The sequence below is a fragment of the Cupressus sempervirens genome, chromosome 11 (assembly GCF_028749045.1).
Source record: "Cupressus sempervirens isolate cs-2001-9-10 chromosome 11, ASM2874904v1, whole genome shotgun sequence".
Classification (NCBI taxonomy): domain Eukaryota; kingdom Viridiplantae; phylum Streptophyta; class Pinopsida; order Cupressales; family Cupressaceae; genus Cupressus; species Cupressus sempervirens.
The window spans coordinates 520,241,277-520,512,146 of NC_143128.1; the positions used below are offsets into that span (position 1 = coordinate 520,241,277).

Genomic DNA, 270,870 nt, shown 5'->3' on the forward strand with positions numbered 1-270,870 from the left:
GGACTCATTGAGAGATCAGTATTTTTCATTTTATCTAATCTACACCACGTTATCCTTGTTTCTCGACCATAGAATTTGTTCCAATTCTACGAGCCATGGTTCGTATTTAAAACTTGCCTGGTTTTAAGCCTTAAATTGATCATTCTATCTGTGAAATCTGCAAATCTTTAAGTCTCCATGTCCTCGGCTTGTTAGCAGTTTCGCACAGCACTTGAGATCATTGAAATCCAGCTTCTGAGCCTCAAGATGTAAAAGGTTAATGATTGTCGCCAAAAACACGTATTTCTTAACCTTTAACTTCTTAAAAGTTAATGTTAACCATCAAAAATGTGTTTTTCTTAACCTCCAAGTAAAAGGTTAATGTTAACCACTAAAAATACGTTTTTCCTAACCTCTCCAATAGGTTAATGATAGTGATTAAAAACACGTAATTCTTAACCTCCATGAGACGGTTATTAACCTGCTTGAAAATTTCCAATTATATAAACCATATGTAAATTCTTTTGGCTCGAATATAGTGGGTGTGATACTGAGGTTTGAATGCTTGCCGTCAACTATGGGAGTCCAAATTTATGAAGGAAATAGGTTGGAACATATCTGACCACGTGCAGATCGTCCTCTTCACCAAGTGCACGATAAAGACATCTTTAAAGAAGCGATTAAACCCCATACCATGCTTGCTCAACCGGCAGTTATTTCTCCTACTACAGCAGCAAGATACTTTACAAGTTGGCAAGCCGGACGGTGTGAAGCAAATAGAACTTCAATGCACCACACGAACTAGAAATATGGGAGCGTGTATTTTGAAGAAGCATGTTTCATCAGATCATGTGCAAGGAGATGAGACATGATAGATGAAGGATGGAACAGTAATCCCAATGCCACCACCGTGATGAACTTCAAGCTGAGGTCAAAGGATGAAGGTCATGAATACACAACATTAATTTGTAAGCTCACGAGATTTCATAGTCAGCATGGAGAAGCCCAATTCTGCAAGGAATGAAATTTAAGATGGTCGAGACTCGTCGTGGTTGGTATGTAAATATGGATGTGAATCAAGGTATTCGTTGAATTGTATATAAATCATTTGGCATAGTGCATATGCAAACATGGACGATGGTCTATGTTCTGAAGAAAATTAAGCGCAAAATGATAAAGTATGAGGAACACGAGTCCCATGTTCATTCAGATCAATTCTCATACCATCGCCAAGCATAGAGTTTGTTTGAGAGAATCAATCGGCAAGCTTAGTGACATCTTGTCAAGAGATAATCAAAACAAGAAAAAGGAGTTCATTCAGCATTCCCTTACCCTGAGCCTGATAATTCAGTTATGGGTCCGCAGTCAAAGGTTTTATAAATTTGCAAAATTTGGTATTTCTAGTACCTTGGAGTTAACTGAATACATCTAAAGCCATATGCAGTAATCCAAGTCCCGATGATATTCCTCCATTATCATCCATCAATTAATTAGGTGTGATCATCAGAGATATATGTGATGAAGGTTAGGGATATAGCTGCTTGATGAGGGATCATTAGATTGTCAAAACATTTTGATTTTACATTTGTAGTGAAATAATGAGCAGAGAGATGGAAGATGTCTGCATCCTTCGTTGACACAATCTCACTATAGATAAAAGATCCATGAACAAGTTGCGAAGGGATGCAAGTAGCTCCTGAGATCTCCCTTGATTTGTTTGATGTAATGCCAAGATAAAAAAAGGGTGGTGAACATAAACCGAACATACAGGGTGTTGGAAAAACGTTTGACAAAATACTCTTTCCTGACCTGCAGCTTTGGAAGCTCCACTCATTAAGTCACCCGAGTTCGAATCAGCATTCTTACTTTCTTTGTGACTCGACATATTTGAGAAAATTATTGGAAATTAAACCATGAAGTACAAGTATCAGAGGCCGGATTATGCTCCTGTTTTAAGAAGTACGCTTCCAGATGTCGGTGATACCATTTTAGGAAATGTTTGTCTTCAAGACTTCTGGTCATCTCTTGTAAATGAAGAAAGGACTCCATTAGCTGGAAAAATATTGGAAAGTGGCTTGGCCCAAGCAAGCGGACATCCCATTTCCGTACAATGCCCAGAATTAGTGCTGGAGTGCATGAAAGCTTATCATCCCAGCACTAGAGAAGTTCTTTCACCGAACAATGAAACAATTGCCCACCTGGACCCTGCCTCTATTGCTATCATTTTTCGACTGCCCACTAGGATGCAATATGCCAGCATTAATCTAAGAACTGCCAAGGAATATTTTACTGCCAATCAAACCCAATGTTTAAATACTGTGGCAAGATCGTGGTTCTTCCAACCAAGAAGGGGCAAATCTCAATTAGGCAAATCCATTCAAAAATCATCACTGAAAGAAGATGTGGCGAACATGGTAACCTTGTTGAGCAGGATCGTTGGTCTTCGAGATTCACACGAGTTCGAAGGTTGGATGTTTCTATTCATTAATATGGTCTGCGAAGGAAAACAATACATTGATTGGGCTAAAATTATCAGTGACTCACTGCATAGACAGCTCATGGGACTTCAAGAAAATGACTACTTCTATATGACCTCATATCTTTTCTACGCTATTGCAAGTACCAAAAGTTGGCCAGGAATTTACCGGTAAGGCATTTATGACGACACGACCATCATTTATAATCATCTTCCTCAAATTCAGTATGATAATAGCCTACACCATTTCAGAAGAGTGAATGATGCATTCACCATGCTAACTGTAAGGGAAATTCAGGGGAACATTGGGCTCAGGATTTCACCAGAAGCAGCGATGAAACTGCAAAAATATGGAAGTGCTTTTATACAATTTTTGAAGTTTACTTATATCTGGCTAGCTGCCTATGATGGATGTCCGTTGATGTTACCTAGATTTGTTGATGATAAATTAGTCTTAATCGAAATGTTCAGGCAAATTAATCAAATCAACAAACTTTGTAGAAACAGGAGGACAGATGAGATAACTTTTCCTATCGGCATCGGATATTATAGTTGTGACACTGCATCAAATGCCAGGAACATTGAAAGATCTATTGCCACGATAAATTTGCATCCTTACACGATGTTTTTCCCTTATGATAGTAAGGACTACGCTGTGAATGAATTGAAGTTAAATCCCAGTCTCGGTCACTTCCCGGCTCTAGAAGACTTTTGGGAAGATTGTGAAAATGACTTCGAAGTCAGGAAGAGAGATTGGATGCGGCTTAAAGTACGACAGGTAATAGACTTCAAGTTAGACATTGATGTAACATGCATAGATGATGATGAGGTTTCTTTGGTTGATCCTTATTATTATGAGAAAATTGAATTGCTAGAGCTCCCTCCTATTGATTGGTCAATTCTCGAATTGAAAAGCTTGAAATAGAGGTCTTCCTATCTTCTTAAAAGAAGAAGAGACTGGATCTGTAAGGTCAGAACCGAAAAAGCAACTGGTGTATCTCAAAATAAAGAGGGGAGAAATAATATAGGGGAATCATCTCAGATGGCGATAGAGGCCACTTCTAGTGAGAAGATACAACAACTGGATATAGATGCTCAAGATCAAGATGAAGATTTGAATTAGTCGGATAATTTTACAGTCCAAAGGAAAAGGACAAGAATGAAAGGTAGAAGGAATGAAAAAGAGCAAAGAAGCCCTCAAATTGCTGAATAACATGTTCCGGTTGCATCCCCTCGTGATGTAACGATTCCTCACTTGAGTCTTCCTCCTCCTAATGTGCCCATAGTAGAAATTACACAGTTAGATGACCCGTTATCTAATTTGGAAGACTTAATGATGGTTGCTAAAAATGTAACAGGTGCTGAACAAGTTTCAAAGGTTACACATTCATGGTTCCAGGATAGTCTTCAGAAGAGGAAGAAATTTGTTCAAATGGTTCCACCTCCATTTGATATGGTCTCTAGCATTCTTTAGAAGCCTCCTAAGGCGAAAAAGACCAAAGTGATGTCTAGGTTAGCTATTGATAAAACTTCAGGCAATTTGTGTGTGGAATTAGCCAAGCCTATAGTTGAAAAGAATGTTGATGAAGCATCTGAATCAGATTTCATTCTAGAAAACGTCGACCTTGGTCCTTCTAATGCGGAAAGAGAGTTTCAAAATTTTGAATTGATTGTCGCTCAGATGTTGCAAAGAGCGAAGAAAGAGAGAAGAGCCAAAGAGCAACTCAAAGAACAACTTCAGATGATGGTAGCTTATGTTAATTCAATCAGCAATCCTTCTAATACCCAAGTCATGGCCACCCCGCCGATTCTAATAGGTCCTGATGGTATTTTAGATCATACTGTTGTTCAAAGAATCGACCAACAAAAGTCATATAGTATGATGATGGAGGCTTGGATAAACAGGATGATAGAAGATGCTTCAAAACTTATAACCGGAGTAAAAGAGATATGTGGGAAAGCCATCACACAGATACAGGAAATTTCTAAGGAGCTGGAAAATAACAAAGAACATAAATTCAACTGGCAAAAAGTAGCTGATGAATTAAAGGAAATGGCCAAGCTGGATATGAGCACCCTACTCCTTGAGAAAATAATTGCGGATCCAAGTAACAACCAAATACATATCTGGAGTAAAAGTGTTGGTTGGAAGATGATAAACATCAACAAAGGGATCACTAAGTTCGAAAAGTTAATAACTTCTTTGGAGCAACTGAAAGCAAAAAGTACAGATGAATTAATCTCCACTATCACAGGTGGGGTGCCAGTAAGTGATCTTCAGCATGTTGATTGTCAATTTCTCCTTGATTCCTTCAGTGTTCAGATTCATTCAGAAATAGAGAACCGTGTATCAGATGCTGAAACTATGATGAAGCTTAGCCTGGTTGCAGTCATGCTGGGAGATTGTAACATTTCAGCTTATCGACAGGAGTCAGAAGAAATCCAAGATAGATATCTCACAGCCAAACTCAGGATGGAAAATGTGCTCATTCCAAACTATGTATCAATGATGCTCATCCAAGATGCTTACAGGGCTTTCTGAGATAGATCAATTGTGTCTGGATAGATAGGGCTAATAGCTAGAAGAATTAGTGATTGTATATGCAAACGTTTTTAGGAACTCTAGCTAAAGTTTTGCTTTTACGAGTTTCCTTGTATAGGTTAATTTTCTTGAGGGTAATTAACCTTCCAAAATTTCGTATTTCGGAGGTGGTTATTAACCTCAGAGAGGTAGTTATTAACCTGTATGTCTATATAAGGACACCTTTTGGCTTTGTAAAGGGACTTTTTGGCTTTAGAAGAAGGGAACACTATGCAGAAATTTTGATTAGGAGATGATATTTGGAAAGTATGTACAGATTTGTCTTTATAATTAGAAATTCCTCTTCAGTTCTTGGTGCAAGAAAGTAAAGGAACATGCAATTTGAGTTCTCTAATTCTAAATCTAAATTGTTTAGAATGTTGATTCTCTTTATAGTGAGCATTCTCACGGTATGGTGTAGATGTTTATGAATCTGTGGATCAACATTGTGCTAGTAATAGTTTTCAAGCGTAGATCTTGATTGTTGTTATTAGTGGTTTTAATTTAGTAGTTTGGGAAAGCCTTGAAGTCGTGTGGTGCATTCATCATCATGAGCTTTCTCCCCTTTCAATTTTAATTTTATATCTATTTGAAAAGCTTCAAAATTATATCATACGAGGGAGCTGCCCCTCTAAACGCAGAGGAAGGCCGCATACCAAGGGCCTATCCAACTGTTGTGAACGGTTTGCCACACACACTTCGTTGGGCAATTCTTCTGTGACAAATCTGTTTACCAAAAAATTTTTGGCAACTCTGCTGGGGAGACTAAACAGAAAGATTGATAGTCGCCTATGATGAAGTACAATGGTGCTTCCACATGAGAACGTTTTTCCTGTTCTCCAACCGAACCTTGGCTTTCAAGACACCCAAGAAGATATCATCTCAGACTTGAACACTCTTGCCTGGAGGTGTAGACGAAGTGTACAAGAATATCATCAAGTTAATCAAGTTCTTGAAGAAGAAGAAGAGCTCGAAGAAATCTTGCGAAGAGCCCCTATTGGTCAGGACGTTGTAGTTATTGAAAGAATAGTGGTCATTCCAAGAAGAAACAGACAAAATGTTGGTCATATTCAAGGGCAAATAAATAATAACAACTAAGCTGGCTGATAAACCATACACTCAGGTTGATAGACAAAAGGGTTTGGTAGACGAAGATTTTGAAGCCCTTCAAAGGTTAGATTTTAAGCCAATTACGCCTAAGAAGAAGAAAAAGGTCAAGTCTGTTAGTTGGTCTTCTTCTCCAACTAAGGCTACCGTTTCCCCTACGGCCTTTCAAGATTTGCTTTTGCCAGGTACTATTGTACCTTCGACTATAAATTTACAGCCCTTGAATATCATTCTTCCAACCATGGCACATCAAGCACCGTAGCCACCAGTCCCATGGGGAGCTGCTATTGGCCCTCTAAATTTAGGAAACCAACTACATGACATGCCAGTTGGTTCTCGAAAAATTCTTCCCAAGTTTTCTGGTGACGGAAAAGTCACTACTGATCAGCATATAAGTGCATTCTTTACAGCAAGCGGTGTTCTTGCGATCCAATATGAAGATGTTTCTGTTCGTCTTTTTGTTGAAACACTTACCGAAGTCGCAGCTGAATGGTTTGGACAGCTACCAGCTGGATCAATTACTTCGTGGGTGACTTTGATTCAAGCTTTTGAGAGGAGATTTAAGACTGCTGAAGATGAACATGTTCTCCTTTCCCAGTTGACTTCAATGAAGAAGGAAATTCATGAACCCATGCGAGAATTCATTGCTCGTTTTAATCAGACGGTGAATCGAAATCTTGTTAACAAAAGACCTACTGAAGAAAATCAAATTACTTTCTTCATTAGTGCTCAACCTTCTGATGTAAGTTTTCAAATACGAAGGACAAAACCCATTAATCTAGTAGCTGCGCAAACCTTGGCTATCGAGGTGGAAGATGACTTGCTTAGTTCAGGAAAATGGAGTCGTGATCTACAAAAGGGAAAAGGTCAACAAGCCCTTGTCACTACCACTGATCCTTTATATCAGAAATTGGCTAATGATCTGTTACAACTCAAAAAGCAGCTACCCTCTAATCCTCCACCTTTGTATCAAGATATTCGAAGGAGGAATTATCTGCCATATCAACAAAATAGAAAAACTAAGTGGCTACCCCAATCGACACCAAGATTAGCCATCGAACATCCCTCATCATTTGGTAAACAAGCTGCTATGTGTGATTTTCACCTAACAACAGATCATGATGGCGCAAACTGTCCTGAGATGGCTAGATTCATGCAAATGCATTTGATTGCGGAGAAGATAGAAGAATATGTGGCTCCTGAAGATGTGATAGAACCCACTATTGGAACCTCTTCCATAAATTTCCTGGAGTGTGAATCTGATGATGAACAAACTGAAGATATCAACAATCATTCTTGCAATGCGACTACACCAACTTGGAGACAGAGATTGGAAGAAAAATGGAGTAAACAAGCAAAAGAAAAAGCTTCTGACGAGACTACTAAGAGGATTCTGTCTCGTAAGCATACTCCAGAAGAGCCTTCTCAAGCGAAGGAGACAGATAAGGGTAAAACACCTCCCACCATGGAAGACTCTTTTGATTTTATTGATCATTGCAAGAAGACCAAAGTACAAATTTCTCAATTGGATTACCTAAAAGCCAACCCTCATCAATTAGAAAGGTTGATCCAATGTGTTGGCAAAGAAAAACGTTCACCTGAGATCACTATCAACCATGAATCAGGAGTTTCTCTAGAAGTGGAAGATAATTTGGAAGGGCCCATGACTGAGAAAGAATCTTTTGTTGCAGCGTCTTTGTCAGACAAACCTGAGCCTTTCTATGTTTCTCTTTATATAGCTGGATGCAAGTTAAGTAATTGTATTATTAATTCTAGTGCATCTGATAATGTCATGCCTTCAAAGGTAGCACATGCCTTGGGTCTCTCTCTGAATAAACCCTCTGGAAAAGTGTATTCTATGGAGGCAAAACAAGTCCCGCTAGTTGGCTAGTTGAAAGATGCTCAAGTAGCACTTGCGGCACATCTTGAGAAGAAGTTAAAACTGAACATCCTGGTTGCTGATATTCTTGCCAGTTATGGGATGCTTTTGAGTAGAAGTTTTTGCAAAGATCTTGGTGGTGAAATCAAAATGGACATGTCTCATGCCCTTATCCCTATTGGAAATAAGAAGGTTAAGCTTGATCCTGAACCCAAAGCTAAATATACAGTGTTGAAATCAGATGATCCCAGAGCTGAAATATTATATGTTGATACTGGGCATGGAACGTACATGATGACGTCCAATGAAGGAGATGTAACTAAACCTCTCATGCTTGATATAACCAATGAATTATGGTCAATGGAGTTTGACGAAAGTTCTTCTTCTTCCGGTTCAGGTGCTAGGATAGTGTTGATATCACCACAAGGAGAGAAATTTCCAAAGGCTTACAAGTTGGCTTTTGAGACCACCAATAATACCGCGGAATATGAAGCTCTCCTACTTGGTCTCGAGTATGCAAGAGAAAAAGGAATCAAACAACTCAAGGTATCAGGAGATGCAAAATTAGTTGTCAACCAGGTACGTAGGCAATATCAAGCAAAGAATCTGAAATTGAAGGCATATAGGAATAGAGTGTGGGATGAGATCGAGCATTTCGATGCTTTTTCCTTATTTTCTATTCCTCATGAACAAAATTCTAAGGCAGATTGTCTTGCAGTCTCTGCATCTCTACTTATCCCTCATCCTGAGTTCAACAGAGATGTTTATACAGTAGAGATGATTCATAGACCCAGTGTGCCTGATAATGATCGACACTGGCAAGTTTTTGATGATGATGGGCAAATAATTGCATTTCTCGAAGGGAGGCCTCCATTTTTAGACCTAAAATTTGAAGGATCGTGCAATCATAATGGAAAACAAGAAGACAATCCTGAGGTTATTCAATTGGAAGGTAATGTCATCCCGAGAGGATTAGTCACCCTAGAGAGTCTTTTTAATAAAGAAGACAAAAGGAAAGAGAAAGTTGAGGACACTAAACCTTCTAATTGTTCGGGTTATGAGAAAGTAAATATTGGTTCTCAAGAAAATCCAAGGATGGTTCTAATAGGGAAAGATTTGACATCTCAAGAGAGAGAAGAGTTTACAAGGTTATTGAATGCTTACCAAGACGTTTTTTCTTGGGGTTATGAAGATCTAAAGGAATTCATGGATGGGAAATTTAAACATCAGATTCCCTTGAAACCTGGTTCAACTCCCTTTCAGAAAAAGCAAAGACAATTCAATCCCAAGGTGGCAGACGCTATTTTCAATGAGGTTGATAAGATGCTTAAAGCAAAGATTATCTATCCCATTCACCACTCAACATGGGTAGCTAATATTGTTCCTGTTAGGAAGAAGAATGGTGAGATAAGAATATGTGTTGATTTCCACAATTTGAATCAGGCTTCACTGAAGGATAATTATGGACTCCCTGTCATGGATCATATTCTGCAGTTGGTATCTGGCTCTGAACTCATGTCAATGTTAGATGGCTTCCTCAGTTATAACCAAATCAGTGTTGCACCTGAAGATCAACATAAAACAGCTTTTACCACTCCATGGGGTACGTTTGCCTACAGCCGTATGCCTTTTGGTTTGATAAATGTTGGGGCCACCTTCCAAAGGGCCATGGATCATTCATTTGAGGATTTCAAGAATAAGATCATTGTTATGTATCTTGATGATCTTACAGTGTTTTCAAAACAGAGAAAAGATCATGTGCATCATCTAGAAGCAATATTACATCGATGTCGAACTCAAAGCATCTCACTGAATCCTAAGAAGTCTATATTTGGGGTGACAGAAGGCAAACTACTAGGGCATATTGTCTCCAAAGAGGGCATTCGAATAGATCCTGAACGGGTGAAAGCTATCCAACAGTTGTCACTTCCCATGAGTAAACCAGGAATTAGGTCTTTCTTTGGGTAGGTAAACTTTATAAGGAGGTTCATACCAGACTTCTCTGAGATAAAAAAGTCAATTGTGGATATGATGAAAGGGAATACTAATTTTAAGTGGACAAAAGAAGGTAAGGCTTCTTTTGAACAAATCAAGACTGAAATTGCTCATGCGCCTACCCTTTCTTATCCAGATTTTTCTAAGGATTTTCATTTGTATTGTTATGCCTCCGAAAACACTTTATCTGCTATACTTACCCAACCTGACAAAGACAATACCGAGGCCCCAATAGCATTCATGAGTATCCCTCTTAAGAAACATGAATTGAAATACTCCTTGATCGAGAAAAATGCTTATGCTCTAGTTAGAGTAGTGAAACAATTCAGGTTTTACATCCTAAACTCTCACTCCAAGGTGTTTGTCCCTTACTTAGCAGTAAAGACTATTCTGACACAACAAGAAATTGGTGTGAACCAAAGGGCCTCCTGGATAGCTAAAGTACAAGAATATGATCTCGATATAAAACCTACAAAGCTTGTCAAGGGAAAAGGTTTGTGTAAGGCAATTGGGGAAGGATCTTCTAAAGAAGGGACGAAGGAAGAAATGCCTTTAGTTTTATTCATTAGTAATGTTGATGACTGGTTTTCAAATATTGCCTATCTTCTGACATATGGGGAATGTCTTGCTCATTTATCACCTAAAGAGAAGAGGACCTTAAAATTGAAATCTGCAAAATACATTCTTTGGAATGACGCCTTATACAAGAAAGGGATAGATGGTACTTTTCTAAGATGTGTTGATTCTAAACAAAGAAAGGAGTTGCTTCAGTTATTTCATAATGAAGCATGTGGAGGTCATTACTCCACATCAGTAACAGCTTACAAAATTCTGAGAAATTGTTTTTACTAGCTCGGGATATTCAAAGATGTAGAAGAATGGGTGAAGAAGTGTGATTATTGTCAGTACTTCAAAGGAAAAGTTCAATTGGCTGCACTGCCCTTGAAACTAGTGGTGATCGAAGAACCCTTTCAACAATGGGGTTTGGATTTCATAGGTCCTATTCATCCTTCATCCTCTGCTGGATATACTCATATTTTGATGGCAACTGACTATTTTACCAACTGGGTGGAAGCGACCCCAATAAAACAAACAACTTCAGAAGTGGTGTGCAATTTTATCAAACAAAACATTCTGGTTAGGTTTGGTGTGCCGAATAAAATTGTTACCGACAATGCTACCAACTTCTCTTCTCAAGAGATATCATCATTTTGCTATCAATACGGGATTATTCTCTCTCATTCCTCTGATTATTTTGCACAAGGAAATGGTCAGGCAGAATCAAGCAATAAAAATATTATGACCATTGTGCGAAAACTGATAAATGTTAATCAAAGATCCTGGCACAAGCACCTGTACGATGCATTGTGGGTAGATCGTACTACTAAAAAGAGAGCAACAGGATTTTCTCCCTTCGAGATCCTATATGGAACTGAGCCAGCTCTTCCTCTTCCTTTAGAGCTATCCACCTTGAAATTATAGAGTGCCATTCAGAATCTTGAATTCAAAGATGCTCTTGAGAAACGAATGTTGTATTTGACAAAGTTGGAAGAAGAAAGAGATATGGTTGTTGATAGAATTCAGGAACATCAATCCTGTGTCAAGAAGTTATTTGATCAAAAGGCTAAGCAGAGGATGTTTTGAGAAGGCGATCTTGTCTTGCTTTGGGATAAGCGCAGAGAGCCAAAAGGATTACATGGAAAATTTGACTCCTTATGGAGAGGCCCTTTCCAGATCAAAGAGGTATGCGGAAAGAACTCTTTTATTTTGTCATACCTGAGTGGTACCCAGTTGCCCTTACCTTATAATGGGAAACACCTGAAACATTATCATCAGTAGAAGGTGTTTGTACACCTTTTGTATATAGGTTGTCCTGTTTTTGGTGTGCTCTTGTTGGTTGGTGTTGTTTTGGCCTTTCTTTCTGTTGTCCTGTTTTTGGTATTCGTTCCCTCTTTTGTAAATTGGCCCCTCGAATGACTCTATTTCATGGCCCAATGGATAAGGCACTACTTTATTCATTCTAGATTCGAGCTTCGTCCCTTGTCAATCCTTGTCCCCAGTTAGAGCCAGCTATTGCCCGACCATAGAATTTGTTCCAATTCTATGAGCCACGGTTCGTATTTAAAACTTGCCTAGTTTTAAGCCTTAAATTGATCATTCTATCTGTGAAATCTGCAAATATTTAAGTCTCCATGTCCTCGGCTTGTTAGCAGTTCCGCACAGCACTTGAGATCATTGAAATCCAGCTTCTGAGCCTCAAGATGTAAAAGGTTAATGATTGCCGCCAAAAACATGTATTTCTTAACCTTTAACTTCTTAAAAGTTAATGTTAACCATCAAAAACGTGTTTTTCTTAACCTCCAAGTAAAAGGTTAATGTTAACCACTAAAAATACGTTTTTCCTAACCTCTCCAATAGGTTAATGATAGTGATTAAAAACAGGTAATTCTTAACCTCCATGAGACGGTTATTAACCTGCTTGAAAATTTCCAATTATATAAACCATATGTAAATTCTTTTGGCTCAAATATAGTGGGTGTGATACTGAGGTTTGAATGCTTGCTGTCAACTATGGGAGTCCAGATTTATGAAGGAAATAGGTTGGAACATATCTGACCACGTGCAGATCGTCCTCTTCACCAAGTGCACGATAAAGACATCTTTAAAGAAGCGATTAAACCCCATACCATGCTTGCTCAACCAACGGTTATTTCTCCTACTACAGCAGCAGGATACTTTACGAGTTGGCAAGCCGGACGGTGTGAAGCAAATAGAACTTCAATGCACCACACGAACTAGAAATATGGGAGCGTGTATTTTGAAGAAGCATGTTTCATCAGATCATGTGCAAGGAGATGAGACATGATAGATGAATGATGGAACAGTAATCCTAATGCCACCACCATGATGAGCTTCAAGCCGGGGTCAAAGGATAAAGGTCATGAATACACAACATTAATTTGTAAGCTCACGAGATTTCATAGTGAGCATGGAGAAGCCCAATTTTGCAAGGAATGAAATTTAAGATGGTCGAGACTCATCGTGGTTGGTATGTAAATATGGATGTGAATCAAGGTATTCATTAAATTGTATATAAATCATTTGGCATAGTGCATATGCAAACATGGACGATGGTCTATGTTCTGAAGCAAATTAAGCACAGAATGATAAAGTATGAGGAACACGAGTCCCATGTTCATTCAGATCAATTCTCATACCATCGCCAAGCATAGAGTTTGTTTGAGAGAATCAATTGGCAAGCTTAGTGACATCTTGTCAAGAGATAATCAAAACAAGAAAAAGGAGTTCATTCAGCATTTCCTTACCTCTGAGCCTGATAATTCAGTTATGGGTCCGCAGTCAAAGGTTTTATAAATTTGCAAAATTTGGTATTTCTAGTACCTTGGAGTTAACTGAATACATCTAAAGCCATATGCAGTAATCCAAGTCCCGATGATATTCCTCCATTATCATCCATCAATTAATTAGGTGTGATCACCGGAGATATATGTGATGAAGGTTAGGGATATAGCTGCTTGATGAGGGATCATTAGATTGTCAAAACATTTTGATTTTACATTTGTGGTGAAATAATGAGCAGAGAGATGGAAGATGTCTGCATCCTTCGTTGACACAATCTCACTATAGATAAAAGATCCATGAACAAGTTGCATAGGGATGCAAGTAGCTCTTGAGATCTCCCCTGATTTGTTTGACGTAATGCCAAGATAAAAAAAGGGTGGTGAACATAAATCGAACATACAGGGTGTTGGCAAAACGTTTGACAAAATACTCTTTCCTGACCTGCAGCTTTGGAAGCTCCACTCATTAAGTCACCCGAGTTCAAATCAGCATTCTTACTTTCTTTGTGACTCGGCATATTTGAGAAAAGGATTGGAAATTAAACCATGAAGTACAAGTATCAGAGGCCGGATTATGCTCCTGTTTTAAGAAGTACGCTTCCAGATGTCGGTGATACCATTTTAGGAAATGTTTGTCTTCAAGACTTCTGGTCATCTCTTGTAAATGAAGAAAGGACTCCATTAGCTGGAAAAATATTGGAAAGTGGCTTGGCCCAAGCAGGCGGACATCCCATTTCCCTACAATGCCCAGAATTAGTGCTGGAGTACATGAAGGCTTATCATCCCAGCACTAGAGAAGTTCTTTCACCGAACAATGAAACAATTGCCCGCCTGGACCCTGCCTCTATTGCTATCATTTTTCGACTGCCCACTAGGATGTAATATGCCAGCATTAATCTAAGAACTGCCAAGGAATATTTTACTGCCAATCAAACCCAATGTTTAAATACTGTGGCAAGATCGTGGTTCTTCTAACCAAGAAGGGGCAAATCTCAATTAGGCAAATCCATTCAAAAATCATCACTGAAAGAAGATGTGGCGAACATGGTAACCTTGTTGAGCAGGATCATTGCTCTTCGAGATTCACACGAGTTCGAAGGTTGGATGTTTCTATTCATTAATATGGTCTGAGAAGGAAAACAATACATTGATTGGGCTAAAATTATCAGTGACTCACTGCATAGACAGCTCATGGGACTTCAAGAAAATGACTACTTCTATATGACCTCATATCTTTTCTACGCTATTGCAAGTACCAAAAGTTGGCCAGGACTTTACCGGCAAGGCATTTATGATGACACGACCATCATTTATAATCATCTTCCTCAAATTCAATATGATAATAGCCTACACCATTTCAGAAGAGTGAATGATGCATTTACCATGCTAACTGTAAGGGAAATTCAGGGGAACATTGGGCTCAGGATTTCACCAAAAGCAGTGATGAAAGTGCAAAAATATGGAAGTGTTTTTATACAATTTCCGAAGTTTACTTATATCCGGCTAGTCGCCTATGATGGATGTCCGTTGATGTTACCTAGATTTGTTGATGATAAATTAGTCTTAATCGAAATGTGCAGGCAAATTAATCAAATCAACAAACTTTGCAGGAACAGGAGGACAGATGAGATAACTTTTCCTATCGGCATCGGATATTATAGTTGTGACACTGCATCAGATGCCAGGAACATTAAAAGATCTATTGCCACGATAAATTTGTATCCTTACACGATGCGTTTCCCTTATGATAGTAAGGGCTACACTGTGAATGAATTGAAGTTAAATCCCAGTCTCGGTCACTTCCCGGCTCTAGAAGACTTTTGGGAAGATTGTGAAAATGACTTCGAAGTCAGGAAGAGAGATTGGATGCGGCTTACAGTACGACAGGTAATAGACTTCAAGTTAGACATTGATGTAACAGGTATAGATGATGATGAGGTTTCTTTGGTTGATCCTTATTATTATGAGAAAATTGAATTGCTAGAGCTCCCTCCTATTGATTGGTCAATCCCCAAATTGAAAAGCTTGAAAGAGAGGGATTCCTATGTTCTTAAAAGAAGAAGAGACTGGATCTGTAAGGTCAGAACCGAAAAAGCAAATGGTGTATCTCAAAATAAAGAGGGGAGAAATAATATAGGGGAATCATCTCAGATGGCGATAGAGGCCACTTCTAGTGAGAAGATACAACAACTGGATATAGATGCTCAAGATCAAGATGAAGATTTGAATCAGCCGGATAAGTTTACAATCCAAAGGAAAAGGACAAGAATGAAAGGTAGAAGGAATGAAAAAGACCAAAGAAGCCCTCAAATTGCTGAATCACATGTTCCGGTTGCATCCCCTCGTGATGTAACAATTCCTCACTTGAGTCTTCCTCCTCCTAATGTGCCCATAGTAGACATTACATAGTTAGATGACCCATTATCTAATTTGGAAGACTTAATGATGGTTGCTGAAAATGTAACAGGTGCCGAACAAGTTTCAAAGGTTACACATTCATGGTTCCAGGATAGTCTTCAGAAGAGGAAGAAATTTGTTCAAATGGTTCCACCTCCATTTGATATGGTCCCTAGCATTCTTCAGAAGCCTCCTAAGGCGAAAAAGACCAAAGTGATGTCCAGGTTAGCTATTGATAAAACTTCAGGCAATTTGTGAGTGGAATTAGCCAAGCCTTTAGTTGAAAAGAATGTTGATGAAGCATCTAAATCAGATTTCATTCTAGAAAATGTCGACCTTGGTCCTTCTAATGCAGAAAGAGAGTTTCAAAATTTTGAATTGATTGCCGCTCAAATGTTGCAAAGAGCAAAGAAAGAGAGAAGAGCCAAAGAGCAACTCAAAGAACAACTTCAGATGATGGTAGCTTATGTTAATTCAATCAGCAATCCTTCTAATACCCAAGTCGTGGCCACCCCGCCGGTTCTAATAGGTCCTGATGGTATTTTAGATCATACTGTTGTTCAAAGAATCGACCAACAAAAGTCATATAGTATGATGATCGAGGCTTGGATAAATAGGATGATAGAAGATGCTTCAAAACTTATAACTGGAGTAAAAGAGATATGTGGGAAAGCCATCACGCAGATACAGGAAATTTCTAAGGAGCTAGAAAATAGCAAAGAACATAAATCCAACTGGCAAAAAGTAGCTGATGAATTAAAGGAAATGGCCAAGCTGGATACTAGCACCCTACTCCTTGAGAAAATCATTACGGATCCAAGTAACAACCAAATACATATCTGGAGTAAAAGTGTTGGTTGGAAGATGATAAACATCAACAAAGGGATCACTGAGTTTGAAAAGTTAATAACTTATTTGGAGCAACTGAAAGCAAAAAATACAGATGAATTAATCTCCACTATCACAGGTGGGGTGCCAGTAAGTGATCTTCAGCATGTTGATTGTCAGTTTCTCCTTGATTCCTTCAGTGTTCAGATTCATTCGAAAATAGAGAATCGTGTATCAGATGCTGAAACTATGATGAAGCTTAGCCTGGTTGCAGTCACACTGGGAGATTGTAACATTTCAGCTTATCGGCAGGAGTCAGAAGAAATCCAAGATAGATATCTCACAGCCAAACTCAGGATGGAAAATGTGCTCATTCCAAACTATGAATCAATGATGCTCATCCGAGATGCTTATAGGGCTTTCCGAGATAGATCAATTATGTCCGGATAGATAGGGCTAATAGCTAGAAGAATTAGTGATTGTATATGCAAACGTTTTTCGGAACTCTAGCTAAAGTTTTTCTTTTACGAGTTTCCTTGTATAGGTTAATTTTCTTGAGGTTAATTAACCTTCCAAAATTTTGTATTTCGGAGGTGGTTATTAACCTCAGAGAGGTAGTTATTAACCTCTATGTCTATATAAGGACACCTTTTGGCTTTGTAAAGGGACTTTTGGGCTTTAGAAGAAGGGAACACTATGCAAAAATTTTGATTAGAAGATGATATTTGGAAAGTATGTACAGATTTGTCTTTATAATTAGAAATTCCTCTTCAGTTCTTGGTGCAAGAAAGTAAAGGAACATGCAATTTGAGTTCTCTGATTCTAAATCTAAACTGTTTAGAATGTTGATTCTCTTTGTAGTGAGCATTCTCACGGTATGGTGTAGATGTTTATGAATCTGTGGATCAACATTGTGCTAGTAATAGTTTTCAAGCGTAGATCTTGATTGTTGTTATTAGCGGTTTTAATTTAGTAGTTTGGGAAAGCCTTGAAGTCGTGTGGTGCATTCGTCATCATGAGCTTTCTCCCCTTTCAATTTTAATTTTATATCTATTTGAAAAGCTTCAAAATTATATCATATGAGGGAGCTGCCCCTCTAAACGCAGAGGAAGGCCACATACCAAGGGCCTATCCAACTGTTGTGAACGGTTTGCCATGCACACTCCGTTGGGCAATTCTTCTGTGACAAATCTGTTTACCAACAATCCTTATTTTATTCTTTTGGCCTATGGTGAATAACCACATAGTTGAAAAAGGGAATTTAGTGAAAAGAGCAATCTTAGAACTATTACAAAAACAAATAGAGTAGTTTTTAAAATTGTGTGGTTGAAAAATAGAGGAAATTTAGTTTTGTTTTCAAAAAAATATGTATGAAGCATTTTGGTCAAGAAAATAGATGGATAAGTCTTTTTCCCTAAACGACTACATCAAACTTTCAAAATAAAAATAATATATAAAAATGATAAATATTCATAAAATCAAGTATTATATATTTTATTATAATTTTTAATTATTTATTATAAGACTAATTATATATATATATTACAAGTAACACTAAACTTTTTAATTTAAAAAATTTATTAAAACAAAGCTTTTCCTTTTGTGGATTTTTTTTAAATTTTTATTTTTTCCTTTATCTATAACTTTTTATGTTTTCCAATTCATAAAACTTACGAAACTAATTATCTCGTATAAAAACAGTTACCACAGCTTTTCCAGGTAAAGCTAAGCTTTTCAATTTAAAAACTATTAAAACAGAGTTTTTTCCTTTTTTTTTGTTAAAATAAAACTAACGTAGGGCTAACTTGGTGTGTATAAATCCATGTCGCAAAACATTGTTTCCTCTCAACAGAGTTGTACATTCTGCATCAATGGAGGTTTCGTGGTCTGAATTGCCCGATGGAGTAACAGAGATGATATTCAAGCGGCTTCCATTAGATTCAGTTTACAGGCTTCGTGCAGTGTGTAAGGAGTGGAGAACCCTTCTATCTGGTGAGCATTTCTTAACTTGGAGGAGGGAAATTCTGAAAGAGGGTCCATGGCTTCTCCTAAGAGTGGGACTATATCCTTACCGTCTAAACATATCAACAAAGACGCCCAAGTTTTATCCCTTCAACCGTTCCGATCATCATATATATGCATCGTGGGGAGGATTGTTCTTGACATATGACTACAATCCGCTTAACAGACCATCAGCTCCTGGAATGCAGCGAATGTTGAGAGTTCCCCGGGGAAGCATTATACTATGCAATCCAGTAAAGGAAACTTTTCTCAAACTTCTCGGGTCATGGAAATTCATCGATGAAGAGCATGGGAAAGGGCACAAATTGTTGGGTGATGCGACGCCCTCCCCTGCCCACAGATGGTTAATTATGTGGTGTTCCATGTTCTCACCCAACACAAATATCAATTAGTAGCAGTGCAGGAGAATTTGATAGAGGTTTTTGATATTTCAAAAAACTCATGGGTGGCTGTACAAATCCTGGCCCCAAGAATTCTTCCAGTGGATATAGTCTTCTTTGAGGGTTTCTTTTGGTGTCTTGTGACCAGTTTAAGTCCTCCAACTGAATGGCACACCGGTATCATGGTTTTCAGCATAAAAGAGGATTGCGCATGTCACATGGTGCATAGGTTTTTACCCACGGAGCCTCCTTGACTGAATCCTTGCCTGCTTGTATGTGCCTCAGCACTTTTCTTTGTCGGACACCATCTGCAAGGTTTCCTTTTGTATGATGCAAGCATAACTTCAAACGTGTCGTGGAAGCCGATGCCAAAGATGCCTCGAGAGCTCTTGAGGTTTCTTAATTCTCAACCGGGACAATACAAATATCTTGCGACAGGAAAATATATCTGTTTCTTTAGAGAAGGTAGTGGAAATCTGGTCTTTTTCGATTCAGAGAGTAGATCGTGGAGTTGCTTCTCTGTGCGTGATAATGTACACAACTTTAGTGGTTCTGTTTCTACATATCCTTATGAGCCGACACCTAATTTATCTCTCAGTTTTCAGCCATTGTCAAACATTTTGTAGCAGATGTCTACGCTTCTCTTTGTTCATTGCTCAGCCTCTATTTGATACGTTGCAATATGTTTTCAATAATTTAGAAGTAATTATAGGGCCTGCGTTTTAAAACTATCGAGATACTCTGTTCATGTGTGACTCTTGGGTCCATCCAAAAAATAATTGGTATCAAAATCATTGATAAATCAAGGTTCAATATCATTGTGAACTTATATTTATATTTTACTTTTGGAGATGTTTATAAATTTTTATTTTTTATTCTGCTTTTTTTTAATCGATCCTTTTGGAATTTTATTTTTTTTTCCTACTGGGATATACATTCTGCTTTTTGGATCTATTATTATTTTTTGGCATAGCTGGTTTAATGGTTCCCTCACAAAGATTATTCAGCAAGAATCTATGTAATGCTACTCTAAGCAAACAAATACAACTGATACTAAGAACAAGAAAATGAACACAAAAAAAAAATTATTTTTTATTTTTTTAATTATTCAACATAGTAAATATGTTCATACATAGATCTGTCTACACTAAGTGCGTAAACTTCATAATAATAAAGGATTCTGTCTAAACACATCTCCATTGAGATACAAATACATATAGAATTTAGAATAAGAATGAGAAACAACATCATCTTTAAAAAAATTCCTAAGCCTTCTACAAGGTCTCTACAATAATCAAATTTCTGATCTAGGTGAACTTCAACAAAAATCCTTATACTCTTGTTAGCCAACTAGAAGCACCTGAAAAAAAACCACAAAGAAGTACAACACAACACAAAAGGGGCTCAGTACACTCTGAAATTCAAGCATGTGCACATGCAATCATGTTAGAATTGAATATACATAAACAATATACAACCACTAGATAAATCAAATATAGTGCAGTTCGAAATTAAAGTTCCACAAGCAAGAAGTGTTCAACTACTCACTAAAGCAGAAATAAACTCACACTAAGAATAACCTTTAAATGATTCATATATATACTAAGGTGTCATCACCATGGTACTAAGATACTGCATCTGTGAAAAGAATGCCCATAGTCAACACATGGTGGAACTCTCTATTGTACTCGTCATTTGACGTAATAGAGGTTTACCTTGTTCTTCAAACTTAACCGTATTAGGTTTAAGTCATTGATAAGGCCAATTATCTTTTATATGTAATTAACCCACCCAATTCATTTTAGAGTTATCACTGAATTAATTAACTGAATAGGATAAACCTAAATCCAGCCACCCCGATATATGATCATTATAGTTATTCCTAAAACACACGTCATACATATATAAAAGGAATGTACATGTTTCTAGACAACATTTCTGTTCATCACATGTTTCTACATTCTCTTCTACTGTTACTTATCTTCTACTGCCATATTCGAAAATAAACTTAGGTTACCATATCAATGATGATAAATACTATAACATTACAATCTAAACTATTGAAATAATCTCTCCAACATATAACGAATTTAAAACATCTTTTAGACAAGATTCTATCTTTAAAACCTTTAAAATATCTCAAAATGTTTACAGAGTTGCTGCCCAGTAATCTTTTACGTAATTGATATTTAATAGGAAATTACATTAAAAGATTTGACACTTCAATTTACATCAAAGAAAGGCAACTTCTGTTTGCAACTAATTTAACAAATTAAACATCATCGACTGAAACCAAATATCTATATATTGAAAATTTGAAATCAATATGCTTTGTAACATAATCGCAAATTCACATTAACTTCTGCCAAACTATCCTATAATCCATTTAAAACTACAGCAGCAAAACAATTTTCTTTTCCTAATCACAATTCCTTCTCGAATTCAAAAATTACGATAAAACATAGCATACAACCAAAACTTTTTTCTTTTCTTTTTTGTTTATGCCCTTTTCTATACATGTTACCTTCTCAAAAAGAATAGAACGAAACAGAGAGTATAAAGCTATTCCTTCTAAACTCAACACCACTGTTATCATGTTCCTGAATCTTTATGAAACCGACATGAACAACCATACTATTTAATTAAAAGAACGATTAACCAACAATCATAACCTCCTTCCCACAAATATCCTTAATTTTGTTACAAGTAATTCATAATACAACATTGATTTGTGCCCTACTCAACAAATTATTTAATACCTAATACAAACATAACCCCAGATTCCGTTTCCACAAACTAAATATTTCTTTTTCCCACACCCACATCTGGGTACATACAGAACTTGGTTTAAAAACCCAAATTATGTACATACACAGACGTAGATGTCACAATTATACAATAGCATACAACAACTAAATTTGTTCGTCCATTAAACACTTCAAAAATGAAATGCAGAAACAAAATAGAATAGGGTTTAAGAAAAAGGCCCCCTACCTCCAAATCAAAGCAGACAATGCCTCAAATGAACCCAAACAACCAAGTTCGCTGCTCAAGCAAATCTATCTACCAGCAGAACAAACACTCACCACAGAAGAGCAACTTCAACTGATAAATCAAGATGAGCAACAACAAATGACGACAAACATCTCTGCCATAACCAATATCAAATGAATACCGTTTTACCCCTGCCATATAGCCGATTCTCCTGCAACCCACTCAGTTACTTGATAGAACAAAGAAGAACGGCCCTTATTTTGGTCAAAACTCGACAAAATTATAGAGCTCAAAGAATTGGTCAACAACCACTTTCAAGCTCTTTAAAATTTCCAATAAATGCCATAAATGAAATTGCTATATCTCAGGTCCATACTACGACTGCATGATACCACCGGGCCACATACTATGCAACACAAAACCCAACCAAAACCTCGATATATTCCATTCGAGTTTAAGTGATGTTAAAATCACTATCACATAATACATTACCGATAGCCCATTTAAGGCTTCCATAACATATTCGAGGATATAAATGAATTTAGCCACAGGTTCAAACCCAATTAAACACCTTATACATGCCAAAGCCTCTCTACTAAGGCTTAAAAAATCACGACTAGGGTATCCTTTTCCCTTACAAAACATAAAAACTTACCACATGAAACTAGATTTAAATCAAATAAACCTTAATCATATGTGTATATCCTTGAAACAAAACAATACCATGGAACAAGTTATTTAACAAATTCCATAAATATCCTTAACATTATATCATTTATAGACTAAAATAGATATCACCTTACCATAATGACCAAGAAATGAAACTAACATTGAAATACATTTATTTTTCATTTGCTTGAATAAAACATCAAAAAGTTATTATCTATTCTGTTTTAAGCAATAAAGTTTGATACAAGAATTAAGTAGCGTATTAGCAAATTGTACATATCTGAATCCTTTTACAATCTACGAACCAAACCAGATAATGAACAATATATCTGTAACATCGCAAACCCAAGCAAAACTACTAGAATTTAAATAAAATGAAAAATAGAGTTTGATAGTTTCCTTGCATTAAGCATAAACCACAACATCAAACTGAAACAGATGAAAAGAAATAGATAGAAGTAAGGTCAGGCATGACATCCTCCCCCACTAGTTCTTGACTTTCTCCTGGAAGTCAACAAACAAATGTGGATGAGATGCTCTCATAGAATCAGCATTCTCCCAGGTAGCAACTATTTCATCATTGGGGTCCCACAAGACCTTTACCTACCTTATTTCTCTTCCTCTTGAACTCATAGTTCTGCTTTGCATGATCTGCACTAGTCCCAGCATCATTTGACCATCCATAATCTGCAATTTTTTCCAGTCCAGCACGTGAGCAATGTCAGGAATATACTTACGCAAAATTGAAACATGAAAAACATTATGAATGCGTGAAAGATTCGGTGGCAAGGCAAGTTTGTAGGCAACAGGTCCAATCCGTTCCAGAATCGTGGTGCTAACTTGGACCCCTTTCCATAACGAATCAGACTCTTACGCGGCCTAACCCGGAGAAACACTTTATCACCAACCAAGAATTGACGGTCGATTCTATGCTTATCAGCATATTTCTTCTGCCTATCCTGAGCAGTAATAAGATGCTCTCTGATCCTCTTAACCTGCTGCTCCAAATCTAACAACATATCAGGTCCTAGAAGAGTCCTGTCCTCCAAATTGTCCCAGCTGAGAGGTGTCCTACAAGGTCTTCCATACAATTCTTGAAATGGTGCCATACCTATGGAATTGTGATATCCATTGTTATACGTGAACTCAACCAAGTGTAGATACTCCTCCCATTTATTCTGTCTATCCATTACGTACATCCTAAGCATGTCTTCCAGAATCTGGTTGACACATTCAGTTTGTCCGTCCATCTCAGGGTGATAGGCTGAACTGAAATTCAGCTGAGTACCTAACTCTCGCTGCATGGATTTCCAAAGAGACAAAGTAAACACTGGATCCCTATCAGAAATAATCTTTTTAGAAATTTTGTGTAACTTAACTATCTGTTCCATATATACTTTGGCAACCGTTGCTGCATTATAGGATGATCTAACTAGTAAAAAATGAGCAACCTTTGATAAATGATCCACAACCACCATGATAGCATCAAGCCTTCGAGCTGTCATAGGCAATCCAGTAATAAAATCTATCGAAATGGTGTCCCATTTCCATTCTGGAATACTATGTGGCTGCAATAATCCTGTGGGGTGCTGATGTTCAGCCTTAACACGCTGACATTCCAAGCATCGAGCTACAAAGTCTGCTATGTCTCTTTTCATTCCAGGCCAATAATAATGTTGCTTAAGGTCAGCATGCATTTTCTTGACACCCGAATGAGTCGAATATGGTGCCTTGTGTGCCTCAACCAAAACTAGATCTCTCAAGTCCCCCAACTCAGGAACGTACACACTCCCTCTATATAGCAGCAAACCTTCAGGATTCACTGAATACCCTTCAAAATGCCCTTTGATAACATCGCCACTGCCAATAACTACCTTAATATCTTGATACCAATGATCTGCAGAAAGGTTCTGCAAAATCTTATTCTTAAGATCCACCGTTAAGATCAAAGAAGATAATGCATGTCGCCTTCTGCTAAGTGCATCAGCAACTACATTCTCTTTCCCTTGCACATATTTAATAACAAAATCATATTCAGATAAGAATTCTATCCATCTTTGTTGTCTAGCATTAAGATCTGGTTGAGAGAAAAGATACTGAAGGCTACGATGATCAGTGTGCAACTCAAATCGCTGACCCAGAAGAAAATGCCGCCACTTAGACAAAGCATGCATAATCGCAGCAAGTTCGAGATCATGAGTAGGGTAATTCACCTCATGACTCTTCAGCTTTCTGGACTCATAAGCTATAACACGTCCATCCTGCATCAAAACTGCCCCTATGCCATTCAACGATGCATCAGTGCAAACCACAAACCCCTTAACTGAATCAGGGACCACTAGAACTGGTGCGTTGGTCAAACATTCCTTTAGTTTTTGAAATGCTGCCTCACACTCAACTGTCCACACAAATTTTTTCCCTTTTCTCTGAAGAGATGTGATAGGATGCGCTATTCTGGAGAAATTTAACACAAATTTATGGTAATAGCTTGCTAAGCCCATGAAACTTCGAACCTCAGACACATTTGTAGGTGCAGGCCAATCTACAATAGCCCGAATTTTGGATGGATCCACCGAAATTCCATCACCAGAAATAATATGCCCTAAGTAACAAATCTCCGATTTGAAGAATTCACACTTTTTAGGATTGGCATACAATCTGTTCCTACGAAGACATTCCAAAACCTGCTCTAAATACTGCTTGTGCTCCTGAATAGTGTTGGAATAAACCAAAATGTCATCCATAAAAACAACCACAAACTTGTCCAAGAAAGTTCTAAATACACCATTCATCATACTCATGAAGACAGATGGTGCATTCATTAACCCAAAAGGTACTACTATGAATTCGTAGTGCCCATACTTGGTATGAAAAGCTGTCTTATAAATATCTGCTTCACGGATTCTAAGTTGATGATATCCAGATTTCAGATCAATCTTTGAAAAGACTTGAGCACCCTTGACTTGGTCAAACAAGTCATCAATTCTAGGCAACAGATACCTATTCTTAATAGTGACTTTGTTTAACTATCTGTAATCGATACAGAGCCTTAAGGAATCGTCTTTCTTCTTAACAAAGATTACTGGAGCACCCCATGGTGAAACACTAGGACAAATCAAAGCTTTTTCCAACAACTCCTCTAACTGAAATTTAAGTTTGACCAGCTCTTGAGCTATCATCCGGTACAGAGTCTTAGAAATTGGTTCCGTTCCTAGTACTAAATCGATCCAAAAATCAATTTCTCTCTTCGGAGGTATCCCAAGAATCTCCTCAACAAAAACATCCGAAAAGTTCCACAAAATTGGATGGTCGAGAGAAGAACTCTTAACTACATAATCTTCTAAGTTGTTTACCAAAATGGCAAACAAACTGCAGCCTTTCCGAGCACACCTTGCCAATTGCTTGGTAGAAATTGTCCGCAAGGAGATAGGTCTCTTGATTCCTGTGATAACTCTGGCTGATCCAAAATCATCAACGCAATTGATTGACTTATCTTTGCAATCCAAAACAGCTTGATGCTGTTCTAACCAATCCATACCCAAAACTATGTCATACGACCCTAAAGGTATAACCCTAAGGTTTGCTGAAGTAGTAAAAGATTTCATAAGAATCTTACAGTCAGGAGCAATCAAATCAACACACACCCTAGAACCTGACGCTAACTCCACTTGCCAATTGTTTCTTGCCTTAACCACAAGAATACCACTATTTGCAACTAAAACAGAAGAAATAAATGAGTCTGTAGCTCCAGAGTCAAATAAAATAGATACTTTCACACCTTGAGTAATACCCTGAGCTTCAATAATCATGTTCTGATGCTCGGCTTGCTTCTGATCTAGGGTTGTAAAGATACGGTGGTTCCTGGCAGAATCACCAACTGTCGCTTCAGACCTAGCTGGCTTAGGTCCTACCTTCGACTTATCCCAATTAGGACACTGAGACTGATAGTGCCCTAATTGTCCGCAATGAAAGCACTCAACAAATTTCTTGAATCCCATATTCTGACCAGAAGGATTAGGAGATGGCTTGTTACTCTGCACACTCTGAGGTGGTTGAGATTGCTTAAGCTGTTCCGAACCTTTGGAGTTCTTATCAAACTTCCTCTTCTTGAATTTTCCACCTAAAAATCTAGTTTTTGAACTACTTTGTGGAGGCTTCTGATTCTTACTGACATTCAGAGTAGGTGGATTCATGCTGGTTTTGTAAGTATCTCCATGATAACCAGACTTCATCTCAATTAACTTTGCTTGCTCTGAGGCTTCTTGCATAGTCAAAGGTCGAAAAGTTCTCACTTCCTCCCCAATTTTGGCCATAAGCCCTCTGATGAAATGTTGTATCATGGCCTTATCATTTTCAGCCCACCTAGAAAACTTCTTAAGTTTGAAGAAGCTTCGTTCGTAAGCTTCCACTATAGAGCCAAACTGCATAATCTGAAAGAACTCCTCAGCACGGGCCTGACGCCAATATTCTGACATGAATCTCTCCTTGAAGTGCTCAACAAAAAGTTCCCATGTGACTAGGGAGATATCAATGCCAAGCTTTTCCAACTCCTGTTCCCACCACAAGGAACCAAATCCTCTCAAATGCATAACTGTCCATCTGACCTTCACGTTACTCAGGTAACGGTGTAAGACAAAACATTGCTCAATATTCAGCAACCAAGCTTCTGCCGCTGTACCCTGTTCTGTACCATAGAACAATGGTCCTTTCATCTTGGAAAGGTCCTTAAGCTGAGCTCTTGCCACTGGATCTTCTTCTACAAGAAGATTAATGCCCTGCACAAGAGGTCTCCTATCATTCGCTCCCCCACCAGGAATCTGGTTATTAGCCTCAATATTATCAAGATGTTCCAGAATTCTTTGAAGTACCAAAGCCTGTTCTGCCTGATTATTCTAGTTGTTACCAACCTCGGCATTCTGATCAAACTGATCATTTCCAGCATCATTCTGGTACCTAGGACCTCTACCACGGCCCATGCCCCTTCCTCTGCCTCTGCCAGCAAGGTCATCCTCAGGGATATCACGTCCTTGAATTCCTCTAGTGATGGGAGGCATGATAGCAATCCTAAAAACAAATCATCATTAAAATCGCATCGACAATGGGATAAACCCTATAACCCAAGAGTCCTGGTTATAAAACCTTGGCTCTGATACCAAATGTAATGCTACTCTAAGCAAACAAATACAACTGATACTAAGAACAAGAAAATGAACACAAAAAAAAAAAAATTATTATTCAACATAGTAAATATGTCCATACATAGATCTGTCTACACTAAGTGCGTAAACTTCATAATAATAAAGGATTCCGTCTAAACACATCTCCATTGAGATACAAATACATATGGAATTTAGAATAAGAATGAGAAACAACATCATCTTTAAAAAAATTGCTAAGCCTTCTACAAGGTCTCTACAATAATCAAATTTCTAATCTAGGTGAAATTCAACAAAAATCCTTATACTCTTGTTAGCCAACTAGAAGCACCTGAAAAAAAATCACAAAGAAGTACAACACAACACAAAAGGGGTTCAGTACACTCTGAAATTCAAGCATGTGCACCTGCAATCATGTTAGAATTGAATATACATAAACAATATACAGCCACCAAATAAATCAAATATAGTGCAATTCGAAATTAAAATTCCACAAGCAAGAAGTGTTCAACTACTCACTAAAGCAGAAATAAACTCGCACTAAGAATAACCTTTAAATGATTCATATATATACTGAAGTGTCATCACCATGGTACTAAGATACTGCATCCGTGAAAAGAATGCCCATAGTCAACACATGGTGGAACTCTCTATTGTACTCGTCATTTGACGTAATAGAGGTTTACCTTGTTCTTCAAACTTAACCGTATTAGGTTTAAGTCATTGATAAGGCCAATTATCTTTTATATGTAATTAACCCACCCAATTCATTTTAGAGTTATCACTGAATTAATTAACTGAATAGGATAAACCTAAATTCAGCCACCCCGATATATGATCATTAGAGTTATTCCTAAAACACACATCATACATATATAAAAGGAATGTACATGTTTCTAGACAACATTTCTGTTCATCACATGTTTCTACATTCTCTTCTACTGTTACTTATCTTCTACTGCCATATTCGAAAATAAACTTAGGTTACCATATTAATGATGATAAATACTATAACATTACAATCTAAACTATTGAAATAATCTCTCCAGCATATAACGAATTTAAAACATCTTTTAGACAAGATTCTATCTTTAAAACCTTTAAAATATCTCAAAATGTTTACAGAGTTGCTGCCCAATAATCTTTTACATAATTGATATTTAATAGGAAATTAAATTAAAAGATTCGACACTTCAATTTACATCAAAGAAAGGCAACTTCTGTTTGCAACTAATTTAACAAATTAAACATCATCGACTGAAACCAAATATCTATATATTGAAAATTTGAAATCAATATGCTTTGTAACATAACCGCAAATTCACATTAACTTCTGCCAAACTATCCTATAATCCATTTAAAACTACAGCAGCAAAACAATTTTCTTTTCCTAATCACAATTCCTTCTCGAATTCAAAAATTACGATAAAACATAGCATACAACCAAAACTTTTTTTTTTTTTTTGTTTATGCCCTTTTCTATACATGTTACCTTCTCAAAAAGAACAAAACGAAACAGAGAGTATAAAGCTATTCCTTCTAAACTCAACACCACTGTTATCATGTTCCTGAATCTTTATGAAACCGACGTGAACAACCATACTATTTAATTAAAAGAACGATCAACCAACAATCATAACCTCCTTCCCACAAATATCCTTAATTTTGTTACAAGTAATTCATAATACAACATTGATTTGTGCCCTACTCAACAAATTATTTAATACCTAATACAAACATAACCCCAAATTTTGTTTCCACAAACTAAATATTTCTTTTTCCCACACCCACATCTAGGTACATACAGAATTTGGTTTAAAAACCCAAATTATGTACATACACAGACGTAGATGTCACAATTATACAATAGCATACAACAACTAAATTTGTTCATCCATTAAACACTTCAAAAATGAAATGCAGAAACAAAATAGAATAGGGTTTAAGAAAAATCCCCCCTACCTCCAAATCAAAGCAGACAATGCCTCGAATGAACCCAAACAACCAAGTTCGCTGCTCAAGCGAATCTATCTACCAGCAGAACAAACACTCACCACAGAAGAGCAACTTCAACTGATAAATCAAGATGAGCAACAACAAATGACGACAAACATCTCTGCCATAACCAATATCAAATGAATACCATTTTACCCCTGCCATATAGCCGATTCTCCTGCAACCCACTCGATTACTCGACAGAACAGAGAAGAACGGCCCTTATTTTGGCCAAAACTTGGCAAAATTACAAAGCTCAAAGAACTGGTCAACAACCACTTTCAAGCTCTTTAAAACTTTCAATAAATGTCATAAATGAAATTGCTATATCTCAGGTCCATACTTCTGCTACATGATACCACTGCCACATACTATGCAACACAAAACCCAACCAAAACCTCGATATATTCCATTCGAGTTTAAGTGATGTTAAAATCACTATCACATAATACATTACCGATAGCCCATTTAAGGCTTCCATAACATATTCGAGGATATAAATGAATTCAGCCACGGGTTCAAACCCAATTAAACACCTTATACATGCCAAAGCCTCTCTACTAAGGCTTAAACAATCACGACTAGGGTATCCTTTTCCCTTACAAAACATAAAAACTTACCACATGAAACTAGATTTAAATCAAATAAACCTTAATCATATGTGTATATCCTTGAAACAAAACAATACCATGGAACAAGTTATTTAACAAATTCCATAAATATCCTTAACATTATATCATTTATAGACTAAAATAGATATCACCTTACCATAATGACCAAGAAATGAAACTAACATTGAAATACGTTTATTTTTCATTTGCCTGAATAAAACATCAAAAAGTTATTATCTATTCTGTTTTAAGCAATAAAGTTTGATACAAGAATTAAGTAGCGTATTAGCAAATTCTACATATCTGAATCCTTTTACAATCTACGAACTAAACCAGATAATGAACAATATATCCGTAACATCGCAAACCCAAACAAAACTACTGGAATTTAAATAAAATGAAAAATAGAGTTTGATAGTTTCCTTGCATAAAGCATAAACCACAACATCAAACTGAAACAGATGAAAAGAAACAGATAGAAGTAAGGTCAGGCGTGACAATCTACAAATGACAATATACCAAAGAAGGATTGAAGAACGCGGAGGTAATTATAACTAACAGCTTGTTCTACTTCTGTGGAGAAAGCTCTGCTTCAGAGCAAAGATGATTTTACCTTTGATCCCTCCAAAGCAAAGTTCTTGATCATCCAAACATTGCTTTTAAATGCAAAATCATCTGATTGGTGAATGAAAAAATCGAACTACTTGTAAATTTTCTCTGTTTCTGAAGAGCGCGTGGTCATGCTTGTTCGGAAGATTGAAATCTAGAGTTAGAAATTCGTACTTATTTTTCAAGACGGTGAACTGGGTATCGTGAGTACAAAATTTAACGGCTACACATGTTGAACAATTTTTTTTAAGTAAAGAGACCTCAAAAATTACCTGTCTCTTTGGGGCAAGGGCATTATCTTCTTTGCAGCTAGAGTTTCCACATGCATTATTTAAAAGTTTTAATATTTTTAGTATAGTTTCTGTTGAGAACATGTGTCTCAATTTTACAATTTTCTTTTGGAAAATTCTAGAATTTGTCTGTGAAAGTTTTCCACTTGTTAGGTCGAAGGCGTTCCCTATATGAAGATGAGGAGCTCAGTATTTAATCCAACGACTGAAAATCTTCAAGAAGCAATGACTACCATTGAATCAATCCCATGCGTCCATTTTTTACCACTTTACATGTCATGTTTCTCGTTGTTTTTGACAATCTGCTAATCGTCCGATGAAAAGGGAGGGTCCTGCCGTTGATGTAAGTAGAATAAGACAAATTGATTTTAAAAGGGAGGGTCCTGCCTTTGCAGATGGTGGAAATAATATTGTTCATTCCTCAAAAGTTAGGCTTAGCATTCAGACTGAGTGCACAAATTCTTCAGCTTTAATGGTTGTTTCAGGATTGGGATTCAAATCCGACTGTTCCTTCATTGGTGTGATGATGGGTGCTGTGACAATAAACCCGGATATGTTATGAAAGCCAATTTTTGCCTCCAGCCGCCCAAAGACATGCCACCATAAGGGCTACTTTGATGGGATTGTTGCAGGGTGTATCCCTATATTCTTTGAATAGACAACTTCTGTGCAATGTATTTTCCCACTGATCCCAAGGGGTATTCTGTTTTCATCAACAAGGTCGATGTGGTGGTTGGTGGGCTGAGAATTGGGGTCATTTGACCAACACTTCAAGGGGAGAGATTGTCAACATGAGTGCTTGCAACTTGCTTAACAGTACAGAAAGCAGCAATGTCACTGACATCTATTTGTCTTTCCAGTTATCACTGCGAACTATTATGATACCACCCAAAGAAAAGTCATGGCTCAGGAAATACTATATTGGTAAAAGACGCAGTTTGGAAAAACTATTTCGAATCACTGTTGTGCTCATTGTTGACCGACAATCGTCTCACATATGTTCATAAACATGTTTCTCATGGATCGCAAAATTGTCGCTACATATGGATACGAGTATAAAAACCCAAATAACACAACCACCATTAAATGTAATCACTTTTAAGATTTAGCTTTACAAATTGAACTTGATGGGCAACACAAATTTTTCCAGAAGATATCATGGGCGTGTTAAGATCATGTGCAATTGTTAAAGATGAAGGGGCCTCTCATAGTAAATAGCATCCTGACAGATTATCCAAATGCAGAAGTTGTTTGTCATATGGGAGTTGGAGCAAAACCTCTTGACGTCCTTGTTGAATTGCCACTGGTATATAGAAGATTGTTTTTGTAATATTGGTCCTACAACTGCCCTGGTAGTCATGTACACATAACTTGGAAGCATGGTTAGGAAAAATGCACCGTTTGAAAGAATGGCTCAAACAAAGAAATCGTCCATTGCAATGATTGAAGGTTATACACAAAAATAATTGACTTTGTTCGAAAGCTTTGGAAGGTGTTTAATCGATGCAACTAGCAGGAAAAAATCTAGGTTCAACAATCTTTTCTGAGATCCTCTGTACCTGTAATGAAATAAAAGCATTGAACTCAAGTATTGACTTCCATCAAACACATAATGAGGTGTGGTTCGGCCTTCGGTAAAAAATGCTTTGGTAGTTTTAAATTGCAAAAATATGGGAGTGGAAACAAGACCCATTAACTATTTTATACATAGCCTCAAATAGATGCCATCTCATGAAATGCAATAATCGCAGGGGTTCCAGAAAATATTATGCATATGCGTCCAACTAAAAACTAGTCGAGTTGCAATCCTTCTTAGTGCAACTTGCATACGACCCAGAACAAATTTAAAAATTGAATTTTAGCTGGCTAACAAAAATGGTGATGTTGAGGGGGAATGCAAGAAGTTAAGAAGGCTCATAGAGAGGACTCTTACTGCTGGCCCGACATCAGCCACCTTAGTATGATCGGCACTTTGAGTGTGCTGGTTAAGCCTGTAAAAAATCTAACTATTGCAGTCACTGATTATTAATTTTCTATCATAAACAATTATTAAATTGCTGAAAATAAATTCTCAGCTAATATCGAAAAATAACACAACTGCAACTTCACTTATAAAATACGGAAAGAAATGTGCAACACAATGAACACAATATTTTCAGACAAATTGTCCCTGGAAAAACTCCTAAGGGAAAACTAGTTCTATAAATGAGGAATTATATTAAACTTCAGCAAATCAAGAGATACAAAATTCCTTGCCTCTCACTGGCAGAACTCCGACAAACTCCTAATTTCTCCCGTTGATATTCCTCACTGCTATCCCCACGCTAACACTGCGCCCTTGCTAACACTGCAAGACAATTTGCTATCACAGCAAACGTTTCTCCAAACTTCTTGTTCTCCAAATGTCCCCCTGATCTCCTTTTATACTACTCTTGTTGGTAAACCAACGACCGAGATTAAATCAAACCAACAACTGAGATTACGACAACTCGACAACCAATAATAGAATTGGTTGCAAGGTGTCCAAAAGGGAATCACTAAAATTAGTAAATAATTATCCTTGCAATAACCATTTACTAATTCTTGGCAAGTGGACAAACAGCTATCCAAACTACCCATAACTAATGCTGCTATACATAGATAAGGACGAACAGCCGTCTAAGCTACCCATAAATACTACTACTATTTCTGGGTCAGAAATAATAGCTGTCCAACTAACAATAATTAACACTCCCTCTTAGTGAGGAAGTTGTTCTGCAAGACACCTAACTTATCTCTGAAGAAGATAAATTTTGCCTTCCCCAATGCCTTAGTCAAAATGTTTGCTACCTGCTCCTCTATAGGTATGTATTGTAGCTGAACAACTCCCCTTTGTACACAATCTCTGATGAAGTGATATCTGATATCTATATGTTTAGACCTATCATGAAACACTGGATTCTCAGACAACTTGTTGCAACTCTGATTGTCACAATGTATCACAGTAGTCTCAACCTTCTGACCAAACAAGGCTACTAACAACTTTCGAAGCCATATAGCTTCACATGTCGCCATGCTAGCTGCTATGTATTCTGCTTTTGCTAAACTTAGAGCCACAGACTTCTGCTTCCTGCTTAACCAAAATACAACTCCTGATCCCAAGCTGAAACAACACCCTAAAGTGCTCCTTTTGTCTATTGTACTTCCTGCCCAATCTGCGTTAGTATAGCCTATCAACCTGATACCTTCACCTCAAACATATATGATCCCATACTCGACTATACCATGCAAGTAACGTAGCACATGCTTAGCCACTACCCAATGCATTCTCTTTGGTTCAACCATGAACTGACTAAGAGAGTTAACTGCAAATGCTATATCTGGCCTAGTGTTGACCAAATACATAAGCGAACCAATCAACTGTCTATATAAAGTGGGATCTACATCCTTCTCCTTAGATGTATCTACCTTCCTCCAATTCGTAATCATGGGTGTAGACATGGCTTTGGAATCCTCCATCCTAAATTTCTTCAAGATTTCAATGCAATATTTCCCTTGACCAAGGAAAATCTCCCCATCTGTTTGCCACACTTTCATGCCTAGAAAGTAGTGCATAAGTCCTAAATCCTTCATCTCGAACTCTTCTGCAAGGTTCCTCTTGCAATCCACTATGAGCCCTAGTGAACCTGTAAGAAATAGGTCATCCACATAAAGAACAAGAATGAGAATCTCACCCCCAACCATCAAGTAGTAGAGGTTAGCATCTACTTCACTCTTCACAAAGCCCATTTTTTGCAAGTATGTATCAATGCGCTCATACCACGCTCTAGGAGCCTGCTTGAGTCCGTACAATGCTTTCTTCAATCTGCACATGTGGGTCTCTTTTCTGTGTGCTACAAAGCCTTCTAGTTGTTCTATGTATACCTCCTCCTTCAACTCACCATTAAGGAATGCTGTCTTGACATCCATTTGATGGATTTGCCATCCCATTTGTGCTACAAGTGAGATTATAGCTCGTATAGAAGTATACCTGGCAACAGGAGCAAATGTCTCCTCATAGTCTATTCCCTCCTTCTGAGAGAACCCCTTTGCCACAAACCTTGCCTTGTATTTCTCGATGCTACCATCTGCACCGTGCTTTATCTTATAGATCCAGCGTGATCCAACCACAACCCTATTTGTTGGTCTAGGTACCACCTCCCACACATCATTTTGCATTATTGAAGAATATTCCTCAACCATAGCATCTCGCCATACCTGATGTTCTGCAGCTTCCTGATAGCTAGAAGGCTCACTATCTACCAACTGACTAACTAATGCCACATAGTCATTGAACTTGGCTGGTTGTCTTCGCTATCTAGTACTCTTCCTAGGAGCTCCCACAAACTCCTGAGTATCCTTTTGTGTATCTAGAACCACATGGTTCCTACTGCCAACTGTAGAGGATGAAATGTCAACCTCTAAGTCTTCTAGATGCATTTCTTGTTGCACCTGTTGCTCCATACTCTGTGAATCTTCACTAACTGAGTCTACACTCGTACTAGTAATTGTACTTGAGCTTTACTGCCCTTAACTTGGTCTTGGAGCTTCTGTTGGCTGCTCACTCTGATCATCTGTTGGAAAATCTCTGGATCTCTTGAATGCCTTGTCCTCCATGAACTTGACATCCCGTCTGACAATAATTCTTTTAGTCCCCGAAATGAAAATCTTGTATGCCTTTGAGGTCTCACTGTACCCAACAAAGTACCCCCTCTCTGCAGTCTGATCTAACTTTGTACGTGTATCTCCAAGAATATGACAATTTGCCAAACTCTTGAATATCTTGAAGTGACTAACATCTGGCTTCTTCCCTGTGAAAGCCTCCTCTGGTGTCATCTTCCCTAGCACCTTGTGTGGAACTCTATTCTGAATGTAGACTGTTGTATTACATGCCTCTGCCCATAAGTAATGGGGCATGTCCTGGTCATGTAGCATAGCTCTTGCTGCCTCTGATATAGAACAGTTCTTCCTCTCAGCAACTCCATTCTGCTATGGATTGTAAGGAATAGTCCATTCTCTCTTGATTCCTTCTCTGGTACAGAACTCCTGGAAGACATTTCCTTTGTACTTGCCTCCATTGTCTAACCAAAGAACCTTTATCTTCTTTCCTATCGAGTTCTCCACAATAGCCTTGAACTCTTGGAATCGACTGAAAACCTCATCATTAGTCTTCAAGAAGTATATCCAAGTCTTTCTAGAGAAATCATCAATAAAAGTAACATAGTACTCATATCCTCTGAGAGATTTCATCGACATTGGTCCACAAACATCTGAATGTACTAGATCAAGAACACCCTTAGATCTTGTGTCACTCCTTGGAAAAGATGCTTTCGCAAACTTCTCCAACACACATCCCTTACATACATCGTCATGCTCTGTGCTCACCTCTGGAACACCTGTCACCATCTCACGAAGCAATCTAAGTGCTCCATGATGAATTTGGCCCATCCTCCTATGCCATAGCTCTCCAAGATCTCTAGGATTACTGTTGCTCATAAGTGCCTTAGGAGTATCAAATTGCAATCTATAAAGGCGACCACTCCTAACTCCAATAGTTGTGGGTGATTTCCAATCCTTGTGCTTAATCAACACATTTGTCCCTCTAAAGAGTACATTATACCCCCTATCCTGAGGAACAGATACATAAATCAAATTCATACCTAAGCCTAGCACATATAACACATCATGAAGTGGAATTATCTTTCCATTCTCCCTCTGAAACTGAATAGTCCCTTTCCTAACAGGGTTGAGTTTGGACAAGATTCCCATAGAAATCTGGATGTTGGTGTCCTCCTCCTTGTAACTAAAGAAGTACTTTCTAACTCCTGTCATATGAAATGACGCCCCACTATCTATATACCAAACACACTATGAGGTTGAGCTAACCATACAAGCTATGAGTGCAAACTCATCTTCCATTCTACTGGAGAGTTCTTCTGCACTTGTTGAAGTTGCCACCTGCTTCTTACCCTTCTTCCTCTCTGGGCAATCACTGACATAGTGGCCAAACTCATGACATCCAAAGCATTTGACCTTAGAAAGGTCCTTCTTCTTCTCACTTTGTGAATTTGATCCTTTGCTAGATCCCTTCTTTGCTTTCCCTTTACCTGCTAGGGCAACGTTCTCTTGTTCCACCTCATTTTTTTGACTCTTGTTGGCCCCATTGACAAGACTTAGTCTAAACTCCTCCTGAGTGAAATTAGTCCATAGTCGATCCCAACTCGGTAAAGTATCTCCTCCACTGACAAATTGAACAAAGACACTCCATTGTTTAGTAAACCCATTTAGGGCTATTCTCACTAGCTCATCATCACTAAGGCTATTTCCAACAGCTGCTAACTCATCCTTGACAAGTTTGAGCCTGGTGAGGTAACTTGTGACGTCTTCTCCCTGATTCATCTGAGTATTTTTTAGCTTCTCTTTGAGAATCAACTTCCTATTGGTGGTAGCATTCTGGTACAGATTCAAAATGGTGTCCCACATCTTCTTTGATGTATCTAGCTCCGAGATATGTGGAACAATATGATCCTTGACACCATCAAGGATAATCCTCCTCGCTTTGGCATCGTCCTTCCTATATGCTGCAAGCTGTGTTGCATCCATTGGTACAAGTACAACACTGGTAGCATAATCCTTGATACCATTCTCTTCCAACAATAAAGAAATTTTGGCCTTCTAGACACCAAAATTTGAGGCACCATCCAATCTATCCTGATCTCTCAAACTAGCTGAAGCCATCTCAAGGGTTTAAAGCAATAATAAATCTAAAGAGATCAAAATTTCTTTCCTAGGGAAAAAGTCTTCTACCCTTAACAATGCTCTGATACCATGTAAATAATCTAACTATTGCAGTCACTGATTATTAATCTCCTATCATAAACAATTATTAAACTACTGAAAATAAATTCCCAACTAATATCGAAAAATAACACAACTGCAACTTCACTTATAAAATACGGAAAGAAATGTGCAACACAATGAACACAATATTTTCGAACAAATTGTCCCTGGAAAAACCCCTAAGGGAAAACCAATTCTATAGATGAGGAATTATATTAAACTTCAGCAAATCAAGAGATACAAAATTCCTTGCCTCTCACTGGCAGAACTCCGACAACCTCCTAATTTTTCCCATTGATATTCCCCACTGCTATCCCCACGCTAACACTGCGCCCTTGCTAACACTGCAAGACAATTTGCTATCACAGAAAACGTTTCTCCAAACTTCTTGTTCTCCAAATTTTCCCCTGACCTCCTTTTATACTACTCCTGTTGGTAAACCAACAATCGAGATTAAATCAAACCAACGGCTGAGATTAAGACAACTCGACAACCAATAATAGAATTGGTTGCAAGGTGTCCAAAAGGGAATCACTAAAATTAGTAAATAATTATCCTTGCAATAACCATTTACTAATTCTTGGCAAGTGGACAAACAGTTGTCCAAACTACCCATAACTAATGTTGCTATACATAGATAAGGACGAACAGTTGTCCAAGCTACCCATAAATACTACTGCTATTTTCGGGTCAGAAATAATAGTTGTCCAACTAACAATAATTAACAAAGCCTAGTTGTTAGTTGTGACTTGACTAATTGTCTTCTTTAGTTAGTAAACAATTTTGATTTCTATGACATGTGTGGACTACTTGTTCATGAATAACCGAATGCAAAAATAAGTATGCTCAGTAAAAAATGCATAGTTTTGCTATTCAAAAATCTTACAAAGCTTAGTCAAAACACTTTTCCTCTCTTAGAGATTGATATGACTGTCTGGAATATGGAGAGGAGAGGGAAAGATAGATAGAGGTGTGCAGATGACGATTGATGGAATATGGATAGGAGAGGGAAAGATAGATAGAGGTGTGGAGATGAAGATTGATAAAAATAGGGATATGGAGTGGAGAGCGAAAGATGGGTAGAGAAAGTGGGATATGGAGAGAGATTGGGAAGAGAGAGGGAGGGATAAGGATATAAAGAGGGTGAGGTGTAGAGGGAAGAGTAAGAAAGATAGATCCAAGTTGGGTAGTACCTGTTTACTAACAGGATTGTGTAGAGCTTTTCTTTCACTCGTAGATCTTCAATTGGTTTTGATCACAATTGATAGTCTAAGGAAACAACTTGCAGAAAAATGAGGAGTCGTGGAAGACAAAGGATGTTTATCTTCTACAAAAAATACATTGGGTGAAGAGTGTGATGAAGAATGGGACAATGGTAGTTGTCTTTAATGGTGCTCATTGCTTAGCACACATTACTCAAAATTCACACATTGTAGTCAAGGATGATCCGACAATTGCAAAATAAGTGTCAAATTCAATGGGTTGAAACCTCAACTTTAAACCCCATCTTTGCATATAGAGAGAAAGACTTTACATTTGATGCAACCTAAAGCATCACTCCATTCATCATAGGACATGAGAGTCAATGTTATATAATGCTTCCATATCAAACAATATCTCTTGAAAACAACTAATGCTTTATCAATAATTAATGGAATAACTATTAGACATAGATAGAAAATCATGGCAAAAGTTTAACATTTGAACTTCAAAAAGGGCTGCTAAATAATTTCAAACTTTTTATACAAGGCACATTTGTAAATATCTAAATAGTTAATTAGTATGAATGGTCACTCTTGGGAAAATTGTCAAAGGAATTCTCATGTTAGTTCTCTAGAGATATTCATATTGTTCATCTTCCAAAATTTCCCATGAAACCTATGTTTCTAAGAAGGCAAATGTCTTGCACAAGTATATATAAAAGAATTTCAATTAAAAAATAGTTCGCGTGAGCTTGGGCCATCTAAAAAAATGCTAAGCATTTGATAGTTGCACTCAAATTCAACATAACTCAACAGTGCAATGAGCATACAATAGGCCACATTGAAGACTTCATTTTAAAATGTCAAACTCTGTTTCAACACACATTTTTTAAAAGACACAAATTCTAGTCATCTAATAGCTAGAAATTCTTTTCAATAATTTGATGCAGATTGAAAATCTTTGAGCAAGATTTCTAACTATCCCACCTTCCATCCCAATTAGTGAATATTAGGTAAACTGTTAAATAACACTTTATAAGTTAGAGGTGTACTCTCATACTAAATGGTGTCATTTTAATATTTATCTGGCTTAGTAATATGAATACAAATCTCTAATTGGGTTTGATTTGTGATAGTTTAGGAAGTATATTTGGACGATGATGGATCTATGAATGACCACAAAATTTGTGTTCTGGTGGTTTGGTTCAATCTGTGTCCCTTTTTCTCAATCCCTAAGAAATTTCTTGTATGAGTAGGGGTTTATCAAACTCTTTAATTGCTAACACAAAAACATCTGAATCATTAGTCAATGGTGTATTTAGGAAATTTAATACAATTACTTGGACAAGCAAGGGTTTATCAAATTGTTTTATTGGTAAAGCAAAAGCATTTGAATCATTAGCCTGCAAAGTAGTTAGATAATTTTAAAGAGTACAAAATATAATTTATGTGGAAATATTATACATTTCACTAATATTCTATAGAGTAAAAAATTCATGACCATTTGTTATTTCATTAACATTTTTATAACCATGTTTCAATTGCACTGAATAATTATATGTTACTCTCTTTATGTGTCAACAGCGTAATCATTGAGTAAATGTGCATATAATTGTTACACCATGCACAATCCATGTTAGCATTAATAGAAGAACCATGTTATGCTTTGCAATTAATTTATGTACTCTAATAATCTCACCATTTTGGAGTAAATGAATTTCTTTAGTTACATCAATTGGACTGAGTGAATAAATAGACAAAACAAAAAAGATAGCAATGAGTTGGGTTGATTTTTAAAATATTATACAATTTTTATTAGATATTATATTTAATATAATTTAAGTTATTGTTTTTTTTCCCTCTCAAAGCTCATTTTGGGTTTGCAAGATCAACAATTGTAAGATCTAATAAGAACAAATCAAATGTTACCCATTTTTTACCTTTTTCTCTCCTTATATATGGAAGACTAATAATTTTCACACATACAAATTTTACTTATCTATTTATATACCTCTATATCTATTTATATATCTCTTGCACTCAATATTTCTCTCTCCACACATATTTTATGTTCCTCCTTTCTTAGCTCGATTATATCAAACACATGCATGCATACACACACAATGAAATTTCCTCTCATTGTCTATCATTGTCTTAATTCTAATTATTACTGGTAACACAATTAAATAAGTTATTTTGATATTATATTTTATACAAGAGAGAGGTAAGGATGTTGGGATTTCAAATAAAGATGAAGAGGAGTTGTTGGAATATCTTAATGGAAAGAATGCTTCTGAGAGGGAGGGGGGGTGAATCAAAAGTACTAGCTTTTAACCTATTTTTCACAAACCCTTAATAACATAATATTGAAATGAACATGCATGCATATCAACATTAAGAAATTATGAAAAACACATGTGCATCACCACATAACACTTGAAATTTTGGTAACCTAGAAACCCTCCAGAATAAGAAGGTAAAACTGGGGTGGGGATGATACCCACAAAATTACTGCAGCAATAATGTTTGACCACTTCTGACGATCTGCCTTGTTAAAGGCTTTACACTATATCAATAGTGACCTGGTTAAAGGATTTACAAACACTTTACATGAAGTGTTACCCTATTAAAGGATTTAATCACCTATTTAAAGGATCTACAAAATAGTTGTTAAGCTAACCTATCACCATAGGGTTTCCTTTCTAATACAATTACTAGAGAGTATTAGGTATAATAAACTTGATAGCTTACAATCCTTAGATTGCTGAATGCAGGCACTTGATCTACTTTCTCTGATCTTGATCCTCTGAGATCTGATACTCTTCACTCTGAAATAGTTTCCCTTACACACCCTCGTCCATTTACACATATAATGAGATTTAGTCTTCCTTATAAAGACATTCAAAGACTTAGGGTTAGATGTGGATCTACAATCCATATTGAATCTCTATTTCTCGCTCATTCCTTGCACTTTTATTATTGGTTACATGCCTTCTCCATTTTCCTTATTGGTTGCATGTAGATTGCATAGGAAATAAAAAAGATTTGATCTTATCATTTCAATCCTTCGAGATTCGTCATATGTCGGCCATGAAAATGGTTTACATCTGAATTAGTGAAGTTACAAATTCATATGTATTCTGTGTTACTTGGCACTTACAACAAACTAGCTTACTCGGCTCCTGTTACATTTCTATATTGCTCGGCATCATCTGTGACTCGGCACTCAAATATCACTCGGCACTTGTATCATGCTTGGCACCTAAAGTCATTCGGCACTTGATCTTCACTTGGCACCTGATCTTCACTCAGCACCTGAAGGCTGCTCGGCAACTGAAGATTACTCGACACCTGTTGGATTTCTTGACTCGGCTCATGTTGTGGCTTGGCATACGTAGTGTGCTCGGCTCCAATGTAGAAAATGGTTAAGTGTGTTGGCACTCAAATGTCAAAACCATTCTAAGACTAATAGAGGAGAGGAGGGAACAAAAATGAGAGGAAAATGTAGCATAGAGAAGTAATAGAAAGAGGCAGAGAGATTGAGGGGGAGTGAGGGAGAGAGAGAGGGGTGGGGTGTTCATTAGTAAGGGTACTAAAAAAATTTCTAATTGACCACATATCTTACATATGTACATACAAAAAAAATAGGCTACACTTTTTCCTAATTGACCTCCTACACCTATTCGGCGTACCTATTGCACACTAAGGTGTGATTGCTAGTTTATACATTGGAAATTGGTTAATGAGTTGTCAAAAAAGAGTCTTGTCCATAGTATAATATAGGTAGGTCATTTTTAGAGCCTTGATGACTCATTTTGTGACTTTTATGGGGGTCTAAACTAAGAGACAAAATTGTGGACGGGATTACTATTTTAACCTGGTTATTTTTCCATATTGGAAATGTAAATGTCAAAAATGGGTAACATGTGCCATGGTAGTTTTTCCCATGGTTTTGTAAAACCACAAGTGGTTTCCAGGTAATCACTATAAAAGAGGGCTTGGGGAGGTGTTTGTGTAATCGAGTTTAGTTTGCAAGACTAGTGCTAGAAGGAGTCTCTCCAAGATCGAGTTGTGGTGATGCACTCTTGTAAGAACTTGCATTGCAAGTGTATTGTAATCATCTTGGTTTGATAATACATTGTGCGAGTTTTTAAGGGTGGGGTTTTTCTCTTGGAAAGGTTTCCCCATGGTAATCACTGTGTAATGTGTTCTTTGTTATTTTAATTATGTTATTATGCATTTCTTGAAATCTCTACAATAGTTAGTTGAATTTGTATAATCGTCCTCTCAAAGATTAGTGTAGGAAGCGACTCTATGCACCTTTGCTTCCTTACAAGTGGTATCAAAGCCTGGCTAGTTTTGGTTCTATTTGTTGGGTATAGGGTTTTTTGAGCTAATCAAGGTTTGAGTGGGAGCTTGTGCAAAGTATTTCATTTTTGTGTTGCAGGGTTGAAAAGATGGCAAGCATGTAGGGGAAAATTGATGTTGAAAAGTTTTTTGGCACAAACTTTGAGATGTGGAAGCTGAAGATGGAAGATCTATTGATTGATCGAGATCTATGGGATGTGATTGATGAGAACAAGTTCAAGCCCATAGATCAGACATTAGCTGCACAATATGATGTGACTGACAGAAAAGCTAAAGGTCTCATTAGATTGTGTCTTGCAAACTCGATTCTGATTAATGTCCATGAAGAACCTACCATGAAGAAGCTTTGGAAAAAGCTAAGTGAGATCTATCAAGCAAAATCACTTGTGAATAAGATTTTCTTGAGGAAGAAATTGTATTCCTTTAGAATGGAAGAAGGTGGATGAATTTCTGAGCATTTGGAAAGCTTTAATATGTTGGTGACTCAGTTGACCTCAATAGGGGTGCCAATGGATGAAGAAGAAAGGTGTCAAATCTTGCTATGTTCATTGCTAGACTCATGGGATAGTCTTGTGATGGATATAGGGAGCACTTCAATTGTCTTGAAGATGGGGGACGTTGTTGGTTCTCTACTTTCTGAAGAGATGAGAAGGAAGGTCTCTCTAAATGCCAAAGAGGCTTTGAGTGTTTGCAGAAGACCAAAAGAAAGAGGCAAGAACAAAAAGCAGCATGGCCATTCTAAATCCAAAAATAAAGGGAGATCAAAATCTACTAGTAAGTCCAAGGCAATCTATTGGAATTGTGGTAAACCTGGACACTTTCGAAAGGACTACAAAGAGGAGAAGAAGAAGAAGAAGAAGCAAGATTCTGATTTTGAGTCTGAGAAGGAAGATGGAGATGCTTTCATTGCAGCCTTGGCCACTCATGCAGGTGAAAATGCATGGTTAATAGACTCAAGTGCATCTTTCCACATGACTCCTAATAGAAACTGGTTTAGTAAGTATGAAAATTTTGATGGTGGTAAGGTATATTTGGGTGATAATTTAGTACTTGATATTGTTGGTCGTGGAAGTATTCATGTAAAAAAATTTGATGGAAGAATTAGAAGATTTGATGGTGTCTTGCATATCCCTGGACTAGCAAGGAATTTATTATCTGTTAGTAAGCTAATAGATGCAGGTGTGCATGTACAGTTTTCTGAAGCAAGTGTAAAAATGGTGAGAGGTGCTATGGTAATAGGAAGAGGAAGTAGATTGGGTACATTGTACCAACTTGATGCATGCACAATTGAGTGCAATAGTACTTCTGATAAGATTGTAAAAAGGACTACTCAGTTGGAGAAGGAGAAGATTTCTCTTTCAACAGATGGTCATGGTTTTTGGGTACCCAAGGGTGCTCTATCTACCGAATCAAAGTTGCCTACAAATAAGACCATGTTATGGCACCAGAGACTCAGCCATATAGGTGAGAAGGGCCTATGGACCTTGAAAAATAAGAACATTGTTGATGGGTTAAATGATTGCAATCTTGAATTATATTTTTGTAAGCATTGTATCTATGGTAAACAAAACCGCATTCAATTTTACTTGAGTTCTCATAAGTCTTCATGTATTTTGGATCCAATCCATTCATATGTATTTGGTCCAGTTGATGTTCCTTCTATTGGTAGATCAGTTTATTATGTTTCTTTCATTGATGATTTCAGTAGAAGAACATGGATTTATTTCCTTAGGAGTAAAGCTGAAGTTTTTGGTTGTTTCAAAGAATTTAAAGCAATGGTTGAATTGCAGACTGGAAAGAAAATAAAATGTTTGAGAACTGATAATGGTGGTGAATTTTTCTCCAATGATTTTGACACATTTTGTAAATATTGTGGTATTAAAAGAGAGAAGACAACTCCGTATTCTCCATAATAGAATGGAGTTACAGAAAGAATGAACAGGACCCTGATGGAGAAGGCTAGGAGTATGCTGAGTGGTGCTAGACTAGAACAAAAGTTTTGGGTTGAAGCTATAGCCACTGCCTACTACATGATAAATAGGTCTCCTATATTAGCTCTTGTTGATAAGACGTCAATGGAAGCATGGTCGGGCCACAAGCCTTCATTTAGACATCTAAGAGTATTTGGTTGTGAGGCATATGCTCATGTGCCAAAGGAGAAGCAAACAAAATTGGACAACAAAGCTGTCAAATGTATCTTCATCGAATATAGTTATGGTGTGAGAGGATACAAGATTTGGGATCCTATTGCACAAAAGGTATTTTATTCCAGAAGTGTTATTTTTAGAGAAACTATGCCTTATTCTATTAGAGTGCAGCTAGAACAGATTGAAGAAAAGAAAGATATGATTCAACTTCCTGCTACACCTGAGAAAGTTGAATCAAGGCCCTTAGAAAGATGAGATGTTGAAGAGAGCTCTACGAGTTTTGAATCATCAGAGGAAGAGGGAGAACCTAATCATGAACCTGAACCTCCTAAACCTGAACCAGATCTTGTTCAAAGATCTACTAGACAAAGGAAACCACCTGAAAGGTATGGGTATTCTCCTAATGATTGGAGGTGCATATTTGCATTGAATGCTAACATTGATGAACCCAGATCTATACAAGAGGCTCTTGGTATGAATGATTCAGAGTCCTAAAAAATACCCATGGATGAAGAAATGGTAGCTCTTAAGAGGAATCAAACATGGGACCTTGTACCATTGCCTGAAGGATGAAAGCCCATTGGTTGTAAATGGGTGTTCAAGAGGAAGATGGTTCAGATGGAAGCATTGAGAAGTATAAAGCACATTTGGTTGCAAAAGGTTACTCTCAAGTTGAGGGAGTAGATTATGGTGAGATTTTTTCTCCAGTAGCCAAAATGACATCCATTAGATTTTTGCTTTCTATTGCAACAACTTATGATCTAGAAATCGAGAAAATGGATGTGAAAAATGCTTTCCATCATGGAGATTTGGAGGAAGAAATTTACATGTCACAGCCAGAGCACTATGTGGTGAAAGGTAAAAGTCATTTGGTCTATAAATTGAAGAAATCCTTGTATGGTTTAAAACAAAGTCCTAGGATGTGGTACCAGAAGTTTGATACATATGTGTTGAGTTTGGGAGTTGTGCGATCTAAATCTGATCACTATATATATTTCAAATCTGATGGTGATGGTTTCTTGGTTATTGCTTTGTATGTCGATGACATGTTCTTTATTGGCAAAGGAAAAGGTTTGATTGCAGAGTTAAAATCTCAACTCTTGATAAAGTTTGAAATGAAAGATCTTGGTGCAGCTAGGCACATTCTAGGAATGGAGATTATAAGATATAGACAGAACAAAAAGCTTAGGCTATGCTAGAGTAAGTATGTTGGTACTATTTTGAAAAAAATTAATATAAAGATTCAAGACCATTGAGTGTTCCTATTACTATGGGAACAAAGCTTTCTAGCTCACAATGTCCTACATCCCCATTGAAGATGGAAGAGATGAGTTGAGTACCATATCAGAGTATTGTTGGAAGTTTGATGTATGCTATGGTCTGTACAAGACCAGACATTGCCCAAGCAGTGGGAGTAATTTTCTGTTATATGTCTAATCCAGGAAGAGCACATTGTGATGTAGTAAAAAGAGTTTTCAGATACTTGCGAGGTACCTTAGAGTACTCAATATGTTTTCATGGAATAGGAAATGAGCATTCCTTGGATATTCGAGGCCATGTGGATTCAGACTGGGCTAGTGATGTTGATAGAAGAAGATCCACCAGTGCATATGTGTTTACATTATTTGATGGTGTAATCAGTTGGATGAGTAAGTGACAAGCTATGGTTGCTTTGTCCACTACGAAGGTAGAGTATATGGCAGCTACTCATGCCTATAGAGAAGCCATCTAGCTAAAGAGATTGTGTTCAGATATAGAGTTCAAACAAGGTGCAATGACAATTTATAGTGATAGCCAGAGTGCAAGCTACCTAGCAAAGAACCCAACATTTCATGCGAGGACCAAGCACATTGATGTACAATATCATTTTGTGAGAGATATGATCAAGGACAGCAAGGTGAAGTTGGAAAAGGTAGACTTTAGTGAATGTTGCTGATGCATTAACTAAGCTCGTGAGCACAGAGAAATTCATATGGTGTTCAGAGTCTATGGGCCTATCGGCCTCTGGCAATTAAGTCCATGATATTTTTGGATCCCCTAACTCTTGCAAGGTGTTTGACAAGTGGGAGAATGTTGAGAACATGTGTCTCAACCTTGCAATCTTCTTTTGAAAAATTCCAAAATTTGTTTGTGGAAGTTTTCCACTTGTTTATACATTGGAAATTGGTTAATGAGTTGTCAAAAATGAGTCTTGTCCATAGTAGAATATAGGTAGGTCATTTTTAGAGCCTTGATGACTCATTTTGTGACTTTTATGGGGGTCTAGACTAAGAGACAAAATTGTGGACGGGATTACTATTTTAACTTGGTTGTTTTTCCACATTGGAAATGTAAATGTCAAAAATGGGTAACATGTGGCATGGTAGTTTTGCCCATGGTTATATAAAACCACAAGTGGTTTTTAGGTTGTAAAATCACTATAAAAGGAGGGCTTGGGGAGGTGTTTGTGTAATTGAGTTCAGTTTGCAAGACTGGTGCTAGAAGGAGTCTCTCCAAGTTCGAGTTGTGGTGATGTGCTCTTGTAAGAACTTGCATTGGAAGTGTATTGTAATCATCTTGGTTTGATTATGTTATTATGAATTTCTTGAGATCTTTGCAATAGTTAGTTGAATTTGCATAATCGTCCTCTCAAATATTAGCATAGGAAGCGATTTCGCACACCTTTGTTTCCTTACAGTTTTAGCTAGAAAATGACAATTTCCACTGAAAATGATCTCTACAGTGAACAATAATAGAAGAAATGATAAATTCCCAAAAGAAAAGGATGAGCCATTCTTTTAGGAGAAGGGGAGAAGGGGAGTGTTTGTTTGAAAGAGAATTTTTCTTGAAATGTTGATAATTAGAGACTATACTTCTGCTAATATGAAGAATACTCTCTCTGATGGAGGAAATCCAAAACAATTGTTTGTGCTTTCAATAAATCATCACATTGATCAAGCATTTGAATCTTTGTATTCATAGATGAAACCCAATATTCAGCTTCTTGTATACTATTTGATGCTCTAGCATATTCAAAATTCTAAAATTATGCAAACTTGCAATTTTCTTACGTACGGCTCTTTGTCTGAGCTTTCCTTCTATAGTTTCCACTTGTCAAACCACATTTACTGCAGGAGCTTTTAGGCTAGGATTTAATGGCCCCAACCAATGTGAACCAATTATTTCTGGTGTTCACATTGCTATTTTAGATTATCATGGCACCACCATAGAAAAAACACCCTCGCAAGTTTATCCTGAAGGTTTTTCACAAGGTAATCCTGATATTATCCTTCCTTTACAAGAATTTGATGTTGCATGTGACTAGTTAGAACAACATACTTTGATAGGATATTTTTTGGGTAGTACTCCTCCTAAAGCTATGCTTCAAGAATGGGTTAACAAGTGTTGGAATCCTCGTGGAGTCTACCTTGATGCTGTGCAAAACCTTACCAAAGTTTTTTTTTTTATTTTGCTTCGCCAACCTATCGCAGGCAGCCGCGGTCTTTAAAAATGGACCTTGGTTTGTGCGGTCATCTCTACTTGTTTTTCAAAAATGGTCACGAGACTTCATAGTCTCTTATGATTAAAAAAACTTAGGGTTCTTGTGTGGGTTGAGTTCCCAGGTTTACCCTTGCCATGTTGGCCTTTCATTGAGTCCATTGCCAAAACCCTTGGCAAAGTTGTCACAAAGGAGCCTGAAATTTTTTTTAATGCTTGCCCATAGAGACACATTTGTGTCGAGGTTGATCTTTCCAAGGATCTTAAGGATTTTGTGGAAATCCAAATTGGGGCTCAAACCTTCTCTCAGAAGGTGCTCTATTTGAACCTCCCCAACACTTGTTATAGGTGCTAGTCTGCAGAATGCAAGATCAGGGATTGTCCTTTGGCTATGCCTAGGGTTAAGCCCACACCTAAAGATGCACCTACCAAGCCAACCGAAGGGAAAAAAAGAAGGGAAAAAAGAAGAATGGGTTACTATTGGGCACAAGGGAAAAACTACCTTGAATCCCTTGCCCCCTAAATAGTTCTATGCTGCAGTCATCGTAACTCCTTCTCTCTCCACAAGAACATCAATTCTTGCCAGTGTAGGGATGCAAGTAGTTTCCACAGCACCTATTTTGGTGGTTTTGCAGGTTTCAAACCCTGTTGGTACATAGGGGATTAAGGCAACCGCCAAGGCTTCTACCTTGGTTGTGGTTCATACCCCTCTTGTTGCTTCTTCCATAGCACCGCAAGTGACACAACATTCTCATAGTCCTCCTAGACATGTGGAGATACCAAAGATTAAATGAAAGGCTGTAAGTTTAGAGGATTTCCCTTCTAGCTTCCACCAAGTTTTTACCTTCTTGTAGAATAGCTACTCCTCTCTTGAGGATGAGGATGGTATGGAAGAATTTTCATGAATTTTTTATAATGGAATGTTAGAGGTCTCACAGACCTCTCCAGAAAGTACTAAGTTCAGGATACCAGTCATAGACTTGGTAACTTAGATTTTCTCTATCTGCAAGAAGTTAAGATTTATGGTTTCATGCTCTCTTCTGCATGTTTCATAATTTGGCAGGATGGAGTTATGTTTTCCTCTCAACATGAAGCTGGCTGAGGTGGTGTAGTTACTCTCCTGTCACCTCATCTTCATTCTTCTATTATTTCACACGGTTCTAACTCCATGTATAGAATTATTTGACATTTTCTTTCCATTAACAATCATTTTTTTGGAGTCATTAATGTTTATGCTTCCAATGATGCTATGGAAAGATCCTAGATGTGGGGCTAGCTGGCTGACAACTTGCCTCCAGCAACTTGGGTTATGTGTGGTGACTTCAATATGGTTGAGGTGGCCTTTGACAAAGATAGCATTCTACCATTTTGCTAGATAGTTGGGGAAAGGGAAGCCTGGTACTACATGCACAATAAATTGGGCCTTCAATCCCAATATTAACCGCCGCTAGGATAGTGGGGTTTGGCACACTTGGTCCAACTTTCGAGCTAGCTCTGACCACATATTAAAGCATCTCGATCATGCCATGATTACTGTGCAATATTTTTTCTCTTTTTCTAAGGATCAAGATTTACCTATCATTCCTCTTCCAGATGTGACGTTATCTAACCACTATCCCATTTATTTTGTCATTTCATGGAAAATAGTTGTCCTGAAAGTTGCCAAGTCTTAGTTCTTTCTCATCACATTTGTGCTTATGCATGCTTCTACCATCATGCATATCCTACGTGTATGGAATTTGGAGCCATGTCCACACTCTCCCAAGGGATGGATTCAATGGTGGAATGATGTCATTTCCAAAATTGCTCATTTTTTGTGAATTTATGGGTGCCAGTTGGCAATTTTTAGAAAATGGTCATATGAAGCCAACACTCTTGCATTCAAAAAAGCCCCTGAGGCTCTCACCCTTAAACCATTTGATGTGGATTTGCAAATTCAGCTGGCCAAACTTTTCCATGACAAACAAGTCGCTGATAACTATGCCACTCGAGGAGCCCAAATCAAAACCCATCTCCACTAGATGGAGGTTGGCGATAAAGCTTTGAAGGAGTTCTTTCCAGCTCTTCGTGCCCATCATACCAATGTTGGTATTAAAAAGATAAAATATGGAATTGTTGTTCTTTCTAGTCTCTGTGACATCTTGCAAGAATTTGTTCATCACTATGAAAACATTTTTGCTTCACAAGGAAATTTGGTTTCTTGGGAGGAAGCTCTCAGAAAATGTACATTTCTATTACTTCGAACCACCTAGCAGTTGAGAAACGTGCTTTCACTAAGCAACTTCTTTCCCTCTGAGACCTTAAAGAGGTGGTCTACTCCATGGCTAATGATAAATCCCCTAGGTGTGATGGGTTTCCCTGTGAATTTTACAAACACCTCTGGGAGCATATAGGTCCTAATCTGCACAAAGTCTATCTTGAAGCCTATCATTGTAAAAGGTTAGCAGCCATTATAAACAAAGGACATATCAAATTCATACCTAAAGCTAGTGATCCAGAGGACATTTGCAATTGGAGGCCCATTACCCTTCTGAATGTGTCTTATAAGATTATTGCCAAGGCACTCTCTCTCAAAATCTAGCACATGTTTCCTTTAATTGTGTGCCTTGAGAAAATTGGCTTTATTAAGTCCAAATACATTCTCAACAACATTACTTCTTTCTAGGAAGGCATGGAATGGGCTCCCAGGTCCAACCAGAAGGCCATCTTTATAAAGATTAATGTTGCTAAAGCTTATGATCGCATTGAATGGCCTTTTTATTTTGGTTGTTCTCTAGGCTCTATGTTTTGGTCCCAAATTTTTACAGTTTGTGGAGATGCTCTTTGGCGATGCTAATGCTTGCATTAGCATCAATAATTTGCAATCATGATATTTTCGTTATTTTCGCTCAATCAGGCAAGGTTGCCCTTTGGCTCCAGTGCTTTATGTCCTTGCTGCTAAATTTTTTGGCTATTTGCTAGCTCATTCTATGTCTTCTAGACTAGTTCATGGCATTTCCTTACCCAAATTGTCTTTATAGTTAGTCAATGGCCACTTTACGAATGATTCCTTTCTCATTCTTCTTGAGGATGAAGAAAACATCAACTTTGCTTTAAGTTTCCTGGACACCTTTTGTCAAGCCTCTGGATCTGCCATTCAATGGCATAAAATGCTCTACTTTTGCTAGTCATTCTTGCCAGCTCCACCTTGGCTCAACCAGTTTGAATGGAAATGGGTTACGCATGGGGAGATTTTCTACTTTCTAGACATTCCTTTTTCTTTCTAGGCTTCACCTGTTAAACTTTGGAATGTTGTGCTTGCCAAGATCACCAAGAAGCTTGATTATTGGATTAGGAAACTGCTCTCCCTTGCTGGAAAATTATAGATTTTCTCAAACGTTCTTGCGGCTACTCATGTTTATTATTCTTCTTGTTGGGCTCCTTCTAAAGCTTCTTATCAAAAATTGGAAAGATTTCTCATGGATTTTCTTTGGGCTTCTAGTTTGAATCATCATGGGTTTCATAGAGATGCCTGGTATTTTTGCTGTCTCCCAAAAGAATCTGGTGGTCTCGGCCTGCTTTCTACTCAAAAACAAGACATTGCACTTTGTGCTAAATGGATTATTTGTTCTATCAATAGAAATGAAGCCTAGAAGATTTTGGTTCGACATTTCATATCTTCCAGCTTCCTTGTCAATAGGCCTGCTTGGAAGGGGATTGGTTTCCACACCCTTCTCATCATGTGTGAAGCAGTGACCATACATGGCTCATTTTTCATTAAGAGCATATGGAAAGCTTGGGAAGCTATTAAGCCTTGTCTTCGATGGGTTGAGGATGAATTTTGCAATGGCCTCTCCTTGAATTAGCAGAACATTTGGTGGTCTCCCTTATTTTCCATTTAGGGTACTCCCCTTGCCAAGACTCAAGGTGCTAGTGCTCTACATTTTTTCAAGAAAGGCATCAGAACTCCTAAGGACCTCTTCTCAAGGGTTTCCATGAGTTTCAGGTCCTGGGAAGATGTATGAGTACAGTACCACCTTATCTGTTCATATCGACAGACTTTTGACCTATTTCTCTCTTCAATTCTAGTTCACTTAATTCACAAAGTGGGTATTTAGTCTGTTCGGCCTTGGTGGCATGATTGGAAGTGGTATCATGCCACTCCATTTTCCAATTATAAGCCAACTCTAGGATATTGATGGCTTTCACCCCATCTTCCAATGGTGGACATCCTCAACCAAAGATGGCATTTGCAATCTGTTGGCGCTCAAAATTGCCTTCCCGATTTTGAGCACCATTGAAAAAATCAAGCCCTTAAACACTTTTAAAATGCATATGTGCTTGGTTGTACCCAGCTGTCCATTTGAGACCCCTAAGGTGTTTAATGCTTCTAGCACCTTTCATTCAGCATGTCCAGTTTGCAAAATTCTGAGTAGCCCACTTTGATTGATCGACATTTGCACCCTGTTATTTGTCATGAGCCTAAATCATAGGTTCGTAATGTCCTCATGACAAAGAATGAGTGTCCCAGTTTTCATTTTCCCATGTGCTAATTTGCCCAATTTTCAAGGTAAATTCTGAGCCCAGTTTGTTGTTTTCTGACATGTTTTTTTGTAGATAAATCTGAGAAGGCAACTTTGAGGGTCAATGTCTTTTGACTCCAAATTCGTCATAAAACCAAATCTGATAGGGTGCAAGTGTGCGGAACAAAGATTCAGTATGCTAGTTTTAAGAGCTTGATCAAGTGATTTGGTTAGTTTTCAAGGGCAGTCAACGAACCTCCTAACAAAAATTTGACAGTTGCAATAAGTGGTAAAATGAGTTTCAAATTGATTGTTCAGCAGTCAAATTTGATGTGAATCAGTATCAGATGCTCAGTGGGTCAATCTGAGAATCAAGTTGTCCAGAAATGAAATTTTTTTAGCCGGACCCACTTTGGGGCCCGGCTAATTTCGCCAGACTGATAAGATGTTGGGAAATAAGGATGAACATAATCATTGAAAAGGTCAAGTGAAATATTTTGTGTCATCAACATATAGATTAGGGTAAAGCATTGATGATTGATGAACAAATTGATTGGAAACCATAAGTGAGGAGGGTAGTGGAAAATTTCCTATTATGTCATTGTTAAAGCCTCTTAATTAACCTCTGTATTCTTGAACATGCTATGGGTTTTTTCAAAAGTAATAATGGAGGTGTTGATCTCGATGCTCGTCTTGATTTTCCCTCTGGTGATCTTGGCAAGCTTTTCCATGCCCGTACGAGAAGAAGGTTCCAATGAGGCTTGAAGAGGCAGCCAATGACTCTAATCAAAAGCTCCAAGCAAGAAGACACAGCCGCAGAGCATAAAGGAATTTTGATCAAAAAAGAAAAGCCGCCAATAAAGAAGAGCAATTCTCATGCAACAAAAGAGATAGGCCGCTGTTACAAATGGAACTTCACGCCATTTAAAAGGATGAACAATCAGCTCATGCAAAGCAAGGAGAAGCCGTAGCAATACAAGAAAAACCCATGCCGACTATTTTTGGGTCCATGTGATGAAGCAGAGCCAATATTAAGGCAGTAGGGGCAAAGTTAGAAGAGAGCAAAAACGTGCAGAACAAATCAGCACCAATGAAATAAGGAGCAATACACTGGCAAGCATGTTGGTTAAACCTAGCAGCAAAGATTATGGAATGCTTTTATCCCACATTGAGTGAGTAACATAAACATTAGCTATTAAAATACCATTTCAAACGTTTAACACTATGTCTTAAAGAAAGGCAACGCTCAAATGGTAGGCCCATGGTCAGCCAGTTGGGCGGAGAGAATGAAGAAATTTTGATCAGGCTCGGAGGAGGAAAGTGCCACATGGCAGCTAATCATAACACCAGAGAGCGAATTTCAAAGGCTTACGCCCTTATGAAAAAGGCTTGAACATATGAGCGGGAGAAGGAAGAGGGTAGGTTTACGCTCCTATGTTGGATGTAAGAACGTAAAGCAACATTTGAACTGCATGGTTGGAAGGAGATTTTTTGAAGCTTCCGGTGCTACGATGGCAAAGGTATGGTAAAGGTTTGAGCGTAGGAACATAAGTTCAACTTTCAAGGGTCCCAGTATTACGAGTATCTAGCATGAGCTTAAAAGAAAGTTAAATATGATGGATTGAAGTGGAATGGTTTAAAGGATTAAATTGATTAATTAATATTAAAATATTAATTAATTAATATTTTAGAAATTATAGCCAATCAGAAGATCGTCAGGGACAAAGGGGGCAGAGATGTATTGAAAATTCAGAAAAGTTAAAATGCAGATAATTCAAAAATGGAAAAATTTAAATGAAGCTTAATGTTTTATATAGTTTTACTATATGAAATTTTAAATTTTTTCATTTTAATGCTATGATTCAGTCCAGGGGTCTGATTTTCAAATTGCTACAAGGGGGGCAATTTTTGTCCAAAATATGCACTTCAATATACCGTCGGAACCGGGAAGAGCTGAGTTTTCCGATTCTGGGGTCAGATTTTGCACAGGTAGCAATCTATTTGAGCTATAGGAGGATTTGTCTCAGGTACTTGAATTGCAACAATATTCAGGTATGGAAGTTTAGATTTGATTTTCTAGCATGGAAATGACCTGAATACGGTTAAAAGGTAGTGAAAATGAGGTTTGAGGCAATTTTAACCATTTTCAAATTAATTGAATCTCAATTTTATCAGTATTTCATTGAGGCAAATCAGATGTTTTAGTGAATCAACAGGCTTTCATCATTTGAACAGAGATATTTTCCAATCAGTTAGAGTGTACTGATGAAACAAGATCAGATCAGATGGGTAGAGAGATGAGAGAGGTGATTCAGTTCAAAGAGATTGAATTCCCAGTGGACAGATGTCGGTTTCAGATTCAATCCAGGAATCCTTCCTTGTCTATATCTTTCCCTTTCTTTCTCATTTGAGAGGTTCCAGTTCCTTGGAAAAAATCTGCTCATGACTGTGATACCAGATTTTGGATCTAGTTCTTGATGCATTTCCAATACTGAGACACCATATTCTTTAGCAAATTCTTCTTGTATGAACAACAGTAGTGCAGATAATACAGATGGTTCAGACATGTTAGTTGTTTTCATATTTTGATTGCATGCTTTTAAATGTATTGTTTCAAGGAAATTAATATAGAGAAACAGGAATTTCATTAGTTTCTTTCTGATTCCCATCTCCCTTATTAGTGACCTTCAATGTTTTACAATCTCTGAACAAAGAGTTTAGGTTGTAATTGCAGCTCCTTAAGGCTGCATGTTAGTTCATTGTTGCTTATAACCCAAGAGGTTATGTAAATGCTTCAGAGAATCAACAGGATTGTAGGTTTGCTGATGGGGATATCATGCAAGAATGAGTTTCAGATTGAGCATAGATGTCCATTTACAAGTTAGATGGATAGATCAGATATCTGAAGATACACATATGTCTTAGATATTCATTTGTATGCATTTGATTCATGGATTTTCCCAATAGATAAGACACTGGTCGTGTACAGGATCACTTGTTCATGTTGCTACATTTTAGGGGTTTTGTTGAATCAACATCATTAATCAAATGATCTTTACTTTTTATGTTGAAGAGCTATCATAGAATGCCCTCACTCAGCTTATGAGGTTCATAGATCGGCATCTAGCTATCGTAGGTCTGTGTTATTTCATGAGTTCTTAGGAGAAATAAGGGTTTTTATCTGCTTTGAATAGATTCAGTGTATGCTTTGATAACTAGTACCATATAAAGAATCTATAGGTCCACCCGCCTAGGTTTTGCAGAGCCTGAAGAAGAAGAAGGGTCATGCCTTATAGTTGGCCTGGTGTCAGAATGGATGTGTTGATAATGGGAGTTAGCTGCCCCTAGATGCATCAGTTTCTTGTTGGGATAATTGGAAACGGGTAACGTTTTTAAACACCAACAAAATGGCGACTTTGCTGGGGAGTTGCATATAGAAAGAATAAAAATATCTGCCATGAAACAGATTGGATATAGCATATTAATAGCAAGATGTGTTCCTTTTCCTTGTTGAAGTTTCATGTTCCCCAGTTAAGCTTTATTCATTATCAGCAGTATGTTGAAACTAGATGAAAATTGTGTTCTATGACTGTCATAGGTCTATCTTCAATCAGTCTAGTTTGCAAATACTGTCAAGAAAGTTTCAGAGTCAAGAATTCATTTATAAAGTTTTTTTTTTTTTTTCAAGATGTCAGTGATCTGCAAGTTTTTCCTACAGTGAAGGTCTGGTTTAGATTTGTCAAGTGACAAATTATGTTTTATTTCTCACAAAGCGTGAGTGAGGACTCTCAAATCTCTGTACCAGTTGTTCCTAGCTGATTTAATTGCAAAATTTTGAAGGATTTTCAGTTGTATGGGTAGATCTGAGACTGTTGATAGATCTTGGAAAAGAAGTTTTAAATTCTTGATAAGTTTTGAAGTGTTGTTTGCAATCTGTTGTTATAAATAATTGAAATGTAAAAAGTAGATCATAGCAATGATCTCTTTATCCTCTTGAAAGGAGGTGGCGACTCTACAAAGTTTGATCAGTGGTGTAAAGGATTTTCACTCTTGCACCTGTGCCAAATCAGCAGATCGAGGTTTAGCATCAGCACTTGAGGTATTTTGGTTTTCATGTTTTCTTTTCATGGAAGTCAAGTGTTTAAAGAAGTTGCCTCTATTTAGTGATTTTCAGCACTAGAAAGAAGAGGTAGAAATTTTGTTGTAAGATGGAGTCAGGTCTCAGATCTGAGATTAGTTTACCAAATTTTGAGAGTTTAGAAACTGTGAGTAATAACATTACTATGTTGAATACAATGGTTTACAAAAGGATTGTAAATTTTATAAGAATTGAGGTAGGTAGTACTCAAGGTCTAAGTATCGAACAATGTTATTTAAGGCTTAAGTCAGTAATCAATAAGATGCCTTTTCATTGTAAACCTGAGGAATCTTCCCTGCCAAATATTTTTTTTGATGTTCTAGTACCCAATTCAGTCGATTGGCCAGCACCTATAAGGTTACAAATAATTTTGCAGACTAAAAAGTTCATTGAGGAGATGGAAAGTGGTGATTATAGATTTCATGAAATATCTCCTAATGATACTGAGTGTGCTGAAAGCCAAGGTAGTAATGAATACAATGAGTCCGTAGAGCAAGATAATATGTCTTCCGATTGTGAAGAGGTGGATTTAAATGTTACTGAGTCAAGTGATAGCAATCAGCATGAAAAAGATGGATATAAAAGAAAAGAAAAATTAAGTTACAGTACATATGAAGTTGAAGAAAGTTGTAACAACAGTAGATCCAGTGATTGCCATGATAAGAAAGAATGTTGTAATAATTTTGATTTTCCAGATTGTTACACTAATGATCTTCTTGTTGTAAGTTCTTCATGTTGTCCAGATGACAATCACAGCCATGAGAAGATTTGTGAGGTAGTCTTTTTGAGTTCTGATGAAATCTCTATTTTGTTGGCTCATGAGTTTGAAAAGCACATAAGTATCTCTAAGGATCTTCATATGTTCTCTCATAATACTTTCTCTTTCAGTCAAATCAATTCCCCAAAGTTTGATGTAGAAAAAGAGGTAGAATTCGAATAGTCTTTGTTAGACTTTGGAGGTGTATATAACAAAACCTCAAATGTTTTTGCACATGACAATTTGTTGAATGTAGAGAATGTTGATGAAGGGAAGTTTAATGCTATTTTAGATTCTTTTCATGTTGATCTTGTTGAACATTGTTTTAATGTTTCATATTGTGAAGTGGAAAACAATGAAGGTTGTCAATCAGATTATAGATTTTCTTCATGTGCTAATAAGTCTGGTAAAGATGAGTTCAAGGTGTATCCCAACATTCAGTTTGATGAAGAAAATGATAGTGATCAACATAGTTTAGATCAACACTTTCAGAATGAATTTTCATGTATGGTGACTAACCAATGTTTTGAGTGTGAAGAGGTTTCAGTGAAGGATGAATCTGATTTAGTGAATGATACGACTGCAAGTAAACAACAATCAGATTCCAAATATTTTTTGAAGCCAGAGGCACAAGGTGAGTTGCAAGTTTTTGATGTTTGCAACTTGGTGAATGATGTAGATTATGAAGTTTTTGTGTTTCCGATCAGCATGCATGAATCATTGTTGGATTCTGATTCTGAGTCCAGTTTGTATAATTATGAGCATGCTGATTTGTTCTCTCATAATGAGTATGAAGTAAAGGGTAATTTTGATATATGTATGCATTATGAAAATGAAAGTGTGAATTCAATTTTGCTGAGTGTTTTGCTTCAAAGTGCTAATCTGATTGGTGGAATTCATGGGAAAGAGAGTTTCAGTTTGCCTCAGAAGGATGTAAATGAGAATCAGGTTTTTGACAGAGGTAAGAAGTTCTGAAACTTTTGGTGGCCCAGGGGCATCGCTTGTACATAGTTAGAGTAGTTTCTTGTTTTCAATAAAGTTGTTCGAGAAAGTTTTGCTGTTCAAGTTTGTGGTCTACTTCTCTAGAGATCTAAATCCTTGCCATGCCCGCAAGGGACATGCATCCCCAGACAGAGCCACTATTGGCGCTCAAAATTGCCTTCTCGATTTTGAGCAACATTGAAAAAATCAAGCCCTTAAATGCTTTTAAAATGCATATGTGCCTGGTTGTACTTGGCTGTCCATTTGAGACCCCTAAGGTGTTTAATTCTTCTAGCACCTTTCATTCAGCATGTCCAATTTGCAAAATTTTGAGTAGCCCACTTTGACTGATCACCATTTGCGCCCTGTTATTCGTCATGAGCCTAAATCATAGATCTGTAATGTCCTTATGAAAAAGAATGAGTGTCCCAATTTTCATTTTCCCATGTGCTAATTTGCCCAATTTTCAAGGTCAATTCTGAGCCCAGTTTGTTGTTTTCTGACATGTTTGTTTGCAGATAAATCTGAGAAGGTGACTTTGAGGGTCAATGTCTTTTGACTCCAAATTCATCATAAAATGAGATCTGATAGGGTGCAAGTGTGCGGAACAAAGATTCAGTATGCCAGTTTTAAGAGCTTGATCAGGTGATTTGGTTAGTTTTCAAGGGCAGTCAATGAACCTCCTGATGCAAATTTGACAATTGCAATAAGTGGTAAAATGAGTTTCAAATTGATTGTTCAGCAGTCGAATTTGATGTGAATCAGTATCAGATGCTCAGTGGGTCAATCTGAGAATCAAGTTGTCCAGAAATGAAATTTTTTTAGCTGGACCCACTTTGGGGCCCAGCTAATTTTGCCAGATTGATAAGATGTTGGGAAATAAGGATGAACATAATCATTGAAAAGGTCAAGTGAAATATTTTGTGTCATCAACATATAGATCAGGGTAAAGCATTGATGATTGATGAAGAAATTGATTGGAAACCATAAGTGAGGAGGGTAGTGGAAAATTTCCTATTATGTCATTGTTAAAGCCTCTTAATTAACCTCTGTATTCTTGAACATGTTATGGGTTTTCTCAAAAGTAATAATGGAGGTGTTGATCTTGATGCTCGTCTTGATTTTCCCTTTGGTGATCTTGGCAAGCTTTTCCATGCCCGTATGAGAAGAAGGTTCCAATGAGGCCTGAAGAGGCAGCCAATGACTCTAATCAAAAGCTCCAAGCAAGAAGATGCAGCCGCAGAGCATAAAGGAATTTTGATCAAAAAAGAAAAGCCGCCAATAAAGAAGAGAAATTCTCATGCAACAAAAGAGATAGTTCGTTGTTACAAATGGAACTTCACACCATTTAAAAGGATGAACAGTCAGCTCATGCAAAGCAAGGAGAAGCCGTAGTAATACAAGAAAAACCCATGCCGACTATTTTTGAGTCCACGTGATGAAGCAGAGCCAATATTAAGGCAGTAGGGGCAGAGTTAGAAGAGAGCAAAAACGTGCAGAACAAATCAGCACCAATGAAATAAGGAGCAATACGCTGGCAAGCACGTTGGTTAAACCCAGCAGCAAAGAATATGGAATGCTTTTATCCCACATTGAGTGGGTAACATAAATATTAGTTGTTAAAATACCATTTCAAACGTTTAACACTATGTCTTAAAGAAAGGCAGCGCTCAAATGGTAGGCCCGTGGTCAGCCAGTTGGGTGGAGAGAATGAAGAAATTTTGATCGGGCTCGTAGGAGGAAAGTGCCACATGGCAGCTAATCATAACACCGGAGAGCGAATTTCAAAGGCTTACGCCCTTACGAAAAAGGCTTGAACGTATGAGCGGGAGAAGGAAGAGGGTAGGTTTACGCTCCTACGTTGGACGTAAGAATGTAAAGCAAAATTTGAACTGTATGGTTGGAAGGAGATTTTTCAAAGCTTCCAGTGCTATGATGGCAAAGGTATGGCAAAGGTTTGAGCGTAGGAACGTAAGTTCAACTTTCAAGGGTCCTAGTATTACGAGTATCCGGCATGAGCGTAAAAGAAAGTTAAATATGATGGATTGAAGTGGAATGGTTTAAAGGATTGAATTGATTAATTAATATTAAAATATTAATTAATTAATATTAAAATATTAATTAATTAATATTTTAGAAATTATAGCCAATCAGAAGATCGTCAGGGACAAAGGGGGCAGAGATGTATTGAAAATTCAGAAAAGTTAAAATGCAGATAATTCAAAAATGGAAAAATTTAAATGAAGCTTAAGGTTTTATATAGTTTTACTATATGAAATTTTAAATTTTTTCATTTTAATGCTATGATTCAGTCCAGGGGTCTGATTTTCAAATTGCTACAAGGGGGGCAATTTTTGTCCAAAATATGCACTTCAATATACCCTCGGAACCGGGAAGAGCTGAATTTTTTGATTCTTGGGTCAAATTTTGCACAGGTAGCAGTCTATTTGAGCTATAGGAGGATTTGTCTCAGGTACTTGAATTGCAACAATATTCAGGTATGGAAGTTCAAATTTGATTTTCTAGCATGGAAATGACCTGAATACGGTTAAAAGGTAGTGAAAATGAGGTTTGAGGCGATTTTAACCATGTTTAAATCATTTGAATCTCAATTTTATCAGTATTTCATTGAGGCAAATCAGATGTTTTAGTGAATCAACAGGCTTTCATCATTTGAACAGAGATATTTTCCAATCAGTTAGAGTGTAATGATGTAACAAGATCAAATCATATGGATAGAGAGATGAGAGAGGTGATTCAGTTGAGAGAGATTGAATTCCTAGTGGATAGATGTCAGTTTTAGATTCAATCCAGGAATCCTTCCTTGTCTATATCTTTCCCTTTCTTTCTCATTTGAGAGGTTCCAGTTCCTTGGAAAAAATCTGCTCATGACTGTGATACCAGATTTTGGATCCAGTTCTTGATGCATTTCCAATACTGAGACACCATATTCTTTAGGAAATTCTTCTTGTATGAATAGCAGTAGTGCAGATAATACAGATGGTTCAGACATGTTAGGTGTTTTCGTATTTTTATTGCATGCTTTTAAATGTATTGTTTCAAGGAAATTAATACAGAGAAACAGGAATTTCATTAGTTTCTTTCTGATTCCCGTCTCCCTTATTAGTGACCTTCAATGTTTTACAATCTCTAAACAAAGAGTTTAGGTTGTAATTGCAGCTCCTTAAGGCTGCATGTCAGTTCATTGTTGCTTATAACCCAAGAGGTTATGTAAATGCTTCAGAGAATCAACAAGATTGCAGGTTTGTTGATGGGGATATCATGCAAGAGTGAGTTTCAGATTGAGCATAGATGTCCATTTACAAGTTAGATGGATAGATCAGATATCTGAAGATACACATATGTCTTAGATATTCATTTGTATGCATTTGATTCATGGATTTTCCCAATAGATAAGACACTGGTCATTTACAGGATCACTTGTTCATGTTGCTACATTTTAGGGGTTTTGTTGAATCAACATCATTAATCAAATGATCTTTACTTTTTATGTTGAAGAGCTATCATAGAATGCCCTCACTCAACTTATGAGGTTCATAGATCTGCATCTAGCTATTGTAGGTCTGTGTTATTTCATGAGTTCTTAGGAGAAATAAGGGTTTTTATCTGCTTTGAATAGATTCAGTGTATGCTTTGATAACTGGTACCATATAAAGAATCTATAGGTCCACCCGCCTAGGTTTTGTAGAGCCTAAAGAAGAAGAAGGGTCATGCCTTATAGTTGGCCTAGTGTTGGAATGGATGTGTTGATAATGGGAGTTAGCTGCCCCTAGATGCATCAGTTTCTCATTGGGATAATTGGAAACGGGTAACGTTTTTAAACACCAACACAATCTTCTCTTTCTCAATGGAGAAAATGCTTTGATACCATTTGGAGTGCTATAACATAACCCAAGATTGCCCATTTTGCTTGGTGCCCTGCCTTCTAAGGTCTTCCCCTGGGGTCTTAGCTCAAACATATTGGGGTTCCAGATCTTAGATGCCCTTTTTATGGACAACCAGAGTCTTTCTTGCATATCTTTTGGTTTTGTAGGCATGCCCAAAATTATTGGCACTAAATACATGATTTTCTCAAGCCATTCACACCTGAACCTTTTTCTTGGCACATGATTTTGTTGGGTGATTCTCCTAGAATCCCTCAGAAATTCGCCCAAATTTGGCATACTTTTAGGATGGAAATTTTGTTTACTCTGTGGAAAGATAGGAATGTTGTTCTTTTCACACACAACTTTTTGGATATTAATATTGCAATGTACACTAAAGCATGCATTTGTAATAATGTAATTATGCAAATTCAGGTGCAAGCTAACAAAGTTTCCCTTGAGGTAGCTCACCTACAGGAGCTACTAAACCACTGGGGCAATGCCCCCTCCACTATTGCCAGAGTTCCTCTTGATGCCTCGATAGAAACCTCGATGCCTCATGGTCGTCATTCGCACACCCCACTCTCCCAGGCTTCCTGCCACTGCTCTCCTAGCTGAGGTGATGGTGGATGGAGGCACTGCCTAGCTTCCCCACCCTATGGTCATTCTAGTTTGTCCTCAGCTCCTCCTCCTAGTGCTCATTGGGAATTTTTTGGGAAATGGCCTCGCCTAGATCTAGCAATTTCTCCTTCGCAGCCAGAGGTCAAAGATGCGGAGGCTACCATTGATCCTCCTGCTACTACTACTGAAGATGGCTAGATTGTTCCTAGCCCGACCCCCAATCTCAAAGATGATTGGGGCTTCCATGATAGAGATGAACCACCACCCTCATCTGGCACTACTTTGGCCACATGAGGTTGCCTTAAATATGTTTTTTTTCTTTTTTATGAATAGTGTATAATTTGAGCTATGGCCATGTGTTTTTGCTCCGGTTACGACTGTGTGAACTCATTTGTGGGGTGATCTTGTATCCCCTGGCCCTATTTTTGAATTGTATTGTTAGTATATTTTTATTAATAGAAAAGGACTATTCGTCAAAAAAAAAACAACTTCTTCCATCTTTCCAGTGACAAGAATTGTAGCTCTTTTGATGATGTGAAAAAATCCTTCGGAAGCAATGTAGATGGCTTTGCTCCAAGGTTAAAATGTTCACCTCCATAAGAATGTTTTCCTATAGATGCTCATTATTTCCATGTCATAAAGATTACTGAGCAAGAATCTACAAATAAGAATCTTTAATTTGAATGGTGTTATTAGGGCTTCTGTGGCTCTACTTCAGGATAAAGCTAATTTTACCTCTGATTCTTTCAAAGTTAAGTTCTTCATCATCAAAACATTTCTTTTAAATGAAAAGTCATCTAATTGGTTAAAATAATTTTTTTAAATTAAAATCTGGCATTAATTTCTTTAGATTTTTAATTTCAGCAATTTAAATAACGTATGGTTGACATGTATTTAAGGTGCTATATTTTTCTAGTTAAATGTGCTAGACTTCAAATACTATATACATTTATTATATTTATAAAGATATTAGAAGTAAAAAAAATTAAAATATTTAAGTGTTAATTTTTTATATTTTGCTACTTCTTACTATAAGACAATGAATTAAATTTAAGTAATGATTAGCGTATAGAAAATAAATATTTTTTTATTTTTTGTAAAATGTGGCTGACAAATTATCTTTAGGCCAATATTGTTATTAGTTTGAATGAGAAAATTTTCTATAAGAAAAAGGATATTAATATATTTTTTACTGTGATTCAATTTTTTTAATTAATTATAATATTATTATTTAAATTTGATTGGAAACATTCTTATATTTCAAATACAACCTACAATTTTAGTCTAGATATTGATCATTGTTTGTTCTTTCAATACCTCAACAACCATAAGGTTTGTCATTATCTAATTAAATATCTTCTTCAAAACTCCTAGTTTTATATGCTAGCCTAAGGATTTATTTCTACCCTCTATCTTTTTTAATGCTTCACAATGTTATTGGATCAATTGTTTTGAGAATTTCAGCTATGTCTTCTTCATTCATGTAGATCATAGACTAGTGCAATAGAAACATCTATTAGCTAAAAATAATGACATTCAAAGAAACTGATTTGTATGTTTGTATAAATGTTGTGCATAGAACCAATACCATTTTGAATTGAAATTTTTATTCTCTGCATTGAAATTAAAATTTTGAGCCATTAGTCATAGGTTACCAAGAAGTGGCATGGTAGAATAAATACGAGAGAGAGATCATAGATGATATAGAAGTGATGCTTAGAAATTGAATATAGTTTAGTACAGTCTAGACTTTTTTATTGTTTAGAAATCTAATCTTGAAAATTTGATTAGTTCAAAGGAATTCCAATTTTTTCAAGGATTTTTGTACTTTTATTAGTCTCACCTTTATAGGTGGAGACTTATGTTTTTATCTCATTTTCTATAATTAGTTTGGCCACCTTGTAAAAAAATTACATTATATTTATAATGTTTTACAATTATCTTATTTTTATTTTTTATTTTTATTTTTGAAAGACTATTTCTTATTTATGATTGGTTCATCATATTTTTGCTAGTGGTTTTTTTTCGTTTTTCTTCTAAAAAAATTAAAATATTCTAAGATTACACTTTACATATTCTCTCATAACTCTCAAGTAAAAGTATAGGTTGGTGTCAAAATTTAACTTTTTATAAAAGTTGATTTTAATATTTATATAATTCAACATATAATTATATTTACATACTTAAATTTTATAAATCAACCAACATTTTATTTCTTTACAAAATATTTATTGATAATATATCTAAACTTTGCATATTCTCTTTAAATATTTATATAATTCAACTTATCATTATATTTATATATTTAAATATTATAAATCAGATTAAAATTAAGTTTGACAAAATCAACATTTTATTTCTTTACAAAATATTTATTAATAATATATCTAAACTTTAGTTTATATACAATAATTATCTATAATTTATTGATAGAAAAATTCAAAATTATATATATATATATATATAATTTATTAACTTGTAATAAAATAATATTATAAATATTATTTATTATTTATATTATTATTATTTATAAAATTTACAATACTAATTTATTGCAGATGTATTTAATCAAAGTCATCAAGGTATATTTCATTCAATCTTAACTTATTTTTACATTAGGTGGGACTCTAGTTGTATCACAAATCTTGTTGTTATTATTATTATACTAAAGCCATAAAGAGCCTATAAATATATTAATATTAAAGAAGTATTTAATCATAATTCATAATACCTATTGAACCTTTACAACTTTAGTCCAAAACACTAACTAGGCACACCAATTAACCACTATGACTGACCATACCTAGATGGATAAATGATGAAATAAAGAGGTGTCTTCCTAATCAACAATATGAAAAAGGGCAGGGAATAAAACTCAATTTTAAGAATTAGGAACAATATTCACTAGACCTTTATCAATTTCCATATTTGCCATGTTTTCAGTGAATCTATTACCTTGTCTATATGTGTGAGGAATTACATAAGAGCAAAACTTGTCCAACAATGACCAACACTTTTGAAGAATATAATGTAATTTCTAGTTCTACATGATCTCTCTTGAAAAACTTGAATTATGAGTTGTGAATACCCCTCAATATCATGGATCTCCAAAAAACCAAGTAGAATTTCCATTTGAATACCATTAAGAAGAGTGAATGGTTTCGCTTGATTATTAGTGCCTAACCCAATTGGAATAGCATTAGCCTGAACTAACTTTCATTCAAAGTTCCTAAAACATATTCCAACCCCTAAAAGGCCTAGATTACCCATTGAATCCCCATCAAAATTTAGTTTAACCAATGTAAATGTAAGAGTGCATCACCTAACCTCCTTTTCATTCACTTTTTCCTTATTAACGGTATGGTGAAATGATGGTATTCTTAGACCAGGCTATAGTTTAAGGATGTCATTATCCCAAGATGACAATTGAGAATAACTTGAGGAAATATTGGATGATAATGAATTTAGTGATTCTACAATTGAAGAAACCAACCTTTTTTAAAACACTTAGATAGTAGAAGCAACCTTTCGAAAAACCCTTTTGTTTCTCTCCCACCAAATTGACCAAATGACAATGGCTGGTATAATGACCCATAGATTAGAAAATAGAGAATCTGTATATAGAGTCAGTGAAGATTGCAAACAATCCCAAAGCTTAGAGGGGATAGGAGAGTAATACTATAATTTATCAAAAATATAGCCCCAGCAATCATATGCAAAGGGGCAAAGAAAGAATAAATGATCAACATCCTCAAGAGAATCACTACAAAAAAATGCATTTAATGTGATCAGATATTTTCAATTCCAATAACGTATTACCTATTAACACATGATGTTTTAATACCAACCAAGTAAATGTGCTGACCCTTGGTGGAATTTTGTTACTCTAGCAAAACTTATAAGCCCTTTGCAGACCAAGCTAGTGATCATGAGCTTGGAGAGCTTGATGACTAGCTTTGACTGAATATTCACTAGATTTAGAAGGAAGCCAACAACTCTATCTAATTGTACAGAAAGAAAAATAGTTTTTTTATTCAAGGTTCTTTTGAGTAAAGATTTAGAGACATGAACAATAAGAAGGAGATCAGGATCCCTCCAATAAATCTTAGCTAAAATAATATCCATGTGATCAATATAATGAACTAATTTACTGCTCTAGATTTCAGAAACTAATTCATGAATTTCAAGGAATCAATTTTCATGAATTAATGGAACACGCCCATTCTAAGAATCTACCCAGAACAACACATCCTCGCCATTATGCACTTCCCATGATATGTAGTTTGTAATTAGGTGACATGAAGACATCATGAATTCCCACATCTCAGACTTGTTTGGAGGATTAGCAACTATGAACACTCTAATGGGGTCCATGGTATCCAAATACTTAGCACACATCATTTTACGCAAGGGTAGATCTGGTTTATTGTATATTTGCCACACCAATTTAGCACCAAATGCTAGATTTCTTTTTGAAATATCATGAAGATATGATCCCCCACAATACTTATTAAGAGCCATCCCTAGTAGAGATATTAATGGAACCTATTTTTTACTATCCAAATTTTTGTTCCAAAGAAAGTTTCTAATAACCTTTTCAATCTATTTTATGATTGATTTAGGGGCCTTCAAAACACCAAAGAAATAATTCAAGATGGATGCAAGAACTGATTTCATCAGAGTTAATCTCCCAGCAAATGATAACCATCTAATTTCTAGCTAGAGATTTTTTCTTTTAACCTTGAAATAATTCCAGACCAATATTGTTTCTTATTAGGTCCCTGAAATAGAGGTATGCCTAAATATGAGTTGGGAAATTTAGCATCATTGAACTCAATATATTTTAATATTGCCTCCTTGACTTTGGGGTTTGTATTGAAGAAGAAGACTGGAGATTTTTGGGGATTAACTTGTTGATTCAAGGAAAATTCATAAAGACTAAGCACCTTTTTGGCTTGGTGAATCTCCTCAATGGAAGCTTTATAAAAAAGATGTGTGTCATTAGTAAAGAGGGAGCATGTAGATACAATACCCGAGTTTGGTAATGAAATATCTTTCCATAATCTGCATTGGTTAAGAGTTGTAATAGAAATAAAAATGGGGATAATGGATCCCCACATCTAAAACCTTGAAGCACCTTAAATTTACCACACAAAGATCTATTAATGAGAGCTCTTTATTCCTCTTATTTTAGTGTTAAATGTTCTAGATGGATTATGGTCCGGATAGCAATCATAAATAATAAATGTTAATATTACATATTTTGTAGGATTGATAGTTTATGTTTTTTTTTGGATGCCTTGAGTTTCGATATTAGATACTTTCTTTCTCACTTTTAAGAGAATTAATTTAGGAATCCTTAACATTGCACCTTGGTTTTGCATAATGATTTCTAGTAGCTTTTTTCAGCCTCATGATTTATAGTGAATAATATTTTTAAATGTGCTTTATTTGTGTTGCAGTACTTCAGCTAATCAGTAATAATGATATAGCAAACACCCAGTAATATACGCATGTGTAAATGATGTTTACATATGTAAAATTTTCTTGTCATGTAAATTTTCTATCTGTCATGAAATATGTTCTTTATACCTTATACTACACATTCATTTCATATAGAGAACATTTAAAAAGTATTTTATTTATGCTGCACACCAAAAACTACCAATTAACTAGTAATATTTAATATATCCTCTCAGCAAGTTGGGATTTTTTAGACATTTCAAAAGTACATGCTCTGCTAATATTTATAGTTTCTTATTATTATCAGCATGATGTACAAACTCTTTTATATTGTTATAAATTTATATAGGTCTTGTGTTAAAAAAAAAACTAGTGATAAAGATATTGCAAAGTCCAATTACAATAGTGTGCATTTACAATGATGCTTATAGATGTACCAGCTCCATGCAAAATATATATTTCTCTGCCATGATATATGTTTTTTGTGTACAATAGGCCATAGTTAAACAAAAACATGGCCATAAGTTTGAAGTTATTTTGTTACCATAGTTTCTTCTAGTACTACTAAGGAACACTAGCTTTTTTTTTTATGTGAATTAAAAAGTGGCTTCCCATTATTATCTCAAAAGAAAAAAGTGGTTTTGTTGCTAGAAGAAATTTTTGGGATGGGGCGGTTATTGCTAGTGAGGCTATTCACTTTATGGCTACTTCAAGGGAGAGAGTAATGTTTGTTAAGTTGGATATGGCTAAGACCTATGATAGAGTTAAATGGAGTTTCCTAAGGAGTATTATTCTTACTTTTGGCTTTAGCTCAAACTAGGTGATTTGGACTATGAGTTTTGTTACTTCTGCCTCATTTTCTATTCTTCTTAATGGTCAACCTTCTTAGCTATTTGGTGCCTCTAAAGGCCTCTGCCAGAGTGACCCTCTCTCCCCATATCTATTCATCATCATGGTTGAGGGCTTGGGTAGATTCATTAAGTATCATGTGTCCTAGAATTCTATTCAAGGGTGGCAATGGGGTAATGGTTTACCTTCTCTTTCCCATCTTCAATTTGTTGATGATTTTTCTCTTGCAAGTTTTGTTAGGATCAAGGAAGCTGAATCCTTTTGACCTAATCTAGACATTTATTTGGTAGCTTCAAGCCAAAAATTTAATGAGCACAAATCTTCCAATTAATTTTAACACTCCTGATTCTATTCAGCACAGGATTTCTTGTATCTTGTGGTTTTAGATTGGGTCACTTCCTTTGACTTATCTTGGCATTCCTATTGTTGTTTCTAGGAATCCACATCTCTTCTAGAAAAAATTGATTACCAAGCTTCAAGATAAGGTAAATCATTGGACTCATAGATGGCTTTCTACTACTACTCAGGTTACTCTTCTTCAATCTACTATCCAAGCTCTTCCTACTTATAGAAGCATGGTTCAAGCTCCTCCTATTTACTTTCTCAAGGAATTTGATGCTCTTTCTCAAAAATTCCTTTGGAGTGGTCATTTGCGTAGCACTAAGTGGAGCTTGATTAGTTGGAGACTATTTGCAGGCCTAAAAAGGAGGGTGTTTTTGGTCTTCAATCAGCTCTCTTGAATAGTTAAGCATTGATTGCTAAGCTTTATTGGCAATGGTGCTCTGGAAAACATCAACTTTGAGCTTGTATTATTAGTCATAAATATTTTCATGGTGCTGATCCTTGCTCTATTTCTACACTTCCTCTTGAAGTGCGTGGCTCAATGGTCTGGCATACACTAAAGACGGGTGCAGTGTTAGAGTTGGGATAAGATGACTCAGCCTTAACATGTTTTATTGATTTATTTGTGCTTCCTTAGAAATTTGCCAAATGAAGCTAGATTCTTCCACAAGAAAAGACTTGGAGTAGAAAAATAGAAAGCTTCTATTTTTTGGTGATTTATTCTCTTATGCTTTGTTTTTATGCAAGAGTTGTGCATAAGGAAGTTTCTAAAATAATTTGTAGATGCGTTGAATGTAGACACTTTAGAAACTATTTCTTCTTGTATGAAAACTCTATAAGTACAAAGCATTGTTGTAGATAATGTAGAGAGAGATGAGAAGTTATTTGCATAGGGTTATGCTGCCAAATTTTCTCTAGAATGGAGCAAGATGTAAATCTCCATTTAAAAGCTAAAAATGTATTGTAACTTGTTGATGAATAATACATTAGCTTGATGGTTTGGAGGGTGGAGTTTTTTTATCTAGAAAGGTTTTCCCCACATATATCTATGTTCTTTATTTTGTGTCATTCTTCTAGTTCTATGATATAGAATAATAATCTGTATGTCGTAATGCTGCAAAAATTTATTTAGATGGATAAATTGCAATCACTTTCCTTTAAGGTTTTAATTGTGGGAAATCAATTATGTTTGTGTCCGCTTTTATGGCATAGTAGTATGCACTTGTCTTTTCTTATTAGAAGTTGTTCAATGAACTATTGGATATAGGATTTGCATACTAATCTCAGATGAATTTCTAGGATGCTCTCATTTCCCTTCAATTGGTATCAGAGCTCAGTTTTGTGAATTGCATGTTGCTTGGATGTGAGGATTCATAGATTTTCTAGTTCTGGATATTTCTTAGCTTGTAGAGCTTGAAGAAGTTTTTTTTGAAGAAATTGACTAATAATTAATAGCTATTAATGTTCAACCAAATTGTAAATGTTATGCAATTCAGAGGAACTAGTCTTGATATTGATTCCTTTATAGTTATGCTATCATATTAAGATTCGATAACTTTGCAAAGCATTCTTTATCATTTCCTATAGTAAAAAGATGGCCTTAAAAGTATACTTTGAATAATGCTATACCTACTATTAACAAAGATTGAACCATCTTCAAATTTCATATTTATTATATTTTATAATATTGTCAAAATTTATACAAAACTCATATGGAGACGATATCAAGCCATAAAAATTATGTGTCCAAACACACGAATCATTATTCAAAAATATTAAGTAATGATAGCTAGACTATCAAAAGATTTCATTTGTGTTTATTCTGTTAGTCACTTTGTTGGGTTTAATTTTCTCTTGTCAGTTTTGGTTTGCCTTGCAAAACAAGCAAATATGTAATGAATGTTTTTTTTGATGTATTCTCAAAGAATTCCATTTGTATTTCTGCAATTTTTATGTGTAGCTGAAGCTATTTTTGTAAATATTCATATAAGTAGCTACATTTTTCTTCTCAAGTTTCTATCTCCTTTTTGTTGTTTTGTGATTAATCCACATTTTTTGTTTTTGTCTTCTTCATTTTGCTATTGTTTATCTCTATTGGAAGAGCAATTATTCTCCTCATTTCCCTCATTTGGTGTGTCTTTTCTTGGGTCTTGAGTTTTCCTTTGGCAACCATTAACTACTTCTACTTATGGTGCATCCCTTGTCAATGTGCAAAGCCCTATTTTCATAGGGAAAAACTATGAGTGTTGTTCTTTAACCATAAAAGCCCTATTTAGGTCTCAAGACATTTGGGAAATAGTGGAAATGGCTATGTGGAACCAGTAAACTAGACATCGTATAATGCCCTTACACAAGGATAGAAAGATGTCTTGAAGGATCAAAGGAAGACATATAGAAAGACATTATTTTACATCCATCAAGCAATGCATGAGAGCATACTCCCAAGAGCTGTAGTAGCTAGAAGCAATCAAAGGAGGCATGAGACATACTATAGATTGCTCATCAAGGTATGGATAAGGTTAAAACTACCAAGTTACAACTCCTTAGAAGAGATTTTGAAAACTTGTAATGAAAGACTCAGATTCAATAGAATATTTCTTTACTTATGTTGTTGGTTTGATTAATCAAACCAAGTCTTATGGAGAGGTCATTGATGATAAGAAGGTTGTTGAGAAGGTACTTAGGAGTCTTTCTTCTATTTTTGACCATTTAGTTGTGGCCTTGGAGGAAACCAAAGATTTGAGCTTATTTAGTGTTGATGAACTTCATGCATCTCTTATCAATAGTGAATATAGACTAAACAAATCATACATTTAATTGAAGAATACAATTTCATCACAATTATCTATTAGCCATGGAAGAGGAAAGGGAAGATATAATCCTAGACGTAGAGGGAGAAGTTCTCCTAGAGGTGGAAATAGTAGCACTCCATGAAATGCTGGTCAAAGAGTTCAAAATCAGAATTTTAGTCACTCAAGTGGCCAAAGATTTGACAAATCACCCATTCAATGTCATTATTGTAAGAAGTTTGGGCATTATGCTTATGAATGCAAGAAAAAACAAAATGATCAACAAAAGAAAAGTACAAATCATTCATGTAATACTTCCACAAATCAACCAAGTGACACTTCCATAGACACTATTTTCATTGCATGCAATAAGATTGTTGAAGCAATTTCTATTAGCCCTCCAATTGAGTGTAATACTACCCAAGAAAGCCCATGTCACATATGCTATTTAGATTCTAGTTGTAGTAATCACATGATAGGTAATACAGATTTCTTTTATAGCTTGGATGAATCAGTTTAGATTGATGTCACACTTGGAAACAACAACAAAGTCAATGTTTTGGGTAATGGTGAAGTTAATATTCTAACCAAAAAGGGGGAGCTGAAAGTTATGCACAATTAGTACAAAAAGGCTTTATAGTGTATATGAAAAACAATGAGTGTGTAATTAAGGATAAGTTTCCAAGAAATCATATTATAGCCAAGGTAAAGATGGCAAGCAAACACATGTTCCCATTATTCTTTTTTATTCACCTTTCTATAGAAGCATACAATTTCACAAATGAGAATATCAAATCTCTATTCCTATAGTAGAATAAAACATTTCTGATTTCCTACAGATTTTGTATAGAATTTGGAATGTTGTTTTTATCTTTTAGTACTTCCCACTTTACATGTTATGAGTGAAATGTTCTCATTATCAATTGATGTTGATGCATTATCAGTCTTCTAATCAATATTAGTCGCTCGTACAAATTTTAAGTTGTACCTTGAATTTTCAATAACAAATCCAATAAATGATTTGTTTCTTCTAATAATGCTATTGGTGCTAGAAATGGGGTTGGCGTTGATGTATCTGTAATATACATTCAGTTTTTAAAAAATTCTCAAACTCTATTTTTTATAACACTTTGTTTGGTCAAGATTGTTTATTATTGTCATTTTATCTACAAGCTTCCTATCACAATATAGTATTTTGTTATCCTGCTAAACATGTGTTCCTATAACATCACTTTCTTTGTGTCACACATCATCCTTGTATAGTTTCAACTGCACCTTCCTATAGCATATCAGTTTAATACAACAACATATTTGAATCTCATAAATTTATAAGTTCCTAACCATTTCAATGTTGAATATTCCATTTCCTTGTTTAATTTACTTATTGATTTATTTGATAAATATCTATACATTTGGTGCACTTCTCATTTGTCATGGAACATTTGAATTTTATCCTATAGTATGTTGTACTCATAATTTATTAACTAGCTAACAATACATTTGTAGTTTAATGGTCATATATAGGAGACCCATTTACATCTACTTGTCAGTGGTTTACTTTTATTGAACATGACACAAAGTAATTACAAAAATAAATCTTAGGATTATAGATGCATGTGTGGGATATGATGTGTGTTAGCTAATCATGGATTATATCATTAAATTGAAATCATTTTTGTTTCACTTGTATGATCTAGCCTGGCATCAAGGAAAAGTAGGTTAGTGGGATCACAAAGAATGTGGATAACCAACATTACAATCAATCATTCAAGCAATGATTTTCTTCCATTTGCATTTGTGTTCTCTAGATCAAGTTTACACTATGTTTCTATCTTTTGCTCATAAAATGTAATATCTATGCATGTGGATCAAAGTAAGATTTATTTTTTATGGTGACATACTACATGATAAAATTTTAGAATGATTACCCCATAGAAAACATGACTCTACCTGATTTGAGTGGCAAAAAAAATAATTACTATTTTGGCAACCTTTGGCCACCAGTTAAGTGTAACTAGTCTTTTGGCCTTGTTATATTCATTGGGCTTAGTATATAATGAATTTATTTATTTGAATTAAATTATTATGGATCCTAAGCATAGATTTTAACATGGTAGTAAGGGTTGGTGTATTCACTCCTTTGGATAAGATTGCAATATGTACTACAAACTTATATAATTTGGTAATTCAGTTGTATCACTCAATAACATATATTTATATGTATTGGTTAAGGGGGAAAGGAAACATCATCTTCCAACCCTTTTTTCAGAACTGATATATGAAAGTATGCATAGTTGAGAAATACAACAAAAATGAATTGTAAGGTTAATTGAATCTCTCAACTAATCATATTTGGTTGTATGGTTTATGCAAAGGAACAACACTTTCTTCATTGAAATATGTAAGTCATGTATGTAAGTACGATTGGATGGGAAAATTGGCTAAAGATTCAAGATATTTGGATAACCTTCTTTGCAGATACCTTGAGACTTTTAATAAACACCAAAAATAGAACAACTACTTGGGAAAACTATGCTAAAACAACACTTAGGGAAACCAAAATCAAAATCTATCATAATATACTATAACTAGATTTTTTTTTTGGTCAAACAAAGCCAATTGCATATTGATAAAAATACATTTATGTTCTCCATAGCCTAGAATAATAAACATGCATCTTTTCAACCAAGGGGAGATAAAGAAATGACTTAAACTTGACGATTCAATGGAACACTTTTTGTTTGATAAAAAATTCACCTACTTGGTTATTGAACTTCTTGGATTGCCAACACTCTTCTACTAAGGGCATGAGCTATGTTGTTTGAAGTACCCATCTTGTGCTTTATGATGAATCTATAGGCTTTTAAATACTCAACCCATTTTAGATGCTTTTGATTCATCTTGTCTTTCCTATTGAGAAAACTTAAGGCATGATTATTTGTATTGACTATAAACTCCTTGAGAAAGAAGTAACATCTCCATTTCTTTAGTGACTACACCATAACATACAGCTCTAGTTCATATGTGGAATAACTTTGTTTAGCTTCTTTAGGATTCTTTGAAAGGAAAGCTATAAGATGGTCTTCCTCACTCAAAACTATGCCTATTGCCAAGTTACTAGCATCACACTAAACTATAATGTCTTTTGAAATCAGGTAACCTAAGGGTGGTAAGTCATCTACCTTCTTCTTTACATACTAAAAAATTTCATCTACATTAGTTTTCCATGTAAACTTGAATTTAACTCCTTCAATTTTATTCAAGATAAGTGCCATGATATGATTGAAGTTTCTAATCAGCTTCCTATAAAATGATGCCAAGCCTTGAAAGCTTCTGACATCTCCAAATGATTTAGGTGTAGGAAAAATAAAGATTGCCTCAACCCTATATTAGACATGGTTATGGCATTTGACGTATGGACACCTTCATTTTGATCACTTGAGTTTATTTCAAAAGAAGAATATGGTAAAAGGTTTGCCTCCTATTACAGTGCTTCCTAATTCTTGTGAAAGTTGAATAATGACAAAACAACATAGAGAAAGTTTTCATGTAGGAAGTTTGATTAGAGAAAAAGATGTTTTGGAGTTGATTCATACTAATATAGGTGGTCCAATGCAAACCCCATCTTTGGGAGGAAGTTTTTTTTTTTTACATTTATTGATGATTTTAGAAGAAAAGTCTAGATATATTTCTTGAAGGAGATATATGATGCTTTTAATAAGTTTAAGGATTTCAAATCACTAGTAGAAAAGAAAAGTGAAATATTCATCAAGGTATTGAATTCTTGGATTTTTGCAGTTTTAATGGGATCAAGAAAATTTTTACAACTAGATACACAACATAAAAGAATGGTGTAGTAGAGAGGAAAAATAGAACCATAATTGAAATGTCAAGGATTATGTTAAAGGCAAAGAATTTATCTAATGAATTTTGAGCTAAAGACGTTGCATGTGTGGTATATATCCTCATTTTAGAAATTTTGTTTGTGTTGCATATGTTTTGGTTCAAGCTAAATTAAGAAGAAAATTGGATGATAAGAGTGAAAAATATATTTTCATTAGTTCAGGCGAGGATTCAAAAGCTTACATATTATATAACCCTATTTCAAAAAATATTATTATAGGCAGGGATGTCATATTTAAGGAGGAAGAAACATGGGATGGAAATATTGATAAGGTAATCACAATTGGAGCACCAATATCTAACTAAATCAAGCAAGACCAAACACTCCACAAAGAAATCATGAAAAAGGTCAATCATCAAATCACAAAAATTAGCACAGAAAAGTGTAAGTAATAGACCTTCTGCAAGAAAAGGTAAAAATATGAGAAGTTTGAAAGATATTTGTGATCAAGAAGAAGAGAGTTTAGATTTTGGTTCAAATTTTGCATTTTTCTCTTGTAATCCATTATGTTTTAAAGAAGCAATTAAGGAGGAACATTGATCAAAGCCATGGATGAAGAAATTGAATCCATTGAAAGGAATGATGCATGGAAGCTTGTAGATCTTCCTGAAGGAAAGGCTTGTATTGGAGTTCAATAGAATTTTAAAGCCAAATTTAATGCACAAGGTGAAATTAAAAGGTATAAAGCTAGATTGGTAGCAAAGGGATTTTTTGAATAATATGATGTAGATTATAATGAAACATTTTCTCCAGTTACTAGACTTGATACAGTTAGAATGGTTTTGGATATAGCTACACAAAATGGTTGGAAAGTTTTTCAAATGGATGTGAAATCATCTTTTTGAATGATTTTCTTGAGGAAGAAGTTTATATTCAAAAACCACCAGGTTATGAGGTACATGTGCATGAAAATAAAGTATGCAAATTGAAGAAGGCTCTCTATGGTTTGAAGCACACCCCTAGGGCTTGGTATAGTAGAATTGATTCATACATGACAAGTAATAGTTTTTGAAAGAGTCTTAATGAGCTTGCTTTATACACAAAGAACAACAAAGAAGGTCAAATTATAATTGTATGCTTGTATGTTGATGATTTATGTAGACTTGTTTAAGAAATCAATGAAGGACGAATTTGAAATGACTGATTTCGTTTTGATGAGATATTTTCTTGGTATTGAAGTTATTTAATCTAATAGAGATATTTTTATTTGTCAAACAAAGTATTCCAAAGATGCATTAAGAAGATTCAATATGCTGAATTGCAATCCAACACCAACACCAATTTGAACAAGGACAAAGCTTAGAAAAAATAATTTTGGGTCATATGTTAATTCAACGCTATTCATGAAACTTGTTGGGAGTTTGATGTATCTCACAACTACAAGACCTGACATTGTATATGGTGTTAATTTGATCTCAAGATTCATGGAGTCACCAAAAGACTCACATTGGAAAATTGGAAAAATGATACTCAGATGTGTTGCGAGGATAAAAGAATATGAAATTTTGTATTCCAAAACTAACAATTTTGCTTTGATTGGTTATTCTAATATGATTTTATAGGTAATATTGATGATAGAAGGAGCACTTTTTGATAAATCTTTCATTATGGTATAGGTGCAATTTCATGGGCATTAAAGAAGTAATCAATAATAATGATTTCATCAGTAGAAGCGGAATATGTAGCAATCACATCAGCAACACGTGAAGCAATTTTGATGAGAAGAACTTTCAAGGATCTACTACAAGAACAAGAGGATTCAACACAAGTTTTCTGTGATAATAAATCAGCAATCACACTTTTGAAGATTCATGTTTTTTTATAAAAGGATCAAACACATTGATGTGATATTTCATTTCATTAGAGAGTTGGTGAACAATGGAGAAGTTCATCTTGATCATGGCAGATCTGAAGAGCAGTTATCAAAGTTTTGAATATCTACGAGAAAATCTAGGAGTGATTAGAGTTGATGAAATTAAGGAGGAATGATAGAAAATGAGAAATAATTTCTTCTATATGCCATGCACCGTTTATCTTAGAATTCATGCACCGCTTATCCTCCATGCACCATATTAACTAAAATTTTCTATTCGATCCACCAAAGATGATTTGCGTGTAAATTAGCATATAGTTATTAAAATAGTTTAGAATAGTCTATAATAAGGAGATTCATTTGAATTATTCATGTAAGCTCCACTTTCTCATTCTTGAATATTAGTTTTAATAAAGTGGAAAACTTCTACGGCTATGTAAACAGTAGTTACCCTAAAGTCTTATCTAAGGAATTGTAATGTGATTTAGAGTGTGAAGAATATGAATAAAAATCTTTGAGTTCTTTATTTTTCCATTCTGTTGTAGTAGCATATTTTGATTTAATATTGTACTATAGCAATTTGGTATTATATTTCTAATTTCTTTTCTAACAAATCTAACTCTATGTTATGATACCCACCTAAAAAGAAGTTTCCTGGTAATAATTTTTAGCAATATGTCTATCAGAAAATGTATGGGCATGGAGCCGAGCCAAATGACCAAGAATTTATTTTGAATTAGTATGTGTCTATTAATAATATAAAACAAACATGGTATTTCACATTAAAAGATATTAAGAAATGTAAAGAAACATAAAATAAAATATCAATCATTCACAAGATAATAAAAATTCAATTAGGATATTGTATGAACAATCCTAATTATCTTAGTGCTATATGATCCCCCAATTCTCAAATGTATCTACATAGGTAATCAACTGAGTTCTCTTGTGTATGGCCTTTCAAGCTCCTCAATTCCCTATAAGAACCATATACATGAAGATTATGCACAATTATTTTTCATGCAATGTATAATGTTGCAGAAAAATGAAGAATTGAGTTTGTAAGGAAGAAAAATAAAGTGATTTTTGCAAGAAAACAAAATCAGCATCTCCACACAATACTACTTAAACCTATTCATGCTTGGTGTAGCTACATCAGAAATGATACACCATCCCATAAGATATAAGCTACCCCATTCTAAAATCACCCATCCACATTTGAGTTTGGTTACCTATAATTTTGTCACTATTTAAGAAAGGTTTGACAATAGATTATCTTCTTTTAGAGTCCTATTTTCATATTTAAAAAATAATTTTTTTTCTAAATTTATCTCTTTAAGTATAGCGTAATAGATTATTCCAAAGAAAACTTCATGATTAACTTTACCTGAATCTTGAGCAGAGATGTGGTGATTCCAGTCTCATGATTGAGTAAGCTTTTTTTAGTGGAGAGTAATCCTAAAATCATTGATTGTTGAGCCAATGATGACATCCACAAATAGAGCTTGACCAAAATGTTAGAGAGCCAGTCTCTGAGTATTTCACCACATCAAATTCTGTATGTGGGGGCTTTCTTAAAACATAAAAAAAATGCAAAATGGAATCCAACCATAAGTAATGAATATTTGGAATCTAGAGTGGGTGGTGTTGAGTCAACTTCTTAGGCTTCACAAGTACTTTTGTAGGGATCTTAATGGTGTACACATAGAGTAAAGATAGGTACCTCTATTATTTTTTCACCTGCCACTCTTTCATATTTTCTATTTCTTCAACTCTTATGCTCCCATTTTTTTATCTTTAATATTTCCCAAAGTTTTCACATCAAAAATGAAAAAGACTGCAGGGAAAATAGGCTAGAAGTAATAAGAAAAAAAAATAAAAATCTCAGAATTTATACTAATAGGAAAAATTGTTCAAACTATAAGATAAGAGAAAAGAGAAATAAATTGATGTCAACTAATACTCAAAAGAATTATTAGCCGGGAGGCTAGTTCAGTCTCATACGAGACCCGCTCAAATCATGCAACATTTCAAATCTATGTAATTCATCATTTTAAAAAATAAATAAAAGGCCTATCACTCAGCTGGTTTTGATTGGATATTAAGATGGGACAATGTATTGAATTTGAAATATAATATGTTTTTTCAGCATATTGAGCTTAAATCATGGAAGTGGTTTCTAATAGGAGACTTCATGCCCGAATATTTGCAACTATCCTTGTTATCTCTAAGCTTGTTGTGAAATATCTGGTTTTAAGTGCTAGAATCCAATGTTTCCTGTCGACCATGATGACAAAATCAAGGACACCAAACATTTCTAATTTATTGATTTTTAATTTTATATGTTGCAGAATAATAATTAAGAAAATTTATTTAAAGGCTATCATAACTGTATGTGCGATAAAAATGCCATTCAAAATAGTTTTCCCTAACTATCTCCTAATATACATTACATCCCATTGATTGTAACTTGACATTGTTTGGAAGTCTGAAACTTGCAAAGTAAGTTGGATCTTTCTACTTTGTGTCAATCATTTGTTTCTTAATGTCTATCATTGCATTTTCATAATTCTATAGTACTGTTTGGTTTGAAGCAAGGAATTTTGCAGCAATGAATTGTTAGGGAGATGCAAAGAATTTGAGACTAGTTGGAAACCATCTCAACTAGGTTCCAAATTTGGCTTTCTTTGCACTTATTGAATTACTTTTTCTTCTCACTGTGTATGAATGTCTACACTTATTACATTTTGTTTTCTTATCAATGTGTATGAACGTTGAAAGATCAAAGAGAATAGTGGTTTTATTCCTTGACTTATCCTTTTACGCATCATAGCATGTATGCCTCTTGATAGCTACTCTAGCCCACATTTGTTTGAGACTATTCATGTTACTATATTTCCTCCTATTCCAATGCCTTTAACTCTGTTAACTCCACTTGAACCTATACAGTGTACCTCACAATTTAAATTTTTTCTAGTTATACTGACTATGGTGAATTTTAATTTTTTTTTTTTAAATTGTCTATCAACTCGTGTTGAATGTTTGAACATGAATGGGTACTTTTTCCTCTTTGTTTTCCATTATTTGTTTCAACTATTTTAGGTTGTATCTAGATTGAGTGAGGAGCACCGATCGAAAGCCTCATATATTTTTAACTGATCTTTAATAGACTCGTGAAAACCCTTTAAACTTCACTAGTGCCCAACAATAACAATTCTAGAAATTTTAAAATGTTGTATTGTCACTCAAACTAGATTATCTGCTTAGTGAAACATGGATGAAAACCAAACTAGGTTTTCTGAGCTTTGTAAAAGAGTCTGATGAGGACAAAACTCCAATGAAAAACTCAAAGGCTACTACAACTATTTGTTTTATACTGCGTGAGAGTAGAAGAGATTCTCCAACCCTCTATTAAAGTTTCAATGTTAAAAATTCATCATACTAAGATTTTTCTATTTCTCAATGGTATAATATATATATATATATATATATTTCTTTGAAATATTTTAGTTTCTAGAAGACACAATGCGTTTATAGACTCCGGATTTAACACCAAATTTGGTATTTAATAGTGTTGTGTGCTATCGAATTGGTGGTAGTAGTAATCCTTTATGCTGATTTAGTTAGTGACTTCTTCTTTTCCATTATTTTCATTAACAAAATCTCTTGGCCATTGGCTTGGCTATTTTATATAGTAGAAGAAATATAAAAGAGTCAAATGGGAAAATTTATAGTCTTTATTGAAATAAATTGGTCAAGAATAGACAAAATAGTTATGTGGTGTAGAGAAGAAGTTTGTTGCTTACTTAAGTTTTAAAAGTTTTATATTGTGTTTCTTTCTCAGTTGTCTCCTCTCTCCTTACTAAAGCTACCACTTGATGAGGCCATAGATCAGTTGTTTGGTGATGAAAGATATATGAGGCACGAACATTTACCCCTTGAAGATTGTAGCACATACCATTCAAAGCTTTGTTGTCATGCAGTTGTAATGTGCTATGAATTTGTGGTAGTGCCCCTTCTCCTAAACTGTCTTGACCCATTCCACAATCATACATTCTTGTTGAAAGACCATTCTTGTGCTTTCAACAAAAAAACCAAGGTTTAGCTTGAAACTTGAAAATGGATACAAATAGTGCATTAATATTCTTTGTCAGTTGATGCAAAACTTGGAAATCATCCCTTCATATCCCTACAATTTTTTCTTCGCAACAACTACTGGTCCAAATTTTCATGATATATATATATATATATATATATATATATATATATATATATATATATATATATATATATATATATATATATATATATATATATATATAGTTTTAATCTTATGTAATTACATGAGATTGCATAAAGAAGAAGTTTGAAGTGGCCACCACACACAATAGAAGCAACACATTGGAAAAAGATGAGAGCCTATAAGTAAAACCATATTTTTTCTTTTGAACCTTTTAAGCATGCAACCCCTCTCAAATAAAAAAGAGATTGAGATATTTTCTTACAGTTATGGAGCCTTTTGCTGCTTTATATAAATTATATGTTAAGGAGTAGGTGGTTCATATAATTTTAATTAGTAGTGGATGATTTGGAATCATCTTTTAGAATGGTGGATATATATTTGTCACCTGTACATTTTGTCTTCTCTTTATATTATGCTTCCTAAATTTTACTTTACTCTGTCAATAAAAAAATATTAGAGTTGATTATTTATTTAAAATAAATGGGAAAAAAAAACATGAGACTAGTAACTCTAAAACAAATATTAATATCCTAACAAAGAGCTTATAGTTAGTTAATTATTTAAAATAAAACTAGAAGACCAGTAACTCAAAACAAATATCAATATCTCTCTGTTACACGTGGTGTAACAAAGGGATATGTTTTGATTCATAGGATGAAATTGCATCACTTTTGTTTTGAATTGGAACCAGCTTCCAAACTTTCATCTTGGTAAAGTATAGAAAAGAAATGAGAATCAATAGAAACATAAATCTTAAAAAGTTGATCCATTTTTTTAATATTATTATTTAACCAGTATCAAAATAAACCTTTTTCAGCATGGCCCTTCCCACAAGATAAATGACACTCTTAAATTTCATAGCAAGAGTTGATTTGTCATATATGTTTTTAAAACTATTAGTAAATAATTTCAAAAAAGATGACCTGAAATTATGACTTAACCCACAATGCCTAGGGTTTCATATTCAACAAAGGACACTGCACTAGTCTAGAATCACACACTCTGCCTAGGGTCTTATATTCAACAGAACTACTTTTATAAACAACATTATAATTGGGCATCTTTACATATTTGCACCTACTAGATGTTTTTCCATATGTACATACATGCATAAGCATCCACATTAATACTATTAGAACTTATAGAGTGTATGATATAGATTATTTTAGGAATTAATAGATTTGATATGTTTAATTGTTTATCTTTTTAACTTTCAAGTAAATAAAGTTTTTTCTTCTTCTTTCAAATAATATTAAATTTTAAAAAGTTATTAAATTTTAAAAAGTTAATTTTTTATTTTTATAATAACATATCATTACAATTTTTTCATATTAATATTTAAATTAAATAATTTGAGACAATATATATGAATAAGTAAATTATTTTTTAAGTCTACTGTAAACATTATTGAAAATTAAAGTAAAATATAAGTCTATTTTCAAACAAGTCATTTTCTAAGGATAATTTGTCATTTATTAAAGAATAATTTATTTTTTAAATATTAGCACTACAAAACTATCATTTAAAAATGTTTATTTTGAAACAAAACTTTACAAGAAAAGAAATTTAAAAATAAAAACATTTAGAAGTATGTTTATAAATCTATAATTTCATATGTAGTTAAATATTTATTAATGTGCAAATGGGGTTGCAAGTTTTGGGTTTAACCATGGAGGAAACTACATACTTAAGCACGCTCAGGCTGGAGTCGTACTAGGATGGGTGACCTCCTGAGAAGTCTCGGTGCTTCACCCCATGAGCATCACCTAGATCCAATAAGTGCTAAGTGTTCCATTTATTCTCATGAGAGATGGATTCATGTTGAATAATGTTCTACTTTATGTTTTTAATCTTATATATTTAATAATTTTGAAAATGGATCTCAGGTGAACAGTCTGTGTCTCGAGCTAGGGCACCCGTGCCCTACCTCTGTTTGGTTTTTTGAGAGCTATGATGGTGGGTGATAGGTAGGTTCATTTTTGGTGGCTCATCTTGCTAGGGCTTGGACTGGGTCGTGCTTCTAGAGGGAGAGATTTGTGCTGAGGCGAGTAACAATGCACGCATATTTGTGTTTAAGAGTGGGAAAAGCTGATGTTATTGGTGGCTTTGCTACACTATGGGTTTGGTCCACTTGATTCTGTGGAGGACGGGGGGATCAAAGGTGCAGATTTAAAGTTAGGAGTGGATTCAATAAAGGGTGTGGCAGGTCTCTCTTTTCATTTCCTTGGTTCGTGCAAATGGAGGATGCTAGGGGGAGATGGCTGTGAGGAGCCCTCATTTGGATTTTTGGGTAGCATTAGGCCCTAAGTTTTTAAATCAAGGAATGAATACTTTTGAAAATAATCTATTTGCTTCGACCGTTGAGACTAATGATGTGGGATTATCTAATGGCTCAAGGATTACAAAGACCAATGGATGTCTTGAGAGGTGCAAGGAGAGGCCAAAACTGGTTATACTAGTTGAGATGATTGTTCAGGATGTGGAATATTATTCGCATCACTCTTGATATTGTAAGTTTTTGGGGATGAGGGTTTCCTTGCAATTTTTGGAAGTTTGGGCCTGAAGAACTTGGGAGCTGGAGGGGAAATGGAGATAATGTTGCTAGCAAATAGTTATTTCATGATTACTTTTAATTGCACTACTAATTGCAATCAGGTGTTTGAGGGAGGTCCTTATTTCCACAATAAGGTCAAGGTGTTTATCAAGCCATGGCATGCTAGCTTCAATCCCATAGAGGAGCTACTAAATTAGGTCCCGGTGTGGGTTTGTTTACCAAGGTTCCTAGTGGAATATTGTCAAGAGGATGTGATGCATCTTTTGGCCTTAGTTCTTGGAAAACATGTAGGGACTTCATCGCAAACCTTGCATAAAAAGGTTATGACTTTTGCATGTATTTGTGTTGAAATTGATCTAAGTTGACCTTTACCTAATGCAATAGAGATGTGTGCAGGTTCTTATTCTTGGGTGCAGCAATTGGACTATGAAACTCTTCCTTTTTGTTATTGTCTTTATGAAGGAATGGTCATTTGTAGCAAAGATGCCCAAGGAACAAGCCTCAAGAATCCCAGCCTTCCTAACCTATGAGCAATCCTCCTAGGGTAGATAAAGGAAAGGGCATTTCTCTTGATGAGGTAGGTGCTTCTGATGGTTTTGCTCTAGTCAGCGCTTGAAATCAAAATAGGGGTCAAAAGAGGCCTTTTAAAGAAAGGCATGATGATGATACCTTTAATAGATTTAAGGTTTTGGATGAGCTTAGCCAATAGGAGGTGAATCTATGTTTGATCAACTTGGATCATGGGCTTGTGGGCTTAGCTCAAGAGGATCCTAGTATTGATTCTTCTATGGATCCACTAGGGGATGAGTGTCGGCAATTGGAAGACGATCAGCAAAATGGCATTTTTGAGGTGCAGGAACCCTTGGCCATTGCTACAACAACATGATTGGATTCTCTTTCTATTGGGTAGCACATTGGTTCAAGCTTGGCAACAAAGATTAAGCCTCCTCTAAAACTGGGCATTCTCCAGAAGTATATCAAGAAGGGTGGGGCAGAGAAATTTGTTAAACCTAGCCAAAAAAAGGATGTGGATAAGATTAAATTAGCTAGTGAAAATTTGGTGGAGTCAGGGGCAGTTAAGCCTCTGGATTCTATTTTTTCAAGCCCCTTGAAATGATTATTCTGTCATGGAATGTACGAGGCTTGAATAATGACCCTAGACAAAAAGTGGTTCATGAGTTAGTCAGGAGGCAAGGTCTCGATGTTGTCTTTTTGTAGGAAACTAAGTTATCTATTGAGAGTATGCAAGGTCTGAAGCCTAGGTTGTGGAGAAGTGGGGAATACCAATGCATTGGAGCTCATGGTGCTTCAGGGAGTCTGGATTGTTTATGGAATCCTTGAAAAATCTAGCCTCTTTGGTGGATTTCCTCTAAATCCTCTATGTCTATTATTGCTACTTGCCTAGAGATAGGGAACGTCATATTATTTTCCAATATTTATGCTCCTACTAATTTTCAGGGTAAACAAGCTTTGTGGGCTCACATCAGGTTGATTCGTAGCATGTTACCTTTTCATCATTGGATTTTGGTTGGAGATTTCAATGCTATTTGTGAGTTGGTTGAGAAGTGGGGTGGTACTAGAAGATTGGAGCCTTCTACATTGCTGCTTCAAGACAATATCAATGCCTTGAATCTTGTGGATATCAAACCTAGTAATGGTCAGTTCACCTGGAACAACCATCAGAGAGGAGAGTTTTGTATTGCAAAAAGGTTGGATCAATTTTTGGTTTCTTGTTACTGGGTTGGAGGGATGTGGTTATCTTACTCTGAGATATTGGATTGGAGAGGATCATACCATTGACCTATTAAACTTTCTACTAAGTCAACTCAGGTGCTTCAGAAGCCCTCTTTTAGGCTCCAACTTATGTGGCTACGGAACTCATCTTTGTATGATTTTCTCTCAGTTTGGTGGAGGCTAGGTAGACCAGCCTATGGCACCTCAAGGTATATCTTCGCTAAGCTTCTTCAATATGTTAAATTCGAGCTCAAACCGTGGAATCATTTGCACTATGGGAATGTCTTCCATAAAAAGGTAGTGGCCCAGGTAGATTTGGATGGTATCACAAGAAGGATAAGAGAGGATAATGTAATAGATGAATTGCTTCAGGACAAGGCTTGGGCTATAAAATTATTGGAAGAATGAGAATTGCAAGAGGAAATGTTTTGGAAATAGAAGGCATGAATTGAGTGGCTTCAGGAAGGGTACAAAAATACAACCTTTTTCTTTAATTTTTTGAAAGCTAGGAGACATGGTAATTCTATCTCTGGGCTGGTGGATGATAGGGGAGAGCATCTTTATTCCTTCCCAGAAATGTTTAGGGAGGCAATGGAGTACTTTGATTCTCTTTTTAGAGAGGACTCGCAAGAGGGGTCTCCTGAGGAAGTGCAAATTCTTTCATGAATTCCCTCTCTTGTGATTAAAGATATGAATCAGTAGCTCATGAGGGACATCTCACTTGAAGAGCTTGAAGGCGTTGTTTTTAATATGAAGAAAGGGAAAGTGTCGGGTCCTGATGGCTTCCCAATTGAGTTCTTTCAAGAATTTTGGGGTATCATCAAACTTGATCTTTTGGCTATGGTTCATAAGTCTCAACACAAAAAGTAGATATTAAGGGCTCTAAATGCTACATTTCTTTCTCTTATTCCCAAGAATGAGGGAGCTGATAGGTTAAGCCAATTTCAGCCTATCTCCTTATGCAATGTAATCTATAAAATTATTGCTAAAATTATTGCTGATAGGTTGAAGAAGGGTCTTGTTGATTTGATCTCTAATGAGAAAAGTGGTTTTGTAGTGGGTAGGCAAATTCTGTATGGGATTTTAATTGCAACTAAGGTCATCCATTCTATGGCTAGCTCAAAGGAAAAAGCGATGATTCAATATTAATTATTAGGAGGATTTTCTTGCTCCTAATATATTAACATTAATGCCTAGGACCCATTGATTTATGAATCTATCCAAATTTACCCTGCATTTGAATCTTTTTCTCATATGCCTCTTTGGGTCAGGCTCCAAAATCTTCCCCTTCACCTGTGGCTAGATTTGGTTTTGGAAGATGTGTGAGATGCCATTGGTAACTCCCAAGTAGTGGATTCTAAATCATCTTATATTTTGCATACCACTTATGCTTACATCCTCATGGTGGTTAATTATTTGAAGGGCCTCCCTGAAAAGATCAAACTTGACACCCCTAATGGTTCCTAGATTCATACTCTAGACTATGAAGGAATTCCTTTTTGTTGCAGGGTCTTCTTTGAGACTAGACATATTTTTGTGCACTATCCTATAGAATTGAGGAAATCAAGATAAATACCTTCTTGGTGGTCTAGGGCTTTGGTTTAACGTTACTCAAGACTCTACTCTTAAGGATTTTTTGTGGTTGTTGATGGTGCCAGTAGCTCTACTCTGTTTGACTAGGCTTTTGGTCTATTCTTAGATGTGGTTGCTATTGTCGCCCCTCCCTCTGTGATTCAGGTTACTATCCTCCAATGAATCACCATCCAACAATAACTTCTTTTGGATTCACTCTTTGATGCAACTCATAGATATTACGATGGTAATCAATATCCACTGCAACTCACTTTTTTTTATAAACAAATTAGATTTGTTAAAATTTCAACCAATTATTAAAGGTTTTCCACCAAGAATTGGTCAAAATTTTGATCAACTCTTTGGTCGTGACCATGGAATCTTGATTGTGGGATAGACGTGAATTGATCAAAATTTTGACCAATTCTTGGATGTTTTCCATGAAGAATTGGTCAAAATTTTAACCAAATCTTTGGTCATGACTGTGGCATCCTAGTCATGGGATAGACTCATATTTCTCAAAATTTTGAGCAATTCTTGAAGGTTTTCCACTAGGATTTGGTCAAAATTTTGACTAATGGTGACCAATTATGTTCATTCAAAATGCACTCTTTTCAACTAAATATTTGGTCAAAACTTTTGACTAATTGGAGGTTTGGTCAAAATTTTGATGAAAAAAATTGTGACGTACTACTTGTTTGCAAAGTTGACCAACATGAGTCAAAATTTTAACCAAATTTCATCAAATATTGGATCAAAATTTAGTAGTGCCTCAACCACTTGTTTCCTTGCCTTAGGGGCTGCACTTTTTCTCTTTTTACCCTCATCTTACTCAAACTACTCAACCTCCCACTCATGTTGATGCACCATTTCTAGCCTTACTGGGGATTGAGTGGAGTAGATTGGTATGGTGACCTTAGCACCTTTACCTCTCTAAGGCCCAAATGTGGCTTGTAGAGGTATGGCCTAGGGAACTTAATCCATCCAAAATGGCTTCTAGATCCATTTCCTTGTTAGCTCAACCACATGTCTAGCTCGATGATATATTTCATCATTTTCCTCATGCCCTATCTCTGCATTCATAATGAGCTTTTCATAGATTTCATCTCTGTTATACAAAGGGTCCATGAATTTTGGGACATCCTTTTCTATGGCCTTTAGAGGAATCTTCATTTTAAGAATATTCTCTATTAGACATAGGCTCATCCTATAATAGTCCCTTATGTGAACATCATAGTATCCTATTGCATTCATCTAGTGATCTTCTAAGGCTTCGACATGGAAAAAATATTTTCCCACTAGATGTTGGATCATCCCAATATTGTCAAAGTATGGGCAATGAGAGTTTTATTATTCCAAGGGATGTTGATCCCATTCTAAATCAAAGGTAGAAATATCATATTTTTGCTTCACCTTGAATGCCTCGATGGTAATTGGCTATACCCAAGTCTTCTTGTGTTGTTTCCTCACTCTATCATAAGAAGAAATGAGAGCTGGTAGGCTATCTCCAAGAGTATCAACCAATATGAAGGGTATCTTGGGACATTTTTAGGGTATAATAGAGTACCAACTACCTAGAGCTACATGAATGTCTTCAACTAAATGTAGTAGGTTCCTATTTCAATGATTCATGTTGCTACCTCTACTGACATTCTTTTGAAATAATCTTCTTTGATGAACCTAATGAAGGAAAAATTAAGTCCATCATTGACTACTTTGTATTCCACACTTTGTAGTTGTAACTTCTTCTTCACCAGTTTTGAGTAAACCACATAGGGCCAAGCATTTGTATTTTGCATGCTTCTCTTCTGGTATAGTTTTGGATAGTTGGTGGTTTTGGTTGCTAACAAGTACACCATATATTATTTCATGTAAAAGAGAGGGTCTTTATTGACCATGATTAGTTTCTCATCCAAGTTATCACTTAGGATGATGGCCTAATCAATGGGCATCTTTTTAGTCCTTATGGTTTCAATGAAGTAAACGATCCATGTATGTAATTGACCTACTATAGGGAGACCCATTACTCTACCAAGGAGAACAATCGAGTATCTGATGCCATCTTTCATATGTCCTTGGGTCATATGTACCTTGCCTACTCTTCAGCCTAGAGGTGTTCTATCAATAAAAAATGAGGTCTGCACCATTTCTTTTTCGTCTTTCTCATTTTCACTTTACCACCTTTTTGATCCATCATATGATATCTGGAGGTACTAGTTTTCATTGGGGAAGTAGAATACTTTCTCAATATTTCAAGGTTGGAGGTCTAAGACTATCTCTCCTATGACACTCTTCATGACCTTCTCCTCCATCATATAGTGTTTTGTAAATGTTATTATTAGTTTAGAAGATTGAACTGATATAGGATGTGATGTTGTGTTCACCAATCCACTTTAGATTAATACATATATCATTAGTGGCATCTCCTTTGATTTGTTATAGATGGTCAAGAAAGCATTCCAATTGATGTGACCTAGTTTAGTATCTTAGATTTCTACATGTCCATCCTAGAATCTAGTTTTCTTGGGTATTCCTTGGTATTTGAATGCAACTAGTTTGGGTGCTATTTTCTCAGCCATGGAAGATTGTGATGATGCCATTTTATCTGCACAAAAGAAGCAAAAATTAGTCATATAATAGAACTCAGAGTGATGAAAATAAAATGGGTCAACACAAGTCAAAAATAATAGATTTTTTCTCCCAAAAGCCAATTTTTCATACTATTGTACCTTTGAAAGTGTGTCAGTGCACTCCTTTAGCCTTGGAAATGGCTTAGTGTGCAGTTGCACACTAGTGCACATGTACATCATGATATTTTTGCAAGGGGGGTCTTGGCTTTCTTATTTTTATCTTTTTAAGTTTTTGGAGGTGCACACATGCACACCTCTTAGGGGTATCATGTGCACACCTCTGAGGTTTCTTTACCTTGATGTGTGTGTAGGGGGAAAACTACTGCATCAAATTAGTGCTAGAGATTGAGGACTAGAGGTGTGATCTCGAGAGGAAGGAGATAAATGTGAGGAAAGGTAGGGGGTCTTATATAGGCCCCTGTCAGTGAGCCTTGTGCTCACCTCTAAGGATGCAAACATGCATATGTATCCTTAGAGTAGGGTAAAGTGCACATATGTACACTTAGCACACATGCGCATGTGCACACTTAAAGCATAATAAGTCAAAAATCTTGATTTTTTTCTTTTTTTTGACTACTCAATCCTTCCTGGTTAGAGACCATGGATTGAACTAGACTTAGGGGAGGGTCCAAAATGATTGAGGATTCATACTAGATACCTCAAGGAATTTGAAACTAGGGGGTTGTCATTTTGTGACTCAAAATGGAGCATACATTGTGAGACCACAAAAAGTTTTACCATAAACTTCTACAAGAAAAGTGTTAGAACCATGGGTACGATAGGTGAAACCATTAAAAGTTTGGATAATCACATTGAATTTATCATAGAAATGTAAATGCAATTGTGTAGTGCAAGTTCTTTGGTTATAACACTCACCATGCAAGTAGCACCAATAAAGATGCGACGATAAATAAGACCATTAACCTTTGCTACAATGTAAAGAGGACCATCAATTAATTTAATCATCTCTTTGGACTAATGCAACAAAAATATGAGGTTCAGGTTGGAATTGTTTAATAATATTGATTCCATTGTTGTCTTCAGTACACTGTTTCATATTCAGTAACATAGTAGAACAAAAAAGTACATACTTTATAGAATCAACAATATTGGTCAAATGAGAAGGAAAATGATTCATATAAATTTGTGAGTATTGGTTGGGAGGTGCTGCAAATTTATTTCCTTGATCATTAACACCATCAATTGATGTAGCAATTGGATAAGTGAGGTCTTGAATAATTGTTTTCAAATGGAAACACTTCTTTGTCTCATGGCCATGTAGATGATGGTATTGACATAAATCTTTGTGATCAAAGGATTTAGGAAAATGTTTGTGGAAATTGGTTTAATGGGATGAAGTTGCATTACATAAGTATTAATCAACTTCAACATCACATTATGTTGTTAGAATTTAGACAACCTTTAACTACACATTTGATAAGATGTTGTTAGACATAAAACATCCTCATTGGATGTGGACCCCCTAATAGTTTCTCAAGTCTCTACAACCATTAGTTGAAAATCCAAGAATATTTACTACAACCATTAGTTGCAAATCCAATGAGGATGGTGTATGCCCAATAAGATGCTCATCAATTGAGCAGCTCTTGACTATTATTGGAATTTTTACAATGTATGAAATTCCAATGATGAGATACTCATGAAAATTCCAATGACCTGTAAAATTCCACTAATGGTATGTCATCAAACAAAAAATATCCTTCAATGAAACCTATTGTTGAAAATTTGATCACTAAAGTGTCAAAAATTTGACATTGGAAATTGTCGTCAGACTTTTTGGTTAAAATTTTGGGGTTGTGGAATTTATCGATAGTCTGATAAAATCTTGTCAAATTTTTGACAAACTACCTTTGGAAATTCTCCTTGAATGTGCTAATGCATGCTTATGTTTCCTCTCCCTTTACTTTATCCCACCATAAAATTTGATGACACATAATATCACACTTATTCAACTTTGTAGAGACACTTAAATATACATATAAGGTTTATTGGATTAAAAAAGTAGGGTAGTTCATTTAAAGTAGAGATTACATGTTAAATAAGGCCTATGAAGATACTCATGATTGTTCTAATCTACTTACATCATATAATAAAAATAAAAGTATCTATACCACATTGATTACCAATTACATATTATTTTAATATTCTCGATGCTCCAATTCTTGAATTTGCTCCTTCCATAACTTCATCTTCGTTGAAAATGAGATCTTTTTCCCCTTCCTTAATTTTGACAACCATATCCTCCACCTCCTTCAAAAAACTACTCAGAAAAATTAGAGTCGAATCCTCACACACCAGGAAATGAAATTTGAAATTATGAAAACCCCAAGTGAATAAAGGCCATTTAGGCTTCGTAACTTTTTAGTTAGGATAGTTTTTATTCTTAAGTTGATAGATCATAATATATCCATGACTTCCTTTTGAAGTTCAATCTTCAATGATGTAAAAAATTGTCCCAAATATTGCATTGAATAATAGATTTCCAATTCCCATCACAAGTAATGATTACCAACATTTCATTAAAGGTAGCACCACATTTATTTATCAACATAAAGGTCTCCTCCAAAGTTAGCACCATTAATTAATGGTCATGCTAATAACCATCACCAAGCTAGTCATTATAAGACAATCCCTATCGTACATCAGAAAATTGTATGCCATCATTAAAAGTCCTCTTTTTAATAAGTGATTTGATCACTGCTAGAAGATCTTTCTCATTCTACCAAACTTAAGCATTGATGACTTTGTGTCTATATATGGAAAAATTGTCTACCACTTGATTTACTTCCCTTTATATGCATTGTATCTTAAAGTCATTAAGATCATTCAGGATACATTGGACATATTTATTAATCAATTTGACATTCCATCTCATCATAATATCCTCCTTGATAACTTTAATGACTAACATAGAATCTCCCTCCACAAGAAAGTTATAAATTACCACACTAATAGATAATTCCACTCCCCACAAGAGCCCAAACACTTCTTCCTCATTACTCAAAATTCTTCCACAATTTCTAAAATATCTATTGATACATGATCTTTGTGTTTTCCAAATTATTCCTTCCAGCAAAACACCTTCCCAATAACCCATCAAAATTAAATTTCAACTACTTTAGGGGAGGTGATTGCCACTTTGTTTGAAGCCTCTTCTAGAACTTAGCATTATCAACTCTCTCAATAACCTTAGTAATGCCCTAGAAATTCATCCAATGAAGCTCAATTTATGTGTGTGTGTGTGTGTGGGTGGATGGGGGGAGGTAGTTTCTATTTATAGTTCAAGGCGCACTTGCTTAATCCTCCCATAATTTTATGTATGACCTCTCTTGAGTGGTTACTTGTATCTCTGAAGATACAATTTTTTTTGTTCTTCCCACATGTTCTAATAGATATATGGTGTAATGACCTTTTATATCATTTTTATAAGGGGCATGGTGTAAAGGGCTATGCCATCAAAGAATAAATTGGGAAACATTACTATTGAAGACCAATGATATTCCAAGCTGACTAAATATAGTCTACCAAAACTACATAGAATAAGGGGAGTAGATGAAAAGGTGAGGGATAGATTCGTCATCATTAAATGCAACAAACACCTGTTGCACTATTGCCATTGTGCTTAAGTTTGTTTATTAGTGACTCACACTTAGTCAAATGGTTAGTAGCTACAAAGCTTATCTTGCAATTTATAATAAGCAAGTAATTCAGGTTCTACAGTTGTTACTGAGTTCCAAAATTAGTATTTAGTTTACACTGAGCAATATCTACCAAGTTGATGAGTATTAGTGAAAACTGAGCTTCATAGTATTTACCAAGTTTCACAGTGTAAACTATGGTCTCCAGTGTTTGTTGAGTTCATAGCATCATTGATGTAAAATAAAGTGTTGACTGAGCTAGGAAGTGTCAACCAAGTGATTTAGTTTATACTAAGATCACAGTGCTAGCATTGACCAAGTCTTGCAGGGTTAACCAAGTGATTCAATTTATATGTCAAGTTTCATAGTGTTCACCAAGTCACCAATACTGACCGAGTTTAGACTACTTGGAAGTGATTAGTATGAACTGAGCTTCTATGTCTACTGAGATTATGATGGTTCCAAGTGTTGACAATGGTTGTTGATTATCATAACCTCACTAAGTTTGTCTTTAGAACTTGAGTACCAATAGTTGGGCCAACTTTGTGATCTTATTAAAATTTCTATTGTGGGGGACTTTGATAAATTAGAATTTGGATTGGTATATATGTAATGTATTGTATCACATCCAAATAAGATATAGAAGAACATATGATGCAAATATAATAAGAGTAGATGTGTGTATTAAGAAGGCTACAAGCAATATAAGGAGCAACAAAGATTTATCTATCACAATAAGGTGATCATTACACTCCAAAGTAATATCAACCAAAAAATTAGAGTTGTAGATTAGAGATTGTAAATTGGTTCATCCTAATAGGTGGAAGAGTTAAATCCTTTTACAAGGTAGACTTAAAAGTCTTTTGAAAATCTCTTTATTGAGTGCATACTTCATTGTATGTTTTGCAAATCCTTTAAAAAGGTGGACCTAGCAATCCTTATTGCTCCTAATAGGGAAAATCATCAGAAGTGATCAATTGTAAACCTTAACTATCCAACTTTATACTATAGTACTAAAGCTTGCAGGTATCATCCCCACCCTAGTTTTACTTTCTATGTGGAAGGTTTCAGGGTCACCATATCGTGTGTCAAAGTGTTATGAATGTTTTAATGCTTTCAATTTTTCATGCATGCAATTAGATCATAATATATATGAAGGATTAATTGGTGAAATAAGAATAATTTTATTGGTTCTTGATTCACCCTTCCCCTCTTAGTAACCTAACTTATCCTATATTTTCAACAATTGGTATCAGAGCTTTGTGATTCTCAAAGAAGAAGTTTAACAACTTGAGAAAAGATCAGAGGCAATGGAGGTATTCAGGATAGATAAGGCTATTGATAATGAAAAACTAGATTTGGAATTGGCTATTGGGAAACTTAAGAAAGCAAAAGAGAAACTTTCTCAGTCATTGAAAAGAAGAAAAGATCTTGCAATACAAATGAATGAAAAAATATATATTGAAGAAATAATTGAATTTATCTATCCAAAAAGAAATTTAGATAAAGAAAATGAGGCAATCAAAGACCTATTAGAAAAGAATTGTAATCTTCAAGAAGAAGTTAGAAAAATTGAAAAGAGAAAAAGAAATCCAGTCAGTAAGATTGTGTGAAGTCATGGAAGAAAAATAAAAAGCCAAAGAAGAGATAGAAGGAAAGAACATTGAAATTAAAAATCTATCCTTCAATAGGTAGACTTCATTGATCAACTTACTAATGTAAATAAAGAAATCATGAATTTAAGATAAAAAATGAAAGATTAAAAAACATGATCTAAACATTAAAAAGTAAACCAATGACAAGATGATGAAATCTCAAGAAAACTTGAATCAATTGAATGAGAAAAGTCAATATAGATAGAAAGGAAAAACAAGACTAGGATACATAGAAGAAGGTGAATCATCGAAGCAAGGAGCTCAAAAGAATCAAAATGCTTACTTGCAATTGCTGCGGTAAGTTAGATCATACATCAAACAAATGTTGGAGTAATGGTAAAGCAATATTCACTAAAAATTTGTTACAAAGAGAAAAGAGGAAACTTGAGAACAAAGTATTGGAGCAAGTTGCATAGAAAATTGCAATATATCAAGTAGACTTGTCTACTATTCACAGCTCATTAGAAACCTTTGCAAATAATGTTACTTCATTATTTTGCAAGTTATGTGATACATCTATCTTCACTCAGGAAATCAATGATAAACCATCTAAGATAGATGAAGACTTGAAGGCAAGTGCACACCAAATGTCACTTGACCTAAGATATAGTTCTACTACTACTCAAAGACCAAATTTTTGACTAATATGCAATAAAAATTATTAAGGGAAGAAGCTAGGATTAGGGCCACACTTGTAGACATCCAAGGCATTATTCTCCCAAACATGGATGCATTACCAAACCACATTGCACATGCCAAAAATCTCATCCATGATAATAACTTCTCCATAGCTGATCAAATGATGGAGTTATCAGTAGAAGTATAGATTGCATTACATGTAAGCAAGGTGTTATAGGAAAATTGGGACAAGACAATGACATTGATTTTGAAGGTACATTTTGACTTCTTGTCACATTTTGGCATTATCATGTAGCATACACCTTTGGCATTTATGTCAAAAAGGGGGAGAAGATGTGATATAAAGATATGAGATATATAGTAAGTAAAGTATAATATGTATATATGTATGGGGGGAGCAGCATAATATTCATGTATAGTTAACCAGAAAACATATCTTACAAAATCAATTTTGAAAAATCTCAAAAATAGAGTATGTTACCAAGTTGAAGACACATGATGGAGACTAAAGATTGTTTTGAACTTGAAATTTTGAGAATTCAATTTTTGATTGATAAGTGCTTTTTTCACTAATGCCAAAGGGGGAGATTGTTGACATTATGGTCAAGTTTTTTTATTAGTGACTCACACTTAGTAAAATGGTTAGTAGTTACCAAGCTTATCTTGAAGTTTATAGTGTTAACCAAGTAATTTAGGTTCTATCAAGTTCTATAGCTGCTACCAAGTTCCAAAATTACGATTTAGTTCACACCGAGCAGTATCTACCAAGTTGATGAGTATCAATGCAAACTAAGCTTCATAGTATTTACTGAGTTGCATAGTGCAAACTGTAGTCTCTAGTGTTTTCTGAGTTTGAAGCATTAGTGATGTGAATCAAGTGTTGACCAAGCTAGGAAGTGTCAACCAAGTGATTCAATTTATATCAAGCTCATAGTGCTACTATTGAGTGAGTCTTGCAACATCAACCAAGTGATTTAGTTTATATGACAAGTTTAATAGTGTTAATCGAGTCAATAGTGCTGACTAGATTTAGACTACTTGGAAGTGATTAGTATTGTAATGCCACACCCGAAGATCCTCAGAAAAAAGAATGAAATACCAACAAGATAATTTTTTGCTTTAACAAGTGTAAGTGCACATGAAAACAACATACATAGATCATAAAGATCACAATGAATGATTGTCCAATAACCAACCACCAAAGATCTCCGAGCATCACCACTAACCAAAACATAAATAAGAAAACATAAGAGATCAACCAAGCTAAAAGAAAAATGTTGACTCTTGAAAATTAGCTAAGTTTAAAATCCTAAAGCCCTAAAATTTGGCTAAGTCTAAATTTCTAAAGCCCTAAAATTTCCTAGAATCTTTATCTTAGCCTGTAGAGGTTTGGAACCTATCTCAAAAGACTCATCACATATATTAAAATATATCTTAAGTATAAGTTGGCATATATTTAATTCCTTATACCAGTATAAGGAATTAAATATATGCCAACTTATACTTAAATGATATATTTTAAACCCCTTAGGAAATCTATTTTGAACTTGGAAGGTATAAAACCCAAAAGGGTGTCTAAAACCAACTTCTAAAATTTTCACTGACAAGCCTAGATAGCCCCTATTTTCCATGTGAAGCCAACCGAGTGCCAGTTTTCGCACAAAGATGTGCAACATGCCATGTGGAGAAGTGGATTTTTGCACGAGGAAGTATTTGGTCAAACAACCAAGACACCTCAAAATTGGAGTAGGGTTTCATGCGAGGAAGTTCCCAGCCACACGAAGAAACCCACTACACCACATGAAGACTTGCATCTTCACACGAGAAACTACAATCTTGTGCAAGATCTCAAATCAGCACGCAAGAAAAAAAAAAGCAAGAAAAAGCTAAGAAAACTAAGAAACGGAGTTCCTCCACACCAGGGAGTGCTAGATCCACATTTTGAGGAAAGAACACTCGAACCATATCTGAAAGACAAAAAATTGGAAACAAAGTCTAACCATCTAATCAAACAGTGAAGGACAGAATAGAAAATAAACATCATAGTATACTAAAAGCAACATCGTAATGAAAAAAACAACTAACAAAGTATGTGGTTCCTCCCAACCATCAATGGCATCATAAGACCATCATAGACCCTAGCAATCCCCTACATGTAACATCCCAAGCTACAAATCAGATTGTTGATGCTATTGTAATAGGGACATTACTACTAAACATGCTACAACAAAAGTGTAAGGAAAGGGTAAAAGCACAGATTTGTGTCACCGTTTGTGATACCAAAACCTATTTTGGTCAAATCTCATTTCTTTATCAAAACTCAATTTTTTTCAAAAACTAAAAATACCCTTTTATAGATCTCAAATATAATATCATCATTATATAAATTTTTGAGTGTTTTGATTAGTTATAATATGTTATAATCTCAAAGTATTATAAGTCGATATTTCAACACTTCAGAAGATGCTCCCTCAAAAAAGGAAAAAAAATAGTAAATCATATCAAAAAAATTTAAAAATTATATTTATCTATAGAGGACAGAATCCTCTTCACGAATATGTAATTTTTTTTCAGGAAGGTATAGATTTGATAGGAAAGTTTTGACGGGAGGAAAAAACTGTTGGATTCTGATAAGGTCAAACTTGAATACTTGTAACAAAGAAAATATACATCAAAAATAATTATTTCTTTTTTTGTGCACTAGCTATACATGTCATCTATAAGATATCTTCAAATTAGAACAAAAAAAGATGATTTGCATATACTTGTTTGACGGGAACTACACTCTATATTTTTTACAGTTAAAAAAAGGACTTCAAAATAAAATTAAATGAATAAATTCCTACTCAAAAAAATTATAAAAATTATAGGCATAAAATTCATCCAATTCTACACATTTCACCAGTTTACATCATCTTCATATTTTAAACACAAATACCATTTTTTTTGTCACTAATGTTGAACTGTCACATTCTGATATCACGTTTCTTGATAAAAGGTGACACAGATTTGTGCTTTTACCTTAAATCTAACATGCTTAAAGTAAAGCATAAGATAATCCTACAAGTAGATAACATCACCTACCACATGCTAATCATCATAATAAGGAAATGCATCAAATTTAACATCATCTAATCATGATATACAAGAATCCCAATGAAAGCATAAATCACAAGAAAGCATACTCTAGAACCTGAAGTACCAAGTGAAAATATCTAGCCACAATCACACTAAAACAATAGACCATCTCTATACACAAGTCCCTAGTAGTGGTATAGGTAGCTATACCTCCCAACCATGTATCACCCATAGTTCCACACTTGCCATGCTGATGGAGATGAAAATCCAACTACAAACACATGTAGGACAACATCCATGGCTAACACACATGCCAAATAGTATTATGACTGAATTCGAGACATAGACAATGCATAAATGATAGGTCCTAGTCAAACACTTAATGGGCTACTATGTAGGGGTTGACATCATGGAGAGTTGCTTGGCATTAACAAGCCCAAGCTTAGATCATGTGTCCTCAAACTTAAATGGGTGCTCACGCATTGTATCCTCAAACTTAATTAGGTGCTCACATATTTTACTATCTTAAGTTTTATTAACACCTAGTATTTTCTTTAGTTATCACTTATATAAAGCTTCCTCTACCAACCCATGGTGCCATGATCGCCAAGTTGCGAGATAGAAGACCCCTCCATATGCTACCCTACCCTACCCATGCTCATCCAATAATGAGTTCTTGTAGGCATGCAAATTCCCAATCCCACCCCAATGATCATAACTTTTGGAAGTACCACGGAATATTGAGACTCGTAAGTCATCTGACAATGTACATGCACATACTTGTGTGTAGTGCACCACTATCATGAAGATCATAACACAAGGACTAGATGAGAAAACAAAGTAGAAATTCACTCAATTGAAAATAGACTCAAGAGGACATATGTGACATGCATCCCAAAGCAACATAAAAGTGTCACAGTGGTCAGATTGACATCCAAATAGATCGTCCAGGTCCACAACCCACATTGTACCAAGAAAACCCAAGAAAATAGGGTGGCACACAAAATGAGGTAAAAACTCCAAATTTTGGAAAAATTTCAACATTAAAACCCATTTGACCTTTGGGTACAAAAACCTTGAAAATTAAAAATAAATGAGTTCGGATACCGTATGCAAAAATGGCTAGCATAATGGCTCAAAACCCCAAACCCTCATCCCAAAAAGAGGGAAAAAGTTCAAACCTGAGGTAGAACCAAAAAACAAAAATGAAGGGGAACACTAGCTCTCAGCCTCCTAACATACTGCTACAAGAAATGAAAGTTCAAATAGAGTAAAAACTTGACAACAAAATGGGTAGAAATTGAAACCCATGCAATAAAATAAATAACTCACCAAATCTGTTGAAAGTGATGACAAAGCATAAACTCCACAAGCCAGATCCAAGGAGACTGACCTCAAAAAAATCCCACACTCATAGCTCCCAAAATTAATAGAATTTGAATCCTCCAGAAGAGGATTCTCAAAAAGCTCTCCAATTTTCTATTTCAAAATGTGAGAAGTGAATAATAAAAACACTTTTTCAATACTTATACACTTTTCGAGTGAATAGCCAATTAGGGAAAACAACCAACTATAGTAGCTAGACTCCGAATTGACCCAAATGAAAATAGGTTATTCTTCATAATGAGAATTCACCTAAGGAAAAGCTACCATAAATTAAATCCAAAAAGATTTAAAGCCCGAAAACCCAAAATTACAAAAAATCTCTAAACACTTTCGTGACAATGCAAACCTCTAAATGGATAGACATGCTCACTAGTCTAATCACATAATGTAGATGAGTTTGGATTTACTAATCACTGAAAGGTTTTAATTTAAAATAATTAAATAATGATACATCAACCATATAGGGATGACATTGGTAAAATATGAATAGCTGAATCACTAACTCCATATGCCACTACCAGGGATATAAATCTTGCACACTAAAACACACAATCAAGTGCAATTGCATAATAATATCATAGGTAAAGAAAAATGTATTAAATAACTAATTAATCCATTTACATTACTCACATTCATAGAAAGCATAAAGATACAAGAATGAAGTAAATAACCATAACATAAAATCCATCTCATAACATAATCAACAATTACATCCAATAACTAATATAACCAAGTATCATCACAAATCTACTATCATCTCAAAATAACATCAACATGAAAATATGATAAAATGAATAGTATAGCAATAAAGAATCTATGGTACTAAATCAAAGTATAACATTTGACCCTTCAATCAACTCAAAGTACAAAATAATAAGAGTATTAAGTATCTCTCGAAACAAAATAAATAAGGTACAAACTACAAATATGAGAGGCACTACATCCTCCCCCACTAGCATAGGCTTATTCCTAGAAGCCAACAAAAAGATAAGGGTACAATCGCCTTAGTCATGTAGCATATTCCCAAGTCACAGAGGTCTCATCGCTCAGGTCTCATTGGACCCTTACCTGCTTTATGTCCCAACCTCGCAAGGTCAGCCTTCGGTGTTGTAGGATACAAATGGGCTCCAAAGTAAGCTACCTATCTGTTACCTGCAAAGCATCCCAATCAAGAACATAGGTCACATCTAGAATATGTTGCCTCAAAATAGAAACATGAAAAACATCATGGATGCATGATAGGCTAGGTGGAAATGCTAGTCGATAAGCAATAGGACCAATCCTCTCGAAGGTCTCAAAAGGTCTGAAAAAATATGGCACAAACTTAGAGCCTTTCCCATAATGGATGGAGCTCTTCCTCAAATGCACTCTCAAAAATACCTTATCACCAACAGAAAAGTGATGATCTAACCTATGGGCATCTGCATACTTCTTCTACCTATCTTGAGCAGTAACCAAATGCTCCCTAATGAAAACAACCTACTATTCCATATCTTGAAGTATCTCTGGACCCAAAAGAACACAATCCTCTAAATAATCCCAAATCAAAGGGCTATGACATGGTCTAACGTACAAGGCCTCAAAAGTGACATGCCAAGAAAACTATAATACTTGTTGTTGTATGAAAACTCAACAAGGTACAAATAGTCCTCTCACTTCACTTGCCTATCCACAACATACATGCAAATCATATCCTCTAGAACTTGATTCACTCTCTCAGTTTGACCATCAGTCTCTAGGTGATAAGTCAAACTAAAATTGAGTTGTGCACCCAAAGCATGCTGGAGAGACATCCACAGTGTAGAAGTAAACACTGGATCTCTATCTAGAATGATCTGATGTAGAATCCCATGCAAACAAACAATATTTGCCAAGAAAACATGCACTATAGATGAAGCTATGTAGGATGTTCTCATGGGTGAAAAATGTGCTACCTTGGACAACTTTTCCACTATCACCATGATACAATCATGTCTCCACGATGACATAGGCAACCCTATGATAGAATCAATAGATATCATATCCCACTTCCACTCTAGAATGGTATGTAATTGCAAAAGACCCACCAGATGTTGATGCTCTACCTTTACGCTTTGGAACTCAAGACATCTAGAAAAAAATCAGCAATATCACATCTCATCCCTATCTAGAAGTATAGCTATTTGAGATCAACATGCATCTTCTTGACTTTGGGATGTGCAGAATATGGTGCATGGTGTACTTCTAACAAAATCAAGGTATGAAGATCACTTAACATGAGTACATAGATATTTCCCATGTGACGTAGTAGTCCATCAAACTCAAGTAAATAACCTAAAAATCTCCCCTCAAGGGTACATTCAGACTCAATCTTCGCCCTCACCTCTTGATACCAAGTGTCACTAGGAAAAGCCTCCAAGATACAACCTCACAAATTCACTTCCAATAACATCACTAATACCTCATGTCACCTCCCACTCAAGGCATCCACAATGGCATTATCCTTCCCTTTAATGTAAAGAACATCAAATTCATGCTCGCACAAAAACTCCATCCAACAACGATGTTATGCATTCAGGTCTGGTTGAGTAAAGATATACTGCAAGCTCCTATGATCGCTATGCAACTCAAACCTGTGTCCCAAAAGAAAATTCCTCCAACAGACATGGGCATGCACTATGGCTGTGAGTTGCAAATCATGGGTGGGGTAGTTTAGATCATGATCTTTGAGTTTCTTGGACTCATATGTAATTACGTGACCATCCTGCATCAACACCACACCCACACCTCCCAACGAAGCATCTGTGCAAACCATGAAATTACCTACAAGATCAGGCACTGTAAGGACTAGTGCACTAGTTAAACATTCCTTAAAAGCATTAAATGCTACCTCACACTAGTCTAACCAAACATATTTCTTCCCTTTCCTCTGAAAAGAAGTGATGGGATGAGCCACTTGTGAGAAATCCTTCACAAAGTGATGATAGCAACCCACTAATTCCATGAAACTACAAACTTCCAAGACACTAGTGGGTACCGGCCAATCCATGATAGAACGAATCTTCTCTAAACCCACTACAATTCCATCACTAGTGATGATGTGTCCCAAATACTTCACCTCTAATTGGAGGAACCCACATTTACTCAAGTTTCCATATAACTGATGGTTTCTCAAGCACTGCAATACCTAACATAAATGGACTTCATGCTCCTCCATAGTCTTCAAATAGATCAATATTTCATCCAAGAATACAATGACACACTCATCGAGGTAAGTGTGAAATACACAATTTATCAAACTCATGAACACCAATGTCACATTGGTTAACCTAAAGGGTACAACCATGAACTCATAATACCCATACCATCTACAAAAAGCTATTTGATGAATATCAGCCTCCTGGATACATATCTTGACTTAAGATCAATCTTTGAGAACACTTGTGCTCCCTTCATCTGATCGAACAAGACATCTATCCTTGGCAAAGGATAACGGTTCCTCACTGTCACCTTATTCAGCTACTAGTAGTCAATGCATAAATACAAAGAACCATCCTTCTTTTTCATGAAGATGATTAGTGCACCCCATGGGGATACACTAGGAAAAATATGGCCCTTGGCCAACAATTCCTCCAACTACAATCTGAGCTTACTCAACTCCTAAGTAGTCATGTGGTAAGGAGCTCGTGAAATTGGCTCCACTCTTGGTACAAGATTAATCTGAAATTCAATGTCATGCTACGGTGACATACCTAGAATCTCATTAGAAAATACATCTGCATACTCACAAAGGAGTGGGTGATCATCAAGTCCCACCATACAGTTCTCAACTTCCTCAAGATCACTGACAGAAATAAGAAACAAGTGACAACCTTTCTACACACTCAGCTTTAACTGATTAGCTAAGATCATATGAAGTGAGACTAGTCTCTAAATTCCCAAAAGTTCCACCTACCCACATGTGTCATCCACACACTATACCACCTTATGATGGCAATCAATATTCTCTTGATGAGCGGCTAACCAATCCATGCCCAACACAATTTCATACAATCCCAGAGGTAGAATGTGTAGATCCATTGTGGTCGTGAAGGTTCACAAATTCAAACTACAACCCTTGACCAACAAGTCAACAACCACTTTGGAACCTATGGCTAACTCAAGTTGCCACCTATTGACATGATGCATTGCAACTAGCACACATCGTTGAACAAGAGATGGTGAAATGAAAGAATCTAAAGCACCAGAGTCAAACAAAAATGAAGTTGAAATACCATGCAATGTACCTATAGCCTCAACTATCATACCTTGATGCTCATCTTGACAGTTGTCAACCACCTCTAAGACTTTGTGATTCCTACTCGCATCTCCTATAGTAGGCTTAGATCTCGTTGCACCCTTACTAGGTCTTAAAGATGGTTTGATGGAGCACTTAAAAGATTTATGGCCAAGTTCACCACATGAAAATAAGTTTCCCTCAAACCTAGAACTTGTTCCACAACCTCCCTAGGTAGCACTAGGATAAGGTGCACTACCCCTACTAGAATTTTACTAAGCACTTTGAGGAGGATGGTCCTGCTAAGACTTTTTTCCTCAATTTTGGCTATCTCCTTTCTTTCCTAAGGTACTAGAAGATTGTCCCTTCTTTCCCCAAAACCTCTTCTTACTCTTATCGTGATAACCACCCTGAGAGGGTTTTGATTTGGACTAGCCCTTCCCTAAGGACTAGGAATACTATACATCCTATATAGAATTTTGAGTACTTTGGTTCTAAGAACTAGATTTACCACTATACCCCCTCTTCATATTGCTTTCTATGATCCTTTCCTTCTCCATGAAAAGATGAAGTGTCCTCGATTGATGAGCACAAACATCTCCAATGATGGAGTCTTTGAGGCCCCTAACAAAATGTTGGGTGATGAGCGCACCATCATGCCTATAGCTCAAATACTATTTCAAACCAAGGAACTTCTCATACTGATCAACCATCATAAAGCCCTATTTAAGCTCTTGGAATTCATCAATGCAAGCTTTACAATATTATGGTGATAGAAACTTCTCTCTGAACCTTTCCTCAAATATCTCCCAAGTGATCTCTGCGACATTAATACCAAGCCTTTCACTCTCTCCATGCCACCAAATGGAACCATGTTCCCTCAGCTATGTGTTTACACAATGGGCCTTTACATTGCTCCCATAAGGTATTGATGAGAAAAAAATGCCCCATATCAAGTAACTAGGTCTTAGCCTTGAGTCTTGTTCTCTGGCCATCAAACTTTGGTGGTTTGGACCTCTAAAATTCCTGCATCATCTCAATCTGAGTGATATCAACATCATCCTAGCCACAACCCCTCCATCAGTACCTTCTTCCACTAGGTGGTTTCTGAGAATGTTCCCATTCATGCTCTTCCTCCCTATGCTCCAACTGATGGGAATCTCCATGATGAGATCCCTCTTCCCGATCATGATCATTCTAGTGCTCCTCAATACTAGGGCCCAGCCAAGAAAGAATTTCCTGGAGCACTGGCATCAATACCCCCCATGACATTTTGATTAGCATTATTATCCTATTATCCCCCTCCTTCCTGATATTCCTCTTCATGGTGTTCATTTTTATAGTTACCACTATAGGTACCACCATGGCCACTAGGTCTACATGTAGGAGGCATTACTATGGGAACAACAAAGTGATGTCAAAAAAGTCAAATCACAAGTATAAGAGTCAAAACCATGAAAAACTAAGCTATCAAAGTAACTACCATAATAATAATACACAATGGAAAATAAAATCATAGTGGAAGCATAACATAGAGATCCCAATGTTGCAACATGGACTCTGATACCAGATGTAATGCCCTGCCTAGAGATCCTTGGAAACAAGGATGAAATACTAGCAAGATAATTTTTTGATTAAACAAGTGTAAGTGCACATGAAAACAAAATGCATAGATCATAAAGACCGCAATAGAGGACTGTCCAATAACCAACCACCAAAGATCTCCAAGCATCACCACTAACCAAAACATAAATAAGAAAACATAAGAGATCAACCAAGCTAAAAGAAAAATGTTGACTCTTGAAAATTGGCTAAGTCTAAAATCTTGAAGCCCTAAAATTTGGCTAAGTCTGAATTTATGAAGCCTTGAAATTTCCTAGAATCTTTATCTTAGCCCGTAGAAGTCTGGAACCTATCTCAAAAGACTTATTGTATATATTAAAATATATCTTAGGCATATATTTAATTCCTTATACTAGCATATACTTAATTCCTTATACTTAAATGATATATTTTAAACCCTTTAGGAAATCTATTTTGAACTTGGAAGGTATAAAACCCAAAAGGGTGTCCAAAACCAACTTCTAAACTTTTCTTTGAAAAGCTTAGATAGCCCCTGTTTTCTGTGCAAAGCCAAAAGAGTGCCAATTTTCACATGAATATGTGTAGTATGCCACATGAAGAAGTGGATTTTCACACGAGGAAGTGCTTTTTTCACATGAGGAAGTGCATTTTCGTGTGAGGAAGTGCATTTTTGTGCAAGGAAGTGCATTTTCATGTGAGGAAGTGTTTGGTCAAATGACCAAGACACCTCAAAATTGGTATAGGTTTTCATACGTGGAAGTGCCCAGCCATGTGAAGAAACCTACTACACCACACAAAGACTTGCATCCTCACACGAGAAAGAACAATCTTGCGCGAGATCTCAAATCAACATGCAAGAACAAAAAGAAGGAAAAAGCTAAGAAAACTAAGAAACAAAGTTCCTCCACACTGGGGAGTATTGGATCCACATTTTGAAGCAAGAATACTTGAACCATATCTAAAAGATAGAAAACTAGAAACAAAGTCTAACCATCTAATCAAACAATGAAGGAAAGAATAGAAAGGAAACATCACAATATACTGAAAGCAACATCACAATGAACAAAGCAACTAATAAAGTATGTGGTTCCTCCCAATCGCTAATGGCATCATAAGACCATCATGGGCCCTAGCCATCCCCTACATGTAACATCCCAAGCCATTGATCAAATCATCGGTGCTATTGTAATACAGACGTCACTACTAAACATGCTATAGCAAAAGCTTAAGGAAATCTAACATTCTAAAAGTAAAGCATAAGATAATCCTACGAGTAGATAACATCACCTACCACATGCTAATCATCATAATAAGGAAATGCATCAAATCTAACATCATCTAATCATGATATACCAGCATCCCAATGAAAGCATAAATCACAAGAAAGTATACTTCGAAACCCAAAGTACCAAGTGAAAACATCCAACCATAGTTGTGCTAGAACAATAGATCGTATCTGTACACTAGTGCCTAGTAGTGGTATAGGTAGCTATGCCTCCCAACCATGTGGCACCTGTAGGTCCACACCTACCATACTAATGGAGATGAAGATCTAACCACAAACACACAGAGAATAACATACATGGCTAACACATGCACCAAGCAGTATGATGACTGAATCCAAGACATAGACAATGCATAAACTACAAGTCCTAGTTAGACACTCAATGGGCTACTATGTAGGGGCTAAAATCATGGAGAGTCACTTGGCATTGATAAGCCCAAGCTCAAATCATTTGTCCTCAAACTTAAATGGGTGCTCACACATTGTCCTCAAACTTAATCGAGTGCTCACACATTTTATTATCTTAAGTTTTCTTACCACTTAGTATTTTCTTTAGTTATCACTTATATAAAGCTTCCTCTACCAACCCATGGAAGCATGATCACTAAGCTATTAGATAGAAGCCTCCTCCATATGCTACCCTACTCTATCCATGCTAATCCAATGATGAGTGCTCGTAGGCATGCAAATTCCCAACCCCACGCCAATTATCATAACTTCCAAAAGTACCATAGAAGATCGAGACTTTCAAGTCATCCAACAATGTACATGCACATACTCATGTGTGGTGCACCACTATCATGAAGATCATAACATAAGGACTAGATGAGAAATAAAAGTAGAAAGTCACTCAACCAAAAATAAACTCAGGAGAATAAATGTGGTGCTCATCCCAAAGCAACATAACAGTGTCACAGTGGTTGCACTGACATCCAAATAGATCATCTAGGTCCACAACCCACATTGTGCTAAGAAAACTTGAGAAAATAGGGTGGCATGAAAAACAAGGTAAAAACACCAAATTTTGGAATTTTTTTGTAATTAAAACCCATTTGACCTTTGGGTACAAAATCCCCAAAATTTAAAAATAAATGAGTTTAGATACCATATGCAAAAATGGCCAGCATAACGACTCAAAATCTTAATCCCTCACCGCAAAAATAGGGAAAATGTTTATACCCAACCAATCGAGTAGAACTAGCAAATAGAAATGGAGGCGAACACTAGCTCTCAGCCTCCTAGCATACTGCTACAAGAAACGGAAGCTGAAATAGAGTAAAATAAATAAAATGGGAAGGCCCTACCTAATAGTAAAAGGGGTAGAAATTGAAACTCATGCAATAAAATAAATAACTTACCAAATCTACTAAAAGTGATGGCAAAGCATAAACTCCCCAAGCCAGATCCAACGAGATTGATCTTGCAAAAATCCCATGCTCACAACTCTCAAAACGAACATAATTCAAATCCTCTAGAAGAGGATTCTCAAAAAGCCCCCCAATTTTCTATTTCAAAAAGTGAGAAGTGAATAATAAAAACACTTTTCCCATACTTATTCACTTTTCGAGTGAATAGCCAACTATAGAAGCTAGACTTCGAATCGACCCAAACAAAAATAGGTTATTCTCCATAATGGGAATATACCTAAGGTAAATTTGTCAAAAATTAAATCCAAAAATATTTAAAGCTCAAAAACCCAAAATTATAGAAAATCTCTAAATACTTTTGTGAAAATGCAAACCTCTAAATGCACAAACAAGCTCACTAGTCTAATCACATAATGCAGATGAGTTTGGATATACTAATCACTGAATGGTTTTAATTTAAAATAATTAAATAAGGATGCGTCAACCATATAGGGATGGCATTGGTAAAATATGAATACCCGAATCACTAACTCCATATGCCACTGCCAGGGATATAAATCCTACACACTAAAACACACGATCAACTACAATTGCACAATAATATCATAACCAAAACAAAATGCATTAAATAACTAATTAATCCCTTTACATCACTCACATTTGTAGAAAGCATAAAGATACAAGAATGAAGTAAATAACTATAGCATAAAATCCATCTCATAACATAATCAACATTTATGTCCAATAAACCATATAACCAGGTATCATCACAGATCTACTATCATCTCAAAATAACATCATTATGCAAATATGATAAACTGAATAGTATAGTAGTAAAGCATCTATGGTACTAAATCAAAGTATAACATATGACCCTTAGGTCAACTCAAAGTACAAAGTAATAAGAGTATTAAGTATCCCTCGAAACAAAGTAAACAAGGTACAGACTACAAACATGAGAGGCACTACAAGTATGAACTAAGCTTCTACATCTACTAAGAGCATGATGGTGCTGAGTGTTGACAATGGTTACCAAGTATTAGAACCTCACTAAGTTTGTCTTTAGAACTCAAGGACCAGTAGTTGAGCTGACTTTGTGATCTTATTGAAATTTGTATTGTAGCTTAATTTGATAAATTATAATTTGGATTGGTATATGTGTAATGTATGAACCACATCCAAATAAGATATAGAAGAGCATATGATGTGAATATAATAAGAGCAGATGTGCGAATTAATAAGGCTCCAAGTATTATAAGGAGCAACAAAGATTTATCTATCACCTCAAGTTGATCATTACACTCCAAAGGAATTTAAACCAGAAAATCAGAGTTGCAGATCAAAGATCAGCCATTGATCCATCTTAATAGGTGGAACAATTAAATCCTTTCAGAAGGTAGACTTAGCAATATTTTGCAAGTCTCTTTACCAAGTGCATACTTCATTGGATGTTTTGTAAATCCTTTAACAAGGTTGACCTAGTAGTCCTTATTGCTCCTAATAGGGTAGATCATCAAAAGTGATCAATTGTAAGCCTTAACCAGCCAAATTTATACTACAATACTAAATCTTGTGGGTATCATCCCCATCTCAATTTTACTTTCTATTTGGAAGGTTTTTGGGTCACCATATCTTGTGTAAAATTATTATGAATCTTTTAATGCTTTCTATTTTTCATGCATGCAATTAGATTAGAATATATATGAAGGATCAATTGGTGAAATAAGAGTAAGTTTTATTGGTTCTCGATTCACCCCTCCCCTCTCAGTAACCTAGCCTATCCTATATTTCCAACAAGCAATCTAAAAGGAAAGCCTCTTAAGCTTATTAATGGTGAGGATTTTTTTGTGCATAAATGACCACCAAAATCTAAATTAATCTTAGGGAGAAAGTGGGAGTTCCAAACATTCTTCCACTCCAAAGCTTCCTCCTCACCAATTATAGTATTATATGCTAATTTCACACTAAATTTCCCACTTCAGTTTTTTTTCTCATATTATTTTATCCATCACAAGTATGGAGGGAATATGAATCTACTTTAGGAGAGAAAATAATTCCTCATAAAAGGCTTTGTTCACCCTAATGAATTTATCAATGTTGAAGGCCTTCAATTAAGGGAACTTATCCAATCCATTTTTCCTTCCAAAATCTAACCCGGTTTGCATCTCTAATGGTCCACATGATGCCACATCTTAAGCGTTTTCTTATCTTGATTCAATATTATTCTATATCCTTGAACCAACTGGTGGACTTTCACCAAAGAGAACCTAGGTGAGAGGTCTAGAGTTCAAGCTCTTAGCTCTCATAATTTGATACCAAAGGGATGAGTCTTTGGCCAACCTCCAACCAACCTTCATCATAAAGGATTTGTTTAAATCTCCAATTTTTTATCAAATTTAGACTCACTTGGGATTTTATCTTACACACCTTATCATAACTAACTAAGATTAACTTCTTCTCCTCCTCTAATCTCATCCATAGGAAATTCCATTGAATTTTATCAATAATATCTCTAAACCTTCTAGACATCTTAAATATACATAAAAATTAGATAACAATTCCTTTTAAAGAGGCTAATAATAATTAAATTTTATAAGCATTGCTTAAGACTTTCTCTTTCCAAGCTATCGATTTCCTATGCATCCTTTCCACCATAGTATTCCAAAATTGGGGGTTTATTTCCTTGACCATGAGGGGAAGACACAAGTAAGTGTTAGGAAGGTTCCTAACCTAACATTACAACTCTCTGGTTATTCTTTACTAAAGAGGCATCTAAGTATTGTAGAAGTATAACTTTCTTTTATGATAATTAATGTGTTACCCCAATACTTCCATGTACCCACTCAAAGTTTTCTTCTAGGTATTAGCCTTTCTTATGCAAGAAATTGCATAAAGAAAGGTGTCATCAACAAACTGCTATAACACCTTAGGTGGCAGGATGAAAACCAATTTGATACCCATAATTCTACACCGAGATTCCAAGGCTAGGAGGTTCCTACCAAGAATCTCAACAACCATTATGAACAAGTAAGGTGACAAAAGATCTCCTTATCAAAGCTCCCACTCCACTAGGAAGAAAGGCCCCTAGGATCCATTAACTAAAACAAAGAACTAGATAGTGTTTGTCATTTCTCTAATCAAAGTGATAATGTGCTCCTCAAATCCAAATTTCCTAGGAATATTAATATGGAATTCTCTTCTCAACTTGTCATTAGCCTTTGAAATATCAAGCTTCAAAGCCATCGCAGGGTTACCACTCCTTTGCATAGAGTGAATGACCTTATGTAAGGTGATCCCAACGTCCAACATTTTCCTTCCAGGAATAAATCCATTCTAAGTAGAGCTAGTATTTTTATCTAGAATTAGTATCATTATATTATCAATCACCTTGGAAAATATCTTGTAAATGGTATTACATAGGCTTATTGTCTAAAATCTTCCAACTCAGTGGGGTCATTGATTTTAGGAATCAAAATGATGAAAGTCTCATTTATCCCTCTAAGGATTCTACATGTCCTGATAAAGTCCCTAGCCACATGTATTAGATCATACTTGATAATCTCCCATAATTCTTGGAATAACGTTGGGGTAAAACCATTCAACCTAGTGGTCTTGAAGGGTCCCATAGAAAAGAACGCATTCTTAACTTCATCCTTAATCAAATTCATCATAAGATCCTAGTTGGTTCTATCGTCAATAAGTGGGTGTAAAACTTCCAAGAAGTCATTCTCAGTTCTAACTAACTTTAATTTCTAGGGAGTTATCATATATATCCTAAAAATAGTTGGTAGTCCACCTCCCAATTTCCTCCTCATCATTGAATTCAACAGAAAAATTATTGATCATCTTCCCAATAGTGTTTCTTTTCTTATTCTTAGAGGATGACCTATGGAGAAAAGCCATGTTCCTATCTCCTTCCAATAGCCATTGGACCTACAATCTTTATTTCTAGAAGACTTCTTTGTTAGAATATATAGTCCACTGATATAAATAAGAGGGGGGTGGGGGGTGAGTTAGTTATCCAAATAATAGAATGGTACTATACTTGACTACATCATCAGGACATTGTGCTAAACATGTCCATAACTGCACATCACTAGACAATCAAACCATTGTCTATGCCATCAAGATCTTTTTCTACTACTCAGCCAATATTTAAAGAAACTATGCTATGTTGATAGCAATAAAAAAAACAGTCATGAATGTAACATGCCAATACTCTCCAATGCTTAGAATGCTCCCCTAAAGTAGTATCATTAGCATTCATTCTAACAATATCCCCTTTTCGAATTGATAGTAACATAGATGAAAAAAACATATAAGTTCTAAGAATACCAAACAATGTTTTTCTACTATTGACTAGTATCAATTGTCCACATACTAAAAAGAATCTCAAACATAATAGATGCATACTCCTTCTTAGATATCAATTGTTTACTTCACACTAGACAATTCATAATATATCAGGAGCATATTCCTACTTCCTTTCATGAATCTTTCTAAATCTTTGTAAATAGATATCTCTCCCCATATGTAGGAGATGTATTTTTCATGCATATTCTCCTCCATTAACATCAATATCTATTACAATACATAGTCCACTGATATAACTTTGGTGGGGGGGGGGGGGGGGGGGGGGGTTGTGAATCACTTATCTAACTATTATCACAATTATCAACCTTAAATAATCTTTAACCATATGAGTAATATAAACTGGAACCACAACAAGATACTCATACACAATAACATTAGATATGTTAATTAGGAAACCCTTAATTAGAGGGAAAGCCTTGGTGGGGATGGTACCCACAAGATGATGTACTAATATAAATATTCCTTATAAGAGGATGGACCCTATTAGAAGTCTATGACTACATTAAGTACATATGAGTTCCTATTAGGAGACTTTGAATCCCTATTAGGAGATTCCAACCCTATTAGAAGAAGTTGTTCCAACCTTGTTAGGAGTTGTGGAAGATAGATGGCCCCACTACCCAAAAATCTTCAATGGAAAGACCCATGAACCCACTGTCTAAATGATCTCTATATTATTCCTTGTAGAATAATAGAATGGTATTGTAATATTCCTTCCTCTTTCTTTATCCTATCAACTAGACCTTTTCTCCTTTTGATCTTGTAACCAAGTCACAAATCTAGCATCCAATAATCTCTTGGATCACTTACTTGCATTTAGTAAGCACTATGATCCTTTTTGCACTTCACACTTTAACAATGATCACAATACTTGAATACACACTTTACAATCAAGGAAAATATATTTCCTTTATACCATATACTCATAATAATTTCTTGAGTTGGCCTTGAGGCTTTCTTAATTAATTATAATAAGATAATTAATTATAATTACAATAGTACTGTTGTCTCACACTCTATACAAAACTTCACACATGTGATACTAAGGCTTGTGCACTCACTAATGTCATTAGCTAACTATTCTCTATCACTACCTGATTTTACATCTTGTCATTATATATCAGATGTAATATTACCAAAAAAATTAGAAATAGATTTCCCAATACACTATCTCTAGAATGCTCTCTGTAAATCAGGTACAACTTTCGTATGTCTTTGAATTAGACACTTCACACTTGAATATGTCATCAGGACACTATGCCAAACATGTCCATAACTATGCATCACCAAAAAATCAAACCATTGTCTATACCATCAAGATCTCTATCTACTACTCATCCAGTCTTTATAGAAACTGTGCTATGTTGAAATAAATGAAAAAATTAGTAATGAATGCAACATGTCAATACTCTCCAATGCTCAAGATAGTCTCCCAAAGTAGTATCATCAATATTTATGCTAACAATGTCAAGGATCTTAATCTCAATGTTACAACATACCAATTGTTATGCTAATTGCTAATATCCTACACTAGTTCTTGAACTAGCCTGAGTGTCCAAAGACACTATTCAATACCAAATACCAAATTTCCTTAGTGAGTCAAATCATTAAAGATACTCCCCCATATGGGAAACATCATCATTCATTCCAAGCTAACAACAGTGCTCTATACCATTTGACTGATGCACTCTCTACATCATCTACTTAAAAGTAGGTAGGGACATAACCCCAAGCATACCTCTCAAGTACTTAAATGTATCTTTAGGCAAAGGCTTCATAAAGATATCTACAATCTAATCATTGGTACTCACATACTCCAATTTGATTTCCTTGTTTCCTTCTCCCTCAGCACATGATACGTAATACATATATGCTTAGTCTTAGAATATAAAATGTGATTCTTAGACATACTCACTGTGCTTGTGTTATCACAGTTAGTGATAACAAGTTCTTCAAACTCAATTTTGATATCCTTCAGCATCTGCTTCATCCACATAACTTGATTACAATTATTTTCTACTGCAACATACTCTACCTCAACAATACTCTGCAAAATATAATCTTTCTTCTTTATTAGCCAATAAACCAATCTTCCTCCAATAATGAATGCTCCACCACTGGTGCTCTTTTTATCATCCATATTGCCTACCCAATCCACATCAGTTTATGCACATAGAGTGAAATCACTCGATCTATCATACCAAATTACATTTTTAGATGTCCCTTTCAAATATCTGAATACTCTCTTCACTTCTGCAAAATGATATTTCTTAGGATCAGCTTGAAATCTAGCCACAATCCTAACTACATTTTCTATATCTGATCTAGTGTGAGTTAGATACTGCAAACCTCTAATCATGGATCTTTTTCTCTACTGCAAATGTCTCATCTTTATTGAATAACTTGTGACCAATTATCATAGGTGAACCAACATGTTTACAACTTTCCAAACCAAATATTTCCAAAAAATCATTCAAGTAGTTAGCTTGTGAAATGAAAATACCATCATTGTTCTATACAATTTGCATTCCTAGAAAAAAATCATTTCTCTTATCATGCTCATTTCAAATTCATTCTTCATTTATTCAAAAAACTTATCACTTTCTTCATCATTACCTCCAAAAATGATGTCATCAACAAATATTACAACAATCAAAAAACCATTTTCAACTTCTTTCATATAAAAGTTACTATTTGCCATACTTTTAGCAAATCCAAGCTTTGCCAAATAACCGTCCAATCTTGCATACCAAGTTCTATGTGCTCACATCATACCATATAAATATTTCTTCAATATTCATTCCATGTCTTTATCTTTTGATAAAGGAAAACCATCATGCTACCCAATATATACTTCTTCTTCATGTTCTCCATTCAGAAAGGGTGATTTAACATCCATCTAATAAACTTTGAACTTATTATTCATTACATAAGCTAGGAACATCCTTACTGCTTCCATTATGGCTATAGGTGTATATGTCTCTTCATAGTCTATGCCTTCTTGCTATGAATATCCCTTGCATACAAGTCTATCCTTGTTCCTCATAACTTCACCTTGCTCATTCATCTTGTTGTTGAATACCCATTTGGTTCCTATCACATTCTTGTCTTTAGGTCTAGGAACTAACTCTCATGTATCATTATTTACAATCTAATCCAATTCTTCCTTCATTGCTTGAATCCAATGATCATCTTTACATGCTTCATCTACACTTTTAGGTTCAACTTGAGATATTAGACATATCTCCCCATTTACTATGTTCCTTGTCATCACACCTTTGTCTCTGCTTCCAATTATCTGCTCAAGAGGGTGATTCCTTATTAGTTTCTTATTAGGGGTAGTAGCTAACATCTCAACTTGTATATGTTCTCTCAGTTTAGATCTCTTTTCTCCTCTCTGTTCAACAATTAGCACATTATTTTTCAAATCATTGTTAGTCTCAAAGAAAACTTCAACATTTTGTCTAACAATTCTAGAATTATCTTCTTCTTCATTTGAATTATAATCTACCATATTTTCTTTAGTTCCAAACTTTTCATCAATCCCTAAATTTGTACATTCAAATATTGTCTTAGTTCTATAGTTGAAACATATGTAAGCTTTTCTTTTTAATGAATAACCAAGAAACATAACTTCATCACTTCTTGGATCAAACTTACCAATGTCATTATCTCTCTTAATGTAACATTTCCTCCCAAATATTCTAAAATACTTAACTAATGGTGAATGTCCAAATCATAGTTTATAAGGTGTCTTATTCATACCTTTTCTAATCTATACTATGTTAAGAGTATATATTGTTGTATTGACTTCTTCTCTCCAAAATGTCTTAGACACATCATTCTCAAACAACATTGCTCTTGCTGGTTTTGCTACTAATTTGTTCCTTTTTTCAGCAATCCCATTTTTTTTAGGTGTTCTAGGTGTAGATAACTGAATTTTGATTCCATTCTCTCACAAAATAAGTTAAACTCTCTAGAGGTGAATTCTCCTCCTCTATCAGATCTCAAACATTTTATCTTAAAACCAAATTGATTCTCAACTCTATTATTAAATATCTTAAAATTCTCAAAAGATATAAGTTTCTCTTTAAGAAATTCTACCCATATAATTTTAGTGAAATCATCAACAAAAATCATAAAATACCTTTCACCATAGAATCCTCTTGTTATAGAAGGACCACCCAGATTTGTGTAAACAATCTCGAGCTTCTCTATTGATGTAGGAGCATAAATCTTGGATTTTGGTGGAGTTATAATTTTAATGGTTATGGATGTGTTAGATACACATTGGGGAACCTTTCCTCTTGATTTCATAGAGATTGGATGGATTGAGTTGAAGTTTGAGTTGTTTTTACCTTGTTGTTGGAACTGTGTTTTTCTGGTTTCTAGGTGCTTGTTGCAGGCCATGTAACTAATTTTGTGCAATGAGTTAGAGGAAGAGAAATTTAATGATTGAAGAGGGCCTAGATTAGTACCTTTAGTTTGAACTACGAGTTATAACTTACTTGGATCAAGGAGATATCACAATTTTTCTTGGGTATCACTTTTTGGACATTTAATTTCTATTGGAGGCCAACTTTTAGCATTTAATTTGTATTTTGGGCTGACTTGTGGCTTATATTGGTATAAAAAGGGGTTGTGGTGGAGTCTTTTATTAATTCATTAATGGAGCGATTAGTTTAGAGGAGGAGGAGTGAGTGTGGGAGTAGCTGAAGAGCGAGTTTTCCTGAGTCTATGGACAAAATATCGAATGCAAGATAGTTTACAATAGGATTGTGATTGAGTTGTGGATGTGTGGATAGAGTGTTAAATGTGAGGGAGTCTACACTTGAATATTGGGTGAAGATGGAGCAGAGCTAGGGCAGTGGCTAGAAGACAAGGAGAGTGCTTGATGGGCTCACAAGCACAATTTGAGATCTTCCTTGGAGGTTTCAACCAGAGTGTAGATCTGGACTAGCTAGTATTTAGTTTGGATCTTGAGGGATCTTGCAGAACTAACTTTGTAATTTCTATTTGTATTTGGACTTAACCTGGAAGGCCTTATAGCTAGGCATATTGCATGTAATCAATTATATTTTATGAACAAGTTATTGTAATTTGGTATTAGATCTTGTATTTTTATTTTGTTTCCACTGTGTGGTTATTTGCTAGGGGTTATTTTATTTTGTTTCCTTTGGGGATTCTCCTACCTTGCACTACATCAAATGGTATTAGAGCATAGGTGTTCCTGAGTGTGTAGATAGATTTTTAAAATTGTGATAGTTTGCACCAAGACCTTGGGAGGACATGCAGATGGATCTATGGTTATGAAGACAAAAGTTTGATCTTGTTCGGGAAGATTGATCTATTGGTGATTTATTGTAGAGGGTTTGAAAATATCTTAGAAGATGGATCCAAGAGGATTAGACCTTGAGATGATTAAAAATCTTAGTAATGTGGTGGAGAGGAATTTTTCTAAGATGTCTGCTTGGTTTGAAGCTAGTTTGGCTAATTGAGATAAAAAGGAGGTTGATCAGTTTGAAACTAGTTCAGCTGATTGAGTTAAGGATAGGATGAGGAAGGCATTCTCTAGATGTTTGTGGAGCTGGAGTCTACCAATCCAAAAGAGAGTTGTTTGGCTAGTTAAGAGACTTGTTCAAGAGAGAAGATGGCATAGAAAGGTTGAGGTGGAAGATTTTGGTCTTGTTGATTAGTTTGTGGAGCCTGATATAGAACTTGTAGAGAAACTAGAGGTTGTTGTTGAAGATATTCTTAACCTTTTGATGTTGAGATGGACAAGAGTTTTCATGATCAGTCGGTTGGGTCTATCATGAAAATTATAGAGCACTTGGTAATCGATGATCCGATTGCTATTGGAGATGAGTTGTGTATTTCAAAGCATCATGTTGTGAACAATGAGGTTGCTTGTGTTGTGAGTTTGGCATGTGTTAATGGAGATCTTCATATTGTTGCTGATGTGGATTTGTTTCTACTGATGTGGATTTCATAGTTACTGACATGGATAAGGATTTGTTGATGAAGTATTATATTTAGTTTGTTCATGGGAGTGAGAATTTTGATTGGATGGTTGAGATTTTGGTGATGCATATATGGATTATGTATAGATTGGTTCTATTGACTTTGATGAAGTGTAAGCCTTTAGTGAAGATGAAGTTGGTTGCTAATCTTTCTTTGGGCATCAAAGTATGGGACATAGTTTTCCATTTACTTGGGGAGTCTGATGCAAGAGCATCAAGCTTGATTTTGGTGGAGTTATGATTTTCATGGTTATGGATGTGTTGGTGAAAAATTGGGAAACCTTTCCTCATGATTTCATAAAGATTGGATGGATTGAGTTAAAGTTTGAGCTATTTTTACCTTACTACTGGAACTGTGTTTTTCTAGTTTACGGGTGCTTGTTGCAGGTCATGTAACTATTTTTTTGATATGAGGTAAAGGATAAAAATTTCAAGGATTGAAGAAGGCCTAGAATAATACCTTTAGTTTAAAGTTTGAGTTTTAATTCAATCAAAGCTAGGAGATATCACAATTTTTCTTGGGTATCAATTTTTGGACATTTAGTCTCTATTAGACGCTAACTTTTTGCATTTACATTATGTATGGGTATTTAATTTTTGTTCTAGGAAAACTTGTGGCTTAGATTGGCATTAATAGGGGTTTTGGTGGAATCTTTTATTCATTCATTGATGAAGTGATTCATTCAGAGGAGGAGGAGTGATTGTGGGAGTAGTTGAAGGGCGAGTTTTCCTAAGTCCATAGATAGAGCACCAAATGTGAGGTAGTTTACAGTAGGATTTTGATGGATTTGTGAATGTGTAGATAGAGTGCCAAATGTGAGGCAATCTACACTTTATTTTTGGATGATGATGGAGTAGATCTAGGGCTGCAACTAGAAGACAAGGAGTTTTCTTGGTGGGCTTGCAAGCACAAGTTGAGATCTTCCTTGGAGGTTTCTACCAGAGTGTGGATTTGAACTAGCTAGTGTTTGGGTTGGATCTTGAGGGATCTTACATAACTGATTTTGTAATTGTTATTTGTATTTGGTCCTAACACAAAAGGCCTTACAGCCAAGCATATTGCATGTAATCAGTTAAATTTTATGAACAAATTATTGTAATTTGTTATCAGATCTTGCATTGCTATTCTATTTTCATTGTGTGGTTATTTTTTGGGGGCTAGGACATCTCCTTTGGGGATTCTCCTACCTTGCACTGGTTCATCTATGGTAGTGAACATCTTGCTAGGAAATTATACTTTCTTTTGTTTAGCCAAAATACATTCCTTACACATAGCATTTGTAGGATTTGTAATCTTAGGCAAGTATTTGACTACAAAAGTGCTACTAACCTTCATAATATTATCAAAGTTTATGTGACATAATCTACTATACATGCCAAAAAACTATTTTCCACTTTAGCTACCAAACATATCATTTCAATAGGATTCAACTAAAATACATTACCATTGGATCTAGTGCCAATTCCAATCATCTTACCATCTCTTCCTTTGATAATGCAAGTCTTCTTAGCAAACTACAATATATAGCACTTGTCCACCAACTATCCAACGCTCAACAAGTTATGCTTCAATCCATTAAAAAAAAAACTTCATCAATGTTAGTTTTACCATCAAGGGTAATCGATCCAATTCTTTTTATATGACAGGCTACATTGTTACCAACTCTAACAATAACTCCATCATGATTCTTGAACTTTTACAAACTTATTGATATCACCTAGCATGTGATGTGAACAACCATTGTCAATTATCCAATCAAATTTATTCTCCACTTGGGAAACTAGAACTCATTCTTCTCTAATTTCTCTATCAATATAATCTTCCTTGATATCCAAAAATACCAATTCATCATCACTTTCACTTTGACCTTTTTCATTAGATTCTTCATCTTTATTTGCATACAAATAATTTCTATCTCTATCTCTTCTAGGCTTAAAATTTCCTTTTACTTTTTCTCTCTTTTAAGATATTTAGATGCATGATGAAAAAATTCATTACAAGTCCAACATTTAAGGATTTTATTACCATCTTTTTCTCCTCTCATGAGAAGGGTTATTCCTTCCTCAATCTTCTTATCTTCATAAAATCTACTACTACTAGAAAAATCTCCATGTGTGTTTGTACTCCTCGTCAAATTAGGTCAAAATTTTAGGCCATTGAAAGTTGTTTCAACTCTTGCTAGTTCTCTAGACTATCTCATATTACTACTAGAAAAATCTCCACGTGTTTTTGTACTCCTTGTCAAATTAGGTCAAAATTTTAGGCCATTGAAAGTTGTTTCAACTCTTGCTAGTTCTCTAGACTATCTCATATTTTCTTCTACTAATTCTAATCTTCAAAGCAACATTTCCCTTGTGAAATGCTTAGTGTAGGGAATTACTAGCTGAATCATCTGAGATATTAGCTTGAATGGTGGTGTTAAACTTTTCAAGATCTTCTATATGACTTCACCATCTTCCTTGGATCCACCATGAGACCAAATTCCTAAAACAATTTATGATATTCTAACAACATAACTTCTTACAGATTCATCTTCCATCATTTTAGCATCTTGAAATGGACATATCCAATTTTGTAATCTCATTCTCTTTGCATGATCATCACCTTCAAAAGTAGATTCTAATGCTTTCCAAGTTTCATAAGATGTCCAAGTGACTTTACCTAACTGTATTCATTATCTGGAAGAGTTGTTATTAGATCCTCTCTTGCTCTCATGTTACACATGAATAAATTTCTCTCTTGATGACTACATCCTTCAAGACTTTCTTCTTCAATGATTATCTTCTTTCTATTTGGCAAGATCCAATATCCTGGACCCATTCACAATAGATGAGTCTTCATCTTCTCCTTCCAATTGTCGTAGTTGACCCCATCAAATCTAAGATTGTCCTTTCTAAAAATATTCACCATTGATCTCCCAAATTTTCTAAGCTTATCCTTCAAGGACTTAATGCTTTGATACCAATTGTTAGAATATATAGTCCACTAATATAACTAAGGGGGGGTGAATCAATTATCCAACTAATATCATAATTATCAACCTTTAACAAAATTAACCATATGAGTAATATAAGTTGAAACCACAACAAGATACTCATACACAATAATGCAATATATGTTAACTAGGGAAACCCTTGATTAGAGAGAAAACCTAAGTGGGGATGGTACTCACAAGATTATGTACTAATATAAATATTCTTTGTTAGAGGATGGACCCTAACAGGAGTCTATGAATACATTCAGTACATATGAGTCTCTATTAGGAGACTTTGAATCCCTATTAGGAGATTCCAACCTTGTTAGGAGTTGTGGAAGATAGCTAGACCCACTACCCAAACAACTTCAAGGGAAAGACCAATGAATCCATTGTTCAAATGATCTCTATATTATCCCTTGTAGAATAATAGAATGGTACTATACCATTCCTTCCTCTTTCTCTATCCTATCAACCATACCTATTCTTCTTCTGATCTTGTAACTAGACCACAAATCTCATATCCAATAATCCCTTGAATCACTTACACACATTTAGTAAGAACTCTACTCCTTTTCACACTTTGCACTTCAACAACGATCACAATACTTGAATACACATTACAATCAAAAAAAAACATCTTCCCTTTATACCATATCTTTATAATAATTTATTGAGTTAGCCTTGAGGCTTTCTAATTAATTATAATAAGATAATTAATTAATTACAATTACAATAGCATTGTTGGCTCATAATCTATACAAAACTTTACACGTGCAATACTAGGGCTTGCACACTCATTGACATCACCAACTCACTATCCTCTATTACTACCTGACCATGCATGTCTTCATTACATCTTAGATGTAAGATAGCCAACAAACATTAGGAACTATTTTCTTAATTGTAGTGCCCACCCTTAATTTTTTTTTTAATTATATTTATTAAACTCCTTTGATGCCTATTTCATGAATGTGTTAGTTTTGAGGATATTATTTCATAACTGGGACTAGAGATATATCAATGATGATTACTTAGTTGACTATATTTCATCTGTTGTTTAATGATTATGGTTACTAGTGCATTAATAATGTTTTAATGATTCGTAGTTAATAAGTATGATTTGTTTCATAGCAAGGTCAGATGATGCTTTAATGAAAATTAATTCATATTCATAACAATACATTATTTTATCCGAGCATTTGATGTTTGACTTATAACTATTATGGTACTTACCCCATACTTGCATGTATATAAGTATATGTATATTAGTTATAGATAAATATTTTATTTAAAATGATTTGTATAGATGGATCAATCTGTAAAAGATAAATGATTTAAAAATATGAGTAATAATTTAACAATTATTATTAAAATGAAGAGATATTAAAAAATAACTTAATTAAATTTAGTTTAATTAAGGTTAATTATTAGAACGAGTTATAAGTCAAAGTTTTGAATTATGCAAAATTTGTTGATAATATTGGTTCATTGAAAATGTCATTTTTCAACAACGTTTTTATAAACCAAATATTATTAGATCAATTAGAAAATTGAGTCTAATATATATATATATATATATATATATATATATATATATTATAAATTGCAGTGATGAAACTTTATTTCAATTTCGAATTGCAAATCGCATCAATGGGGAAACCTTTTATTAAAAATGTTATTTAAAAATTAGTATACACTGCGAATTATTTTAGGTACGTATGGTACCATACCCCCACGGGTTGCAGAGGCCTGTCGTCCTAGGATTGCGACAATAGGGGTACACTGTACTGGTTGTCGACGCAGTGCCTACGACCGCAGGTACTGCGTACCGTGGCGGGCGGGGGGGGGGGATTATATTTATATATGTTTTTTTTTAAATGGACGTTGGGGATGACAATCAATATGTTTAATTTGATTTTTATATTTCATTTTTATAAAATGATATTATTGTATATTATAATATATGTATATTTGATATATATATATATATATGTGTGTGTCTGTGTGTGTGTGTGTGTATATATGTATGTATGTATGTATGTATGTATGTATATGTATATTAGTTATAGATAAATATTTTATTTAAAATGATTTGTATAGATGGATCAATCTATAAAAGATAAATGATTTAAAAATATGAGTAATAATTTAACAATTATTATTAAAATGAAGAGATATTAATAATTAACTTAATTAAATTTAGTTTAATTAAGGTTAATTATTAGAATGAGTTATAAGTCAAAGTTTTGAATTATTGAAAATTTGTTGATAATATTGGTTCATTGAAAATGTCATTTTTCAACAAAGATTTTATAAACCAAATATTATTAGATCAATTAGAAAATTGAGTCTAATGGTTTTGGGGAGAAACTTTTATCTATCAAACAAATATGTGGGTTAGGTAAAACGTGAAATTTCTCCACTTGATATCTAAATTGGAAAATGTAAACTGAAACCTCCACATTTAAATTGAAGTATGTAAATTTAGCAAAACCAAAACATATGTTTGCATTGTGTATTATTTATGCTATTGTTTTGGGTTTTGGGTTGACTAGTGTTGACCAGTTATAGGACGTCTACTAGAGGCTTGGGGGTTATGTGATTGTGATGTCATGATGATGTTTTAATCTCGATCTTTATAAACCCAACCATGGTTATGTGATGGAATGCTCTATGTAATGTTTGTAATTATTGATTGTTATAGTTGAGTTTTTTTATGTATGAGACACTTGACCCAATCATTTATCATTCATTGATCAATTATCCTTGGTTATTTTTCTAGTCACCATAATGGGGCTGAAATGTTATTTTATGATGTTATGTTGCGACATGTTTTGACTCAACCATTTTGGAGTCTTTGATCAGTATGATTGAGATATATTTTGGTTATTGAGAACTAATGGATACTTTTGATTATCAGTGACGCTTTAGTTGCCAATAAAGAGCTATTGTGGTCATGATTTTCTATGGATTCTTGCTCATGGATATTTGATGCTTTTATGCATATTTGATAATTTTATTATGGATTATCTTTGGTGATTTTGATATTTATGATTCCATGAGCTTAGGGTAGGTTATCTGCATGTAGTGTCGGGAAGTGGCTTGCAATGGGGGCCGGAGCCCTAAGAGGCTGCTAGGGTAACTCATTGTAAGTTGGTTAATAAGTGAAAACATTCACACCTAATACTAACTAAATGAACCTAAAAAGATAATTGTTTTGTTCTCGCCCATGCCTCGAGTGCTTGTATAGACTAGGATGGGAGTAGAGAGAACGCATGGTTGTGACCTTGCATTCCATAGTATGCCTCGTCAGTATGAGAGGATACTAGTGGCCACATGAGGATCAGTATGGACCCATGGAGTTTAGGTAACTACCAAGGTAACTTGTACATGATATATGCGATGACACTTTCCCACTTGCATAGTAGGTTCCTACATGTCTTTGTGTGCCTCTGAGAATTAGATGTCAGTTTTGTGTGATGGAACCTTTGAGTTAGTATACTTTTAGGATTCCTAGACTTATCAAGATTTATGCTATGTGTTTTGGATAGCCTATTTGGGACTTGAGATTATCTCCTCAACATGGTGGGAGTGGACCACTTAGGTACCACGCGGTCGAGTGGTAGTGTTTTTCCATTCTTATCATTTGAGATTCATTGAGACATCGTGGTTGATGCATCCTTCATGATGGTGGATATGTATCCTTTCATTGATGATTAGAATATATTAGATGATGTTATCTTATGCTTTTATTTGCATGTTAGATTACTTTCTACATATGATATAGTATATGTTAGGCGTGACATTCCTACTATGTTAATACCGATGATCTCTTCGGTGATTTGGAATGTTATGCACGGAAGGATGGATAGGACCCACGATGGTCTAATGATGCTATTAACGGTTGGAAGGAACCATGCACTTAGTTTATTATGTTTGATCTTTATGATGGATGTTTATATCTTCTATGATGATGTATCATGTATGACATGTGATTATCTTTACTTTGATTTATCATGGATTAGAATAGGATGATGTACCTTATTCCACATATGTATATTCTTTTAAGCTTTTCATACCCTGTGACATGTACAGTGGATGATTGAGCATTTGAAATGTAATGTATAAACATTGGACTTATCATTATTATTTCATGTGGATGTTGTATTAGATGGATTCAATAATGTTAATTGATTTAGATGTAATTCAATGTTAAGGGATCCTTAAAGAATGTAATATGTTATGTATGCTATGTTTACTTTTAGATGGACATTGCTATTGCTTGCATTATTGTGTATAAGTTATATGTGGTATTTACTTTCATGTTTTTTTTTTTTTAAATGCTACCAAACTTAGTGAAATTCTAGGTTAATTCTTTGGATCCCTTGGTAGGGCATTACATTTGGTATCAGAGCTTGAGTTTCTACATTGGGAGCTCTAGGTATTTTGGAACAACTAGAACTTTGAACTATTAAGTGTATCCTTTCAAACTTGAAACTAGGTGAACTGAAACAGAACTTGAACTGTAACTTGTATATTTTTCATACTTCAATACTTAGTTTCAAAACTAGAAATTTTACTTAAACCTAAACATAGAATTGAACTTAGTCTATTGCAAACATGTGTCTTTTGATTGTAATAGTAATCTTTACTATTGTAGGATGGTATATGGGACTAGGTCTTCTGTTAGAGCCTGTGGTAGAGGTCGTGGTAGAGGTCATGGTCATGGCAGAGCTATTAGTGTCCATGAGTCTGCCATGAGGGATCTGCTCATAAGGAGAGCAGAGGAGAGCACGCTAGTAGGTAGTAGGAAGAGAGCCGTAGAGAGGACCAAGCTGAGTCTGAAGAGGTTGGTTTGAGATAGATGATGCAGACTATTCTTGAACGTTTACCTCCTGTTCAAGAACATCCCAAAGCACACCAGGTAGAACAAGAGCATAGACCCAGGTCTAGGAGCCCTCAGAAGGATTGTCAGAGGTCCATTGTGTCCACTCAGATGAAAGATCTTTTGAGATCCAAGGTTAGGCCTTTCAATGGGCAAGGTTCTGGTTATGTGGCCAAACAGTGGCTTATTTCCCTCAACAAGATTTTTGCCATGTAGGATTTTGACAGAAATGTTAAGGCAAGATTTATGATCACTAATTTGGAGAATTTTGGGGCCACTTGGTGGATGATTGAGGAGAAGAACCTGGGAATCAATATGAGCAGTGTCATGTGGGAACTATTCTTAAAGAGTTTCCATGAACGATTCCTACTAGAGGAATGGAAACAACAAAGGGCTAATGAATTTCATAATCTTAGGTAGTACACTATGTCAATGACTGAGTATGAGCATAATTTTTATGAGCTCATGTCTTTTTCAGGATTCAGTGAAAATTTAGCTCAGTTGACACAGCATTTTATTAGGGGTTTGAACAACCGTATAATTGGGGGTGTCAAGGTATTTGAGCCAAAAACCCTCAAGGATGCGGTACATCAAGCTATTCTGATTGAGCAAAGTGTCAACATTGGTCAAGGAGGTTTTGTAGGAGCACTATCAGCATCAGGATCTAAAGGAAACTTCAATTCAGGTGGTAACAAGAAGTCTTCTTTCTCTAAGGGGAAATAGTATCAGCAACAGTCTCAGCAGACACAACAACAGAAGGGATCAAATTCTTAGGCCCAAGGTGGTGGCAAAGGTTCTAACTCCAAGAACAACATAATGCTCAACGCAATAAGAAAAATTAGCCCAATTAGCCAGCTCAGAGTAGCCAGTCTTTTGTTAGTAGGAACAGTCGTCAGCAATCAAATGTACCACCTATGGGTAAAGGATCTGGCAGAAATACAGAATGTTTTTCATGTGGTTAGATTGGACATTATGCAACTCAATGTCCACAACAAGAACCTTATTTTTTAGGACCTAGGCCTATAGTTTCAGAGCCTACAGTTGGTGATGCAAGCAGAGCTCATAGAGTATTTGTAGCAGTTGATCACCGTCAGGCAGATCATCAGGGGATAGTGGTTGAGACCACAGGTGCTATTTGAGGTATATCTCTTTCAGTATTGTTTGATTTAGGAGCTATAGATTCATTTATTTCACCATCTATATTTTTTAAGTGTAAGCTAGATGTGGTGAAGCAATATCATGGTTGGCAAGTGGAACTAGCCTCAGGCATGAAGGTCTCCACAAATTCTGTAGTTCATAAGTGTGGGCTTAGCTTAGGAAGCTTTGATACTACAGTGGATCTTGGAGTCATACCCCTTGGTTCCTATGATGTGGTTTTAGGCATGGACTGGCTTGGATCTCATAGAGCTAGTATAGATTGCAGGAAGAAGATTATTATGTGCTAAGATGACCAAGGGAATGATGTGAAGATAGTTGGGATACCAAGGCCTATATCTCTGCGGATGATTTCCGCTATGCAAATGAAGCAAATTTTCCATAAGGGATGTTAGATATTTGCTGTTATGGTAAATGATCTTGATGAGGAAGATCCTATGAGGAAGACTTTAGATCACCTAATTTTACAGGAGTATGTAGATGTCTTTCCAAGTGAGATTCTAGGCATGCCTCCAAAGAGGGACATTGATTTTAGTATTGATCTGATTCTTGGAGTGGAGCCTATCTCTAAAGCTCCTTATCATATGACTACACAGGAATTGGGTGAGTTACGTCTTTAGCTAGAGGAACTTCTAGCCAAAGGGAGCATTCAACCTAGTGTATCACCATGGAGAGCTCTAATGCTCTTTGTGAAGAAGAAAGATGGTTCTTTGCACCTTTGTATTGATTACAAACAGTTCAATAAGGTGACTATTAAGAAAAAGTATCCTCTACCTAGGATTGATGACTTATTTGATTAGATCAAGGGAGCTATAGTGTTCTCCAAGATTGGCTTTAAATTTAGATACCACCAGCTTCGCATTAAGGAAGCAGACATTCACAAGATTGCTTTTCAAACTCGCTATGGGCATTATGAGTTCACAGTGGTACCTTTTGGGTTGACTAATGCTCCATCAATTTTCATGAGTTTGATGAATGGTGTGTTTCAATCTTATCTGGACAGGTTTGTACTTGTGTTTCTTGATGACATATTGATATATTGTAAGTATCAAAAGGAGCATGAGGAACACCTGTGGTTGGTATTGTAGTGTTTGAGGGACAATCAGCTTTATGCCAATGTAGCTAAGTGCAAATTCTTCAAATCAGAGATTCAGTATTTAGGGTATGTCATTTTAGGTGATGGTATTTCAGTGGATCCTGCAAAGATTCAGGTGATAATAGATTGGCCTACACTGACTAATGTGTCAGAGATTTGTATTTTCATGGGCCTAGCTGGTTATTATCGCAGATTTGTCCAAAACTTCTGTAGGATTGCACATCCTATCACTTCTCTTCAGAGGAAAGGAAAGAAATTTATATGGATAGAGAAATGTGAGGAAGCTTTTCAAAAGCTCAAGGAGCTTTTGACCAGTGCACCGATTTTAGCCATACCTGATCCAAAAGGTGATTTCATGGTGTGTACAGATGCTTCTCTTGAAGGGATTGAGGCAGTGTTGATGCAGAATGGACGGGTGATTACGTATGAATCATACAAGCTCAAGGATCATGAACTAAATTATCCTATGCATGATCTTGAATTAGCAGCAGTAGTTCATGCTTTGACAAGGTGGAGACATTTCTTGTTGGGGCACAGATTTGAGCTACACAGTGATCATTGTAGTCTTCAGTACATTTTCACTCAACCTAATTTGAATGCTCGCTAGAGATGATGGATGGAATTTCTATGCAAGTATGATTTTGAGGTTAAGTACATTTAGGTAAAGGAGAATGTGGTGGCAGATGCTTTGAGTCATAGGAGACATGTGGTATCATTTATGACTCTTAGTGTGGAGTTGAGGAGTCAGATTCTTCAGGCACTTCCTACAAATTCTTGGTAGTAGGAAGTGTGCAGAGAGATGGATTCAAGAAGACCTTTGGAAGGTAAGTTTGTAGGTTACCTTCAAGAGTTAGATGGTCTTCTAAGACATTTGGGGAGGATTTATGTGCCATTATTGGATGAGCTTCGCACCTTGATTTTAGTAGAGGCCCATCGTACACCTTACTCAGCACATCCAGGTGTTAAGAAGATGCATGCTGATTTGAGACATTTGTTCTTTTGGTCTGGGATGAAGCAAGACATTGTTGAATTTTTGGCTAGGTGTCTTGAGCGTTAGAGAGTCAAGGCAGAACACCAGCACCCGGCTAGACTTTTGTAGCCAAATCTCATTCCTTCTTAGAAGTGGGATATCATCTCCATGGATTTCATAGTAGGATTACCTATGATTGTTCTTCATCATGATGCTATCATGGTCACTATTGATCAGTTGACTAAGGTGGCACATTTCTCACCAATCAAGTCTTCCTACATACTAGCTTATGTAGCCAATGTCTTCATGCGTGACATTGTGAGATTACATGGTATTTCCCAAAAGATCATTTTTGACAGGGATCTTGTATTCACATCGGCATTTTGGACATCATTGCAGCATGAGCTTGGAGCGCAATTAAACTTCAGTTTGGCATATCATCCAGAGACTGATGGTCAAATAGAGAGGGTGAATTAGGTTTTGGAGGATATGTTACGGATGTATGTGATGGATAGGCAAACACATTGGGAGGACTATCTCTACCTAGTGGAGTTTTCTTACAACAACGGGTATCATAGTTCTATTGGCATGACACCATTTCAGGCATTATATGGATGTCCTTGTCATACATCCTTGAGTTGGGACAACCTTGAGGATCGCATCCTATTGGGTCCTGAGATGCTTCGTGATATGGAGCAACAGGTAGTGCAGATCTGTGAGCACTTGACTACGGCATAGGATAGGCAGAAAAAGTATGTTGATGCTCATAGGACAGATAAGCAGTTTGTTGTGGGTGATATGGTTTTCTTGAGAGTGCGTCTGCGAAAGAGTCTGATCTGATATGAAAAGGGTTCTAAGCTAGCACCTCACTTTGTGGGACCATTCGAGATTCTAAAGAGGATTGGCCCGGTTGCTTACCACCTTGCTCTACCACCCAGCCTAGCTCGCATTCACAATGTTTTCCATGTTTCAGTACTTTGGCAGTATATTCTTGATATTGTACATGTTCTTGATTGGAATGTGTTGCAGGTAGAGGATGGGTAGCTGGCTTTGGAGCCAATTCATATTCTGGAGCAGTAGGAGTTGACCCTCAGGGATCGAACCATTGAGCAAGTAAGGGTCCAATAGGACCCTACTGATGATTCTTCAGCTACATGGGAGGATGCAGCTAGATCACGGGAGTTAGATCCCTACCTATTTGTAGGCTTCCAGGAGTAAGCCTAACCCAAGGGGGGGTGGATGTAGTGCCTGCCCTCGTTCACATCTTTCTGGACATTGTTGTTGTTATTATCAGACTATGTTAGACTAGCTTTATGTTGATGGATTAGTAGTATATTTTTGACACTATCAGACATTATGTTATGGATTCAGTGGTTATATGATGAGATCATTCAAACTTTACATTTCATGTATGCATGATGATCATTACATTGCTTTCAGTTATTGTTGATGATTAGTTAGATGGTTTATTATCTCATGTGTTTTATTATGGATACTTACCCCATACTTGCATGTGTATGGTGTGCATGTTTTCTTATTGTATGGCATTTTTGATATGGTTAAGGAAGGGAGTCGTAGTCACCTGCTAGTCAGGATCTACACGATGCACCACTTCCTGCCATTGCCTGTTTAGGTTAGCATTATATATATTGTATGTACATGCATGGTTTTTTTTGCAGGTTGCAAATACCGAGTATCGACTTCCCTGAATTGCCAAGATGAGCGTACCCTATTATATTATCTCAATGATAAGATAAGGAAGATAAATTCTCAAGTCCAAATCCCAAACTCTTAAACCATTTGTCCTAGTGAGGTAGGACAAGTATTTGGATATTTTACACACCAAATGTGTTAGATGACATATTTCATAATTTTTAACCCTTTAGACTAATTTTGTGTGAATTTCTCTATGATGGGTTTTCATATTTTATCTTGGAGGTCTATGGTGAATTTTCTATTAATTAAATCTTAATAAATAGATTTAATTAATAAATTAATTATTTGAAAAAATTAATATAAAATAACATGATCTTTGATATTTTAATTATAATTAATTAATGAGGATCAATTGAAAATTAAATAAAAGAAAATTAGAAATTAAAATTAATAATAATTATAAAATAATAATAAAGTAATAAATAAGTAATAATAATGAAAGTTATAAAAATTTAAATAGAAATTATATAAAAAGTAAATTAGAGTTATAAGCTTGCCTAGGAGTTAACGCACCTTTTTATTTCTCATATGTCAACAACACGGGGGTTAGTGCATCAATTAAGAACATGGTGTCTACAACCTTATGACTCATCTAGAAGGTTGGAAAAGACACATGCTTAGTTGGTGACACCTTCTAATTGTTTTTAGAGACATTCTAGGTGTTTCCTGAAAGCTCTTTATATTCAGGCATTCCTAGAAGCTTAGATAGTGTTAGCGAGCATTTGGAGCATTGGAGGACTCGAGAATTTTGAAGAAGGGAGGAGCTTGCTCTGCGGGTTTTCAGAGGAAGAGTGAATTAGCATCAAAATCCGAGTAGATTCTTCTGATTTTACTTATGCTATTTTTGCATCTTGCATTCCCTATCTTCTTTGTGTCTTCCATATGTCTTCTGAGGTTTTTTCCTATTTTAATTGTATGCATTCTCAATATGGGTAGTTAAAATTTATTTGAGAATTTTTATATGCATAGATTTGAAGAGAACATAGGGCTAGGGTTTAAATTTTAACCAAATTCATTAGAAAATCATTGGGTAAATTTAGAGATCAAATAGCTTATAGGAAAATTTTGAAAATTGGAATCTTTAAATAGATTGTGTATGTGCTCATTGTAAAATATACAAGTTAATATTTTCATATCTGCATACACATTATATATATATATATATATATATATATATATATATATATATATATATATATATATATATATATACATGCTGTGATAATTAAATTCTGCAAATACATATATATAAATACACACACACACACACACACACACACACATATATATATATATATATATATTGAATAATCATATTTTATAAATTGCAATGATGAAACTTAATTTCAATTTCGAATTGCAAATCGCATCAATGGAGAAATGTTTTATTAAAAATGTTATTTAAAAATTAGTATATACTGCAAATTATTTTGGGTACATATGGTACCATACCCCCGCAGGTTGCAGAGGCCTACTGTCGCAGGACTGCGACGACAGGGGTACACTGTACCCGCTGTCGACGCAGTGCCTGTGGCCATAGGTACTATGTACATGTGTGTGTGTGTGTGTGTGTGTGTGTGTGTGTGTGTGTGTGTGTGTGTGTGTGTGTGTGTGTGTGTGTGTGTGTGTGTAAGTATATGTATATTAGTTATAGATAAATATTTTATTTAAAATGATTTGTATAGACGGATCAATCTGTAAAAGATAAATGATTTAAAAATATGAGTAATAATTTAACAATTATTATTAAAATGAAGAGATATTAATAATTAACTTAATTAAATTTAGTTTAATTAAGGTTAATTATTAGAATGAGTTATAAGTCAAAGTTTTGAATTATGCAAAATTTGTTGATAATATTGGTTAATTGAAAATGTCATTTTTCAACTAAGTTTTAATAAACCAAATATTATTAGATCAATTAGAAAATTGAGTCTAATGGTTTTGGGGAGAAACTTTTATCTATCAAACAAATACGTGAGTTAGATAAAACGTGAAATTTCTCCACTTGATAGCTAAATTGGAAAACGTAAACTGAAACTTCCACATTTAAATTCAAGTATGTAAATTTAGCAAAACCAAAACATGTGTTTGCATTGTGTATTCTTTATGCTATTGTTTTGGGTTTGGGTTGACTAGTGTTGACCAGTTATAGGACATCTACCAGAGGCTTGGGGGTTATGTGATTGTGATGTCATGATGATGGTTTAATCTCGATCTTTATAAACCCAACCATGGTTATGTGATGGAATGCTCTATGTAATGTTTGTAATTATTGATTGTTATAGTTGAGTTTCTTATGTATGAGACACATGACCCAATCATTTATCATTCATTGATCAATTATCCTTGGTTATTTTTCTAGTCACCATGATGGGGCTGAAATGTTATTTTATGATGTCATGTTGTGACATGTTTTGACTCAACCATTTTGGAGTCTTCAATCAGTATGATTGAGATATATTTTGGTTATTGAGAACCAATGGATACTTTTGATTATCAGTGATGCTTCAGTTGCCAATAGAGAGCTATTGTGGTCATGATTTTCTATGGATGCTTGCTCATGGAGATTTGATGTTTTTATGCATATTTGATAATTTTATTATGGATTATCTTTGGTGATTTTGATATTTATGATTCCATGAGCTTAGGGTAGGTTATCTACATGTAGTGTTGGGAAGTGGCTTGCAATGGGGGCCGAGGCCCTAAGAGGCTGCTAGGGTAACTCATTAAAAGTTGGTTAATAAGTGAAAACATTCACACCTAATACTAACTGAATGAACCTAAAAAGATAATTGTTTTTTTCTCCCCCATGCCTTGAGCGCTTGTATAGACTAGGATGGGAGTAGAGAGAATGCATGGTTGCGACCTTCCATTCCATAGTATGTCTCGTTAGTATGAGAGGATACTAGTGGCTACATGAGGATCAGTATGGACCCGTGGAGTTTAGCTAACTGCCAGGGTAACTTGTACATGATATATGTGATGACACTTTCTCGTTTGCATAGTAGGTTCCTACATGTCTTTGTGTGCCTCTGAGAATTAGATGTCAGTTTTGTGTGATGGAACCTTTGAGTTAGTATACTTTTAGGATTCTTGGACTTATAGAGATTTATGCCATGTGTTTTGGATAGCCTGTTTGAGACTTGAGATTATCTCCTCAGCACGGTGGGAGTGGACCACTTAGGTACCACGTGGTCAGGTGGTAGTGTTTTTCCACTCTTATCATTTGAGATTCATTGAGACATCGTGGTTGATGCATCCTTCATGATGGTGGATATGTATCCTTTCATTGATGATTAGCATATGTTAGATGATGTTATCTTATGCTTTTATTTGCATGTTAGATTACTTTCTGCATATGATATAGTATATGTTAGGAGTGAAATTCCTACTATGTTAATATCGATGATCTCTTCAGTGCTTTGGAATGTTACACACGAAGGGATGGTTAGGGCCCACGATGGTCTAATGATGATATTAATGGTTGGGAGGAACCGTGCACTTAGTTTATTATGTTTGATCTTTATGATGGATATTTATATCTTCTATAATGATGTATCATGTATGACATGTGATTATCTTTACTTTGATGTATCATGGATTAGAATAGGATGATGTACCTTATTCCACATATGTATATTCTTTTAAGCTTTTTATACCCTGTGACATGTACAGTGGATGATTGAGCATTTGAAATGGAATGTATAAACATTGGACTTATCATTATTATTTCATGTAGATGTTATATTAGATGGATTCAATAATGTTAATTGATTTAGATGTAATTCAACGTTAAGGGATCCTTAAAGAATGTAATATGTTATGTATGCTATGTTTACTTTTAGATGGACATTGCTATTGCTTTCATTATCGTGTATAAGTTATATGTGATATTTACTTTCATGTTTAAAAAAAAAATGCTACCAAACTTAGTGAAATTCTAAGTTAATTCTTTCAATCCCTTGGCGAGATATTACAGATGTGGTTAAGGAAGGAAGTCGTAGTCACCTACTAGTCAGGATCTACACGATGTACCACTCCCTACCATTGCTTGTTTAGTTTAGATATATTTATATACATGTACATGCTTGTCTTTTATGCAAAATGTAGGTACCAGGCATTGGCTTCCCTAAATTGCCAGGATGAGCATGCCCTATCACAATAACTAAATGGTAAGAATGGAGAGATAATGTTCAAGTCCAATACCAACCGTAGCCTAAATACTTGTCTTGCGAGGACTCATAACTAACTTTCCACCCTTGTTAAAACCTGTGAGTTTATCTTTGTCTGTATTGTTTGATTTTGAGTTTTGGTCTATTTTAGTAATGTTGTTTTTATGTGGATTTTACTATGTGATTTATTTGGTAAATGATTTAAGTATAATATTTGGGTTGATTATATAATTAAATATTATTTGATTAAAAAGAAAATATTAAAGTATGAGAATATTTAATTGATTTAAAAACTAATTAAATATGTGCTTTAATTTAAAAGTATTAATCTAAATTTAAAAAATTGGTTAAAGAGAAATTAGAACATGATGATATTTAATTAATTATTACTTAATTAAATATGTACTTAATTTAAAAGATTTAATTTATAAAGTTGGACAAAAAGAAAATTAAAATATTAAAGATTTAATATTTATTTTATTATAATTATTTATTTAATAATAATTAAATTAGAGTTGCATTTAAATAATGAGCTTAGATTATTATTAATAATTTAAATAATAAACTATGCTTTAATTGGTGCTTGTACTAATTAATAAACTAGAGGAAAATAAAATATGAAAGAATAAAATTTAAAGATAAAGTTATAGTTCTAATTGTGGCATAGTTATATTTATTTAATTTAATGATAATTATTTGGAAGTTCTAATTTAATAATAAACTCTAAATAATGGTATTAATTAAATTAATAAATATATTATAAAAAACACTTAGAAAATTTATTAAAGAGATAAAGCTAATTATTTTAATTAAGATATTTTGTAATTAAATATCTAAAAGAGTTGTGTATGAAAAGGAAAAAGGTAATAAAGTAATAAACAACAATTGATCAGTGACTTCCCTCTCATGATTGCACAATCAGAGCCCCAATTTAAGAGAGAACTCTTTATTAGAGATCTAGAGTTCATTTTGCAATTACATAGGTTTTGGGGAGCAAAATTCAAAATTGGATCAAAAGAATTGTTCAGAGTTTCAGAGGGTTTAGAATTTGCATGCATTCACAAATTATCTCATATTTTAGTTGTGGTTTTGAGGTAGGGTTTGAAAACTCATTGTACAATTTTATTGAAAGATCTGCCTACTTCATATCTTCTTGGGTGTTTACATATTGCTTATTAATTTACTGTAGTAATTGTTGAATAAGGAATTATGTTGTAGATCTTGAAAAAAGAAATCTTATTAATCAAAAAAACTTGATTGAGAAAAATTAAAGAAAAACTATAGAAAATTATTATGATTGTATTCTTATAAACCCCTTTCTGATATAATAAAAATTGGAAGAAAACAATAAATTAAATAGTTAGGTTTTCAACTTTAAATTTGTCATCAAGATCTTGTGATTACCATGAACTTTCTAAATATAGGTGAATATTATTCTTATATGTAAAATAATGTAAATGTAATATTTATATGGAAAGTATAACATTAATTGAGAGGAAAGCATATTGTAACTAAACATATATATGCATGTGAAAACAAACATGCTAAAAATAAAAACTAAGTATAGTATGGTTGCATGCATGTGAAAATATATATACTAAAAATAGAAGCTAAGTATAGTATGGTTACATGCATGTGAAAACAAATAAGATAAAAAATAGAAACTAAGTATAGTACATGCATGTGAAAACAAATAAGATAAAAAATAGAAACTAAGTATAGTATGGTTACATGCATGTGAAAATAAATATGCTAAAAATAGAAGCTAAGTATAGTATGGTTACATGCATGTGAAAACAAATATGCTAAAAATATAAAAGAGAGTATAGAATGCTTGCATGATTTGAGAGGTCAAAAAATTTTGAAAATACTGATTGCATATTTATTTTTATTTTATAAAAATTTAATTTAATTTTCATATTTATTTATTTAAAAAAATAATTAATTCAAAATAAATTTAAAATAATTATTTATTAATTTTAAAAAATTAAATAAATATTATTCATTTAGTTAAAGTGGATATTAGCATTAGTGATTATTTAAGTCTAATTAAACTCTTAGTTGCATATAATTAACTTTATAATTATTAATGCAAGATGGAAGTTATTAAATAAATATATATAATTTTTTTATATTTTAAGATAAGTTGTGGTAGAGTTCACTTTGTAATCATCTAGTTAATATCTATTTGACTTTATGAGAGAAATTATAAATAATTCAATTAAATTTATAATTTTATCTCTAGTTGCATTATGAATTAAACGAAAAGTAAATATTAATATTAGACTTAAATAGAAATCATATTAATATTTTAAAAATTGAAATTATATCAATATTTAAATATAATTATATAAATTTATGTTATTAATTAAATCATTTATGATTTAAGATTATTTAAATTAGTACCATGATAATATTGCATGATATTTTATATGCACAAAAAGATTGGATATTTAAATACTTATTATTTTGAGTAAGTATATTAGCATAACAATTTATACTAACATGTATATTCTTACCTTATTTCTAAACACATCTTTATGACCCAAACTAAACAAGAGAAATTGATTGAATTAAATCATGTGGCTAAAAACTATGTGTTTTCTAATATTCAATTTATAGTCTTGCGATGTTTATTTTCATGATGGCTTTTCTTTGTGAGTTGTTTAGTTGGCCAAGTAAGGGTGTGCACTAGAGGCATTTTTGAGATTTATTTTATGATTATTTCACTGGATGTCATGATGAACTTTATGATTTGAATTGAGATTTATGTTTTATGATCTTTGTGCTATTGAGCATTTATGAGAACTTGAGTTTCGAGAACCAATGTTATTTTTTGGGTTGCCTATTAAGGAACCAAATTCAATCAATATTACTCTTCTGGTATGGGGACACTATTGTGATTTGTGATTTTGGAAAGGTAGTTTAGGTGCATGTCTATAGGACTGGCTTGCAGTGGGGGTCAAGGCCTAGAGTGGTTGCCATGGTAACTCATTGTAAGTTGTGTAACAAGTGTTAACATAGTAATTAAAAAATCCTTCTTAGCCCTTTTTCTTGACATACATTAAAAAGATAAGTTAGAGATTTTTTCTCATCCATGCCTTGAGTTCTTATATAGATTAAGAATGAGATGAAGATGATACCTTGAGAGGTATGAATAGTTTCTTTGGCATCATGAGAGGGTATTCTAGTTTCACATAGAGTCACTAGGGGGTCAGGGTCTTGAGAGAATGCCAAGAAAACCTTAGAATTGGCTCATGTGATGACACTCCATAGTATGTAGCCTGAGTCTCCTTCATGTTTTTTTCTTCTTTTTTAAATGTTTGCCTCTAGTGGTGTACTTGTTGGATATTTCTTTTGATGGTGTATTTATTGTGAGTTGTTACTCATTGATTAGATGTCATTTATTGTTGATAGTTGACTTTTATTAATGAATGATTATTTATTCATTGGTGATGTTTTTATTGTTGGATTTAGTAATTGGTGGTTTACTACTTTTATTGATGATAATTGTTATCTATTGGTCATTGTGCTTGTGACACTTGACATTGATTTCGAGGTGATTGTATATTTTTGGTCTTGGTATTTGTATGTTGACTTGGTATGAGATGTTAGTATTGAAATGAGTGTCCTTTAAATTTTGATTATCTCTTCTTCTTGAGTAGTTTGTCTTACTCTTGAAGTAGTTTTGGCTATCAAGATTTCTTGTCTAGGATTATTTTATGATTTGATTATCTGTATGTGGATCATACATTATCTCTCCTACATAGTGGGAGTGGCAGCCTAATTAGATGACCACACAGTTGGGAGGTAGTGTATTCTTACCATTTAGGTCCTCCTCAAATTGACAAATGTTGGATGCTCCTTGATATAGTGGTACCATTATCATTCTTCCTCTTATCTTAAAGGCTTCTATTCATTTGATGTATCTAAATTTTATGTGTTTTGAGATCCTATGGGATATTGTATTGTATATTGATATAATCATATCTATTTTCACATACCCTATGACATGTGCAATGGATGTTGTTCATTAGATGTACTTTCATATTATCGATTGTACTTATGCATTTTATTATATGACTATGTATGTGTTTATTCATTTTATGATTATGGACATTGTAACTGAGATTTAGACTTATTAATAAAACTTTCTTAAATGTGACTCAATGTGAAGGAACCCTTGAGGAATTAAAACTGTATTTTTAATTGATTATGTGTTCTTGATGTGTATGTATATATTGCTTCCGCATTATTGTTACTTTGATATTGTTTAAACTTAAAAAAATAGTTTAGTAAACTTTGTAACATATTCGGTTTATTTCTTTTGGGTTCCCAAGAAAGGCATTAAACTAATACTCTATCTTTGAATTGCTCTATATAAACTAGGTACAACTTCTATACATCTTTGACTAAGACTCTACACACTTGACCATGTCATCAGGACACTATGTTGAATATGTGTGTAACTACACATCACTAGACAATAAAACTATTGTCCATAATCAAGATCTTTTTTTTTCTACTTAGCCAATCATTATGGAAACCATGCTATGTTGATATAAATGACAAACACAATCATGAATGCAACATGTCAATACTCTCCAATTCTTAAAATACTCCCCCAAAGTAGTATCATCAACATTTATGCTAACATTCTTCTCTTCCAATCACTTGATTCCATTTATTCCTCCTTCCATGTTCCTCTTCATGGGTAGCCATTAAGAGGTCTCCTTCTAACATCCAAGCTTGGAATTCCTCCAACTTAACTTCTTCTTTTTTTTGGTTTGAAGATATCCCAAAAAGAGGTTTTACTTCACTTAATAACTTCCCTTCTAATAATTCCTAGGTTTCTTGCTATGCAAAACATAGTAGTCCCCTAATTTTTTGTATTCCACTAGCACTTAAGCTAATCTCTAAATCAAGGGTGTGAATACCACATTATTTCATAGTGGAAAGGTTTCTTCTTTTGATGATTTTTGGTAGACCAAGTAAATAGAAGCATAGAGTGGTCTAAGACAGATCTTGAGAACCCCCGGAGAGAAGTATGCATCAAGATATCTCACTCCACCAATATGACCATTGTATCAAACCTTATCTGGATAAGGTTATTTCCCATGCAGTTATTGGACTAGGTAAATTTGAATCCCTACAACTCAACATCCATGAGATCATTTTTGCGTAGGAATTCCTCTAGATCTTGCATTCTCTCAAAGATATTGTCCAGATCACCCTTCTTTTCATATGGGTATAAGGGTATTAAAATCTCTTACACACATTATTTTGGCATCCTTCTAATTCTTTATGCAACTAGAGCATTCTTCATAGATTTGGAGATGCCCTCCCCTTATATTAAGGTAGTAGAAGTTTAGTAGCACCCAATTATTCACTTCTTCATTCAAAGCTATTGTAACAAAGTGCGGTGATAGTGGAGCTCCACACCGTTCAGGTGATCAGGATTCCACATAGTAGTAATCCCTCCTAATGCACCAATAGCTCTCTTATAGACACATTTTTCTCCTTTCCATATGTAGTTGGTGGTCTTTTCAAACTTTTGTTTACTCATCTTAACTTCCTGAATAAGAACTATATCTATCTTATGATCTTTGATCATAGATTTCAAAACAAATTGTTTCCTCGGGTTTTTGAAGCCCCTAATATTCCATGAAATTAATTTTATTTCTTATCTCTTTGGGTATCCTCCAAGGTTCGTTGTGACCTATTGGAAATATCTTAGGTAGAAACCTTACCTCTTGCTACCCTTGTTGGAGGCCTTCTAGCTCTTTCTTTTGAAGCCACATTTGCCTTAGGTTAGCCATGCCCCTTCCTTTTGGGTTCTTCCTCACCATATCCATCCCTAAAGGGATACCCAAAACTAAGGGTGGAGAACCCAACTCAGAGGAAAGATGAATAATATTTTTCACAAATAATATTATGTTGTCAAGTGTGAAGTGTCTAAGTCAAAGACATAGAGAAGTTGTACCTGATTTATAGAGAGTAGTCTAGAGACAGAGTATTCAGAAATTGATTTCTGATGTTTTTTGGTTATCTTACATCTGAGATATAATGAAGAGATGTGAGTTCAAGAAGTAATAGAGAATAGTTAGCAAATGATGTTAGTGAGTGCATAAGCCCTAGTATCACATGTGTGAAGTTTTTTATAGACTGTGAGATGAGAGTGCTATTATAATTATAATTCATCAATTATGTTATTATAATTAATTGTGAAAGCCTCAAGGCCTACTCAAGAAATTATTTTAAAGATATGGTATAAAGGAAAGATGTTTTCCTTTATTGTAAAGTGTGTATTCAAGTATTGTGATCATTGTTAAAGTGTGGAGTGCAAAAAGGATCATAGTGCTTACTAAATGCGAGTAAGTGATGCAAGAGATTATTGGATGAGAGATTTGTGAACAATATTTTACGCATCTTATTATACAAATAATAAATACACTATATGCAAACAATATTATATGGTACCACTTTTACTTCTATGAATATCTATCATTTAAGTGTCATGCCCAAAAATATAAGGACAAAACACACAAATATTTTTTTTTTTTTAATAAGAATTAATTAAGATAATAGGGTCGACAAGGTTCAAATGATTAATTAAAAACTAATTAAATAATATCACATCTAATCATACACACACACACGCACACACACACACACACACACACACACACACACACACACACACACACACACACACACACACACACACACACACACACACACACACACACACACACACACACACACACACACACACACACACACACACACACACACACACACACACACACACACACACATATATATATATATATATATATATATATATATATATATATATATATTAACTTGGATCAATTATTAACCTCTTAGACAAGCATCAAATGACGATATAATCGATCTATATGAAAGTCCCATTTAAGTAATATAGATTAAATTAATTGAACATTTAACTAAAAGGATTTACTTAAGTAAAACAATATCTCTTATAATTGAGTAAACCTTATTTAACTAAAATCTAATTTTAACAATTTTTGACAAACTACACGATTAATGCTAACCTAATAAAGTGAGGTAATAGGTAACACTAAATACACTAAAACTTTAAAAATATTAATTAAATTTACTACAAATTTTAAAAGTAATTTCTAATCTAATCTACAATCTGATCGCTTTAAATTTTAACTACACTAACTTTTAAACTAACTAACTTGTCTTTTTTTTTAAAAGCTAACAAAACTTCATTTAAATACAAATTTAAATACCTCTAACTTTAATAAAATTTAAACAATTACTCATACATCATTTCCTAAAATTAATATGTATTAACTCTTAAAAAATTTCTACATCACATTTCTCAATACTTGACTAACTATTAACTAAGAACAATTTAAAAATTAAAATAACAATTAAGCTAACTCTAACTAAATTCAACTACTCCCAACCCAACTAAGTTTAATATAACTATCACTCATGCCAAAACTGACCTACAACTTGATAATAACCTAGTCTACTCTCCACCTACCTCCCTACCTATGTGGCACTTCATCCTCCAAATGCAAAGGCACATATTCCAAGCGCATGCCTAGTGGGAGGAGATAGCGTGTAGACCTAGGCTTACTATTGGCAGTGATGCACATGGTGAAAGGGGAGAGGGGGAGTTATGACTTGGCGAACCAAGACTCGAGCAAAATCAAGGTAGCATCTCAATTGCCCATCTTCATACTGACGTGACTACAGATGTTGATGGGTGACAGCAATGCAAGAAGTCTTAGTGCCAAGATAGGGAGTATGGAAGGTTAATAAGGAAAGAAGTTAATACCAAGTCTACCCACCCACCATTGGTCCATGGTACCCCATGACAAGACAAGGTTTGGGGTGCATGGTACATGCATATTTTATTAGATTCTTAGTTCTAGTGCCAAGAGGGATGGAAAAGGGGTAAGGGGAGAGGGTAGAGCATTAAGTGCTAAAGTTTATTAGGTGGGGGTCTTAGGATATTGAACATATTTAAGTTATATTTCATTATATTTTGAAATTAAGCTACAAGAAAGAGAATCAATCAGAGAATATTCTTTGCGACCTGAGGGGGAAAATTAAAATTTTTCCTCATACATTTTCCAGAGAGGTTTTTCACTCCTAGAGATGTACATTTTTATTTTGAAGCCAATTTTGTCTAAGTGTTGGCATGCTTCTCATTGCTATATACATATTTATATAAGGAGTGATTTTTAACCTAATGACAACACTGATTTCCATTAACAAGCATACTAATCCAAGGAAGTGCATAAGGTTATATTTTCTTTTGTCTTTGATCCTCAATTCATGTTTTATCAATCATCATAAACAAGGTGTGTGTCCCATTTATCTAGAATTAAAGTGATGCATATTTCTTAATCAAATTTGATTAAGTCAATTATGAAATTTAACAATGAGAGAGTTAACCTTTTGATCACAATGTAGGATTTTTATCTCTTCTTAATACTTAAACATCGAATTGGAAACTTCAACATATCGAATTTTCTTTTCATTAACATGATTGAAAACTTGAAAATTCATAATTCAAAGTCATTATCTATCAATCTATTTTCTCAAAACATATGCAAATTTTGAAATCACATGAGAGCAATACAAGGAGGATTTCATAATCTTTTTTTTTTCTCTATTATTCATCCTGGTTCAAGGCTCCATCAAGAAAGAACCAGCAAGAAAACCTGATGTCTTTGCCAATACATCAAAATTCAAATACATTTACATAATATTACAAGTCAAATGAAGTCTCTTCAAAATCCTTTACAAGTTCTTTCTTCCAATACCTTCAAAACTTCAAGGAAACACAAGGAGAAGACAAGAGCTTACCCAGGTGAATCATCACAACATCAAGAACAATTCAACCATGCACCCTATCCTAGTTTTGCATAATAGGTTCAAGCATATAACTTGACTAGGGGGGAGGTGGATTTTCCCAATGAGAGACATCAATCACCATACCAAAACATAGCCCTTTCAGGGCTAAAACTTCAAGAATTTCCATTCTTTTACAAGGCCCTTTCAGGGCTATTTTCACAAGGATTTTCATTCCTTTCCATATTCAAGAATTCACAATATCAACCAAGGTATGTGATGAAAAGTAGGGGCCCATACACCCTACCCTCTTTCCCTCCTCTCACTATGAGAGGAGACCCTACACCATTGAGGTCCAACTAAGGCCCTTCCCCCGTACATGGCCACTTCTTCCCTATCCAAGGGTGGGTAAGGCCAAAACAATCCCCATGAAATCTCCTCAAAAATAAATCATCAAGACAAGCATAAGCATGCATCAAGAACAAACAAAAATCCCTCCAAATCCATCCCAACACACAAGCAAGCAAAAACAAGAACAACACAATACTTTATGCAAGATTCAAGTATGAACAACATGAAGAACAAAACCAAAAGAGTGAAAAAATCCTACCTTCACCAAGAGTTATGGTAAAATGGTAAGTTGAGAAGAGCTTTTCCCTTTCTTCCTTCAATCTTCAAACTTTCTCTAAAAACTAGAGATTGGGTGACAAAACCAAAACTACTCCAAAAATGCCTCTAAGTATGATCCTTAACTCAACTAGACTTCAAGTAAACTCAAGATGGAGTTTGAGTCACCAACTCAAGTAAAGAGAATCCATTTTCGCAATCAACCAAAAGTAGGGTTTTTGAGTGACCCTAAAAGTCAACCAAGGAGACTAAGGGGTTGGAAAGTGCTCCCCACCCATACCCTTACCCCTAGGGTGCTTAAATTTAATTTTTTTAGGCCTTAAATGCTTAATAGGAACAATTAAAAGCTAGGAGAAATAGTAAGACCAAATAACAACCTTTAAAGAATTACAATACAAAGATAGCATAATTTAACAAGGGGTTTAGTTCCATCCTTCCTTTGATTTTTCTTGGCTAAATTTCCTGCACACTCATTGCACACATCAGTAGTTCACTTGAAACACATTTATATATCTAAAAATACTTATAAAGAGAATCATGTAAATTAAAACATTCATTTTCTACAATTCACTTGTTCATCTCATTATATTCATTAAAATTGGAAAAATCAAGGTGTTAGGTCTGCATTCATTCACTTCATCATCATACATGGTTATAAAGCATTAAATGACAAAACAAATATCTGAAAGTAAAGCATCACACATTATAAATAGCATAATAATGTTCAGTGCATCAATAATGTTCTGACATATCGAGACATGAGTATCAAAATAATAATGTATCATCGATGCTAAGATGGGTTGGGGCGAGGCCTCACATTAAGCCTACTTTAGGAATCTATCCCTCACCTTTAGTCTAATCATATGATTACAATTTCATCAAATGATTATGTTTGTAAGTTGCAACTAGGATGAGGAGTTGATGAAATTACCATCTTGCACAATTTCATCTAAAATATATCTAGAAATCTATGAATTATGATAAATATTATCCAAGCTCAATTTTAATTTTTGTAATAATATTAAATAAATCTAGGTAATCTTGTGTACTATCTATATTGGTATTCCATGAAGTAAAGGCCTACTTAGTGCTCCACAACATATCCCACAATAATTCAAGTGGCTCTAGATAGTAAGTGGTCTCATTCCCATTCATGCACCCATGTACTATAGTTTATAAACCCTAAAATTATTTGAGAATTATAGTTGCGTGTTCTAATGTAAAGCTACTATGGGCTCAAGACATTTCCTTGAAGTCATTAGTGTATCCAAACCTGTTCTAGTGTAAACTTGTTGTTTCCTCTCATCTCTTATAATGTATTAGATGAAAATATTTGTTGGAGAAGATTTATTAGGTTTGAATTTTATATTATATTTTTATTGTTCAAGTTTTCCATGTGATTAACAAATCTCAAGTAACTACATAAATTTTTATATAATACTACATTTTAACTTTCATACTTATGTTTCAAAGGAATCTTGTTTTTAACTACATGATGAGCCACACATAGTGAAAGCATGAGTTATGGTTTAATATCATATTCAAATTCTCATTACATCATCTAAAAAGATGCAATTTTCTATGTGTGTGTGTGTGCGCACATGCGCATGTGTGTGTGTACACAAGTGCATGTATGTGTGCATCTATGTATGTGCATGTGTGTATGTGCAGGTGTATGTGCATGTGTATATGTTACTCATACATACTCACTGAGCCCTACATAGAGAACACATTATATGGAAGTAAGATTGATAATTAACTCTCATATAGATTTGATAAATACTCTTAGGAAGAAAGAATATTATGAGCATTGATATATCTATCCCCATGATTTAGAAATGACACCTTTGTAAGTTCTTATTTTAAGTTGAAATAATTTCAAGATTATAGGAATAGTTTGATGCATAAACAATAAATTTTTTTACTGTACATTGTGTATAATTATATTTCTTGTAAATAATTTCTTGTCAGCTTGGTTGTGGTGTAAATACCTACATAGCAATTTTATTTCTATTAACCTAATTCTTATACAAATTCTTAAGTTATTGCTACCTCTAGGTTGCTTGAGAGAAATAAGATGTTTTTCTTTGATATAGCCATTCTTGACTAGTACAGAGAACCTTCCTTTTTGGTTTGATTTAGGTGTTGTTTAGGGTTATTTAAGAGTCCTTGTGTGAAGGTAATAAGATCCAATGGTCATTGGGTCCAAACTGCTCCTAATATGCTTGTAAGGGAAAAGTTGCTTATGGGTTCAAATGTTGTCAAAAACTTGCCAAGTGGGTCAAAATTTGCTAAGTTTGAGCAACTAGGGCACATGGTCTCCTATAGGGTCCTAAGGTTCCTAACTAGGGTCCTAGTATATGTCTAGGAACACCCACTTGCTTAAAACACTCAAAAAGCAAGAAATTCAGCAAGTGCCTAAAATACTTTCTTGAAACACTTTAAGGTAGAGGGAGCTAATAGTAAGTGCCTATACTGAGGAACTCAACAAGTTGAGTTTAAGGGAAAGGAAACAAGAGGAGGAAGTAGAAAGGGTAGCTAGGCATCTCAGTAGATTGAGGCAAGGAATCCAAGATGAGATCAGTATGATGGCCCCTAAAACATGCAAAAATGCTTTCAATTAGCATTGAGAGTAGAGGAAAAGACTAGGAGGAGACATGATTCCCAATAAAGAGGAAGAGGCAATAGTGGATTCAAAGGTAGGGGTAACTTTGGAAGAGGAAAAAAATCCAAGTAGGCTAGATGAAGCTTAGTTTATAGAAAACAATGGGGGCAATTAGAATAGAGGTTCATTTCAGAGGGGGGGATATAGAGGAAGAGGACATCATAGGGGTAGGTTTTAGTCACAAGCTAGGGGTAACTCATCTTTCATAGGTAGATACTACAATTATAACCAAGTGGGCCATACCATGGGTAGATGTCATGAAAAAGGTTCTACCTCATCAAAGTGTTACCTCACCAATCTCCAAGTTAAGGCTAGAATTAGATGGAGAAAATATTATGTTGAGAACAAAATTATTGAAAGTTCCTAGAGTTTTAGAGCCACCCTAAAGGAAGAATTTTTTCAAAACTACTTATAGGTCACATGGGAAGATCTATAGGGTGATAGTGGAGTATGGTTCCACAGAGAATATAGTGTCAAAGGAGATGGTGGACAAGCTAAAGCTTACAAGGTGTCATTGTTAAGCATGGGTCAAAAAATATTGGTGGATGAACAAACTTCAGTGGAGTTTGAAATAGGAGAGTACAAAGAAAAAGTGCTATGTGACACAATGCCTATGGATGCCTGTCACCTCCTATTAGGACGACCATGGAAATATGATGTAAAGGCAATTCATGATAGAGAAAATAACAATTATGGAATCACTAACCAATGTAAGAAGTTTCAAATGGATCCTTTGATAGAACCTAGCAAAGAGAAATATGTGGGGTATAGTGTGATGCTTTTGAGTGGAAATGAGCTTATTAAGGTCATGAAGAAGGAAAAGGGGATTTGTTATGCAGTAATAGTGAAGCCAAGAGAAGAGACTGAGGAGAAACTCAAAATGCCTCAAGAAGTGCAACAATTGTTGGAGAAGTACCATGAACTAGTAGATAATGGATTTCCTAGTGCATTTCTACCTATGAGGGATGCGAGTCATCTAATAGACCTAATACTAGGAGCTAATATTACTAATAAGGTAGCATATAAAATGAATCTAAGTCAGAATGCAGAAATTGATAAATAGATACAAGACTTTATAGAGAAAGGACTTATAAGGAAGATTTTAATTCCTTGTGTTGTTCCCACTATCCTTGCAACTAAGAAGGATGGAAAATGGAGGATGTGCATTGACTCAAGGGCTATTAACAAGATAACAATAAGATACAAATTTTGTCATGCCCCAGATTAAGGATTTGTTGGACAAAATGGGGGACTCTTGCTATTTCTACAAGGTGGATTAGAAATCAAGGTACCATCAAATCAGAGTTAGGCCAGGTGATGAATATAAGAAAACCTTCAAGAAAAATGAGGGTTTTATGAGTGGCTTGTAATTTCCTTGCTTGACAAATGCACCTAGCACATTCATGAGGCTCATGAATGAAGTGTTAACAAACTTCATAGGTAAATTTGTAATTATTTATCTAGATGAAATTCTAATTTTTAGCAAGTCTAAGGAGGAGCACATGAAGCATTTGGAGATGGTCTTGAGGAGGATACACCAAGAAAAGATGATGATCAACCAAGAAAAGTGTGAGTTTTTGAAAATTGAACTAGTATATCTTGTATTTTTTTTTGTTTCTAATGGATGCATAAATATGGATTCTAATAAGGTTAAGACTATACTAGAATTTCCAACACATAGATCCATAGGGGATGTTAGGAGTTTCCATGGATTGGCCTCTTGATATAGGAAATTTATGAGAAATTTTAGTCATGCATGTGCACTAATCCTAAACAACATTAAAGGGGAAATTAAATGCTAGTTTAAGTGGACATAAGTAGCGAGTAAAAGATTTGAAATGTTGAAGAAAAAGATAATAGGACTACCTACTCTTAGGTTCCCTAACTTCAATCAGCTATTTGTGGTGGAGGGTGATGCTAGCAAGATAGTAATTGGGGTAGTGTTGATTCAAGAGGGACACCCTATAGCATTCTTCTTAAACAAGTTGAATGAAGCCAAGAGAAAGTACTTCACCTAGGATTTGGAATTGTATGCAATGGTACAAGCACTCAAAAAGTGGAGACATTATCTCTTACCAAGGGAATTCATAGTTTACATAGATAATCATGCCCTTAGCTTTTTGAATGGGCAAGAGAAGTTGAACCAAAGACACCTCAAGTGGGTAGAATACTTGTAGGCATATACCTTTGTCATAAAACACAAGAAAGGTGTTAGCAACAAGGTTGTAGATGCTCTAAGTAGGAGAGTATTAACTATTCAAGAAATGTAGTTAAAAAGTGTGGGAATGAGTGACCTTAAGGACCTCTACTAGTAAGAAAAGGATTTCAAGGACATATATGAAGCATGTGAGAAGTTTAAAATGGCTTTAAGGTGGAGTTTATTGATCATATTTTGTAGGAAGGACTATTGTTCAAAGGACACTTGTTGTGTATACCTCAAAGCTCAATGAGGGAGAACATAATCAAAGAGAAACACCAAGGTAGTTTAGGAGGCCACTTTGGAGTGGACAAGACACTTGAGCAAGTGAATGGACATTATTATTGGCCTAAACTCTAGTTAGATGTCAAGAAATTTGTGGAGCACTTTTAGATATGCCAAATAGCCAAGGGACATAGTAGCAACACTAGATTGTACCAGCCTCTATCCATACCATATGGACCTTGGGAGTGCCTAAGCATGAGTTTTGTTTTGGGACTACCTAAGACAAAAAGAGGACATGACAATGTTTTTATAATGGTGGACATGTTTAGAAAGATAACACAGTTCATTCCTTGTAGAAAAACCAATGATGCATCATATATTTTACAAATTTTCTTGAGAGACATAGTAGGAATCCATGCATTTTAGGAAAGTATGTCTGTAACTTCCATTTGTAGAGTTGCATGAACTAAAATGACCCTAACCTAATCATCCACAATTTAAAATGAATGAAACCCTATGGAATGGTAGGTTAGGAATTGTAAATAGTGATTTTGTTTTGCTTTTTTTTCTTACAATTGATCTCCTAATTTTGGAGTGATGCCCTAGGCTGATTACATTGAGTAGGTGAGCCAGGATAATGAGAAGATGTATTTGGAGAGTGCATAAATGATCTGAAATGATCAACTCAATGGCATGGTTGGAAGCCCTAGTGAGTCCCCTTAGAGGATTTAATAGTTGTAGGAGCTGCTATGAGCTTTGAAGGCCTATTGGATACTTTTTGTTGTGACTAGTCTAGAGGCCTAAAAGATAGCCTAGGAAATATAGGGCCCAAGAAAAATTAGGGTTGTGAATGACTTGAAGCTCTGTAATTTGGGATTCTTAAAGTGCTAAGTGATTTCTTTTAGAATTTTATGGTCTTCCATAGGGTTTTGTGGAAGAATTGGCAGCATTTGACCAAAATAGTGAAAAGATACCTAATCCAAATTAGGCCTAATCAGCCCTACTTGTGGGCAACAATAGAAAACTGATTGCTAACAAGACCAAAAGTATTTGAAAGGACTAAAAGGGATATGGAAGGTAAAAAAATACACTAATAAGGACTTGTGTGTGGGAAAGATCCTAAACAAGTGTTTGGAGTTCTAGGGGAAGGAACAAGGTAAGCAAGGGCTAGCAGGACTAATTCCTAAACAAGCTGATTTTTGTTCTTACATCAACGCAACTTTACCTAGGAGGAAAGTTGACTAAGGTTCATGGAGGCCAAAGTTGGTGGAGAGGACATAGAAGGAAGGAACCTTTTGATGGTTTACTTCTTACATTGCTTAGTGATTACATAATTGTTCTTTTCCCCATCATGAATGACCTTTACATCATATTTCCATGGTTGTCCTAATAGGAGGTGATAGGCATCCAAATATACTGCCAAATCAACTACCAAATATACTATGAAATCAGCTAACAAATAAACTACCAAATATACTACCAACTAAACTACTAAATAAATCATCAAATAAACTACTATTTAATAACAATCAACAACCAAATCAATGATCAAATCAACGACCAAATTAATAATTATAATAGTTTATTCATAGATTTGGTTGTGATATTAATGATTGGTAATAAACTTCCAATGGTCACATTGTTGGAATTATTTAGAATAGCTGAGAGGGGGGGCGAATCAGTTATCCAAGGTCTAGATGTATAATTAAAACTTTTCACAATATAGTGAACCCATATCCATAAAACATTTTCATCATGCATGCATCCATTAGATCATACAACCACTCAAACTTGTAGGTTACTATCAAATCAACTTTGCAGAAATGTAAACATGAAACATAATAGATTCAATAATGCATTTGACACAATGATTTAATTTGAAACCCCAATTTGGGAAAAACCACTAGTAACATGCTACTCATTCTCACTCTTCTAAAGTGATGCCCTGTGAAAGGCCAACCTAGTTAAAGGTTACAATGCACACTATTAAATGTGACCTAGTTAAAGAGTTTTTATCTCCCTATAAGGAGTGAGCCTTGTTAGAGGACTTTAGATCACTCGCTTGGAATGTCACCTAGTTAAAGCATTTACAAATGATTGTTAGGTCAACCTTAATTGAAAGGATTTTCCTAGATTGGTACAATGATTAGAAAGTAATAGCAAGGCTTTGATCTAATAATAACTTACAACACACTTTTAGATTACAAATCTTTATTTTTAGTCCTCCATTTTTCTTGGCTTTTACACACTTAAGCCCTGATAGCTTGTTCACAACTTCACCCTTCAAGCATCCATACCCTTAAGCCTTCTTTCTTTTCTTACCAATGTAATTTCTTCTCTTAGGTCATTGAATGAAGCAATACCTTAGACTCCTTGTCTTCCTTATCTTCTCACACATGACAACCTTTTCTTCTAACCAACCATCTCTATAAATAGAAAATTAAGATCTTTTTCTATTCATCCTCCATCTTCCATTAGGGTTAGGTTAGATTAGGTAGGATTTAGTGAATCTACCCATCATTTCATGTCATTCCCTTATAGAAACTTCTTCTTCAATCCTATTTGAATTTTTCTCAAAATGGTTCACCATGAATTTCATGCCTCCAGATCATGAAGCTTATCTTCTACACAATTCACACAATCCAAGAAATCAAACTTATTGGCTTAAAATTCATCATATTCATGATCTTAGTCATAATGTCGATACTCAACATTAACTGACTTCGACACATACTATACTTCTCAACATCCACTCTCAAAACACTCAGCACGAACTAAAGTTTAATGGTGCTTGACATCAACTAAACTTTACTCGACTTACACTGTATCACTCGGCTTACATTGAAATTGACTTTTCTTGGCTCCAACTGATTTTATGCTCAGCTTACACTAAATTTTCTTAGCACCTACTATGTAGATTGTTAAGCTTGCCAGAAATACTTCATTTAACTTGTTCTTTTGAACTTAATCATTGTATGATCCATCCTTTGCAACCTTAAGTAGATTATCAATGCACTATAATAATCTTAACTATTCCTTGTACTCTTTTTCCATATCATGTCTCAACCTTTCCTCTAGGTGCTATTGTTACCTCATTTGAACAAATCCTCTTCATCAATCAACCAAATGATAGTACTCAAATCATCTAACTAATTGTCTTACCAAAAAGTAGCATGTTTGAAATCAATGATAAAATAATGATTGAAACACATATTCATACTTGTATCAATCTATTTTCAAAACATGTGATCAAAATTGATCATATATCTACAATTTTTAGTAGTTTATTTAGTCATATACTATTGTTTTTGTACTAGTGATAGCTGAAATTCTTAAAACAATTGATCCAATAACATTGTGAAGCATTATAAATTGATAAAGGAAAAAAAGAAAACTTCATACTTTTGGTTCTTTTGAAACAACATATAAAACTAGGAGTTTTGAAGAAGATACTCAATTAGATAATGACAAATCTTTTAGTTCTAGAGGTGTTGAAAGAACAAATAATGCCCAACATCTAGACCAAAATTGTAGGTTGTATTTGAAATATAAGAATGTTTCCAATTAAATTTAAATGATAGTATTATACTTAATTTTAAAAAAAAGAATCATAGTAGAAAAAATATTAATATCCTTTCATATAGAAAATTGTCTCTTTCAAACTAATAATAATATTGGCCTAAAGATAATTATAAGCCATATTTCAATTTTTTTTCTAAAAGAAAATTCTTTTCTAATATGGTAATCATTACTCAAGTTTAAAATTTTGTCTACAGTTCTATAATAAGAAGTAGCAAAATATAAAAAATTGAACACTTATTATCATTATTTTTAATTTACTTCTACTATCTATATAAATATAATAAATGTATATAGTATTTGAAGTCTAGCACATTTAATGTCTTAATTTGAACTAGAAAAATATAGCACCTCAAATACATGTCAACCATACATTATTTAAATTGCTGAAATTAAAAATATAAAGAATTTAGTGCCAGATTTTAAATCCAAAAACATATTTTAACAATAAAATAATGAGCCCAATTTTTAATAGCCACCAAATCTTCCAAAGTTCTTTAATGATTTTAAAGAATTGTTAATACAATTTTGTTTTTTGCAAGATAAAGAGCCAAACAAACACAACACATCTAAAGAAAATAATTTTTTAAACACTAACTTTCTTCTTTGTATTCAATTTCTACATTTCAACAATGTTACAAAAGATTAAAGAGGCAAAATACATTTTCATAAATGGAAGATGAGCATCAATTCATATCAAGGTCAAAGATAGAATTTTTATGAACACTTCTCCAAAATTTCTTGAAGTGACTAATGAGATACATTTATTTACTTTTGGTAAACTCTTGCTGCAAAGAAGATAATGCCCTTGTCACAATGATACATGTAACTTTTGAGGTCCTTTCATATACTTAAGTCTTAATCCTTCTTTGGTATATTCTCATTTGTAGATTCTTGCTTAATAATCTTTGCAAGGGAACCATTAACTATTGAGTAACAAAGTACACTGAAGTTGGTGGCCTCATTGTATGGTGGAAGTAAAGTCTAACCATATGGTGGAGGTGAACTCATCGTACATAAAATCTATCGTACTTAATTCATCTCAATACAGTGAAGTAGTATGATAAAGTTGGTATGAATGAACAAGGCTTGAAGGGAGTGTTTGAGGCCCTGATTCCAAAGGGATTTTCAGAGGTCGAAGGGAGTGATCTAATGATGAAGGGACTACTAAGTGAAAGAGTGACCATCAAATGGATGAACAATTGTTGGGACTATAATCATTTTTGTTTTGTTACAGTTAATGCACTTGATTCCATAACAAATTGCAGAGTGTATAAATATTTGTGAAATTCATTAGGAATTGTATGTGGTTGTGAAAGTCAAATTGATTATAAAGGCAATATGAGCTTGTGAGCCTATCTAGAAACCAGAGTTTGTTGTATGTAAATTACTTACTATAATACAAATTTTCTCAGGGGTTTGTGGGTGGTGGGTTTTTCCTAAAAGGGTTTCCTACCTTAAATCTAGCCTATGTTTATCTTATGTGCATTTATTTTTAAATGTTCTCATTTTTCTTTTGCATCTCAATGTTCTAAAGTAGATTTACAATAATTTATGTTTCCCCTAGAAATTGACATTTGAAAGGTATTTTTTGCAAGTATCTTACCTAACAAGTGATATAAGAGCCTTAGTTATCCTTATCGGGTAGAGTTGATTTTTGTGTCAATTTATTTCCAATGGGTGTGAGTTTGGAAATTTTTTATCTAGTAGTTGAGATGGTGGGTATAGGGAGAGTAGATATTGAGAAATTCAATGGCACAAACTTTGAGTTGTGGAAACTTAAAGTTGAAGATTAATATAGTGAGAATCTGAATATACCCCTATTGGAGGTAATTTAGATCACTGCAGGTAACCACACAATAGAAACTATGCAACAATACAAGATCTTATACCAATTCACAATACTTTATTCATATAATAACTATTTACATGTAGTGTGCTCTACTATAAGGACTTCTAGGTTATGACCCAATACAATAGCAATTACAATAATAATTCTGCAAGATCCAACCCAAACCCTAGCTGGTCTATAACCACACTCTAGTAGAAACCACCAAGAAAGATCTAAAATTATTCTCGCAAGACCACAAAGAAATCTTCTTGTTTTCCAATCCTTAGCTACTAGCCCTTCTCAAAGTTTACCCAAGATCCAATTGTAATTGCCTCAGATTTGGTGCTCTATCCACACACTTAAGATAACTTCACTCTCTTAGCTACTCCATCTTCTACGTGTCGGATCCCACCCTCCATAATGATTCACTCCCTTGAATGAATCCCTAAATACTCCACAAGATCCCCTTACTTATACCTAACTAAGACACAAGTCAGCCTAACCTAATGCAAATTAAAATAAACCCTTACATTAAATGCTCATGTAAGCCACAAGTTGGCTGCAACACATATTAAACACATATAACTAGATTAAATTCTCAAGTCAGCCCACAAACAACATGGTTAACACAAAATCTAGACCAAATTGAGCATTAGAGAAACCATGCTGAGCATTAGAAAATTTATTAAGCATAACCGAGCTCCTTCATTGACCAAGCCACTCGATCAACACAACAACTAAACAATGTAGTATAAACTGATCTCCCTAGAATATTTTGAGAAACACCTTCATAGATCGAGATCCTCTAGCAATGGAACTTCTTCAAAGATTGAGAAACTTGGGAAACATTGTAACCAAGCTTCATCGAGCTCCTAGTGTGTGCTAAGTTCCTACAAGCACCACTAAGTGCTCTCAACAAAAGAGTGCCCCAAGCTATGTCGAGATCCTTCGATAATCAAGCACCTCTGAGATTGACAAGTCCATTAATCCATTGAGTTCTCAACTGAGAACTTCCAAGTGATGACCAAGTAATGTAATGCCTACCCCTAGTTTACATTTTTGCTTTTATTGCCAAACTCTTTTAGGCCAGTTTTATGCTTATAATTAGTAGCATTATTTTGAGATTATCAGATATTGTTTCATATTTACTTGATTTTATGATGAGATTACTTAGTACTCTATACTTCATGTATGCATGATGATTATTACAAGTGTTTTCAGTTATTGATGATGATTAGTTAGATGGATTATCATATGTGTTTTCTTATAGATACTTACCCCATACTACATGTGTATGGCATGCGTGTATGTTTTCTTTACATATGTCAATTCTGTTGTGGTTAAGGAAGGGAGTCGTAGTCACATGGTATTTAGGATCTTCATGATGCACCACTTCTTGCCATTGCTTGTTTAGTTTAGAATATTGTGTTTGTACATGCATGGATTTTATGCAGATTGCAGGTACCAGAAATTGCCAGCATGAGTGTACCCTATCACATTATCTCAATGGTAAGAGAGGGGAGATAAATTCTTAAGTCCAAATCCTAACCTTTGAACCAATTTTTCTTAGAAAATTAGGACAAGTATCTAAATTGATTACCTTTTGAATGCATTGTATGACATTAATTCATGATTATAACCCTTTAGTTTGATCTTGTATGTGTTTTTCTATGATGGGTTTTTGTATTTTGTTTTATAAGTCCTTGGTGATTTTTCTATTAATTAAGTCTAATTAAAAGATTAAATTAATTATTTAATTTAAGGAAAATTATTATGATATTTTAATATTTAATTATATTTAATTAATTGGAAAATTAATTAAATAAAAAGAATTAGTTTTAAAGATAAAAGTTATAAGTTTAATTTTAGAACGTGATAATATTTATTTAATTTAATAATAATATATTTAGAGTTCATTTTTAAATAAATGCTAATAATTATTATTATTTAAGTTAATAAATATTTTATCAATTAACGATTCAAAAATAAATTAAGAAGTGAAAACATATTAATTTATTAAATTTTTTAAGATAGCATAAAGTATGCATGAGATTAAAATATAAGAAATTAATTAAAAAGATAATACAATGAAATTTAATTTTAATTGCATAATGTGTGCATGAGATTAATTTAATAAATTAATTGAAAAAAGAGGTCAAGTGAAATTAAATAAAGTTAATTTATAATTCAATAAATGTGCATGGAAAAGAAAAAAAAAACATAATAAAGAGTTAAAGTCTAGTGAGCAGAGAGTTCTCGGGTGATCGCACAATGAGTGCCCCTATTTTAGAAGAGAACTCCATATCACAATTTGAGGGTTCATTTTTTGGGGGCCATGAATTTTGGAAGAAGGAATTTTTGGAAGAGAGAAAGTTTTGAGAGGGGAAATTTCTCTGACAAATCTTTTGGGTATATCGATTTAGCATTATAGTCCAGGTAGATTCTTGTGATAAGTTCACACAATTATTTACACTATTTCTTTTCCTTTCTTCTTCGTGACTATGGATTGTAAATTTGAATTTCTCTGTGATGAACTCTTGAATATTTCAATATTGTAAATTACTGAATGTGTGTCAATATCTTCTGTGTATGTGGAGGTCTAAAATATAGTAAAGAAAACCTCATTCTATAGTTTTGGAGTCTCAATTATATTTGAGAAGGGATTAAAATAATATGGAAATTTTATATTGAAAATTTGATTGGTTTGTTGTATTATTCTATTAGAGTATGGATGGGAATTATGTCAGAAAAAATTTAATTACAAAAATAAAAGGGAAACTTATGTTTAAATGGGTTTTGTTTATAAATTGTATATATATATATATATATATATATATATATATATATATATATATATATATATATATATGTTGGGTGGGAAATGTTTTAAAGACAATTTATTAATATGAAATAAGAATTTTAAATTAATTAAAATTAAATTTTAAAAAATAACATATGAAAGTTTGGGTGGGCGGGGCCACCAACCCTCCACCCACCATTTTTCCCTTTTCACATCGACAAACAACCTGTTGTGCATAGTAGTGTTGTTATACGTAGCAATAGTATGAAGTATTGTTGTCTATGACAGCAAGGCTGCTATGGCAGCCTAGCTTATTGCGACAAAAGCCTATAAGGCCGATGAGCCTAAAATGCTTTTTACAATGTATTTTTCTTTTTTTTAATTCTTATTATAAGTATTTATTAATTTTAATTAAATTAAATTATTATTTATTAGTAAATTTTATTAGTATTAATAATTTAATAATTAACTAATTAATTTTTTTATATAGTTTATTTTAATTAGTTATTAATAACTTTATTAATAAGTTATGTTAATTATTAAGTAATTAATAATTAATAATATATTAATATAGTTTCATTTTATAACTATTACTTGAATTTAATTAAATAAAGTTTAATTTAGTTTATATGAATGATAAATATTATGGAATAAGATTTTAAATTTATTCATTATTTAAAAGTATTTATTTATTAAAAATAATGAATTATTGGTTATAAGATAAGGGCAACTGTGCAAATTGTTCAAATATAAGAAAGAGTTAAACTTTAGGCAAATTGTTCTTTAAAAAAAAATGTTTGGAAAACTTAGTTAAATTTTAGGTTAATTCTTTTTGATCCCTTGGTGGGGCATTGCATCTAGTATCAGAGCCCGAGTTATACATTGGGAGCTCTGGGTGTATGAGAATGCCACTAGTTGTTAACTAGTTGAACAAAAATGAAATTTAAACTATTATGTATATCTTTTTCAAACTAAAACTTGAACTAGTTGAACTAAAACAAAACTTAAAATTTTAGTTGTATACTTTCAAACATGAACACTTAAACTTCAAAATTGAAATATACTAAAACTTAAAAATAGGCAAAAATGAAAATTGAAACTTATTTTATTTTCAAAACATGTGTCTTTTAGTTGTGCTTTTCAGTACTATATTTTATAGTTATTATAGTATCTTGTATCTTGGATATTATTGTAGGATGGTATCTTGGATGAGATCTTCTATTAGAGGTCATAGTCTAGGCCGTGGTAGAGGTCATGGACAAGGCAAAGACATCAGTGTACATGAGTCTATCCATGAAGGCCCATTCAGGAAGGGACTAGGGATGGGCATGTTAGTGAGTATCAAGAAGAGAACCATGGTGAGCGATAGGCTAACTCTGAGGAGGTTGACTTGAGGAAAATAATGAAAACCATCATTGATCAGCTACCTCCTATTCCTGACCAAGATAGGGTACATCAGATAGGACTAGAGCATAGAACTAGGTCCAAGAGCCCTCAAAGGGATTGACATAGATCCATTGTATCTTCTCAAATGAAGGAGCTTTAGAGGTCCAAGGTCAAGCCCTTTAATGGACATGGTCTAGGTTATGTAGCCGAGTAGTGGCTTATTGCTCTTAACATGGTCTTTTCTATTTAGGACTTTGACAATAATGTCAAAGCAAGGTTTGCTATTACCAACCTGGAAAACTTTGGAGCCACTTGGTGGACTATCAAGGAGAGGAAGTTTCCAAAAGAAATTAACAATGTCACATGGGAGTTATTCTTGGAAAACTTTCATGAGTGATTCCTACCTGAGGAATGGAAGCAACATAGAGCATATGAGTTCCACAACTTGAGACAGTTCACTATGAGTGTAGTAGAGTATAAGCACAAGTTCTATGGGCTCATGCCTTTTTCAAGAATTAGTGATAACCTAACATAGTTGGCTCAACATTTCATCAGAGGCTTGAAAAGCTATCTAGTTGGGGGTGCTAAGGTGTTTGAACCTAAAACCCTGAAAGATGCAGTACATCGAGCCACCCTTGTAGAGCAGAGTGTGAACCTAGAACATGGGGTTTTTGTAGGAGCACCTTCAACATAAGGATCAAATGGTAATCAGGGAGCAGGTGGTCGTAGGAAACCTCCTTTTGGAGGTAATCAGTAGTAGGGAGGAACTTATCCTCCAACACAAAGTGGTGGCAGTGGTTCCAATGCTAGGAGCTATCACAATACTTAGCACAATAAGCACAACCAATATGATCAACCATCTCAGAATGTTCATTCTTATCCTAGTGGGGGTAGTGTTCAGTAGTCTAGTGCACCTAGGGTGCATAGGAGTTTTGATAGAGAGTTTTCTCATGTACACAATGTGGACACAAGTCGTCCCATTACCCTCAAGGGAAATCACAATTCTTAGGCCAGAGACCTGTAACTTCAAAACCTATAGTTGGAGACATGGGTAGGTCCCAAAGAGTTTTCTCAATGGAGTCATATCCTCCTACTAGGGGAAAGGGTCAAATGGAACCCACAAAGTTATCTCTTTAGTTTTACCATTCTTGTAGGCTTCCAGGAGTAAGCCTAAGTCTAGGGGTGGTGGATGTAATGCCTACCCCTAGTTTACATTTTTGCTATTATTGCTAAACTCTTTTAGGCCAATTTTATGCTTATAATTAGTAGCATTATTTTGAGATTATCAAATATTGTTTCATATTCAATTGATTTTATGATGAGATTATTTAGTACTCTACACTTCATGTATGCATGATGATTATTACAAGTGTTTTCAATTATTGATGATGATTAGTTAGATAGATTATCATATGTGTTTTATTATGGATACTTACTCCATACTGCATGTGTATGGTGTGCATGTATGTTTTCTTTATCTATGACATTTTTGATGTGGTTAAGGAAGTGAGGCGTAGTCACTTGCTAGTTGGGATCTACATGATGCACCACTTCCTGCCATTTTCTGTTTAGTTTAGAATATTGTGTTTGTACATGTGTAGATTTTATGCAGATCATAGGTACCGGGTATCGACTTCCCTGAATTGCAAGGATGAGTGTACCCTATCACATTATCTCAATGGTAAGAGAAGGGAGATAAATTCTTAAGTCCAAATCCTAACCTTTGAACCAATTTTTCCTAGAAAATTAGGACAAGTATCTGGGTCAATTACCTTTTGAATGCGTTGAATGACATTAATTCATGATCATAACCCTTTAATTTGATCCTATATGTGTTTTTCTATGATGGGTTTTTGTATTTTGTTTTATAAGTCCTTGGTATTTTTCTATTAATTAAGTCTAATTAAAAGATTAAATTAGTGATTTAATTTAATAGAAAATTATTATGATATTTTAATATTTAATTATATTTAATTAATTGGGAAATTAATTAAATAAAAAGAATTAAATTTAAAGATAAAAGTTATAAGTTTAATTTTAGAAACTAATAATATTTATTTAAATTAATAATAATATATTTAGAGTTCATTTTTAAATAAATGCTAAATATTATTATTATTTAAGTTAATAAATATTTTATCAATTAATGATTTGGAAATAAATTAAGAAGTGAAAAGATATTAATTTATTAAAAAATTTAAGATAGCATAAAGTATGCATGAGATTAAAATATAAGAAATTAATTAAAAAGATAAAACAATTAAATTTAATAAAGATATTTTAATTGCATAATGTGTGCATGAGATTAAGATTTAATAAATTAATTGAAAAGAGAAGTCAAGTAAAATTAAATAAAGTTATTTTATAATTAAATAAATGTGCATGGAAAAGAAAAAGAAAAGATAATAAAGAGTTAAAGTCGGGTGAGTAGAGAGTTTTCTCAGGTGATTCCAAAATTAGTGCCCCAATTTTAGGAGAGGACTCCATATTACAATTTGATGGTTCATTTTTTGGGGGGTCGCAAATTTTGGAAGAAGGAATTTTTGAAAGAGAGAAGGTTTTGAGAGGAGAAATTTTGTTGACAAATCTTTTGGGCATAGCGATTTAGCATCAGAGTCCAGGCAGATTCTTGCAATAAGTTCATAGAGTTATTTATGCTATTTCTTTTCTTGTCTTCTTTGTGACTATGGATTGTAAATCTAAATTTCTCTGTGACAAACTCTTGAATATTTCAATATTGTAAATTATTAAATGCATGTCAATATCTTTTGTGTACGTGGATGTTTAAAATGTAGTAAAGAAAACCTCGTTCTATAGTTTTAGAGTCTCAATTATATTCAGGAAGGGATTGAAATAATATGGAAATTTTATATTGAAAATTCGATTGGTTTGTTGTATTCTTCCTATTAGAATACGGATGGGAATTATGTCAAAAAAAATTTAATTATAAAAAAAAAGGGAAACTTGTATTTAAATGGGTTTTGTTTATAAATTGTATTACTAAATATATATATATATATATATATATATATATATATATATATATATATATATATATATGTTGGATGGGAAATTTTTTAAAGACAATTTTTATTAATATGAAATAAGAATTTTAAATTAATTAAAATTATTTTTATATATGAAAGTATGGGTGGGCAGGGCCACCAACCCCCCACCCATCATTTTCCCCTTTTTACAGTGGCAGACAACCTGTTGTGCATAGCAGCGTTGTTGTATGTTCAGTATTGTTGTCTGCGATAGCAAGGCTACTACGGTAGCCTAGCTGGTTGCGACAACAACCTATGAGGTCGGCCGGTGGGCCTAAAATGCTTTTTACAATGTGTTTTTCTTTTTTAATTTTTTTAATTATAATTATTATTTAATTTTAATTAAATTAAATTAGACTTAATTTAAATTATTTTTTATTAATAAATTTTATTAGTATTTAATAATTTGATAATTAATTAATGAATTATTTTATATAGTTTATTCTAATCAGTTATTAATAACTTTATTAATAAGTTTTATTAATTATTAAGTAATTAATAATTAATAATATATTAATATAGTTTATTTAATAACTATTAGTTGAATTTAGTTAAATAAATTTTAATCTAGCTTATATGAATGATAAATATTATGGAATAAGATTTTAAATTTATTCATGATTTAAAATGATTTATTTATTAAAAATAATGAATTATTGGTTATACGATAAAGGCAACTGTGCAAATTGTTCAAATATAAGAATGAGTCAATTTGTAAAGGGAATTTATGAATTTTATCTACTTGAAACATATGTTAAAACAGAAACTAAAAACCTTACTGATTAACTCAAAACTATGTGCTTTCAAAATCAAACCAAACTACAAATTACACTGTTTTGTATGTTGTCCTCATTTCTGTTGGGTTTGAGTTGACTAGCGTGTTGACCCATTTAAGATGTCTACCAGAGGTTTAGGAGTTCTGTGAATGTGATGTTATGATGATTTGATCTCGATCTTTTAAACTCAACCATGGTAATGTGTTGGTATGCTCTATGATGAGTTTGTATTTATTGCTTGTTATTGCTTTCCAGTGTTCTTGTGTGAAGCTGAGGTGATTGTTATGAGACATTTGACATAACCATTTTGATTCATCAATCAATATTTTTGGGATGCTTTCTAGTTTCTCATAGAGAACTGATGTGTTATTATGAATTATCTTTTGATGTTTTCTAGTCAATTGTATAGGGCTGAGGTGAAATTGGTGATTCTTTGATTTATGCTTTTATGAGCCTAGGGTAGGTAATCTATATGTTAAGTTGGGAAGTGGCTTGCAATGGAGGTCAAGGCCCAAAGTGGTTGCTAGGGCTACCCATTATAAGTAGTTTAATAAGTAATAACATTTCATTAAATGGGTTTAAAATGGATTAATAAGATATTGGTACCACAGAAAGTCACTAAGGGGCCAAAGGATTAAAAGACTAGTTGGGTAACCTTAGATTTGATTCATTAGTATGCCTTGTCAGTATGAAAGGATACTAGTGCCACATAGGGTCACTAGGGGGTCAGAGGATTAAAAGACTAGCTAGGCAACCCTAGCATTGATTCATGTGATGGCACTTTCCCACTAGTAGTATAGATTTCCTACATGTCTTTGTGCGCCTTTGGGTCTAGATGTCGATTTATCTTGGAACCTTTGAGTTAGATTACTTTTAGGATTTCCTCGACTTAGAGATTACTTTTGATTTTTGGATTGATATTATGTTTGGGACTTGAGACTATCTCCTCAGCACAGTGGGAGTGGGCCATTTAGGTTCCACATAGTCGGGTGGTAGTGCTTTTTACTCTTACCATTGAGATCTGTTCATTGATATCATGGTTGGAGTTTCCTTGTCTACATTTCCTTTCTTTCTATTTTTGTGTATTATGATAGATGGTTGTGCCTTTTATGGATAGTTATATCTTTATGATGGATGGTTTCATTTATGGTATTGTACTTTTTTTCATGGATCCAAAAAGGATGATGTAATCTATTTTATAAATGTTTATTCTTTTAGCCTTTCATACCCTATGACATGTACAATAGAAGGTTGAGCATTCTGAATTTTATTACCAAGTGGCATTTGGAACAAATGTATATTATTTAAATGGACTTTGGAGTTTTAATTATTCTTTCATGTGGATGTGGTACTTGTTAGACTTAGTATTAATTAAATTCAAATGTGACTCAATGTCTCGAGATCCTTAAGGAATGTAATCTATTATGTTTTCTTATGTATGATTGTATGTTATTGCTTCTACTACTTTGTGATTGATGAATTGTTATCTTGTTCTTTAAAAAAAAATGTTTGGAAAACTTAGTAAAAAAATAGGTTAATTCTATTGGATCCCTTGGTAGGTCATTACAAGTAACCTCTACCAAACACCTCTTCTTCAATTGAGTATCAGTCCAAGGACCCTCCAAAGAAACTAATGAGCCTCATCCCAAGAACTCCAAAGTAGCCACTAAGAAAACCCAAGATGCTCCTTCATCATAGATATATTGTTTGATCATGATTTATGGATTACTATATTTGGTAACAAGCCTTTAGGCATGAAGCAAGACAATTGGGTTTTAGTATATTGAAAAGTCAAAGGACTAATAAGGCCATGTCTTGTAGATTCTATTATCTTGAATGTTCATGAGGAGAAAATTGCAAATTCTTTGTGGAAGAATTTGGGAGATATTTATTAGGGAAAATCCTTTGTAAACAAGCCCTTCTTGAGAAAAAAATTGTACTCTTTGAAGATGGATGAAGGAACAATTGTGGCAAATCATTTAAATGCATTTAGTATGTTGATTGCACAGCTGACATCTATTGGTGCATCTATAATTAGTGAAGAAGAGTGATGCATGCTACTAATATAATCATTTTCTAATTTATGGGATAATCTCATGATGACCATTGGAAGTACTACCACTCACTTAAAAATGGATGAAGTGGTTGTTGCACTTCTATCAAAGGAGATTTAGAGAAAAACTTATGAGGTGGCTAAGGAAGCTCTCATTGTTCAAGGCATAACGAAGGACAAGGGAAAGAAGAACATGAAGCCTGAATGTTTTGGGAAGAAGTCCAAAGTGAAGAGTTGGAATTGTGTATTGACTAGTCATATCCAAAATAATTGCAAAGAGAAGAAGAAGAAGAAAATGGAGAGTTCTTCTAATTTTGATTTTTCTTAGAATGGTGATGAAGATGCAAGCAATATTGCTTTGGCTAGTTGGTCATCCGATGATGATTGGTTAGAGTAATTCAATCTTCATGTGGAAGATGTTTTTCATGATGCCATACATGACTTGGCACCACTGTATAGTGGGAGTTTTTGGGAGTGACATAGATGCCATGTGTAACTCGATACCATGGTTTAGTGAGAGTTGTTGGAAATGATGAAGTGATTGATCTTCATTGGTATTGTAGATGTTGAAGGCACAAGATTTTAATGTTGCAGTATCTTTTCACATTTGCTAAAGTACTATTTGGAGATGCTAATATTCATGTTACTGAAGATGTTGACATCTTGAGGGCTCAATGGAGTATTTAATAAGGGTGTGGTTTATATTGTCATTTAAAATGTTTTTATATGATTAATGGAGCATGTAATCTCTTTGGTTTAGATTGTTTAGATCATGTTGTCATGTTTATGTTTTTGAGACTATGGTTGGAACTTTGACATGTTGATCTTGGTTTAGTTTCTTTTTTTTTAGTACATTAATCATTTGTTGAACACTTCATGATATTGTAATGTTGCTTTTGGAGTTGACATGGATTGATCAGTTGCAGGTGCTCATGAATAATTAGAGAAGATGGTGATTTTTTCTCTTGTTATTAGAGATATGTTTGTTGGAATGGTTGATGCAGGAAGCCCAAGAGGCAATCATTTGATATGGAATGAGGAGAATTTTTTTAGTTGATATCTTGATGAATATTCTCATCTTGGACTTAACTTCATACTTTGTCAATTGAGAGATTGTTGATTAATGAAGTACGATGAAGTTGGAGGCCTCACCATATGGTGGAAGAAATATGGTGGAGTTGGAGGCCTCACCATATAGTGGAAGTGAAGTCTGACCATACGGTGGAGGTGAACTCATCGTACATAAAATCTATCATACTTAAGTAATCTCAGTACAGTGAAGTAGTATGCCAAAGTTGGTACAAGTGACCGAGGCCCAAAGGGAGTGTCTGAGGCCCTGATGTCAAATGAAGTTTTAGAGGCTGAAGGGAGTGATCCCATGTTGAAGGGAGTCATCTAATGTAGGAGGGATTACTAACTAGAAGAGTGACAGTCAGATGGATGAGTAACCATTGGGACTATAATCATTTTTGTTCTATGATAGTTATTGCACCAAATCCCATAACAAATTGTAGAGTATACAAATATCTATGGAATTTGTTAGGAATTGTATGAGGTTGTGAAAATCAAGTTGATTGTAAAGGAAAGTTGAGCCTGTGAGCCTATCCAAAAACTAGATTTTGTTGTGTAAGAATTTTCCTTAGGGAAAAATTTACCCAAGACCAAGAGGCTCAACAACTAGCACAAAATAGATCAATAGAGTATGATTAGAATATTGATATGAATAATGAATTAATTGTATAGTACACTAGAGGTGCCTATATATAAAGGCCTCTAACATGCATCTAGAATGTCTAGGATTTAGCAATAAGATAAGCCACACAACTAAACACATGTCCACCAAGAGTGGATTATCCTCCATTATGCATAGGAGTTAGTGCGATGATGAGAAGATAAGCCTATAAAGGTGTGTCACATAAAATTATGTTGTAGACATGATGTGCTTAATTAAGAGTGTGAACAACTGTGTTGTCAACATAACAAATCAATTGATTATGCAAACTCCAATGATGTAGACACCATGTGCTAAATTAGAGTTTCTTACTCTTGTGTTTTCAACATGACGACTCATATGAGTATGCAAACTCCTAGGTGTCTAACCTAAGAAATAAATAAACTTAACTAAAGTGTAAAATGCATAATGGGTCCCGGATACTAGGCCATGTTAGGTACCCATGTACAAATGTAATGTTGTACAATGCAAGGTAATGCAATGAAATCTCTCTACAAATGGAGAAAGAGGGAAAACCTCATGGGAAAAACCCTCTCCTAGAAAGAGAGATATGTACAATATAAGAGAAGGATCATGTGACCCCCCCTAGAGAAAAATCCCTCACCCCCAAGAGATCTTGGAATTGAAGATACTTGACTTATATGAAGGGCTTGGTGAAGATGTTGGCTACCTACTCCTTTGTGGAATAATACTATAGTGCAATGACCTGCTAATGAATGAGCTCTCTGACATAGTGCTTATGAACCTCAATATGCTTTTCCCCCTAATACTAAAATGGATGTTTTGAGATCTCAATAGCACTTTGATTATCACAATGTACGATGGTGGGTCTAGGAATAGCAAAACCAAACTCCTTTAGGGTATGTTGCAACCAAATAGCTTCTATTGCGAAATTAATAGCTCCTCGATACTCAACCTTAGTCAATGAAAGAGAAATGTTGTTCTCCTTTTTACTCTACTAACAAATGGGGTTGGAACAAAGATGAAACATATATCTTGAAGTAGACTTGTGAGAATCGAGGTCCCCTACATAGTCTAAGTCTATATAACCCACTAACTAAAGTCCTGTACCAACTGCATGGTGTATCCCATGTGTATTTGTACCCTAGATGTAATGTAGGATGCATTTTTCAACCTTCTAATGAAATGTCAAGGCATGCATGTGTCAAGTAGATGAGGTTTCCAATCAATTGTCTATACAAAGTCACATCAACAAGTGGAGTGGAACACTTTGTTTCTAACTTAACACCTGAAAGGAATGGGGTAGATGCAGCCTTGCAGTCACTCATGTGAAACCGAGCTAGAAGATCAAGAACATACTTGGGTTGTGATAGTATATTCCCTAATGAAGATTGATGTATCTCTATACCAAGGAAATAGTGAAGTAGACCCAAGTCTGTCATCAAAAACCTGTCCTGCAAAGTAGCCTTAACATTTTCAATGATGGATGTAGTACTTCTTGTAATGATCAAGTCATCCACATAAAGCACAAGGAGAAAATGTGAATCATCCCTCTAAATAATGTAGACATTCAAATTATAATGACATCTAGTGAACCCTTTGGAGAGAATGAAGGAATCCATCCTAGCATACCAAGCTCTAGGAGCTTGTTTAAGTCCATAGATAGACTTCTTTAGTTTGAAAACCAAGGTAGCATCCTATATGAATCCTTGTGGCTGCTCCATATATATCTCCTCATATAGATAGCCATTAAAAAATGTGCTCTTCACATCCATCTGATGAACAACCCATCTCTGAGCTACTCCAATAGCTATTGTCAAGTGAATGGAGTTCATTTTTGCCACTGGTGCAAAGGTCTCAATGTAATCAATGCCTGGTACTTGAGAAAAACCTTTTTCAACAAGACAATCCTTATATTTATCCACACTTCCATTCACTACAAATTTGGTCCGATAGATCCACTTACACTGAACCAATTTTCCTCCCTTAGGAAGAGAGACTAAGCCCCATGTATCATTTCTCATAAGAGATTATATTATTCCTCCATTGCTTTCTCCCATTCTAGAATATCAAATGATTCTTTGAATGACTATGGATTAGAAGCAACTACAATATAAGAATGTAGGAGTGAATTGTGTTGTGATCTTGTCCTCCTTGTATCAAAAGGATTTCCTACCAATGGTCCTGCTGAGTCCAATGTCTGCTTAGCCCATCTAGGTCTAGTGGAAGAAGATGGAGTAGGAGTATCCCCAACCTCTACTAGTTGATGCCTCTATGTGGGTTAGGGATGCACATCTTCCAAGTCACTATTATCACTATCGCTCTCTTCAATAAAGGAGGAAGAAGGAGGAGTTGAAGAAGTAAAGCTTGGAAAAATTTCTTCATAATGTACACTCCTCTCATAGAATATATCATGTGTCCCTGGATCCATTAGAGTCTGCATATCCAACAAAGATGCAAGTTTTCTTTGTGCTTCCAATGCCTTGCATTTCTATGGAGGTATTCATGCCCATGCTAGACAACCAAAGACTCTAAAGTTCTTAACCCTAGGTTTCCTGCTAGTTCATGCTTCAAAAGGAGTTACTACATCCAAATCTTTCTGAGGACTTTTATTCTAGATATAGTTAGTACAATTCATTGCTTCAGCCTAAAAGACTTGATCAAGAGACTTGTTTTGTAGCATGCAAGTGATCATCTCCTTGAGAGTTCCATTTTTCCTTTCAACAACAATATTCTACTATGAAGGTTGATTCCCTCTTGAGTGCAAAAGCCTATTAGTCGTGAGTTCACATACTCCCCCCCATTATCTATTTGAGAAACTTTGATGGCTTTTTCTGATTTGTTTTCCACTTGAGCCTTGAAGCTGAGAAATTTTTCAAACACTTCACTCTTATGAGCCATGAAGACAACCCAAGTAAATCAAGAGTAGTCATATATGAAGGTGAGTACATAGCAAGACTTTCCAAATGATGGCACTAGAAATGGTCCTACCACATCACTATGAACCAATTCAAGAACACATTGTGCTCTCCAAGACTTCCCATTTTCATACAAATTTTCTAGATGTTTTCCAAGTGAACAACTTGAACAAACACCTTCTAAAAATTGAACTTGAGGTAGATCATTAACCATTTTCTTGCTGCTAAGCTGCTAAAGATATCTGTAGTTGAGATGTCCAAATCTCTCATGCCACAATTTGCTTTTTGCATTTGAATGTAGTGACAAGGCTTGTGCATTAGATTTTGGTGCAAATGAGGAGAAAGTGTAAAGCCTTGAATCATGATTGGCTTCTCCTATTGCAATCATAGAGCCATCCTTAATGCTTTTCACTACCACTAAATCTAAAAGAAATTCAACCTTATTTTGACTATCTCCATAGTGAGTCATTTGGTAGACTAAAATAAGGTTGGAGGTAAGATTAGGAACATATAAAACATCCTTGAATGCTCCATTTTCCATCTTAGCTTCTCCTTTACCTTCAACTTCCACCTTAGTATCATCACCTACAAAGATGTGTGGTGCCTTTGAATGTGTCATGGAAGAAAAATCACTTTTTGATGCACCCATATGATGTGTTGCACCTGAATCAATGATCCATTCTCCCTGGCTAACAGTGTTTGTGAGTAAAGCATGCCCTTTGCCCTTAGAATTTGAAGATTAAGATAATTTCTCCTTATAATCATTAGGCAGTGGAACATTGTGTTTCTTCGCAATGTTCTTCAACTCATCAATTTGCTTATGGTAACACTGATGTTCATCATGACCCAACTTCTTACAATAGACACACTTTTTCTTCTCCTGATTAGTGTCCCCTTTTTTATTTGAATTTGAGGAAGACTTGCCTTGTTGATTTGATGTTGGTGTTGTCTTTTTTGTATCCTCTTATTTTTTATTCTCCTACTTCTTCTCTTTTCCCTTTCCTTTGTTTGAACTTTGACCAATTGAATTTTGAGAACCCTCATTATTAGCCACCAATGTCTTAGACTTGGATGACTTGAGAATCCCCATTTTTTTCAACTTAGTTTGTTCATCTTCTAAAAATTGAGCATAATCATCATAAGTGATTTTCTTATAGGAAGCCCCTAATGTAGTCTTTGTTGTGTTGAAAGAATAAACAAATGTGGAGTACTCAGATGGCAGCTTATTATGTATGAGATAGATCAACTTGTCATCTTTAATAGGACTCCCACAATCATCAAGTTATTTTCTTAATTCATTCACCTTAATAATAAAATCTTGAATAGAATCAAATGTCTTAGAACCTAGGGAGACAAGCTCATCTTCAGTTTTATAAACATCCTCCTCGGTCACTTTATCATATAGGTTTTTGAGGGCATCCCAAGCTTCCTTGGATGTATTATACTTTTGGATCTAATTGAAGATCTTGTCTTCAACCCACATCCTAATGTCACCTAGGGCTTTCATATATGCCCTTACCCAAGAATTGATATCACTTTGAGTTACTTTATCACCTATTGGTTGAGGAAGGGAGCCATCTACATATTGAGAAACTTCATTATGCATCAATTGACACCACATTTTAATAAACCATATGGCATAGTGATTTTTGATACTTAAGATTTTCCATGATGCAAGAAATGAAAGGAAAAATTAGAAAAAAAAAGGAACACAACACCAAGAAACACCCCCCCTATTTACTCAATCAAGAAAACCCCCCCTGAATGAAAGATTTTTCCACTTTATACTTAGTGCAATTACAATAGCCACTCCCCAATTTAGGCCTAAGTGGTATTCTAATTTTGTTATTTACAAACTCCTTTTGGAGTACAAATCTAGAACATTACAATGTACAATAATTTTGAAGTAATACAATGCAAAGAAATGACCTATTTCTGAAAGTGATATTTTTGTCAACACAAGCCTATAATCCAATTGTAGATTAGGAAAGAAGATGAAAAATTAAACACTTTTTTTTAAAATGGAACCTAATTTAGAGTCCAGATGAGCCTATATAGAGCAATTGAAGTTGAAAAATGTAGGATTATACAAGTATAGTCACCAAAAAGTATAATTTCTGACAAATCTATGCATCAAAACTAGAAAGTAATAGCACCACTAAAAAATTTAAGAAATTCTATACAAAATAAAAAAAATTGCATCTGATTTGGAACTAGATGACTGAGATATGGCCTCCCAAAGTTGAACTATCAAATCAAAACTAAATTTGGAGAGGGGTATGATTAGCAAACTATGAAGTTAAATTTGACATCCAAATGTTTGTCATATTATTTTAATTTGGCCTACAAATGACAGTAAAATGACCATTAAATTTAAGCTCACAAAAATGATGATGTTAGCAAAAATGACCTCCCTAGCTGACATGGCAAGTGATGTCAGGGCTGATGTCAGTAGTGTATAGACATATAGAGAATGATGACATGCTAGGCTGACTGTGTGTATTAATTTTTTGCATGGCGTATGGCTTTGTTGACATGGGTGCTGATAGGATTTGCTAACCTGGGCTATTATACATGCGGCAGTAGCTTAGTTTGTCCACATGGCGAGGTCTTTGCTATGGTGGATCTGCTGACTATGTTCCAACTATACACTAAATTTTGCTGCAGCATGGCCATTAATGGGGGTGTGCTATGGATGTGGAATCGATAGTCAAAAAAATTAAGCTTGTTGACAATCATAGTTTTTAGGCTGACAGATGGGGGAATATAATCCCACATCCATTGTAGGATTAAGTAGAGGGTTTTCTAAAAAGAACATAATTTGGTTTGAAAAGAAATTGTGAGTTTCCTAATGTGTTGGTCAGATTTTTGAATGTTTTTGTTGGCTCTGGTTTGTGTTGTGTGGAATGAACCGTCAGTTTTGTTGAGAATGATTTCGGCCAATTTCATTGAGAATATTGTGGTCGAATAAGGAATATTGAGTCCATCGCTTAACTGTAAATTGCTGAGGAATATTCTACCATTTCAAAGAATATTCCACTTGTAGGGGTTGGGATTTCACCACTTGGTTCCTACAAAAAAAATTCTTTGTAGGCCTGATAGGCTAGATTTTTTTTTGAAAATACAAATCGAAAAATTGTAGAGAAAATGAATATAGATTAAAAAATAGATTAATCAGATCTGAAAATGATCATACCATACTTGCAATTCAGGCCTTCGAATACCGGTTTGCAAACTTTTTTGCCTCAAACTCAACTATTGCCCAATATAAGTGAATTTATAGTTAATTTTCACCGAATCGATGCTCAGGATGCAATGGTGAGGTCCACTTTAGCTCTAGATGCTCCCAATAGTTGTGGATACTCCAAATCTAAATCGAGGTGTCCTCAGAGAGGTGAAGCAAGAATGGTCTCCAATGGCTATGAAATGACGCCTCTATGGCTTTGATACCATGTAAGAATTTTCCTTAGGGAAAAATCCACCCAAGACCAAGAAGCTCAACAACTAGCCCAAAATAGACTAGTAGAGTATGATCAGAATACTGATATGAATAATGAATTGATTATATAGTACACTAGAGGTGCCTATATATAAAGGCCTCTAAGATGCATCTAGAATGTCTAGGAGTTTGCAATAGGATAAGCCTCACAACTAAGCACATGTCTAGTAAGAATGGATTATCCTCCATTATGTGCAGGAGTTAATGCGATCATTAGAGGATAAGCCTATAAAGGTGTGTCATGTAAAATTATGTTGTAGATACCATGTGCTTAATTAAGAGTGTGAACAAATGTGTTGTCAACATGACAACTTAGTTGATTATGCAAACTCTAGTGATGTAGACACCATGTGCTAAATTAGAGTTGCTTACTCCTGTGTTGTCAACATGACAACTCATATGAGTATGCAAACTCCTAGGTTTCTAACCTAAGAAATAATAAAATAATGCATTTATCCTAAGTAAACTTAAGTAAAGTGCAAATAATGATTATTTACACTAACATGCTATACGTAAATTATTTACTATAATATAAAGTTTCTCAAGGGTTTTTGGGTGTTGGGTTTTTCCTGAAAGGTTTCCCATAATAAACCTAGTCTGTTTTTATCTTATGTGTATTTTTTTTCAATGTTCTCATATTTATTGTGTATTTAATTTTTCTAAATTAGATTTAAAATATTTTATATCTCCCTTGTAAATTGACATTTGGAAGACATTTTCTACAAGTAACTTTCCTAACATAAACCGATATGTAGAAAATCGAGAATAGATCCAAAATGAAGAATATATATCCTAGTAACCACAAAACATTAGATCCAAAAATATTGATGGAAAAAGAAGAATATAAATATAAATATAAATATAAATATACAAGTATCTTCATAAATAAAATATAGGTTCACAATTATATGAACCTTCATTTATCAATGATTTTGACACCAATTTTCTTTCGATGGATACAAGAGTCACACATGAAAGAGTATCTCAATAGTTTTAAAACACAAGCCCTACAATCACTTTTGAATTATTGAGACAAAATCCAAATCAATCAAACTTATTAAATAGAAAAGCATAGATAACTACTACAAAATATTTCACAATGGCTAAAAACAAAAGGATCTCTAAGATATGACTCAAAATTAATGGAATGATAAATCAGGTCTTGACTCATAAAGATATGTCAAAATAGAACCAATAAAGTTGTCTACATTATCATGAACTGAGAAGTAACTCCATGATCTACTCTCTGAATCGAAAAAGATTAAATTTCCACTACCTTCTCTAAAGAAACATATATATTTTCCCATGACAAGATATTTGTATTGGTGTGGTAGAAAATTTAATTCTAAATTCATAAACCTCAACAATTCTTGAGGCATCTTTGGAATTGCCTTCAATGACAGGTTTGAAGTTATTCTTAGAGTACTACCATCATCATCTAACTCCCACAAATATAATTCTAGTAGATCCTGTTGGACAAGAAAAAGTGTTGAGCCACATACAAACAGGCAATGGTTCAAGCAAGGAGGTACCATTGGTAAGATGCACCATGTGACATGTCAAATCTTTTTTGATGCTGAAAACCATGATTATCACAAATTTATTTTCATTTCTTATCACATGAATTCATTTCCTCTCATATGTCAAGGGGAAGATATTCTTATACGTTAGATTCAAGTTCAAATGACTGACATTTTTTGTAGATTCAAGTGAGTGACAATCTCAAAAGTATGTTAGATTCAAGCTTAAGTGAGTGACAATCTCATATTCAAGTCTAATTAATTTTAGATTTAGATTCAAACTCAATGTAATCATTTTAAAACAAATGGACAAAACAAGTTTATTGTGCAAGTAATGTGTGTTATTATCAAAATGTCCTATGGACAAAACAATTCATAATACCCAATGTGTGCTCTTATCAAATTGTAATACAAACAAACAAATCTGTAACACCAAATTTGTGTTATACTATTTCACCTAATGTGTGCTTTTATCAACTTGTAACATGAACAATAAACCTTTATATTTCTATTTATCACGATTCATTACATAAATAAGGTAGTCATATAATAGTTCAACTACTATTTAACAACTACTAAAACTAAAATCTATTTAACTAATTCCATAACCCTAATGATTAATATGTTAACAAAAGACTGCTCTACTTTTTTTCTATTGTTGTTCAACAAAGAAAATCATAAAATTAACTTATTTTATCATACTTGTCAACTATTTTATACGATATGACAGATTGGTCTATTTATTTAATTTTCTCTACTTAAAACTAGAATATATCTCCTCCTACTTTCAACTGCCACTTATAAATATGCATATCTTAGAATGCTTATAGAAGCATTTCAAAATATGTGACATATTCATTTGGTGAAGTTTTTGGTAGTTTGAAGGATTTTGCAATTGACTTGGTTCAAGATTTGATGGTTACTGGCTATCTACTAATGCTATATAATGGGGAGTAAAGATGGAGATGAACCACTTTATTTGTTCATTTTTGGTTATCTCTGTCATTCAACTTATGCAATTTGGTCATTAAATCCATATGCATTTTTGTATTTTCAAATTTATAAATACAAAAAATTATGGTATGCTTAGTTTTTTACAACCATTTTAGTCATGCTTCTTAAGTGGCAAGACATTTGATAGTTCTACACAAATATTTGAGTATCTCATAAAAGATACAATTTAGATACCAATTTAGATGCAACAAAAAAGGTCAAGTTATGTTGCAGTTCGAAAAAATTGGATCAAAAGTTTTTAAAACATCAAGATTCAAGCAGAGCAGAAGGTGATCAAATATTTTTTAAAATTAGACATGCCACAACCCATAAGACAAGATGAATTTATTTAAAGTAATATAACACTTCTTTTCTAGATCTTGAAGAAATTTGTAAATTTTTAAATAAAATCAAGACTTAGATTGTTCAAATCTTTCACTCCTGCTCAACAATCCATCCCTATTTCTCTCAAGTTACAATAGGTTTCTTCATCTCTCTAATGAAACAAGTACATAATAACCTTTGAAATATTTTTTCATTCATATCTATGTCAATAAGACACTTTTTTTTAGGCCTCATGTGCCTACTCAATACTTCATTTAAATTTCTATATCATTATAGCTACACATTTGAGTTCTCTTTGTTAAAAAATGTAATGCCCATGAAGATTTTTACATTTCTATCCTAATCTCCTAATCATATTCTTGAGGTCCGGATTTAATAGTAGTCCATGTAAATGCAAATAATTTGCTTACCTTGCAACTCACTAAGAAACTTAAACTTTTAATAGATTGAATTGCATGCTCAACAATTCATTTTGATCATTTTCCATATCCTTAGCCATACAATTCTAATGTTTGATGTATAACTATTCTCTATGGATAGTTTTTTTTTTTTTTTTCCTTCTTTCTGTCTAATTCAATATGATATTTATCTTTTTATTTTAAATGACTTCTCTACATTTTATCTAAATCGATCCTATATGGTTATAGTCAGGTACTATTGCAAAAATAATGTGTAGCCACCCATGCTAAATTCCTACATCTAGATCTTCTAAATACTAAGTTTGATTTTGTAATGCCTACCCCTAGTTGACTTTTCTCTTTTATTGCCAAATTCTTTTAGGCTAGTTTGATGGTTATGTTTTATGATTATCAGTACTTGGTTACCAGATTGGATTAAATTTTATTTCATACTTAGTTGATTTATGTGATGAGTTACTTAGTTATTTCATGTGTTCAAGATTATTTCAATGATGATACATTTATGTTCATACAGTGATTCTAGTTATTTCATGATGATAGTTAGATGAATTATTTATATGTGTTTTCTATGGATACTTACTCCATACTTGTATGTGTATGGTGTACCTGTATGTTTTATTTTATGTATATGTTTTTGATATGGTTGAGGAGGAAGTCATAGTCACTTGCTAGTTAGGATCTACACAATGCACCACTTCCTACTATTTCCTATTTAGTTTAGAATATATGTGTATGTACATGCATGAATTTTATGTAGATAGCAAGTACTAGGTATCGACTTCCTTGAATTGGTAGGATGAGCATACCCTATAACAATATCTCAATGGTAAAAGAGGGGAGATAATTCTCGATTCAAAATTCTCAACTTAAACCATTTGTCCTAGAAAGTAGGGAAAGCATCTATGTTGTGTACCTTTCGAGTTCATCAAGTGACATAAATTTGTGATTTTGATCCTTGAGCTTGATTGAGTATTTTGTACTTTATTATGGATTTTCTATTATAATTAAACCAAATTAAAAGAATATTTTATGATTTAATTTATTGGATTTTTTATTAAGAAAATTCAATATTTAATTATATTTAATTAATTGAGAAATTAATTAAATAAAAGAATTAAATTTAAAGATGTTCAAATTCTACTTTTGGCATAATCATATTTATTTAATTTTATAATAATATATTTAGGAGTTTTATTTTTTTAAATTAAACTCTAAATATTATTGTACATGATATATTCGTGTATTCATGAAACCTTAATATAGAGTGCTAATAAAAATGACAACGAACTACACTAAACCCAAGAAATCATTGTCAGAATGAAAACTCTATGAATTTCCCATGTTTCTCTAACTACAACTACTAAGAATTCTTTCAGACTAGCATCTCAATGATAGTTCTAAAATGAGAAGTATGCTAGAAATGCAGATCTAACAATGTGTATGCAATATATAAGATGAAAATGCAAATTACATGTGAACAACAACTCATAGAGTGGTACCAAAATGGACATGAAATGAACTAAACATGTCTTAAGATGATGCTAAATAACATGAAAACTACGCTAAAATACTACCAAAATGACATAAAATTGCTAGAATAACAATGCTAATATGCAAACTCTGAATATGCCTATAATGTAGATGCCTAAAACTTGGGTCCCTTTTGCTCTTGAATTCTCCTTCTATTTATAGGATTTTTAAAAGGGGTTGGGGTAAGAATTTGGGTTTTACCTTTCACTGGTGGATAGAAGTGAAATTGAAATTGTCTCATGAGAGACAAGAAGAGGAGCCCAAAAGTCTTGATTGGAGGCTCCATGTAGCTTTTATTTTAACTAAAATGTCTCATGAGACACAAGAGAAGGAGACCAAAATTCTTGATTGGAGGCTCAATGTGGCTTTTATTTCAACAAAAATGTCTCATGAGAGACAAAAGGAGGAGTCCAAAAGTCATGATTTGTGGCTAAATGCTCATTTCTTTTCAACTAAAATGTTTCATAAGAGACAAGAGGAGGAGCCCAAATAGTCTTGTTTTGAGGCTAAATGTGGCTTTTATTTCAACTAAAATGTCTCATGAGAGACAAGAGAAGGAGCCCAAAAAGTCTTGTTTTGAGGCTAAATGTGGATCTCTTTCAATTCTTTATATAAAAGAAGGATTTTCATTTTGTGAGAATAAATGGATTTATTGATTTAATAAAAGTTCCATTTATTTTCAAAAGTTTGTCTTTTCCCTCTTCTTTTGAATTTCATTTTATGATTTTGAATTATTTTTCTCCTCTTTTGAAGTTGAGTTAGGTATTATTAATTTGATAGATGATTTAATCAATTAATGACTTGATGTAATCTTTAATACTATGTTGTTTTTCTCTAATTTCCTCCTTAATTTGCATTGATTGATCGAAATTGCATAATTCAAGTCTTTGCCAATTTTTGGGTGTCTACAATTATTATTAGTTAAATTAATAAATATTTGATTAAGACGTTTCAAGAGTTAATTAAAGAGAAGAAAGAAATTAATTTAATAAAGATATTTTAATTAAATTACAAAAAGGTTGCACATGAAAATTAAAATATAAAAAAATAACAAAGGAAAAGGGTTTTCATGTAATTGCACAATCAAAGCTTTAAATTGGGGAGAAACTCTTTATTAAAGATTTAGAGTTCATTTCTCGATTACTGAGTTTTGAATGAGGAATTTTTGAGAAGAAGGGTTTTAGTTTAAGGGGGATTAATTGTGTGCTTTGTGTGTTTGTCATTTTAGCATTAGATCCAAGTAGGATCTTGTTAGTTTATTTGTACAATAGTTTTCCATTCATCAAACTTATGCCTTCTTGATGTCTAGATAAATTTGTTTTTTGAGTTTTAAATTGGGTTGAAACCCTTGTTGTAAATTCATCGTTCTTCATTTTTGAGATTAGTTGTATATGATTTAAGAATTAACAAACCCTCAGTTAAATTTTAGAGAATCTGTATTTTGATATGAGTAGGGTTTTAAAAAAAGAAATCAAGATTGGTTTATCCTAATTCGATTGATTGTCCATATTTCTTCTATTAGATTTAATTTGGAAATTTGTAACTAGATGATTAGTTTCGGGTAGGGTTTCAAGAAGAAAATTAAGAATTTTATATAGAAAATTTGATTGGTGGTATGTCGTTTTCCTATCAGTTCTATATCAAAATTTTATTAAAAATATATATAAATAAAATAAAATAAAATAATTGCCACAATAATTTAAATTTATCGTGGTAATATATTATGATATTATTTGTATTGGCAGGGGGGGGGTATTTAATTGTTTGGTTTTAATTTTTTAAAAAAATAAAAGTGGTGGGCGGGGCCACTGACCCCCTCTACCCACCTCTCCTCTCCCCCAACGGCGATCCCAAGCATGTTGCACAATGGTACTACTACGACAACAATAGGTAATGTGAAAAAGTACTCTGCTATTGTGGCAACCCGTGGATAGGCTGATAGGCCTTTAAAAATGTTTTTCCCTTATTTTTTATATATTTTTGTTTAGTTTTTTTTAGTATTTTACATTATTAAAAAATTATAATTAATGAATTTTTAAATATAGTTTTCCTAACGGCTATTTAAACAATTCTATTTTATTTTATTAAGTTAAAAGGTTAAATATTATTAATTAGCTAATTTGGTTACTATGGATTCAAATTATATGTTAGTTTTAAATGACAAGTTTTGGGAATTGTTTATATTTTTAATCAAATAAGATTATCTTTGAATTATTTAATATAAATCTAATGTTGCTTTAATTAAATAATTATTGTTTTGTAAAAATGGGAAAATTGTAAACTTTGGTAAAATTAAGACTTAAAATGAAATCTAGTCCCTCGCTCAATTTGGTTTATTGTTAAATTTAAATACTTCAAATTTACATTCATAATTTATTCTTTATCTTGCCACTAAAAATTTCTTAATGTTTAATTATTTTGGGTCTAACACTAATTGTTTTCTACCTAGTGTAAATGCATCTAACAATCAATGTCTCAAACTATCTAATCTCTCAATTCATCACAACACACTTCTACTTTCATCCCATAATGAAAATCCATGTTCTACAATGTAACCTTGAAAATATTTTATAAAAGATTAATTTTGTAATTTAAACATTTAAATGAAATCGTAATAGAAAAAAAAAAAACATACATTCAATAGTTGCAACTATAATCTCTATTTGCAAATTAAAAACACAAATACAACTACCAAACCACAATTCCAACCATAGTAATAAAGATAATTGAACACTAACCCTAAATTTGAACCAATGAGACATTATTGTTAAACCTAAACTAAATGAAAATCTAAGCCTATATGGAATGAAACCTTTATCCAAACTCATCCCTCGTTGATAATATTGATAGCATATGATATAGTTTATGATAGATTTTGGCTGATTTTTATTACATATTTTTTTTTAATACTTCAAATTTACATTCATAATTTATTCTTTTTTTTGCAATTGGAAATTTCTTGATGTTTAATTATTTTGGGACTAATACTACTTATTTTCTACCTAGTTTGAATGCATCTAGCAATCAATGTCTCCAATTTCAAACTATGTAATCTCTCGATTCAACTATCAATCTAAATTTTTGGTAAAACCTATAAAATAACCATAATAAATCAATAACCATAAACCTATAAAATAACCATAATAAATCAAATAACTATCAAACTAAAGTACAGTAATATTGAGAAGGTACTGATTTATGAGTATGACAACTATATCTCATAACACAAAACTATGATTCTACAAAGAAATGAAAAATAAAAACAATGATTGTTGTCACCAAAACACATAAGCAAATAACTATCAAACTAAAGTATTATATAAAGAATAAAAATTAGGTTAAAAGTTGAGGAGAAGGCTTTAATTTTTCATTGTGATAATATTTTCCAAGGTAAATCAAATATTATTATTAATTATATTAAAATAAAATTATAACAGTTCAATATGTTGTTTCAATTATTTAAATCAATTTAGAATTTTCAACAATTTTAAATGAGTTTATTTAACTTTTTCTTTTAAATGATATTTATAAAATTGAGGAAGTTTTTTTTTTTTAATTTAAAGACAATATTATTTTTATAATTTATAAATATAAATCTAATAACTTTGATTACATTTTTATGTTAATTTCTAAATCAATATGTTTTCATTTTACACATTAATAATTATAATAAATAAGAACTAAAATTTTCATAGAAACTCTTTTTTACAATCAATTATTTTTGAAATAGTTGAAATTGAAATCATATAATATATGAATCAATATATTTTTATTTATGTTTTTGAAAATTGTGTACTTTTTTTGTCAATTTTATTTAATTGGTTTTCTTGATTTCTTTTCTATACTTTACTATTCATAATCTTAGGTCACTTTTTACATTGCAATGTACATTAATAATAAAAAAAATTGAAAAAAGGGGGTAAAAACTTTATTGAAGATCAAAAAGCAACTTTATAAAGAAAGCAAGGGACTAAGGTCCCAAGGAAAAACAAAAGCATCAAACCATTACCATCATCAGTCACCATCCTCAACCCTATCTTCATCAAGAATATTCATTAAGTCAAGACGGATCTCATGTGGAACCAACTCCCATTCCTCAATTCTCCATCCCTCATCATGCTTTGAAGCCCATTTTGTCAAACAATCAGCTGCCCTATTCCATTCCCTTGGAATATGGACAAAAGTCACCATTTCTATCAAAGCACTAACCCGTAAAATTTGTTGCACAACCCTAGAAAACTACCAGCTAACATCATCCACTCTCTATTTAACAAGAAAATTGATCAAAAATTGAGAATTAGACTCACAAACTATCCTTTGCCACCCTAAAGCATGAGCTCTCTCAAGAGCTACCAGGATAGCCAACCCTTCCACCAAGTTGATAGTTTGTATTCCTTCATATATCGAAAAGAGGAATATCACTGAGCCTAGAGAATCCCTATCTATCCCACCCATGCTAGGCAGACCAGGATTTCCTTTTGAAGATCCACTAGTATTGATCTTTAAAACACCATAAGCAGGAGTTTTCCATTTGCCATTTCTATCAATCTTTTTCTTCTCATGATGCCTTCTCTTAATCCTAGTTAGAGCCAAGGAAGACCCTATAATCCCCATTCTCTCCACCAACTCTATATCCCTTTTCCCCAAAGGGAATTCCACTTCACATGTGGCTTCCACTGTCTCTTCAATTATGCCCAATATCCTCTTCCAAACTTGCTACACTAATCTCTGTTCTCCTCAAAAAATCCTTCAGTTGCATTCTAGCCAGATTTTCCACAATAAGAAGATAGGCCCCACAAACCACATCTCCTATAGAAAGGTTTCCACAAAAGGGGGCTGACCTATCCCTTGTCAAAACTCAATCAAGGAGGAAGCATGAACATAAGGAGTTTTCTAAACACCCCACCAGAAATGCCAAAGTTGTAGAGAAAAAGAGAAATGAAAGAACAAATGGGTAGAATCCTCCTCATTAGCCCCACACATAAAACAAATAGAAGGACTAAGGAAACCTCTTTTCTCAATATTATCGCATGTCAAACACTTATTCCAAGCTAACATCCAAACAAAATAGTTACACTTTGGCCATGAAAACTTGTTCCATACCTTCTTCCACCACTAAATTTTAGGCCCAACCAACTTCTAAGACAATAACTTATTATAGCCAGAAGCTACAGTATAGATCCCCATAGGATTGGGTGACCAAGCAAGCACATCATCTTCCTAGAGAGAGCAACATCTTCTATTGGAGAGGATACTTTGCAACATAGCACATTCCTCCTACAAACCTACAACTAACCAATCATCAAGGGACTTCCAACTACCCATCATCATATGACCACAAGGGACAAAGGACTTAAAGTCACTCACTTGTGACCATCTTGCCTACAGGAATCTCTAACTAAGAACCAATAAGTTTGGATACTGAGAAATAATGGGAGGAAAACCATCTCAAGAATCAAACTAGAATTGGGCCTCTATCTACCTCTTGCAGATCTAAAATAATCCATCCTTAATCAGCAAAGCCCCTTTCTTAAGATTATCCCATATCACAAATCCCTTACCAATAAGGAGGTACCTAGAAACTTTGAACTAAGAAATCACTAGGAGATACTTCTAGGAGAGAACCTTGGCTCAGTTCTTATCCTGCTCATTACACCATCTCTAGTATAGTTTAGCAGCTAGTGCCTCCCTTGTCACAGTTGACTACCTCAAACCTAATCCACCATACTGTTTCAGACTATAGACCACATCCCATCTAACCAAACTCCATTTGGAGGACTCCAAGTAGCCAGCCCATAAAAATTGTCTTGCTATAGAATCAAGATCCTTTAGAAACCTCGTAGGAGCAACCTAGAGCATGCATCTATAAATAGGCAAAGCATGTACAATAGACTTAATCAATTGGACACGACAAGCAAAGGATAACCAAAAATGAGTCCAATGATTAACCTTTGCTAGAAACTTATCCAAAATTATCTACCAAGACTCCTTGGGAAGTCTCCTCACTAAGATGGGAATGCCAAGATAAGTCAATGGGAGATTCCCAATCTGAAATCTCACAGTATGAGTAATCCTTTGTTGAATGGGGCCCAGAGTGTTAAAATAGAAGATGGAAGATTTTCCTTCATTAATCTATTGGCTAGAAGCAACTAGGTAAGCATCCAAGACCCTTCAAATATTAGAGCCCTTGCTCATTGTAGTCATCCCCATGAAAACAATATCATCCACAAATTGCAAATAAATCTACGGATGTAAGGTACCACCCCATCTCCAACCTTTAATAAAGCCACCCTCCACATTTTGTTTAATCCATCTCCCCAAGCCTTCAGCTAAAATAATAAACAAGGGGAAGGAGGATCTCCTTGACAAAGCCCCCTAGAAGCCCCAAATAGCTCAAAATGGCTCCCATTAATAAGCACTAAGAAAGAAACTGAAGTTACACAACTCTGAACCCATTGGATCCAATCTCCCACAAAGCCAAAAGCACTAAGAATCTACCACAGGAAGGACCACCTCACTCTGTCACAAGCCTTAGCCATGTCTAGTTTGATAAACATCTATGTTGATTGTAAATGAGACTTACTCAAAATTTAGATCAGAGTTTTAAAAATATTAGGTTCATCAAAGATGACTCTGTTGACATATCAGTCAAGTTTGTTATTAGTGACAATACACTTATTCAGATTGTAAGACTCTACTGAGCTCATTGTATAGCTAGTAATGTTTACGAAACATTTCAATTACTACCAAGTCCTTTGGACAAATCTCAGTGGTTATCAAGCAGATTTAGTTGGTGTGAACTCCAATAGTATAAACCATGTATTTTAGTTTATGTTGAGTTTATCAAGTGGTTACCAAGCTATGCATGCTTACCGAGTTCATAGTGCATGTGATTTGAAGCTAGTGTTAATCAAGCTTAAGGTAATAGTGTTTACCAAATTTAGACATGGTAAACAAGTGATTCAATATTTCCTGAGTTGCACAGTATCTATTGAGTTACCAGTGTAGATCGAATTTAAGACTACTTAGAAGTGATCAGTATGGACTAAGTCTCTACATCTACCGAGTGCATGATGATTCTGAGCATTGACAGTTGATGTCAACTATCAGAACCTCACCAAGTCAGTCTTCAGAATCTGAGTTTCTTCATGTGGGCTAACTTTGTAATATTTGTGTTAACTTGTATCTTGGCCGACTTTGTAATTATGTAATTTAGATTGGTATATATATGTAGTGTGTTGTACCACATCCAAGTGTGAAATATATGTAATGTGAATGTGAATGCGCAAGTGCAAGGTTATAAATATAGTAGAAGAAGAGTGAATTGTAAAGGCCATAACAGCATAAGGAGCAACAAAGACATATATATCACAGAAAAGTGATCAATACACAAAGGAATCTCATTCAGCAAACTAAGTTTTAGATTAGAGATCTACTATTGCTTCATCCTAACAGGTGATCTAGTCAAAATCCTTTAACAAGGTAGACCTAACAATCTTTCAAAAATCTCTTTACCGAGTGCATACTCCATTGTATGTTTGTAAATCCTCTCACAAGGTGGACCTAGCAATCCTAATTGCTCCTAATAAGGCATATCATTAGAAGTGATCAATGTAAGCCTTAACAGGCCAATTTTATGCTACAATACTAAAGTTTGTGGGTATCATCCCCAACTCAGTTTTACTTTCTATTTGGAATGTTTCTGAGTTACCAAATCTTTGTGTCAAAGTATTGTGGATGCTTTTAAGTTTTTAGTTTCTTATGCATGCAATTAGATCAGATATGATAATTGGATTATTAAATTATGAATTGAAATTGTTAAAAGCTTTAGAAGTTATTGATTCACCCCTCCCCTCTTAGTAACTTAGCATAGTCTTGAATATTTCCAACAATTGGTATTAGATCTTTGTAGTGCTCAAGAGAAATTTTAACACCTCGAGCAAAGATCAAGGATATGGAGATATTTAGACTTGAAAAATCTATTGACAGTGAAAAGTTGGATCTGGAAATGGCCATTGCCCAACTCAAGAAAACTAAAGAGTAACTCTCTCAATCCCTACAAAGAAGAAAGGAACTTGCAAATCAAATGAATGATCTTCAATATGTTGAAGAGAGAATTGAAGATGTTTTCCTTTCAAGTAGCTCAAATGAAGCAAATGATGCAATCAAACAACTCCTAGAGAAGAATGGTTAACTGCAAGAAGAAGTGAGGAAACTAAGAAGAGAACAAGAAATCCAATCAACAAGGCTATGTGAAATTATGGAAGAGAAAAATAAAACAAAAGTAGAAATGGAAGGAAAAGATAATGAGATTCAACATCTATCCCTCTAGTAGACTGGCTTCATCAATTAGCTCACCAATGCAAATGAAGAAATCATGAACCTGAGATCATAAAATGAAAGATTGCAAAATGATCTAAATTCTAAAAGGAAACTTAATGAAAGGATGATGAAATCCCAAGTAGACATGAATCAATTGAATGAGAAGAATATCTATAGACAAAAAGGGGAAAGTAGGAATTGGATACAAAGAAGAAGGCGAATCCTCCAAACAAGGTTCTCAAAAGAATCAAAGACCTACTTGCAATCACTATGGTAAGATAGGTCATACATCAAACAAATGTTGGAGAAATGGAAAGGAAAAATTCAATGGAAAATGCTACAATTGCAATCAACATGGTCATAGGGCTAATGAATGCAAAGAGAAGTCAATATTTGAAGGCAATTTTCACAAATGTAAGAAACATGGACACAAGGCATTAGAATGTAAAACCAAGACATTCAATCCAGCACAACAAATTGTGAAAGCAATATTTGGTTGGGATTACAATACCTGGTGTAGATGTCATTACTATGGAGAATTTGTACACATTGGTATGAATTGTGTTAAACATCATATAAGAAAAAGAGATACCACCAAAATATGTTTCACTTGTACAAAACTTGGTCATCTTGCCAAGAATTGCATGGATACTGGTAGAATTGAAGATGAAAAGAAGGAAAAAGCTAAAAACATCTGAAAGTAGATGAGACAGTAATGGATTCCTGAGTCTACTAAGGATACTAGTCTAAGCAATGATGGTCAAGTCACTCAAAAATTGGGTGACTCTACCATTTCTAATTAAGTTTTCAAGGGAGAATTGGAACCAAGCTATCAAGATGACATCCAAAATAGTTCTAGTTGAAAGGTGACAAAGATCCAAATCCATATACAAGATACAAAAGGATCACAGAGTGATATGGGTACTAATGTCTACCAAGTTAACTTCTCTACTGAGTAAGGTCAATTCATAGACTCTACCAAGAAAGGTCAGGAGTAATACAGAAACCTATTATTATTGAGTCGTGAAGTCGTCACCAAGTGATCAATATAGAATAGTGGATGACAGTCTATCAAGCATGATGTCAACACATCCACCTTCATACCAACCATTACATGGAGAAATTTTATCAAAAGGCATGGAATCAAATTCATTTCTTACTGTGAATTTTTTAGTGCTATTGCAAAGAGCAATTTTCAGTGCGATCAAAGCGATTTGAGTGAATTTCCAAAAAAAAAATCTTAAAAGTTCTCTCAATTTACCAAGTGAAAATGGCATCCAGCAGTAGCAAGGTCAAGTGAGGATCTGACATGTTGGCTTGTAGATTCAAATGGAAAGTGCCAAATTTCAAACTCACTTTTGCAGTTGTTAAAACCCTAGATGCAAGCAAGGCTCAATCCCAGATTTATCCTAAGGTACTTCTTATCAATGACATTTGCACTCATTTTAAATGTGCTATTCAAGAAATTGGTACACTGGAAATGGATGATTCCCTAGGTCAGTTATGTGTGAATGGAGTATTGGAGCCTGAGCATAAACAATGTTTTGTGCGAGGCTGTGGATTTGGCATATAAAGTGGTAAAGAAAAATCTATCATTTGACCTTTTTGACCTATTGTTGAAATAGTTCAACAAGAACATGGAAAGCATGAGGATATCTAAGATAAACCCATATAAGTTTGGTTCTTTGTTGACCTACCTATTCTTTTATGTGCAAAAGTTCTTCCCCTCGAAAGGCACTGTAGTCTAGAGAAAGGATGTGCTTGTGCTCTATCAAATAAATGAGAACATTACCAAGATGGGTGAAAACTTCAATAGTATCATGGACAACTACTTCAATGCATTCAAGGAGAAAATGAACAATAGGTCTAGAATTTCAAATAAGTTAGTTGAGGACTACAAGGATGATGTATGTTTCATGGTTGATAGTGACAAGGTATACATTTAGGTAGTAAGGCCTAGAATCACATGGGTGAAACCTCTTGGCTATGAGGTAATTATTGATGAAACTAAAGACATAATTGAAGCCCTTTTCAATGAACCAGTTGATCCTAAGGCCTCTTACTTTGAAACATATGATGAAGCAAAGGCTAGGATTAAACTTGAGATAAAGCTCCCACAGGCAGTTAATAAAGGAAAGAGAAGGATAGGAAAGCTCAAATCAAGTGCATCTCTCTTATTAACTAAGGGAAAAGGTGAGGATGTGGAGGAAGTAGAGGATGAGAAAGAACCCAAAAAAGAAGAACCTTTGAAGAAGAAGGGAAAGGTTATCATCACCAAGCTAGCAAAGTCATCCAGTACAGTCTTCACAAAGAGGTCAAGGAAGAAAGATGACAAAGAAGGAGGTGGCATCATATTCAGTAGACCTCCACCCACCTTCTAGGACAAATTAAAGGAACTACAAGATGGTGAAAGGATAACAAATTTCAAGGCATTAACATATGATACTAGGATTGAGGCAGAGCAAAAGAAAATAGAAGACTTGGTCATGAACAAAATGGGTAAGTGAAAGTACTCACCTAACCAACTTTCTTCTCAGAACCCTAATACTCTAATGGAGAAAATAAGGCCAAGATGGGAACATGCCAAGAAAATTTTCAAAGACATATATGGGAAAACCTTGAGGCAACTATTACTGAGCATGACATATGCTAAGGTGAAAGAGTCACTGAAGAAAAATAAAGATAGGATGACTCTTAAGTTTAACACTTGTCTAATTTTGATGAAAGATATTGAACATGTTGTGAAGAATGTAACAAATTCTTGGAAAAATGTCTATCATCTTCATAAGCCAAGTGAATTTACAATTGAAGTAAAGGATGATGATATTACAACAAAGACAAGGATGAAGAGGATGATGAAAGATCAACTCATTTTGTCACAGTTGATTATGAAGAATACAAGCAACAAGAAGCTACCAAGGAATATAAGCAAGATGATGAGGAGACTGACCCTGTCAAGATAGTTGAAGCAATCATTGCCCCACTTCCTCACTCCCTAAGCAAACCATTGACCACATCAAGTATGGGGACAGCTTCAGCAAGTTTGATTGTGACTACTAGTGATACATCAAATGTCCAATCACTCCTTGACCTTGCTCAGCTTAGCACATCATTGAAAAAAGTAACTTCTACTTCATCTACCAAGCTATAGAATCCTTCTTCATCAATTGAGTTGGCATCCTTAGCTAGAGATTCATTGGCTACTTTAGTTTTGAATACATCAGCAGTAAGCACACTAGTTTTGACTACTTTAGTTTTGGGTACTACAATTTTTACTTCATCAATTTTGGACTCTTCAAATATTTCTGTAAGTATTCCCTCAGTTAGTACAGTATCATTTTTTTACCAAAAGTCCAAGTATGTCTACTATTATTTCCATTCTGGATAAAAAAGAAATAAGTGTAAGGATAGATGAGCCTAAAGTTCAACTGAGCACAAAATTTTTGAGCAAAGGAAATGAGATAGAGGAAGATATTGATCTGGATGAGGAAATAGTAATCCCCAATTGGGATATTTACAAGCTTACTCTAGACCAAATACATACATTTGGTGAACTCCTTTAGGAAATGGATAAACTGCAAAGATTAATAGAGGAGAGAGATAAGGAATATAAGATAATTGAAGATGCCAAGAACATTTTGACCGAGGCAATAGGAACTAAGATTGATTCTTCTCAACCTATTTTGTATCAACTAGCAAAAGTAGTCCAGAAATATAATGAGGACACTGATGGTCAAGATAAGCTAGTTGAAAAGGCTAAAAAGAAATTTGATAATAAAGGTTTGGAGCACATTGCTTAGCAAATTGCAATTTATCAAGTAGAGCTTTCTACAATTTTGGTCAATCTTGAGACATCATGTTCAAATGTATCATCATTTTTTGGGAAACTATGTGATGTCTCCAAGTTCACAAAATAAATAAAGAACATTTTTTCCAAAATAGATATAGATCTAAAAGCCAGTACTCAGTAGCTATAGCTTGACCCTAGTTCAAGCTCTACACATTTCAAGAAAATTAGATTTTTTAAAGATATGCAAGCTGATTTGCTAAGAGAAGAAGCAAGGATCTTATCAACATTGATTGACATATAGAATATGATCCTTCCAAACATGGATTCAATTCAAAAATATATTGTATATTCAAAAACTCTAATCTATGATAATAACTTCTCTATTGCAAACCATATGATAGAACTATCTATAGAAGTTCAAATTGCACTTCATACATGCAAGGTCCTACAAGAAAATTGGGATAAAACCTTGGCAATCATTCTCAAGGTACATTCTAAATTCTTATCCCATTTTGGTTTTTCTATCTAAATAAGTTAGAATAAATCTTTGGCATTATTGTCAAAAAGGGGGAGAGACACATAGTATGAGGAGAAATATGCTATGGGGGAGAACCTATAGACATGTTGTATATAGCAGAAGTTGTATAGTATATTTATATACTTCACAAAACCAATTTTGAAAAATCTCAAAAATCAATATACTCTACCAAGCTAGTATCATGTGGTGGTGAATATAAGATACTCAGTTTTGGCTGATAAGTGTTTTTGTCACTAATGCCAAAGGGGGAGATTGTTGACATATCAATCAAGTTTGTTATTATTGACAATATACTTATTTAGATTGTAATACTCTACCAAGATCATTGTATAGTTAGCAGTGTTTACCAAGCATTTTAGTTGCTACCGAGTTCTTTGGAAAAATCTCAGCGGTTACTGAGCAGATTCAATTAGTGTGAAGTCTAGCAGTATAAACTATGCATTTTAGAGTATGCCAAGTTTATCAAGTGGTTACCAAGCTATGCAATGCTTATCAAGTTCAAAGTGCATGTGATGCAAAGCTAGTGTTAACAAGCTTAAGGTGATAGTGTTTACTAAGTTTAGACATGGTAAACAAGTGATTCGGTATTTTTCGAGTTGCACAGTATCTATTGAGTCACTAGTACAGACTAAGTTCAAGACTACTTAGAAGTGATTAGTATGGACCAAGCCTCTACATCTACTGAGTGCATGATGATGTTGAGCATTGATAGTGGATGCCAAGTATTAGAACCTCACCAAGTCAATCTTTAGAACCTGAGTGTCTACATGTGGGCCGACTTTGTACTATTTTTTTTTAACTTGTATCATGGCCAACTTTGTAATTATGTAATTTGGATTAGTATATATATGTAATCTATTGTACCACATCCAAGTGTGAAATGTATGTAATGTGAATGTGAATGCACAAGTGCAAGGTTATTAATATAGTAGAAGAAGAGCAAATTGTAAAGGCCATAATAGCATAAGTAGTAGCAGAGATCACAGGAAGGTGATCAGTACACAAAGGAATCTCATTTAGCAAACTAAGTTGCAAATTAGAGATCTACTACTGCTTCATCCTAATAGGTGATCCAGTCAAAATCTTTTAACAAGGTAGACCTAACAATCTTTCAAAAATCTCTTTACTGAGTGCATACTTCATTGTATGCTTGTAAATCCTCTCACAAGGTGGACCTATTAGTCCTAATTACTCCTAATAGGGCATATCATCAAAAGTGATCAATGTAAACCTTAATAGGCCAACTTTATGTTGTAGTACTAAAGTTTTTGGGTATCATCCCCACCCTAGTTTTACTTTCTATTTGAAAGGTTTCTAGGTAACCAAATCTTTGTGTCAAAGTATTGTGGATGCTTTTATGTTTTCAATTTCTCATGCATGCAATTAGATCAGATATGATAATTGGAGTATTGGATTATGAATTGAAATTGTCAAAATTTTAGAAGTTATTGATTCACCCCTCCCCTCTTAGTAACTTAGCATAGTCTTGAATATTTCCAATAGACTCTACAATAAGGATTTGCTTCTCTGGAGCCTATTTTTCACGAAGAAGAATGGAGATGTTCTGTAAATTTTGTAGTAGGATTGGGTATGATGGTTGTTCCAGTTCATTTTACTTTAGTTTCAACCAAATATGTATATATAATTTAATGAATTTTAGTAGTTGTACATAGAATTTGGAAAGAGTTGTCTTGTGATAAAGGGGGGGTTTCATTTTTCCTTTCATTATAGAATTAAGTATTTTATCAAATTCTTTCACACTCCTTCCCAAGGTCTCTAGTTAGGCTTTAGGTAATCTACACCTATGTTTGTAGCATTATCATTACATATATGGGTTTACAGGATCCCATCAATTGCCCCTAGTTTCATGTTTCTACATTTCACATGCATGCAAGATAGCTAGAGAAACCTGTGTTTAGTATAGAAAAAAAATTTATTATATTCTTTGATGAGGCTGAAGCTCAAATGGGTAATAGAGATCATTTTTTGGTAGTCCCACTCTACATTCAAAGGAAGAACTACTTTTTCATCTAGTAACAACTCACTCAAATCTCATGTTGATCTCCCCTTAACTTGACATTTCACCATTTATAGTCCACAACTATTACTCATTTATCTTAGCATCAACAAGTTATCAGGGGAGATACCTGTTAGTTTTGAGGGATGTTAGATGTTGGAGCTCCTTGACTTGTCTCACAATAATCTAGAGGGGACGATGCCTCCTAAAGTCATTGTTAGCCTTGGAAACCTACAACTCTAACCCAATATTTCCTAGAATTCCCTACAAGGGTCATTTCCATAGGAGGTGTGTAAAATTATAATGTCTCAAGCCATTGATAAATCAAATGTGTTTCTTTATATCTTAATGCATACCTATGTAACAAGAGCATAGAGAGGGAGAGTTACATAGCTACAAAGTATTTGAAATGTAACCCTAATGAAAAAAAAATGCATTTTGAGTTAGCAATGTTGTGGATATGGATATAAATGTAATATTGAAAGGAAAATCTTTATAAAGAGTGACTAGAATTTTGTAATGTTGTGTTTGTTTCATGATCATGTTTTGTCATTTCTTCTTATGCCAAAAAATTCATTTTTTTCCATATTAGGGAACTACCAGACCATCATAGTGACTATCTAGGGAAATTTAACACATCAAGTAAACTTACCCACAAGTTATTTTGATTACAATGCCCACTATTTGATCATGGAAGTAGGAATTTAGACCATATTCATATTGCATCAATCTTAGCAAATAAATGTTAGTTTGTTGATCAAATAGGAAAAAAATTACAAATCCAAGCTTTAAAATCAACTGAAAGTAGATATACAAGGATATATAGATAATAATTTTTATTTCTTACCCATTCCCAAAAGAAGAAAGCTAACCAAAATGCACTTTGCAAAATGAATATTCAATGATTAGAATTTGTCAAGTGAAAGATAAAATAAATGAATCTTAAGAAGAAAAAAGAAGCTTGTCTAACCTAAAATAGGTAAAATGAATGAGATAGAGAATAAACTTGGGTCAACCAAATCAAAATAATCTTTCATTGGGCTTTACCACTAGAGCTCCTTGCACAACAAGATTTCTATCTTGAATATCTAATGTCATTCTAATTACTATAACTTGTATCATTTTTCCCACTATCAAAAGAATCTACAAAAAAAAAGTATTTTTAGTCTTTCTAAATCAGTATTTAAAAATTAAAAAGCTAATACTTTCACATTGTGTGGTGTTAGAAAAGGATGTGATATCTTTTTCAATGAGGCGTGCTTAAACAATTTGAATGTTCTTATGAGTAATAAGGTAATGCTATGGATATCTTGACTTAATACCATCAAGTCGGTTATTTTGTATGGCTAAATATCTCAAAACTCTTTTATGAAATTGACTATGCACACATTCATAAAGTATTATCTATCATAGCCCTAGCATGGCACCTAGGTTAGCTTCAAGATTTGTGATTTTTTAAAATAACCAACACCTGATATTCACAAAGTCCCACAATGCTCCAAGCATGGAAGCATAGAATGGAAGGCCAAGTTTTAATGTAACACTGAGCACAAATCAATCATGGAATTTGATCTACCTCCAAGGAGTGGAATTTTAGTATCCTTCATATCACTAGCTTTCTATAAATGTTGTCTCAACATGTAGTTCAAATCAAGTGATCAATTTGTACTTTTTCCATTGAAAATCCTTGGGAAGGTGCAGGCTAATTGTTACCAACAGCATTCATCCACTATATCCATGTCATATTGATTTTGTCTACTGTACCACTTAAAAGGTCTAATCCTTAAAGAAAAACCTTCTTAAATTCAGTTATATATAGGAAGCAAAGGAAAATGCATAACCAATTGTTCATGGCAAGGCCTCCAATATGTTATATGTGGCATAGGTCAGTTAGGATGTCTAGAATATTAGCCTAGGCCATACCACCTGTATTCAGTTCAACAAAAGTGGTCAAAGCAAAGAAATCCATATTTCCTAGCTCAGTGATATACATTGCATGTTTCATTATCAAGTACCTTATGCTTTGAGTTACTGCTTGACATGTGTATTCAATGGTTAGAGTGCTTGAACTTTAACATGATCTTTTATTTCTAAGGGTTTCTACTAACAAACCCTTTGGTAACTTTTTGAAGGTAGGGGTTATCTTTATATAGTCCTTGAGAATCTTCACTATCTTTTTATTCCTTGTAGTTTATTTTAGAATGAGTGCAAATCAAATTCAATGGAAATATGATTCACTTAAAGAGATGAGCACATTATTAAATTTCAAAATTGCAAGAAAATTTAAAATGATGTGAAGAATAAAATTGTATTCCATTGTTATTGTTGCAATCTAGATCTAATGCAAGTTGTAGGAACTTGAGTTGCTTTAGATAAACAGATAGTAGATACTTACTCAATCCTTTTTGGGACCACAAAATTGAACTCTACCAAATGTAGAAAATGAGACCTTCAAAAATTACTTATTCTCATTAAGTACAAAGGAATACAACATCGTGCATTATGATTATTGTTTGATGATTGTGTTCAATAAATTAATGGTGATTATTTCAGATGTTTATTATGTAGTGCTATATTTGATAAATCAAATACATGATGTAATAATAAAGATAATAGCACATACTAGATATTGGAGTAAAATATTTCTTTATTCTGTCATGAAATCATTATAGAGAAGAACAAAGATGGTTGCTCAAGGAGTACAGTTCATCCCACTACACCATACATCCTTCCCTGATGATACACAATTTATTAAAAGACTTGGCAGTTGCCAAGAGGAACCCAACCTCCAACCATTTGATACTTATAACTACCTAGTAGTGACAAACAATCAATACATTGTTGGATAACCAATATTTTTGAATATAACAATAAACAGTGTATGTTGACTAGACTTATCTTTTGAATCTTAGTAGTGTATTTATGGTGTTTCTAATGTACCTAAGATGAAACCTACAACTACAATAGTTCTAGGCTACCTTGTGAGTTCTATCAATGTAATTTAGTTTGAGCTTGCAGCTGCAATAATTTAAGCCTATCTTATGGTTGATATAACTCCCCTAATTTAAGTCTATCTTAATGGATCCTCACATTATCCTTGTTGTTGACTAATATTTTTAGCCAATGAAATCCATCTCTTTAAACCAAGGAGGTCTAACAATTTTGTAAAGCTATGTGATTTTTGTTGATTTTATAAGGTTAATTCCTATATTTTCTTGGCAAAAATCTTCGACTAGAATTAAGAAAGAAAAGCATATGTCAATGATGGTTCTATTATACAATATTTTTAACAATAATCTCATTTTTCACTGTAGATTTTTTAGAGGAATTATTGTTTAACGTTAACAAGTTTAGGAAAGACATGAAACTTCTTGTTCTCACCGAAAATGAGAATTTCACTTGTTTGGCAAAGTAGTTAGTAAATCAATTCAAAGGCCAAGTATGCAGTAATTCTACAAGAGAAGATATTGTGCCTGGCACAGAACCTCAATTTTCAAACTATCCATGGGTTTTGGAAAATTGCCACCTGTATATATTTGATATCAAAGATGAAATAGTTATTCTAGATTGTTTTCTTAGTTTAGATCCAAAGATAGCATTTCAAACTTATACGCAATCACAATATCTTCAGTATGTGAATGACACTGTAAGAATTTTCCTAAGGGAAAAATTCACCCAAGAACTAAGAACTCAAACACAAGCACAACTATAGACCAAAAATGGATATGATCAATTAATCAAAGTATGTCTGAATACATTGCTCTATTCAGACACTAGGAGTGCCTGTATATAAAGGCCTCTCAAGAAGCACCTAGAATGTCTCTAGAAACAACCAGAAGATAAGACAACTAAGCACCTTATCCAACATTCTAGATGAATGGATAAGAATGACAAAGTGTCACATGTGTGTAGAAGATTCCTGTGTTGTAGATACCATGTGCTTAAAAGAGGTTTGGACCCCTGTGATGTCATCATAACATCTCACAAGAGTGCACAAACTCCTAAGTGTCTCACAAATAAAAATAAAAAAAATAATGCAAGATAATTAAATAATGCATAAACCTAAGTAAACTTAAGTAAGTGTAATAAGTAATTACTTATTTACACCAATACCCCCCCTTAAGTGCAACTTAGGCGAATGCCCTTAAGCTTACAAAATAGGATGAAGATGCATAATGGGTCCTAGCTACTAGGCCATGTTAGGTACCCATGTACATAATGATATGAAATCTCCCATAAAGCGGGGAAAGAGGGAAAACCTCATGGGAAAAACCCTCCACCAAAAGAGAGATAAAAAGGGATGCATGGATGGATGGAGTAATCAAGACCCCCCCATTATGACATACATCCATGTATATACAAGAAAGAATGGAGAAGGACAAAACCTCCTATGAGGAAAAAGTCCCCCCCAAAAAGGAGAAGAAGGAGACGAGGTACCCCCCCCCCCCTTAAAAGTAGTGTGCTGATTAGTGAGAAATGCTCTATTGTAGAAGCTGATCCACGATCTTTGGATGATGTTCCTCCCCTTTGGAAGAAACAAAGGCAAGGGTACCTATGAGATGTGTCCCCTGGATGGAGAAGGAATCTCAATGATGAGTGGTATCTCTAAAACCTGTTCAAAAGTTCCTATGTCAATACTGATGATGGCTTCCTCCAAAACTATTGAAGAGAAGTGAAGATTGAACAAGGAGTGTGGTAGAGCCTATCTCAGGAAACCAACAGTCTTCTCAACTAATGAAGAGACCTCCTACAAATGTTGTAAAGAAGAATCCACAATCACGCCAATTTGGAAGGATTGATCATGTAGAAAATGGAGTTGAGGGTTAGAGTGGGCCCTCGCGACAACTATAAAAGACTCCTCAACAAAGAGAAGTGAGAAATCATCATTAAAGTCTCCCATATCTACTATGTGTGACTCCAAGAACAGAGCTAAAATGTCTGGCAAGAAATCATCACCTGGAAGACCATGAGTACCCTACAATGTTGAAGTACATGAATCTGTCACTGTGGCAAAGGATGAAGTATCCACCTCAAAAAGAAGACAAATTTCATCAAGAATATCTCCCACATCTTCAATGTGAGACTCCACAAACAACTGTGCAATGTCTGAAATGAAGTCTTCACATGAAGGTAGAGTAGGAAGACATAAAGTATCCTCTTGCACTGATTCTGAAGCATCTATGGCTGAAATAGGATCAGTAGGAGCAACAGGAGCTAGAGGTGTAATCTCATCTGAAGAGGAAGAAGTTGCAACTAGAGGAAGAAGATCTTCTAGGAATGGAGGAATAGTTGGATCTCCATAATGCTCCCAAAGATACATCCATAAAACATATGGATCAGATGAGTTAATTTTGAATGTCTTTTTTAGAACTTAATATTCCATATAGCGATAAAGAGTAGGAATAAGGAGGTCAACTTGATCAATAGTATACTCAAGATCTAGTGCATATGGAAATACATTGTGCTGAGAAAGATACCCGACCATGAGTTGACTCCATTCCTTATAGTTATCTGGGTTCAAGTAGATCAAATCTAACTCTTCCATGATGGACTAATCAAAGAAACCTCCAAAAAAATCAAAGAACCCCCCTGAAAAAGATGTTGTTGGCACTTGAAAGCCACTTGCCAATTTAAGGCCTATTTTTGAAAGTAGTATTTCTATTTATAAAACCTATAATGTGATTGCAGATCTGGAAAGTAGACAAAAAAAATGCACTTTCAAAAAAAATGAAACCTAATTTGGAGTCCAGATGAACCTGTACCAAGCATTTTAAGTGGCAAAATTTGAGATTTTGGAGTTGCAGAAAAATTTAAAAATAGAGATCTCAAACCACCTACACCAATGTGTAGATCACGAAATCCTACCCCAAAATTAAAATAATTGCTTGCAAAAAGGAGTCTGTATGAGAAAGATATTGATGTTTGAAAATTGCTGGTGCTATTTTTTTTTCTAAATCGCCGTCGTGCCTCCGAAAAACAAATGGCTCTAGATTTTGCCTCAGATGTCTGATTTGGATGAAACAAAATCTGATCTAGGGGTTTTTGGACCTTCTGAATGTGATGCAAATATCATATTTGCACCAACAAGCTTTAATCTTCACTTGCAAAAAATCTCTCCTATGGCCCTATGGCCAAAAAATTTCCAAAAAATAATGCAGATCCTAAAAAAATAGCAGAGATGCAGATGAAAAAATTGTAGATCTGAAAATTAAATTACAGATCTGAAATGATCATACCAATTCTGCAAATTGGTCCTTCGGGTGCCAGTTTGCAAAAAAAAATTTCCTCACAATCGACTTTGGCCTAGGGTAGGTAGCTTTGTAGCCAATTTTCATCGGTTCAGCGTTCTGGACATAATGGCAAAGTCAGATCTAGCTCTAGACGCTCCCAATTTCTATAGCACTCTAGATTCGAGCTGAGGTGATGAAGCAAGCGTGGTCTCGAATGGTTATGTGATGAGAAAATCTCCAAGTTGCTCTAATACCATGTAAAAATTTGCCTAAGGGAAAAATTCACCCAGGAACTAAGAACTCAAACACAAGCACAACTGTAGACCAAAAATGGATATGATCAATTAATTAGAGTATGTCCAAATACATTGCTCTATTCAGAATGTGATGTTCAAACACACTAGGAGTGCCTGTATATAAAGGTCTCTCGGGAAGCACCTAGAATGTCTCTAGAAACAACCAGAAGGTAAGACAAATAAGCACCCTATCCAACATTCTAGATGAATGGATAAGAATGACAAAGTGTCACATGTGTGTAGAAGATTCTTGAGTTGTAGATACCATGTGCTTAAAAGAGGTGCGAACCCTTGTGATGTCATCATGAAATCTCACAAGAGTGCACAAACTCCTAAGTGTCTCACAAATAAAAATAATAAAATAATGCAAGATAATTAAATAATGCATAAACCTAAGTAAACTTAAGTAAGTGTAATAATCAAATACTTATTTACACCAACAGACACAAAATTTGTGTCAATTGGGGTTGCTTTTGAAGATAATTGATTTGTGTTGGTTCTGGCTACCAATACAAGTGGTGGCAATTTCTAAACTTATAGTAGAGGCATGATACATTATGTTAATAAGTGTTGGGTGTTCATTTTGCACGAGCTCAATGGCAAGAATCCATAGTGTAATTCCTCTCTTGAAAAGAAAATCTTTTTAAGGATCCACTCCAAGGTTTAGTATTTGTCTTGTGACGTACCAAAATTCGCTCAGTAGAAGATAAATGTGAGTGTTCACAAGGAGGCCTTTGATGGTTCTAAAAAAAGTCTTTTATCTTGGAATTGAAGAAAAATTTGTTTGCTATCTCAAAATATCACACCAAAAGAACAATATTTTTCTATTTTTCTATTTTTTAATGAATTCAACTCTAACAATGTATCTACTATGAGGTCCTATTCTAACAAAAGGTTAGCAAAACAAATAACAAAACTAAAAGCAAATAACATGAAATCAAATGACTTTGGAATTGAAATTCCTAAATGGACATAAGCCACAGAACACAACATGCTACGAGTTAAACCTTCGAAGAAATCGGTAGGAAACCAATGAAAATAGGAGTAGCACTTCCTAGAATCCACTGATGCAATCGTTGGTGAGAAAATTTAACAAATCGAATGAAGTTTCACTCTTCATCAAATCACAAGGCCACGAAAAGTGTGCTCATGCAAGACAAAAAGCTATGTAGACACAATCGGGTGATCTCTTCTCAAGCTCGTTACATTAGTGGAATTCATATATCTGTAGCAAACACCATAACTAAAAGATCCTACATCCAAAAATAACACAATAAACCTTTGGCTCAATCACAATCTCATGAATAAAATCCACAAAATAATGACACATTCGGGCAAGAATAACTACACTCTGAATGCTAGCACCAAAAGCATAACTTTATTGCATGATAATGGTGGCCCTTGTTACATTTTACAATGGGGTATTTATAAGAAATCATCTCCTCAATTTGTGTTGAGAGAGAGATATCTTGATGCAATAAAATACTTTTAAAACATTAAAACAATTTAAATATATACAAACTGACAATCTAACTGGTGCTTAGAGGGACTCCATCCATATTTTATTCATTAATTGGATGTGTGAGCCCTTTACATGTCAAAAATAATAAAAGCATGAGAGAGAAAGTAGGAGGCAACCATCAGTTGAAGTGGAAGTGTATGGAGACACAAAAAATAGAAGTTGGTCCTTCACTAAGTGTGTGTCAAAGTTAAACTGTCGTCGGAATGCACTCCCGATGCATGGAAAGTTCTATTTTTGGAACTGGCAGTTAACTATTGGCGCACCTCTGAATTATGAAGCTGCATGAAAATGTAGACCTGCGTACCTGTGGAGCTGCATGAAAATGCAGAGCTGTGGACCTGCACACCTCGGAAGCTCAATTCGACAAAAAATCAAAGTTCTCAATTTTAAAAACAGTTTATGGGTTTTTCTCAAATGTGGTTTTAGATCACTTTTTGTGTACACACTTTTCCTTTTTTTGATGATTTATACCCTCTTTATAGCCAATCACTTTCATAAATTTGAACTCCTACTTCTTCGATCTAAAATCCCAAGGCACCTGCATTGAATCTTGTCACTAATAGCTACATAAGATGAGGAACCTGTTCTGCTTCATGTGTCCAACCTCTATATCTTCTACCTTTTCCTTCTCTCCAAGTGCCCTATCCTTCCCGGCAAGAAACCAAGTGATCTAGATGATCAAATGTTTGAAACTTTTTCATATTTTTTCACAAGTTTTTCTAAGCATTTCTAAATGGCTTTTTTGGAGGTCTTCTGCTCAAATTTTCAAGTTAAAACCTTCATTGGTCCCTAAAATTGGGCAGTCGAAGGCTCCTATTTTAGGGACTAAAATTAGATCTTCAATTCTTCTTTCCAACAATGTAACTGGTTCTGCATTTCGAGCTCTAGGTCAAAAGTTATGACCTCGACAAGTTGAGGATGCCTTTTTTACCTTGATGACAACACCCAAAAATCCAAAAATTCTTCTAAGTAACAATTTTCCAGAGTTAGAATTTTTTTCAACTTCAGAATCTTCCAGAGTTAGTTTTTTTTTTTCAACTTCAGAAATTTCTAGAGTTAGTTTTTTTTTCTTTTCAACTTCAGAATTTTCTAGAGTTAGTATTTTTTTAACTTTAGAATTTTCCAAAGTTAGATTTTTTTCAACTTCAGAATTTTCCAGAGTTAGATTTTTTTTCAACTTCAGAATTTTCCAGAGTTATGTTTTTTTCCAACTTTAGAATTTTCCAGAGTTAGATTTTTTTCTAACTTCAAAATTTTCCAGAGTTAGATTTTTTTCAACTGCAGAATTTTCCAGAGTTTGATTTTTATTATTTTTTAATTTTAAAAATTGTAACTTTTTTTTTTTTTTTTTTTTTTTTTACATTTTTTTTTACTCTAAAATTCTAACTCTAACAAAACTTTCTTCTCCCAACTCTCAAACTGTGAGTCTAGGAGTTGAAAAAAGTAGGGGGTCCCCATTCCTAGTAAGGAATGGGGCGTGTGTTGTGGACACCACAACAATAAGTTTTTGTCCTTACTGCCAATCTTGGGGGATTTACTTCTAGTAGTGTGAAACTCCAATTGGTTGATTTCAATTATTTAAAATGCATTTAGTTTGATAAAAAAAGTCATGCTATGGTTATCTAAAAAATTAAGGCATAATGAAGAGGCTAAAATTCTTGTAAGGGAAATATCCATGAATTGTTGACTACATTTCTTATGGTGTATGGAAATTTTTTGGGAACATATAACATCCCTTTTATGGATATAACCAATTTTTCTTCAAAGGATAACAAACCTAGAGGCACAACTTATTTGCAAGAGTATTCTTTCACACAATTACACAGTAGTTATTGAATTTAGGAGAAGAATCAATCATTAAACTAAACATAATGAATATTTCTATTTGTAAGCATGCATACTAAAGCTTCAACCATATTAGAAACTTGAGGGAAAAACACCATAGGATGTCGAGAGACTATCCTTGACAATTAAGCCCAATAGCATTGAACAAGCAACTAATTCAATCTGACCCCTTAGCCTACAAGAAACCAACTCAATGGGGACCCACACACAACCAACTCAATCAGTTCCTACCTAATGGATAAGGCAAGTATTCGTGCATCCCTATTTTTTTTCCTTGCCCTTTTCTAATAAGATTGTTGTATTACATCTAATGGGTGATAATGAGTTATAACTCCTTAGTGGATTATCAAGTTAATCAAATAATTAAATCAATAATTCATATAAGAGATTAAGTAATGGAATTAATCATTTCACACACCAATTATTCTTCTAAACACAAATGGCTACTTTATTTTGAATATAATTTATATCTATAACTGTACGATTTGATTAAGCCTTTGCTCCAAGAAGAGGTCTGATGTATATAGTCCTCAACCTTTGCCAATGTTAACCATTCACAAAAGAGGAATGCCTATCTAATTGATCTATCCTCCCTCTTATATCTTCAATAGAGGAGTCACATCCTTTCATTAAATCTATTGCCCTTTCAAGGGATACAACCCTTATCATCGCACTTGGAGAATAATAGCTTAACTTTGATTAAATCTATGGATTTTCATAAATTATTTATTATATGACCTACTTCTTCTATGGATCCCTAGCATATCATTTTACTTAGCCTAAGTTATACTTTAAAGGTTGTGATCATGATTTAATATTAACTGCATTTTCTTGTCATTCCTGTGATATAAGTTTCATTGGAGCTGTAATCTGGTAGCCTTTTTGGTGAGGCATTATAGAACATGTATAGGACCTCCTAATTGTTCAAATGAATTGCTTTACTTGGAATTAATTTAGTTGAAATTGCTCTAATTTTTTTGAGTCTAATATACGACTCTTAACACATAATTTTATATGCAAAATATTGTAGTTTTGGTGCATGCATTCCATAAGTATTCCATTGTTATTTTAAAAAATAGGTGTCACATTTGGCCCCAAGAGTGCTGAGCAGTGATTATTAAGTTTTTTAAGTTGTTTTTTGACAATTTATCGCAAGGGAAGCTTCTAGATGCAACACCCTATGGTGTCATAAATTTCTCTAACAAGTTCCTTACCCCTGTATATTTTTTAAATATTATAATCTAGACTTTAAATTACATGTTATTTACATGCAAAAAGGTTATATATCCCTTGATTGTGCTTTTATTCACTGTTGTCGCAAAAAAATTTCTCAAGAATAACTTAGAAAATTAGATAGGCCAAAGAGTTTTATGTTAGCTATCTCATTCTATAATTAATTGGGAAAAACTTGAGAAAAAATCTGCAAAAGAAGGAAAATTTCAAAAGCATTGACAAAAAGCTTGCCTTTTTTGGTTTCATTCCAAATAAAAGTCAAAGAGAAAATCAAACAAAATGAGTTTATAACATGAACAATAGAATTTTTTATTTAAATTGTTAATTACACTACATAATTCAACATTGAAGTTGAAGCCTAGAAGTTGATTTCAATTTACAAAATATAAAATATATAGTAAACCAACAAAGTGAAAATATATGGGTGGGCCATATGAGGTTGGTTTCTATGATCCATGGGCTACAAATAGTGATGTTGAATATTTGGGATTCAAACTCCCAATTTGATTGATCTTAGATTGATCATATGTCTTAGATTTGATTGATCTTAGATTGATTTTAAGTTTTCCAAAAAAATTGCCTTAATCCTAACCTTATGAGATTTCAAGAAATCAAATCCAAACCCTGAACTTTAACTTTTTAGCTTTTCTTTTGAGTTCAATATTACAAGATGTAGACACCTAAATCTAATTACACAAATAGGTAATCATATTTAGTCATCTCCTAGGGCATTATTGATTAAATATTTATTATTTAATTAATTAATCATCATCCCCTAGTTAATGTATTTATTTAATTAACTATAGCCCAATTGGTAAAATCAAATGATAACCTAAAATCAATTTATTAATTAAATCCCTATTCCTCTATTAAATTAAAAAAATTCCCAAATCTATTTAATTTAATCTCATATCCCTTATTAATTAAATAAATAATTTATTAAATAATCATAACCCTTAAAACATCAGTAAAGCCTATCCTAACCCCTAATTCAACTCATTCACCTATACTAACCTCACTTAGCCTTCTAACTAACTCATCCCATCAAAGCTAAGCCACTTGCACCCTAACCTCCTTTCTAAACTAAGTCTAACCCCCCTCCTAAACATGTGCACAACATTAAGCAAGGGTTAAGACTTGCTAACCCAAGCCAAAGTCAACAAGTCTTCCCTATCCTCTTCCATCCTTATCCAAGAGCATTAATGGCTCTTACATGTCATTAATGACTCTCACATCCCTCTTTATGTCTCATACATCCCTCTTACACACTCATCCTCCCTCATTACTCCCTTTGACCAACCATTATCCCATACCCTCACACTCATCCTCCTTGTGAAAAGTGTCACTCCCCTATTGGCTCCAAACAAGCACAATCCATGTGCTTCCCTTTGAAAGAATCTTAGCCTTCCCTTACCATTCTTCCATCCTTGCATCCTAACCATCCATTTCACTACCCCTTAGCCTATAAATAAAGTCCTTCCCTCTCACAATCCATCATCCACTTTTATGCAAACTTATAATGCTCCACTAACCACTACATCATAGTCATTTTGCACCACCAACATGTTGAAATACATCTACACCCCTAGTGTCAAAACCTTCACCCATCTACACACTTAGTAAAAAACCCCATCCATTTGGAATCTTGATCATATCGTGAGCATACTTCCCTTATCCATCAAGGACATAGCTTCATCATCATAGGTTATGCCCAAGGAACTTACTATTCTTGGTTTGCCTTCCTTTTGGTGATAACCTTATCCTATCATAACTGTTAATTGTTTAGTTTTGTATATACTTTCGTTATTAGTTAGTATTCCTTTATTACACTACTAGATTAGGTGATACATTTTAGTACACCGGTGGGACCCTGCATTTGGGTCACTATAATAATACTTTTTCTTGTTAATGTTTGAACTAACCAAAATAATATTTTGTGTTCATTTGTGCATGCAGGTGGTTTTCTAACACATTTTACAAGCACTAAAGTCCCTTACCAAGAATCGTGATCCTAATCATAAAATCAAATTCTAGTTTAACCAACTTTTTAGCACCCTTTGTTCATGATCCCAAAGCCACAAAATCGTGAACCCGCAATTGCAAAATCATGGTCACAAACCCACAGGAATGCAAACTAGTAAAAAACTCACTACCAAAACTCACTACCATGTGCCATTAAAAATACCCCCTCATTCCTATTGATCCTATTCCAAAGGGAATGCCAGTTTTTACCAGTGGGATCGCTATTAAAAAACTATAAAAATGCTTGAGCTATTTAGTCAACCATTATACCCAACTTTTTCCCTCCTCTGTTGAACCTGTAGATAAATCTATCTATGTGAATGCATCCCCATAAATCTAAGGGATTTCCATTTTGTGGGACTATCCTAGTGTTTTTTTCCCATGACCCATTTTTCCATGGTTTCACCAGTTCTCTACACTTCAATCCTATCACCTTTCAGCTACGTTCCCATGATGCAGGATCATTGTTTAAACCTGCGGGTTTTCTAGATTGACTGACCAGCAACAAACCTTTAATTTTTCCTTTTGTAGGTATTTTTTGGAGTGGAATACTATGAGGTTTTTGCAGGTTTTCTTAAATGCTTACTAGAGAATCCATTTTTTAAATGCTTTAAAATGAACAATTTTCACTTTTTCATGGAATATATTTAAATCTTAGAACTCTTTTCATTAGAATGTTTGAATGGTTTAATTTTAAAATTCCACTTTTGAATTTCAAGTATTAAAAATTGAACCAATGCCATGAACACTTCATTTAATGGCACAAATGAACATTATGTGCAAACACCTCAATTTTAGTGCTTAAAATCAATTCATAAAATCTTGAATTCTTTAAGGATAAACTCATTCTTAATCCAAAAAAACCTTTTGTCTCCTTGTTCCAAATTTGTCTCTTTCAAAACATCCTTGTTAACTATCCTACTTGATCAAAAACAACACATTTGTCTTCAAAAAAATCTCATCCTCGTTATTTCAAAAATAGTTGCTAGCAAGTCCATTTGCAACAACTTTGGTCTCATTGGTTTGACTTTACATTTTTCAAAACTATCCTTTTTATCTCAAAAACAACTATTTAGCATAATCTAATTACAAACAAACCTTTTTCTACTTGGTTGAAATTTGTCTCTTTCAAAATATCTTTGTTTCCTATCCTACTTGATTGAAAACAACACATTTGTCTTCAAAACAGATCCTCGTTGCCTTTGTTTAAAAGGATTGTTAGCAAGTTTATTCACAATAGATCCTAAGCCTAGTTTACCCCATTTTACTACCTTACCATTTTTGGAAACTTAGCTATTCCTCAACTGATTTATGTTTCCAAGCCAAGGTTAAAAGGTATACTTAGCGTAGTCACTACATATAAAAGACCATAGTTGCAATCAAATCTCTTAGAGTTGTCTCATGTCAAGCCAAACCAAGACCAAGCTCAAAAAAGGCTAAACTTCCACAAATACCAGTTTACAAGGAAATAGAAGCATAACACAAAAAAATACACCCCCAACCCAAGGATCTCCAAACTAGACCAAATTGAGAAAGACGGTGCAAACATTGCATTACAAACTAAGTGGGATTATAAAATCTAGAACCAAATCTTTAACAAGGTGTCAACCATAGCCTTATCAACAACTCTAGTGTTACTTACTCTAATTAGGTCCTTTTTTGTACACACACTTATGCACTTATCTCCTCATAGGCTTAGTCTTTCACATAAATCCACCACCCCATTCAAGTATTTAAATAGTATTATCTCCCCCCATTTTGGCATCAACCTTAGGTTTTCAAAAATCCTCCAAATATATCATTAAGCCCTAGCACCCTCCACTATTTACTCATTAAGTAGAAACATTTAGTATCATTTCATTAAGCTTTATTTCCCTAAAAGAAGTTTTCATCCATCTCACCATCATAGCTATCCTTAAAACTAAGCATTGTCTAGGGTAGGCTATCACTTGTGTCCCACATCACCTTGAGTAAAACGTTGGGTTACACACTTGATTCCTCTTTGTCTTCAAAAAAAGGACATAAGGCTACCTTAGAGTTTGATATCACCATCACATTTTCAAAGATCACACTTAAGGGAAACACAATCTGCTTCACTTAGTACCATATCATTTAAGGTCTCAATAAACACAATTTCACACACTCTCCTTTACATTTTAGGAAATCCCTCCACCCTAGTCACACTTAGGAAAATTACTTTTTCACATACACTTATCATCATCCTTTTCACTTTTCACCCTTAGGGAAGTTATCCTTTTATGCCACCCATCACACATTTCAATAAGAACACACAAAAAAATAAGGACATGGATCCTAGTCATAATAGTAGCACAGCTCAAGCTCAGCCATCCCCCGTAGTTTCCATGACACCACCAGATCCACCTCTAAAAACCCCTAAAGAAATAGGTTCTTCCATAGATATTGATGCTTTCATGAACCAACCTAGCCATGCAACCATTGTTAATGCCATCATAGATCGAAATATGGAAACCATCATGGCAAACTTCTTAAGGGACAATGTTCTTATCTTTGAGTATGGATGCCCACCACCTACAAACATTACAGATCCTACACATCCTCTATTTGTATGGCAACCACCATTCATAGGTTCATCTATCCATTGTGATCCTTTCTTTTCACCCAATAGTGGGTACCAACCAACATAGATAGAACCAGAAGACCTGAATATCCCCTCAACCAAGGTCACTGCTCCCATTCTACAAAACACCCATTCCATTCTCACTCAACCCTTAGTACATACCATGTCCCAACCAACCACAAGTGTATTGTCCACATCTACTTCCACTATCCACATCCCCACTTCACAAAATACCCATTTTACACTTAGCAACACTGCATTTTCCCTTCCATCTCAAAACACATCTAATCCATCCACTATAAAAATGCCTTCACTAGGGTCAAATACTTCATCTTCCATCCCACCCAACATCACTATCAATCCATTTTTCACTAGCCAAAGTACTTTGGCCTCATTTCCTTTAGGGCCTTGGAGTTTTGGTACGGTACAAGGGCCTACCACTAGCCTCCCCTTTAGTGTTACACCCATATCCATCCCTCAGTCACTTTCATCCCTCACTCCTCAAGTCTATTCATTACCAACCATTACCAACTATTTTTCTATGCCACCCTTAGGCAATAGCCAAATCATCCCTCCACCACAATACCCGATTGCGAACACTCTTCTTCACATTAATTACTGTTGGTGTAAATAAGTATTCACTATTTACACTTTACTTAAGTTTACTTAGGTTAATGCATATTTTATTATTTTTTAGTTAGTCACCTAGGAGTATGCATACTCTTGTGAGTTGTCATGTTGACAACACTGGATTTTGCACCTCATTTATGCACATGGTGTCTACACCACAGGAGTTAGCACTTCAATTAAGTAGATGGTGTCTACAACATCTTTATGTGTGTGACACCTTATCATACTTATCCTCTCATTGATGTGTATAAATTCATGCACAATGGAGGACATGTGCTTAGTTGTCATTCTTATCTCCTAGTTCCTTCTATACACATTCTAGATGCATCTCAGAGGCCTTTATATACAGGCACTCCTAGCATGTATTGTACATTAGAGAGCATTTTCATTTTTATATTGATCATACTTTGGTCTATTTTTGTGCTTGTGTTTGAGCCTCTTGATCTTGCGAGAGTATTTCCCTAAGGAAAATTCTTACAATTACCTTGCACCTATTAACACTCAGTTGCTCTCTCAAGTAGGAGCACAACCAACTCATATTGGGCAAAGTATACATTCCCAAAGTATGGCCCAGTTATTGTTTATGCTACAATCTTTTCAACTGCAATCATCACACCAGTAGTATGCCCAGGCATTCTTGCAGAATTATCTAGTAGGGAAATAACCTCATACTTACACACCCCATCAAAAACCTACCTAGTAGATGCAGCAGTATGCACAAACTATGTTCCAACAACCCATAACATCCATCCCAGTAGTAGTGCAACCTATTTTTTAGCTACCACCATATGGCAGTCAAGGTTTTCTATACCAATCTTCAGCATCCACTACATATCTCACACTGAGAGCACCCATTACCCCTCCTATAAACTCTAAATGGAAAGAGATGAAAAATGCTCTCAAAACCCTCAAGGATGGGATAGACTCCAAAAATTTCAAATTCAAAAATGATTTTCCATATCCATTTGACAAAGCCATCATGATGACACCCTTTCCTAAACACTTTGAGATCCCCAAGTTTGATAAATTTAGAGCAAAAAGTGATCCAATCACACATGTCAAGGAATTCTATATGCATTGCCAAGAAATGGCCTATAATGATGTGTTCCTCATGCTACTTTTTCCAAAAAGCTTAGGGGGCCCTACCCTCAAATGATTCTATCATATACCCCAAGGTACCATTAAGACATTCGCTGATCTTTCTGAAGCCTTTGTAGCTCAATATGCTCACCTAGTTGAGATTGAGTTATCTATAGTAGACCTAGTTCATACCAAGAAAAAGGGAGGAGAAAGCCTTGTAGAATACTTACAACATTGGAAAACCCTCACAACTAGAATCTCATGTAACATCTCATAACATCACTTTGTCACAATTTCATTAACAGTGCACATCCTAATCTTTCTCATCACATGGTTATGAGCTATTTACAAACATACAAAGACATTAAGGAAAAAAAGATGGGACTCAAGTAGGGGCTCATCAAGGATGGTGTCATCAAAATTTACAAAGGAAACACTCAATACTGGGGCCTTAGCAATGACAAACCATGGTATTGGAATAAGAATAGAAACATGGTTATTGATGGCATCATTGACACCTGTCATGTTCATATCATTTGGACAGCAACCAACATACCTACCACATTTTGTCAACAACAACTTTATTAGCAATAACCACCAATTTATCAACATCCACATGCAAAACAACCCACACAATGTCCAAATACCCAGCCATCAAAATCAGACTAATGCTATCACACTTTCAGCTAGACCTAAACCCTGCATTCAAAGACAAACCCATGTGTAAACCCTATTAGGGGAGCCTCTTGATGCAATCTTTGAGAAACTAGCCAAGGATAATCTTATTAGACATCCACAAATGCAACCCTTGGAACCTAGTCAGTCTAGGGCATCCTGGTATAAGGATAATGAGTTTTGAAAATTCCATCATGTCAAAGGGCATACCACCCTCAAATGCATGCAACTCAAGAACTATGTCCAAGACCTTATTGATCTAAAAGAAATCATAGTGGGGGCACAACCCTCACCCAATGCAGGATTATTGATATACCAAAATGCTTTCCCTCCCCATAACACAAACACAGGAAAAGAACCTACAAACACTCCTGCTAAAAAACCCAACAATGTTCAAAACAAATAAGGCAATAACCAAGATAAGTCTCAAAACTATACCTCAGCATACTTGGACTACTAAAACCTTATCGGCTGCATATCACAAGTTGAGCCATATATCAATGTTATAAACATCAAAGGCCTAGATGCCCAATGTGCAATTACTAATTGATGAGCTTGACTCAGTATAGATGGCCCATCTATATCTATACCATCAAGGCCAGCTCCATATAGAACACCTTTATCAAGATGACCCCCATTAGGACCATAGTATAATATCTTGGGACACCTTGGAAACATGCCAGCTCAGATTTCCATTCTAGATCTCGTGCAAACAAGTCCACTTTACCAAGATATCCTTGACAATACTCTCCATGAGTCAAGAATCCACATTGACATCAATGTCGCTAAGTTATGCAACTTGGTTTTCCACCTTTCTGCATCATGTGTTATGTCCTTCAAAACCTCTACCATCCCAGCAGTTGAACCTGATCATATACTTCCACTTCGCATAGCTATCATGGTTTCTGACTTTGTGGTCAAATGGGTCATGATAGATAATGGATTGGCTTTAAATCTATGTACTTTAAAATTCATCAAACAAGTAGGATACACTGAGGTAGATATCCTTAATGAGGTAATTACCATCAAAGCATATGACAACCTAGAGCACACTACTAAAGGAACCATCTTACTACCTTTCTAAGTTAGCCCAACCACTCAAGAAATAGTTTGTCACATAATTGATCTTAATATTCCATACAAAATCCTCCTTGGCTAACCATGGATTCATGCCATGAAGGTCATTCCATCCATGTACCATTAGTGCATCAAATTTTTGAATAATGGCACTAAGGTAACCATCCACACAGATCTTGAACCCTTTGCTTATTACAATGTGGTCGAAGCTTCATACAGCAACCATTGTCCTGGAATCAAAATTGGCCACACCATGGCTAGTTCTTCTAGCACCTACCATAATCTGAATACCATTTTATCCTTCACTCTTTCCATAGTTAAGATCAACTACCAAGGTTGTGGTGAATATAGTCTCATAGATGCTTTTGTTTTTTATGCTCTACCACTTGATCCGCATAGTCAAGGGTGCCCAACACATCAAGGGCCAAGGCTAAATAACACCTCTCAACCCAAATAGCTAGGCCCTACCACATTTATTACCAAGGGTATCCTCGATGGAGAGTAAACTACTCTTGACATTAGCAGATAGCTATACAAAGAGCCACCTCCAAAAAGTGAAGAACTTCTTGATCACTTTAAACAAAAATATCCATGGTCACATCGCCTTGCCATTGAGCAACAGGGTTATCAAAGAGGTGGTTTGGGCAGGTATTAGGTAGTCTATATAAGCATACCAAGAAAAGAAAAATAAAGGTTTAGGCTATGGACTCCCCATAACTGGGGGCACTACAAAAGAAGGCCACACCTTCACAAACATCCAAAACAGTCTCATTGAGGTTGAAGATATTTTTGAGGAGGTAAAAAATAAATCCTACGATGATATCTTCCTTGAAAAAGTTATCCTCAGAGCCTCTTTGTTTTTCCAATTATCCCCAAATCTCATAGACCTACCACTCGCTCACCAAAAACTCATTGATTGGGACCAACCAAGTGTTGTCCATGTTGACGAATTCTCTACAGAGCATACATTCCTTAGATTCATGGGGGTAGAAACACCACATAAAAGGCTTCCCCCACCATCAGTATATGTCTACAAACTAGATCCAATAGGCTACTTTGGGGAGGAGGAAATCTCCAGTCACAAATTTGAACCAAAAATTGAAACAAAAAAGGAAATGAGAAAAACAAAACCATTTTCTAGTGAAAACTCCTCAAGGCACCATTGAATGATTCAAAAAAATAAAAATAAAATAAAGGACATACCTAACAATGAAAACCTCTTAAAGGACCCAAAGATTGAGATTTCATCCTTCCCCTACAGGATCATAGGCCTGCCATATCATCAGTCTTGATAGAGGAAACTAGACCGGTCAATATCAATCTGATCGAGGTACCAAAAATCACATATATCATAGCATCTCTACCACCCAAGCAGGCATACCTTCTCATCAAATTCCTCCATGAAAATGTTAGTCTTTTTGCATGGTCCTATCAAGACATGCCAGGGTTGGACCCCAAGCTAGTAGTGCACCATCTGGTTGTGGATCCAAAGGCCAAACCTATCAAGAAAAAGCTTTGTAAGATGCATCCCAAAGTTGCTTTACTGGTTAAAGTAGAGTTAGAAAAATTACTAGAGGAAAAGATCATTCACCCTATTGACTATTTAGAATCTATCTCCAACATGGTACCTATCATAAAGCCTTCTGACAATATTAGAATTTGCACCGACTTTAGAGATCTTAACAAGGCTTGCCTAAAAGATGATTTCCCATTACCAAACATAGACATGATTGTTGATCTCACTATAGGCCATGAGCTCTTATCACTCATGGATGGTTTCTTTAGATACAATCAAATTTAGATAGCAGAGGTAAACTAGCATAAGATAGCATTTACCACCACTTGGGGGAAATTTTGTTACAACATGATGCCATTTGGGTTAAAGAATGTCGAGGCAACATATCAATGTGCCATGAAAGTCATCTTCTATGACCTTATCCATAAAACTCTTGAGGATTATGTGGATGATATTTTAGTCAAATCTCTTATGCCCTTGATCACTTATCTCATCTCAAGGAAGTTTTTGATTGATTGGCTAAATATCATCTCATGCTTAACCATAAGAAGTGTGTCTTTGGCATTACCTCAAGAAAGCTCATTGGATGCATTGTATCATGGCATGGTATTGATATTGATCCTATGAAGGTAAAGGTCATCATGGATATGGCTCCTTCTAAGATACTTAGGCAACTTCACTCTCTTCAAGGGAGATTACAATCGGTCTGATGATTCATCTCCTAGCTCGTGGATAAGTGCCAACCATTTACACACCTACTTAGAAAGGATCAAAATTTTAGGTGGGATCCCATTTTCCAATGCAACTTTATAATAATCAAGCAATACTTGGATAATACACCTATATTAGTTCCTTTAGTTACAGGACACCCACTCATATTATACATTACAGCTACCCCAATAGCACTATGTGCTCTTCTAGCACAACTTGATGATACAGGCAAGGAAAGGGCTATTTACTACATTAGTCATACTCTAGTGGAATATGAGCTCAATTATACACCAATGGAAAAGGAGTTCTTAGTTGTGGTAGTTTCCACTCAGAAGTTGCATCATTACATGTTAAGCCACACTATGCAACTCATATCTAAAATTGATCCTTTAAAATATATGTTGTCACATACGGTTCTCACAAGACATCAAGCTAAATGGGTCATGCTTCTCAGTGAATTTGACATCCAATATATTGATTGAAAGGCTATAAAAGGCCAAGATATAGCAAATCACTTAGAAGATGCACCTTTGGTTGTAGATCATCCCCTCATTATGGAATTTCTAGATGAGTGCCTCTGCTTAGTAGACAAACAACCCTCATAGAAATTATACTTTGATGGATCTTACACATCCCATGGCTCTGGCATCGGCATACTCTTGGTCACACTTCAAGGAGATTACATTCCTAAATCCTTTAAACTACAATTTCAGTGTACCAATAACATCTTAGAATATGAGGCCCTTATTGTAGGGCTCAAAATAGTAACTGAATAGAATATCATAGAGCTACAGGTCTATGGAGATTCACAACTCATTATCAAGAAGGCTCTAGATGAATATTAGACCAAGGATGACAAGATGCTACCTTACAAGGAATTGGTTGACTAGTTGAAGGAACATTTTACTCAAATTTAGTTTATACAGATACCTAGATTGCAAAACAAGGCAGTAGATGCCATGCCCACTATTGGTTCACTTTTGGAAATACCGCAAGAGGCTACACAACATGAATTCTTAGTTGAGTAGTTACAAGAGCCTTCATACGAGAGTGATGAGTCAACACGGGTATGCATCTTGGTTGGTACCCAATCCCCATGATACCATGAAATGCATGCTTACCTACAAAATGGCATCATATCTTCCCATCTCACACAAACCCAACGCTAGAATCTTATTCTTAGAGCCTCCCTTTATACTATCATCACTCAAAACCTATATCATCATGGCCATCATGATACTCTCTTTTGATGTTTAGACCAAAATGAGGCTATAATGGGTCTCAAGGAGGTACACACCAGACTTTGTGGTGCTCACATGAGCAGAATAGTTCTAGCTAAGAAAATCCTTCAAGATGTGTATTATTGGACTACTCTAGAGCATGATGCATGCAACTTTGTGAAATGGTGTCTACCCTACCAACAACATGCTAATCTAATCTTAGCCCCAACTCAATATCTATAACCTATTACATTTCCATGGTCATTTACTTGTTAGGGGTTTGACCTTGTTGTTGTTATAGCACCTCTCTCTTCAGAAGGACACAAGTGCATTATCACCACCATCGATTATTTCACTAAGTGGGTAGAAGCACTCCCCTTTGTCATTTCCATAGGATTTCAACTATCCAAATTTATCCTATATCATCTCATATGTCGCTTTGGCATCCCAGCTACCATTTTTATTGACCACGGAGGTAATTTTGAAAATCTCAATATGGAGGAATTATGCACTTCCCTTCATATCCATCACCTCTTTTATATCCCATACTTCCCACAAGGTAACAGTCAAGTGGAGACAACTAATTAAACTCTACTCAAAATCCTAAAGAAAGTTGTTAATGGTTCTAGCCATGATTGGCATTTGTAGATCAACCTCACCCTATTGACCTATAGCACCTCATTTCATACATCCATAGGCACAACCCCATACTCCCTGGTTTATGACACTAAAGTAGTAGCACCCATTGAGGTTGAACTCCCATCCCTACAAATTTATTTTTGGGGCCAAATATTTGATGAGGATTACAAAGTGGCTAGACTTACCCAGCTCAACTAACTTGATGAAAAAGGGAAATAGGCCTATGACCACCTCATGGTTTACTAGAATCACCTCAAGTGAAACTTCAACAAGAAGGTCTATTCGTGCCATTTTCAAGAAGGATACATGGTCCTCAAAGAAAACATGAAGGTCCAAGCTAACTGTGAAAAGAAAGGCAAGTTCGAGCCTACATGGCTTGATCCTTATGTGGTCACAACATCTTCTGGCTTAGGTTCCTATCAACTATCCACACTTGAGGGTGAAGTCTTGAATGATCCCACCAACATCATTCACCTCATGAAATTATATGCCTAAAAATCCTTAGTATATCCTACACCCTTTAAGGGAGAAAAATGAAAAAAGAAAGAAAAAAATTAGGTAAAGAAAAATAAGTGTCCAATGGTGAAAACTTGGTAATTCAAGCACCTTGGATAGGTACCCTAGTGAAAACCTAGCAATTAGGCATCAGGTGTACTTAGCCTTTTTATTATCTATCAATGACATGTGTCTCCCCCATCACCCCTTCACACTCCATTGCTCATCTTCATAATTTTCCAAGGTGTTCCCCATAGTTTTACCTTCACACTCCCAAATGACTCACGGTATTTCCTTTTAGCATCCCTCAATTTGAACACACTACCTAGATCCTATATTATATTTATAGTTCATATATCTATCCTATCATTATACTCTACCACATGTATCATATCAAGTGTATTTCATCCTGTACCCTACCACATGTATCATATCAGGCATATCATATCCTTATACTCTACCACATGTATCATATCAAGCATATCCTATCCTTGTACTCTGCCACATGTATCATATCAGGTGTATCTTGTCATTTGTACCATTTTTACATATCATATCCTTGTAACAATAGCAGTATCCTATGTATCATATCCTTGTAACAAAAATAGTACTTATGTATCACACCCATGTAACAATAACTGTATTATACCAATGCTATATCCTCATCCTCATCATTCTTTGGGGTGGGATATGGATGTATGGACTTATGATGTCATGATTTTGTTTACGATATATATATATATATATATATATATATATATATATATATATATATATATATATATATATATATATATATATATATATATATATATATATATATATATATATATATATATATATATATACACATATATACATATGTGTGTGTGTGTGTGTGTGTGTGTCTGTGTCTGTGTCTGTGTCTGTGTCTGTGTCTGTGTATATATATAAATATAAATATATATATATATACATATACATATATATGCATATATATATAGGATCATTATTTGGGGTGGGATATGGATGTATGGACTTATGATGTCATGATTTTGCTTACGATGTATATATATATATATATATATATATATATATATATATATATATGATTTTGTGTACATATATATATATATATATATATATATAGGATCATTCTTTGGGGTGGGATATGGATGTATGGACTTATGATGTCATGATTTTTTTTATGATATATATATCATGTGTGTGTGTGTGTGTGTGTGTGTCTGTGTCTGTGTGTGTGTGTGTGTAATTTTGTTTACAATGTCATGATGTATATATATATATATATATATATATATAAGCCACAAAGAATAAAAGAATAAATCACCCCCCTCTACAAAAATAACAATGTCCATCATAGTCCAGATAGCCAGTATCCATATCATACAAAAAACCACAACAAATACATCAGAGTCTGTATCCATAAAAATACATCCAACAATAGATCCACCAATAATATATCAAACCCTACATATCACTAATCTCCCTCCTCTATCGCCTCCTCATCATGGGACTCATAGGTGTCTATCTTTGCCCCTAGCACTGCTGGTGGTGGAGATGGTGGCCTCATCCATCCTCCTTGCATACCCAAGCTCTCTGCCTCATCCCTCCTCCCACTCATCCCACTACCACATCTCTGGCTCTTCCCTTTCCTATGGCTTTTCCCTATGCACTAAGACCCACCTATCCTTTGTGACCCCTCCATCCTCCATTCACTCTCTCCCCCTCCTCCATGCATGCTTGTGTGGGTCCCAACTGTCCCTAACCATGTTGGTCATCTTTCATGCTCAATTTGATCCAAGGGAACCACTGTATGATACCTCCCCTAGTAAAATTTTTCCCTCTCCATCAACTCCTCCACCTCTCCCTGCAACCTCCTCAACTCATCCATCCCTCCACCTACTACCATATACGCCCTCAAGGTCACCACCTCCACCACAAACCTATCCCTCTCCTCTTGGATGATGTCCATCTATGCCTGTAATGCATGTCTCTCCAGAGTCACCACCTCCAACCTCTCCTCCAACTACCCACCCTCTACCCTTAGTGTCCCCACCTCTATCCCTACTCTGTCTGCTTGTCCCTGAGCTACATTATGCTCCATCTTGAGCTAATCTCTCTCCTACTAGGTATCTCATAGCAACTCATTGGTAGCCTTTTGTATTTATTGTAGGGATGTGTATTAGACTGCCAGTCCATCATCTCCTCCCCTTGACAATGAGCCCCCACCACCACTCCCATCTCCTCCACCTACTAGACCCTATGGCCTCTGCTCCTCCTCCTCCTATTATTTCCTCTCCACCTCTAGCCTCTCCTCTTCCCTCTGTGGTTGTGCCTCTATCTCCTCTTGCCTCCCCTCTCCCCTTCACCTCTGCCTCATTGGCCCCTCCTCCTATACTATAGCCTCTTCTAGCTATTGTAGTCCTCTTGCTACATAACAACCATCTCTAGCTGCCTAGGCTATCTCTCCTACTAGCACTATAGCCCTTGTCACCTATGCTCAGCCTACTAGCCTCAATCACTAAAACAAATCTTGATTCTCCTATGTGGAGCTCACATCAGCTACTCTACCAAGCCAATCCCTCTACTGTAGTGCTAACTCTCGTTAGGCCTCTTATAACCCCTCTCTAAAGCATTGGCCTAAACATCGACACTAGCTTACATATGACCTGTTGATACCAGTTTGGCTCCCCTAGAGCCACTTGTACCCATCCAAACTACTGCAAGGCCCTATTTGACTAGTACTACTTATCTATGTACTCCCAATGCCCAAAAATGAAATATGGTGATATAATATATGGTAGATATTGTCCCTCCTCTGTCCATGGCCCCAGACCTGTATACGATCTCCATACCACCACCCTAATCTCATTTGTCTAGACTCGCTAGTAGTCCACATCCTTTGTGTGATGGTATGTCAAACACTTTCCCTAGCTGTAAGCCACTTGCTCCTCTACCCACCTATCCCTTTGTCAAATTGGCTTGATTGTCACGATATGCTCCCACACCTAAACCTATAATAATGTAGGGAATCATATGCTCCACCCCTACCATCTGGTTCCCTAATAGATTATCTTATGTAGATTCTAATACAACTCTACCAACATCAAAGACCCCCAAGTCATTGGGACTCCTGCATCCACTATCTACATGATAGTTAGTATCAATGTTAAGGTAACTCCTATCTCACCTATATCTTGGGCAATGTACCTCGATACTAGTCTGCATATACAAAAATATATCCATCTCTCTGTGGCTTCCCAGTCCAAGTGCTCCTCCAATAAGAATTTCCCCCTTTGAATCTGGTATGCTACTCCTAGCTCCACCAGTGCAGGCCTCTCCAATCATCTCTCTCATCGCCATCACTAGCATCCCTCACACTAACAATCTGAATGTCCTATACATGTCCTCCAATGTCACTACCATCTCTCCTATTAGTAGGTGGATTATGTCTATCTCACTATGCCACTGCTCGCACAAGGCAACCACCATCACCATATAAGTACATGTATGGGGTAATATCGCCAGGTATCCTAGGCTAATGGCATCAATCCTCACCTATTACACCTGTATAAGCTACTCTTTGGGGTGTAGTATAGCTACTCATTGCTCACGTGACACCAACACATCTAGAGACCATTGCACGCAAACTAGTCAAACATTAGTTTTCCTTTTCATATTTACATTACCTACCTTCTCATCACCCCCCAATCACTCTACCCAATCCCTCCTTGCCTATGCACCTTTTCCTTTTTCCCTTTATCCCCTATCTCTATTACTGTGTTCTTGCGAACCCTCAAAACTTATGATTATGTTGACATCCATTCACATGGGATCATTGTTTGACACTTTGACCTCCCAAACCCTCATCATGTTCCCACACGAGCTTAATCATGGTGATCCTAGTGACCCTGCTTATTGTATGATCATACTTAGCCTTTCCCCTACTGGTCAACCCCTAACTCATTCTCGCATTGATCCATCCCATGTAGTGAAATTTCATCCCCACTACATGAAGTACATTTTTTCTAGCAAGACTGCATTCTCGCTGCCATATACTCAATCCTGAAACACATCCCTAACCAAATTCATGATCTCATGAAAGGTGTTTTCTAAGCCTATTTTTCCCTTCCCCTAGCCTTTTTTGTGAGATAGAAATCTCGCCTATCCCACTAGTGACCCCACCTAACCCATGTTAGTGAAATCAAATTTCCTACATTGCAGGAACACTAAAAATGCTATAAAACAAAAACTTAAAGATCAATTTTTCAACCCTATAGATTGATCTAGTGTTCACTGCACCTATACTCACCATAACATGTCTGCCCAATGCTCTAGTCATCCAAGTGCAGTCATTGTATCATCCAACTTCTAGCTCCCAATAGAAATATCTCATTGTTTGTATAAAAAAAATAGCCCTTTCTAGCCCCCTCAAGCCCCTTATAGACCCCCTAGGGTTCCCTATCTTTCTATGTGAGTCCTCCAGCATCCTCCTTTTCCCCTAGCCTTATTTCTTTTTTACTTTTATTCCCCTTTCCCCCTAACTCTCATCAGGCCTTGTGTTCTTTCCACGTTGCCTTCTTGAGAGGGCATCACACAATCCATTCTCTCCTCTTCTATTCAAAATCAAGGCAACCACATTGCTTCAAAAAGTCTTCTTCACATTGTTTATATTTGAACTTCTTTGAAATAGTGTTGTTTTAACACTACATCAAAGAGGGACAAAATGTAGATACCTAAATTTGATTACACAAATAGGTAATCATATTTAGTCATTTCCTAGGACATTATTATTAAATATTTATTATTTAATTAATTAATCGTCATTCCATAGTTTATTTTTTTAATTTAATTAACTATAGCCCAATTGATAAAATCAAATGATAACCTGAAATCAATTTATCAATTCAATCCCTATTCCTCTATTAAATTAAATAAATTTCCAAATCTATTTAATTTGATCCCATATCCCTTATTTATTAAATAAATTATTTAATAAATAATCCTAACCCTTAAAACATCCTTAAACCCTATCGTAACCCCTCATCTAACCCATTCACCCATACTAACCTTACTTAGCCTCCTAACTAACCCATCCCATCAAAGCTAAGCCACTTGCCCTCTAACCCCCTTTCTAAACTAAGTCTAATCCCCCTCCTAAACATGTGCACAACTTTAAGCAAGGGTTAAGACTTGCTAACCCAAGCCAAAGTCAACAAGTATCCCTTATCCTCTTCTATCCTTATCCAAGAGCATTAATGGCTCTTATATGCCATTAATGCCTCTTACATCCCTCTTTATGTCTCTTACATCCTTCTTACACACTCATCCTCCCTCATTACTCCCTTTGACCAACTATTATCCCATCCCCTCACACTCATCCTCCTTGTGACAAGTGTCGCTCCCCTATTGACTCCAAACAAGCAAAATCCATGTGCTTCCCTTTGAAAGCATCTTAGCCCTCCCTCACCAATCTTCCATCCTTGCATCCTAAACCTCTAGTTCACTCCCCTTAGCCTACAAATAAAGCCCTTCTCTCTCATAATCCATCATCCACTTTTATGCAAACTTATAATGCACCACTGACCACTAAATCATAGCCATTTTGCACTACCACCATGTTGAAATGCATCCATACCCCCATTGTTGAAACCCTCACCCATCTACACACTTAGTAAAAACCCCAATCCATTTGGAAGCTTGAGCACATCGTGAGGATACATCCCTTATCCATCAAGGACATAGCTTCGTCAGCATAGGTTATGCCCAAGGAGCTTACCATTCTTGATTTTCCTTCCTTTTGGTGATAACCTTGTCCTATCATAAGTGTTAACTATTTAGTTTTGTACATGCTTTCATTATTAGTTAGTATTCCTTTATTACACTACTAGATTAGGTGATACACAAGAAACCATAACCACCTATTGGAAACTTCCAAGAAAATGGGTTACAAGATGAAAGCATCAAACATGATACTAAAATTTATCAGAAGGAATTATAGAGTGTACACAATGTTCTTAAGGATATGTAAATGCAATTGGCAAGGTGCAAAATCCAGAAGACTTGATCATTATTTGTATTCAAATATATCCTTATTCATGTTGAGAATCATGAAAAGGGAGTATTAGCATCTATAAATGATTGATTTGTTTTGAAGAGCTACTTCTCTGGGATGGACGAAGTTAAAAACAAAATGGAGACATCCTTCAAATCATAATGAAGGTGGATACTAGAAATATTTACACTCATTATCAACACCTTGCTTAAACACCCATGTAAATAAATAAAAATAAATGGATGGAAGCATACTCAAAGGGATTCAAATTATTTGTTAGAATGTCCCAAGGAGATGCCATTACAATAGTGCAATACAGATGACATTGTAAAGATCATAACTTTGGACAATCACGTAGTGAAATGTGCATAAAATTACAAATTAAAGTATTTGAAAGTTTTATGAGAAAGGTGATTAGTGAATCCAGCTGACCATTGTCGCCATTACAACATGCTCATTCCATAATGCAAGCTTTGAAATGTAAAGAAAATGGACATTGTGGTTATCCTTTGCAACCCAGATTTGGCATGCGACTTATTTGATATAATGTGCCATGTGAAAGATATATAGCCACATATCAACCTTTAAAAAAATACATGTAGAATGTGGTATCATAGGCAAATTTGTGAACCATTTGATAGAATGCAAAAGATGTGTTATCTCATGAGATTTTTTAAAACAAACTAATGGGAAACATGGTATGTAAATTGTTTGACATGATACCACAAAGAGTGCAATGATGGAGTTTTTAAAACTTTCAAGCAAGTGTTATTGCATGTGTAAGTGCAGTCAACAACACTAGTCAATGCCCACTTTGTTGTGATAAGGCAAAGATTTAGGGTACCAAAAGAAACCTTACATTTTATCAATCTAATGGTGTTTCTCACTTCAAGGAGGAAATGGAGATTGATTTTTAGTTGTTTCATAGATTAACTATTCCAATTTTGTATGTTTGAACTTGAAGATACTCAAATAATAGTAGTTTGTGGGTTCATGGATTTGCAGACCTAAAACAAATTCACAAGTCCTCCTATGGCTATAACTTCCATATCTAATTCATAATACATCATAAAGCACCTTTTTTCCCAAATTTGGTTGTGTTATCCCCTATTTGATTTGTTATGAGAATTCAAAACTTTATTCTAAATATTCTTCTATTGCTATTAGAATTTAACTTGTAGTTTTTGTATTAAAATGCATTGATCCATGTTTCATAAACTCATATGTTATGAGAATGAATGGCACATTTCACTTAATACACCTAAGTGATGTTCACAAAGGTGGATTGGAACTTAGGTTTTAAGATAAAATTATGATAATAAAGAATTCTTGTCCAATCTAATAGGTAGAACATATCAAACGTATTTATTCATGTTTTCTAAATTGTGATTTAGAAAAACTTGTTGACCTATATTTAAAAATTATTAAATGTAAAAACTCATCTCTCATGATCACAGTAATATCCATAAAGATTAGTTTTTCTTTAAACCTCATTCTAAAGATTACACTATTGCCTCCTTCTAAAGATTCTACCATTTCTATCATAGATCAATATGTAGTTCTCATTCAAAATCATTGATCTATATAAATTGTGAGTATCATGGTCTTAGATAAGGAAATCTATAGGATGCTAACACTTCTTGATTCTCAACTTGAAGAAGTCAAAGAGCTTAATTTCTAATAACTACAAGTGAACTATTTTCTTGAACTCTCGCACACCATCTAATCAAATCTGAATATGTTCAATCAATACTTATGCACCATGTGAATTTCATGTCTTTACAGGTAGAAACATAGTTTATTTTCTATTTTATATTTGAAATGATCCTAAATATGATAAGAGGAGAACAATTATCTTTTTTTGCACTCATGTACTCTGGCAATGAGAAATGACAAGTGGGAGAGAATTGTTGGATCAAAATGCTTTATTATTTAATCTCAAAGTCTAGTTAAATCTCAAAGTCCAGAGTCACTGAAGGTAAGCTTTTAAAATTTTATCAATTCTCTTCTCTTATGACAATTTTTATGTTTATAGAATTTTGAAAAATAAGATTTTCTAGGAAGGAAAACCTAAAAGGGATCTTCTATTGAATGTGATTCCCCCAAGTGAAATTGAGTGAGCTTTGAGGACATTGAAGCTCTTGATCAAGTAAAAGAAACACATAAGGACTTGATAATGATTCTCTTAAAAAGCCCTAACCTATTTTCTAAAGGAGAACTTTTAAAGGTCGGATTTTATTAAATACATTGAAGATGGTGAAAATTACAACATAGTTTGAATAAATAATTTGATCCATGTGATTAGGACATGGGTGCAGGATAATTAACTATAATCATCTATAAGCTACATGATAAAGAGAAATGGTGAGAAGAATGTTACCTCTTAAATGAAGAAGTAGACATTAGTTTTCAATTGGATCACTTTGTATACAATATTGTTATTAATCTTTACTACAATAGAGGTTCCATGGATAATGTTTGGAAGTTTTGGAATAAGATGTTGCAGAGATAGCTTTTGATATGTTTAGTTAACTATTCTTGTCCAAGAAGTTTGCAAGCCTAGGGAAATATATGACAAGGAAGAGACTAATTGAAACAATGGGTAATGGTTTCTATTTTTACAACTAAATTTTCATTATTGACGATTTCATTATTTTCTTTTTCCCTTCATTTTCTACAAGGTTTCTCTGATGTTTGTATATGTTTTTTTTTGTAAGGTTTCAAACTTTACTGTTGAACCCAATATATAGATCCATGTTGTGTCAGGATTAATGCCAGATTTTTTTGCCACTCCTAGATCTTTTATAGCTATACATGCAAGAGAGAGAAGAGGGGACAGGGATTTTGAAGAGTCATGAAAGATTTGAAGAAAGAGGTAGTCATGAAGATGTTTACTTCCATTGCAGCATCTTTGTAGGAATGTGAGAGAAAGACAAGCTTAAAATTTCTCAGAAAGCATTAAATAGATGGTAAATAGGGGCCTTGTTGATGATATCCTTATTCATACCACTATTGTGTATATTTTCTTTAGGTAAAGTTGTCAAAGCTTCAAAAATCTGTAAAGAAATGGGTTCAAAATTCCATATAATGAATCAAAAGGTACTCTATTTTTGCATTATGCATGTTTATTAATATCAAACAAGGCCTTCTGGAATATATGTGTAATGTATTTAGTATTAATCCAGATAACATAAGGCAACAAATCTATGTCACTAGAATCTCATCTTCAATCTTGATCTTTCATTCCAATTGTTCATCTAAAATAATTTGGAAAATCGATATGTTGCCTCCTAACTAGATGGATTATGCTATTGCTCTCAAAATGAGAAGCTACCAACTAGACCTCTAGTAGAAAGGATTTTGTAAGAGCTATACGAGAATGAAATAATTAATCCAAGAATGAAAGAAAACAAATTACACTATATGTATGCATATTAAGCTAAGATGATATTATAGTGCAAGAAATTAATTTATGGAAGTATGATAAAATGGGTAGATATTTTAGCATAAATTATTTGCAAAATCAATTCAACCTCCTTAATGAGGAATTAAAGGCTCCTTAAATAGAAACCCACTATTGATTGATGGTCGAGATCAATTGGAATGAAAGATCAAGATTGAAGATGAGATTCAGTCAAAATGGAAAAGTCCTTGTGCAGATGAGGTTAACTGATTCAGATTTGAGTGTGATGGAGAGTTAACTGAGTTAATTCGATTTCAAGTTATAGTTCACTCAAAATTCCCAATTCTGAACTGAAGAGAAGATTTTGGAGAAGATATTTAATTTAATAAAATAAGATATGACCTCATAAATGCATAATTTCAATTAATTTAATAATTAAACTCAATAATTAAAATGAGGACCTTATTAAATCAAATACATTTAATTCCTTTGTACATTAGCTAAAGAGGTAATTTTAATTTAATTAAAGTATGAATACTTATAACTAAATTAAACTTAATTAATAGGTTTAATGTTGCTAATTTGAGTCAATACTTAGGAATTAAATAAAGAGCATGATCAATGCAAAGTAGGATTTTCTACATCTAACACCTAGGTCAAGTAGAGAGCATCAAAATTAGAATTGCCTAGTAAAATAGGACTTAGGAATGATTGAATAGACCAGAATTGGTTAACATGGCAATATGCCAATTTTGGGGTACTACATTTTCCCCTCTTTAAATAAATGTATAAGAAGCACGTTTGAATCAAAGAAATCAGAAGTATGAAGCATAGATCAAGAAATGAGATTGGTTCTGAAATTGATGACATAGAGATCAATTGGTAAGATTTTTAAGGTTATCTCTAGGACAGAGCTTAACCTTAGGGGATCCAAATAGAACACCTAGATACTGATATGTGATGATATTAGTTCCAAGATTGATATAGAAGCCAATTGATAAGCTTTTTAAGGTTATCTCTAGAATGAAGCTTAACCTTAGGGGATCCAGATATAACACCTAGATACTAAAATTAATAGAACAAAGATTGTCAAACTTCGTAGAATTATTTCCAAAATGAGACTCAATTCTCAATAGTCAAGGTTAGACTATCCCAATACCTATCCATTAGAATATAAAAAGATTAATCACAATTCATAGAATTATCCCTAGAATGAGGCTTAATCATCAAGAGTCAAGGTTGGACTTTCTCGATACCTGTCCAATGAATAGTGATTGAAAGAAAGAGCCTAGAATTGTCCCCAGAACAAGGCTTAATTCTCAGTAAAAGTTAGGATTATCTCTAGAATGAAACTTAATCCTTAGCAAGAATTTAGAATTATATCCAGAAAGGAGCTTAATCCCCCAAAGTCTAGATAGAATACCTGAATACTGGTCCATGAAAGAGATAACAAGACATATCATGAGTCATAGAATCATCCCCAGAATGAGGCTTGATCCTTAGGAGTTAGGGTTAGACTATCATGATACTTGTCCATCAAACTCTGATAAGGACTGCTATAAGATGTGCTTACGTGATCAAAAGATGAGATAGATGATGTAAATGCTAGATATAGTGGAACAAGATTCCCTAAGTGATGAGATACCTCGAGTGATAAGGACATAAGATTTAGATTGAATTGAAGCCAATTTTGAAAGATTCAATGATGTAATCATCCTACCCCCTCAAGAGAAAAATTAAAAGATGACACACCATAACAGTGATGCAGTGTAATATGTTGAGAGATACGAAAGAACTCAAAGATTCAGAGGAATGTAGAGAAGATCAAAAGAATCTAAAGAAAATTTGGAGTTGATTCGAGGTGATTTTGAGGTCGAAAAAACCAAGTTTGACAAAAGTTGACTAGATTTGACTTTTCCAAAAATTCTAGAAAATTTGGAGATAATGTGATTTAAAAATATTCCAAGATTCATAAAGTAGTAGAAAAATGGACTGCACAAGCATTTGATCACGTCAGTCCCAAAATTTTAGAATGCAATTTTGGGCTATTAAAGTGTGTCTAATTTTGAATTTGATCCCTAAAATGGGTTCAAAGCAGCCAAAATAGCCAAAGGTTATTTTCATACCAATCGGATCACTTTAAAAAATTAGGTCAACACCTATATAAGGGCCTAAAGGGTCATTTTCAATTCATTTGTGCTTTTGTCTTTTGTGGAGAAGAGAGCTTCGAGGAGAAAGATGGTGGTCCTCATGCATAGGCATCTATTCGAGCTTTCCAGACAACACAACTAGCTAGCAGAGTATGGACATCTAGTGAGTAGTCAATAATCTTGCTTTGATTTTGAAATTTCACACATTTCGAGTGTTTTAAGCACATTTTTAGGTTAGTTTTGAATTTTCTTTGTCAGTTTTAGCTCGAGGATGTCTCTCCTCACATGAGCCTAATCACCCTTTGTGCAAAGAAGTACTAAGCCAATACTTCTTCATCTAGTGTTATGGTGTTTCCTCATGCAGAAGATGCCCATGTTTCACATGAGAAGCCTTGAACTAGGTGATTTCTTTGCTTATTATTTAATCATTTTTGTGCAACAAAGTGTGTTCTCATGCAAAGATGTGCAATCTCACACAAGAATATGAATTTTTACATGAAATTCTAGTGTAAGATACCAATTTTTATATTTGAAAATTGATGTGTCATTGTAGTTTTGCATTTTCATTCATCTTGTTGATTTATCTAAGACTAATGATTTGCTTGTTGTTCTTGTGCATGCAAGTTACGTTTCTTGATGCCAAGTTTAGATCCCATTATCCACCTTATGGAGCTTTATTACGATAGCTAGATGATGTCAACATGGCACATATTGATGCTCTGGGACTATCATATCTTTTCCATATCCCAGCATTATTGGTGAATTACGGCCTCTTAACTGCATTAGTTGAGTGTTTCCATTCAAAGACGAACACCTTCCATCTACCCCAGGGAGAGATGATGATCACCCCAGAGGACATCTATAGGATACTATAGATCTCATTCCATGGGCCACAAGTTGTTTATGACACAGTACCATGGACAAGTATAGAGGCACTGAGGGCCATATTCCAAGAGGACTTGATCATGGGCAGAGCCATATCATGGGATGAGTTGGTAAACACATAGGGGCCCACTCACAAGTTACTAGTAGTTTTGGGCATGTTTAATAGTTGCTTCTTAATGCCACACAGATGTCATCATGGATTACAGTGCAGTTGGGGTAAATAATATAGATGATGCTAGGAGCACTAGAGCATTACAGATAAGGTCAGTGCATGCTTTCCCACATTTTCCATGAGATACATGAGATCATCTACCATGAGAGGAAGAGTGTGGTTGTTGGGGTCTATGTTCTTTAGGTATGGGCATGGGGGCATTCTCTCATGAAGACACCCACTTTTGTAGATGAGAGGCAGCCCATGGAGCATTATATATGTAGGTATAGAGGCCAGTTGACCTAGGCAGCACTAGGAAAGACTGAGCAGTGGAGAGCTTGATTAAATGACCTAGTAGCAGTGGTATGCCAACCATGGAGGGAGGCAGAGGCATGGGATGATGTGCCCTAAGAGCTTGGGTATATGTTTGCATCTTGACCATTGATTGGTCATTCAGTATAGGTTATTGAGAGGTTCCCTTTAACATAGGTGTGTCGATAGTATGGTCGGCCATAAGATATATCTCGGGAGTATTACTCATATGCGCAGTTGGCTACAAATGTAGATTGAGGGTGGTTGGTGAGACTAGACATAGGATGGTCAATGATCGACGTGTGTACCCTAGTAGCAATCTAGTGGGACTACCTACCAGTGGTAGTAGATAGGGGGATGACTCTAGCTTACTAGGCATATTTTTCAAGTCATCCTTTCCCTTAGTTCACAAATCCTATGGGGATGGCTATACCCATACAGCCAGTGTAGGTACCACAGCCACCACCATAGAAGCCACAGTAGGAGAGGGTTAGGCAGAGGACATGGAAGGTACCTATTTTTCCATGATAGATGAGAGTAAATCTAGATGCCAGTGATAGTGGGACAAGATAGAGATGTCCTCAAGGGGAGATGGGCTCCCTAGGAGCCATTGGAGGAGATAACTAGAGGCCATGTAAAGAGGAAGAGTAGGGTGTGAGTGATGAGGAGATATAGGATCAGCCTGCTACAGGGGCCCAAGACAGAGATATCCTGGCATAGATCCAGAAGGCCTTGAGGAAATTTGTAAAGATGCACATACATCTTGCAGTACGAGACACCTGGATTGTAGAGTGAGATCATAAGATCCACAACTTACAGGAGTAGCTAAAGTGAGAGGCTCAAAGATCAAAGCAACAGTAGCAAGAGATTCGGCTACAGTCAATGAGGGTAGCTTATTATTATATAGCCTATGTCGTAGTAGTCCCAGATGAGGCAAAGAAGATGTCTCAATTTTTCTAGTATGCACAAGAGTCAGGGGGTGCATGGCCCTCAACACAACTAGAAATGCCTCCTCTTCCTCCTCCTCTGCTAGCTACAGGAGAGGGGGAGGAGAGAGTTAGCTCTTTTTGTTCTAATATTGCTCTGGCTATGTATCGATTGGTGTACCAGCACCATTTTGTACCATTTTGAGATCGACAGCACTCGAGTAGAATTATATATTGCACTAATGTACACTTGATTCCATATATATATATATATATGAGGTTTTGATTTGAGTACATTCGCATGTGTCACTTCTCTCTTTATAACCTTGTGTACATGAGATGTATATGCTATGATTTATGAATGCAAATTTGATATGATATACATAGTGTAAATAAGGTGAATTATGAAATCATGTACAAAATGCAACATGTGAATGAACTAACATCTCATGCAGTGTTCCATTTTGTTGATAGTGATAGGTATCCCTTGGAGATCGAGAGGATAAACCAAAGAATCGAATAGTTATGTAGCCATGAAGAAACATGATACTTTGAAGAAACCAAAAATTTGTCATCACAAAGGGTGCAAGTAGATTAATGATCAAACCATGTTCTTATGTAATGCAGTCTTATGCTAGATGCAACCCTAGGTCTGGATACCAAGTTTCAAAGATTATCATCACTGAGCGTATAGCTAAATCCCACATGTTGTACAATTCCCACTAACATTGTAATCATAGGAATATGAATATGACATTTGTTCTAGTTTTGTCGAGATGAAATGTAAGCATTTGAGGCACAAGAAACTAGAATAACCAAAACATTTGTCCCTTTTGATGTAGCAAGTGAACATAAGCATCAAAGCATAAATGTTAGGATGACCAAAATGTTTCTTGTATGCAAACACACTAGACACATGAGAGATCCTTCTTATGCTTAGTAATCGGTAAATATTCTATTTGCAACTACCCTCGCATTCATAACCTGAGATAGAAGTGTGCTAAGAATACTTGCAGTGACACCTACATTCACTTAGAAGGATGAGTATCAGTATTTACTATAGCATAAAGAGTTCACTCAAACAAGAAAGTAGAGGAATCAACCTCACTGAGTGATCCATATAAAAGGAGTTGAGGTACACGTGGCCATCTAATATGAGATAGAGGCTCTTATAGTGGACACCCCTTTTATATAGACATTTCATATCATTGGAACTAGACCACAAATAGAAAGCAAAGAAAAGATCATGCCTCCAGTCCTCACTTCCCTAGTCAAAAGAGATGTCATCAAGTTGCTCAAGGAGACATGATAAAGAAAAATCAAACAAACAAGGAAAAAAGATCAGCATATCTCAAACAAGTTCATCATTTTGAGTTCATTGTTTTGTGTTATAGGATTGATGTCAAGTGTCAATGTTCAGAACATATATGAAATAAATCTCTTCAATAGGGTGACAATAGTAGATAGACGCAGTTAGAACAACTGGTGACTGAATTCAAAGAGGAATCTTTAGTAAGAAGAACCTTAGTAGGAAACTGAGTGATAGTAGACAAACATAGTTAGGACAACTGGTGACTGGCATGAGAGATATTTTTTCATGAGAGAAATCTCAAAAGTGACAATAGCGATAGTAAGAAGACATAGTTAGAACAATTGTGACTATCATAAAAGATATTTTTTGGGAGGATTCTCAAAGTGACACTGGTGATAGTAGGCAAACACAGTTAGAACAACTGGTAACTATCATGAAAGAGATTTTTCGTGAGAGGAATATCAAAGTGACACTAGCGATAGTAAGCAGATGTAGTTAGAACAACTGGTGACTATCATGAAAGATATTCCTATAACACTATAGGGTGTTGCCCCTGAGTTATGACAAGATTAAATCCATTGGTACCATGATGCCTTTTTTCCAAGTTTTCATCAATGGCATTCTTTTTTTGTTTTTCAATTTTTTTTAATTTTTGAATTTTTTTTAATTTTTCTCTTTTTTATTTTTTTGAATTTTCAAATGTTTTTGGTACTACCAAGGTGCCTATTGCTAGGTTTTCATCAAGATAATGATTTTTTTAGGACTTTTAAGTATATAAAAAGAGAATTTGAAATCAAATTAGCTGTAGTAGAACCACTTTACGTGGAGAGTGTTGATGGGCTCCTTAAGCACCTCTCCCTCAGATATTGAAAGTTGGTAAGCACCAGATTTGAACACTGCAATGACTATATAGGGACCAAGCTAGTTGGTTTTGAACATCCCTTTTTGTACTTGTTGTTGCTTATTCTTAGGGTTTTCTCTTAGAACAAGATCACCAAGGTGGAAGTCATGTGTCTTAACTTTCTTATTGTAGCTTCTAGACAGACACTGGTAATAAGATTGAAGATGATCATACGCCACTTGTTGATGCTCATCTAACAATTATAGCTCTTAAAGCCAAGATATTTTGTAGTCATCATTAGTAATGAGGCCCTTCATGGAGATTTTCAAAGTGGGAATATTGACCTCAGTTGGAAGCATAGCATCCACTCCATATACCAAAGCAAAGAGTGTTGCACCCATTGGATTTTTGATACTTGTTTTGTAAGCCGATAAAGTAGGATTAATCTAAAGTTGCTAGTCCCTTTCAGACTTGTTAACTATGCGATGCAAGATCTTAAAGATAGCTTTGTTGGATGCCACTGCTTGACCATTACCCTAGGGGTAATAAATACAAGACCAGTGTTGTGTGATTCTAAATTTTTTGGATAACTCCTTAAGATCCTTGTTTTTAAATTGCCCTCCATTGTCAATAATAATGGAGGAAGGCACACCATACCTGCATATGATGTAATTCATATTGAATAAAGCTATAGTTTTTCCACTTTCTATAGAGAGAGGGACTACCTCTTCCCACTTAGTGAAGTAATATATAGTTGTAATGATGAACTTGTGTCCATTTGAAGAAGATAGGTGAATTTGACCCACAAGATCGAAGGCCCATTGTTGGAATGGCCACAACGTGATAGATGGAATTAGCTCCTTGGTTGGAGCGTGAATCAAATTCTCATGGAGCTGGAATTGTTTGCAAGACTTGGCATATTTGATTGCCTCTTGCTCCATGTTTGTCCAATATTAACCAGCTCAAATAAGTTTATGAGCTAGTGTCAAGCCATTAGAGTGAAATCCATAAATGCCCTCATGTACATTGATTAATGCATGTTTGGACTCATCAAGCTCTAGACACCTAAGGAGTGTTTTGTCAAGTCCTCTCCTAAAAATGTTGTTGGCAATAATAACATACTGTGAAGCATTTCAAATAAGGTGACATTTTTCATTATGGGTTAGATCATTTGGTATGGTTTGGTCATGCAAGTAAGAGTATATATAGTGGTATAAGGATGAGCCATGTCCTACAATAGAATAGATCATCTGAGGTTCAGGTAAATTATAGGTAGGGTAGAGTAACATTTCCACTAGGAACTCATGTTGAAGATCATTTTATGGCATTTGTAACAAGAAAGCAAGAGTAGCCATGACATCAACCGCTTTTTTGTCTACTTGAGGAATTTTTTGAAAAGTGATATAAGAAAAGTATTTCTTCAAGTCATCCACCATGCATTTATGAGGGATCAATTTCTCATCCTTTGTCTGATATACATCATTGACCTAGTTGATTATGAGTTGTGAATCACCAAAGATTTTTAACTCATTGACTCTCCATTCAATTATAATCTTCATGCCATTAATTCGAGCTTCATATTCTATGATATTGTTTGTGTAAGGAAACATAATCTTTTATGCCTTAGACAATACCTCTATGGTGTTATGAATAACAGCCCAGCAAGAGAAGACTCTGCATTAGTGCTTCTACTAATTGATCAGTGATTGCTTGTCCTTTGATAGCCTTTCATTCAATATACTGAATGTCAAACTCGCATAGTATCATGACTCACTTAGCTAACCTTCCTGTTAGAGTTGCCTTGCTGAGTAAGTATTTTAGTGGATCAATTTTAGCAACCAATCACATAGTATAAGTGAGCATGTAATGTCTCAATTTTGGGAAGCAAATGCAATGGGAAAGAAAGACTTCTCAATGATGCTATAATACATTTCATAAGAAATCAACATGTGACTCAAATAGTAGATAGCTCTTTCCTTGTTATCCTTTCCTTCTTGAGCTAGCAAAATACCAAGAGATGACTCTATTGCTGAGATTCACAAAATAAGAGGCTTCCCATAGATAGGAGGAATTAAGATCAGTGGATTAGCAAGGTATTGTTTTATTTGTGTTAGACTTTGATCACACTCTTGACTCTAGTTATATTTTACACCTTTATGTAGAGTCTTGGTAAAAGGTTGTGACCTATCCACTAGGTGTGAGATGAATCTACAAATGGATTGGAGTCTTCCTTATGAGACCCTTAGCTGATTGATATTTGTTAGAAATGGAAAAAGAAATATGTAAATAAGCAAAATCAGGAAAGAATCTAAGTGAGTAAATGCATGATAAGATATTACCATAAAATAGGAGAGAGAAAGCTTGAAGCTCCAACACCATGAGACAAGATATTTGGAAAGGGGAAAGCAAAGAAAACCCCTTGTGATATTATGAATGAGGCATGAAAAGCCTAAGAAGGAAGAAAGAGAGAGAGAGAGAGAGAGCAATGCTCATACAATAATTGAGAAGAGGAAGAAGCTTCATTGTTAAATGAGAGAAGAGGGTCATTTCTTAAATAGAGATGAGAGAGAGGATTTAGAATGTAACTCCCATGTCTATGAATGCCACCATTCATAAGTGTGTGAGGCCAAGTGTGAGATTCCTCTTAAGGAGGAATAATCTAAAATTAGAAATTACAATATATATTTTTCCTCACATATTCCACTAGATGACAAAATAAGATGTAGTGGAAAAAGGACAAAAAAGAAATATATTAGGATACCTTGGCTTATATCCTAACATATTACAACAATAAAGAAAGGAGTTCTAACCTTGGTTTATAAACACACCAAGGAAAGATTACAACTTCAAACACCCCCCTTTAATCTTTACTTGGGGTAATTACATCAAAGGGTATTAAACCCATAATTTACAAAAATTTGCAATTTAATCTTCAATATGAAGTAATTTGATTGTCTTCAAGCCATATGGTACATTTGTAGATCCAAGAGAAGTAAATGAGTCCTTTGAATGTGATCAAGTGGAAGCATAGACACATCTTCGAGAAGGTTCCTTGATGGATTACCTGAAAAAAAGAGAACAACAAGACAAATATCCACAAGTAGAATGCCATCATATATGCAAATTTGAAATCCTTTTGAATAAGGATAATAAAACTCTCATAGAGAAACAATGAGTAAAACATGTTACCACAAAAAAATGGAGATAACTTGATATCAAGATAAATTATATGCTCAAAAAATTGTCAACAAGGACAAATTGAGTAAAAAGCTTGATCAATTCTCTCATGAAAAGAATATTATACTAATGCACAAATGACCATAGACAAGGCCAACTAATGATACGTGCATCAACATTGCATCAATCATGTGGATATAGACAGTCCACTTAATGAATCATCCCACTGCAAGTTAATGGGTGATCAATCCATAACATGCATGACTCATGATCTAAGCAATAAAGTATGCAGATCATTATCACATTAATATATGAAAATAAAGTAAAAGAGAGACATGCTGATCAAATTAGAATGGATTATGAGGATATAACAACATATTGCCTAAAAATTGGATCAAATTATCTAAATTTGGAGGGAAAACTCCAATAATAGTATCCTCTTCATTGAGGAACAAAATGGAACAACATGGAGGGAAACTCCATAAATATCAATCTTTCAAAATGGAACCAATAGAACCAAATGGAGGGAAACTCCATAAAAATATTATCCTATCAAAATGGAATAGATAGGATCAAATGGAGGGAAACTCCATATAAAATGAGTGCACACCAATATAGGATGGAGGGATACTCCATGGGCCAGATAAGGAAACTATGTATCAGTTATACTGAGGGGACCTACATAGTTAACCTTGAAAAAATTGGCTCCCTATGAAACTCAAAAAATATCATTTAAATCATGTATATCAAAAACCATAAAGTGCCAACATGGGCATGGAACGATGCTATAAAAGCATAAAACTACAACCATGTGCAGATAGATCAATTAAATCAAATCATTAAATAATGAAGGCAATAGTGTAAGATTACTCATAATCCAATTAAGTAAAATGATTTAAGGAAGATCAACTAAATATAGATATCAGGTATAAAACTCCATTGAGGGTAAACATGAGTATTTAATTCATTTTGCAAAGGTATATATTAATTTCTGAAATATTATAGTCATAAATTATATATTTATCTGGGCATATATGTGGGCCCCCATATATACTCAAATAAATATACGAAAATAGATTGGTTAAAGAAAATAATCACCTTTCCATACTTAATATTTTGGAAAGTCACAATTTATAAAAAGTCACAATATTTACCTTGGGTCAAAAATATAACCTCAAAGTAATAAGAACATAAAGTCATGGGGCAAGAAAAGATCTCCCCATTTTTCTCATACTATGCCTTCAAGATTGGAAGTGATTCAAAAAGAATTTTTTTGAAATAAAACATTAAGAAAGATATAACTAAAAAAACTTAGTAATTAATGATAGAGTTCAGATCTGGCAGATAAGAATATACTAAAAAGAGTTAAGAAACTTTTCTAAAAAAAGTTTGAATAAAAGCTTGTAATGAGTAAGAGAGATTTAAAATAGAATATTGCACTTGTCTGACAATGAATGATTACATGCCAAAAATAGGTTGACAAGAGGCAATAATAAAAATAAATGATGCTTCTGTCAAGAGCTAAAAAAAAGAATCTTGCATGAAAAGACAGGCTGCCTAAATTTAGCATCCCCCATTAAATCAAATTCTCGAGCTTAGTCGTCCTTCTTCTGGCAGCTTCAGTAGTCTCCAAATTAAGCACTTCTAAACACAGTATTTCGTTGATAAAACAAAAAACTCATAAATGAACTGTTGAAACTAAAAAACACAATAACATGCCATTCATATTCTTGCGAATTCTCGCACTGAACAAGCCTCCATTGATAGGGCGTCTGCCACGTGAAAAGCTCGCGATAAAGTGCTTATGAAGACCATTTATGGACCCGATGGAGTCAGAGTTCAATGCACCAGGGAAAAAAAAATTATATCAAACTTTGGTAAAACTTGAATGCACAAACAAACCACACAGCCAGCCGTACTGGAAATTGGCAAATTAGAATTTGAGGATGAAAATGATACGATATCGAAGAAAATAGAGAAAAATTTTGACAATTTCGACAGGTCCTTTATGGGGAGATTTTCAGTTATGCGGAGTATTATCGCGTTTGGCAGATCCGTGAGCGTCAACTTTAGGTAGAGTGCATGAAGTGTAGCATGCCATTGGCAGTCGTAGATTCAATGAACTTTAGAAACACATCATACCCATTTCCAGAGTAAGATTGAAAAGTTTTGAAAACATTCTAAGTTTGGCATGAAAACGAAGAAAAGGAAAGGAGACTGAGGATACTTTCCTTCTCCTCCTCCTCCTCCACTCCTGCGAACGTGAGTTGTGCTGACAGACTCAAATATGAGCGAGGAGATAATTGCAGAAAATAATCAATGGGGGTATTAGAAAAGAGATCCACTATCAGAAAAGAGTGTTTATTTCGCCATCATAGAAGAGGGCTCAAAAGCGCTATTAGTGATCTCGGCAACAGAAAGTTGTTCATGGTAGGCCTTCTCTGCAGAGATCACAAGGGCATAGGATGAAAGCATGAGTTGAGTTGAAAGCACGCTGTTGTATGGTTCCACAACAGAAGTAGACACCGAAGGAGACGGGTATACTGTGAAACCCAACTTGGATTTCTTTCCATAGTCCTTCACCAGACCAAACTCTAAATCTTTTTGACAAAATCAGATTAAAAAGAGAGTTATATGTTAAAAAACACAGGCAAAAAAATAAAACCTTCAAGAATACCGCACCCATTGTCAAACACATCAGAATCCAATATGCAGTTGGGAAATGATTAGATCATAGTAAAAAAAGATATCTAGATAGGAAAACCTTTTGGCAGCAAGCCTGCCAAAGGGGGTTAGATGATAAACTAATATAAAATAAGAAGTAACCTGCACAAATTAGAGCACACAAAAGTTAATCAGGTTTGGCGGTAAATCAGCCAAATCCAAAAAAAAAAAAATTCAATTTCTTCCATCTTAAGAAGATTAAAGAAGAAATTAGTGAAATTTCTCTCAAGAGTCTCCTTCGAATCGTACCTTCATGCAAACACTCAAAACAAAAATTAAACTGCTCTGATACCATGTTAGAAATGGAAAAAGAAATATGTAAATAAGCAAAACCAGGAAAGAATCTAAGTGAGTAAATGCATGATAAGATATTACCATAAAATAGGAGAGAGAAAGCTTCAAGCTCCAACACCATGAGACAAGATATTTGGAAAGGGGAAAGTAAAGAAAACCCCTTGTTATATTATGAATGAGGCATGAAAATCCTAAGAAGGAAGAAAGAGAGAGAGAGAGAGAGAGAGAGAGAGAAATGCTCATACAATAATTGAGAAGAGGAAGAAGCCTCATTGTTAAATGAGAGAAGAGGGCCATCTCTTAAATAGAGATGAGAGAGAGGAGTTAGAATGTAACTCCCATGTCTATGAATGCCACCATTCATAAGTGTGTGAGGCCAAGTGTGAGATTCCTCTTAAGGAGGAATAATATAAAATTAGAAATTACAATATATATTTTTCCTCACATATTCCACTAGATGACAAAATAAGATGTAGTGGAAAAAGGACAAAAAAGAAATATATTAGGATACCTTGGCTTATATCCTAACGTATTACAACAATAAAGAAAGGAGTTCTAACCTTGGTTTATAAACACACCAAGGAAAGATTACAACTTCGAACAATATTACAAGGTGGAGGCATGTCTATGATTGCTTTAACTTTCTCTAGATCAACCTCGATTCCTTTTGCAAACACAATGTAGCCAAGTAGTTTCCCAAATATCACACCAATTGCACATTTCTTAGGGTTGAGTCTCAAACTAAATTTCTCCATACAATTTAGGATAGATCCCAAATTTTGAAGGTGAGTGTTGCTTTTTGTGCTCTTAACCAAAGTATCATCCACATAGTCTTCCATTGTTTTATGCATCATGTCATGAAAATTTGTAGTAACTGGCCTTTGATATGTGGCACCAACATTTTTAAGACCAAATGGAATCACATTCGAATAGAAGGTTCCCCATGCACAAGTGAAAGCGGTCCTTTCTTGATCTTCTAGTGCAATTTTGATCTGATTATAACCAAAAAAAATTCCATAAGTGAGTACATTTCATATCTTGTTCTCATGTCCACTATCATATCAATGTTAGGGAGTGAAAAATCATCCTTTAGATATGTTAAGTTCAGATCTTAGAAATCTGTATAGACTCTAATAGATTTTTCATGCTTGGAGACTAGAAAAATGTTTGATATCCATTCAACGTAATCAATAGCATAAATGAAACCAGCTTTTAGAAGCTTTTCCAATTTAGCTTTGACCAATAATACAACATGAGGATGCATTTTCCTAAGTTTATGTTTGACTAGTTTAACTCCCAGTGCAATAGATAATGGTGCATTATGAGATCAAGATCCAAGCTTGGCATGTCTGAGTATGTCCATGCAAAATTTATCTTTTTCTCTTGGAAGAAGGCAATAAATTTCTCTTTTTCTTCTAGAGATAGTGACTATGCAAGATGTACCATGTGAGGATGTTCTTCTATTCCCAATTTGATTGGTTGTGTTGGCTCTATCAACACTAATGATCTTTCCTAAAAATAACTAGGAAGTGCATCAAATATCTCATTCGCAGGTGCCTCCAAGAGGTTTTCACCCTTGGATACGTCTTTTATTTTTACTATTTAAGGTTTTGATACTAAAAAAATGTGGTTTTCACCATCAGAACTCTTATTTATTTTCTTTTTGATTGTGTGACTGAGATATTTGATGTCATCTTCATTCATGTTGATGCTTTGTTCGCTAGTGGAAGATGTTACAGGTTTGACAGTGTTTAAGTAGTAGGCAAGAGCATAGTTGTTTTGGAATGTAGGGACTTTACTAGATGCATTGGAATTATAGTCTATGAGCATGGGATAGGTTTTTGAAAGAGATGTGGTGGGTTCAATAACATTCATAGTATAATTATCAAATGCGTGGACAATAAAATTGAGACCTAAAGCAACTTCATCCACAAGTGTGTTTGAATACCTTTGAGTGCTAACGTCATTAATCAAAGACTCAATGAAACTAGTTAGATAAGACTCATTTAACCTAACCCTAGACAATTCACCTACTTTGAATTGATTTTCATATACATGAACTTGATCTATGTCTTTGTTTGTAGTTGCCTCTAAGAAAGAGTCAAATTCATACTTTTGACAATCTGAGCTACATGGAGATAGACTATAGAATTCCCCAATAGTGATAGGGATAAATTCTCCTTCATCGTCTGGATTTTTACAAATTTTCTCAACAACCAAAGTATGACTGGACACTCCCTATTCTTGTTGGGTATGGTGTGAATCAATAGTATCACCAAAAGAATCATTATCACCATCCACAGTACTGATATGTGGTACAAAGTCGCCTGGTTTGGCAAAGAATTTAGCAAGATCATTAGGAATTGGATAAGGATAAGGATCCTCATCATTAGCATCATTCGCATGGTCAATGACTAAGGTTGTGACTCATGTTTAGATGAACTCTCAAGTTCTAGTATAAATTTGTTAATCCCTAGATGGAAGGGAATCTTCTTGAAGCCTAGACCAGATGTATCTCAATTTCTTCTAGCTATCACTTCGATAGGATCAACTAGGCCATTTTTGTTACATCCAATAGGACCATTCTCCTTATAACCAAAGCATTTCAAGAGTTTAAGACCTGGACCACACATTTCAGGAGTAATTTCATGAGACTATTCTATGAGGTCAACTAGAGTTTCCTCTTTATATATCCATGTAGTAATAGCTTTTTTCTTAGCTTCCTCTTCGAGAGGTATAGTAACTTTCACAAAGGTACCATTATACTTAGTTTGAGGTGTCAACACAAAAGGTCTCTTCATTTCAGATGATCTCCCAAAATGATGGGGTGACTCAAGAAGAGATATTAGAGACAGAACTATTTCTATGTGATATTCACCCATTCTAGTTTCTTTCAGCTTGAATGACTACTCGATTTGCTTCATCTTGTTATCATGATGGTATGTAGATTCCCTATTAGCAACTATAAATATTTTAGCAGATTTTAGCATGTTACAAGTATAGCTAGTACTTGTAGGTATGGTGACTTCAGAGTCATGAAATGGGAACTTTATGCATTGATGATAAGTTGAGGAAACAACTCACATTTCATGTATCCATGGTCTTCCTAGCAGAATATTGTAAGCTAAGGGAATGTCGAGGACTTGACAAGTGACATCCCTTTCTATAGGACCAACCTAGAGAGGCAATACAACAAGACCCAAAGATTTACGCTTGAATTCTTCATATGCATTGATAGTTATCTTGTGACAGGGATCAATGGATTCTTCAAAATAGTCCAATTATTCAAGAAAAGTAGCGCAGACAATGTTTAAACTAGCTCCATTATCAATGAGCACATGACAGATATGTTTCTAGTGTATCATGACTTCAATGTCTAAAGGTTGGTTATGCAGACGACTTAGTGAATATTTTTCCTCCTTAGAGAAGGATATATAGCAAGGTGAGGTTAGATGACCTACCATAGATTGGAATCTCTCAAGATCAAGATCTTGAGGTACCTTTTCCTCAGTGAGGGCTTTGTCGAGAATCTGCCTATGAGCAGGCAAGATTTTGAGCAGTTTAAAGGTCATGATTTGAGCATTTGTTCATTGTAATTGATCGATAATATTATAGCTATTAGCCATAGACAATGTTGCAATTTGTGTTCCTTTGCCAGATGGACTAGCAAGAGGTTTTTCTTTGTGTTGTTCTAACTCAGGAGTAGAAGCTGTAGGGCCTTTGAGTACTAACTTGGTTTGGGAATGTGTAACAACATTGGCACAAGATTGTGATGGTTCATTGTTAGATGTATTGGATGTAGGACCCCTTAAGACAAATGATATCTTAGGTTTAGTTTTGTCTTGTTTGCCTTCGATGGTGATAATGTCACAATACTCAACATCCACCAGTTCAACCATGTGGGCTATCTCATCATCATCATTAGAGTATGTATAGTTGATCTTGTTATGAGATTTATATTTTGAGTTTTCTCCTTTTTTCATAAGATAGGAATGGCTCCTTGAAATCCTTGTGATCTATGTTCTTGTTATGTCCATCCACAACAATGTCACCATCATCAAATAGGTCTTGAACTTTGTAATGCAAGTTAATATAGTTGATAGTTTTGTGACCTTTATTCTAGTGGTATTCGTAAAATGTAGTTTCATTCCACCATGGTGGTTGTGGTTGTGGATCATAAGGATGAGAGTTATCCAATGGAGAAATGGGGTTGTTTTGCAACAAGGTCTTGTAGACCACAACCAAAGATTCACCAAGAGGCATAAATTCTCATTTTTTGCATATAACCCAAGATGAGCTCTTTGGTTTGTTTCTAATCCTCTTGTTTTCAATAGGAGATTTCTCAATGTTCTTGTCTGTAAGATTGAATTTCACTTTAGCAAGTTTAGGAGTAATGTTGCCAACAACTCCATCATGCATAACCTCTCAATTTTTGTTCACATACTTAGATTTTTCCTTATTAGAGGTTGACCCTTGTTTAGTGTCCTTTTAAAGGATTAATTCACCCTTTTTGACTGTGAATTCCTCTATCTAGATAGCTTGTGTGACCATGTCTTCAAAGGTGCCAGGACCTTGAAGTTGAACTCTATATTCAAAATTAGGTAGAAGATTATCCGTAAAGATATCAAGCTTTCCCATTTTAGGGATTTTCCATGAATATTTGGTGTAAAGTTCTCTCCGTCTCTGAAGGAATGTAAGAAAAGGTTCCCCAACTTTCTGTTTAAGGTTACAGAAGTATTGTATGTTAACTAGGTGTTGTATGTTGTGAGAGTACTGTTGGACAAATAGGTTAGCAATTTCATTAAACATTTTGATACCAATAGGAAAGGATGAAAACCATTCCATAGCCTGACTACCTAGACTTCTTGAGAAAATACGCATGAGATATGTTTGATTATGCATAAATTCCATAGACAAGGCACCAAATTCTCACAAATTATCTTGGGGATCAAAAGTTCCAAAGTATTTATCATACTTAGGTAACTCAACTCCTCTTGGAAAAGGAGGCATGTCTATACTCTTGTCAAAAGGAAATGGACAAAGAGCATCTAAGGTGTATGTTTTTGTAGGTTTTTTTTATTGTGCATCATTTGGGCTAATTTTTCTTGCATGATCTTCTATTGTTTTTCTAATTTAGACATTTCAGTTTCCTCTTCAGGTGTAATAATTGTTTCAATGTTAAAGTGATGAGGTAGCTTGGCTCCCTCTTGAGCAAGTTTGAGAAAGTATTTCTCTTTGTCTTCGTTAAGCAAGATTTCCATGACTTTTAGGAAGTTTTTGTCCTTACAAAAATTTTCAATATGTTCGAGAAGCATTTCTACCTGTTCCTCATTCTCATCAGTAAAAGGTTCCCTATGTCTTTCATTCCTATGGTGATCTTGTTCTCCACAATGTTCTCCATGTTTGTGGTCTTGATCAACCATTGTAGGGATGTGATAAGTTTTAGTGTATGTTGGTTGAAAAGGTTATTTAGATAAGAATTTAGTTGTGTTGTTTGGAGATGCATGACCTTTGCTACTTTTAGGACCCTGTTGATACAAGGGGTTCCTAATTTGTTGTAATTTTATGAAAAATGTTCTCTAAACATGAGGGGATCTAACCGGTGAAGGAGATCATGAAGACTCCTTAGTAGACATACTGGACATAGACTATGTGTAAGCTGATAAGTAATCTTTTCCATGATTATGACCTCTAACTCTACCTCATCTAAGTTTAAGGGGATAAAACATGTTTCTGCTTCTTGTTGCTACAATCATAGACAATGACAAAAAGAAAAAGCTTAGACAAGAACTAGACTAGAACATAGCCTCAAAGTAAGATAAGAATGTTGTATACTTGGGTGTGACTCATATAAGTAATGGCTAGAACTACCAAGGTATATGACTATCATGACACCAAGTATGATGAACAAAAAAGGATAGAATAAGATAACTGAGTGAGGAGACTAGTTCGTGTGTAGGTCACAGGTTTTCAACTAAGAAAAAGTCATTGTTTAACACTATTTGCAGCTAGAGAAGTGTTGGAAATATAGATGGAGTAATTGAGGGGGGGATAAATCAGTTACCACAAAAATAAATCCACAGATCCCTTAGATGTCTAATAGAACTAGTTACTGTTGTCACTCAATAAACATACAAAAAAATGTTGTAACTTGGTAGATGCAGTGTATGTTATCTTTAACAAATCTTTAAGCATTCACAGTAATTAACATGCAACCATGAAATAAATAACATGAACACATAAGACACCAGATTTAACATGGAAACCCAATATGGGAAAAACCACCAAGTAACTAGCTATTGATTTTCACTCTTCCGAAGTGAGTTCTATTAGGAGCCAACCTAGTTAAAGGTTACAAAACACATTGTTAGGTGTGACCTTGTTAGAGGATTTAATCACCCTGTTAGGAGTGGCCTTGCAAAAGGTCTTTACAACAATTCAATGGAACTGTCACCTTGTTAGAGGATTCACAAATCAATGTTAAACCAACTCTGTTAAGAGATTTAGGAATCATTGCTATAATGGTGAGAAAGTAACAATAAAATGACCTGAATGAGATACAACTGAATTGTTGATACAAATCTCTATTCTGCTTTGCTAGATCCTCTCTGATCGAATACAACTTTTCTACTCCTCAAGGATATCTGATCTTCTTCAAAAATTTCTCACACTTTCCTCTTCAAACAATCAACACACTTGCATGCTCACTCATTTTACTTTAGAATTCTCAACTTGACCTTTCATATATACCTTACAAATTATCAAGTCGGCTCATTTACAACTTAAAATTACCAATAATCATTACCTCAGTCGACTACAGTCATTACTTGAAATAATTAAACTTTATTTCCCAAAAGAACAAAAATCCTTCATTGGCCAACCCTGCTCGGTAAACATTGTTCCTAAACTGATTTCCATTGTTAAACAACTGAGGCTTAGTTAACACTGTGAATCTTACAAAATCCTTTGGAGACCGGGTGAACTCGGTAAACACTAACTTTCCTCTATTAACCTTGTGAGCTTGGTTACCACTAACTTTTGCCACAAAATCCTTCGATGCTTGAGTGAGCTCAGTAAACACTATTTTCTCAGAGTAATTACAAGGAATGCTCGGTAGACTCTAAAAATTTTCTTTGCTGACCAAGTGAGCTCAGTAAGCATTGTCTGCCAACTGATATGAAATTTGTGCAACATCAAAGACAACACACAATTAAACAATTGTATCCAACAATCTCTCTCTTTGGCATTGATGCCAAGATAACATGTTATAGCACAATAAAATTTGAGAATAAGTCTTTTTCTAACAAAATTTTCTTCCTCTTAGATTTTATGCCACAAACTTCTTCAATGTAGTAATCCCCCTCTGTGAAGGAATTACATAGCTTATTTTCAAATAGTAAACTCTCCCTTGATTCAAATTCAAATTTTAGAAAGCTATGATAGTAAACTCTCCCTCTTTGACAACACATGCCAAAGACAACACATACCACAATGAGTAGCAATGTACCTTAAGTACTGATCCATATGCAATATTCCCTTGACTATGTTGCATCAATTGATAGATCTTCAACTTGGTTCCTGTTGATGCATCACTAAAACTTTATTTTAGTGAGCTTCAGATAGGGGAATGACCCCTAACTTACCTCTTAGATACAAGAATGCATTCTTAGGTAATGCCTTGGTGAATATGTCTACAATCTATTCTTTTGTACGGACATATTCTACTCTGATCTCTTCATCCTGCACCAATACTCTAGCAAAGTGATATTTTATTGCACTGTGTCTAGTTTTGGAGTGAATCACTAGATTTTTTGATATGTTAATTACACTTGTATTATCACGAAACATAACAACTGGTTCTCTGATCTCCACCTTCATGCCTTCCAATAACTGTTTAAACCAAACAATATTAGAACAGTTCACTACTACTACAACATATTCTGCTTCAGCTATAGATTGGGATGTGCAATTTTTATTTTTGCTTGTACAAGATACCAATCTTTTGCCAAGAAAGAATGTTCCACCACTTGTATTCTTTTTGTCATCAATGTTTCCTACACAATCAGCATCAATAAACACTTTCAAGTCTAAATTACCTCGAAGTTTATACCACAATCCATAATCTTCAATGCCTTTCAAGTATCTCAAGATTCTTTTGATTTCCATCATGTGATTTTCTCTGAGTTTTGCTGAAAATTTTGCCACTATACCAACTGCAAGAGCAATATCAAGCCTTTTATGAACTACATACTATAATTTTTCAATCATTGATCTATATAAGGTCTGATCTATCTCTTTTGAATCATCATCCTTGATAAGCTTGAGTCCAGTACACATGGGAGTTCCAACTGGTTTTGAATCTTCCATACCAAACTTCTTGAGTATCTTCTTGATGTACTTAGATTGAGTGATGTAGATACCATTCTTGCTCTACTGAATCTGAAGACCAACAAAGAACTTAATCTCACCAAACATAGACATTTCAAATTCCTTGTTCATTTTCTCTAAAAATTCTTAAAATAGATCATCATTCCTTGTAAACAAAGTATCATCCAAAAATATTTATGCCAAAACAATCTTGTTATCTAGTCCTTCCTTGATGTACAAGCTACTATTATCATTAGTTCTCTGAAAACCAATCTGAATAAGATAGTTATGCAATCTCTCATACCATGCTCTAAGAGCTTGTTTTAGACCATACAATGCTTTGTTTAATTTGTAGACCATGTCCCTTTTGTCTGGATCAACAAAACCTTCAGGTTGCTCAATGTAGAATTCTTCATCTAGAATACCATTGAGAAATACAAATTTGACATCCATCTGATATACCTTAAATCCTTTGTGTGCAACATATGCAAGTAGGGTCCTGACACCTTCCAATCTTGCAATAGGAGCAAAAGTATCTCCATGATCAATTCCTTCTTCTTGAGAGTAGCCTTTACATACCAGTCTAGCTTTATTTCTTGATATCTTACCATCTTCATTTAATTTATTTCTGAATATCCACTTAGTTCCATTCACATTTTTGTCTTTGGGCCTTGGTACAAGAGTCCATGTTTTGTTCTTCTCTATTTGCTCTATTTCTTCATTCATAGCCTTAATCCAACTTTCATTTTCCAATACATCTTTGACATTTCTAGGTTCAAAATCAGCAAGTAAACAAGTGCCTTTTAGCTTACTTCTTGTCATAGTACATTCAAATTTGTCTCTAATAATCTGATCCGGTGCATGATGTCTCCTAACGTACTTGGTCAATACAAGTTCTTTTCCTTTTGAATGAATTGCATTGTCATCCTCTTGCACTTCAACTCATGTTCTTGCTACTTAGACTCAGTAGGCATTGGCTTGGTGGCATCAGAATGTGACTTGAGTTCTTGCAACTTGGTTTGGACTTCTTGCAACTTGGTGACTGATGAAGACTCTGGAGTAGAAGTCTCCTGATTGACAAATGTGTCTGGCACTTTATCAGGTTCAATAAAAAAAAATCTCCTATAATCTTCTGGTTCCTTTTTTCTTTCTTCTTCAGTCCTTTCTGCAAACTCATCAACTTTCACATGCGCACTCTCTATGATTTTGTGAGTAGACAAATTCAAACATTTATATGCTTTACTTTTGCAAGAATATCCCAAAAATATGCCTTCATCACCTTTCACATCAAATTTTCCTTTTCTAGATTCTTTTAAGATATAACATTTACTTCCAAATACTTTTAGGTAACTTACATTGGGTTTATAGCCATACCATAACTCATAGGAGGTTTTGAATGAGTCCTTCTTCAATTATACTCAGTTCAAGGTATGAACTGTATTGCTAATAGCTTCCTTCTAGTATTTGATAGCAATCTTCTTTTCAATCATTAGAGTCCTTGCACAATCCATGATGGATCTATTTCTTCTTTTAGGCATTCCATTTTGCTTGGGAGTTCCAGGAGCTAATACCTCTCTTTTGATTCCTCTTTCAATGCAAAAGTTAGTGAATTCATGGGAGATGAATTCACCACCTCTGTTTGATCTCAAACATTTCAATTTTTTTCCTATTTCCTTCTCTACTCTAGCCAAATACCATTTGAACTTCTCAAATACTTCTAACTTCTCTCTCAGATACATAACAGTCATCATTTTAGAGTAGTCGTCAACAAAAAGAATGAAGAACTTTTCTCTACTATAGCTCTCAATTCCAATAGGTCTACACAAATTAGTATGCACAATTTCCAAAATATCTTCAGACTAATAGTTTTTACTTTTAAAGCTAGTCTTTCCCATCTTACCAATCTGACAATTCTTGCATACACCAACATCAGGTTCTTTATGCTAGGAATGCCTCTTACTTTCCTAAATTTGCTTATCTTTACCATGTTATCAAAATTCACATGACTTAACCTTCTGTACCACAAGAAAATTTCTTCAACTTGAGCAATAAAACATGAGCACTCACCAAGTTCAAGATAAATCAAGCTACCTTTTGTTTGTATGCCTGATCCAATCAGCTTTCCTTTATCATCCAGCAGTCTTGCCTTTCCATGCATAAATTCCACTTTGAATCCAATATTGATTAGTTGTGCCATACTCAATAGAGTATGTTATAGGCATTATCACATACAAGTGCTTTAGTTAATGAGATTTGGCCTCTTCCTTTTATGCAACAAGGTTCATTATTTCTAGACCTTACACTACCACCATTATAGTCTTCAAAATATTCAAACTTAGTTTTGTCACCAGTCATATGATGAGAAAAACCATTGTCTATGATCCATGTATCATTTTTTCTTACATGAGAGATAAGTGCCATCTTATCTTCCTCATCATTATCAGATTCATCTTTTACAACAATGTAAACAATTTCATCTTCACTATTATCAGAATCCTTAGAGTCTTTAGCCATAAAGCATATTTTCTTACCTTTTTCCTTGAATGATTTGAAGTCCTTCTTGCCATTGCACCTATGACCTTTCTTCTCATCCTTTTTTGGCTTGTTTGGGCACCTAGCAGCAATATGACCAATTTTCTCAGTTGAAAAATAGATTAGGGGAACCTTACCTTTGTATTTTCCTTTACCTCTAGAATATTTCCTTGCAAGTAGAGCTTCAACCACCTCAAGATCACTTTTAGAACTCTCCTTTGATTCTTCTTCGCTTTCTAACTGAGAGTCATTTATCTTCTTGCCCTTTTCTTTGAGTGAAAGTTTGGCTTCAAATGCTGATTCAATGTTCTTGGAAGCTGGAACATAATTGTCATAATTATCTAGCTCAAATGTTGTCAACCTTCCTACTGTGGCATCCAAATTTTCTTCACAACTTCTTTCTTGAATTGCAAATACTCTAATTGCATAAATGGAAAGTAGAGTTCTAAGAATTTTACTTACAACTATTTCCTCCTTGATATCTCCTCCATAAGTTTTAATTGCACTAACACTTGCTTAGACCCTTTCAACATATTTGGCAATGTTCTCATCCTCTCTCATCCTCATCTGATCAAATTGTCCTCTTAGACTTGATGCCTTGGCTCTCCTAACATTGTCATCACCTCCATAGATATCTTTCAGCTTTTTCCACATCTCAAAGGCATTTTTTCCATCCTTGATATCATCAAATTCTTCATAGCTTAGGGCTGATGCAATATCTATCATCATGGTGTTATGAGTCTTCTTCTCAACAATGTCATTAACAGATAGTGTACCAAAAGGAGTTGTATATTCTTCATCAAGATATATCAATCATGTATCTCCATTGGAAGCTAGATGGAGTCTCATGAGACCTTGCTATGCTAAAAAAATTTCCCTATTAAGCCTTGGAATTTTCCTCTTGTAAGGCATCCTGACCGGTAGCTTAGATCCTTGAAATCTTTCTTGCAAGCACCAAAAGCTCTGATACCAATTGTTGGAAATATAGATGGAGTAACTAAGAGGGAGGTGAATTAGTTACCACAAAAATAAATCCACAAATCCCTTATATGTCTGATAGAACTAGTTACTGTTGTCACTTAATAAACATATAGAAAAATGATGTAACTCGGTAGATTCAGTGTATGTTATCTTTAACAGGTCTTTAAGCATTCATAGTAATTAACATGCAACCATAAAAGAAATAACATGAACACATGAGACAAAAAATTTAACGTGGAAATCCAATATGGGAAAAACCACCAAGTAACTAGCTATTGATTTTCACTCTTCTGAAGTGAGCTCTATTAAGAGCCAACCTAGTTAAAGGTTACAAAACACACTATTAGGTGAGACCCTGTTAGAGGATTTAATCACCCTATTAGGAGTGGCCTTGCAAAAGGTCTTTACAATAATTCAATGGAACTTTTACCTTGTTAGAGGATTTACAAATGGTTGTTAAACCGACTCTGTTAAGAGATTTAGGAATCACTGCTACAATGGTGAGAAAGTAACAATGAAATGACCTAAATGAGATGCAACTGAATTGTTGGTACAAATCTCTGTTTTGCTTTACTAGATCCTCTCTAATCAAATACAAATTTGCTGCTCCTCAAGGATATCTGATCATTCTTCAAAATTTTCTCACACTTTCCTCTTCAAACAATCAACACACTTGCATGCTCACTCATTTTACTTTAGAATTCTCAACTTGACCTTTCATATATACCTTATAAATTGTCAAGTCAGCTCATTTACAACTTACAATTACCAATAATCATTACCTTAGTTGGCTACAGTCATTACTTGAAATAATTAAACTTTATTTCCCAAAAGAATAAAAATCCTTCATTGGTCGACCCTACTCAGTAAACACTGTTCCTAAACTGATTTCCAGTGTTGACCAATTGAGGCTCGGTTAACGCTGTTATTCCTAAAAAATCCTTTGGAGACCAAGTGAACTAGTTAAACATTGAATTTCCTCTGTTAACCTTGTGAGCTCAGTTACCACTGACTTTTGCCACAAAATCCTTTGATGCTCGAGTGAGCTCAGTAGACACTATTTTCTTAGAGTAATTACTAGGAATGCTCAGTAGACTCTTAAATTTTCTTTGCTGACCAACTGAGCTTGGTAAGCATTCTCTACCAACTGATATGACATTTGTGTAACATCAAAGACAACACACAATTAAACAAGTGTATCCAACAAGAAGTGGTAGAATGTTGCAGATACATATCTGAATTAGAGTGCAGATAGCTTTTCTAAATAGTTCAATAGTTTTTAGGACAAGATCTCGCATGAGGATTCTCAAGGAACCGCATGAGAAAACACAAAGAACCAGGCAAATATTTAAAACAAAAATTTTTTGGGCAAATTTTTCGCAAGAGGACTTGTACACAGTCACGCGAGGAGTTGACAAACCAACAAAAGGATAGAGCTTTGGCATAAAAGATAATGTTTTACAAAATCTCATGCGAAGATTCATAGAGGGTCATGATAGGACTTGTACAAAGTCACGCGAAGAAGTGTTGACAAGGTGTTTTCTCATGTGAAAATTTGCAAAACTGGGTGGGAGAATCTAGATAGACTGACAATTTTTTTACTAGACCTGAAGAGAATTTTAATGTTTTCAATAGTTCTGAATAGATGGTTGGTTGTGTTTAAGATTTTAGATAGTTTTCAAGTTTTTGGATAGCATTTTGGTTTTCAAAAAGATAGTTGTTTGCAAATAGACAAGGGAAGCAAGAAGTAGTTGCAAACAATCCAATCAAGGGCAAAGCAACTCGGAGGGACAGGGGAGTCTTGACCTTTAGTTTGTTTGATAGATTTGGACAATTTTAAAGACTCAAAAAGACATGTTTAATCCCTAAAATCAAAAATGGTAGAGAAAGAAAAACCTTTGTCTCACGACTAATCTGCATGCGTTCACCTCACATAATCGTGTCACCTCACTAGAGGGTGCCTATGTTTTTGGTGTATTCCAAGGACTCAATAACATATACACTAAATGAGCACACTTGTGGCAGGGGTCAAGCACATATACCACCTTTCAACATCTAGGTACATGCCTATGGTGAGAATCTACAAAGAGATTCTTCCCCTCCTTGCATAAAGATTATGCCCCTTTCAGAGGTGAACTAGGCAGCAACTAACTTAGAGGTTTTTACTTGGCTTCCATTCATATTATCCCTCAGTGGCTTTGCAAGTGAAGTTAAGGCTAGCAACCCACACCAGAATTTGAAAGTGCACACACTTGATTAGGAAGACTGGGGCCGACGTCTATCAGTACAACAGAAAAAGCCTCTACTTGATATGCAATATCAAGAATCAAGAGGAAGAAATTAATATGGCTTTGGAGTGTTTTGCTCTATAGAGCTTCCTTATTATTGTGAGTTGGAATCTTTGGAGAAAGGAGTGTGCTCACTTGGATCATTTTCGAAGTTTGGATCACTCTGGCAGGCTCTCTAAGTTGACTCAAACTGTTGGTTTGGATCTAAGGGTCCAAGTTTCTAATTTCCCTCAAGAGGAAAGAGCATACTCCTCTACCTTGTCACCTTGCCCAAACATGAAAGACATGTTAATCATTGAGTATGGGATGCCGAAGCATGAATCTCATGGTCCCACCGGGCGTGCCAAAATGTATATGAGCAATGTTAGTATGCTAATAGAAACCAAATTTAAATAAAGCTTCTACAAACTAAACAAAATTCATAAACTTCAAGATAGACTAAGATGAGCTCTCAATTGAGAATATGAGCCATTAATGGGCTCTCTTAATAAGAAGCTCTCTTGTTGAGTGGCTTTGTCTAAATAGATAGGATGTATGCTCAAGCTTATGCTTCAAAAAGGGCTTCAAATGGAGTTGGAATTTGGGTGTGAGTGTATGATTTTGATGTAAAATGGCATTATGACTTTACTTCATGGATTGTGTTATTTTTCAAAGGGGAAGGATCCAATTTATAGGCAAGAGGCTTGAGGGTTTGAGGGTTAAGATGCAAGGATGGGGAAAAGCTCATGGAGGGCTCAGATTGCATGAAAAGAGAGCACATGGATTGTGCTTTTTTACAGCCAATCAGGGAGTGACACATGTCACAGGGTGAGAGGATGGAGAAAAGGGGAAGGATGAGTCAAAAAAGGAGGCTCAAGGGATAAAATCTTCATAAAGACCCTCATAATGGCTTGTAAGAGCAATGAAAGGGCTTTGGAAGAGTCATTTATGGCCTAGTGGGCTTCATAAAGTTTTATGGTTGGGATATTTTGAGGGAGATGAGAGGAATTTTGACTTGGGCTTGATTAGGAAGGTTTTAAGCTTGCTTAGTCTTGTGCAAATGATTAGAGGATGGATTAGGATGGTTTAGGATTAGCTTAGGGATAGGCAAGTGGATGCCATTTAATGAGGGTGGGTGAAGGAGGAGATATTTGTTAACTTTGGCTTGGGTTAGTAAGTTTTAACCCATGTTTAGGGAATGTGACAAGGTTAGGAGGGGATTAGGATTAGGTTTAAAGACATCTTCTAGAAGAGTCTAGACTTTGGATGAGGATAAAGACTTTCTAGAATAGTCTAGAACTTCCTAGGATGAGGATGAAGACTTTCTAGAAGAGTCTAGAACTTCTTAGGATGAGGATAAATTATATTTTTAGGAAATAAATAAAGTTTTATTTATTTCAAGGGTTTGGGTTGAGGAGATATTTATTAAAACTTTTTTAATAAACATGAGGATTAATATTTAATCTTAATTAAACATTTTGAGTTGGGATTAGGGGTAGAAAATGATGGGATTAGCCTTTAATCAAAATTAAAGAAGGATTAGAAGATTTTGGAAGAGGTTAGTGGTCTTAAGGAAATTGGCCAAGCTTTGGGCAAAAAAAAAATTGTATATTTGTTTTGGGTTTTTGGTCAATTTATTAATTAAATAATTAATAAATAAGGAAATAATGCTTAAATAAGATTTGAACATTTTTGGGAGGGATTCCTTAATTAAATATTTTTAATTAAGATAAAGGGATTTAATGGCATAAAAATAAATTAATTAATTAATTAATTAATGATGATGTCATCAGGGACTTTTTTAAGAAAATAAAAATATTTTATTTTCTAAAAGATTTTTAGGTGTCTACAGTCCTTTCTCAAGATTTTGATTTCCTAAAAGGAAATCATCATCCTTTCATAGAAAATACTCATGCAGGAGAACCACCAACTTGCTTGCCTCCCTCAAGTATCACCTTTCAAAGGTCTCTAGGTTTCTGGTTTACTCTTGGGCATCACTTCCAAGTAGTAAAGAGCATACTCATGTATTCTTATGTCTTCACTCTACAAAGTTCACAAGCCCTATTTATACCATGTGTAAGAAAGAAGTAAAAGAAAACATGTTATTTCAGTGGGTTTAAAATGATTTCTTTGACATGCATATCTTCGGAAAATGTCCTACAATCAAACAATCAGTAATGTTTCAAGTGTTTGTATAAGGTGTCTTTGACGAGCATCCTACAAACCACTATTAAGCTATCAAAACTAGAAATCAGAAATGAAATTGCTTCAGAAACAACTTGTTAGTCAAAACATGATGATAAAATTAAATTCTAAAAATTGCATTTGCATTTGCTGACACAAAATTTTGAGTGAAATCTTGCACAGGCCTGCACGAGAAAATGGTGTGTACCACACAAGAAACTATGCAATTATACACTTTTTCATGCGAGGAAGTTCAAAGAAAGGGGAAAAATCGTAGTTTCTTTGCACAAAAATGAGATTTCTCTTGCAAGAATCTGGAAAACTGCACAGACGATAGCGACAAAATAATAAAAAAAAAAAAAAAAAAAGAATAAATGAGGCTAGAAATTTGATTTCTCAACCCCATGGTAGGTGCTAGAAATGTGTATGGTAAATGTGGGCCTCACTCTTCACACACACTTCAACATGATCCTTACATGCGAAACCATCCCAAAATGAACATTGAATTGTTCATCAGAAATAATTTAGCAAATTGATTTGTTGCCTTCTAACTAGATGGATTATGCTATTGCTCTCATAATGAGAAGCTAGCAACCAGACCTCTAGTACGAAGGATTTTGTAAGAGTTATATGAGGATGCAATATTATATTAGATGAGATGTAATTAATCTAAAAATGAAAGAAAGAAAATTACTATATATATATATAAAGCTAAGATGATACTATAGTGCAAGAAATTAAGCTATGGAAGTATGAGAAAATGGGTAGATATTTCAGTATAAATTTGACACAAAATCAATTCAACCTCCTTAATGAGGAATTGAAGGCTCCTTACATAGAATCCTAGGATTGATTGACAGTCAAGATCAATTGGAATGAATGGTCAAGATTAAAGATGGGATTAAGTCAGAATGGAAAATTCCTTGTGCAGGTGAGGTTAACTAATTCAAATCTGAGTGTGATGGAGAGTTAACTGAGTTAATTCCATTTCAGGTTCTAGTTCACTCAAAATTCCCATTTTTGAATTGAAGTGAAGATTTTGGTGAAGATATTTAATTTAATAAAATAGGATATGACCTCATAAATGCATAATCTCCATTAATTGAATAATTAAACTCAATAATTAAAATGAGCACATTATCTTATTAAATCAAATACATTTAATTCCTGTGTACATTAGCTAAAGAGGTAATTTTAATCTAATTAAAATATGAACGCTTATAACTAAATTAAACTTAATCAATAGGTTTAATGTAGCTAATTTGAGTCAATATTTAGGAATTAAATAAAGAGCATAACTAATGCAGATTAGGGTTTTCTACATCTAACACCTAGGTCAAGTAGTGAGTATCAGAATCAAAATTGTATAGTAAAATAGGACTTAAGACTGATTGAATAGACCAGAATTGGTTAACATAACAATGTGCCAATTTTGGGGTATTACATTACCCACATGTGAAGCCCTTCCAATGTGCCAAATCTGATAGAAGAAAACACCTCTGAGAGTAGCAACTATATATTGTGTTGGATTAAATAATTAATTATTTATTATTTATTATTTTACTTAATTTTACTTAGATAAAAGCATTTAGATATTAGTTGTCATCTAGGAGTTGTTGATGAGTTGTTAACAACACAGGAGTTTGTTACTATCTAGTCATACTTATCCTCTCACCTTAATCAAAGATATCCCACCTTTTGTGGACGTATGCTTAGTTGTCACACTTATCTCCTAGCATCTTCTAGCTTGTTCTAGAAGATTCCTTGAGGCCTTTATATTCGGGCTCTGTCATTGTATTTCATAACATATTGGCATTGAGATTATTGTATAGAAAATTCTTTTTCTTTTTTTGCAATATCTTTTCTCAAGTTTGTTTAGTTTCTCCAAGCTCTTGCTCCTTCCTTCTTTGGTTTCTCTTCAATAGGTTATTTACATGCAAGTGATCTTGGCACACTATGAAGTTGGCTTTCATCAATTTCTACATGGTATCAAAGCCTCCCTACTACTTCTTGGTTGAAGGATTTTTGAAGATGCGATTCGGAGACACAAACCCTCGTTTATTTGTGCATTTTTTCTTCAATCAGGGGGAAGAGCAATTTTTCAGGGCACTTTGGGCCTAAACAAACATTTCCATTGAGTTCAAAAGGTCATTTACAGTCAAGATTCATATATAAAAAAATTATTTTGGCTTCTGCCGCATTTTATCCCCCTAGGTAGCTGTACAGACTGTACAGATGAAAAAAAAAAATTAGTAGCAATGCCACCGCACTATCACCATGTAGCCAGTGTGCAAATTGAGAGCTATCATAGCCAACCATCCCACCATGATGATACTGCAACCTAGCCATCGTCGGTGGGCCTCCTACCAGCCACTGCAGCCCACAGCGCAACCAGCATCTGCCACCACCCTACTGCCACCTCTCTTCACATCTGCCACAACAGTGATAGTTGGACCTGTCTACAGGTGCCATGTCACCAACTACCATGTGCCACATGGCACATTTTTTTATTGCAACGGCCCCCTAGCCGTCAATTTTAATCTAGTGATTTGTTGACGTCAACATTGCATCAGCACCTCTCCAGGGTCCTTTTTGACCTACTTGCAGTTTTTTGGCCATAACTTGAGCATACAAAGGTATTTTTCTGATCTGAAAGAAGTCAAAAAGCTAGCTCCGAGAGGAAGACATTGGCGTAGGTATTTTCCAGTTTTGATTGAGTTTTGTTGCTCATTTTCGTAGTCAAAATCCAAAGTTCTATTTTTGACTCCGGTAAGCTTTTCTTGTGCATCCCATCTCAATTTTTTGAAAACGTTATATTTTTGGAAAGTTGGTTTTTTCATCTTTTCAAAAATGCTATCATTTCCTTCAGATTCTACCCTATGCTCTTTCTATCATGTTTTTGGCATGTTTTCTCTATGGTGGATATCTTGGGTGTTCTAGGTTTGAGGATCATTTTCATGGCATGGGATCTTTTTTTTTGGGTTGTATTATCTTTCGTATCATCTGTTTTCCTTTTCTAATCATTGTAGCTATCATTTGTAAGCATTTCTTTATGCAAACTAACTAAGATAAAGTGTCACTCTTGCATTTCGAGTTCATGAACGTTGTTTTGAGACAGTTGTACTCACACTATTTTATAAAGCACCATGGGAGGGATAGTTGTTTGTCACTTTTGTTTCCTCTTCCTTTTTTGCCCCATGCAGCATTGGTGATCGTGCCTTTATAGGTTTTTGCACCTATTCAACTCTTTCGTCGTTCTTGGTTCTTTATGCAAAGGATTTTGGCCCACCTTTTCAGTTGTCTATCATCTCACCCCATCTGCATTAAGGGGGGGGGGGGCGGGGGGGTATTCTTCTAATGCTTCCTTGGTTCAATGGTTTTATAGTGTGAACTATGTATTTGGTACCTGATGTTATATACTAGGAGATTACAGTGGCTAGCTACCTATGCATTTCAGTGAGATGGATCATCTATGATATAGACACTCTTGGTTTGTGCCTTCTTCTTCCATGGAGGTTCTTCAGATCAGCAGCTTCTTTTTTATAGAGTTTGTGGCTTCTTCATGCTTCAATGATGTTCTTCATGATCACTTTTTGTTCATATTTTTTGGGACATTCCTCTAGTTGGAGGCTTCTTTAGTCCTTCACTAGATTTTCAACTATTTCTTTTTGGAGAGGGGATTTTCCCACTGAGTTTTCTCCTTTGTCTCCGCTTTATAGAGATTTCCTTGTTCATGGTACCTAACATGGCCTCGTTGCGGGGACCCATTCTGCATTTCATCTTAGTTGTTGTGAGCTTAAGGCATTTCCCTAAGTTGCACTTAAGGGGGGGTGTTAGAGTAAATAATTATTTATTAATTATTTATTCTTTTACTTAAGTTTACTTAGATAAATGCATTTAGATATTAGTTGTCATCTAGGAGTTGTTGATGAGTTGTTGACAACACGGGAGTTTGTTCCTATCTAGTCATACTTATCCTTTCACCTTGATCGAGGATATCCCACCTTTTGTGGACGTATGCTTAGTTGTCACACTTATCTCCTAGCATCTTCTAGCTTGTTCTAGAAGATTCCTTGAGGCCTTTATATTTGGGCTCTCTCATTGTATTTCATAACATATTGGCATTGAGAATATTGTGTAGCAAATTATTTTTCTTTGTTTGCAATGTCTTTTCTCAAGTCTGTTTAGTTTCTCCAAGCTCTTGCTCCTTCCTTCTTTGGTTTCTCTTTGATAGGTTATTGCATGCAGGTGATCTCGACACACTGTAAAGTTGGCTTTCATCAACTTCTACATATTATGCTTACTATTGTAAAGAAACGAACAACAACATCGACAAAGTCAAAGTCTTATTCATGTTGAGAATCATGAAAAAGGAGTATCAGCATCTATAATTGATTGACTTGTTTTGAAGAGCTAAATTTCTTTTTCCACCACTTTCATACTAAGTTGAAATTAATTAATTCACTAAAGTTTCTCTTATGAATTCTTAGTCTTAGTCAAACTTGAAGTAAACTTAAATTTTGTTGAACATTTGTAAACTCTTAGAAATTACACTATTTTTTTCTACTTGCATTGATAGGTTTCCCTAGAAAAAATTCAAAGTGAAGTCATGACTAAAACACAGATGATGATATTTTCTTCATTCCATGCATCTCTTCCCTATCTATCCCTAAGTTGGACAATGACACATGTTGGTTTTCATCAACAACTAAGATAATTAGTTGCCTTCTTTCAAGCACATGTTATTAAATCTACTATATTTCAAATTGAATACATTTTGAATGACATAAATAAAACAAAATTCATAGGCCAAATAATCGGGCAAAAAAAAAAGCATTCATAGGCCAATATGGCCTTTGGTCAAAACTTTAGGTTGAAAATTAAGGGGAAATGTACTAGTGAATTTTGGTCTTTCTTTTTAACATTCTAAAGTTTTGTAAATTGGTTGGGTATACTAATTCTTGTTGAGAAGGCTCTATAGATTATCAAAAGTCAACTTCTAGTTATGCATTTAGTTTTGGTTCTTCAATAATTTCTTAGAAATTAATCCAAGAAGAAACCTATTGTATCTCCTATGATGGAGGCTAAATATAAAGTTGCAAATTTTGTTGTTTGTCAAGCTTTTTGATTGTGTAGATTATTACAGAATCTAAAACATCTTCAAGATGGTCCCATTGTATTACATTGACAATCAAAGTATACTTCAAATGAGTAAAAAAACCAATGTTTCATAATAAGACTAAAACTATTGAGATTCAACATCACTACATTGGTGAGTTGGTCCAAGAAGGCTTGGTTGAACTAGTATATTGTCTGGTGTTGCAATACAAATTGCTGATATTTTTCACAAAGCTCTCTCTTTCAAACACTTTGGTGTTTGCTTTGTTTTCTTCCCAATGTTCTTTCTTGCTCAAAAAACAAGGATAATGAGCATTTATGTTTTTTCATTTATTTTCTACAATGTTTATCATAAGAGAGAAAATTATACAATGACAAACATTATTTTTATTAATTGGTTGTATGGAGTTATAGGCAACTGCAAGTTTCAATTTCATTTTGTTTTGTTTTGAATATTCATAAACATTTGGCTACCTCATAGTCAAATAGACAATTTTCTTCTAAGGTATTATGTCTATTTTCTAGATCATCGTATTTTATTTGCTATGTTTAATATAATTTTTTATTACCTTCAGTGACATGTATGAAACCCTTCAATGTTAAGAGCATCTCATCATGTTCATCTTCTTGTGAAGATTAAATTAAAACCAACATCTCCTTAAATTTAAAGAAACATCCATTCTAGACCAGCACAGGGGATGGTGACATTTAGCTATGGCGAATCGTACAATATAAAGATCTGCATATTGAGGGGAATGATTTTGAGCCACAACAATTTATGAGTTCTATCCCTTCTGATTTGATACCAGTGTTATCTAAGACTCTACATTTAATATGATTTTTATGCCCACAAATTCGATAAGATTTTTTTTAAAGCTGCAAAATTTGGTGTGAGGTGGTGTTTGATAACTGGTAATGAGAAATGGTTTCCTCATAAATGGTTTACTTTGGAATGAAAAACCCATAGAATATAACCTATTAGCTGCTATATTATACAGTAATGCATTTTTATCTTCCTTTGTATGATCCTAATGTAACCTTGAAATGATTTGTTTGTAAATTATATCACATATACTTTGTAAAATGTGAAGGTGTCTGTAGCTTAGCGGATGGTGTGTTTGTTTTTGAAGCGAAAAGTTGTAGCTTCAATGCAATCTATCATTAGGAAAAAAATGCAAATATCTACAAAATGCAATCATTTTAAACTCAAAATGCAGTCATTTCTCGTCCAACTCAAAATGCAAACATCTTACCTCAAATGGCTCTGCACATCCAATCAAATCCTTTGCTAAAAAATGTGATTGTCATGCTTTTAGTCTTTTTTGCTATTGACCTGATTTGATCAAAACTTTCGACCAAATTAGGGTTTCCTAATTTGGTCAAGAAAAATAAATAAAAAGAATTCATAGGTCGATATGGCCTCTGGTCAAAACTTTAGGTCAAAAATTAGGGGAAAATGTACTACTGAGACTTAAACAACACTAGCTCAACAAGAGCCAAAGCTAGCTAACCAGCCTCAAGCTAAGCAAGAGAAACCTCTAGAGCAAGCACAACTAGAGCAATAAGAGGAGGAACAAGGGGTCCCACCACTAAGTACTTCAAATGAAGTATCCTCCCCCTCAGCTCCAAAGAGAGCAAGAACAAAAACAATTGTGATGGGTGCTCAGAGGAGGAGATTGAAAAAGAAGAATTATCCCTCCCCACAAGTTCTCATCCCTGATGAAAAGGATGAGGAAAAAGGGGAACAAATGAAATTTATCCCCTTGAGCTAGAGAACCCACTCAACTAAAGCCACAAAGGAAGAGGGGAGAATAAGCTCTACTCTGACAACTCCATCCGCTTGAAGAGAGCCTATCTAAGTAGAAACTTCAGAGGATGAACAAAAGAAGTGGATAGTAGAGATGGAGAATGAAGGAATCGATCTCTTCAACCTCTTGGACTTTGATTTTATGCTAGTGGACATTGAGATGGTGGGTGAGAAGATAAGAGATACTCCCACCAATGAGCCTTTAGGCGAGGATTGGAATCAATTGCCTCCTTTGCCTCAAGGACCTTTGGGTATTCCACTAGCACTGCCACAAGACATGGCCACCATTTTGGATAAAGGGTCAATAGTTTCACTGCCTCTAGCAATAGAAATTGAAGCAAGAAGTCCGGAAACAGAGGAAGGAGAATACCAATAGCTTCATGCATATGAAGTATTTTAAGAGGGGTGGATATTAGAAGAAACTCAAAAAACTCCCCTAGATATAGAGGCTAGATCCTTAGCCCAACAAAGAACATTCTCTGAAGACAAGTAATAAAGGAAAGGAGCCTACAATAGAATCAACTTCTTCAACTAAGTAAATGCCACCAATGGAGACCACACCATCATGGATGAAGAAGGAGGTTGTGTTTTGATAGGAGTTGAGTCTGACAAAAGAGGAGGGAATGAAGGAAGTGATTAGAAAAATAAAGAAGCCTGAGCCACCTAAGGGTGATGCTAAAACACATTCCTTCATTATGAAGAATCAAGATCAAGAATTTCTCACTCATATTGTTATTCCTCCTCACACCAACACCAAAGAACTAACTCTTAAAGATTATTAGATAAAGGAGATCATATTGGGAAGTCACATGGTAGACACAACTAAAGTGATAATCACTACAGGCCTAAAGGAAGTATTCAAGAAATTAGATCAAGATGAGTCAGAATTGATTACACTATGAAAGTAGAATGAGATACTCAGAGGCTACCTGAATAATGTAGTGGGACCCATTGACCTAGAGAATCCAGAGGTCACTCTTGGAGCTACACTAGGAAGGAAAAAAAATAGGGTCATAAATGGACACATTTTTGGAAGCATGTTAGCAATGGCATGATAGTTTTGAGGAGAGGAGAGTGTAGATAATATAGGGAAATTTGAACCTATTGCACAACATCTAGTCAAATGCTGACAAGTTGGTTTCTATAGTAAACCAAGGTTTTGGGCTGATGGATGAAGTATGTACCTAGGCCCATAATTTACAAGCACTCAAGTCAATAAATGGCTAGAGGTACTAGATGCTAATGGAGGTATACATTGTAGAGAAGTTGGATAAGCTCGATGACTGGATAGAGAAGATATTGGTAGGCAATAAAGTAATGGAGGGATTACATAAGGGAATCCAATGGATAAAAGATAAAGATCAAGAGCAATTTTTGGAAGTGAAAAGGTACTATAACACATTGATTTATCTTAATCTTTATTGGGACTTAGAAATGTCAAATATATCAAGAAGTGGCTAAGCTTAAATAGAAATGGTCCAATCTATTTGTTTGTACCATATAATGGGACTTGGAATTATAACAAGTTGTAATTATACTTGAATGTAAAATCAACAAAATAACTGTGGCAAAAGCTCATTGGATACATAATACTTTGAATATTGATTCCAATAGTTTGCATTTGTCAACATTTTTTTAGCACTCAAAATTTTGACAAATACACTTTGAGATTTTCTCACTTCACAACTCAAGAGAATTATTGTTCCATGCATTATGACATATATTATAAAAACTGAGTGTGGGTTAAACTCTCCACAAAATGAACCATAAGTCATAAGTAATGTACAACTATTTTCCTACAAATTGCTTGTTATCTTCTTCCACAAATCATGCAAATGATGAAGAATTCATGTTGAACATTGGTAAAAGTTTGATGTGTTTTTCGAAGTTTATAAATTGTTCAACAATGCATTCTCTTGATAGATTGGCTTCATCCTAAAAACTGCACTTAATATTAGTTGTTGCATTCCTTCATGTACAATAAAATTAGGTTCTCATAAGGACAAACGATTAATAGATATAATGTCAAAATGAAGTCAAGAATATTTAGACATTTTTTTCTTGGGTGTAGTCCTCAAATTCAGACAACTCAACTCAACTAGTTCTCAATTCTCAAATATATATTTGTGTCTTAAGGATTTTTTATGTGAGATTAAAAAGTATATTAGAAAGTCTTCAAAAATAGAAATTTCTAATAACAACTTTTGTAGGTTTCAAATGATCTTTCAATCAATTTTTTGAAATTTCTTTTTAAAAACCATGCAAAGAGGATAAAGATGGAAAACAAAAAATAATAGCAAAAATTTAATATATTAAATAAAGCAACTTGTTGTCCTGCATTTTGTCACCACAAAATGTTGGTAATAGCACGAAAAATTTTTGAGTTAGTTTCACGTTTCTCTAAGCTTGAATTTGATATTCAATTGCTTAGTGTTAATCAATCAATTCATTTCAATTCGAATATCAAATTATTTTACTAAAAGCCTTTGTCAAGTCTTTTTCGTTTTGCTTTCTGTCGAGTCTTTGCTTGATTTTTGAAGCCTTCACAGTCCGTTCTTTGCTTTTGAATTTGTGTTTGCTTATTTTTAGTCCTTTGGATTTGCTCATGTCATGCCTTTTGTTTTCCCCTTCGATTCGGTCTAACCTAAAAGTCAATCAGAGTTGTCAGTCAAGAGATATGGTCATTTTAGTGCCTCAAAAGTGAACATTTTATTTGCAACAACACGAATTTTTTTAAAATGATGTTATATTTTCATTTTGACATTCACTTTTTCAAAAAATTAACATTTTTCTCACTTTTTGTTATGTTTTGAAGTTACTTTTCTTTTAAATTTATAACTTAAAGTGACTATAGTGCACTTTATGTTATAATTTTAAGTTGAGTTACTTTTTAATTTTTCACTTAAAGTGACTATAGAACTATATAGTTACTTTTTAAATTTTTTATTTTTAAATCAAATACTTATATAAATGTCACTTTAACTTAATGTTTATTAATTATATTCATTAATATGATGTATAAATGTTATTTTTGACCCATATTGATGACATTTTTATAAAAATAAGTGAAATGCATAACTTAAAAGTCTTAAAGTAGACTTTTTATGTGCATATGCATGTAAAAAATTATGAAAAGTGAAAATTTTTCATGTTATTGCATATAAAAAAAACTCACTTTGAGAACATTTTTCATGCCATTACATCAAAAGCTTGTAAAAGTGGACCTTTTTGATGCAATGACATAAAAAGTTGAGTTTTTGTGCTTATGCATCAAAAATGTGAGAGATGTTTTAAAACATGTAAGTGACTCCAAAAGGTCCGATTTTGGAGTCTTACACATTTTAAAATATGCAATGAGTTTCAAAAAGTGAGATTATGCATAAAGACATTTTTTAAAACATGCAATGGACTCTAAAAGGTCCGATTTTGCCTTCCAACATGTTTTAAAATATGTAATGAATATGAAAATGTCTTATTTTGTGAAAAAAATATGTTCATGTTCCAAAAATCTCTGATTTTGATCATAACTAGAGATTTTCTCTATGGATTTGGATGAAATCACTTGCATTCAAGGCGTTTTAGAGTGGTGATCATTTTGCCCCCATTAAAAATCAGTTTAGTGAGCCCAAAAATGTGTTCAAATCTCCAAATCTAGGGCACTTTTTGAAAAAAAATTCCAAATTTCTTCATTTTTGCTCATAACTTGAGTTTTACTCAATGGATTTGCATGGGATTTATTCCATTTGAAATGTTTTTATATGGCAATGAGTTTCCTTGCTTCTAAAATGGATTCATTTGCCTCAAAAACGTTTTTGAAACTTTCATGATAAATCACGTTTTTACTTAAAATGCCCAGAAAATTGGGGTTCTAATCCACTTTTATGCGTTTTGAAGCCATTTATTTACATTTTGATCCATGTATATACATTTGGAAAAGTTGTTTTTGCATTCACAAGTCAAAAATGACTCAAAAACATGCATTTTTTGGCCACGTTTTTGCAAAAACGACCTAGATTTTTGCATAAAAGAGTCATATTTTTGTTTAAAAAACTCAAAAACATGCATTTCCAGCCCATACCTTTGATCAAGAGGGATTGTTTTTGAGTTCTAAATGCATGATATTGTCTTTAGAGACCACATTTTTGGTCTTCTCATGTCAAATTCGACCATTAAATGTCCATTACATGCAAGTGCGGAAAAAGTCAAAAGATTGTTTGAAAATTCGGATTTAAGGGAGAATTGATCTTAAATCTATAAAAGGTTGTTTGAAATTTTGGATTTAAGGGACAATTGATCTTAAGTCTATAAAACTTGTTATTTTGGCTCTTTCTCTTTCATTTTTGGCACTTAATCTTCATGCAAGTGGACTCTTTCTTTCTTGCTATTTTATTTGTGCTTATCTTTCTATTTCCATGCATATTTTAGCTTGAAATTGCCCATTTGTCCATATATATGCTATGAAAAGTGCATTTTGCTTTTAAAAATGATGAAAACTCTCATTTTCACACTTTTGAAACTTTTCCAAACTCTAAATTCGAATTTGCATATTGAAGTGGCTTCCTTGTTGACATGTTTGAGTCTTTTGCCAAAGGCATGTGTTTATTTTGTGCTTGTTTTTGTGTTTTGTTTGTTTGCATTTAAATTTTTTCTCCATTTGGAAGAAATTGCAAGTTCTTTCCCAAGAACTTAAGCATGTTTCACTTCACTCCACTTTCCATTTTCATGTTAGAATACTTCATCTCTCACTCAATGAAATGCGATTACATGTTTTTCATCCCATTCGTCATTCGCATATGCATGTAATCTCATTTTTTACTTCCGTTTTGACCCATCTCACCTTTCACTTCCATTGGCACGACACAATTACACAAAATGTCTTACGTGTAATTGCCTCTAAAATGTTTGATTTTGATTATAAGCCACTTTTTGAAAAGTCAAAAAGATTTCATGTGCATGTTTTCTCATGTAATTTGACCTTACTTTTCCTCAAAGGTGTCTATAAAGTTCATTTTTGCCTCTCCATATGCATTCTTACCTCCATGAGCAAATACATGTTTCTGCATCTTTACATGCTTTCCATCTTAGCCTTCATCCGCATATACACGTAAAGTGTATCTTTCACTCGCACTTGCATCTCATTTCTGATGGGGACACAACCCAAAAACAGAATGGACACAACAGAAAAGGGGAAATTATATTAACTGAGAAAATAAGCTAGTACAAATAGTACAGAGAAAACAAACTTCAGAACATGCCCTAAGGGCTTACAATAGCATAAATCTGGAGAATATTTCTCCTTATAGCACCTCCTCTCAAACTCCACTCCGAACTGCCTTTTACAATGCCAGAAATCTCCTTAAATAGACCCCGGAGGGTTAAGGACTAGGAGTACATTCTAAAAAGTGTTAGTAGGCATCCACCGACAAAATAGAAGGTTCCAGAAGCTACGTTAGAAGTCGGTGCAAATCTAGAAGAATCCAGAAACGGTAGCCGAACTTCCGGGAGGCATAACTTTTGAACCGTA

At 34.7% G+C, this 270,870-nt stretch overlaps 1 pseudogene; it reads left to right on the forward strand.

The window, feature by feature from the left end:
- The first annotated feature begins 61,581 nt into the window (after positions 1-61,581).
- On the forward strand, positions 61,582-205,667 carry LOC149530647 (putative GPI-anchored protein At3g06035; annotated as a pseudogene).
- The last annotated feature ends 65,203 nt before the right edge of the window (positions 205,668-270,870 follow it).